Here is a 225601-nt window from a genome sequence, read left to right as displayed (position 1 = left end):
GAAGTTCTAAGAATTTTTGTAGTCACTATTTTCCTAACGTTTTGAGAAGTCCAAGGTATTTTAGAAAGCTTCATGATGTCTTAACTCCTAATGCAATCTTACTGTGTCTTTATGAACTAGAGTTTTTCCCCCAGAATTCTTTTGTGATGATTAAGGAGATTTCTAAGACTATTTACCACCTTTCAAAACTTTCCCCAATCTCTTTATAAATTTGTATTTACTTATTTTATGTGTATGTGTTCAGCTCCTAGCATCCACATGGTGGTTCACGAACATGAACATACATACATACATACACCCCGGCAAACACACACACACACAAGAAATTACTCTTTAAAAATTCTTAAAAGACAATAAACAAAAGATTTGTATGAAGCACTAAAATATATACAATAAAGTTATTTTCATTGTCCAGTATCCACCTGTCTGGTATAGTCACTAAGTAAAAGAGAGAGTGACATAAAATTAAGAGAAGGCATTTCAGTTACTGCCCCAAACTCACATTTAATGAAGTGTCAGGGGAGGGGCCAGACATTTTCTTCAGGGCTGTGCTTCCTGGTAGATTGGCCATGCTTCAGTGGCTGGCCCTACCCCCATGTGCGTATGGTTGACAGCAACTGGACTCGCGGAGGGGGCTACCAAAAAATGAAGGAATGAAGTTGGGAGATGAATGTAGGGGTTCTTGGAAGAGCTGGAGTTAGGGATTCGGGGTGGATATGATCAAGTATAAGGACTAAGCAAGTAAATCGCTGCCAATCACAGGAATTCCTTCCATGCCTAAACAGAGAACTCTCAACAGAGGAATCTAAAATGGCTGAAAGACACTTAAGGAAATGTTCAAAATCCTTAGTCATCAGAGAAATGCAAATCAAAACAACTCTGAGATTTCATCTTATATCTGTAAGAATGGCTGAGATCAAAAACTCTGATGACAACTTATACTGGAGAGGTTGTGGGGAAAAGGAAATGCAACCTGGTACAACCCCTTTGGATGTCAGTGTGGCGATTTCTCAGAAAACTAGGAAACAACCTTCCTCAAGACCCAGTAATACCACTTTTGGGTATATATCCAAAGGATGCTCATTTGTGCCACAAGGATATGTGCTCAACTATGTTCATAGCAGCTTATTTTTTGTCATAGCCAGAACCTGGAAACAACCTAAATGCCCCTCAACCAAAGAATGGATAAGGAAAATGTGGTACATTTACACAATGGAGTACTACACAGCAGAAAAAAATAACAACATCTTGAATTTTGCAGGAAAATGGATGGAGCTAGAAAACACCATATTGAGTGAGGTAACCCAGACACAGAAAGACAATTATCACATGTACTCACTCATAGGTGGTTTTTAAACATAAAGCAAAGAAAGCCAGCCTACAAACCACAATCCCAGAGAACTTAGACAACAATGAGGACCCTAAGAGAGACTTACATAGATCTAATCTACATGGGAAGTAGAAAGTATAAAAAGACAAGATCTCCTGAGTAAATTGGGAGCATGGGGACCTTGGGGGAGGTTTGAAGGGGGAGGAAAGAGGCAGGAAGGGGAGCAGAGAAATATGTAGAGCTCAATAAATATCAATTAAAAAATACAAAAAAAAAAAAGAGATTTCAAAGACTCTCAAAACATGACAGCCCAAAATTAGAATGATACTTATCTTTGGGGGCAGACATCTCAAAAATCATACATAGATCTTATTTTTGTTCTTCAGCTTTTATTAGTGTTGTGCATTTAATATGTGACCCAAGACAGTTCATCTTTTTCCAGTGTGGCCTGGAGAAACCCAAAAGTTAGGTATTAAAGTCTTCCCTCTAGAGGCAACTTTATCGAGTCTTGTAGAACCCCATTCCCAGCCGGATTCCAGTCTATCCCAAAGTACTCGTGGCCAGCGACCCTCGTCTCTGGAGCCTAGTGGCAGCTCCGATTTTCATTTCTGCTGGGGTTCTTGCCCACACCACCCTCCACGCGGTCCTGTACACTGATCCATCACTAAGCACGGTCTTCCAGAACTGACACAAACAAGACTACACGGCTCAAGGCCTGTCAGATGTTTTTCCCTTTCTTTACTCTTCTTCACTCTCCTTTGCCTCCTTCCTTCCTACCTGAAGCCCCCACTGTTCCTCCAGGGAGCCACACCCTGTGGTAGGTGTTGGATTTATAAAGATACAGTCACCACCTGCACTCACATTCTAATGCAGTGGTTCTCAACCTGTGGTTTGTGCCCCCTTGGGGGGGGAGGGGGAGTGTCAAACGACCCTATCAGAGGGAACACCTAAGACCATTGAAACATATAGCTATTTACATTACAATTCATAACAGCAGCAGAATTACAGTTATGGAGTAACAATGAAAATAATTTTATGTTTGGGGGTCACCACAACATGAGGAACTATATTAAAGTGTCACAGCACCAGGAAGGTTGAGAACCACTGTTCTAATGGCTTCTGCATGGAAAATAGAAGACCTGTTGAGCACCGCATATCCACAGACTCGTTTGATATTTTTGTTTTCCACCTATATTTAACATTGGGTGCAGTGAGTTCATAGCTCTTCATCTCTCATACCAGCTACTTAGAGCATTTAAGAGGAGCTTTAAGGAAAAGGTATAGCTTAATAAGCTATAAATCATGCTGGCGCAGAGGTGCTCACCTTTGATCCCAGCCCTAGGGAGGCAGAGGCAGACAAATCTCTGAGTTCAAGGTCAGCCTGACCTACATCACGAGTTTGAGGCCAGCCAGAGCCCTACAGTGAGCTACCACCTCAAAACAAGCAAACAATAAAAACAACCAAACAAGAGCTGTAAGGTCAGATGGCTCAGCAGTTTAAAGTCGCTTGCTGCCAAGCCTGACAACCTGAGTCCATCCCCAGGATTCACACGGGGAAAGGGAAGAGCCAGTTCTTTCAGTTGTCCTTTGACTTCCATGCACATCACTAAATACTGCTAAACACACACACGCTAAATAATTAATGTAAAAAATGGTTTTTCAAAGAGTCTCAAATTGGGTTAACCTCAAGTCTCCAGTAGAAATTTTTTATTCCCCTTATGTTTGCTTACAAATTTAAAATTGTTTTTAAGAGGCTGGAGATGTAGCCTAGCAGTACCGTGCTTTCCTAACATACACAAGGTCCTAGCTTCAGTCGTTAGCACCACAAAAAATTAATAATAAATTAATAATAATTGCAGTTTTAAAATAGTTAGAGCCTCACTAGAAGTTGCAAAAAATAGTGCAGAGTCCCTTAAACCAGCTTCCCCCAAAGGAGACACCTAATAAGACTGCAATTAAAAAAGAAAAACAGGAAACTAAAATTGGTAAAATATTGTTAGTAAAATATAGACCTTAATGAGTTTTGTTTTGTTTGTGGTTTGTTGATGGTGGAAGTCACAAAATAATCCCACACTAGTTCAGAATTATGAATAATAAAGGGTTATTTGTTTAGGGGAGACTTACAGATCACTGTCTTAGATCATGGTCCTATGTACAAACAGGGAACAGGAACAGAGTCTAGCAGCTGGAAGTGAGACCCAGAAACAAGAGAGGGAGCATGCACACGCTTTACAGCTGCATTTATAGCATAAGAATCCACGCCCAAATGGGCTGGTATCTTAAAGGCTGTTGGCTGAAGGAGCAGAAGGAGCTCCCACAGCGGTTTGTTTGGGTTTTTTGTTTTGTTTTCTATTTTCTTTTGTTTTTGCTTTTTCGAGACAGGGATTCTCTGTGTAACAGTCCTGGTTGTCCTGGAACTCGTTCTGTAGACCAATATTCAGTTTTAACAGTATCTACGTGCACTAATTTTTATGTGAACACGTGTGTGTGTATGTGTGTGTGTGTACAGTTTGGCTCCACATGACCATCGCAACAATACAGGAAGTCTGTGTTACCCAAAATAAACTCTGACTTTGGAGTCAAACCCCTTAGCACGTCCCTGTTACCTGACAGCCAGCAGTCTGCTCTCCACTCCACAACTGTGTCATCTGAGGATGTTATATAAGAGGAACCACGCAGCATCTGACCTTTGGACATTGCCTCTGCCCCTCCCAGCAAAACCACGGGATTCTTCCAAGGTGCATGCGCTATCAGTCCATTCCTTTTACTGCCGAGTGCTTGGCCATTGTGAGGACAGCCAGAGTTTCTTTACCCAGTCATCCACTGAAGGGCAGTCATGCCCTTTCTAGTTGTCTTACTAAGTTGAATAAAAACTATTTTGAACACTCATGTGGTTTTTGTGTGACATAAGTTTTCAATTTTCTGAGATAAATATCTACAAGGAAAATGCCCAAGGTTAATTTTATTTAAAAACAATAACAACAAATCCCATTTGGCAGCTTTTAATAGCAGCATTATTGTCCACTCCATGGGCGGAAACACGTGCCCGGTACTGTAAATCTAGACGAGAACCCGATGGGCAGCTCCCAGACCCCCGAGGTGCACCGACAACTGATCACGCTGCCCTCTAAATTTGCCTTTCTCTCCCCACAGATCGCTGCAGCTCGCAGACCTCATCAGAGACGTTTTTTGGGCAGTGGGGGATAGGTAATGAAGCCACTCAAAACTAACTGGTCAAAGGGGGAGAATACGTGTCAGTGAAGCCACAGATGCTGGTGCTCAAGGACCATCTGAGAAGAAAGGAGGGAAAGATTCCAAGAGCCAGAGGAAGCTGAAGCCAAACAGCGCTTCTAGAAACAGGACTGCACACGTAAACGCACCCGCTGCTGTGATTTGTTGCACAAGGTCAATCAATCAACATTCTAGTGTGGAATAGGGCGGGGCTTATGAGCCCAGCCACTGAGGAACCAGCTATTTTGACAGCTGGCGGCTTCTGAGGGCCAGAGAATCAGCTTGCTTGCTCCCTCCCTTCCTTCCTCCCTTCCTCCCTCCTTCCCTCCCTCCTTTCTTCCTTCCTTTCTTTCTCTTTCATTCCCCCTTTTAAATTTATTTTTATTTCAAGTGCATTGGCGTTTTTCCTGAATGTACATCTGTGTGAGGGTGTCAGATACCCTGAAACTGGAGTCACAGACAGGTGTGAGCTGCCATGTGGGTGCTGGAATTGAACCTGGGGACCTCTGGGAGAGCAGTCAGTGCTCTCAACCACTGAGCCATCTCTCCAGCCCCAGAATCAGTTTTTTTTAAGGATGTGGCTCCTGGTGTGTCAATCACACTCCAGTGGATAGCCCCATACCCATGAGTATTTGGACTGCATATAATGGAATTATTGGGTTATTGGGAAAAAAAAGAAGACATGAAGTTGGGAAAGGGAAGAGGACTAGGAGTTGGTGATAAATCTGGAAGGAATTGGGGTAAAAATGGGAAGGGGGATATGATCCAAGTCTTTGACATTCTTAAAAGACTGATAAAATATTATATTAATATCTGTTTAAAAAAACTATATTGTGCCGGGCGATGGTGGCGCACGCCTTTAATCCCAGCACTCGGGAGGCAGAGGTAGGCGGATCTCTGTGAGTTCGAGACCAGCCTGGTCTACAGAGCTAGTTCCAGGACAGGCTCCAAAGCCACAGAGAAACCCTGTCTCGAAAAGCCAAAAAAAAAAAAAAAAAAAAAAAAAAACTATATTGAGATACAATTGAATGTAGTACCACATTGTTTAAAGTGTAAGTTTAGTAAGCTTTGATCAAAGTGTGTACCTTGAAGCCGTCATCACAACAGAGAACTCCTGCCCACCAAACACTTCCTTGTGGTCTACTTGCTCCCCCGCAACATCTCATCCCAAGGCAACCTGCAATCTTTCTGTCACTATAAATTATTTTGCATTCCTAGAAGTTGGTACAAATGGAATCACGTTCTTGGGGGTGAGGGTAGGTCTGGTTTCTTTTCTTTAGCATGATTATTTGGATATTCATATATGTTTTCATGTGTGTCAGTTATCTCTTTTTCGTTGAGGTTCTATTTCATTGTATTGATAGGCAGACTGAGAAGATGAGACACAAGGTAAACATGAAATTTATTTGTGCTTTTTATGTACCTTATACACAGAACCTGAAGGTAATTTGACAACATTTTTAGTGAACCCGCTTTTTGCGTGTGACCCATCTCCTGTTATTACGTGTGCAGCTTTCTATTTATAGCATAATGTAAGCATTCACAATGTTTCGGATTTGGGGCTTTCAGATTAGTTGTACCACAATTTGTTTGGTATTCAATTTGTTGGCTGGTGAATACTTCTGGTTGCTTACAGTTTGGAACTGTTGAGAATAAAGCTGCTACCAACAGGCCTGGTGGATATCCTCAGGGTGCACATGCCCCCAAGAGAAGGAGAGAAAGTAAGGGCACTGACTTTTGCCAGAGTAAAGTTCCAGAATGAGAAAGATTCTGCTCGAGCAGTGGCACTTTTCTTCTATACACTTTTCTTCATGCTCATAAAGCTCGCTCACCTCCACTAGTGTGAAGGTGTGAGTGCCTGGCAGCTGGGGCAGATGCTACCCTAAGGTGGATGCTCAGACATACGGATGAGAGTGGGCCAGTCACACAAGCCCAGGTTTTAAATCCTTCTTATGGACCTAAGAGCTTAACCAGCCAGGAATCAGAGGTAGGGGATTTCAGATTACCCACTCAAGAGATCTTATTTTATTTGAGACAGCCGCACGCCTGGCCTCAAACTTGCTGTAATAATTGCTTTGGATGATCTTGAACTTTTGATCTTCTTCCCTCTATGTCTGGAGTATTGAAATTAAAAGTATATAGCACCATGCTGGGTGAATATGGTGGTGGGATCAAATCCAGTGCTTCTTGCACGCTAGGCAAGCAGTCTATTGACTGCTCTACATCCTAGCCCTGGAAAGTTTAATGTGCATCCAAATCTAATCGCTTTCAGGAATTGCTCAATCTGCTCATTTAAATTGCTAGGGAAAGACTAAAGAAAATTAGCTACCACATTAATTTGTCAGATTCTCTAGGAATATAAAAGTTACTATGTCGTGAATTAGGAGGAACACATTGCAATTATAATCAGGAAGTCACTGATGGAATATGATGATTCTGGTACAGCTCCTCACCGTAAGATACAAAGAGAACTTTTCAACAAGTGGTGTGCGGTGTGTTAGTGGCGGCGAGGACAGGAGGAAGGTTGCACACATGCCACAGCATGTGGAGGCCAGAGGACAACTTCAGGTATCAGCCCTTCTTCTGCTTTAAGACAGAGTCTCCCTTGATGTTTGCTGCGTGTGCACCAACCAGGCTTGCTGACTGGGGACTTTGCAGGGATTCTCCTGGGTCTGCCTCCCATCTGGCACTAGATACCACTGGGATTACAGAGATTAGCTCTACTATCTCTGGGCTGGAGGGATCTGAATGCACACCCTCAGGCTTGTGCAGCAATCACTGAGCTACATCCCAGTCCCTCGATTGATTTTTAAAAAACTGTTTTATTGCCAGGCAGTGGTGACACATCCCCTTAATCCAAGTGCTCAAGAGACAGAGGCAGGCAGATCTCTGTGAGTTCAAGGCCAACCTGGTCTATAGAATGAATTCCAAGACAGCCAGGGCTAAATAGAGAAACCCTGTCTCAAAAGAATATTTTATTATTGCATGTCTCTAAGTGCTTCCTGAGTATATGTCTGTGCATCATGTGTGTGTCTGGTGCTGGGGAGGCCAGAAGAGTAACTGGAGTTGCAGATGGTTGTGAGCTAGCATGTGGGTGCTAGGAAGTGAACCCAGCTCCTCTGGAAGAGCAGCCTGTGCTTCTAACTGTTGAGCTATCTCTTCAGCCCCCTCAATTAATTTTTAAGTGAGATGATAGAATCAAAGATTTGATTCTTAAAAGAAAGCAAAGATTGAAATAAAAACATTTAAAAAAAATAAACAGAAACCAAGAAAAGTCATCAACGGCAGGATTACATCAAGCTGAGGAAAGTGAACCAGACAGCAAGTTAGGTCTATAGAGGGAATGTAGAGTTTTAGAAATGGTAAGTATGTGGTTAAATATAGGAGAATTTTTCAATTTTTTTTTTTTTGGTTTTTCGAGACAGGGTTGAATTTTTCAATTTTTAATTTATTTAAATTAAGGTCGACTGTTTAAAGCAAATGTAATCATGACATATTATGGATTTTTATAATATATGCAAAAGTAAAATGTATGACATTGGCATAAAGAATCAGAGAGGGGAAATGAAGTATACTGGTGAAGCTATTGTTCTGTCTTTGGTGTGTTACAGTTCAGGAGAAGACACAGTAACAAGAATAGATAGTGCAAGCCCTAAAGCAACCACTAAGATACAAAGCGGAACCATAGCTGCCAAGGCAAAGATGAAGAGAGAATGAAGGAGAAGTGTTCCCCAGTTATTTCAAGCAGACAGCAGCAACAACAGCAAACAAAACAACAACAAAAAACCCAGCGACAACCAGGAAGGAAGAAAGGAAGGGAGGGAGGGAGAGAGGGAGGGAGGGAGGGAGGGAGGGAACCGAGAAGTGAATGCCAACAAAATGGAAATGCAAATACATACAAGATTTTCTTCCAATAACCAATAGCACATGTCAACAGAGGAACGACAAAGCCTCAGAAAACACGAACAGTCATCAAATGCGATTCACTGCTGCTTTTAGAATATTTCCCCAAACAACAAGCTTCATATTAAAAAGAAGAACAGTAAGGAAAGAGGTACGCTGAACATGCATTGACTGTTTCTCATTGTAACAGAATTAGATGAGGAAATAATAACCAAAGGTGTCTAGAAAACACCAATAATTTTTAAATGAAGCTCTATAGTGCCTAAAGAATCCACTGGCAGCAGAAGAAACCACCCCAGGCTGCAACCATGTTGAAGTGGGTACTATGAGCTTGCAGCCTACTGGAGAAGCCGTTTAATTATCTCTCTAATCCCCTGGCAGATCAGAGCAGGGAGCTTTACCTCTTGTCCTACTTAGCACCCACCATGGGCCTCCTCCCTGCATACAACAGTGTTATCAAGGATCTCAGTGTCAAGTAATACGAATAATTACGTGTCAGGCATTTAGCGTGTGATGAACAAAAGATTAAGTACTTTACTGACATTCTCCCCCTCTACCCCTTCCCCCCAGCCTTCACAGCAATCCTCTGAACAGGAGCTATTGTTCTTCTACTTGGTAAAGGGGTGGAAAGACACGGAGGATAGCCTACCCAGACTGTAGCACCATGGAGCCAAGATTCAAATCCAGAAGGCAACCGCCAGAGCCCTCCACGTTAGACACTACCGTGTACCAGCGCAAGGGCAGACATCACACAGTTTTAGGGGGAAGGGGAGTACAATTTATATTTTATACGTTGTGTGTTGCCCACAAAATGGCTTCTTATTAAAGCACAGCTTTCAACTACTTTCTTCCAAACATTTCTTTCCAACTTGGTGGTGAGGGGTGAGGGTGGGGAGTCATAACAGTTTATTGACACGTGCCTGTAACAATCTCAGCGCCCTGGAAGGGGAGGGTGGAGAAGCAGGAGTCCAAAGCCAACCTGGGACTAGACACTTTATCTTTAAAAAAACAAAACAAAACAAACAAACAAAAAAAAAAAACCTGAAGTCTTGGAAAAGTCCATACTGTGTTTCTTCATTGCGATAGCATCTCAAGGACTAGTAAATGAATCACAGGGGATTTGAAAAGCAATGAACTTGGAGCCAGAAGTACCTGCACGTCAGCTTTGTGACCTAGGGCAAGCTACCTCTCTGGGCCTCCGTTTTTCTTATGTAAGCCAGGGAAAACAATAATTATAAGGCACCTGTGAGGAAAAGTAAGTCAAGAGGATCTAAGGAGGAAACGACGTCCGAATCTGAGAGAACTTTTCATTCGGACTGAGGAAACACCACTTGAGAGCCTTTGCAGTAACTGGGAAGGTAAGAGGCAAGACCTCGTCACGTCTCTTGCTAATGATTTTAGCTGCCGCTGTAACCAAATATGGGACAAGAAAGCTACTTAAGGGACAAAGAGCTTATTTTAGCTCACACTTTGATGACAGTGCATCCTGCATCCTGGTAGGGAAGGTCCTGTGGCTGGGGCAGGGGGCTGCTGGGTGGAGCGGGGTGGGGGAGCTGCTAACTGGAGAAGGGGCTGCCAGCAGGGGCAGGAAGCAGCCTGTCACCTTCTATCTGAGAGAAAGAAGCAGAGAGGTGAACACGAATGTTTCTTCGCATTTCCCTTTTCCTTGTTCCTTGGTCTGGTCCCACATCCAGGGCAGGTCCCCTTGCTGCCAATTGATACCTCTAGAAACACTTTTGCACACCCACTCACAGCTACGGCTTACTAGTGACTGGCCTGGAACTCATAGACATCTGCCTGCCTCTGTGCTTCCAGCATGCTGGGATTCGAGGTGTACACCACCACAGAGGGCCCCTTGAGTGGTCCTTAATCCAATCAAGTTAACAAATGAGCCATCACATTCATTCCCCTTGCTGTGACTGGTGATTTATGTTATACTTTTCACTTCTGAATAGGGATTTTGCTATGAAAATTATTTTCTTAAAATTTAAAACTCTAGGATCCTTATGTCGTCACTGGCGGCCCTGTTACCTACACGACCACGACACTGTGTCATGCAGCTTGTGGGTTATATCCAGTGCTTCTTTCTTCCTACAGTTCAGCTACTCTCTGCTCGCTTTGTCTTCCCCTCTTGGCCCCCATTCTCTTGATCTCTTTTATCCCCACTCTCTTTGCCGTTGGCTCTCTTGCTTCCCCCCACCCCTTGCTCTCAGGATCTGATTCTGTCTCCTGGCCATGTTCAGTATATTGGTTTCTCCCTCCACGCTGGATGCCTCTGGCTAGACTCTTCTCACATCTACAATAAAAACCTTCCCCTCGGCCATACCTTGAAACAGTCATGTCCTCAGTTTACACAGTTGAAACATTAACTATTACAGTGGTAGTGTTTCATATAGATGCTTTCCCCACTTGAGATAATTATAAGACATGTATATCATAGCTGAACAGAAATATCCTGCCATGAGCTAAGCCCTTTCAGAGATAAAAAGTAAATGTAAATTACCTAAGAAAGAAAGTCTATAAAATAACACGTATGTTACTATTTTTTGTAGGAAAAATGTATATGCATGGAAAATACTAGAAATATCTCCAACAAATGTTAGTTGGTCGGCAGTTATCTTTGGGTTGTGTGATTTGGGTTGGTTCCCTCCTCCCCGCCCCAGGTGTGTGTTTCTTCACTGAGCATAGAAACTAGGACCCCCCAACCCCGCTACTGTTAGGAAATAAAAAGTGATGGTTGGGTTCACTCTATCAGATGGTCAGTTTTTACAGAACCCTTTGGTAACTATGTCAGTCTCTTCTTTGTGAGTCCAGACAATAACTCTCATGTAAGATGGTGTGCAGAGAGAGCCGAGATGACAGGCGCAGGAAGTCCTTCAGTCCCTTGTTCCCATCAGTTCCTCCCTGTACCATCCATTCCTTTTAGTCTCTGGCTCAATTAGGCTGTCTTTCTGGAATCTAACACTTGTTTGATGGCTTGCTCTCCAAATAGCCTGTTGTCAAGATTTGAAGTACTCGGAGAACCAGTATGCTGTGAACTTCAAGGTTTCTCAGGAAGGAGCTGTCCCAGAGACCTAAATGACCTGTGAAACGAGGTCATTCTGAAGACACAGTGGAAAGGGAGAGACATAGGATCGACAAGGACTCAAGGGGGCAGAAGGAAGGAAAGAAGAGCGAAGGCTAAATTCCAATCCCTGGATCGCTATGCGCACAATGCCTTCAGTAGAGATTTCGAGAGGTGGTTGAATTCTTCTGAGTGATGGCCACAATGCCTTCCTGTATACCTGGAGAGACTCAGAGCCCACATCTTAAAGTAGAGAACTCACTATGCTAAATTCTCAGAATAGAGGCTCTCGAAAACGGCCCAGTGGCGGGAGAAGGAAACAGGATGATTTCAAACCTTCAATCTGTTAAGCACCTTCCCTGTGACTGGCTGGCTCCTGAACTTTCTGGGCCTTACTGTGGCCTTTCATTCTTCCCACCCTGAACTAATCCTCCTCCTCCTTCAGATTTATTTATTTTTATTTTATGTGTAAGAGTCGTTTGCTTAAATGTATATCTGGACACCACGTACCTATCTAGTGCCTCCCTGCAAAAGCCAGAAGAAAGTATAGGATTCCCTGGAACTGGACTCATGTGTGTTCTATGACCCGTCAATGTGTTCTGGGAACTGAACCCAGGTCCTCTGCAAAAGCAGAAAGTGCTCTTAGCCACTGAGATGTCTCTCCAGGCCCTTTAAAATCGTGTGTGTGTGTGTGTGTGTGTGAGAGAGAGAGAGAGAGAGAGAGAGAGAGAGAGAGAGAGAGAGAGAGAGAGAGAGAGAGAGAGCGCAGGATCTTATTACGTCATCAGGACTGTCCTGCAACTCATAATTCTCCTGCCTCAACTACTCAGTGCTGAAATATGGGCAACCCCACCCAGCACCTGGTCCACCTTCCTTCATTGGACTATTTTGTCCTTCTGAGCGCAGCCTTGGGTTTGTTTCTTGTTCTCTATCATGTTTATCCATATTATCTAATTCTATTGTCTTCCTGTGGATGACAGCTGGATCCTCTTCATCTCCCTGTTCAGCTGTGAATAGCTGGTACTGAGTAGCGCCTGAACTGTACAGGCTGAAGAGTTAAGGCTTTCTTGTTCCTAACAGATTCATTTTCTTGCTTATAGGTGAGCAACCTTGCCCACCAAGAACTGAGCTTGAGTCATTGTCCAACCAGAGACGCAGGCTTCTTCTAGAACTACTGAAGGCCCCATCCATCGGCACCGTCCCAACCACATCCTGCTCGGGGCTCTACTGGGAGGCAGTCCTTAGTTTGGAAGTCGTCTTCAACTCAGTTTTGCTGCCAGCACTCACTTGAACTGCCAGTCCTTGGCATCCCTGAATTGCCAAGTGCTGACCTCATCACTTCTCCAGAAGGCAGCCTACTATAGTCAATAAGGCTAGAGCCAAAAAAAAAAACTTCTTTATTTATTTATTTTGGGGGCTATCATGTGCCACAGTCAGAGGACAGGAACAATTTACAGAAGTGTTTGTTTTGTGAGTCCCGGGGATTGAACTCACATTGTCAGGCTTGGCTTCAAGCACCTTAACTTCTGAGCCATCACATCACCCCTTAGAGTGGAGAATTTTTAAACAGCCCCTTCCTTGCAAATGATAGATTCTGGGGTAAGATTCTCTCAGTGGTAGTCACCCTTCCCCTCTGCACAGAGCCTTCTCACTACGACTAAATGTATAAGGCACTTATGGTAGTTTGAAAGAAAATGACCCCCAAAGGGAGTGGCGCTATTAGGGGGTGTACCCTTGTTGGAGGAAGTTTGTCAACTGTGGGCGCGGGCTTTGAGGGCTCTTTTGCTCAAGCTTCTCTCAGTGTGATTGTCAGCTGACTTCCCGTGGCCTGCATATACAAATGTAACAGCACCATGTCTGCCTGCACATCACCATGCTCCCATCATGATGATAACACACTGAACCTCTGGAGCTAACTATGAGCGAGCCACCCCAATTAAGTGTTTTCCTTGTAAGAGTTGCCGTGGTCATGGAGTCTCTTCACAGCAACAGAAACCTTAACTCAGACAGCATTCCATGAGATTCTGTGCTTGGGGCTAGAGCTAACCCCCAGTACATCTTTTTCTTACTGTGTCAGTTGGTTCTGCTTTGGGGAATTGATTTACTGACCGCTAACAAGCTGGCTATGTTCCTTAAGCCCATCCTGAAAGAGATGTGAATAAGGCTAGCCTTGGAGTTAGCTTGGTCTGGGCTTACCCTTGACCTGATCTGAGCTTGCCAGCACTCTGGGCCAGGACAGGGCCAGTCACACGCAAGGTCCCCATAGAAGGTCATAATGTTAAGGAGAGAGTCAAAGGCACAGACTCGGGGTTGGGGTGGGGGTGTCTTCCTGAATGCTTGTTAGGCATGTGTTTTTATTCTCTCCTGGCTTGTACGCAATTAGCTTACAAAGCTGTGTGAACAGACAACTTTGTGAACAGAGCTCACCAAGCCTAGAGACCAATTAAGAGGAACTCTGTCCTCCCGCAGCATTTCCCTGTAAGATACATCAAACTAAGCCCCGAGCTGCATTCTGGCTCAATGTAGAGTCACCATAGAACAAGAATGATTCACCAAACAAACTTCAGCCTTTCTGTTTTGGGTGCTTCATTGAATTGGTTTATGTCTCCGGGTAAAGCTATTATAATGACATTATCCACCTAATGAGCAACGGTGCAATCTTTCCCAGTGGCAATCTCCAGAATTATGCAGTGTTTAAAAGCCACCGTGACTGCGGGGAATAGGCACTAATTTTTCTATTGCAAACACTGTGATCATATTCAAAACGAATAGATGTAATTATTTTGGTATTTTTTCAAACATTTAATTCTTTTAATAAATCATAACTCCCCAAAGAAATAAGCACAGTTCATTAGTGGTGCTAATGAAAATGTCATCTTTAGGAAAAAACTTATCCAGAGTATCATTCCCTGGAGCAAGATTTCCAGGAGCTTTGTTTGCCAACTTTATTAATGAAAACTTTGTGCTGTGAATCAATAAATTAACTATAAAACAGAAAAACGGAGAGGGGGAGGGAGAGGGAAGTACCCTACTAGACAAGTAATTATATTTACAATTTTTTAAAATTATGGTTCTAAAAATAGTGTCACAAACTTAAGGATATGGAGTCTCTGCTTTTAAAAATAAACCGGCATAGAAAGGGTATTAGTAGTAAACCTTTTTTTAAAAAAAATTGTTTTCTTATTTATGTGTATGGGTGTTTTGTCTGCACGTGCATATTTGGTGTTCAGGGAGGACAGAAGATAGCATCGGAACATCTGAAACTGGTGTTACAGATAATGGTGAACCTCCTTGTAGGTGCTGGGAATTAAGCCTCTTGATTTGCAGCCAGTTTTCTTCACTGCTGAGCCATCTCCCCAGCCACTATTAGTAGAATCTCTTTCTTTCTTTCTTTCTTTTTTTTTTTTTTTTTTTTTTTTTTTTTTGAGACAGGGTTTCTCTGTAGCTTTGGAGCCTGTCCTGGAAAGTAATATTTCTTTGGTGCAGGTTATAGTCATACTGAGGACGTCTCTTCATTCACACGCAAACAAGAGAACTTTGAAGAAGTTCTAAGTCTACCCTTTGCATGCTACAGGCCATAATAAACAGAGTCAAGATCTGAATTGACAAATCCCAAGGCATCAGCTTTGTGCTATCGTGGTTTTGTTCTTAAAATGGGCTATCCTACAGAAGCATAGTTTAAGCTGGGCGGTGGTGGCGCACGCCTTTAATCCCAGCACTCGGGAGGCAGAGACAGGCGGATCTCTGTGAGTTCGAGACCAGCCTGGTCTACAAGAGCTAGTTCCAGGACAGGCTCCAAAACCACAGAGAAACCCTGTCTCGAAAAAAAAAAAAAACCAAAGGAAAAAAAAAAGAAGTGTAATTTATTCTAGTGTCTGGTTTATAATAGATGCATAATCTATATTCGTTAAGCAAAAGACCTGATGAATGAGGCGTTTATTAGTGAAGTAGCTGACTAAGCAGTTTTTTCTGTTCTAATTTTCATGTTTGCCCTTTTAAGAACATTTTTAATGTCATTATTGAAATAAGCAGTGGTTACCTGGATGAGAAAATAAATCAAGGCTATTATTACACAAAGCCTGTGCTAGCAACGGGCAGAGCCACTCTTGCTTGCATTTGATGGCTGTAATATAAGCTGCGAAGCTGGCTGGGAATGGTGAAGCCTCAGAGCACAAAAGAAGGAAGGAACAAAGAGATCTGCAGGTATGCTCCCATTGGTGTGTTGATATGATAACGCTAGAGGGGAGGTGGGACTTGGGAGGCATATTTAATGTTCTGTGGTCTTGAGAAAGAAGCCAGGGCCTAAGTTAGGAAAGCTGGCAGCATGATGTGAGCCCTAATTCCCTAAATGCTACAGAAGTTGAGGTTTCTCTTCCCAGGCTGCCTGCTTCAGAGAAAGGTTGTGGGATATTTTTATAACCCCATCATAAGATGAGGAAAACTCCCCCGACACCCTTGGTGTATGTGTATGAATGTGTGTGTATGTATGCGTGTGTGTATAATTTGTGTGTGGTGTATATGTGTATGTGTGTGTGTGTAGTGTGTGTGTGGTGTGTGTGTAATGTGTGTGTATGTGTATATGGTGTATGTGTGTGTATATGTGTGTGCATGCGTGTCTATGTATGTGTGTATGTGTAATTCTTCTCTACTACTTTTTTCGAGCTGCAATTTTCATTCTTTCAACTCCTAACCCAGACACATACATTATAGATTTACCAATATTTCATCTTCTTTGCATCTTTTGTTTTTTTTTTTTTTTTTTTTTGAGACAGGGTTTCTCTGTGTAGCCCTGGCTATCCTGGAACTCACTCTGAAGACCAGACTGGCCTCGAACTCACAAAGTTCCATTTGCCTCTGTCTCCTGAGTGCTGGGTGGGATTAAAGGCATACGCCGCCACCATGCCCAGCAGCAAGTTTCCATCTTTTTAGAGTTAAAAACTCATATTTTTACTGAGATTGGAGGAACAACCTTCTTCTTCTTCTGATATTTGGAGACTGATTTCTGAGAAAAAGAAAAAATAACAGAACTATAGTTATATGTTGCTTCCTTAAACCTGAACCCCTCTTAATCATGACTTTAGCGTTTCTTTAATAATTTTTTGATTATTGGTTGATTGATGATTGCTATCAGTTGATTGATTGACGACAGTTCAGGACAAGGAAGGTGCTTCACATGTTCCACAACACAGATGTGGTGGTCAGAAGACAGTTTGTGGGGGTCAATTCTTCCCCAGGGATAGAATCAGGTCCTTAGGTGTGAAAGCAAGCTTCTTTACCCAACAAGCCATCTTGTTGGCCTGAGTTTTTCTTATTAAATATTTCTCTTCTCTCATATTCTTATTTTATTCACCTTCATGAGGAGTTTGTAATGTCCCCTTTAAAACTATAGATTTATAGCTGTTGCTATCTTATTCCCTCATTCCCTTTGGGCAGGGTTTATTTGTGTGATAATTTATAATCTGAAGTGATATCTGTCTTGGGAAATTATTTTCAGGCATTTTGTTTGTTTGTTTGTTTGTTTGTTTGATACAAGGTTTTAACTGTGTAGCCTTGGTTGTCCTGGTACTCACCTGGTACTCACGCTGTAGTAGTCCAGGCTGACCTTGAACTCACAGAGATTTGCCTGCTTGTGCCTCCAGCTGGATTTTCAAAAGCATTTCTGGAAAGGGTTTTTTTTTTTTCAACTGTAGCCTGACTTATTTAGAAAAAGTAGAGAGTATTTTAATCACAAATATCTCAGTTGGTAAAACTGTCTTGGAAAGAAATGAATATACATCCGAGGAAGTTTAAATAGAAAGTAAGATTTAAATGATTTGCTGTCTTTCCAGTCTTTGTGAGTGTAAAATGACAGAGAATAATAAAGTTATTCAAAATGAAAACCAGGAAAATTATAGCTCTTGTGAGTGCCACTTTCCCAGATGAGAGACTGCCACGGGAAGCTGTGTTTTAGAAAGCTCCGACTGTCTTCTATCCCAAAGTCATTTGGTCACGTGACTCACCACATTCCATTAGGAAAAATCCTTTAACTTCTTCTGGTTTATCTGAGTTCCGTTAGGCCCCGTATCAGAAACAAAATACAAATAACTTTATAGCAGTCTAATAAGATTTCTTCAAATGTCAATTAAGTCTGTGTTCTCTGACTATAAAAAGATAATCTGATTGAGGAGCCTTACCCAGAGCCTTCCTGGAAGAGAGGCTGCTAATCCTCTTGGCAAAGGGTGGGGTGAGGAGGCCTTCGAGTGTGATCCTGAGGGCTCCAATATGGGATCCTAAGGTTCTTTCATTATGAAGGGTTCTTTCAAAGCGGAAGTTCAACTTGCCTAAACTTAGAGTGCACTGTTAGGAAACAGCCAGACCCTGCAGCCCAAGGCTGGCTACTCTGAAATGCCAACAGCTTTCTGCTATCCAGGGAAAGTCCTTTGGTAATTGTGTGTGATGCTCTCTGGGAGCTCTCCTGGATTTACATGGCCTGTCTGTCAACAAAGGATGGGACCAGGTAGTATCTCAGGACTCTAGCAAGTTGAACAACTCATGTATCAAGAAAAGCCTCTCAATTGTACTTAAGGATGCCTGTCAGGAGAAAGGAAGAAGAAGCTATACAGTGTTTTCTTTATGTATTTTTACCTTTTAAACAAATGTGTGTAGTTGCTTTGCCTGCACGTACGCCTGCTTACCATCTGTGTATCTGGTGGCCACAGAGGCCAGAAGAGGTTGTTGGATTCCTGGACCTGAAGTTATAGGTGTGACTTACCATGTGGATGCTAGGAATTGAACCAAGGTCCTCTGGAAGAGCAGCCAGTGTTCTTAGTGCACTGAGCCATCTCTCCAGGTCTAGGATATTTTAAAGACATACCCTTGCATTGAAAAAGCAAAATAAGGGATGGGAGAGATGGCTAAGCAGTCAGGAGCACTGGCTGGTCTTCCAGAGGACCAGGGTTCAATTCCCACCACCCATATGGTAGCTCACATTGTCTGTAACTCTAGTTCCAGGGGATCTGACACTGTCATACCAATGTACATAAAGTTAAGTAAATTATATAAAAAAGGAAAACCAGAAAAACACCAAAGCCTTAAGTCATTTAGTCTTAGCAAATAACCAGGCTTATTTCTTTGAGGTGAGAGGCAATGTTCCCATTTTCTGTTCCATCAACATTGTCTCCACTGTTGAAGGCATTGTGATATACTATAAATACTCTATACTATAAACATACAACAGACTAGTCTATTACCCGTTTTTGTTTATTTTATTTGCTTGTGCTTTGTTTGTTTGTTTTTTTGGTTTTTTTTTTTTTTGAGACAGGGTCTCACTGTGTAGCCTGAAACTTGTTGTGTGGCCTCAAACTCAGAGAGATTCACCTGCCTCTGCCTCTTCTGAGTGCTGTGTGTTTTATTTTAGCTAAGTCTTTCAGTCTTTATTTTCCTCACCTCTTTTAGTTTCTCTGTCTTCCTACCCATCTCTGTGCCTCTTTAGTTTTGTGGACTACCCCTCCATACTAATGCATATACTTTTTGGTTTTGCTCTTAACCTATGAAAAAGCAGAAGCGAGGCAGTGTCGACTAATGGAATACAACTGATGCCCACCCCCAGCTGCAACCCAGCTGCGGTGCCCTGTAAACCCTCTGCAAAGTGGGAGCACACAAGCACAGCGATGCTTGGGTTGCTTGGAGACGAAAATAAGTTAAGTCTGCCTCCTAACACTATATAAAGTGCTGTCCCGCTATAAGGGATCAGTTAATATCAAATCCAAGAGTGTACACTATGTATAGAAACTTGGTGATCCCTATCTAAAAAACATGAGTTCAGTGCCTAATCGCCTAGTGAAGAGATAGGCAATTGTTCACGTTCTAAATGGAATTGGTTTCACTGTGTAGTTTTTATTCTGATAATTCTCTGTAATCGTGATTGATTGATTGATTGATTGATCGATTGATTGATTGAGAGAGACAGGGTTTCTCTGTGTAGCCTTGGCTGTCCTGGAACCACACTGTAGACCAGGCTCTGCCTGCTTCTACCTCCCAAGTCGGGAGATTCAAGTTGTGTGCTGCCACGCCCGGCTGTGATGATTAATTTTAATCATCAATTTGGTGCAATCTAGAATCGCCTGAGAAATGATTCTCAGGGAGGGTTTGCCTCTATCAGGTTGGCCTATGGTCACATCTGTGAGAGACTGTCTTTAGTTTCTTGCTGTGGGAAGACCTAGCCCACCCTGGGTGATTCCTTTCTCTGGGCTGGGAGCTCTGATTGTGTAAGTGCAGCAAGCAAGCAGAGTGCTAACAGGCGAGCATGTATTCATTCTCTGCTCTTGATCTGCATGTGATTAGCTCCTTCAAGCTGCTATCCTGACTTTCCTGAAATTGTAAACCAGTAAATACTCCTAATGGGATCTAAGCTTTCTCTCTCTCTCTCTCTCTCTCTCTCTCTCTCTCTCTCTCTCTCTCTCTTTCTTTCTTCCCCTTCTTCTTTTTCTGGTCAGAGTATTTTATCACAGTTTTAAAAAATGAAATTAGAACATTATTCATGAGAACGAACGAGGCCAGCCTTGGCGTCCTCTGAACTGGGCAGACTGGATTCTTGATATAGATAAAACAGCACTAATAGCATTCTATTGTTCAGCAGGGACTGAACTTGTAAGGGCCCACAGCGGTGACCACAAAGGTTCAGTCATCTGTTCTGGCTGTCTAGCCTTTTATGTCAAGAAGGCCTGCTGAGTGCATTGAGCAACTTCCTCACGGGACATTCCCACCACCCTTTGGAATTCTGGAATGTGAGGCCAAGCACATTAAGGAAGAACTTATAGCATCCGTTTATCTTTTGTCTACTGGTTGACTTTCTGTCCCGTGAACACATAGAAAAAGCCTGCTTGAAGACCAAAGGCAAACTCCCTGAAGCCCCTTTTCCCCAGAGAAATGACCCTCGGTGGAATAACTGGTTCTCTGACATAAGGATTCTGAAGCACAGCTGCCCTGACTACAGTCTTCCTAGACTCTGGCTCGTCTAAATCGCTCTTAAAGTGTGCTACCAAGATACGCTTCCCTGGGCTTTTACGGCAGTCCTGCTCTCTGTTGAGATGTGACACTTCACTCTCAGCCACTCTGTAAGACATTGCCTCACTCAGAGACTCCAATTGTTGTTGTTGTTGCTGGGGGTGGTAGTTTTTCTTTTTGAGATAGAGTCTCACTTTGCTTAGCCCTATAAGCTACGCCCTAGCTGGCCTCAAACTCACAGAGCTCCATCTACCTCTGGCTCTGGCATCCTAGGATTAAAGGCATGCACCACCATGTCTAGCTCCATTTTGGATATGATGACTGAAGCCTTCTTGTGGACTCAGAAACTGCACCATCTATCACCATCACCCATCCATCCCAAACTGATAAGTGACTTCTCCCTGGAGAGGGAGGGGGAGGGGGAGGGGAAGGGAGAGTGGGGAATGGGGGGAAGGGGAGGGAAACGAGAGGTGGGGAGGAGGCAGAAATTTTTAATTAAAAAAAAGTGACTTCTCCTTTGGAGTAGAAAGGAGTCACCCTCTAAGTTGATCAGAATAAGCTGAGAGTGTAGAGTCTTATGGGCATAGGAAACTCTAGGAGGGAAACTGGGCTCAAGAATGTATCAGACATGCCAGGCCTAGGAAAGGTATAACTCCCTTACCATCACCCATAAAGTGATGGGTACCTAAAACTTGAATGACATAGTCACACAACAACCCATCATCTGATACCTGGTGTGTGTGTGTGTGTGTATGTGTGTGTAGAGGCGGAGGGAAGGAGGGAGGAAGAGAGGGAGGGAGGGAGAGAGGGAAGGAGGGAGGGAGGGCTCCCTGACTCCTGGATCTTTGACCCAGCTCAGTTCTCTGCTGTCAATGCACACTGCAGGACTGCCTGCCCATCCCTCCGTGTGCCCTTTTGGACCTGACTTTTGGTCCCCTGCTCCTGACTAGTAGCTAGCGCCTGGACTTTGCAGCATTGCTCCCAAGCCTGATCCCTGCGGCTTCCTCCTGGCACTAGTATGGTTCATTATCTTATCAATACAGATTCTTCCTCAGCCCACTTCTGAAACCTTTTGAACTCTACTGCAACCTTTCACTTGTATTCACTCTGTTATCTACATATATGCATATAGTTATACAGATATACTTACTGTGTGCTATGAGATATATTACTGTTAGTAACTAAGATGGGAATAAAAGAAGCTATAACCATCATTTTGGGCAGGTCACCATTATATGACAAACTACTGCCATTGAAATGTGAACTTGTGGACTTATTATTATTCAATAAATTCTGGCACTGTGGAAAGACCTAAGTATGTCCATCTATGTTTCTGCCATATGACGCTATGTGTGGTCACTTTCGCCGTTCTTCACACTATTCTTGCAATGGAAGCTGACATAAGCCTTTTTAACAGCGTCTCCTCCTTTCCTTTTTGTGAATGACTTGCACAGCCAGTGTATTCCTGCTTGCTGGTCTGAGAGCTAACACTGTTATGGAGTCTGGTAGGATCTGTACAGTTGTGCAGAGGACAGGCTGGGGGCTTGGGGGTGGGAAGGAAAAGCTAGATGCTTAGCTGCGAAGATTGCCTGGGGAGAAGGATGGCTGGGAAGGGAGCTCTGAAACTGAAATGCAATATTCTTTTTTATCATACTTCCGACAGATGAGCAAAAGAAAGGGAAGTTTGCCTCTCCCTGTGGTCCTTTGACATCTAAGGCTTTCCAACTAGTCAATAGAAAAGCTAACTTGAGAACTGTGTGGTCACATTTAACTTCTCTTCCTTTATTTGAGTGTTTGTGGGTATACGTGCGTATGTGTATTTTTAATGAGGAGGTTGGAAAAATAATCAGGTTATACATTGGGCCCTAGGAATTTACGTGCTTGACATAAGAAAGAATTTGTAAAAATAGAAGTTATTTGGAAAAGCACAGACAGTGTTGTTTTGAATGTTATGGTAAGGTAGCCAACTTCCACCATGGTTCTCGACACTTCTCACTTCCTGTACTCATATTCTTGAACACCTGCTTTTGGGAGAAGATATTAGGCCAGCCTTTATGAATGGAATTTCTGTCCTCATTAAAGAGGCCTAAGGGATCCCGCTTATCTCCCTTTCACAGACAAAAAGACACTCACTATTTAGAACAGCAGTTCTCAACCTGTGGGTCGCTATCCATTGGGGGGAGGGGTCAAACAGGCCTTTCACGGGGTCACCTAAGACCATCAGAAAGCACAGATATTTACATTACGATTCACAACAGTGGCACCATTATAGTTATGAAGTAGCAATGAACATAATGTTATGGTTGGGGTCACCAGTGGGGTTGCAGCATTAGAAGGTTGAGAACCACTGCTGTAGAGGAATGGGTTTGCCATTACATGTCAAATCCCCCAGTGCTGTGATAAAACTCGTTTATAAATTAGCTAGTTGTAAGTAACCAGAATGAACCAGTGTTTCTTCTGAGACTAGTGTTGGGGGCTATGGACCCCCAGACCCTGAATTTCCTGTAAACAACTTGCTTGCAGCTGCTCTGAGCAAAACAACTTGTTTTCCTGTGTTTGAAGCTGCTCTGAGAACCAGACAGGGGGTGATTTCTGGTGGCTGCTGCTGAAAGATCCCAAGAGCTGGGGCATGGCCAGAGCACTATATAAGCTGCCCCTGAACGCAATAAAGTGGGCATTCTTGGCATTCTTGTTTCAAGGATGACCCATGTCCCCGTGTCTCTGCGTGTGTGTGTGTGTGTGTGTGTGTGTGTGTGTGTGTGTGTGTATGTTTAAATCTCCAGCCTAGTTCCCAGCTTGCATACTGTCCCGTAGTGCAGGCGCTACAACTGGGGCATGAAAAACACTATGGTTTCTGCTTTGCCTTCTTAGATCACTATTTCTGGAAGTCAGTCACTGTGTCATGAAGACACTCAAGCAGAGATGTAGAGAGTTTTTCTTGATGCAAAACTGAAGCCTCCTGTCAACAGCCGTGTGGATTAGCCACGCTGAAAGAGCCTCATGGCAGGGTCCGGTGGTGCACACCTATGATCCCAGCACTTGGGTGGTAAAAGCCCAAAGCATGCCAGCAAGTTTGCTAGTTAGCCTGGTCTTCATAAAGAGTTCCGAGCCAGCCAGGGCTACACAGTGAGATCCTTTCTCAACCCCTCACAACTGACCCCCTCCCCCTAAAACCTCTTTGGCCTCACTTAAGCCTTCAGATGACTGCAACTTCTTGAGGTCCTGAGAGACGTCCAACTAAGGAGCCTCTAAATTCCTGCCCCACAGAGGCTGTGATATTGTTTATTGTACTTTTATGTTCCTAAGCTTCAAGGAACTTGTTCTGTATCCCTAAACAATGAACACAGAGGGACAGAAATGAATAGCAATAGTAAAGTCCCCTCATAGTTGACCTGGGCCCGTCCTAACCCCTCAAGATGGCGTAAGCACTGGGTTCATCCCTGGTTTTGGACATTGCTGACAATAATATAGGGTTACAACAGAGGAGAGCAATATGGCCCTTCTCACTGCCCCTTTGTAGGGAAAGATTAGGATGACATTGAGGACCAACCGACACATATCTTGATTTTAGTCTTCAGGGTCCCCTGGCAAGAGCTCACTGAACTTTATCCGACCGCTACAGGGCTTTGTCCTTGAAAGCACAGCCTGGCTCTGGCTATTTCGATCCTCACTGCCTTTCCAAGTAACTGAACATATATGAACAGAGTAACAGCAAGGAAGAGGACCAATTTCCCTCCACCCCAAATTCTGAAGAAATACCATTTCTAGAAAGGTTCTATGGGGCCCAGCGTTATGGAGGTTAAGAATGGTCCCTTACTGGAGCCATTATATGGGCAGCATATGGATGAAGTCTTGACAATACTATGAAGCCATTAGACATTGCCACTGCTCAATGACCTCCACTCATCTGTTAGGATCCCTTTCCTTAAGGAGACAACCTCATTTGCTCTCTGCCCCATTTCCTCACTGCAATGTGGCCTTTACTGTTGCTCAAGATGCCAGCATGCCTAATGCAATGGCATGAAAGACGCTGCCAACATGCTTGTCCCTAATCAAGTGTCAAGTGCTGGGCTGGAGTTAGGGGAGCCAAGTTGTGTGCGCTGTGGCCACTGAGCGGCTCATAGGGCACAGGGAATGTCTGCTTTCCCTTTCTGGTCCGGGTTCTCTACCTCCAATTGAAAGTAGATCTACACGAGCTCCGAAGTCCTAAGGTTCTCACAAGTTAGGATTCTATGGTAAAATCCAAAAGTGAAAGCCAGCCGTCAGCATTCCTCCGAGTTATGGTTCCGGGGCAAGGTTCCTTCTCAGACTTTTCCACTCGTCAAGGACAGAGTTTCCTGAAAGGCTGTCAGGTTTATTGAAAAACCTCACTTTCCCTTTTAATTAAAAAACATTTACGGATTGAGTTTGAGTATTACGTGGAGGTCAGAGGGCAACTTGTGGGAGGGTCTCTCCTTCCACCCTGTGGGTCTCAGGGATGAAATTCAGGTCATCAGGCTCAGAAGCAAGAATCTTAACCAGGTGAACCATCTTGCTGATCCAGCCTTACTCTTATCTCTGGATTTCTGGTTCTGCCTCAATAACTTTTGACGGCTTCGGGGAAGTTTTTCTCCAGGGCTATGGAGCAGAAAAGTCCCTATTACTCAGAAGCAGCTCAAAGACCTGGGCAGTGACTTGGAGAACTTCCTCAAACTTCGGGTTCACCTCCAGAGCTGGGTAAAGGACAGGGCTCTGAGGTGCTAGAGGGGTTGGGAGTAGCTCGCTGTGATGAGTTCTTGAAGGGACAGCCATAGCACGAGCAACACCTGAGAGCATCACTGGGCGGGGACACAAGCGTGAATGAATGAATGAGAAAAATGAATGAGGAAACCTCTATTCACTCTTTAATGCGCTCATACTAGGAGTTAACCCCCAGTCTCCGTTTTACATCCCGTCCTTAACGAAACCCTCAAACTGTTAGCAAATCAGCCAGTCTCGGTTTTACATCCCGTCCTTAATGAACCTCTTCAACCCTTTTTTGAGACGCGAATAATTCTTAAGAACCAGTAAAAGGTGGAAGAAGACGTAGGCTACCCCTTCTCCTCCCAAGTCCCTTCTTCCTCCGCCCCCTAACGTGGGTGGCGGCGCAGGCTGCTCAAATTCAGTTTTCCCTGTTGGGGAACCACCCCGGAGTGCCAGGCACTCTTCCTGCCCTGAAGTTGGCCGGCACGTGTTCAGTGGGGTTAAGGGGTGTCTCGGATCTAGCGCAGGTGAGGTCACGTCTCTCGTCCCACACCTCCAGCGTCTCGGGGCTGGCGCACGCTCGTTCAGGACACCCCGGTGGGCGAGCGCGAGGTGCGGGCGGGCTGTCCCACAGCCACTCCAGACCACCTGTAGAGCGCGCGTGTCAACTCCTTTGTCCTCAGAGCCACTTCGACGGGAGCGTCTTTGAGCGACGCGCTTCCCTCTGGATGCTAACGGGTCTTCCTTCCAGTTCTCCAGCACCCCTCCCGGCCCTCCTCCCTTCTCCCACCCCAAGGTAGCAGCTCCCGGAGCCCCGAGCTCGAAGCGAGCCGCCTCCTCACTTCTCATTGGCTGAGAGCGTCGGGAAAGCAGTCACGTGGGCGCGCGCCCGGCCAGCTCCAGGGCCGCCATCTTGGCGGAAAGTTTAGGGGGAGAGCGACTGGGGGGCGCGGAAGGAGGCGAGGTTCCGGGGGTGGGGCGGCCCGGAGGCGAACGGGCGAGCAGGGCGGCGGGCCGCGGCGAGCGGGTCAGGCGGCGGCAGCGGCGAACGAGGCAGGGGGGTGCGGCAGCCGCGGGGAGCTCCTCCCCCGTCCCCTCACCCCCTCAGCTGAGCTCGAGCCGGGGCGGGGCGGGGTACGTGGAGCGGGGCCGGGCCGGGAGCTGCAGCGAGTCCGGCCCGAGCGCACCCGGGGCGCCAGCGCTCGCCGGCTCGCGGGAACTTTGCGGCGGCGCCGCAGGTGTGGGGGCCGCGGAGAGGTGCATGAGCGGCGCGAGGGCGGCGCGGAGAGCGGCGGCTGTCCGGTCCGGCGCCTGCTGGAGTCGCCGGGAGGAGGCGAGCGACGAGCCAGGCAAGCGAGAGGAGGGGGCCCGAGCGGGGCGGGGGAGCAGCCGGGCGCTCGCTCGCTCGCTCGTTCGTTTGCTCGCTCGCCCGGGCGCTGCGCGGCTGCTCCCGGGCCGGCCGGCGGCAGCAGGTGGGGAGCGTGGCTAGCACGCCGCGGCGGCGACGGTGGCCCCGCTCCTCTTCAGGTGCGCCCTGCGGAGGGGGAAGCTTTGGCGGAACATTCCGGAGCGGGCTTGGGTCTGCTCTTGATTTGTGTGGGGGTGTGTGGGCGGGGGAGGATACAGACCCCTGGGAACCAGCTTGCTGCTTTGGCTGCCACTCCTGGGCTTTAAGGCTCTTGCTTTTCGCTAGGGAAAACTTTGGAAGGTGAGCACTTACACCCAGGTTGGAGTTTTTCCGAGTCGAAAGTTGAGGGGTTGGAGGGGGAGTGCTATTGGATCCACGATTCTCTTTGCTTTAGTTCAAGTTTTCCTTTGTGTTTTGTGTTTTTAGAGGTGTGTGCCTTCTTCCTGATTCTGGAGAAAAATGCCGGTCCGGAAGCAAGGTGAGTTTTTATTTTGGAACCGGTTTGTGGCTGTCACTCGTTGTAACATCTACCAGTGTTGTGATTACTGTTTTGGAAAGGTTTGTGTAACTGCTGAATCGGCAGGGTCCCAACCTTTATTGCTTATGGTCTCATTTCAGAAGGTGGAAACACACAGAAGTTTGTTAAACTCACCTTCTTGACATCTCTAGTGGTTACAGAAACAGTTCATCCCTACCACGTCCTTTTTAAACTTCGTTGCTTCAGTATTTCACTTTATCCTTCTAACTCAGCACTATTTTGTGAGCAGCTGTGGGATACTAAGGACTGATGTTTAGAAACACTTAAAATTTGGGTTAGACAACAAATCGAAGATAACTTGTTCCTGTCTGTTAGGCAGTCTAAAACCAAGTTGCCATTGCTTTAATTAGATGGTCTACTTTTGGAAGCTATCAGTCCGCAGTTACCACAGAGCACCTATCTTCCTCCTTTTCTCTACTGTGATGTAAAAGCCTTCACAGTATTTGTCTTAGTAGGGAATGGGGACATGAATGTGGTGACTGTAGTAGTTGGCTTGGAGGGACTTTCAGGGAACCCCTTACATGTTTTGTAGCTGTAGTATGTGCTACTTTCTTGTACACATGCAGATACACAAAGACACACAATACGTCCCTGAAATTTTAACCATCCTTGTCTTTTCAGATACCCAGAGAGCATTGCATCTGTTGGAAGAATATCGATCGAAACTAAGCCAGACTGAAGATAGACAGCTCAGAAGTTCCATAGAGCGGGTTATTAACATATTTCAGAGCAACCTCTTTCAAGCTTTAATAGGTGGGAGTTAAAGCTTTTCATATTTGTGATCACTGCACTCAGGCATGATGCTTCTCTGTCACTTTAAACTCGAATGGTGCTGTGCTCGGTTCTCTGTGGGACAGACAGCCATTAGCCCATCTTCTGATGAGTTTGGTTGTTCAGTTAGGCCACTGTCCTTTCTGAAATGTTTAATAGCCAGAAAACCTTACCAGCATGATCATTTGTGTGCAGTTGGGGAGCAGCAGTTCATGTCTTAGTGTTAGCTGGTAAAGATGGGCGACTTGTGGAAATGTGACATGTGTTAGGAGCACCCCAGGTCGTGCCTGCGCTGCTGTTGGTGTGTTTCTCTATTTGACTTCCGTTGCTCTAGACTCTTGAAAGCGTTTGGAGGGTTCTGCTGTGTTTGAGAGTACTCATCTCTGTTAAACTTGGCATTTGTGGAATATGAATTTTAGGCCTGGGAAGCAATGTCAGAGTTGATATTGTCTAATAATTGCCTTATTCTACAGACAATACTGTTACAGTCTTGTTCTTTCTTGTATCTTAAGTATGAGATAGTTCAATGAGTTGAAGAATTGGACAAATAGTCCAGAGTTCTGAATATAGTTCCTGATGCTGTCAGTGATTAAATATCAGAAAAATCATTGACTGTAGACTGTGCGTGTAAACTGAAGCAGTGGACTTTTGATACCTTATAAAGTAGGGTAGGTCCTTTTTAAAAATGAAATTTTTTGTTTTCCATACCATCCCCAATATAAGAAACAAGTTGGTGTGTCTGACACCTTGCTTTATATACTTCACAGGCTTGCAAACTTCTGTGCCAGAGTATTTATTGCTTCCAGGATTAAGAATAATATTTAAAAAAATTAAGTATCAGCTGTGTAACAAGTTCATATAAGACAGTCTTTCTCATTATGTTCATTTTCTCAGTAACTCTTCAGCAGATGGGCCTAATTTGTGTGTGTGTGTGTGTGTGTGTATAGATAGATAGATAGATAGATAGATAGATAGATAGATAGATTGATTTATTGATTATTGGTGTAAAAGTGTAATTTGGACACTTTCCAATGTGTTCCTTGTCAAATAACTTAGGTTGATAATTTTTTACTAAGTTTTAGAATTAGACATTTATAAGAGACTTGATAGACCTTAAAACTTTTTAATAAAAATTTAGTGTTACTACAGACTTGAAAACATGCATTAAGAATAAAGAGAGAATGAATGGTCCTATATCTGTCACCCATCTTCGGAAATTATCAGCATTTTCATAAGCTATAGTAGACATTTTTGCATTTATGTATCTAAGCCATGAAGTTTAAGTTCCAAATGGGGGGGAAAAAGAACAAATGAGGAAAAGTAAATTTTTAGTTGTTTGGTTTTCTAGATCAACATTAAACCTAGAAATCTTTACTTAGTAGGGACACTTTAGAGAAAAACAGTATGACTTGTATGTCCTCCTTTCATACACATGTATATGTAGTCTTATTGTGTAGGGAAGCTGTAACTTAAGAAAACTAAGTGGTTAGTAAAGTAAATAGAACCAACCCTTCCCATGTCGGACTTGCTGTTTTGAGGCAATTGTTGCATATTCTTCCTTGCCTGCTTTAAATGTTCATTCATATATGCATAATTGAGTTTTGATAGCTTTCTATTTAAGTTTGTGCTAGAGAATTTTCTTTGTCTTTATAATTTTGTTATTTAATGAACTTTGTTGTTTGGGCTTATTTGTATTTTAGTGTTTAATAGTTATGTGCTATCAAATTTTAGTGGAACAAAAGTAACAGATTTTAGGCATTTTGAAATAGATGTTTTGGTAGTGATTTTTCTATATTTATGTATTATAATTGAGTTGATGGTTCTTCTGCACTAATATAGTTATTCTTTGGCACATTTTATAATTTTATCACTTGATGATGAGGCAGAAAGATCAAGAATTCCAGGCCAACCTGGGCTAAATAGTTTAAGGGGAGTCTGAGCTACATAGATATTTTCTGAAAAATGAATAAACAAAAAACAATACCACAAAACATATGTTGCTCCTCATTCTGAAGCTTTTTAAGCTGTTAAGATTTTTTCTTTACATCTTTGAAGTAGTGTTGCATTATATTTCAGCTGGGAAATTGCCCTATGTCCAGGTTTATAAAAATTGTGGACTGACTGCTTTTCCTTCAGTGACAGCACTTTTATTTTCTGAGGTGCCTGTGGATGGATAGCTAGATTTAAAGGAGACATAGGCTCAATGACCAAAGCTAACAAAAAGTCATTTGATAGTTAGGTTCTTTTTTGTTATAGTTGTTGATTTTCAAGACAGGGTTTGTCTCTGGAGCCCTGTCTGTCCTGGAACTCCCTCTGTAGACCAGGCTGTCCTCAAACTCACAAAGATCCACCTGCCTCTGCCTCCTGAGTGTTGGTATTAAAGACATGCATGACACCACCACCCTGAGGCAGTTAGGTTTTTTACATATATATAGTTCATACCACTTATTCTTTCCCCTTCAACTTACCCTGGATCACCCCATCTTGTTGCTGTCTTTTTTTCCCAATAAGTCACTGAGTTCAATTAATACTGCTTATATGTGCATGGGCAACATATCGGTGGCCACACACACAATCACACAAAGAAAATGATTCTCTCCCAGCAACCATTCACTGCCAGTAGCTTTCCAGCTAGCTGTGGGCTCTTAAACCCCTTGCCGATACGTCCTGGAATTCTACCAGCTTACCCTGTGTAGGTCTTGTGCAGGCAGCTATAGCACCTGTGAGCTCATGCATGCACTGGCCATACCCTGTCCAGAAGACAGCATTCACAGCACTGCCACCTCCTCTTCTTTCTTTCCCTCTTCTGCAGTGTTCCTTGAGCCTTGGTGGGAAAGGACCTGTTGATAGAGAGATCCTATTTAGGGCTAAGCATCCATAGTCTCTTACTCTGCACATTTTGGTTAGTAATGAACCTCTACATTAACTACTGCCCACTGTAAAAAGAAACATCTGGCCAAGGTTAAGAGCCGCACAGACCAGGGCCAGGGTAACTGCATGTGGAGAGGCTGTAGTGAGCTTATTATAAATTTCAAATTTAAGCTGGACTGTGGTGGTGCACGCCTTTAATCCCAGGACTTGGGAGGCAGAGGCAGGTGGATCTCTGTAAATTTGAGGTCAGCCTGATCTACAGAGCAAGTTCCAGGAAGGCTCCAAAGCTACAGAGAAACCCTATCTCAAAACAAAAGTTAAATTTTAATGTGTATATTTGAGGTTTACAAAATGATGTTGATAGATAGGTAGAAAAATTAACAATTAGTGTATCATCTTGCATACTTTTATTTTTAGTCAAAAGCAGCTAAAATCTGCTTAATCTAACAAAAATCCCTAATACTGTACATTTTATTGGCCTTAGTCCTCATGTTGAAGATTAGATTTCTAAATTTGTTCATCAAAAATACTCTACATTTTAACCTCTTTTCCTAGGCCTCCTTCACTCACAGATTCATCCCAGCTTCCATATTTGAGCTTTACTTTCTTTCTTAAGCATTCAACACATAAGTGAAATCAGGCAGTGTTATGTGTCCAGTTTATTTTATTTAGCACGGTATCTCTGGGTTCATTCATATTGTAATAGATGAAACTTTTTGTTACAGAATGAATTTGTGTGTTTGCATGTATGTATATGTGTGCATATATGCACACAGCACATTTTTAAAGCTTTTGGTCCATTCATGGACATTTTGTTTCTGTGTCTTACGCTTAGTGATGCTACAGTGAACATGGGTGTGTACATATCCTTACAAGCTGGTGGTTTTACCTCCTTTGGATATATCTGTCTCCAAAAGTGGGGTTCCTGGATTCTATGGTAGTTCTATTTTTAGTTTGTTTGGGAAATTAATATTGTTTTTCATAATGGCTTCAGATCTGAATTCCTACCACTAGTGTATTATGGTTCTCTTTTTATCCTTGCCACCATTTGTTATCTTTTGTGTTTGTGATGATGGACATCCTTATACGTGCAAGATGTTGTCTCATAATGGCTTTAAATGGTTTTGAGCTCCTTTCTATCATCCCCCTTTGTCACTTTTATGTCTATGGAAAAAAATATGTTTAGACTTCTGATTCCTTTTTTAAAAAAATATTTATTTATTTATTATATATAGAATATTCTATCTGGCATGTAAGCCTGCAGGCCAGAAGAGGGCACCAGACCTCATTACAGATGGTTGTGAGCCACCATGTGGTTGCTGGGAATTGAACTCAGGACCTTTGGAAGAGCAGGCAATGCTCTTAACCACTGAGCCATCTCTCCAGCCTCTTCTGATTCCTTTTAATTGAAGCTTTTTTTTTTCCTAGCCAAGACCTCAAATAACCCATGAAAACTGTTGCTGGGAATGATATATAAAGTAATAATGGCTACATTTCAAATATTTTATTTAGTCCTCAGACCTGTGAGGTATTGTCACCAATTAGGTGATTTTTATCATTTTACAGATAGTCTGAGGCACTAAGAAATAGCCATTTTTTTTCCCATGGAACCCCAGATACTAAGTTGTATAGTGTAAAACTGAACTCTAATTTGAATCCAGAACATATTCTACTTCATTAATTAAAATATTCCTTATCATTATATTCATTGTCATTATGTTAAATGCAATAACCATAATAAGAATTTAAGACTTGCTGATCTGTAGGGCAGTGGCTATTTATTTAAAGTATCATTTTCAAGGAGAATGTTTATAATGATGTTGATTTTATAACCAGAATTTGAGAACTCAGCACTCTCTGTAAGTAAAATGTCAAAATTGTGTTTTTTAAAAAGTTATAACTGAAGTTACATTTTAGCCTTTTATTAACTTATATTTATAAGTGTGTATGGGTAGATTTGAGTAGGAAAATATAATAGGATATGGAGTAGACTGAAGTTAAAGAGAATTTTATTTACTTTTCATGTAGTGGTTTTGATGTAATCAGATTATTTGCCTACTCCAGTGCTACAACATTATTCTGATTTTGCTGGAGCTGGATGAATTTTCTTTTGAACCTTGGAATAGCAGAGCTGTAAAAGCATCTGTAACTACTTGTAAGCTATTTCATCTGTGCAGTATGGAACCTTTTCTCTGTACAGGAAAAAGGCCAGGGCTGGAGAGTACTTTAGTTGTCATTTCTCCACTCTCTAATCTGGGGCCCTTTCTCCAGCCTTCCTGTATGTCTTTTATGATCTCAGAGAGGGTGGGGAGGGGAGGGAGAGTGAGCTAAGAACAGAGAGAGACAGTTACTAAGCAAGCATTCTACCTCTGAGCTATATTCACAATTCTTTTAAAACTTTTTAACTTGTTAAAAAGCTATGTTTACCAGAATGGCCCCTGAAGTTGCTCTGTAGCCCAGGCAGACCCTGAACTTGAGTTCTTCCTGCCTCCATATGTCCCAAAGAGCTCCAACATTGACCTTTTTGAAAAATACTATTATTTCCCCCTTGACACCTTCTTTTAAAATTTTTACTTTTGTTTTATGGGTATTAATGTTTTCCCTGCATGTATGAATGTATACCACATGCCTACAGTGCCCATAGAAGCCTGAAGAGGGCATTAGGTCACCTGGAACTGGAGTTAACCACAGTTGTGAACTCTCATATGGGTGCTGAGAACTGAACCTGGGTCCTCTGGAAGAGCAGCTAGTGCTTTTAATTGCTGAGCTGTCTCTCCAGCTCCTGCTCTTATGCTTTTATGTGATATTTTTCCATTTGGTGTTTATCTGATGTTTACTTGTAATTACATTCAGATGTTGTATTCTTGGCTTAGGATTCTATATATCCAAAAGTATTCAGTGTTGTCTTCCCTTCCTTGTTAACATCAAGTTTGATCACCTAGTTATATATTGACTGATTTCTCTTCTTTCTAGTAACTTTCCCCTTGCACTTATATGTGGAGGAGACACTTTAAAATCACTTATGTACCTTACCCTTGAACTAAATCATGAATAATTCTTTTTTGAAGTAATTGTTACTGTGGTTGTTGAAAAGTGTTAGTTACATAATAGCAAAACTTCTGCATTTTCCATTTTACACTTGACTTCTTTTTAAGATTGATTGATTGATTGATTTGTACAGATTCTGTAGGCCAGAAGAGGGCACCAGATCTCATTATAGGTGGTTGTGAGCCACCATGTGGTTGCTGGGAATTGAACTCAGGACCTCTGGAAGAGCAGTCAGTGCTCTTAACCACACAGCCATCTCTCCAGCCCCTTGACTTTCCACCCCCTGCCTCTGTCTTTCGGTTTTTGAGACAGGGTTTCTCTGTGTAGTTCTGGTTTTCCTGAAACTCACTCTGTAGATCAGGCTGACCTCGAATTCAGAGATCTGACTGCCTCTGCCTACCGAATCCTGGGATTAAAGGTGTGTGCCACCACTGCCTGACGACACTTGACATTTTATTTTAATCAAAAGCCCTCTGTGCCTGTCTGCCATGAACTTTGCAGTTATGTTTTGTTCAGTGGTTATCACTTTTTGCCCTAATGATTTTGATGTTTAAGCTGTCTCAAATTTAGCCCAGGGGTGATGTTCTTAAGTTTTCTCTTGCGTTTTTATGATGTGTCTCATTTCTTCAGCACTGTATTGATTTTTGGCATAAGGTGCTGCTTCAGGTTCCTTTAAAAGGAGTGTTCATGTGTTAGCCAAATGATATTTAAACTCGGAGATAACTTAATGTACTAATTTAACATCTACCATGTTTCCAGTGTGTGAAATACAAATTGCTTGAAATATGTAAATTTTGTAGGATATTGTTTTTGGAGATCCAGACAGTGTTTAGTGTACATTGATTTAGAAGTGAGCGGAGTATCTTTGACGCTTACATTTTGCTGTTAGATGAACTGATAGATGTTTTCCCTCTGCAGTGTTGTATGTCACTGTCATTCTCTCTAGTGATCTTCCCTGTATCCCTCCAAAATGGAATCTGTTACAAAGATAGTACATGTTCCTTCTAAGACATTTAAGGTCAGACAACTATAGCTTTTGTAAAATACAAGTAAATGTTATCTTGTGTATCATTCTGTACATACACTTTGATTTTGTAAAACATCTTACACAAACAGTCAAACTTTTTTTCTATGTGAGAACTGATTGCTTAAAGTTGTCCTATAAGAAGAGACTGGAGAGATGGCTCAGTTTTTAGAGCACATGCTGCTTTTGCCAAGCACTTGTCTTAAGTTCCCAGCACCTACATCATTAAAGGTGTGTACCACCACCTCCTGGCAAAAATAAATTTTAAAACTTACAAAGTTATTATAAGGTGAAAAGCTAAAGCTATATCTAGTTAAAATAACCCCAGAAAAATCTTTCAGAAATTTAGTACTATTGCTTATTGACTAAAATGTTGTTTGTTTTTTCTCTGTGGCATAATGTTTGAATTTCTTCGGTTGATACTAGATGAAATAGTTGGCTTAAGTGACTAGTACTGAAAAAAATTAAAGAATTACACTACATAGTGAGATACAGCAGAAAGCTCACACTGTAAGAGGAACTCAGAAACTAAGACTATCCTGGAGTAGTTTTCTGAGTGTGTGTGTGTGTGTTATTTGGTAGGCTGATAGGTAGAACCTGCTTCTGTGTATGTTTGAGGCTACTGCAGTTGAATTTGTATAAATATGTAACTTCTCTACATCTTAAATGACTGTTTATATAACAAATTTCTCTGTTAATGGTTTACCAGGAATTAGGTTTTTAAATTAATTTTTATACAAGTTGATAAACATTATATTCATAAGGCATACAAATATGCACATTGCCCACATGTGTGGGTTGTTGTTTTGTGTTATTATATCCATTGGATAAATTGCCAAATGTTAATTACTAGGTGAACAGGGGTATACATTTTAAGGCTTTCCTTGTAGTTTGTGAAATCCTCTTACTAATGTTATATCAATGTAATATTTTATGACTAGTTTGCCTTAAATAATACAAAGTATGTCTTTTAATATCTCCTGATTTGTGGAATATTCTTTGGTTTTTCTTGATGTTTTAATTTCTGAATTATCCATTTGTGTCATTGTACTTCCTCTTTTCCTTTACTTAAAGGTATGGAATTAACACTAGACATATCATACCCTTGTTTGTTATGTGTTTTTAAACTTGGATTTTAAAAATGCATGTTCATTTATGGTTAGATTTGTCAGTAAAGAGGTGTTTTCTGCTTGTGGTATCATACCTGGAAAGGCCATCCTTTATATTCTAATCCCCAAGATTATTATCTTAACCTATCACCATCATTTATGAAAACATTCGCCTATATTTCAAGACTTTATAAAACAGTTTAGCTTGTATGTTTAATCTCTAGCTGCATACATATATTTGTGTACAACACACACATGCACTAAAAAGGTGCATTTTAGTAAATGTGTGAGGGTTTACAATGCTATAGCAACTTAATTGTGTATTTAAGTTTTTATTACTAAATATGTATTCAGATTTCCAAAACAATTGAAAGAGATAGGATAGCAACTGAAATTGTTTGAGCAAGGTAAATGTTACACCACCAGAAATAAATTAACTATTAAGTTGACCATGTTGATTTTTTTTCCTCAGTTTCGGTCTATTCATATGCTTCAATATTCAGTGTCAATAAGGACTTCTCATAATTTTATATATATACTATGAAAACATAATGTAACTCTAGAAAAAATAAATTATAACTAATGCTTCAAAAGTTGTATCCTTCAGTATATTTTCTCAGTATCACATTTACTACCTAGTGTAAAATAACAGTCCTTCAGTAAACCATTTATTTGAATTTTTACTTTGAAAATGTAAAGAAATTAAGTGAGTACAGTGGTAAAAATGATTAATAGATTAAGACTTTCTTGAAGGTGCCACAGACTTATCACTCAGATATGCATAACTATTATTTAAATAACTGACTTTATTTTTCTTTATTGCTCTGAAATGGTGGTATATTTGCACAAAAAATATAGAAGAATATTCAGGAATACTAAAATATGTCTTAGAGAAAACTACATGCTTAAATGAATCACAATTGAAAACCTTACTGGAATCTACTGGATCTGTCTTATCACATGTATTCCTGCTTTCTATTCACAGTCTGAAAGTGCTCTCCCTGATGTTAGACTAAACTGTGTTCCTGAAAGTGTAGTTCAAGCAGTCTAAATCACAAAATCTTGAACATATGCATTAAATAAAATTAAAACAAAAGCATCAAGTTAGTCCTAGGAATCAGCAGAATCAGTCATGTTGACAGAGGTTTTTGTCCCACCTAGTCCTTCAGCCATTCAGTCCCAAAGAAACACACAGAGGTCTACATTAATCATAAACTGGTTGGCCTATTAGCTCAGGTTTCTTATTAACTATTATAACTTACATTAGTCCATTATTCTTGTCTGTGTTAGCCACATGGCTTGGTACCTTTTATCAGCCAGGCATTCTCATCTTGCTTCCTCTGTGTCTGGGTGAGGACTGCAGACTCAGCCTTTCCTCTTCCCAGAATTCTCCTGTTCTGGTCGCCCCGCCTCTACTTCCTGCCTGGCTACTGGCCAATCAGAGTTTTATTAAAGCAATACAACTGATAAATCTTCACTGGGTGCAAGATCATTGCCCCACAGCAGTCATATATATTTTAAAAAACATCAAAAATATGTTTTGAGGCCAGAGAGATGGTTCAGTAGGTAAAGATGCTTGTAGAAGAAGTCTGATGACCTGAGTTCAATCCTCAGAACAGAGAAGAATTGATCCCTGAAAGTTGTTCACTGACTTCTGTGTCTGCCCTGTGGCACACATGTGCCTGAACTCATATACACACATTACATACAATGTTTATAAAAAAATGGGAATCATGTCACTTATTTCAGAAATCTTTATATAAAAGATTTCTATTACCTTTGTTACTTTCTTAGTTTGATGACCCAGGAGGAGGAAATATAGCATTCCAGAAACAGCCTCAAAGGTAGGAATGCGAGGCAGGAAAGTGAGATGGAGAAGGATGGATATTTTCAAATAGAAAATGAAACTTTACAGTTTTGGGTGATAACTTACATCATCCTAAACAGAAGACCCCACAAATTAATGTTTCTTAAGGTAAGAACTAAAGCTACTGCTGACTCAGGCTCTTTTAAACACAGACCTAGGAATATGCAATAATTTAACATAACAGAGGACCTTCCTAATTTATGAAAAAGTATTTTATTTGGTGGAACAGAATACTGACAAGTGATAGCCAGTAAGAAAATATTTGTGAAACATTTATCTGACAGAGAACTGGCACCCAAGTCCACCAAAACCATGTAGGATTTGACAAAAAATCCACTAAAAGTAAGCAGAAGATACAGATAGCTTACTAAAGTAGTCAGAAATAGCAAGTAATTATCTATCTAACTTCAAGTACCATAGGGCACTGCCAATGAAAATGACTACCCTGAGTCATAGTCATAGTGTAAAAGTTCAAGCCAACTTGTTGCCTGGTAGTAGTGGCACACATCTGAGGCAGGCGGATCTCTGAGTTTGGTCTTCAGAGTGAGTTTAGGGTAGCCAGAGCTGCACAGAGAAACCCTGTCTCAGAAATCAAAACAACAACAACAACAAAAAAAGTTCATTCCAATGTGGCTATTTGAATTTACCCCAGCCTGGGATACAGAACAAAATTCTGTCTCAAAACCAAACAAACAGAAACCTAGATAGTGCCACATGGCGTCGACAATGCTTAAAATCCAAAGCACCGATAGATATGACTTCTTGATGGCAGTAACACACTGCCGGTAGGCATGTAGAACGACACAATCGTGATCATTTGGGCAGTTTCTTTAAACTATTAACACCAGATTACCCAACAGTTACTTATGCTCCTTGAGTTTCATCCCAGATGAGTTAAAAACCTAAACATAGCTTCCTTTTCTTGGGTTCCTGTCCACCATAATGTAAATAGTTTCTGCCAACACATTTTTCTACCCATCAGTGTTCTACAACAAGCTCAGAAACACAGCCAAGTGACCATGGACTTGAACACGCTGGAGACCATGAGTTTCCTTAAAACAACACACACAACGCATATTAAAATCAAGGTGTTGGGATGTAGCTCTGTGATAAGAGTGTGGCATGAAGAAAATAACAAAACACCCTGCAAAAAAATCTATAGCGGCTTTATTGATAATTAGTAAAAGTTAGAAGGAGTCATGATTTTCTTGAGTAGGTAAGCAGGTAAAGTACAGTAGAACCATACAATAATGAGCATTAGCAGTAAAAGATAAAACTTAACATGTACCGTCAAGGGAGCAAAGCCAGTCTCCAGAGACTAAGTACTTTGGGATAAATTCCTAAAGCTGAGTTATTTGGTGAAAAAGGAGGGATGCATTTAAGGCTTCTGTCATGAACTGCTCATGCACATGTTCTGTCAGTGTAATGTAAGATTCCTAAAACTAGAGAGGTAACCAGAAGATTAGTAGTTTTCAGAATTTGAGGAATAGAGGAAATTTGAATAGTTGGGCACACAAGATTTTTAAGGCTATCTATTCTTATGGTGTCACAATGATGGATTCATATGTCAGAACAGCACATGTACATATAAAATCAGTCAGTGCACAACACAGAGTGAATCCTCATATAAACTATGGTCTTCAGATAATGACAACGAATTAATAGCTTGCCAGTTTTAACAAATGCAGCATACTAGCATGAGATGTTAAATGGGAATGAGAAGGTGAAGATACGGAAACTACTTTCTATTCGATTTTTCTGTAAACACAAGTTTACTAATTTTAAAAAGATGGATGAGGATAATAAGTTTGTATTTTAAAATACAGCAATTTACTCTGTATTAAAATAACTTCTAAATGTATGACAAGTTAAAATGTTTATGTATATCCACATACACTCAACGTATTAATTAAATGAGGGCTCGCTTTGTATATGCTAGGCAAGTACTCTGTCGCTGAGTTACACCCCTACCTTTCCCTTCAGTTTTCTCAAAGACATTTTTGTTGTTGGGTTAAAAAAATATATACTTATATATAATATGTATACATATAAATAATTTATAATTTATTATTTTTACATGTATGGGTATTTTGCCTGCATGTTTATGTACCATGTGCATGCCAGGTGCCCAGAGAGTCCAGAGAGGGCATCAGATCCTTAGGTATGGTGTTACAGATGGTTATGAGCTACTGATGGTTATTTTGCCTTGTGGCCCACCACTTTTAACCAGGGTCACTCACATGTGCATGAATATGAAGTTTTCCACTAGAGCATGGTAATTTACCAGTGGCTATGTCGTCAAAGACAGTGACTTCCTCTCTCCCAGCAGCCCCTCTGTGGCCAATAGCTCATCAAGGTGGGGCCCCATGATCCCCTTCCCCATCTGTGACTGTTTATGGGCTAGCCTTGTATAAGCATTATGTAGGCACCTGCCTCTATTGTGCATTTGTGTTTGCCACAGCCGTGCTGTGTCTGTAAAGAGAGCATTTCATAGCCTTACTCCTCATTACCAAACTCCTAACATTCTTTATTCTAGAACTCTTCTGATGTTTTTATTGTTGTAAAGTATATACAATATAAAATTTAGCACCCTAATTTTTAATTATTTTCAACTCAAACTGAAGTTCTCTTTTGAGTAATAATTATGTCTCAACAACAAACGAAAATATCTAGATCGTGCCACATGCCTGTTAAAATGTAATAATTCTCTTCCACCTCTCTCCCCTCTACTCCTAGTGATTTTACTTTTTGTGTCTGAATTTGATACTCTGGATACTTGATGTAAATGAAATGTAGTGTTTGTCCTTTCATGTCTGACTTATTTCACTTAGGATTTATCCATCTATATAGAATGCTTTAAGAATTTAATTCCTTTTTGAGAGTAAATGATATTTTTTTTGTACATGCATACTGTATTTTATTTAGTCAGTTTTGGAGGGTAGTTGAATTTTCACCTCTCAGCTTCTTTTCTGCAGTGACCATTGGTGCACAGATCTGTTAATATGGTTCAGCCCCTCCTCTCTTCCTCTCCTTTCTGTTTTGCTCTGTACACCAGGGTATGGGATTGCTGGATCACACGGCAGTTCTGTGTTTTAACACTTTGAGAAGCCACCCTTCCACTTTCAATAGCAGTTTCACCATTTTACACTCTCATGAGTGAAGAAGGGTTCTGATTTCTTCATATCCTGTTTATACTTGCTTTCAAAACAAGATCTCTCTGTGTAGCCCTGGATGTCCTAGAACTCACTCTGTAGACCAGGCTGGTCTTGAACTCACAGAGGTTCACCTGCCTCTGGCTCCCAAGTGCTGCGATTAAAGATATGTACCAGCACTGCCCGTTTGTTTTGTTTTATGATAGCCAATATAAGTGGTGTTTTTTCAGCTCATTTTGTTTTAACTCTGGTATAGTTAAAAGAGAATTGATATTTTATATTCCAGTTCCAGTTGTAGTTTACATGGGGCTAATTAGAAAGAGCTATTTAATGGGGTTGGATCAATGGCTCAGCAGTTAAGAGTACTGGCTACTCTTCCACAGGACCCATATTCAATCCCCAACATCTGTCTCCAGTCCCAGGAGATCTGACACCCTCTTCTTATCTTTGAGGGCACCTCATGCATGTGCACAGACATGCAGGCAAAACACCCCTCCACACACAAAATAATAAAAATCTTAAAAGCCAATTTAATGTACATACACACACACTCACACGCTGTGGGATAATGCTCTTGTACACTGTAAAGATTTGTCACTTGTATTAGTTTAATAAAATGTTGATTGGCCAGTAGCCAGGCAGGAGGTATAGGTGGGGCAACCAGACTAGGAGAATTCTAGGAAAAGAAAAGGCAGAGAGTCAGTAACCAGCTAGATGCAGCAAAAGCAAAATGAGAATGTCTTACTAACGAAAGGTACCAAGCCACATGGCTAAACATAGACAAGAATTAGGGGTTAATTTAAGTTGTAAGAGCTAGTTAATAAGCTTGAGCTAAGAGGCCAAACAATTTATAATTAATATAAGCCTCTGTGTATTTCTTTGGGACTGAACAGCTGTGGGACCAGGTGGGACAGAAACTTCCATCAATACGTGTGTGTGTGTGTGTGTGTGCGTGTGTGTGTGTGTGTGTGTGTGTATGTATATATATATATATATATATATTCACCTATAAAACAGTCCTTTCACACACACATATATATACTTAACACAAGTGCACATATATAATCACACACATACACACACACACATATGTGTATATATATATATATATATATATATATATATAGAGAGAGAGAGAGAGAGAGAGAGAGAGAAAGAGAGAGAGGCTGTCTGATAGATGACTATAAGATGTAGAGTTGACTTCAATTGGCAAGTAAGATGCTGTGAAAATTTCCAAAAATTCACACTTTATTCCTTGATCCAGCATGTCAAGTATGTTACTGCTCTAGAATGATAGTAGTCTAGATTTCTATAGTAGTGTTTAGCCAGGTGACTATTTAAATTATGCCTGCAAAATTTATAAATCCAGTCCTTAAACACACTAGCCACATTTCAAATACGTAATAGCCATAGAAAGCGTGAGCTTGGACAGTGCAGCCAAATTCATTTTTATCATTGCAGAAAGCTTTGTTTTGTTTTTAGGTTATTACTAGTATAGGTCTTCCTTGCATTGCTATTAAAATAATGCTTTGTTAATTATAGCATAAAAGGTCACATAAGCATTCAAAATTTGAAGCTTACTTTACAATAGTGTAGTCTGTTTAGATACTGATAACTATTCAGTGCTTCTGGAGGCATAATATAATAGAACCTCATGTATATTTCATATCGTTTGTAGGTACTACTAATTAAAAATACAGATAAGACATACATATATATGCTACATGTATAAAATATGTATTCTTCATAAACCCCCTTCTTTTACTTTTATAAAAGTTACTTTTATAAAAATACTCCCTAATGTGTTCTGGAAGGCAGTTTGTAGTTACCTAACTTCTTCCATTGCCATTTCTGGCTGCCTACCCACCCTAATTACCAACAATTAAGGCTCTGACACTGCAGTCGGTGCTGTATCTTTACTTCTTTTGTACAAAATGCAGGACAGTCCTTACATTGAAGTGATTCCTTTTCCCTTGTGTGGCTTTGGCTTTCTGAGGAGGTTAGTGTCCAGTTCGGATCTTATTCTAATGGCTTGTTCTTCTTTTGCTGTACTTCCTGTGAGCTAGAAATTAGGTCTGAAGACTCTATTGAGATTGAAGCTTAGTGATTTGGTGTTGATACCTTATAGGAGATACAGTGATTTTGAATTTTTGGTTTCTTCATGATGGTTATGTGTTAGTTTTCTATACAGTGATTTCTGGCCCATGAAATGCTTTCACATCCAATTTTCTCTGGTAATATTCTTTTTTTTTTTAAGGACTTACTGTTTTCATTTTATTTATAAGAGTGTTTTATCAGCCTGTATGTATTTGCCTGGGCTGTGAAGAGGCCATAAGGTGATGGATGCTAGATCCTCTGTAGCTGGGGTTAAGGACTGTCCTCTACTAGAGCCATCTTAGCCATGTGTCCATCTTTCCAGCCTAGGAATAATTTTAACAGCTGGTGAAATGGGTTAATTTTATCATTAGTGTACTAATGTTATTTTTAACTAGTACTCGGATTTTTAAAATTCTGCTGGTTATTAAAGCTTAAAATAGAATTGCATTGTCCCTGCTGCCTTGTAAGATGTGGGCTTTCAAGGAAATTTTTATTACATTTTATTTATTATAATTGTGTGTGGGTGTACACGTGCCACAGTTTGAGTGTGGAAATCTGAGGACAACTTGTGGCAGTCAGTTCTTTCCCTCCAGTGTGTAGGTCCTGGAGATTGAACTCTCAGGCTTGATGACAAGCACTCCTACCTTGCTGAGCTGTCTGTCTCATTGTCCTATGCGATGTTTTTAAAGGGCCTAATGATACTTTCAAAATAGTAAGAAACAAGAAGTGAAAGTTACATTAAATGTTATTAATAGTCATTGTTGATGATTTATACAGGATAATGGCCATAATGGCTATTAAATAATTCCCTCTCTTTAAGGAATTCTAAATTATAACAGCAAATGACTAAAGAACTCACAGTGCAAAATCTAAACATTATGTATTGTCGCTTAGTGTTACTAAATGAATAGCCACTGATAATATTATTATATTGTATAATGATATTAATACATATAATATACTAATAATATTAATATTAGCAGTGGCTATTATATAGTAAATTCACATAATTTCAACTGGGAACAAAGTAATTTCATCTTTTAAATTATGCTGTGCTATTCTAAATAAACATTTAGTTTCTTTCAGGGTTTTGTGGTTGTTTTTCACTTCCTCTTGGATATGTAGACTAGAGGAGTTGGAGATGTCCTCGTTCTTTGGTTTTTCTTAACTTTAAAAAAATATATTCATGTCGGGCTGTTGTGGCGCATGCCTATAATCCCAGGATTTGGGAGGCAGAGGCAGGCGGAACTCTGTGAATTCGAGGCCAGCCTGGTATACAAGAACTAGTTCCAGGACAGGCTCCAAAGCTACAGAGAAACTGTCTTGGAAAAGAAAAAAAGAAAAAAATATATATATAATAAAAGTAATTATACATATATTCACTTTTTTTTTTTTAGTTTTTTTCGAGACAGGGTTTCTCTGTAGCTTTTGGAGCCTGTCCCGGAACTAGCTCTTGTAGACCAGGCTGGCCTCGAACTCACAGAGATCCACCTGCCTCTGCCTCCCGAGTGCTGGGATTAAAGGCGTGCGCCACCACCGCCCGGCTCATATATTCACTTTTGTGGTATATTTGAAGATTTATATTCCTGGTCTGAAGACTAATGATAAAGATGTAAAACATTAGTAATGATTGATCTGAAACAGTTTGTAATTACAATACTAATCACTGTTTATTATTATTATATGCTAGCATCCTTGGCACTTCATTATGCTCAGTTCTTAAATAGTTTTCAGTGAGACAAATCAAAGGAGTAGTAATTTTCTCATTCATGTAGCAAATTGGTAAAGGTTAGAATCTTAACATAGGACTTTTTAAAAATATATTTGCAAATTTTATACATGTATGTATACAGTGTATTTTGATCATATCTGCCCTATAATTTTCCCATCAATTCCCCTAGACTCTTCCCCCTTATCTACCTCCCACCTTCATGTCCAGTACAGTTTGTTTAAATGACCTGCTGAGCCTAACTAGTGCTGCTTTTATGTGCATGGGTATGGGCTTCCCTCAAAGAAAATTGCCTCTCCCAGCATTTGTCAGCTGCCTGTGGATTTGCAGCTAAGGTGGGCTTGTGAGCTCCTTTCCCATGCATGGGGCCTTAAGTTTTTAATATCGTGTGAATGTGTGTGTTGTGTGTAGGGTTATGTACATGGACGTGCAGGTGCCTTCAGAGACCACAAAAGGGCATTGGGTTATTTTGGAGGTGGAGTTTTAGGCAATAGTGACCTCTCTGATGTGGGTGCTGGGAACCCAACTGAGGACCTCTGCAAGAACATTGAGCACTCTTAACCACTGGGCACTCTAAACTGTGAGCCATCTCCAAAATGCTGACTTTTAACATGTAAAATACTTATGACTTTACACAGTATCCTGCAGATTTTGATGTAATTGTGACATAATGAAATGAGGAAATGATCTAATGTTCAAAGTATGTGGTTGAGCTGTGTGTGGGGTGGTGTAAGCCTTTAATCCCAGCACTTGGGAGGCAAAGACAGGCAGATCTCGGAGTTTAAAGCCAGCCTGGTCTGTAGAGTGAGTTCCAGGACAACCAGGATTGTTACACAGAGAAACCCTGTCTCAAAAAAACAAAACAAAACAAAACAAAACAAAAAAAAAAAACAAAGAAACCAACAACAACAAAAAAGTTGTGTCTTATTTTTCTAATAAGAGTAAGAAGTTGCCTTTGAATTATGTTGTTTTAGCATTGCATAGTTTAGGAGATAAAAATGCTTTTGAAATTTTCATTTTCTTTATCTCTAGATATTCAAGAATTTTATGAAGTGACCTTACTTGATAATCCAAAATGTGTAGATCATTCAAAGCAGTCTGAACCAATTCAGCCTGTGAATACTTGGGAGATTGCCAGCCTTCCAAGCACTACTGTGACTTCAGAAACATTGCCCGGCAGCCTTAGCCCTCCTATAGAGGTAAGATAAAGCTTTTACAGAATCAATTTTTAGTGATCAATTTGTTAATGTTTTTGTTTTTTTTAAGATGGATATTTTGTGGAAGTAATGAGATAACAGAATAGAGTTAAAATGTATTCTTAGAATGTAGAGAATCTCTTGATTCTGCCTTGAAGTTTGTAACTTGTTGAGGTCGGAAATAGTTGTTTTAGGATAATAGAAAGTGTCTTACATGGTAGACCTCAGAATGCTCCATTTCTGTAATTATTAATGTGGCCATTGTAGTTTGAAAAGATGGTTTTGCTTTGGTCATTTTGCCTAGAGAAAGACTACAATTGTGGCTCTGAGCCCTTACTAATAGAATTTTTTTTTTATTGGTTTGAAGAATTGTATTAAAATTCAACTGAAGACTAGCAGTCCTTCCAGTCAGCATTGGTTTTTACATTTTTCTGTAGTTAAAACTGCCTACTTCTTTGAGTTTTAATAACTGTCTTGGTAATTGGTAGTGTTTTTTTATCGTTTGTGCTGTATTGTTGCTAGTAGAGTTGGATGTGGTGTAGCATTTTGTAATGATGATTCTGCCTGAGAAGCGTTAGTCATTTAAAAGTGCTTGTCCCTAAATTTGATTCTAGTTCCTTCTGGTTAGTACTAGACTGTGCCTGAAAAAGTGAATCAGCTTCTGTTTGATGAGTAATAAGTCAGAGAAGTGGGGGTGGGTAGCAGCAGTGGAGCGCATTGTGACGAAGCAGTCAGCTTTAACTTTGTTTTACTTAATATGTTGTTGCATAACTAGCATTTTAGAGCAATGTGAATGAGCACAATTCCTCTTCTATATTTTAAAGCTGAAAAAAAGAAATCTGAAAGTGATGGACCCAACTTACTTGGCTAGTTTCGAGCAAATCCGCCTTTGGTTATCAAATTTCTTAACATTGAATTAATAATTCGCTTTAGTAAATCTTACACATTTATCTTTGATTGTATTTGTGCTTTCTTTGCTCTTCTTTAAAATTACATTTTCCTGGATAATTTGCTTTACCATCTCCTGTTTTGGTTGAATATCATTTGCCTTAATAATAGTTCATCCAGTGGTCTATTTCAAATGCAGTTTTAAAAATTTTTGTAGTTATTGCTGTGATTCAAATAAATGTTTTCGTTCAAGAATAAGTTGCCTAGCATGCCTGAGACCCTGGATTCAGTCTCTAGTCTAGAAGTGGGGAGGGGAGGGATGTGGTTAGGTCATGAGGGTTTGTTCCTCTTGAGTGGGATTAAGGCCCTTATAAAAGAAGCCTTATGCTGAAATTTAGGTTTGCCCTCTGCCTGTGAAAGTGAAGCCAGGGACACTACATCATAGTCTAGGCTTTCTAGCCTCCAGAACTGTGGCGAATGTGCTTTTCTTTTACATAAATTATTCTCAGATGTTTAGCAGCACAGATAAACCCAGCCAATTACATTTTCTATTTCATGTTTATTGTCTTAGTCCTAGGTTAAAAGACTTGTTTTTAAAAAATGTTAAGGTTTAAGAACATTGACTTTTTCATGTTTACCTATTTTTTTTTTTTTTTTTTTTTTTTTGGTTTTTCGAGACAGGGTTTCTCTGTGGCTTTGGAGCCTGTCCTGAAACTAGCTCTGTAGACCAGGCTGGCCTTGATCTCACAGAGATCCGCCTGCCTCTGCCTCCCGAGTGCTGGGATTAAAGGCCACCACGGCCCGGCTCAGTCTGCTTTCTTAGGAGAACCCAGGACCACCAGTCCAGGGGTGGAACCACCCACAATTGGTTGGGCCCTCCTCCCATCAATCACTAATTAAGAAAATACCCTACAGCCAGATCTAATGGAGGCATTTTCTCAAATGTGGTTCCCTCCTTTCAGATAACTAGTTTGTGTGAGAAGTTGACTTAAGACTAGCCAGCACAAATGTATTGAGTTTCATCAACATTATATTGGAGATTAAAAGTTATAGTTAGTGTAGAGTACATGTCTGACATGCAGGAGACCCCTTAAGTTTATCACCAACCCCGAGGAAAAGATACTTTAAAAACATATATATTTTATAAATATGTGAAATACTGATACCTAGAATGCTGTGTACAGCTCTGGTTTCTTTGCCGCTTAAATTATCTAGACATGCTGAAGGCTCAAGCAAAGAGAGGAGTGAGAAATTTTAAATAAGAAATATTAGATGTGAGTAGTTTGGAAAATATGTGAGAAAGGATAGGACATGGTATTTCCTGTGGGAAATTCATACCCATTCATGGATGGACTCTTAGGAGGAACATTGGGATCTGTCCATCAATTTCTAGATTATTTTTTATGGGGAAATGTATATGCCAAACTTGAGTAAGGTCTGTTATTAGGAACTACTGTTTTTGTAGCAAATTACTTGACAGATGTTAGTCTGAAAATGTAAGAAGTTTAAAACACACTGACAGGCAGTTATGAGAACTCTGAAATGTTTGGAGATTTAGTTCCCCTCTTACCATTCATTCTTGCTGCTTTTGGATGGGAGGCTTGACTAAGTGATCACTGACTTGATCTTTTGTTTGAGTCATGTTTGTGGCTGAAAAGACTTTGGAGCACACTGACCCAAATCAAACAAATGCAAAAATACACTTTTATTTAATTACAAAGTGAAAGATAACTTGAAAATCCTAAGGTTATTTTACTTTAAACAAGATTTAAGTTATTATTATACTCATATACTAAATCTTGTATAGGCAACCTTTTTCTGACAGAAATGACATGCAGTGTGATCCTACCTTTTTTTTTTTACAGTGTTTGCTTTTATGAAGCTTGTTTGAGCTTCATAAAAGTTTCTGTTTTCTCTTAATGATGTAAATCTTTGCATTTAAAGGCATTTATCCAGTTTTCTTTGTTTTATTTATTTACTTACACTTGGTAACTGGTATACATCTTGCCAAATCTTTTTTAGTTAACCTTATGATGTTACCTTTTTTCCTAATATAGTAAAATTAAGTTCAATATAATTTATTTTTAAAATGATGTCTTATTTTCTTAGTGACTTTTTTTTATGTCTCTCGGTTACTTTGAACATGTATATCCCTGGGGAGATGTTTAGCATAATGTTTTTTAAAACTGTTTTGAGGACAAAGGTTTCCCTCCATCCCCACAAGAGTGCTGATGATCAATTATAGGTGGCTTGCTTTGGTGCAAGGCATTTTACTGTTGACCTACATTGCTAGCTCCTCCTTTTTCCCTTGTATTTTATTCATTTTTTTAAGAGGCGTTTTGTTTTAATAAAAATAATTACTTTGAGAGAGTATATGACTTTAATGAAAGGAAGATGAAGTGGGAGAAATTGCCTAATTTACTGGGTTATTATCACAGAAAGAATGTACTGTTCTGTTCCTGGTATCACATTTTAAGTGGCTGAAAGAGCCAAAGGATTAAAAAACAAGACCATTAGAACAAGTTTTTCTATGTCTTTAGGATAAAAGAAACCTTTTTTTTTTATTTTGGTTTTTCAAGACAGGTTTTCTCTGTGTAACCCTGGCTCTCCTAGAACTAATTCTGTAGACCAGACTGGTCTCGAACTCAGAGAGCCGCCTGCCTCTGCCTCCCGAGGGTGGGATTAATGGCATGCACCACATCTGGTTAAAGGATACCTTTTCTAAGAGCTGCAACACAAAAAACAACTGCAAACCAGAGACTTAGGCTCAGGGTGATCATGAGTTTAAGGTCAGCTGAGGAACTAGAATCCGGCTTCAAAATAAACTGTAAAAAACAAGTGTAGACTTGGCCATATAGCTAAGTGCTAGCAAATGTGAGACCTTGGGTTCTGTCCCTATCTGAGTTGGAAAAGAAAGGCTGGGGATGTACCTTGATGATAAAGCACTTGCCTAGTGTGGAGCCCTATGTGTGATCTTCGAAGTCAAGAATGCTGACTGTAGAATTTTTTTCAACTAAGATTAGATTTTAATTATAGAACTGTTGATTCGTTGCTGGTGTGGTGATGCTTGCCTCTGATCCCGGTATTCTAGATATTAAGCCAGGAGTATTTTGAGTTTGAGGCCAGCTTTTGCTATGTAGTAGGTGAGCCCTTCTCCCAAAATATTAAAAAAAAAAATCAGCCAACCAACCAGCAAACAAAAACAAAAAAATAATTTCACATAACATATTAGGACTAGTTTTCTTTAGTGACCATTTCAACCTAAGAACACAAACTATAACCAGACTTCAATAGGAAAGTGACCAAAGCATGTGAATGAGTAGTTTATAGAAAAAAATACAGAACAGCAAACCTCACATTAAATAAACGCAAATTTAAACTGACAAGGGATTGTTTTCAAATGATTAGCTTGTTAAAGATGAGCTAAATGAGTACACAGAAACTTACATGGTTGGTAGAGGAGGGTAATAATTGAGAGACAATTGTATATAATTATGTGACCAATGTTCCAGGATTTATTTTCTCATAAAATAATTAAAGATGTGCCCAATGCAGTAATCTATGTAATATTAATCAGTAGGAGACAGGAAGAAGTCTATAAATGGTTACCAGTAAGGAACTGGTTTAAAAACATCATACTGGCTGGACAGTGATGGTGCATGCTTTTATTCCTATTACATAGGCAGGTAAATCTCTTGAGTTCAAGGCCAGTCTGGTCTACAGAGTGAGTTCCAGAACAGCCAGGGCTATGTAGAGAAACCCTGTCTCAGACAAGGAAACAAAAAAGCATGCTGTGTCAGTGACATGGCTTGAAGGATAAAGGTGGCTTCTGAGGACTCACATGGTAGATGGAAAGAGCTGACTTCCACAGGTTGTCCACTCCTCTGCACGTGTGCTGTGGCGCTGTGTTCATGTTTGCTTGTATATACACATAAACATACAAAGCAAAAGTTTTAAGGTAAAACATTTTACTGTAGCTATTTAAGCTGTGTATTTGTATATTTTAATATATATTTATGTATTTTATATACTATATGTAAATATAAATACATAAATGCTAAGATAAATATAAATTCTGTATATATTCTATAGATGGTTCTCAACTTGATTTACTTATTATATTTGAGTTTATGATAATGTGAAAGTGATAGAGTTCAGTACAAAGCATACTTCAGATTTTGAATTTTGGTCTTTTCCCACGTTCAGCCTGGGAAAATTCGCTATGACTGAACTGTAGCCCTGCCTGCAAGACTTCTCTCTTGAATTTAGGCTCCACCCCTGCCCATCAGCCATGCAGTCACACGCTGCATTTTTCAGTGTATCATTGTTTCAATTTATGGTTGAATTTAATTGTTCCAATTTAATATATTATTAAATATACTTCCATTGTCAGAGTATATGTTTATATTGAATAAAGCAGGTTATATGCCATAAAGTATGTTGTTAAAAAGAAAACAGCAGGTAGGTAGGTGGTGGTGGTGCAGGCCTGTAATTCCAGCACTTGGGAGGCAGAGGCAGGCAGATCTTTGTGAGTTCAAGACCAGCCTAGTTTACAGATTAGATTGAGTTCCAGGACAGTCAAGGCTACACAGAGAAACCCTGTTTTGAGAAAACAAAAAAAGAGGTGGGGGGAGTGAGGTTAGTTGTCTGAAAGAGCACATAGTCTTTCTTTCAGTATTATTATTTTATTGTGCTTGTTAGTTATCTATAACTTCACTTTTCCAGCCCTTTAGAGTTCATCCTAGCAGGAAAATTATCTAAGTGATGTGGAGAGATAATCTCTTTTTCATCTTAGTGTACTAGGCTTTTTCTTTTGGTCCACCAACCAGCTCTCAAATCATGACTGGTTTTGAATGCTCCACCTAACTTAGACTGTTTTCTGGCTAGCTCTTTTAAATTAACCTGTTTCTCTTTATTTACCTTTTGCCTCAAGACTTTTTACCTTTCTTTCCTTCTGTATATCTTAACTTTTATGGCTTCTCCTGTCTTACTGGCAGTTGCCTGGCTTCTGGCCTGGGCCTTTCTCTCGTTCTCTCCTCCTCTTCTCAAGCCTAGATTTCTCCTTCTCTTTATTCTGCCTCCTAGCCCTGCCTATCCCTCTCCTGCCTAGCTATTGGTCATTCAGGTTTTTATTAGACCAATCAGGTGCCTTAGGCAGACAAGGTGAAACAAATGCAACACATCTTTACATAATTAAACACACATCCTTACATTGTTAAACAAATGCAGCATAAACAAATGTAATACACCTTTTGCCTAGTTAAAATAATGCCCCACAACATCATAGCATTTATTTTAACTAGAAAATTTTGGAGTCAGGACAGTTACAAGCACATGTGCACAACTAAAGTCTAAATTTAGCCTTCTAGATGTTGACTTTAAAATATATTAAAGAACTAACTCTGTTACAAGCGTAGGAGGTATGTAGAAATTCTTCATGATGAGTGGTTGGTTTGTTTTTTAATTTTCCTGTCATTAGAGAAAATAACAATTAAAAAGCACCTTTTCATTTATCAGTTCGTTTTTTAAAAAAGTCTAGGATTTATTTATTTATTTTGAATGCTTTACCTACGTGTATGTATGCGCACCACATTTGTGCCTGGTGCTCACAGAGGTCAGGAGGGATCAGATCTCCTGGAAATGGAGTTACCGATGATTGTGTGTCACTGTGTGGGTGCTGGGACTTGAACCCAAGTCTTCTGCAAGAGCAACACTTGCTCTTAACTGCTGAGACAGTGCTCCAACCCCCAGTTGGTCATTTTGTTTCTTCAGTGAAGTATCTGTTCAAATTTCTTACCGATCCACAAAACAAAAACTTCTATTTTATAATAAACAAGATCTCTATCTGGATATAATTTCCTTGTCTTATATGTATATTAAAATATTTCCTCTAATTCTTGGTCCTGCTTTTTCTACTACTACTTTTTTTTTTGAGACAGGGTCTCACTATGTACCTGTGACTGTCCTGGAACTCTCTGTGTGGACTAGGCTGGTCTTGAACTTACAGAAATTGTCTGCTTCTGCCTCCTGGTGCTGAGATTAAAGACATTTGCTTTCATGCCCAGCAACCTGTTTTTTTAATGTTCAGATTTTAATATAGCCCAAATTAGGATTAATGCAAAGTGTTTTAGGATCACTAAGATTTTCTGCCCTACCTCCCCCTACCAAAAAGAAAAACAAACAAAGCAGGGTTTCTCTGTTCTGTTTCTTGATAGTTCTGCAACTCTGTTTGTAGGCAAGGATGGCCTCAAGGTCACAGAGTTCTGCCTGCCTCTGCCTCTCAAGCACTGGGTTCAAAGATGTGTGCCACCACAGCTGGCCTGTTTTTAATCACTTTTATTTTTCTTTTCATGCTCATCTATAATCCATACCACAATCTGAAAAATGACACACAATTCTGTGCATTCTTTAAAGTATTGTTGCACCTTATGCACCTTGAAGGCTCTGTTCAAAACCTTTAATGTGAGGTCTTCACACCTCTTTTGGTATAGACTAATCTCTGTTTGCCTCTTTGTACTTTTCTTCTTAAGAGATGGAATGTGTGCTCAACCGTTGAACTGCCCAGATTTTCCTGACTTGGTAACTTTCTTTAGGGACCCATATTTTACAGTTAATTTAGACCCTTTCTATGTTTCTCTCAATTTTGTTTTGGAAAAACCTCATATCTACAGAAAAGTTTGTTTGCATGTGTGCGTACGCACGCGCGCGCACACACACACACACACACACACTCATGCACTCATGCACTGATGCACAGACATATGCTTAGAATTCATTGACTTTGAGTTTGTAGGTTTATAGTTTTTACCCACATTGGAAAAATTGACTTACTTAGTGGCATCTGGTGACACAATCTGTAAATCTCAACTACTCTTGAGTCTGAGACAAGAAAGCTTAGTGGTGAAAAGCACTGGCTCTGCTTCCAGAGGACTGGGGTTCAATTTCCAGCACCTATATGGCGGCTCACACCTCCTGTAATGTAGTCTCAGGGAATTTTACTCCCGCTGGCACACACAGGTGCTATGTAGGTACATTTAGGTAAAACACCTATATACAAAATAAATAGGTAGGTGAGTAGATAGGTTCAATAAAAGGTAAATATTCCAAGTCTGAGGCTTGTTTGGACTACAGAGTGAGTTCAGGGCCACTCTATACAGTTTAGTGAGACCCTATCTCAAAATACAATCTAACAATGAGTACTGACTGGGGTCTATAGATCAGTGGGTAGAATGTTTGCCTAGCTTGAACAAGACCCCAGGGGTTAAACGTGAGAAAGAGATTTCACCCATCTCTTTTCTTCAGGGATTCCAATTAGTTGTAAACTAGTTTGATTGGATGTGTCCCACACCTTACTAAGATGATAATTTTTCCTCATTTTGGACAGTTTTTGTATCTTAATTTATTGAATGTAGTATCATTAATTCCAGTCAGAAAAAAAATCAGAAATTTTAATACTCTCTAGAATTTCAATTTGGTTACTTTTTATTTTCTATATCTCCTAATATGGTCATTGTTTTTTTTTCTTTTTGTTTGCTTGCTTGAAAGTTTGGCAGATGTTGTGAATTTTTGTTTGTTGTAAACATAGGTTATTATTTTATTTTTTAAATATTCTTTTTTTGGCTTTATTTATTTATTTATTAAAGATTTCTGTCTCTTCCCCGCCACCGCCTCCCATTTCCCTCCCCCTCCCCCAACCAAGTCCCCCTCCCTCGTCAGCCCAAAGAGCAATCAGGGTTCCTTGCCCTGTGGGAAGTCCAAGGACCACCCACCTCCATCCAGGTCTAGTAAGGTGAGCATCCAAACTGCCTAGGCTCCCACAAAGCCAGTATGTGCAGTAGGATCAAAAACCCATTGCCATTGATCTTGAGTTCTCAGTAGTCCTCATTGTCCACTATGTTCAGCGAGTCCGGTTTTATCCCAGGCTTTTTCAGACCCAGGCCAGCTGGCCTTGGTGAGTTCCCGATAGAACATCCCCATTGTCTCAGTGTGTGGGTGCACCCCTCGCGGTCCTAAGTTCCTTGCTCGTGCTCTCTCTCCTTCTGCTCCTGATTTGGACCTTGAGATTTCTGTCCGGTGCTCCAATGTGGGTCTCTGTCTCTGTCTCCTTTCATCGCCTGATGAAGGTTAATATTCAGGAGGATGCCTATATGTTTTTCTTTGGGTTCTCCTTCTTATTTAGCTTCTCTAATTATAGGCTCAATGTCCTTTATTTATGGCTAGAAACCAAATATGAGTGGTACATCCCATGTTCCTCTTTTTGGGTCTGTTTGTTTGTTTTTAAGCAATACCTGGAAGCCTTTAGTGTGAGGCTAATTTTGTTCCCAGACTGTGGCCATACTCAATCCTGTCTGTCCTGCCTAGTAGGAATATTCTGTTATTCTTGGTGCTATGTGAATCCTGGGGCCGGACACTTTCTCCTTCCTCCACCTCCTAGATTTTTCTTTACCTCAAGTTGATGTCTTTGCTGATCAAGATGATCACGGCTAATCTGGCTATTTGAGGGCGCCCTGCCTGTGCAGCCCATCCCTTCTGCTTACTCTTCCCATGCTTTTGGACACCTTGACCATACTGAGTTTTCACTTAGGTCTCCTCACATATCACTGGGCTGTGTTGAGTTCTCCCTTGACTGGACAGTTACAGGGCTCATCTTCTATTTCCCCCCCTCATACAGGTTCATTGGTTTGTACTGCCCCTTTTCAGTACCTGAAAACTATTCCTTTATACATGTCCAGTGTTTGTGTTTTTGGTTTTTTTTTTCGAGACAGGGTTTCTCTGTGGCTTTGGAGCCTGTCCTGGAACTAGCTCTGTAGACCAGGCTGGTCTCGAACTCACAGAGATCCGCCTGCCTCTGCCTCCCAGGTGCTGGGATTAAAGGCGTGCGTCACCAACGCCCGGCCAGTGTTTGTGTTTTTGTTGTTTAAGGTGGAGCATTTTGTTCCCTATCACACCATCATGGTTTAACAAGTCACTGGTATTCTGAAGCAATGTTGATTATCTTTTGTTCCTAGATATTATGTGAGATATTGTCATCTCTGAAGGGTTATTTTAAATCTTTTAAAGTTGCTTGTATTACAGGGTAACTTCTAAATCATTTCAAAGAGGAAATGACTTGAAAGGAACACATTGATTTAAAATGTGCCTTGTCAGCCTGGCAGTGGTGGCACATGCTTTTAATCTCAGCACTCGGAAGGCAGAGGCAGGCAGATCTCTGAGTTTGAGGCCAGCCTGATCTACAGAGTGAGTTCCAGGACAGCTCCAAAGCTTCAGAGAAACCTTGTCTCAAAAAAACCAAAAGAAAAATGTGACTTGTCAGTGCCAGTTTGGCTGTTGATAGGTGGAGTAAGTATAGAATTTAGTACAGATTAAATGATCAACCTTGAGTATGAGATGCTATATTCAAGCTTTATTGAAAGACAAGCACATTAAAACAGGTAATACAGTTAACTGGTTACATCATAGACATTGTATATGTACAACTACTGTCCAAATAGGAAAAATAGATGAACTTAAAATGGGTGCTAGTAGAAGATTGGATAAATGGTCAGGTGGATAAATGGTCAGGTGATATTTTAATTTAGAAAGAGCAACATCTCATGCAACTAAGATTCTGTAAAACTGCTGTTTGAAGTTAAGTAGATTTAATTTGTGTGTGTGTGTGTGTTTATGTGCGCGCGTGTACACACATAGATGTGTGTATGGGAGGCAAGTATGCAGGCACATATGCACTTGTGTGTTCAGACCAGAGAACAATCTCTGCTGTCCACCTGTGTTTTTGAGACAGTGTCTTTCATGGGCCTGGAACGTGCCATGCCAATTTAGGTTAAGCTGGCTGGCCATCAAGCCCCGGGTATTGTCGTATATATCTTTTTATTTACTTTTTAAAAGTTTAAATGTAGAATATGAGCATTAAACTCAGGTGCTTACAAGGCAAGCATTTTATCAAACCGTCTCTGCAGCCCACATCTGACTAGAGGAATGTAATTATACAGATGACTGTGTCTAAGAAGAATATAAAGTCCAACTAAAATTATTTTCTAAAGTGTGACTTGTTAAATATGCATCAAGGTGACTCAGATTTAAACTTGGCTATTTGGCCATTTAATCTATACTCTTACAAATTTATAATTGAGTTAGGAGAGATATTTTAGAAGTAGTCTTGGGAAAATGAGGTGTCTCATTTTTAGAATCAATTCAAAAATTTAATTTTCTAATCACCTACAGTTTACATGTTACTCAGTCATCAACACATATTGAGCCGCGGTTATGTCCTGGTCACAATATGCTAACCCTCAATTGATGAGGACAAAACAATAGATGCAGGAGACATTCTTGAGTTTTGCCCTTGTTGGAACGTAATAGCTATTGAATATAGAAATTATAACAGAAGTAAAGGGAAGAACTCTTAAAGTGTGTTTTATAAAAGGGAAAACTGAGTGTGTGCTCCTACCCAAGAAAGAAAATGACTGCTTATATAGCTTATTAATGGGTTGGACCATGTTTCTTATTTCCTATAGGGATTGTCCAGCCTTCACTTTTTGGAAGTCTGCCATGCTGAGGGAGACCTTCTCTCTTTTTATGAAATTTCTGAACACAAAGAAATCAACTAAATTCTCTATTTTCCTTCAAAAAATGCAATGCCCTGTCAGTGTTTGAATATTACGTACGTTGTTTCTAGTATTCTGCTTTAAAGAATGATAAATTTTATTTAAGGTATTGGAATTGCAGATAGTACTCTTCCTTACTATATGTTTTTATAGGGGAGTTGGAAGCTTATGAAATTGAAAGCCACTTGGCATCTCTGTGTCCTTTCCCTTTTCTGTTAGGTTTTGATTGTAAGGACCAGACACCATTTAAAAAGTTAGGAGGTCTCCGGGTTAAAAATGAGTACTTACTTAGGAGTTTGATATGGTACAGTTATACCTGCCTCCTTGTGGCGCTTCCTCCCTGTACCTGAGGGACAAGGGATTGGGATGGACTTGGTAACATAATAAAGTAAAAATCTGACTTCAGTGATAAAATGTTGTCTGTTTTGGTAAGGAGAGGAAATGTAAGTTTTAGTGATGTTTTACATTATTACTTTGTTCTCCCTGCTCCCCTTCTCAAAAATAACACTTGGAATATTCCATTCATTACTGCCTGAGAAAGTCATTACTTTGCAGACTGCAGTTGCTGAAATGGTTTAGTGAAGAAATGTTTGCTTGCATTTTTCTAGTGATTTTCTTCTTCTTTGGCAGTTCTTTGAATATCTACACTATATCAAACAAGGAGAAACAGATTTAAATTTGTGCTTGGGAACCCTCCTTGTGAGGCATTTAATCAGATGACTCCCTGGCAACGGATCTTGAAAAGAGGGATTAATGAAGTAGCATCTGAAGCAGCAGTGGGCTCTTACGGAATAAACCCCAGCAAGCTCCACAGTGTTTTGTTGGATAATTTCAAGTTCTTCAGATACAGATTACATAAAGAAGATTGTAGGGCACGTGATGCATTCTGGCTTCTTATATTTCAGATAGTAGAAAAATTGCTATCTCTAAGAATGGATCCTGGCGAGATCTTGGCACAGTTATAACTTTTCATCTACGATTTTATCTAACAACTTTTTTATTTGAAGTTTTTTGTTGTTGAACTAGACAATTTGAATAGTTTTGCTTTATGTTTATAATATTGTAATGGTAGAATAATGGATTGCCTGTGCATTGTAACCACCAAGGTAAGATTTAGATTTTCTGTGCTCATTCTTTAACCTGAAACATAGCCATTGTTAGATGCTTGCAGATAGATGCTTGGGTTTATGTGATGCATAGTTAGCAAAGGCAGTAGTTTGAAATGTATTTCAGGAAGGTAAAAATAGTATGCAAAACTGATTTTTTTTTCCCTCTGAGATTTACAGGCAGTTTTCCTCCTAACAGTATGGATATGGAAAGCCTTTGTATGTTTAGGTCTTGTATTTTCTCAGAGTTCTTCTCTTTCCCTGGACATGGCATGTTAGCTGAAAGTATGGCTCGTTTTGCCTACAGTTTCTGACTATTCTTTTTAAACAGTCGGGTTCTCACTGTGTTGTTAGGTAGATACTGGTCTGAACGGAGAATCGTGAACTTGCTCAGCACTTCTTGAAATACTTTTAAAACCTGCTTTGCTTTTTGTTCTGAGTCCAGCATGCCTCACTTAGTCTCCAAGTAGACAACTTTGATTTCTAAGCACCAGTTTGTGGTCCTTGTATGACTGTATGGTTATAATTTCAGGTACTTACATTTAAACTTTACATTTGGGTTTTCAAAACTCCATTTTAGTTTTTGTTTCTACACACTAATGCCTCATAGTGATTTTTTTAGACACAACTGTTGAGATTTTAAGATTATGTTCAGTAGTAAAGGAAGAGCAAAAGTATTATTTCTGAAAGCAAGCCATGATTATTTTTGTGCAATAAATTAGTTCTCAGAAAAGGAAGGTGGGAAAACTGATGGCATTGACTTTTGTTTTATTACGGCATGCAGAGCTGTGGTTTAGATAGTAGTCTGTGATCAGATGCAATGTGCCTATGATGTGGGCTTGTCCTCTGTGCTAAGAGGGTGGGCTTCTCCAGGATGTAAGTAAACTGCTTTATTGAAGTATTTCCAAAGAGTATTTAAGAGACACATACTCCTGAAAACAGGTTTGTTTGGTTGGTTGGTTGGTTGTGTTTTCAAGTTTTTTGTTTTTGATTTTTTGACATCTATATTTGGCTTTCTCCTGTGAATTACCTTGTATAATTTCATTTAGTTAATTTCTCTTTATTTTATAGATTTAGATTTATTTTGCATTCACCCTCCTTTTTTTTAAAGCAAAATAACATTTTTTATTGCGTAAAAAAACATTGGATATAATCACTGTCCTTAAAATATTTATAATTATGTAACTGTGAAAACAAAAATAGGAAGATATGTAGGTTGGAAATTAGGAAGCATAAAACATTATTTGTAGTTTTGAAAATTCTAAATTAGATTCACTTATTCTGTGGTTAGAAATAAACCCTTTGAACATTTTTAAGCAATTGCTACAGCAAGAAGAACAATTTTTTTTTTCTCTTCAACTAAAGACTTCAGTGCATCCTTATTCCCCTTCTTGCCTTCCTGCCTTTATAATTTTTGGAGAGCTTTGTGCTTTTTAAAATCTGACAATGTAGTTGATATAATTCTATCGTGTTAATACTAAAACTCCTCAAGTAAAATTTTTTTTCATCATCCGCCTCCCCTATCTCCCACTTGTGTAGGCACAGTGAACTAGGTAGGCATGTTGCATCACTGCTACCATGGATACCCTTAAGAACAGGCATGTGGGTTGAGCTAAAGCAATGATGATTAGTTTTTGAGTCCCCCTCCCAACTATAATAACTATATGTTCTTCACAATGAAGACTGTTATTTTAAAACGCTTTCAAATGACTAGGTTGTGAGATGGGATGACTAAATCTTCACTGTTATTGAGCTGCTGAATCTTGGCCTCCATCTACAGTAGTATAATTGGCATTTACTAATTTAAGACAGTTTTAAATAGCCGTACATTCCTTTTCTGATTAATGCATTCCTTAAAAGGAGCTAAGTTGGTTTCCCCCTCCCAATGCTGGGAATTATACCTGGGACCATGCGTATACCAGGCAAGTGCTCTACCACTGAACTACATACCCAGCCCTCATTGATACATTTGAAACGGAAATGTGGTGGCTTTCTCCTTGATTTTTTTTTTAAAATGTTCTGGGTTTAAACACTTTTCAAAAGGAAGGAACATTTATATTCTGGTATTTTGGGTTTTTACTTGTACTAATATAGATTACATGTTATTTAATCTGCTTGAATACAGTATTTTCTTGTGTGTCTCCTGTATAATGTCTTAGAAAACAGTTAATTTTCTCCTTGAGGATTCTTAGGTTCCCAACTAGCCACTTTATAAAGAGATCAGTGTAAAGCTAATATGAGAGACTAGGTAGAGAAAAATAGTTTTATCAGGTTCATTATCATTGTAAGAAAGTTAATTGTAAGCACACTAGATCTAAGGAGTGCTTTGGGAATATTGCTAAGAAGCTTTTTTTTTTTTATAATAGCAGTAAAGTGCTTCATACACACACACACACACACACACACACACACACACACACTGAAGCTAAGGGCATATATATTCTTTATTGTAGTGCATTTTATCTGATTTGTAACTTCATACACACACACACTGAAGCTAAGGGCATATATATTCTTTATTGTAGTGCATTTTATCTGATTCATAACTTCTGTGAAGAAAAAGGAAAGGAGGGGAGCTAACAGGTATAACTTTAGTACCCAAAATTCTTATAGTAGGATCATACCTTTTCCCACCCTTTGTTAACTAATTTTTGATCATATACAGGGAAAAGCTCTTCTCTGTCTTCTTAGGGTCATTTAATAAACCGATAGTTGACAAGATAGAGCTAAAAAAAGAGGCGTCTTACTTAGGTTCTTATTTAAGACTAGAAAGGAGAAAGTAACTCTCCAGCTCAAGACTCAGTGCCAGTTGCTAATATTTATTTTTTTAAGATTTAATTTTAAGGGCTGGAGAGATGGCTCAATGATTAAGATCATTGCCTCGTCTTCCAAAGGTCCTGAGTTCAATTCCCAGCAACCACATGGTGGCTCACAACCATCTGTAATGAGATCTGGTGCCCTCTTCTGGCCTTCAGGAATACATGGAGGCAGAACACTGCATACATAATAAATAAATAAACCTTTAAAAAAATAAAAAAAGATTTAATTTTAATTTATGCATAATGGTTTTACCCGCACATGTGTGTCTGTGTGCCATGTGCATGCAGTGAGTGCCTAAGGAGGCCAGAAGAGGGTGTTGGATACTCTGGAGCTGGAAGCACAGAAAGTTGTTTACTCTTCTCCAGGTGTTGGGAATTGAACCCAGATTGTCTGGAAGCTCAGCTAATACTCTGAACTGCTGAGTGATCTCACCAACCCTAGTTGGTGATATTTAATCTGTCAGAACTTGTAGATCATATTAGGTGCTATCAGGACAGTTTGCTGTATACATATATATGTTATATGTAATTTTATTGTATGTTATTAAATATTAATATTATATAAGATGTTAATATTAATATTTTTATTATGTATATTTTTTGGATTTTTTCCTAATTAAGGAATTGGCAATATGTTTGCTTTAAGAACTATACTAGGTTTCCATTATTTTTGTTAATAGGCCTTTTCCAGTTCCTCTGAGGTGTTCCTTTTATCTTTGAGTATTTGTCCATGACAGTTTCCAAGCTTCTGCTCTTAGATCATATCCTTCTGATTCCAGTTGATGGATCGCTTCATCAGGGACTCTCTAGTGTACTCTTTAGATTTAGTTCTTCTATCAGAGTATGCCTCATTTTTTCCTTTCTAATATGTAGTGTACCATGCATTTATATTTGTTATTACTGTATTCTTCTCATTGTATTGAAAGTATTATAAAAGCACTGTTTAGTTTTCTGTAGTAGTTCTGCCTGATCCAGTGTTTAGTACATAGTAGGTACTCAGTATAATATGTTACGGGTAGAGCTTTGGTCCATAAAACCCAAACTTGAGGCCTAAAAAATTGTTTTGCTTTGTAATGCACATACGGATATTTCAGAAAACTCATTAAAAATTTATTTATTGGGCCTGGAGAGATAGCTTACTGGTAAGAACTCTAGTTGCTCTTCCAAGGATTTTCAATTTCTAGCACCCATATGGAGACTCACAACTGTCTGTAACTCCAGTTCCAGGGGAGCCAATAACCTTTTCTGGCCTCTGTGGACACCAGGTACACAAGTAGGGCTCAGACATACATACAAGCAAAACACCAACACACATAAGATAAAATATTAAAAGTCACTTATTGTTCTGTATCTTTTTTAAAATAATGAATTCAGAATGATCCAGAAAGTAGGTTTTCTTGCTGTTTTTCCCACACATGTCTCTTAAAAATTATTTATTTTTATTTGTATGTGCATTGTGTTTTCCTGCATGTATGTCTGTGAGGATGTCAGATCCCCTGGAACTGGAGTTACATTTGTGAGCTGCCATGTGGGTGCTGGGAGTTGAACCTGGGACCTGGAAGAGCAGCTACTACTCTTAACCACTGATCAATCTCTCCAGCTCTTCCACTGTATCATTTTTTTGTTGGTACATATTTGGCTTCTCCTCACTTAAATACCCTAATCATCCATTGACTATGTGACTGTATTTATTTCTGGATTATACTAGATTTGGGAAACAGAATCCTTTCTCACTTTAGTACTTCAGTATCTCTGAGCTGCAAAATGTCAGCAGCTTCAACATTGTCCAGTAGAACTTCATGCTCAAATGAATGTTAAAAATGAATACATACAATGTATAGGTGTTAAGAGTTGTGGCTTCTGAGAAATGATTGTCATGAGTGCTTTGACCTCATGAAGATAGCACCCTGATGGAAAGGCTCCAGACTGAAGGATCCCTTACTGTCCTTCTACCCTTTCTGCAGCAAGGAGAATACAGTGTTCTTCTGCTGGAGGTTGCTTCTGTCTGCTTCAGATACCTGTCCTGCAGGTGTTCAAGACACAAAGGAAATTCAGTTCAGTTCCTTATTGATTGCTTAGTCTGTAGTATATTGTATTCTAGCAACCCAAATGAGCTAAAACAATTATAAATTCTTTTAGTGAACAGAAAGATTCTTTTTACTCTTTCACTGTTAAGAAGAATGCTTCAGTAAACAGCTTTGTCATTTTGTATTTGTAACAGTCTCTTTATATGTGGCTTTGTTGGTTCAGAGAAAAATGCTCCTTAATTTTGGTACTTTTGTTACATAATTCCATAGGAATTGTGCCATTTTGCATTTTTATTAGCAGCATGTGAGTGAATAATTTTTACTTTTGATGGGTGACTAGTGTTCTATGAGAGACAGGGTTTCTCTATAACAGCCCTAGTTATCCTAGAACTCGCTCTGTAGACCAGACTGTCCTTGAACTCACAGACATCGGCCTGCCTCTGCCTCCAAAGTGCTGGGATTAAAGGCCTGTGCCACCCTGCTTAACATGAAGTGAAATTTTAATTTGCATTTCTCTGATGTGTTTAATTAAGGTTTATTGTAATGTATTATTTGGAGGGATAGCCCTTTTCTTTGTAGTTTGTAAGAACTTTTTTAATTATCAGAAATTAACCTTTTTCTGTGAGGTTGGTTGCAGGTTTTCAACCCTTCCCCATGCCCGCACACACACACTTTGTCATGTATCTTTACTTACAGTGTTACTCAGTCCTCCCTTCTCAGTGAAAGATTGTTTTCTAAATTGTTACCTGTTTGTTCATGTCATTTCTTTAAAAGTCCCTATTTACCTCCACCCACTGAACTGAAGTTTCACCCAGCAAGTTCCCATGTCTTTGGGTCTGTTTCTGGGTATTAGTTTTGTTTCACTGGTCTGTTTATGAATCAGCCTAGCAGTGTTTTACTAATTGAAGCTTTAAATAGTATGATTTAGAATCTGATAAAGTTTCTTGTTGCTTCTCTGTTTTAGAGCTCTGCTTAAAATTTCACTTATTCGTTTGTTTGAGAAAAGGCCTCATATAGCACAGACTGGCCTTGAATGCTTTGCATCTGATGTTGTCCTTGGCTTCCTGGTCCTCCTCCTGTCTTTACCTTCTTATGTTCTGGTTTCCAAGTGTGCACCATTGCAGCTAGCTTTATTGATTTTTCTATACAAAATTTGTACTCAACTTATTAAATTCATTAAGCATTTTGCTACTGAGAAACTCTCTAAAGAAGTAGCATGTTGTCCTTGGGAATATCTCTTGCCTAGTTCAGAGAGGCAAAAGAGCTGGGTAAACTCATCTCTATATATCTTTCCACATGCTAGCATGACATAGCTCTAAGAAGGTCCTGTAGGGCCAGGAAAATGACTCAGCAGGTAAAAGCTCTTGCCATGCAGACTTGACCACCTGAATTGGATCTCCAAAACTCATAGTAGGAGACAGCTAATTCTCAAAGTTGTCTTCTAACCTCCACATGTATGCCATGGCATGTGCTCCCCCCCCAAAGTAAATAACCTATATTAAAAAATAAACTACTGTAGTTTTCTTAGTTCTGAGAAACTGGGTTTTAAATTACTCTAATTGGAGTCCCTGGGGTTCCTTTTTGTTAATAGGACCCAAACAAGAGGTGGATTAAAGACATGTTTTACCTGTTTTCCTAAGTTGTTTTTGCCCTTTGCATCATGACTTTACTAGTTAACAAGGTCATAATCTATCTGTTGACCAAAACCAATTTTTTCCCTTTTGGGGGGTAGAGATGGGGCAGGGTCTCAACTGTGTAGTTCTGGCTATGGAACTATGCAAACCTGGCTGGCCTCCTCAAACTCACAGAGAACCACCTGCCACTGCTCCCAGCCTCATTAAACCATTTAGTGCCGGTTGCTGTCAGAAAACTGCTGATCAGATGCTCTGCTACTGAGCTACATCCCGAGCAGTTGTATTAAGGATTCTGATAAGCAGTTGTAGGCAGATGTATTGTTATCAGTTCTTGTCATTGGTGTGACTAAGGGATTGGAGATAGGTGAGAATTTGTGTTCAGTGCATTTTGAAAATCTTTTAACATGCCATTGGATGTTTTCCTGTAACATTCACAATTATTTCATTGTTTGGACGTTTTATAATATATAAACGTTTTATAATCAGCATTTTTGTTTTGTTTTGTTTTACTTAAAAATGATTACCTTGCTGCTAAATCTGAGCATAGTCATGATTCTTTTGGTAATGAATTTGTAATGTAAACGGTAACATTTTTAATGTATTGGTACATAGTGTCGAATGTCTCACAGTTTAATTACCTTCAGACTGTTGAACACCATGATGTGTATTGAATGTGTTCCCATTAAGTTGTTTACATTTGGAAAGACTCATTGTTATTCTAGGTCATTTTGAACTTTCCAGTTTTTGTTGTTTGGTTTGGGGTTTTAGTGATAGGATTTGACTATTTAGCTCAGGCCTGGAATTCACTAAGTAATCAGAGTGATTCACAGATATCTCCCTGCCTCTGTATTAATCTAGGATTAAAGATATATGCTACCTGTAGTATATGGCATTTCTCATTTCACCTTTTTCTTGATTTTTAGTATCTAATAGTGCATATGGACGTGTCTTATTTAGAATTTTCTGATTGAAATAAGAGACATTGTTTTCAAGCATTGCCTTTATTTTCTGTTGATCCTTTTATAAAGAATTTCAAATGCATAAGCAAGACTTTTTCTTATTCTGCCTCTCATTTTAAAATTCTTCTTAAATTACTGATTGTGAGGCTAGTTGCTTATTATTTCTCCTGGGTTTTAGTTTCCTGTTTAGTAACATAGGTGAGATAACGGTACCTTCTTTACAACTTGTTAGAGATGAGTTGAACTAAAACCTGTCAACTGTGAAACAGTGACTGGTATGTGGTAACAGTAACTTTTACTAGATAGAAAATAAGTAACCTCCTGGCTGGGTGGAGAAGTCTTTTCTGAATACTTTTTCTGGACTTTTGTAATTTCTGTCTCTTTTTACTTTTTAATTTATTTATGTGCATTGGTGTTTTGCCTGCATTTGTATCTGTGTGAGGGTGTCACAATTCCCTAGAACTGGAGTTACAGTCAGTTGTGAGCTGCCGTTTGGGTGCTGGGAATTGAATCCAGGTTCTCTGGAAGAGCAGCCAGTGCTCTTAAGTGCAGAACCATCTCTCCAGCCTGTCCCTTGCTTTTTAAATGCCTAGGGGTGGTAGATGGTTTTTTGTACAACTCTGTTACCGGAACAAATTTGAACTTAAAGTAACAATAGTTAAAAAAAGAGATGAAATTTAAAGTTGCTTCTGTTCATGCCTATTTTTGCTCTATCAGCTCCTTGTCTCTTTTATTTTACATCTTAGAACCAGCTAAGCCTGACACTCTGTGTCAGTTCCAAGTCTCCAATTGTTAGTTGTTAAAGGTTTAGGGTTATGATAAGTATTTCTGGGGATTAGTATGTAAGTATCCTGTGTGGATAGGAAAGAAGAAATGGCTCCCCCCCCCCCCCCCCAAGCAGAGGGTTTCTCTGTAGCTTTGGAGCCTGTTGTGGAGCTCTTGAATTCACAGAGATCTGCTTGTCTCTTGAGTGCTGGGGTTAAAGGCATATGCCACCAAGACCCAGCTAAGAAATGCGTTTTTATGGGGATTATTTGTGATTCCAGTGGGTATTCAGCAAGTAGATGAAATATTAATAATTAATTGCACCATTATTTTTGCTTTACCTCCTTGAAAATTATGAATATCAAATTTGAGTCATGTGGGCAAAGCCTTCATATATACACCAGGGCACTTGGCACTTGTAATAAGTTGTATTAAAATTGCATCTCAGCAAGAGCTTTGAAAGGCTGTGAGTTCAGATTTTTTAAAGTTAAAATGAATAGAAATGCTGCCCTCTAGTGTTAGCTAATGCTCTACAGCCACACCAAAAACTTTCATAAGCCTATTCTACAACTGTTTAGTATTTATTATGCCACTAGATTTTTTGATACTATAAATTGTTATTGTGATGATTTCATTATTTTATTACAATTAATACTGATTTCCAGAAAGTATGTTTTTCTCATATTGGCTTTTGGAAAAGCTTGATGATGAAACAAGCTTTTGCTTAGTTACAACTTTGCGTTTCATGTGGTGACCTTAAAGTAGTTGCTACATTTATCATCTTTTGCTTGTGTGACTCAAGAGTATTACATTGATCACCTATAAGCAAACCATATGTAAGGATTTTCTAAAGTAATAATTGTTTTACTTTATCTTTGAAATTTTAATAAGTAAACCTTTACTTAATCTTAAGTGTGAGGTCCTTGTTTAAGATCTAAAAGGAGACATTTCTTTAAAAATAATGTTGAGCACCTTTTAACCTGATTTTATACTTTTTCACTGTAAAATAAAAGGATGACAATTAAGTTTCAAGATTGCTTTTAACATTGTTTTATGGAGTGCCTTCTACAGATAAAACCCTATACTGCGTATAAAATGAATGTGGGAGACAAGACTGGCAAACTATGGGCACTAAGTCCTCACCAAGAATTCTACTGGTTGAAAGAATTGGCGCTGTGTCTTTGCCATGGTCATGGAAGTGTGTCTTGACAGAAGAATGAAATCATTTGCATTTGCTCTATTTTGAAAATCTTGAATTGAATTTTGTTATTAGACATTGGAAGATCTTTGTGTATTCTAGGTATTGACTCTTTACTAGATGTGTGATTTGCAGGTCCTTTCTCTTGGTTTTTGTTTTGTTTTGTTTTGTTTTGTTGTTTTGTTGACTCTGGCTGGTCTGTAACACTGTAGACCAGGGTGGCCTGGAGCTCATAGAGATCAGCCTGCCTCTGCCTCTTGAGTGCTGGAATTAAAGGTGCCTCTATGACCACCCTCTCCCATTCTTTAAATTTGCTTTTGAAAGGTTGATCATATTTTTCATGAAGTCCAATTTATCTATTTTTCTTTTCTTGATATATCTAAGGAACAGTGCAGCTTCTCAGCGTTTTATGTTTGGTCCTTTGCCAGTTGGGAGTTTCAAGTTTTTTTTTATATGATATTAGGAAAAGTCCAATTCCATTTTTTTTTTTTGGTCTTAACATGTGGATGTGTCACTACACTTTACCATTACAGGTGGAAAACTGACTGCCTGTTCTAATTGAATGATTTTGACACTCTTGTAAAAAAATTATTTGACCATGTATTTAAGAGTTTAATGTGGACCTTTTATATTATACTGTTTAGATATCTGTCTTTAGTACCATTGCTTTGAGTACTGTAGTTCTGAAAAGTTTAGAAACTAGGTTTTTATCCTCCCCCATATGTATGTCTGTATGTATTGTGTGCGCGCGTGCGCACACACACACACAAACACAGAGAACACATGAAGGCCAGAAGTTGACATTAGGAGCCTTTCATTGTCACTATCTTTTGAAATAGTTTTCTCACTGACTCTCCACTTGGCTAGATTGCTGGCCAGTGAGCTCTGGGCTCTCCCTGGCTTTCCCTAGCCCCAGCTAGGGTTTAGATGTACATGACCATACTTCACTTTTATGTGGTTGCTGGGGATCTGAGTTCAGATCCTCATGTTTGTGAGGTAGGCAGTTCACTGATTCTTCATTACTCGCTGTGATCAGTTGAATAAAAAAATGCCTCTTGTTTCAGAGGTATGGCCTTGCTGAAGGAAGTGTACCACTGAGGGTGGACTTTGAGAGTTGAAAGCCTCACCCTTCTTCCCATTGCTTTCTTTGCTTTCTGCTTGCATTTGAGGATGTTAGAGCTCAGCTAACTCTGGAGGGTCTTTTCCCACTTTGAGATTTAGTTATGTGTATTTTGTGGCAGTCTTGTTCTTCATCTCCTGCATTGCTCTCTGCTATGTTTGAATAATTTTGCACAGGACATTTACATTTCTTTCTTATCCCCTTTTATGCATGTTCCACATCATATTTGTGGCTGCCATGAAAATTACTTTCAACATCTAAAAGTTACAGCACACTGTTTTGAACTTAAACAATTTACCTTGGGTAGCACACAACAGTTGCTTTTTGACAGTTGTGCCCCATCCCTTTTTGCTGTTGCATTCAGATTATAACGTCACGGTTACTGTATCCCAAAGCATAGATTAACAATGGCGCCTTTAAATGTAATAGTTCTTAAATTTTGTAGAACAAATTTATGAACTTACAAACTGACATAAAAACTATAATATAAGTTATATATCTTTTATTAGAAGATCTGAAATACTCTCCAAAAACTTGGAGCCCTGACATGACCCCACCTGCAGAAAATTCCACAGTTATTTGATAGGTTACAGTCAGAATTGTGGTACATTAAACATATTGTAGACCTTTCTTTTTAGATCATGTATATAAGGTATTTATGAAACAAATGAATTTTGTGTTGTATATATACACACATGATACTAATACCTCCAACTTATTGTAATTTTTGCAGCATGAAAAATACCCATTCTCAACTTAAAAGTTTGGATCACCCATCTATCTTCTCTACAAACCACCATAGATTATTTCTTTAAAAATTATCTACATAGCCTGTTACCACTTTCTTACCTTATAGTAACTCTTCAGTTGACTTTATTCCACTCTTAACTCTCCATTTAATCTGCTTTATTAAATAGCTGACAGTTTTTCTCTTGTCACAGCTAATGAACACTTCTATTCGCCAACCTTTTAATAGTATTTTTTTAAATAACCAATCACATTCTTGCTATTGTTCTTTAGCTCTTGGTGTCTCTATTAATGTACTACTGTATTTAACCTTGCCTTTCTCCAGATTTTCTGGATTCTCTTTTCTGAATTTCTGATTCCAGATTCCTGGAAAAATTCTGATTTCTTGGAGTCCATTGTTTGAATAGTCTGATAATCAGAGCACCCAAGTTTGTTTACAGTGTATTTATTCCTGCCATGTGAGGCAGTCACAAGTTTAATTTTGTGTTCTATAAGCAGTGAGTTCCAGTTGTTTTCTGTTTTTCTCAGGTTAGATATTAGTCATCTACTTTTTCTCAGATAATACGAGTAGCCTTTTCTTGTTACAGTATTGAAAGATTGTGTATATTCAAGCTTACAGAGCCTTTCTAACGTGCTTTACATCGTGCATTGTGCATGTAGAGCACTTTGTACAATGTCTGATAAGTAATAAAGTAGCTGTTGTTGGTACCTGGGACTGTTCTTGTTAATACTTTCCTTAGGCTGTTTGAAACTCATTGTTTGACAGAATATACTAGTGATACTAATTCGTTAAAATTAGATTTGCTCATTAAGCCACAAATTTCTATTTCTCATACTGTCTGCAGCTTTAAGTGTTGATAAATTTTGACTATAAATTAATTTCATTTTATTCTTACTTGGCTTTGGTTACATGTTCACAACTGTCAGCAGGCAGCATTGGCTAAGGAAGTTTGTGAAGAATTTCAGTCTGAATTGGTTGAAGTGCTCAGGGTCAGAAAAAATATCCGCTAGGATCAAATACAAACTGCTGTTTGCTAGTGTCCTACAAAGTAGCATGCTCCAACAGAAAAGTTGTCCTTGATGTTGGGTATGAGGAGAGTTTGCACAGGTGTGATTTTTTTTTTTTTGGCACGGTTCTTTGTAAAGGAATTTGATATTAAAATCTAGTAGTATTTCTGAAAATAAATAATTGTAATTCAAGTAAAATTGGTTGATTGGCTTTAATTTGTTTTAGGAAATCCCCAGCCCTTTGTGTGTCCCATACAAGAGCTGCTCTGAACACAGATACGATGTAAGATGTAATAAGAAAGCTCTGCTTCTTTTTTTTTCAAGTTAACTTTTATTATATTGTGGACTGAAGAGATGGCTCTGTGGTTAAAAGCACTACTTGCTTTTCCAGAGGACCCATGTTCAATTTTCAGCACCCACATGTCAGCTCCCGACCATTTCTGTAACTCCAGTTACAGGGTACTCAGTACGATGGGCACCAAGCACGTGTGGTGCAGACATACATGCTGGCAGAACACCTATACACATAAAATAGATGAATAAAATTTTAAAGAAATCAACTTTTCTTTATGTGTATGCCACATGTGCAGGTGCCTTCAAAGGCCCAAAGAGGGCATCAACAGATTCTGGAGCTGAAGTTACAGGTGATTGCAAGTCTCCCTGTGTGTCTGATGGAAACTCAGCTTGGGCCTCCAAGGTAGCAACAAGTGTTTTTAATAATTGAACCATCTCTCTAGCCCCAAGCTCTACTTTTAATAAAAACTTAATATGGAATTCCATCATTCTCTATTGATGCAGGATTGTTTGCTTCATTTTTATTTTCTGATCCTGTGGAAAATTAAATATATAGGAAAATACTTTAATATGGGGCATAAAATTTGATAACATTTTGATGAAATCTGTGGTTATAGGTTTAATATTTAAACTAATATTATAGGCCTTTAAAAATTCTAAATTAGTTGCATGGTGGTGGTACACACCTTTAATCCCAGCACTCAGGAGGCAGAGGCAGGCAGATCTCTGTGAGTTTGAGACCAGCCTACAAGAGCTAGTTCCAGGACAGGCTCCAAAGCTACAGAGAAACCCTGTCTTGAAAAACAAAACAAAAAAAAATCTAACAAATCAGTGGACAGTGGTGCACTGGGGAGGCAGAGGCAGGCAGATCTCTGAGTTCAAGGTCAGGCTGGTCTGGAGAGTGAGTTCCAGGATAGTCAGGACTGTTAAATAAAAAACCACCTCCCAAATCCAAACTAACCAAATAAATGAATAAGTTCTAAATCAAATTGATCTTAGGTTATATAGAGAAAAAAGCTTCTATCAAAATGAAGCAAAAAAAAACATGCTCCCTTATTCACCATGTGTAAATTGGTATTCTGTTACTTTATTGATGAATTCTACATAAAGAAAATAACCGCCAAAATTTGCCCCAAAATGCAAATCTTTATCTTTATGTAGCAGTTCTCAGACTGTGGATTGTGACCCCTTTGAGTTTCACATGGGTCACCTAAGACCATCAGAAAACAGATTATTTACTTTAAGGTTCATAACAGTAGCAAAACTACAGTTATGAAGTAGCAAAGGAAATAATTTTACAGTCAGGGGTCACCACAACATGAGGAACTGTACTAAAGTGTCACAGTGTTAGGAAGTTGAGAACTACTGACATAGAACTTTATTAAAAGGCATAAAAAAGTGATGTATTGGGATTAGACAGATGACTCAACAGTTAAGAGTATTTGTTGCTCTTGCAGAGGAACCAGGTTTGGTTCCCAGCACCCACACTGTGGCTTCATCTGTAACTCCCAGTTCCAGAGAATCTGACTCTCTTCTGTCCTTTGCAGACAGCAATCATAAATGTGAGGCACATTCATAAATATGGGGCACAAACATACATACATACATAAACTCAAAACACTCTTGCACATAAAATTTAAAAAATTTTAAAGTGATGTATTTACATAATTTTTCCAATTAAAAATAGCACATGATTTAAAACCAATTGAAAATAGGAAGAACTGTCTAGCCTAACAAAAATATGTTTCTGGGAATAATTAGTTATGAAGAAATACTTAATCTCTCTCTGTTTCTGTCTCTCTTTGTCTCTCTGTCTTTGCCTCCCTTTGTCTCTGTCTTTTTCTCTTTCTTTCTGTCTCCCTCCCTCCCTTCCTCCCTCCCTCTCTCCCTCCCTCCCTTCCTCCCTCTCTCCCTTCTTCCCTCTTTTCTTCTCCCTCTCTCCTCCTCCCTCCTTCCTGAGACAGAGTTTCTCTGTAGCTTTGAAGCCTGTCTTGGAACTAGCTCTTGCAGACCAGGCTGGCCTCGTACTCACAGAGTACGCCTGCCTCTGCCTCCCGAGTGTTGGAATTAAAGGCGTGCATCACCACTGCCCAGTTGAAATACTTAATTTCTTAACCTGCATTTGTTTAGTATATGTGTTAGTAAACATGCCATGGTGCGAGGACAGTTTGCAGGAGCAGATCTCCTATTGTGTGGGTTCTAGGGATTGAACTCAGGTCACCACACTTGCTGACAAGCATCCTTAACCTGCTGAGCCATCTTGCTTGCCCTAGAAATTGTTTTAAATAAAAATTTTTCCTTAGTTTTTAAGGAACTATGAAATTTTCCAGTTTATGATATGAATATATCTTAAATTAGTAGGAGACTAAGTTATATTGAAGTATTTTCTTTTTTTTGGTTTTTTTCGAGACAGGGTTTCTCTGTGGTTTTGGAGCCTGTCCTGGAACTAGCTCTTGTAGACCAGGCTGGTCTCGAACTCACAGAGATCCGCCTGCCTCTGCCTCCCAAGTGCTGGGATTAAAGGCATGCGCCACCACCGCCCGGCTAAGTATTTTCTTTAAACCATTATTAATGAATATATTACTTTTCTAATTGGCTGGGGAGGTTTGGTGTTCCTTTGTTTTTCCTTCATTTCAAAAAGTCTTTGTACTATCAGAAAATTCTAGTGATATTTCAGAAATGCCAAATGGAAATGGTTGTACAAGAAAAATGCTTTTATGGATATGTTTAACATTTTTACTGTGCATTAAATTATGAACCAGAAGAAAATTCTTTTGTATGGCTTAGACCACTCAGAGTACATTTATGTTTTCTCTGTGTTTTAGGCTTTTCTTCATGTGTTGCATACAATGGGATGGTTTTGGGGAAGGGTTTTAAGTATTAAAAGTAATTTTTCTCAGTGTAAAAATTTAATCACTGGAAAATATTTTTCTCTTTTTAATTTAAACTGATTATATATTATGAAGTTCATAAGATGTCTTTAAAATGCTAACTTTGTCATAGGGTCATTCTAAAAGATTGCATATCACTTAGTCTACTATTATTTGCAAATGCTGAATACTTCTAAATCCTATTACTTTAAACCACGTTAGAATTCTGTAAGAGGCACCACAAAATACTGTTTGGCTATCTTGGTGGCCCTCTAGTGGGAAAGTGAAGAAAATATTATGTAGAAAATGTCTAATGGTCATATGTATAATAACTAAAGATAGTTTGAAACAGCATCTAAGTTATACTTGAATAATCTAAGAAATACTTCCAAGTATTTTGGAAGTAAAAGACTGGATTTACTAGCATTTTGTGGGAGGCTTAACTTTGTAGTTACAATTTTCAAAGAATAATGTTGGGCTAGTAAGCAGGATATATTATTGATACAGACTGTATAGAGAAATACACCTAAGACTACAAATGTATGAGTTACATCTTCACTGATGTATTCTTATAAATTTAGAATTTGTTATTTAAAGCATTATGGAAAAATAAAATCAAAATATTAAATGTACAATCCAAGCAGGACATTCGTGAGAAGTGAATTGTTCTGTAAACTTTGGTTAAAGCATGTCAGAAACAGCTTGAAACAATAATGGAAAATCTTTTTTTTACCGTTCTTAAGCATAATACTTAGGCTATACATTTAGAAAAGGTTTAATTTTTTTGATAATTTACTTTTAAAAGTATATTTCCGTATTTTTATTTTTCCCAGATGGTTTTTCTTTTGCCCTTCCTTTTGAAGCTAGCTCTTTACATGGGCTTTGATGGAGGCCACAGGGCAGCACCAGCAGATCTAAATCACAGTGGGGGTGTTTGGTCCTTTTAGGCTTCCTGAGATTAATTCCTGACCACCCTACTGTGAGTGGCACAACTCATACAGTAATGCAATGTGACGTAGAGCTTGGGAAGCACAGAAATGTTGAAGAATTGTGCCTGGCAGCACTGGCCTCTCTACTATGTACCAAATGACATTTTTTTTTTAGTGCTCTTGTCCTTGGTCATGCACCATGCACAACTCATGCATCTAATTAGCTTGAGTTCCTGCCCTGATTTCCTTTGGTGATAGACTGTGATGTGGAGGTGTAAGCCAAATAAACTCCTCTCAAACTAAGTTGGTTTTGGTCAATGTTTTATCAAAGCAACCAAAAGCAAACTAGGCAGACACCTCAATTCAGGACCCTTAGGAAGTTAGCTGTGTGACTGCTTCACAGTTGTTGGACATCAAGTTTTCTGGATGTCCTTACATTCTTGTTTTGTTTTTTTGAGACAGGGTTTCTCTGTCTAGCCCTGGCTGTCCTGGAGCTCACTCTGTAGACCAAACTTGTCTTGAACTCACAGAGATCTACCAGCTTCTGCCTCCCGAGTGCTGGGATTAAGGCATGTACCACTACCGCCTTAAAAAAAATTACTTTGGCCCAGTGGTGGTGGCACATGCCTTAATCTCAGAACTCAGGAGGCAGAGCAGAGGCAGGCAGATCTCTTTGAGTTTGAGGCCAGTCTGACCAGGTCTACAGAGCAAGCCCCAGGACATCCAGGGCTACACAGAGAAAAAACTGTCTCAAAAAACCAAAAGGGGATATAAAAAAATACTTTAAAAATTATATTACTTTTGCAACTTGGTATGATTATAAATGGATTAATGGCCATGTGGATGCTTAAGGTCTGAACTGACACCTGGGGCCATGTTAGTGTCTTGAGGGTCGCTCTGCCACTGGGACTGTGCCAATCTTGAGTGACCTTCACTGCCTCCTGGGGCAATAGTGACATCTAGACCCAGCTATTGTTGAGGACCATGTCTGGGTCTTGAGTCTGTGTTGAAGTCTGAGACCCGTGTCGCCACCAAAGGACATATAGAAGCCTGAGGTTTGGGCCACAACTTGTGGCCTTGTTGGAGTCCAGAGGTTTTGGTGCTACTGGAGCCATTTTGATCTGAGTAACTGTTCTGCCATCTGGGAGCCATGATGTCTTCCACACCCAAGCTGCTGCTAAGGGCCATGTCTAACTCCATGGTCCTGCTACAGCTAGTGTCTATGTTGTTGTCTGTGGCCTGTGTTACCACAGGGGGTTATAGGAACCATGCATGACAAAATCAGAAGACCATGCTAAGCCACCCACCTTTCTCTACCCCTGGGAAAACTGGCCCTGCACCTCACTGGACACTGCATCAAGAGAGCTAACCTCCCCCCTCATGGCAGAGCCACCTCTCTCTCCCACTCAGAAGAGATGTCTCTATCCCTTACCAGAAACAAGGGAGAGCTGGCTTCCCCCCTTGTCTGAAGGGGTCAGCCTCAGTGGCCCAGACTGACCAGCTCATCTACACCCAGACTGACAGCTGGGCGTTGGGTTGGCCCACCCTAACTCCATCTCATCGTGGCCCTGCTAGAAGTCATGAAAGGACTGCTCCTGTAGAATGACACCATAGGATCTTCATGACTTGGGCCAGCCTCAGGAATTCTGAGAGGAGTTTTGGTGAGGGTCTAGTGATGATGGAGTACCAGAAACCAGAGGCCTTGAAGAAGACCAATGACTTGTTGCAGTGAACATTTAAAAGTAAAACTGATTGTACAAAAAGGTATATTGTGTGTGATACACCAGGGCTCCCAATGCCACTAGGATGAATGAAGAGGTGTTGGAGAGGTGGGAAAGAAGGAGGAGTGAAAGGGTTTTTCCCCCTTTTGTTTGCTTGCTTGTTTTTGATTTGAATTTTTTAAATTTTTCTTTTGATGGGGACACTTCAGGGATGAGGGGTAGATATGAGAGACTGGAAGATGAATAGAATTGGTGCATTATGTGAAATTCCCAAAGAATCAACAAAGAAATATGTTAAAAATAAATTTAAAAAATTTAAAAATTCCTTTAATCCCAGCACTCGGGAGGCAGAGGCAGGCGGGTCTCTGTGAGTTCAAGACCAGCCTGGTCTACAAAGCTAGTTCCAGGACAGGCTCCAAAGCCACAGAGAAACCCTGTCTCAAAAAACCAAAAAAAAAATTGATTAATGGGTGTTTTATATATATACAATTATAGTATGGAATTTGTGGCAAATACATGATTTTCAGGAGATACCATTCATGGTACTGGAGAGATGGCTCAGTGTGCAAAAGCACCTGCTGTACAAGCATGAGGACCTGAGTTCAGATCCCAGCACTCCTTGTGCAAGTGTAATTTCAGCAGCTATAGGACTGGAGACTTTGATCGCTGGGTCTTGCTGGCTGCCAGCCTAGCTCTAGGTTCAGTGAGAGCACTGTGTCAAAGGGAATAGGTAGAGGGTGATACACATCAGAAAACCTGATGTTCTTTCTTGGCCTTTGTGCAAGTGTTCACACACACACACACACACACACACACACACACACACACACACACCAAGAAATAACTGTTCATGTAGGTCTATGACTTCTTACTCTGCTTCCTCATCATATCATTAAAGTAATGTAGGGGGTTGGTGTTTTTTCTTCTAATTAGAGGACATTAGGTGGAATAGTTTCCTGTCTCAAATAATTGCCCCTCTGTACTGTCCCTCCCTAATTGGGAGGAAAACAAGAACCAAAAACCTTACAGTGTAGATTTGAATAGTCTGACTGACTGACTTTACCCAGCTAACTTATGCTAAAAGCTGAACTTAAAAATATCTAAATACTAAATCATTAGCAGTTGAAATAAATGTGCCTCCCTTGCTCCTCAGTACGACCAGCTTGGAGGTAAGGGGCTGTTGCAGGCACTAACATTGCTTCATTGAGAGTCTGTTGTAGTTCTAGACACAGTGTAGAAAGGAGAGGTAGAAAAAAGAGAAGGATGTGGTTTACAAAACCAGTAAGTGTCTGCTTATGTTTTATTGATGTGTCTGTCTTACCAAGGACTCTATTAACAAGAAAGAGTTGGAAACTTGGTAGTCAGCTTTTAGTAGCCTGTGTATTAGAGAAAAGCAAGAAAAGCAGGTGGTAGTGTTGAGTGAAGCAGTGTGTAGTTTGACATTATGTATTAATTTTGCTGGCCATTAATTTTATAAGTGCTATCACTAAATCATTTGTCCATTTAGCAGAAATACAGGATAAATTAAAACGGAGGCATTCTTTAAAACAATAGTATGTTTATTATACAGTTGTGTGCTTTATAATGATGTTCCTATTCAAATGTGGTCCATTGTTGCACACATTCTAATTGTGCTTAATAATAAAAACTCAGAGTCAGATATTAGGGGGTAAAAGCTAAAGGATCAGAGAAGCAGAGCAGCCAGCCACAAGAGACTTCTAACCTCTAACAGTGCTCAGACCAAAGAGGGGATCCTGTCTCTACAAATAATCAGACTGAATCTGCATTCCTGTCTCTTCCCACCTTACATTTCTCTCTCTGCCCAGCCATATTCTTTCTTTCTTCACTTCCCTAGTGCTGGGGTTAAAGGCATGTGATCCTAAGTGCTGGGATTAAAGGTATATACCACCACTGTCTGGCCTGTATGATTAACTAGTGACTTGGTTCTGCACTCTGATCTTCAGGCAAGCTTTATTTGTTACATTTCAAGCAAAATATCACTAGAGTACTCTTTGGCCAAATTCCCTTCCCCTTATTTGCTCCTGCCCTCTCTCACTAGTCCCCTTTTCCTTCATATTCCCGGTTCTTTTTTGTGTCTGTGTGTGGTGGGTGTGTGAATTTACAGGCAAGTGGATAGAATTGGAATCACCATATTTAGTCTAATAAACCAGACACAGAAAGATACATATTCAGTGTTTTCTCTCACATATGAAACCTAGATTGATTGATTGTATATATTTCTTTCTCTTGCTTTAGTATTCTTTTTTGCCTTAGTTTGTGTTCTCTGTCTCCCCTCCCCCCCTCAGCCTAAGAACTCTTAAGACTTAAAGCAGTTTATTGATTAAGAGTGGAGAGAACAGAAACCCTTGTTTCAGATTTTAGAGAAATGCTTCTCATTTTTTTTTCTCATTAAGGTATAGGCTTGTCATGTGGCTATTGAAATATGCTTCTATTCCTAGTTTCTTTGGGGCTTGTTTGTTTGAGACAGGTTTTGTGTAACCCTGGCTGCCTTGAAGCTGACTTGGAACCCAGGAGCTAACTGGCCTTAATCTCCGACATCTGCTTGCCTGTACCTCCTGAATGCTGGGATTAATGATGTGCACTGTCACTACCTACATCTTGGGGCTTTTATCATAAAAGGATGTTGATCTTTTGTCAGAGGCCTTTCTTGAATCCTTTGTGATGATTATTGTAGTCAGACTTCTTAATCGGCACTGTAGATTACCCAGTAATGACCTGGAGACTTCTTATTAACTATGAAAGCTCAACTTTAGCTTAGGCTTGTTTCTAACTAGCTCTTATAACTTAAATTAACCCATATTTTAAAATCTATGTTCTTTCACTTGTTTGTTACCTCATCTCCATTATGCCCATCCTTGTTATTCTGCGTCTGACTGGTGACTTCCCTTCCTCTTCCCACTGTCCTCTCTGCCCGCAAATCCTGACTACCTATTGGCTGTTCAGTTTTTTATTGAACAAGTCACACTGACACGTCTTCACAGTGTACAGAAAGATTATTCCACAACATTTCCCTCTTTTTGTCTAAGTAAAAAGGAAAGGTTTTAATTCTAACAATGCAAAACTATACACAAGAAGAGCAATTATCAAATAAGAAATACATTTACAATGTCCAGTTCATTTGTATTTGGCAAATTCAGAGAAAATACTCCATTATCTATCTTATAGTGAGACCAAAGTTTTGTACCTAATTTACTTTCTATTAAGACTAAGGAAAACTATAATTGTCTCATCTTTTAACTTCATCAGAGACCTGAGAAGGACATAATATTACCTGAGTAAATAGAAAATGCAGAGATGGGAACTTCCAAAACTGTAGAAATGATAGAGACATCTGGCTGCCCGATTTCTCCTTACTGTTGGGGTATCCATTATGAACTCAGCCAAGGTTCCTCTGTAATGTTGGGGCATTTTTCTTCAGCCTATAGGCCTACAATATCTGACAGACTTTTGTATGAAGGAAGCAGGAATTTTGAAGGACTTCTTACCTTGTCTTGGCAAAGTTTGTCTGTTTTATCTCTTTGTGTCATGCTTGTCCGGTTTGTACAGTATATTGTCAGCAGTGGAGGCAAGGGCAATTTCTTGCCCAAATGGCTAGCTTTGTCAAAATGAAAGCAAAGCCCATAGGGAGGTTCTTTGATGCCCATCATTCTTTTTTGAAGTAAATTGGTGCTCCTAGGAGCAGACATGTCTCATTGTCATGAAATGCCATATGTTACTAAAACATTTTAAATGTTATATTCTGTAGGTCTTTGAAGTGTTTGAAGATTACACTACCTAAAGTATATCTCTGTATGACCTTGAAAATATACCTAACCTGTTAGTTTGTTATAGATAACTATTAACTTGGTTTTTTTTTATTATCCTAAATAGCTTTCAAGGACTAAAACTTAATACATTTTTAAATGAGCTGCATAGGTATAATACCTTAAACAAGAGTAGAAGCATATATACAGTATAACAAAAATAGCCTTAAATTTGTATCAGTACACAAAAATCCATATCAGTGTAAGATATTTGAGACTAATGGTTGCTCAAAACAACCCACTCTTTTGTTCCATCATTTTATACCATAATCATCTCCCCTTTTTCCCTTCAGAAAGTGATCTCTGAATTTAATCTTTACCTTTCTCCTTGACCATGACCAGTAACAGTTTGTAACTACCCCCCACCCCCACCCCGAAATGATTACAAACATCTATAACCCACTGAATGACCAAAAACCATCCACTCTACCTCCTAGGAATGTCACCTTGGAGTTCTCTAGACTGCTTCCTGTTGTCAGGGGTGATAACATCTTTAGGAGGTCCAGAGAAAATTAAGATAATGATCAAATTCTGGGAGAGCTAGCTGTTGTCTAGTCTTAGTGTGATGGGAGGGTGCAAAGCTGATCTGAAGTCTGGCTGCAATAGTTTGTGATGCTGGACCATCTCAGCCAGCAGCCTTGAAGAAGCTGTTCTAGATACAGAACTCTGAGAGACTGAATCACCTGGGCCACACTTACTCATTGGTGTGGTCTCCTTGTTCTGAAGGCACACAAACTTTCAAAGGTAACATACATATCCACATTAACACAAGTATGGACTGTGTGTTGTACACAATCCAGCCAATGATTTTTGTGTGTGTGTTATGTTTGAGTAGGTAAAATATATGTCACCTGTCTTGTAGTTTTTCTAGGTTTATTTCTTTACATCTATAGTCAGGATTTTCAGGGGTCTTCCGTGATCAAATCTGATTTCTATTAACCCAGAAGGAATCCACAGCTTTTCTTTTTCTGTGGAAACAAAGGCATAATAACCTCCTTCCCAACATAACCTATTTTTACTTCCATTTTAAGTTAATACATTTTTTAAATACATAGGTTGTTTTAATTTAGTAATTTTTATAATCCAATCTCTCAGCACCTATTGTTCAGCAATCAAAAAATTTAAAGTCAACATGACACCATATAGGATCCAAACTTTCTGTGTAATTTTCATCTTTACAGTGCTTATCATTTTTGTATTTTATTTTTTTAGGACTTATTATTTATTAACTTTTTAAATGACTGCCTATATGTATTTTTCTTTTTTAAGCCTACACACATTTTTTTTAAATAAACTGTTACCTGTTTAGAGTTTTTTTTCTGTTCAGATCTGTCTTTCTGAGCATTAGTAGCATATATATTTATGTGAGACAATTGCAAACTATTTCCACATAGCACTGGCGTCTAAGCCAACATGCAAGCAGTAATTAGTATGCCTCTGTATGCTACTGATCACCAGCCTGCCTAAGAGACTGCAGGACTATGAAACTACATCCAACTCCTTGTCCAGAACTTTTCTTAGCTTTTTGAGGCCCTGTCTCGGGGCCCCTGAATATTTGAGCCCCTCACTTTGGATGCCATTTGTAGTTAAGAGGTTTTTGTTGGGACCTTTGGCTCCCTAATAAAGACATGGAGATGTCTTATTAATTATGAAAGCTCAGCCTTAGCTTATACTTGTTTTTAACTATCTCATAACTTATATTATCCCATATTTCTAAATCTATGTTCTTTCATGATCTCGTCTCAATTATGCCCATGCTGGTTATTCCACTTCTGGCTGTCCACGCCCCTTCCTCTTCCCAGAGTCCTCTCTGCCCTGAAATCCTGCCTAGCTATTGACCGTTCAACTTTTTATTGAACCAATTAGAGTGGCACATCTTCACAGTTTATAAAAAGATTTTTCCACAACAGATCATGGTTTCTGTCACTGAGTGTCTTTATGTGCCAGCTTTTCATAACTAATATCACCATCCTTGCTTCCTTGTAATGATGACAACTTTGTCAAGGTGGAATGGCGTGTATGTACGCATATATGTGTGTTAATGTGTTGTTGAATTCAGTGTACAAATATTTCACTAAAAACTGTGCATCTGTGTACATCAGAGATAGTGGTCTGTAATTACTCTTATTGTTGTATACTTCTCCAATTTTGGTATCAGGATAATACTGACTTCATAAAAATGAGTTTTGTAGTGTTCTCTTTCTACTTGATGCTGTAACTTGGGGGATATACATGCTAGTTCATTTTGAAAGGTCTGATAGGAGTTAGGATTTTAAAAACACTACTAATTGGGTTGGAGAGATGGCTCAGTAAATATTTGCTCTGTTAAGCATAGTGACTGGAGTTCAGATCTCCATAACACACATATAAAACATGGGTATAGTGGCATGTGCTGTGAACTGTGTCTTCATTACTGTTCTGTTGCTGTGATAAGACACCACAATCGAGGCAGCCTTTAAGGATGAGTTTGTTTAGGGCTTATGTTTTCAGAGGGTGAGTCTCTTGGTAGGGAAAATGGCGGCAGGCAGACAGGCATAGTTCGGGAACAGGAGCTTAGAGCTTATGCATGATTTACAAGTACAAGAGGCAGAGAGACACTGAAAATAACATGGACTTTTAAGTCCTCAAAACTCACTCCCATAGACACCTCCTCTAACAGGTCACACCTAGTGACAAACAGTTCCACCAACTGTGAACCAGGCATTCAAATATATGAACCTATGAGAGCCATTCTCCTTGAAACCACCACAGCCTGTACTCCAGCACTGGGGAATAGAGATAGTTGATCCCAGGTGCTCCCTGCCCAGGCAGTCCAGCCAAAACTACCACCTTCAGCTTCAGTAAAGAAACCTTGTCTTGAAAAAGACGGTAGAGCGCTGATTGAGGAAAGACAGATTCCTCATACTCAGCTTCTGGCCTCCACAGTCATGCAACTCACATACTCACCCTACCCCCACCCCACTCTCTCAAGTCTATCTGGCAAAATCAGCCATTAGACTCCATTTAATTGATTATTTTCTGCTGTATTTTATAATCCTTACCTATTATAACTTCTTTGTTCCTGCCTTCAGGAGTAAAAATAAATATTGCCAGATGCTATCATTCAGTTAGTCTATTCATCCTGTAAAGTAATGAATATGTCCCCATACCATTAGACTATAGTATTTAATGCTACCTTGAAAGTGATCACTAAACATTAATAGATAACTTAAACTGTCCTTATTTAAGAATACTCCCTTTTTTTAATTTTTTTATTGATAAAAGGAGAATAAAGAAAAGAAAAAAAAACAAATTCCCACCTCCTCCCAGCCTCCCATTTCCCTCCCCCTCCTCCCACTCTTCTCCCCCTCTTCCCACCCCTCTCCCCTTCCCCCACTCCTCTCCCCCTCCCTTTCCAGCCCAAAGAGCTGTCAGGGTTCCCTGCCCTGTGGTAAGTCCTAGGTCCTCCCCCTTCCATCCATATCTAGGAAGGTGAACATCCAGACTGGCTAGGCTCCCACCAAGCCAGCACATTGTGTAGGATCAAAACCGCGTGCCATTGTCCTTGGCGTCTCATCAGCCCTCATTGTTCGCCATGTTCCGAGAGTCCAGTTTTATCCCATGCTTTTTTTGGTAACAGTCCAGCTGGCCTTGGTGAGCTCCCAGTAGATCATCTCCACTGTCTCAGTGGGTGGGTGCACTCCTCGTGGTCCCGACATCTTTGCTCATGTTCTCACTCCTTCTGCTCCTCATTGGGACCTTGGGAGCTCAGTCCAGTGCTCCAGTGTGGGTCTCTGTCTCTATCTCCACCCATCGCCAGATGCAAGTTCTAGGATGATATGCAAGATATTCGTCAGTATTGCTCTAGGGTAGGATCATTTCAGGTTCCCTATCCTCAGCTGCCCAGGGAACTAACTGGGGACCTCAGCTTGGGCACCTGGGAGCCCCTCTAGGGTCAAGTCTCCTGCCCACCCTAAAGTGGGTCCCTTAACTAAGAATTGTGGTTCCGTGCTCCCCTATCCAACCTTCCTTTATCCCGATCCTCCTGTTTCCCCAAGTCCCCCCTCCTTCCCTTCTACCTTTTCTCTCCTTTTTTACACATACGACACAAAATAGAAATGCAGGGTACACTTGGAAACCATTGTATTTTACTACAAAAACTAAACTTTTAGAATCCACACATTAGTGGGGGTCTGTATTATTTATTTTTTTGTTCTGTGCTTCACTGTGCTTAACAGGATCTCTAGTTCCATCCATGTTGCCAAAAGTGACAGGATTCCATTCCTTTTTGATATTGGATATTGACTATCAAATTTTTTCTACATTCATTTAAGTTAAAATTACACTTTCAAGTCTAGTAGCATAGTGCCTTCTGCTATGTTCTGTTCATGATTGCATGGCACGGTACCTTTTCTAGTTATATAAACAGTGTCACATATATTTTGATATGATGTGTATTGAATATATAGATCATTTAAACTTATTCTTTTATAGTATGTATATGTATGTACAATGTGTGTGGTGGTAAGACAATAATTATTGGAGTTAGTTTTCTCCTTCCACCTTTATGTGCATCCCAGGCTTTGTCTCAGTTCAGAACCACTTCTCCAGTAGATACCTTTAAAGCCTACTGAGCCATCTTACCCCTTATTGGGGCTTTGTAGCTTTCTTGTAGAGATTATTTCTCTTGTTGGTCAGATTTATTCCTAAGTCTTTTGGGGGGGTAGCTAGTATATATACTATCTTTTAATTTTTATTTATTTCTGATTATTGTATTCATTTCTAATTCTCATATATAACAATTATATAGTATATAATTGCATGTAATTAATATAACTTAATTATATTAATTTCTTATTTGCTATTGACATATTGTGGTACTACTAATTTTGTATGTTGACTTCACTATTTTGCAATTTACTAGTGATTATTCTACCAGATTATTAGCAGAAAATTTGAGGATTTCTTTTTATAAGGTTTCGTCTACAAACAGTGCTGGTTTGATATCCTCTTTTCCAATTTGGATGCTTTTTGCTTTCATTGTTTGATTGCTCTGGCCATGCTTCCCATACTGTGTTGAGTGAAAGTGGATATCCTTGTCCCATCACATATTTTTTCGCTGTTCGTTCGTTTGTTTTGTTTTTTGTTTTTTTGAGACAGGGCTTCTCTGTAGCTTTGGAGCCTCTCCTGGAACTAGCTCCTGTAGACCAGGCTGGCCTCTAACTCACAGAGATCCGCCTGCCTCTGCTTCCTGAGTACTGGGATTAAAGACGTGCACCACCACCACCCAGTGAAATGTAGCATTTTTATTCATTTAATTATTAAATAAGGATTTTATTGTGGAGTATTTTGTGATGTATTGGCGTGTCCCATCATAAGAACACATGACAGTATCATTTCATCTAAGTTTATAACTGGCAGCTGGTAAATGTACAAAGGCAAATGAAAGAAAATAAATGCAAACATGAAAAAAAAATCACAATATTATTGTGCTTGTGTCACTGAGGACATTGAAATGCTCTACAGTTACAGACTAACAAGATTCCCACTAATTAGAAATGTTTTGATTTTCAGAAAGATTATTTGCAGCAGATGTAAATCAATCGTATCATGTATCAGTTTATAATTAAGATTCTCATATTATGTGAAGTTTACCTTTGTAGTATTGTGGGATTTAGGTATATAAGGATGTGTTATATTTGTTTATGCTGCAGAATATTACTTTAACTGTGTGAAAGTGTGTTACTTTTGTTTAACAATGTAAGGATGTGTGCTTAATTATGTGAAGATGTGTTGCATTTGTTTCACCTTGTCTGCCTAAGGCAACTGATTGGTCTAATAGCTAGGCAGAGAAAGGAAGGCTGGCAGGGAGAGAGAATAAATAGGAGGAGAAATCTAGGTTCGAGAAGATAAAAGAGAAAGAAGAATGAAAAAAAGGAGAGAATGAGGGACACAACCCTGAGCCAGAAGCCAGGCAGCCTCCAGCCAGTCAGATACAGGAAGCAGTGAAAGTAAAATAAACAGAAAGTAAAAAGGCCCAAGGCAAAAGGTAGATAAACAGGTTAATTTTAAAAGTTAGCCAAAAGTGTGCCTAGGCTAGTCCAAACATTCAAAACACTTCTGAGTCTCTGTGTCCTAAAGAAAAGAAACATTGGTACATTGTAGAGGATACAGTTCTGTGCCCAGAAGGTTCTGCAATTTCTGCCATTTATTCCAGAATGTATTCGTTGTACACAAAAGAGATTTCAAACACATTAGTAGTTGATTCCTATCCCCTGTTCTTGGCAAACTTCTATTTTCTGGATCTATGTGTTTAACTATTCTGAACATTGCTTGTAAGTGCAGTTGGTTTTTTGTCAACTTGACACAGGGTCATCTGGGAAGAGGGAATCTCAGTGGAGGAATTGCCTCTCTGATTGCCCTGTAGGCAAGTCTGTGTTCACTGAGGGTGGTGCCATCCCTGGACAGGTGGTCCTAAGTTGTATTAAAAGGCTAAGCAAGCCAATATGCAGTATTCCTCCATGATCTTTGCTTAAGTTCTTGCCTTGGCTTTCCTCAGATGAAGTACTGTAATATGGTCACATGAGCTGAATAAACAACTTTTCTCCCAAAGTTGCTTTTGGTCATGGCTTTTATAACAATAGAAAACAAACTAGAACAGTAGCCTTTGTGTTTGTCTTCTTATACACAGTAAAGTGTTTTCAGGTTTCTATCTTAGGCTGGCTAGTTTTATGCTCGACACAAAGTAGAGTCATTTTAGAATAGGAAACCTCAACTGAGAAATGATTTCTACCAGGTTGGCCTGTGGGCAGACCTTTGGTCTATTTTCTTGATTAATAACTGATGTAGGAGGGCCCATCACACTGTGAGTGTTGATACCCCCAGGTAGGCAGTCCTTGGGTGCTAGAAGAAAGCAGGCTGAGCCACCCAGGGACAGGCCTGTAAGGAGCATTCTTCCATGATGTCTCCATTAGTCTCTGCTGCCAGCTTCCTCCCCTGTTTGAGTTCCTTCCCTGACTTGCCTCAGTGGTGAATTATAAATTGTAAATGAAATAAACCCTTTATTCCCATTTACTGCTCTAAAGGACCTGGGAGAGTGGCGCTGATAAAATGAAGAGGACTTAAGCCTCATGAACAAGTGTTCAGTCACGAGCCAAGCCTTGCTGGTGGGCAGGCTACATATAGCCAGCAAGATGCACAAGACAAAAGCGTATTTTTCTATAGAGGTATATAAACAAATAACAAGTAAACTCTCCCATCCTCTACACCTGGGAGGGACATGAAAATGTAATCCAAGAATAGTTCCGTGTGTTTAAAGAAATAGGTCACAGATTCTTGTCTTGGTTTCTTGGAGTTTTCTCACAAGCACTCCAAAATGTCCTCATAAGACTCCATTCTTAGACCGTGTTCTGATATCCCCAAGTTATTTTTGGTCATGGTGTTTATCATAACAATACAAGCCTAGTTAAGACACCAGTTAATGAGATCTGTAGCTCATTCTTTATAGAGATACTATTATATCATGGTGTATATATTAATTTTGTTTATTCCTAAGTTAATGGGCATTTGAGCTGATTGAGACTACTGTGATTAGTGCTGATCTAAACACTTGTGAGTTCTGAGGCTTGTTTTTCGTTCTTCTATACACTGAGACGTGGGGTTGCTTAGTAATATGGAGACTTCTGAAACCTCAATTCTAACAGGTACACCACCTCAGTGTTCCCACCAGCAGTGTGTGGAGTCTGCTTTTACACATCTCCGGCAGATTATTGCCTATTGAGTAATAGCCTGTTATGGCCTTGATTTCTGTCGTGACTGATAATGTCAAGCATCTTTTCATGTGCTTACTAGTCATTCTTATATCTCTGAAAAATGTCTTTTTTAATCCCTTTCAAAATTATGTTGTCTTTTATTGTTGAGTTGTTAGAGATGCTTTTGCATTCTGGATACTAGATCCTTATTAGAAATACTATCTGTGAGACTCGAGAGATGGCTTAGGAGTGAAGAACACCTGCTAGTCTTCCAGAGGTCCTGAGTTCAATTCCCAGAAATTGCATGGTGGCTCATGACCATCTGTGTTGGGTACTTTTCTGTCATGCAGGCATACAGACAGACAGAACACTCACACTAGTGAGTGAGTGAGTGAATGAATGAATGAATAATATTTGTGTTTCTACAGTGTGGGTTTCCTTTAGATCTTTTATTGTGAGTGCGTCTGTGTGTCTGCACATGTGTGTAGGGGTGTGGACCAAGGTCAGAAGAGGGTATCAGATCCCATGGAGATGGAATTACAGATGTTTGTGAGAAACCCTACTTTAATATGGATACTAGAATCTAAACTCCAGCCCTAATGATGACTAACAAGTGCTCTTAACCACTAAGCCATCTCCACAATCTGCCAGCCCCCCCCACACTTTTGAGTCTCCTGCTCAGACTGAGTCTTCGTGTCCTTGGATTACAGGTGTGCACCACCACAGTGCTGGGGACTAAACAAACCATGAACTTCATGGAAGGCTAGGGAAGCGTGCTACTAGCTGAACTATACTCCCAGCCCATTTTGTGTATGTGTGTATATCTCTGTAGTGACTTCTAGAATCAGGAGTTGTGAGTTAATCTACCTCATTCTTATGTTCAAAGATTTATTTTGGCTATTCTTGGTCCCTTGCAATTCCATATAAACATTAGTACTGGCTTGAAAAGTTTGGGGGTAGGGGAAGACAGAGAGTGCCAGGTGAGATATTGAAAGCTATTATGGTTCGTCTTTGGAGGGTGGCAACCAAATTTTGTGTGTATTGAAGTCTAATTGGAAAAATTCGGGCATTTCTCCTGTTACTGCTGTATGTATCAGACTAGCAAATTACTGAATAATTGGTGAAATGTAACTTTTACATGTGTTCTATTTAATTAGTTTAAAAAATAGCTTTAAATTTTGCAAACCCTTCTTAGGGAATGCTTTATTTTAAGCACTAAGTATCAAGAAGTACTAACATCACAAAAATGAATTATAGTAATAAGAGCGGCGGGGCTGCGTCCCCAACACCCCAGCCGCCTGCTCTGCTAGCTTTTGCCCCGAAATAATTACACACAAACTGTATTCATTTAAACACTGCTTTGGCCCATTTCTATCTAGCCTCTTCTAGGCTAATTCTCACATATTAATTTAGCCCATTTCTAATCATCTGTGTAGCGCCCCTAGGTGCGCTTACCGGGAAGATTCTAGCCTATGTCCATCCTGGGTCGGAGCTTCATTGCTTGTGTCTGCCTGGGAGCTAGGAGCATGGTGTCTCTCTGAAGGCGTCTGCTCCCGAGAGGAGAGCTGTCGAGTCTGACCTCACTTCCTCTTCCTCCCAGCGTTTTGTTCTGTTTACTCCTCCCACCTATCTTCTAACCAATGAAATGGTCCAAGGCAGTTCCTTTATTAGCCAGTGACCTTCCTCCATCAATGAATAACTAGACACTTCTGGTTTCTGATAAAAGAATACACCATTAGGTGGCTCACTAGTTAGGAAGACTCGGGTTGGGTTCCCAGCACCCACATGGTTGTGGTGACAGCAGTCAGTAACTACGGTTTCTCAGGATCCATTACCTTCTTTTGGCCTGTACGGGCACTGCAAACATGGTAAATGCAGGCAAAACACACTCATACACATAAAAGAAAAATTTAATTTTAAGGAAAGAAAATGAAATGAAAGAAACCAAAAGGAAATGTATATATTAAAAGGTGACTAGAAAACAGTATTTAAAATTGTTTCTCTAGCCTTTCAGAATGAACTAGTTTATTTCTTATTGTTAATTTCTTTAATCTACATTTATGGGTATGAATATATACATTTTACACAATATACACATCTATATGCCTATTTGATGTATACATATATGCACTTTTGCTTTAAAATATTTACACTATTTATAGTTTTATTTATGCACATATACCACTTTTTAATATAATATGAATGTCTATTTTTGAAACATGCTTTTTTTTCAGTCCAGTAATTTATATCTTCAGCCTTTCCTATTACATTTTTACTCAGTTTAACCTAGATAGTATTTCCTATGGTACCTGTATCAAAGTTTACTTAGCCTTTTTTGCACAGGTAGAATCTATTAGTAGGTTCTTTAATGTTTTCCCCCAAAACTACTCTGAAGTCAATGTCCTTGTGGATGTATTTCTCCTAAAAGTATATGCTACTTTCAGAGTGCCTGTAAGTTACAGATACGCTTTTTTTGTGTCATATCTATCATGAGTATTTAGAGTTTATTTACACTCAACCAAGTTATGTATCTACTGCAAAAAGAACCTTCTCTGATGAGGGTTAAGAGTTTCATTAGTCTGTGTGTATAAATCTAAGAATGTAGGGTACAGTTCATTACTATGTACACTTAGCATATTAATAGTCCTAGGTTCTCCCCTAGGGACTATGACCTAGACAGCCATGGGTTACATCTTGTGTGACTGTACTTTAAGTACAGTCAGGGAATGGTTGGTCACTGTTAATAGCGTTCACGCCACTATTATGCCAGAGGGCGTATCTTGTCAGGCCTGTCACTATTTCATATTCAGTCAGTATTTGTGTTCTTCATTGATACTATTTCTTTTTGTTGTTGTCCTGCACATTTCTTTTCACAGAATGTGATACTGGGTTACATAAAGGCATTTTCATACAAGTCTATAATGTACATTTGAGCATGTTTCTGCCATACTGCACTATCCTTCCCCTTATTTTTCTTCTTTCCTCTTGTTAGTCACCTTTGTTCCCTTAGGTTTTTTCACACCATAAGTTATTGGCCCATTTGTGTGACTTTTAAACATTTGTGTTTTTTGACTATTCTTTCCTAATAATTTGTAAGAATAGCTTTTAGTGGCTAATAATAATTTGAATATTGTTTTATTTTCTGTAATGCCTTATTTTTTCTTTATTATTTGGTTTATCAGTGAGTAATCTGAGTGTGTTTTATTTTGTTTTAACTTTTTGTAGAGAGCAAACATAGCCTGAATTGAAAAATGCACTGTAGTTTTTCAGTTCCTCTTATTAATTTTTATATGTTGTGAGGTAAATTTGTTTTTGATTTTTATATGTTGTGAGGTAAATTTGTTTTTGATGGTTATGTTAGTCTTTTAAAATTGTACTGCACCCTCCCCCCCATTCTTAATTCCAGCACTTGGGAGGCAGAGGTAGGTGGATTTTTGTGAGTTCAAGGCCAGCCTGGTGTACAGAATGAGCTCCAGGAAAACTGGGCCTACACAGAGAAACCCTGTCTCAAAAAATAACAATAAAATAAAACAAAAAAAAATTCGTAGAGCCGGTTGTGGAAGTGTACACCTTTAACCCTAGCACCTTGGGAGACAGAGGCAGGCAGATCTCTGTGACTCTGTCTATTGGAGGCCAACCTGATCTGCATTATAAGTCGTAAGACAGTTGGGGCTACAGAGTGAGATTCTGTCTCAAACAAACAAACAAACAAAAATCACAAAGAAAATGTCCGTCTTTCTACCTGTACATACACAAGTTAAGATTATTTTGTTAGGTAAAAGAAAATCAGAAAATGCTGTTTTCTGCTGGGCTAATTTTCAGTTCTAAATTGAAATGGCTGACTGGCTTATTTTCTTTTTTTGTGCAAGTTAACTGAACAAGAAACCAGACCTATTTAGCTAAATAAGCAGATTTTCATGCTGACTTGATTCAAACATCTGCCTTCTAGAGATACACATAATGTTGGATATGAAATAAATGGGCAAATTAATGTTTAAGCTTCTATTGCAATTTTTTAAACCTTTATCAAGACTTTTAAAATAGAGTCCTGTTTTTTTCAATTTATGAATAAACTATATAAAACACTTTTATGTTGTTTAATATTTGAATAGTTATGAAAATCATTATTTGAATTGTGCTTCTTTTGGCTTTAGGGTTTCTTCACATCTAATAGTTTTCTTTATTTCACAGAAATACCGGTATCAGGATGAAGAGGTCCCTCCTCCAGAGCACATCTCCCCATCTGTCACTAATGAGGTGCTAGGTCCAGAACTGGTTCATGTCTCGGAGAAGAACCTGTCAGAGATAGAGAATGTCCATGGATTTGTTTCTCATTCTCATATTTCACCAATAAAGGTAGGATAGTAACTGTTATTATTGTTTATTGATATGACTTAGATATTACTTTTATTTATAAATAATTGTTCAAGATAATGTAAATTCCCCATTCTTTGGGTTGGCTTTAGTTCTATAGTTTTAAAGAATTACATGCTATTTAATAGTATTTCCAATTCATTTTTAAACACTTGATTAAAATAGTCTTTGAAATTTAATTTGTGAATTTTCTTGCTCTTATCTCTTCTTTCTTGTTTTGTTTTTTTGTTTTTTTTTGTTTGTTTGTTTGTTTTGTTTTTCGAGACAGGGTTTCTCTGTGGTTTTGGAGCCTGTCCTGGAACTAGCTCTTGTAGACCAGGCTGGTCTCGAACTCACAGAGATCCGCCTGCCTCTGCCTCCCGAGTGCTGGGATTAAAGGCGTGTGCCACCACTGCCCGGCTCTTCTTTCTTTATAAATAATCACAGTCCTGAATTTGATGTTTTCCTTTAAAGTTCTACTGTATATTTACAGTTATAATCTATGTATTGTTTTGTATATTTTGAACTTTATTTAATAGATTCATACATCAGATTGCATTTTTGTGCAACATTATATTCCTACAACTTATTACTTAGTTTTGCAATCTAAAGTTTTCTATTTAAAAAGCACTCATAATTTTTTAATTGGTATTGAGTATTTTTAGGTTATTGCTAGCTAAAAATACAGGAGAGACACATAGGACCTTCCCCCTCCCCAATTAATGGTGCCAAACTAAAATATTTGTATAATTTTCACTTTAGAAAAGCAAGATACAAGGCTTTAATTGGTCTGTATTCTCATAAATACAGAGTGGTCTTATTTTTCTTTTGAAATGATATCTCATTATGACTGGGATATACATACCCCTTTTTATTAGTGAGCTAGGATATACTTACCTCCTCAGTCAGGGTTCTTGTTTTGTGACTTGCCTACTTAGGATTTTTGCTTTCTTTTGTATGGAGCATCATTCTGACCAGTTTGTAAGCGAGTGTGTTTTTATGCTTGTTTGTTTGTTATCCATTCCCCTCTGTGTTGGGATAGCAACCCTTTGTTTATTGTAAGTATTGTTTATAAAGAACATTTATTTACCTTTTCTGTACCTCTTATCTCAGCCTCCCGAGTGCTACTGAGATTGCAGGCCTAGTCCACCATACCCAATACTATATAAAGTGTTTTTTAAAGTTAGTATGTAATATCAAAATTTAGAGAACTTTAAGAATTTGCTTAGCATGGTGCCATATACTTGTACTCTCCATACCTTGGGAAACTGAGCTAGAGAGACTGCTGCAAGTTTAAAGTCAGGTTTGAGCTACGTAGTGACTTAAAAGTTAGTCTGTGCTACATGGAGAAACCGTGATCTTCCCTTCACTCCCAAAGTAAAAGGGAACATTAAGAATTGAAACATATTGTATAGTGTATTTGTATTGTGTATATTTATACTAAATTTGATGGGCATATTTATTCTTCAGTATTTGTTTCTATTTAATTTATTTATTTATTCTTTTCTCACACAATACATCCCTACTACAGCTCCCCCTCCCTTTACTCCTCCCAGGTCCTCTCTACCACCCACATCTCCCCCTAGAAAAGAGTAGGTGTTCTAGGGACATCACTTGAACACAGCACCATAAGTTACAATAGTATCAGATATAAACCCCCACATCAAAACTCTTGTGTGGCAACCCAAGGATCCCAAGAGCAAACAAAAAAGTCAGAGACACCCCCACTCCTACTGTCAGGAGTCCCACAAAAACACCAAGCCAATAACCGTAACTTATTTGCAGATGACCTAGCACAGACCCACGCAGGCTCCACAATTGCCAATTCAGTCTCTGTAAGACCCTATGAGCCCTGGTTAGTGATTCCACAGGCCATGCTCTCTGGGTGTCTTCTACCCCTCTGACTCCTAAAATTCCTCCTCCCCTTCTTCTGCAAGAGCTCTGAGGGAAGGGACTCATGGAGCCCTCCAACCTGGACTGTCTCTCTCCATCATGTTTGGCTGTAGGTCTCTGCATCCACCCCCTCTCATCTGCTGCCAGACAAAGCCTATCTATGGATGACTGGACAAGGAACCCATCTATGAGTATAGCAGATTTTTTTAAAAAATGATTTATTAGCTTTTTATTTTATGTGCATTGGTGTGAAGGTGTCAGATCTTGTGGAACTGCATTTTCAGACAGTTGTGAGCTGCCATATGGGTGCTGGAAATTAAACCCAGGTCCTCTGGAAGAGCAATCAGTGCTCTTAACCACTGAGCCATCTCTCCAGCCCCCAGTATAGCAGATTTTAAGACTCATTCATCGATTTTTTTTGGTAGGGGGCAGTCATGTTTGGTTCTACCGTGGGTCTCCAGTTCCTGATCATCCAGGCAATGTCAGGCATGGGCTCCCTCTCGTGGCATGACCCTCAAATTAGACTATTTATAGTTGGCCACTCCCATGAGTTCTGAGCTTCCATTCATTGCCCCAGCATATCTTGCAGTCAGGACAGATTATAGGTCAAAGATTTTGTGGCTGGGTTAGTGTCCCAGTCCTACCACTGGAAGCCTTGCCTGGTTTCAGAAGGTGGACTGTTTAGGCTCTGTATCCTCTATTACTATTTTTAAATTTGGTTTGTTACGGTCTAGTTTATTGAGTTCTTTATATATTTTTGATATTAGCCCCCTATTGTATATGTAGTTGGTGAAAATCTTCTTGCATTCTGTAGGCTGCTGTTTTGACCTTTTGACAGTGTCTTTCACCTTACAAAAGCTTTTCAGTTTCATGAGGTCCCATTTATTCTTGATCTTAGTGCCTGTAATATTGGTGTTCTGTTCAGGAAGTTGTCTCATGTATGTTCAAAGCTGTTCCCCATTTTCTATTCTGTCGGGTTCAGTGTATCTGATTTTATGTTCAGATTTTTGATCCACTTGGATTTAAGTTTTGTGATGGGTAAAAGTATGGATCTATTTGCATTCTTCTACATGTAGACATCCAGTTAGACCCGGATCATTTGTTGAAGGTGCTTTCTCTTTTTCTGTTGTGTATTTGTAGATTCTTTATCAAAAAACAGGCCATTAGTCTTGGCAACAAGCACCTTTACCCACTAAATCATTTCACTGGCTCTAAAGAAGACATTTATAACCCCAGCCAGGGCTCAGAGAACATTGTAGGAGAAAGCATGGAAAGAATATGAGAACTAGAAGTTAGGAAAATGATTGTAAAACGCTGTCTCTTGGATATGACACAGGTATTGCAAATAGGAACTGTGGTGGTTTGAAAGAAAATGGATCCCAAAGGGTGTGGCACTATAAGAAGGTATGGTCTTGTTGGAGGAAGTGATGACCCAAGTTTGTTACCTGGGACCCATATGGTGGAAGGAGAGAACCATCTTCTGCAAGTCATCCTCTGACCTCCACATATGCACCACGACACATATACACAATAAAACGTAATAATAAAAAAATGAAAAATAGACATCTTATTAAAGACTGAGCACACAATTATCCCTTGTTTTTTAAGCACTCTGAGCAGCCATGAGTCTCTGCATTTACCACTATGCATTACACAGAGAAGCTTCTTTGATTGAAGGTAATGGCATTTATCTGTGATTATAAACATAAGTGTGGAAAAGGTAGTTCAACACCATGTCAGTGTAGATAAACACCAGTAGTAAGTTCTTTACAAGGGTCTATAATCTTTCCTCAGGTTCTTGTCTGGATTTACATACTAGGTATAAATTCCCTTTTGTGGAGCAGGGACTCATCCAACTAGAGAGTACTTGGGTCACCTCCACCCCCACCAATCATGCTACTGTTGTATCAGTGGTCAAATCTTATCTAACAGATTGGTGTTGTAGCTCATAGTTAAGACCACCATTAACTGGACAGTGGAGGTGCATACCTTTAATCCCAGCCCTCAGGAGGCAGAAGCAGGTGGATCTCTGAGTTTGAGGCCAGCCTGGTCTAGAGAACGAGTTCTAGGACATCCAAGGCTACAAACACAGAGAAACTCTGTCCCAAAAAACAAAAACAAATAAGCAAAAGACCACTGTTCACCTTTTTTTTCCTAGCAGCATGCATTCCTTCTAGCATTGTGATTGCTTCCAGTTCAGTTCTTGCTTGCTTTCTATCTTACAACCAAGATGTTGTATCTTCAGCAGTAAGGTCTTACCGTCTAATTCTGGTGGACAACTAAGAGCATTGGCAAGAGCCTGTATCGTTTTAGGGGCCTTTTGGGCCCCCTTGACCAGCAGTACAAACACCGATATCCTGCACCTGGCACTGGGAATTTTGATTCTTAGACAGTAGGGCTTCTAGGAGCATTATCCAGCCACTAGGGATATATCTCTTTAACACTTTGTCATTGTTGTTAACTTATATTTTTAAATTGACTTTCAAAATAGTAGGCTTCCATATGGCTCTTACTGTTGTGTGTGTGTGTGTGTGTGTGTGTGTGTGTGTGTGTGTGTGTGTGTGTGTTTTGTTTTTTCGAGACAGGGTTTCTAGGTGTAATATAGGCCATCCTGGAACTCAGCTTGATCTGTAGATCAGGCTGACCTTGAACTAGTAGAGGTCCACCTGCCATCGCTGCCTTCAGAGTCTTGGGATTAAAGGTGTGTGCCACAAAACTTAATCCCCATGTGACTTTTTCATGTATCCTTTATTTTGGTTAATACTTCCTCCAATTACGATTTTTTGCAATTATGGAAAGTATCTATGCATAAGATTGATTTGCTGAGCTGAATATTAACTAGGTACTGCTTTAGTCTTTATAATTCTAATAAAAACTAATGATAAAAAAGTAAAAAAAAATCAGAGTTAGGCATGGTGTTGAATGAATGCTGTAATCCTGCATTTGGAATGCAGAGTCCAGAGGAATATGAATTCAAAGCCAGACTTGTCTACATAGTGAGTTTGAGGCCAGTGTGACTTACATCAGACCAAAACAAATAAAACTCTTCAAACCATAAGAAAACAGTAAAATTCATCTAATAGGTGATTATTTTTAAAAATCAATTGCTATGCTAGTACTTTGGAGGCTGAGATAGCAGGATTTCAAATTTGAGAACAGCCTGGACCTGATAGTTTGTCTTTGAAATCCATCAGAAACATAATTACTAGAATAATAGTTTTGCTTATATTTCAAGAACATAAACAGGTAGCTGGGTGGTGGCCTTGGCGCATGACTTTAATTCCAGCATTTGGGAGACAGAGGCTGGTGGATCTCTGTGAGTTCAAGGCCAGTTTGGTTTACAGAGTGAGTTCCAGGACGTCCAGGACTGTTTCACAGAAAAACCTTGTCTCGAAAAACCAAAACAAACAAAAAAAAACATAAACAGATACTGGGCTAATGATGATTTAACTTTCAGTGGTTAATACTTTAATGGAAATCAGGTGTAGCATGATGTATGTCGTACTTTAAGTTCCGATGCTGTAGTAAACACCGCAACAAGCATCACGAGGGAGAAAGAGTTTATTTGGCTAAGAATTAATTCCTGGTTACAGCTTATCATGGCAGGGAAGTCAGGGTGCATGGGGACTTGAAGCTGCTAGTCGTATGACATTCACAGCCAAACCAGAAAACCATGAAATTATGTACACAGTGCTCTGCTCACTTCTGTGTCCAGAAAAAGTTACCACCCGTGGCGGGATGGATCTTCCTACTAGTCAAAGTCCCCACAGATATGCCCACAGGCCCTTATAATCCAGACAGTTCCTCATTGAGACTTTCTTCCTAGATGATTCTAGACTGTGCCAGGTTGGTATTAAAACCAACCATCACAGTATGTTATAAAATATAGGAGGAATTAAATTATTTTAAGAAAGTCGACACTTAAGCAAGATTTTGAAGAAAGCAGTCAGAGTTAGAAGTCACCCCTGGAGTAACTACTGTAGAGACAAGACTTCAGCATTGAGGTAACTTCAGTGTACCTGGCAGGGTACCTGTTAGGAAAGAGGGGTATGGTATAGAGGGCTGCTGTGGAGAAGGAGCTGCCAGCATGAGATGCTGTGTGAATAGGTTCTTACGTAGTGCTGTTTCATCATTCTCGTTACCGCACTGATGACAAGTTACAGTGATGGAAAGTCCATCCAGAGCTAAGTATGAAGGTAATTATGATTTTATCATTTCAGAAATTGGAAAGGGTACTTTCTGGCTAATATTGGGAAAAGTCTCAATAAAAGAAATTAGTGATATTATGCTAAAAAAATTCCAGTGAATAAAAAGGACATATTGGACAAATTCAGGGATTAGCAATAGTATGAGGACTCTAAAAACAGTGAGTTGGGATGTAGGAAAGTAGTCAGAAAGTAAATTAAAATAAGCAGAAATTCAGCCTTCAAAATAGATCCAATTTTAGGTGAAGTGACAAAGGAGGCCAGATGCTATATATATTAACACTCCTAATTGCAATGACACAGATATAACAAAGTAATTCGTATGTGTTTCTTCTTCAATGGCAAGGAAAGTTTTATTTAAACTAGTCTAGTATATACAACATAAATATTGTTAAGAGAAACTGGAAATAAAAGATAGAGAAGGGTGTATGGACCAAAAATGAGTTTCTCTCTCACTTACATGCATTCCCTACAGTAGTAGTTGAGGATATTGCCAAAGGAAGTCATATAATAATGCTTAATAGGTTTTCAAAAATTATTGAACATGGGATTTGTAGAAATATATAATCAAAGATAAGCCTTTTTACTGGATGCTATGGGAATATAACTTTCCTGTTTCAAGTAAATAATGAGCAATTTTGAAATTAACTCATTTCTACAACTCTGGAGCATAAAAGGTGTTGGCTTTTTCATTTTTTAAGTATATCAAAAATTATATGTGCTTGTGTGTGCTTTGCACACACACACAGAAGCACACACGTGTACGCACACACGCACCCTGCTAACCAGAGAGGTATTGGATCCCCAAGAGCTGGAGTTCCACGTGATTGTAAAGCCAAGCTGTCTGTTTTGAGTGCTGGGAGTCTAGTTTGGATTTTCTGAAAGAACAGTACGTGTCTTAACCACTGAGCCACCTCTCCAGAGCCCTAAGAATTTTTTCATTTAATTTTTTTTCATGTTTTTTATTTCTTGTTGGGGTAGATTAAACTAAGACCATATCATTTGTATACAATTCGACCACTAGGTGGTGCCCATACAGAAGGGATTTACTTACATGAAGGTTGTGTGTGTGTTTCTGTGTTTGCTTTTCTAAATAAATAGCACTCTTTGTTCACTAAGATTATTTAATACTTTGTTTTGTAATTTATACCGAAAGGTTTCTGGGTTTATTTGTAAGTTTGGAAATATGTATCCAAATAATTGAATATCTATTTTATAATTTTGAAATAATTTTTACTTCTATTTGATATTATAAAAATACATATTAACACCCCTAAGCTTATTATTATTGCATGACTTTTACTCTTTTGGCTCTTTCAAGGGGCCCACCACCCAGCTCTTAAATAAATCACACACACAGGCTTATTCTTAGTTAGGAATGTCCAGCCTTAGCTTGGCTTGTTTCTTCAGCTTTTCCTAAGTTGTCCCGACTACCTTTTGCTTCTGGGCTTTTTCAAACTTTTCTTACTTTTGTATATCTTTCTTTACCTCTTTCTCCGTGGCTTGCTGTGTAGTTGAGTGACTGGCCCCTGATATTCTCCTCTCCTTGTTCTGTTGCACCCAGGGTTCTCTTCTCCTTCTGTTTACACTCTCTGCCTGTTAACCCCACCTATCCTTGTTACTCTCTCGCTATTGACTGTTCTTTATTAGACCATCAGGTGTTTTAGACAAAGAATCACAGCTTCACAGAGTTAAACAAATAAAATATAAACAAAAGCAGCACACCTTAAAATAATATTCCCCAACAATTATGATATTCAAGTTTTGCATAACAATCATTAAATATGTACTTTGCTGGATGAAGTAGTGCATGCCTTTAGTTCCAGCACTCAGAGGCAGAGGTAGGCAGATCTGTGTGAGTTCCAATTCAACCTGGCTACATAGTGAAACACTGCGTCTGAGTGCATGTGCATGTGTGTCTGAATTCTCCAGAGAAAAAGAACACACACACACACACACTCTCACACACACTTACAAAGCTGTGGTTCAACTAGTCTAACAATGACCGTCTCTTGGCAGAAAATTCAAGAATCCAATAGTTCAGTCCACAAGGCTGCATATCTCAGCTGGCCTTAAGTGTTCATCAGATTCCGAAAGAATTAGGTTCCAATACCCGTGAAGGAATGAATATGCCAACAAGAATGAGAGCAAGCAGGCAATAAGCAAAAGCCTCCTTCCATGTCCTTTATATAGCTGCCACCAGAAGGTGTGGCCCAGATTTAGACTGGGTCTTCCTATTTCAAATTATTCAACCAAGAAAAATCCTACACAGTTATGCCTAGTTGCTTGGGCCTTAAGTTAGTTAATTCCAGATGTAGTTGACAACCAAGAATAGCTACCACATGTATATTTATGTCTTTGTGTAGTTCGCTTTTCTACATTAAGCTTTCTCCAGCTGTTACAGTTAGAATTCCAGTGTGAAAGGAAAAAGTTGAGGCTGGAACAATTGCTCAGTAGTTAGGAGCACTAGGTGCTTTTCCAGAGAACCGGAGTTTGGTTCCCAGCACCTACATGAGGTGGCTCACAACCACCTGTAACTCCTGTTCTAGGGAACTCTAAGCCCTCTCTTCTGGCCTCCATAGGTACTAGCATTCACAAGGCAGACATAGAGTCACAGACATATAGATAAATAATTTTAAAGGAAAAAGTAAATTGCATAAAAGTGTTACTTTACATATACCCTAAGGTGTTAGCAGCAATTGTTTTTGGTTTGTTTTAGGTTGCATATTACTTTTATTTCCTATTCCAGGGTTTTCTGTAATGAACCTAAATTCTGGTTTAGTGAAGTTCATCTTTCAGCTCTGTTGTGGAATGAATAAGGTTCTTGCAAAAGTACTCTTCATTGCCTTCTACATCCCAGTCAAATTATGTGGAACCAGTTATGATTTTGATACATATATTGTCTTATACACATATATTGTTGGACAGTGGATGACCTAATCTACAGCCTAGATGTTTGTACTTCAGATAACAAGATATTTTCATAAAAAAGCTTTTTGAGAAATTGAAAGTTTTGTAGTGAATAGATTGAAATAGAAAATTTGTATATTAGAGCATAATTATTCATGTTTTTGCAAAATGTGGAATGGAGTGACCTTTGGCTTTCTAGGGTAATTCTCTATGCACTGAAGGATTACTGTTGTGTTGTCTGTATTATTGTTTGCAACTTGAAGAAGGGGGTTTGCATTTAATATTCAGTATCCTCGTCATGATAATCCACAATCTCAAAGGCTGTATCAAAACTAGAGTGTTGTGTTTAGTTTTTTTCTCTTGGTGTTTATCAGAATATATGGATCATAGCACACATTTTGGGATCAAACTAATTACTCTCTGTGTGAAATGTATTAAGGACTTCTTTATTAAATACTGGTCCATAGTAAGACTTTGTTTTTTGGGAGGTCTTACTCTTCCTTCAAAGAGGATTCTTAGATTCATGTAAACTTCTAATGTTTTCATGTATTTCTCTACTGGACTTAAATAGAATTAATCTCTTTAGAACCACAGATTGTAAGCTGCTTTCCTACTACTTGGAAAGAAACCCCAAACTCTGATTTAATCTCTTTGGTAAAGTATTGGATCCCTAAGAATTCCACATGATTCTCAGCTCTTTGGAGTATGTGTCTTAGGTAAAGGAATCAAAGAGATAATAATGGGCATCTTTTCTTCTTGAGCCAGATTTGCAGTGGGCCTCAGGGTTGTGGTTTGCTGTGCCATGTCCAGTAAATTACATTTAATTCCTGCTTTGAAGTACACACATAAATAAGATTTTGTCCACATCTGAAAAATAATCATGAGTGGGCCTGGAATTTATGATATCTTCAAACAGAACTAAAAATTGATTCACTCAATTATCATCAGATAACGCCTTTGCTCACATACCCTTTTAAGTGTACATATATTGTAACATATACTAATAGCATATCATAGGTTAGGCTTCAGAATCTACTTCTTAAACTTGAGGGTGTTAAGAGTTACTTAAGGAGTTTTTAACTAGCATTTCATGGGGGCTAAACAGATTACTCAGTGGTTACAAACATGTGCTACTCCTCCAAAGGACCTGAGTTGACTTCAAGCACCCCAAACAGGCAGTTTCCAAACACCTGTAACTGCAGCTCCAAGGGATCTGGTGATCTGGTGCCCTCTTCTGGCCTTCCTGGTCACTTGAATACAGGTAGCTTATACACATACACATAAAAAACTAAATTTAAAAAAAAAAACAAAGAATTTATATTAAACACCAGGCGATTCTAAGGTTAATTGCTATGAGAGAAAAAAACATGGAAAAAATTATAGATTAAGAAATGCATCAAGCAGTATTCACGAGCCAGAGTAGCATTTATACAGTGGTTTATAATAAAAAAAATTACTGGTGTTTTTTGCATATTTAAACACATAACCTTATAATCTTAATGATAATGATATACTAAACAGGTGGTGCTGATTGCTTCTTAACAGTTCTTTTATCATAAAAGCTCCAGTGGCCGTGTATGTATTTTTCTGATCAATCTATTCTAGACTCAGTAATCAAAACATTAGAAATCAATACACTAAATAGAATAATTACGCTATATTATAAACATATTTTTCCTAACATTAGATCCTCAGAATTCAGCATAATGGTATCCTAAACAATTTTAAAAAACCAATGCTAAATAATGTAAGATCCTTTACGATGTCAGAATTGGTGAGTAACAGATACCCTTTTAATGAAATTACTTTAACAATCAGAGCTGTTATCAGAAAGAAACCTTGTATTTTAAAATTCAGTTCTATTTATAATTTATGTAAGCAGTGAAGATGCCATTGGATTTTACTCCACACTGATTGAAACTTAGTAACCCGGCCTTTCTCCACCCCATGCGCTAAATCAGTCAGCCCCAAAGGGTCTTGGTAGCCCAGTGTTTATAACATCCTTCTTTACCTGCTAATCGACCTCACTTCCTGGATTTCAGTCCGTCTAGTTATCAGCTAACAAAAGAACAGCTTTTGGTTCCTGCAGACGCTGGTGAAAAAATAATCACAAGAAAGAAATCCACCTTATGTCGTCTTTTTCTGTCTGCAAAAATAAACTCAGCCATCATACAGCTAACAGGTACAGAAGGAAGATACAAGCTCGTTCATAGGAAGGAAACTACAGAGAAAATGAGCATCATTTCTCAAGGTTTTTATTTTCTCTGATCTACAAGTGATGCTGCTGTAATTCTAGCTGCAGTTTTTACCGATCATTCACCACTCAGCAGCTGGTGGAGAAGTAAGACTGCTTGGCAACCACCTGCAGGGCTGCAGAGATGAATTACATTTTTGGAAACAACACACTTCTGTACTCTCGCGCCAGTCGAGGAGGGAATGCTAGCTCTAGCCATGGCTCAGTAGGCCCAAAGCAGAAACACTGGGCAAAAAAGGGCTCGTCAGATGAACTGCAAGCTGAGCCAGAACCTTCACGCTGGCAGCAGATAGTTGCATTTTTCACTCGAAGACACAGCTTTATTGACTGCATCTCGGTAGCCACCAGCTCCACCCAGGTAACATGCCACTTGTTGAAATTATTTTTAATATATTTATGTTCATATTTGCTTTACCACAATGTCTTCATGCAGATTTATTATTAAAATTGAGTCTTCTGTGCTCTTATCTTGGCACTGAAATTTTATGTTTTTAGTCCGTCTCTGCAGGTCTTTAGCACAGAAGGGGAAATGAAAAACATTTTCTCTTATGTTATGTAATGCTAAACAAAACAGTCTCAGATTCTGCTAAATGACTTCTCTAAAAATGTAAAGTTATTAACACACGAGTTAAAATATAAGTTAATAATGCTCATCTTATTTTTAGATGATGTTAAATGCTGTAGAGAATGATGTTTGAGCAAAAGAAAACAACCTATTTGTTTAGTTTTGCATGTTAGTAGAAAACCTTAGGGAGAAATTATAGTAAAGAAACAAAAGATAGCTTAAATATTTTAAATTTTTGAGAATGGATTAAATGTAATACAATTAGCTGATATTGTATTTATTTATCTTAAAGATATATTAAATTGATTTAGTCAAGAGATTAATGAGTCCTTCCATTTTACAAATATATATTGTCTAAGGCTAATCTGGAATTAGTAAATGTGTGCAATTGCATAGTCATGGAATATTTTTAGCATATTCAAATTATAAAGAAGCTAGCAAACAGGAAAAGTCCCAATTTTTAAAAATGTCTCATAAAATTACTTCTTTAAGAGGAAAGGAATATTAGATATAGAAGGAGAAAATAAAAGCAGTTGAATCAAATGCTAGTGATTTGGTATAAAAGATGATAAAAGGAAATGTTAATATTTTAAAAACATTGTAGCAGATAGCTATTCAACTAGTGAAAATAAAAGGGTAAAAAAATAGTCTAATTTAAAAACAAATTGAGAGTGATTTTTCCTTTGAAACCAGTAATTCTTAATATGCTTACAGATGCATATACTTTTGGTTCTTTGAAAAATAAATTTCCTTTAAAGATTATTTCCTTCATCACTAGAGGCAGCACAGTAAATATAAATATAACTGCCAGGCTGATTTATTTGTTTTGGTTGCTAGAGTTTTCTCATAATGGTTTTTGGTTGTAAAATGTCAGCTTTAAAAGTCAGAAAAATCTACCTATTTCTTACATGATTAAGATGAAATTCAGGAGTAGGAAGCATCATCATTTTACATGTATGCACTGAGGTTACTTCCAGCAAAACTTACTGAAAGGCAATGATTGACTCTGAAATTAAATACTTACTGCTCTAAGAATTTTTTATCTTAATTCTGATTATGATGGGTGAAAAGATTAAAAGTTAGTGTTGCCGGTTTCTATAGATTAAATAATATAAAATAATGTTTTCATCAATAAAAATACCCAATGATTTATGTAAATAAACTACTGTGCTTATGTATATACACATGTTTATATCTGATGTTCATCTTAGAACATACAAATGAAAAGACCACTAGTTTGCACATAAAACCACTGAAAGCATACAATTGGAAAACAGTAACCTAGACATTAAAATGGTTGTAGCCCTGTTACACCACTGAATATTACTCCCCCCACACCCCCAGTTGGTTCCTGTCGTGTTTATATGCTGAAAAAATGAGTTAGTTTCCCTTGCAAATCTCTTAACTGACAGTTCTCTTGTCCTTTGAGTTTTGTCTTTGCAGGTATAAAAATTTCCTTGGTCAGGGTTTTTTTTTCCCTTTTCTTTCTGATGAGTTGCGTAATTGATATGTTCAAATCTGTAGTTATAACTTATTGGAGTTTGTTTTATAAAATAAAATATAGTGGAACTGAAAAAGAGCTTGAGACCTGATTGCATCTTAGTTGATGCTGGAGTCCATTTTTATAATGACTCAGGCCTGGCTTTGTAGCACCACAAGACTTAATGTTGTTGTCAGGGACAAAGTAGATGAACGAAATGTCATAATTTGTAACTACTATGAGTATGTTTTGTACTGTGATTGTACTCTGTTTTGATGTCCGAAATAAACTTTTTAAAGATTTGCTAGGAAGCTAAACTTTTGTTGTAATTACCCTTAATTGGGTTATATTATACTTTAGCAAGTTGAAGAGTTGTTACTAAATTAAATTTCAATTATTTTCTCAGTCACTACTCTGATTCCCAAACACTCCTTGCTACAAATAAAAAGAAACTTTACTTACAAATTCATTTTAACTGCTTGCCTATTGGAAGTATTCACATTCAGAACTAGGATTATATGCCAGGTTCCATGGAATATCTGGAACTTCTAGGAAGTCATTGTATTCTAAATGATAAGGAAACCAAATAGTTAGAAATATCTACAAGATGCCAAATGCTTCTGTTGGTGCTCAGTAACTGTTTGTGGAATTAATGTCTGTTTCAGTTAGCTGGAATGGTATTTTTTAATGCTCCACGTTCTCCCCTTTCAGGTGTCTTTAGTTCTTCACAATGGTTCATTTCATCATCTTGCCTTTTCCTTTCTTGCTTCCTGTTATCCTCAGGCCATACGAGTCCTGTGTGTTCCTGATTTCCTTGCCCCTTTAACCCTCACCACTAGTAACAAAAGTGTTGTTTATGTGCTATCTCCATTCATTTGGTTTTTGCCTCAGAAGTCTACATTTTAAGTTGGGAAAGGAAACTTTTTTTAATTAAGATATATTTGTCATGAATATATTGTTGCTTTACCTTGCTATGATTTTTCTTTAGAGACTTCATATTATAGTCTTTGTTTTGAAATATATATATATATAAATTTTACAAGCAGTGCTAAAATATTCCTTTTGGTTCCTCACATCATCATCCATCCTGCTCCTCCTGTAAGTAGTTACCATGGAACCAAGAGGTGGAGCTGTAGCTTGTGTTGTCATTACTGTTTTGTGGATGACTGTACCTCATCCTCCTTCTTTGATTCATGACCATAAAAACTGCTCATTGTAATCTTAACCCATTTATCTTTTTTTAAAGCTTCCATCAGTAAAATCAGGTATCATCGGGCAATATTTCCTTTTCCTCTCTTTCTGGGCATCTGCATCTCTCTTAATCACTATGATTGCTGAGTATTTGAGCTGTTGACTTATACGGTCTTTGTTCTGCTATTTGTGTAATCATTTCTTAGTGACTTTCTTAGTGACTTTATATCCTTACATAATCTACCCAAAACCTTGACTTTTCTATTTTCTTTACCCATAGGTATGAAATACCTTGTGTTTTCACTTGAACAATCTACCGAAATGATTATGTTCAAGACTTTCCAGTACTACTCATTGTATCACTTGAATCGCTGATGCAAGCATTTCACGTGACTACCACTTTCCTTCTCAGCTTACTCTGTGCAGTACCCCACTACAATGATTTTAATCCTCTTAAGACTCTAAGGACCAATGAATATTACTGTCTTTTGCCACTCATACATCCCTCGTTGCCTTGCTCAAATTCTTTTATAATTTTAACTCTCTTCCCCTTTGTCCCTTTATTGGAAGCATCTGTACTTTGTTAATTGCAGCTCTGCCTTCTCCACAAGAGCTCTGAAACTGCACTTTAAGCATACCTGTTTTCTAAGCTGATAATCTTCCTTTAGCCTGTTGCAGCAAGTGAACTATCTGTTCCTAAAGCTCACGCTTCACTCTGTACTAGATTTCACTCCCCTTTCAAGATCTCATCAGACTCCATTTTCCACTGTCATTTCCACTTTTCTTGTTTATTAAGTAATTTCCATGAGATGAAATACCTCTCACTAACACAAACAGCTGGAAATGTCTCTATGTGTATATGTTTTCAAATCAAACTTGGTAGTTTTTATTCTTTATTTTACCTTCAGGACAAAAGAATTTAACACAGTTGATTACTTCTTTAAATTTTTTGACTTTTGACTCTTGGATGCTGATCTCATATTCATTCTCCTAGCTTCAATATCCTTTGGAGTGTTTTCCTTTTTCTTGTTGCTAAGTATTAGAATGTCTTAGGGCTTAGTCTTGAATTCGTGTCTCTGTGTGTGTGTGTCTGTGTGTGTGTGTGTGTTTTCAAGTAATCTTGTCCAGACCCAGTCCAGTCTTGTGCTATTGCCATCAAGGTTTCTGTCTTTAGCTCAAAGCTAATTCCTGTATACTAGGTTTTATAACTACAACTTTCTGTTTACTCAGTATTTCCACCTGAGTGAAGCATATGAAATACTAAAAATAGAATTCCTTCATTATTACTATTATTGAGTTTCTTTTTTCATTTAACTTCTTAAGGTTTTCGTTTGTTTTCTTCTTTATTTTCTTGTTATTTTTGTTGTGGTCTTTGACAGAAAGAAAACATATGATCTGGCCCATGCTTCTGAGCATGCTTTACCACTGAGTTACATTTCAGCGTCAAGAGTTTTTACCTTATTACTTCCTATTCTTATATGTGCTGAGACTCAAAAGACAAAACCGTTGGGATTATCTTCTTTTCCTTTGCTCCACTTCCAAGATAACAGCAAATCCTATTGGCTTTGGGTTTAAGAAAGGCTTCTCCCTCTGCCTCCACCCTCCCACCTGTGTATGTGTGTGGGCATGTGCTTATGAGTGAGTGCAAGTGCCCATGCAGTTCAGAGTGCTTCCTTCACTAGACTCTCGGTTTCCTGTAGGTGGAATTTTCCATTTATGTTTATGCCAATCCTCAGCTTCTGTGACATTGTTGGCAGCATAGCAAATACAACAACACAAATATTGTTGAATGAGAGAAGAAAGACAGATCAATTTTTACTCAGAAAAGCAAGTGCAGATTTTTCTCTGTCTTATTTCTTTCTTAATCTCTTCACGAAACATTTGTGTATTGAGTTGGTGTTAAGCTTCTCCTCTGGCTGATATCTCATTTCTTATTTGTCCCACTGGGGAGGAAGTGAGCCCGGAAAAAAAACTTTGGTTTTCTCACAGTCAGGATGACTATGTAACTCTTAGGCTCTAGATGGAAAGAGGGTGCTATTAATAACTAAAGTGGGACAAGTACAAATACGTATTTCCTAGGCAAACAAAGGCATATGGTTATCTATTTATATCCATTTATCTTCTGACTTATAACTAGGCAACAGACTTCAGTGTTCCTACCAAGACATCTTCGTCTTGAGGTATTTTAGATCCAACCTTATATACATTTCTCATTAAGCCAGTCCCAATAGGAAGGGAGAATAGTTTTCATCTTCAAGAGACTGCTTATTAATATTGTAGTACCTTTGCACTAAACTAGAGCATATTCAAAGTAAGTATGCAGCCGTTTAAAATTACTTCAGAAATGCTGACCGTGATGAAGAGTAGGATAGTTTTCCAGAAGAAAGGGGTACAAATCATCTAACTGGTTATAAATGCTACTTTGGTCATGACCATGTATTTAATTCCTCACTCAAAAGATTATGACTCACATTTGGAAATGTTCACCCTTTCACCAGAAGAATATTGAGGGACATATGTCATATTTCCATTTATCTTAATATTTTTATAGCACACATAAATGTATTTATTAAAAAGGTGCTTAATATGTAAGAATCAGTTATTGGTACAGAAGAACACCTTAGAAAACACAGATACTAAACAAAAAGTATTTGTTTACAGTAGTTACAGAGTCTTTTACAAAGTACATTGTTGACCCTACAACGAAGCAGTGGTACTCTTTGGAATCTCCTCGGGTTAATTACAAGCTTAGATCCACAGGAGAATTATATATAGGTGTTTCTAATTTTGCTTTTTGTTGTCAAAACCTAGGCACAAATAAGATGCTCTTTAATAGGTTGGTACACATCAGACAACGGAATAGTATTTAGCAATAAAAAGATTAAGCCGTAAACATATGGAAGAATAGTAAATGATTATTATTAAGAAAACAAAGCAGTCTGACAAGATTTTATACATATCATCCCAGCCTTGTGACATTTGGGGAAAATCAAGTTCCCCAGGTTTTGAGAGGAAAGAAGAATCAGTAAGTGAAACTATTGTGTGTGATTCTACAATGGTGAATGATGTCATCATACACCCATAGACTATCCAATAGCAGGAGTGAACCAGCATACACTGGACTATGATAATGCTGGGTATAGGTTCATCTGTTGTAACAAATATACCACTCTGGTGCAGGGTGTTGATAGTGGGCAGGCTGTACACAAGTGTGGGCTGAGGGTATACAAGAACTTGCTGTACTCGACATTCAGTTTTCTGTGAACCTAAATCTGGTCTGAAAATTAAATTCTATTAAAAAAATATAAAGTTGCTGTCTTAAATTTAGATTGGCTTATTTTGCAGAACTAAATGAGAAATATTTTATGTAAGTTTTCATCTGTGCAGCTTCTATATAATGTCTTGATGTACTTGGCCTTTCTATCAAGGACAAATAGGCCAAAAGAAACACGTTTCATTTTAATATATTCAAGTAAGTTTTAAAGATAACTTTTAAAGTAAATCACTGAAAAAGGATGGAGCCACATATCTATGGTGCTTTCAGATTTATTGGGCTAGCATTTTGCCTTTTTCTTTCCTAAGAATTACAGTGCATGTTTCTCATCACAGTTAAATGTCATCTGCTGAGCCGTAAGCTTCATAAGGGCTGGTACTGTAAGGTGCACAGTTTCTTTCGTGTTCCTTCAGAGTAGCACATTGAATGTATGGATAATTATTTATTGAATAAGTAGATGTTATGTAGGTAATTGCTTATTTTCGTTTAATCATGATGACTGAAAGGAAGCTTGGAGCTTCTAAATATGACTTGGTCATTATTATTTTCACAGACTTTATATACAACTATGGTTTAAAATTTTGCACATCTACACCATAGGTTTTGTAAGATAAAGTGTATATTTCAGAAGTCGTTAGAAATATTCTGATAGAAAAAAAATAATGTGGGGAGGACCAGCAGTAAAGAGCACTGGCTAGCCAGCAGTGGTGGCACACGCCTTTAATCCCAGCACTCAGGAAGCAGAAGCAGGTGGGTTTCTGAGTTTGGTGACAGCTTGCTCTATATAATGAGTTTCAGGACAGCGAGAGCTATACAGTTTCCTTGTCTCAAAAGACAAAAGCAATGGTACCAGGCACAGTTTGGTACACAAACATCCATGAAGGCGCAAAACACTCGCACACAAAATTAAATGAAATTCTTTTGAAAAAAGGAAAAAGTATGTGAGGAGTTATACTCTACACATGTGAAGAACTGAAGAGTTGTGTCATTGAAACATGTTTTTAAAAATATCTTTTACTGCCGGGCGGTGGTGGCGCACGCCTTTAATCCCAGCACTCGGGAGGCAGAGGCAGGCGGATCTCTGTGAGTTCGAGACCAGCCTGGTCTACAAGAGCTAGTTCCAGGACAGGCTCCAAAGCCACAGAGAAACCCTGTCTCGGAAAAAAAAAAAAAAAAATCTTTTACTAATATTATCAATCCCTAACAATGTTATTATATAATCTTAGAATTTTGATAAAAGTAAAAATAATGGTTCAGACATGTGGAAAACAGTAACCTATAATTATTACCTTGTTTAAGAAACTTTTATGAAAACCTACTGACACAATCGTTTTACTGTTACATAGTAATCCATGAGCAGAAACACTGATTTTATGCAAGTGTAGTTTAATTGGCCATGATATCTGACAGCAGGGTTTTTTTTTTATGTGAATATGTGCGTGCAGGCTTCTTGGTGATGGCAGGAACCTAGAAGTTCCACAGAGTTGTAGCAACAAACATGACTCCTGCCAGTATTTTCACCATGAAGCTAGACTATCAAAAAGGTACAGAATGAGGTGGAGTCAGCTGCCAAAGCTACAGCTTTAATCCTAGCCATATTGCTTGACTCATGTGGTCAGAAAAAGATAGAGATATACAGTAAAGACAGATTCAGATGAAATAAAACCTCTAGATGGTTTACATTGTGTTTAGAAATATACAAATATACATAGGCTTTGGAGAGAAAAGAAAAAGGATGGAGAAAGTCCTTAAAAAAAGGAAATAGAGTAGTCAGATATGGTGGCACATGCCTTTAATCCCATAGGCAGAGGCAGAGGTAGGCAGATCTCTGTGAATTTGAACACAGCCTGGTCATGACAGCCAAAGATACACAGAAAAACCCTGTCTCAAAGAATCAAAAATTTAAAAATAAAAGAAATAGACTTTTTAAAAAGCCACATAAAGAAGGAAAACACAGAGACTCTGTATGTTATTGTGCTGTCTTTGAATTATTTGACTGCTGAGAAAAGAGCAACAGCTGCTAAAAGACATTTGATTATAAATGCTATTGGATTAATCCAACCTATATATTTTGAAAATGCCTTGACTTCAAAAATTAAATCAAGCCGGGCGGTGGTGGCTCACGCCTTTAATCCCAGCAATCGGGAGGCAGAGGCAGGCGGATCTCTGTGAGTTCGAGACCAGCCTGGTCTACAGAGCTAGTTCCAGGACAGGCTCCAAAGCCACAGAGAAACCCTGTCTCAAAAAACCAAAAAAAAAATAAAATAAAAATTAAATCAAAAGATATTTTACTTTAGAAAAGAGTTTTTTCTTTTGCTTCCACAGGAAATGGCTATAGACTCAGAAGGGTTAAGAAAAATAAGGTTTGATTAAGGAAGACCCTGAAAAATCTCGGACAGGAGCAGGATGACCCACATGATCCAGTGTTTTAGAGCGCCTCTGCTGCAGAGTCCTCAGAGCTCTACATCCAGAAGAGCTTCAGGTCTACTGGCTAAGATGATTCAGACTCACAGACTACTCCAGTCAGGATTTGACCATAATCCTAAATTTTCTTTGGGTTCCATTATGATTATCAGCACCCAATCAGCCAGAAGTAGCCTAGAAAACTACGACCACATTCCCCAAAGTTGGATTATGGATGTTTGTCTTTGTGTAGTGTATTGGTTACAAGTTATTATGGATAATGGTCAGGAAAAAAGCTAAACAATATAATTACCAAAATATGTGGTATCCTGGAAGAAAATGAGAGAAGTAAGATATTGGGGAGGTGATAGGATTGCTGATAGAGAGTGAATTTTGAAGGTCATGTTTAAGTAAAAACAGGAAAGAGTTCATAGAATTGAGGCTGAAGCTATCTAAGCAAGAGAATCCTTGGAAGAAAAATAAATAGAATTTGGAAAGGTATAGAGGAAGGATAGTGGGGGCCCAAGTCATTGGGGTTTTACAGAAGGGTGATTAGAACAGATGTAGTTACTAAGAAGTGTTAAGGACCCATTTTAGCCTAATAGTTAATAAAGTTCATGGTGCCACATGTTTATTTAGCCTGTTCTAAAAAATATCAAAGACAAAGGCATGTTGCAATTGATAATGTCTTCCCTGTGTTAATTATGTAACCATATCTTTATATTCAGTCTTTAAGTCTCTGTTTTCTTTAAATTCCTAGTAACTGAGTCATCTATTTTTAAAGGTTGTTAGATGAATGCTATTATAAAATACCATCTTTTCATAGTGAAGAGATCAGAAACCTTAACTGAATTTATGAATTCTTGCAATTAAAATTAATAGATAAATGAGCTAACTTGTCTGTGTAAACTAACAATTTTGCATCCATGCTTCTACGATAGAATTAATTGCTACATCTATTTTCCATAACTATTTTAAGTTTTTAAAAATAATTTGTATTTTGATATCCCTATGGTTTATTTAAAAATATGTCTGGTTCTATATACATTTGTTTCTGAGTTACTGACTTGAATTTCATACATACATTACTGGTTGAAATACTGTTTCAGGTTTTTTAACTATACAGCTTTTATTAAATATGTAATATGTTTGCAACGACAGTGGCAAAGGGCATATGAATCATAAGAAAAATATTAAACTATGAAAAACACCTTTTGTTCTGAAGATATTGATCCTCTCTTGGATACAGCAATTCCCAAGTGGAGCTTTTAAAAATCTACTTTGCTGTATTTTATCCTTCCATAAACATTCAAAAGGCTTGAAATTTTTTTCCTGGTTTCTTTCTTTCTTTCAAGTAGCAGCTTTGACATTTAATCAGAACCATACCTCATTATGTCATAGTAGATCTTTAAACAAAGGACCAAAGAACTTGGATTAAGAATTCTAACTATGCTGGGCCAAACTCAAGATCCTTATTCACCAACAGTGGGATAGGGTGATGGTTACTTTTGTTGTCCTAAGATACGGGTACCAAAGATTTGTTAATTCATTTATTTCATTTTCCTAAAAATGCAGAGGCCTTTTTTAAAAAAGCTCTTACTGGACATTTGTATAGTCTAAATTCATTTTACTCTGATTACATGAAGCATGTTAATGCAAAATGTGATATTGGCATCTTGGTAGTATAGTTTTATTTATCTTCTTGTCAGTTTTACATTTTGGAAATCATTTTTTGTTGTTGTTGTTTTATCTCTTGTGGTGCCTTCCCAAACCCCCTGCCCCTGACAGTTTCTCTGTAGCCCCCCCGGGTTCTGGAACTTGGTCTGTAGACCAACCGGCTACTTCAGCCTCAGAGATCTACCTGCCTCTGTCTCCCAAGGGCTGGAATTAAAGGCCCTCTGTCTCCCAAGGGCTGGAATTAAAGGCATGGGCCACCACTGCCCAGCCTCTCTTGATTGTTTTACATTTTACGTCTTGACTTTTAGGAAACTGGATTCTAAACCCAGGGCTTTGTGCTTGCTAAGCAATCATTCTACCACTGAGCCAGCCAATCCTTTCCAGTTCTGAAGTCTTAAATAATTAGCAAGAAAAATAGATATTTAGATAGCACTATAGCTCTTTTATGTCTAAATCTAATTATTATCTAGGAAATAATTTTTAGTTGCTATTGTGGGAATTGTTTTTCAAGAGAGGATTTCTCTATGGAACCCTGGCTGCCCTGGAACTCGCACTGTAAACCAGACTACCTCGAACTCACAGACCTGTTTCTGCCTCCCAATTGCTGGGACTAAAGGAGTGCACCACCACATCTAGCTGTGGAGATTATTCTTAATAGCTCTCACTTCCCATCAGTCCCTAAGGCACATGAACTCTATATTCCCAGTTTCTATCTGTCTACTCATGCCCATTTTTACTGATACTGCCATCAGGTCACACCACCAGTTACCTCTCAGCAACGCTATCACAGCCTCCTAATTTGCCCTCTTGTCTCTTCCTTGACGGTTTGTATGTATATAATAGAAAGCACATTAGCTGTTGTAAATAAACAGAAAGGGATTTGATAAGTAGGTTCACACAATACGTATGTATTGCTGAATGTCTAAAAGTGAGGGGCAACAATGTATTCATAAATGAGAATGTGCACATGCTTCAGATCACATAAAAATTACACGCAAAATATATTTTGAGTATAGGTTTCCTAAATTAAGACCTTAGTATAAAATATAAACCTATGTAGAAAATTAGTGAAATTTATTAAATCAGTTCAAAACATCTTTCAGGTAATTGTCATTATGGTGTTTGTTTTAAAAACACTTGAAAATGCATATAATCTGTCAAATTATAAAAATTTACAGTTTTCTGCAGTGTTCCTTCAGACAGTGTTAATATTATAACCTCTGTTGTCATGGAAACAAGTCTCCAAAGGCAGCCTCAGAGGCTAATGATTCCGTGGTGTTGCTATGGATAGAAACAACTGAGACTGTTGCTAGTCATGTGACCAAGATTTTTCAAAATAATAACAGATCTCTGTCGAGCTGATCTTACCAATGGTACAATAGAGCAGGACAGGAGTGTTCTAATGGTTGTTTCCTACTTGATTTATATGGTTCTAGAAGATTTTTAAAGTTTAAAGTGCTATTCTCCATTCTTTCTTTTCTGGAATAACCCAAATGTAATGATTACTTTACATTGTCTCATTATTTAACCCGTACGTGTATATGCATTTGACATTTTCCAATCTAGAATCCCAAGCACTTTATCACGTTACAGACGTCTTCATCTCCTCACTCCGCTTTGTAAGCTTCAGTATCTGTCACACCTCACCAACTTTTATCTGATTATTGGATTTTTTTAGGGCTGTAGTTTTTGTTTCAAGTGAATGTATTATTTTGTTACTGTGTTTATCATTTGTGGCTTGGATATTTTATTTGCTGGTAGGTCATTTGTGGTTAACTATTTGCCTTCTGAAAAGGAAGGGCATATGTTGTTCTTCCACAGAATTCTTAACTCTGGATGTCTTATAGACAGCAAGATAGGTTAAGATGACATAGTGTGGGCTGGAGAGATGGCTCAGTGGTTAAGAGCATTGCCTGTTCTTCCAAAGGTCCTGAGTTCGATTCCCAGCAACCACATGGTGGCTCACAACCATCTGTAATGGGGTCTGGTGCTCTCTTCTGGCCTGCAGGGATACACACAGACAGAATATTGCATACATAATAAGTCAATAAATAAATAAATAAATACTTTTTTTGAAAAAAAAAAGATGACATAGTGTGTTGTAGGGATTTTTTTGTTTTTCTTTAGAAACAATATTTAGATCCTTACCCAAAGAAGGTGGATTCTAGAACAGTCCCTGAAAAGAAGGATACAGTGGAGTTTCAGTGCAACATAAAGGAATAAAAGTTGGTCATTAAGGGATTAGGAGCGACTGACCAGTAGATGTATTTTTTGTGCTTTGAAATTTGAGGTAATGCCTGAAGTGTTTAGGAAAACTGACTTTGTCGTTAAAGCTTTCACTAGACTGCCATACATGTTTGAAGGTGACATGTAAGTGACCACTACGTTGTGGATGACGCTATGCTTGTTCCCAGACCAGTATAAACATGTGGAGGCCTAAGCCTTGAGAGTCCACCCCTGGAATCTGCCCTCCAGAAGAGGGACTGTGGCCAGTGGTGTAAGAGGAGTTTTCTCTGGAAGCTGCCCTTCTCACTATCATGTAGGAATTTTGAAAGCCAAAATACTAATTCTTTCTTTATAGTGTGTAAAGGGGTGTTTTTAAAAACAAAAGCCCAACTCTCTGTGTATTTTTAATCGACTCTTTATTCAGTCACGCTCCAGCGCAAGTCACTCTCCAATTAGAATGGAAGGTTTTTTTTCTATTTTAAAAAAAATAAAATTTTATTTTTTTTTATTTGAAAAAAAACCTATCTTTTCTCATTTTACATGTCAAATCCATTTCCACTCCCTCCCTTCCTGCTGCTGCCTCCACCTGTCCCCCTCCCATTTCTCATCCCTCCCCCCATCCACTCCTCATAGAGGTTAAAGCTTCCCATGGGAAGTCAACAAAGTCTAGCACATTGTATGAGGCAGGACTCCCCACTATATTTAGGCTGAGCATGGTATTCTTCCAGAGAGAATGGGTTCCAAAAATCCAGAAGAAGCAGAAGGGATAAATCCTGGTTGCACTACCAATTTTTTTGCTGTAGGGACTCATTCCAAGACAAAGCAATAGTCATGACATCATGGAACCAATAAATGGATTATTTTTAATAAATGAAGACTGGTAATAAAGCTGTCCATTTAATCCAAGTATTGGTTATAAAGTAGAGCCACTCATACCTCATTTTTTTCTTTCTTTTGAGTTAAATGTATAGCTTTACCTGATTTTATTTGAACTGTTCCTCTTACTCTAGTGATTACTACTAGCATAGTAGTTCTTTGTTACTACTAGACGATTACCAAGAAATGAAAACCAATATAAGAAAAGCATATTCATTTATTATATTTTGAGACATTTAAAAAATAAATACTTTTTGGTGTTAAAAATAAATACTTTTTGGTGTTCTAACAACTCAAAACTAAAACACCAAAGAAACAAACACAAGGAAACTGTTAGAGATGGTGGATATGTACACAGACTTCATCGTGGTCATAAATTTCGTATGTGTCAGCTCATCAAATTGCGAACGTTAAATATGTACTCTTGGGGCTGAAGAGATGGCTCCGTGCTTAAGAGCACTGGCTGCTCTTCGAGAGGATCCTGGTTCAGTTTCCAGAACCCACATGACAGCTCGCCCCATTTGTAACTTCAGTTCCAGGGGTCTGACACCCTCTGCTGCCCTCTTCAGGCAATGCATATGTGTGTTATGTAGGACAAATCCTAATTGGTATTAATAGTAAAAACCCTGAGTCAGATAAAGGGGTAAATAATGAAAGATCAGAGAAGCAGTGCAGCCAGCCACTCATTCTTACCTCTACAAAATCCTCAGACTGAATGGGGTATTCTGTCTCTACAAGGCATCAGACTGAAGATCTTGAGCTCCTGTTTCTTCCCGCTTTATATTCCTCTCTTCATCCAGGCATATCCCTTCCTGTTTCTACCTTAGTGTTGGGATTAAAGATGTGTGACTGCCAAGTACTAGGATCAAAGGCGTGAGTCACCACCTCATGGCTCTGTTTCTCTTTGAGACTGGATCCATACTGTGTAGGTCAGGGTGGCCTTGAACTCAGAGAGATCCATCCGCCTCTGTCTCCCAAATTCTGGGATTAAAGGTGTGTGCCAGCACTGCCTGGCATCTATGGCTAACTAGTGTGGCTAGCTCCGCACTCTGATCTTCAGGCAAACTTTGTTAGACTACAAGCAGTCACCACAGTAGTATGCAGACACTTGCAGCCAAAACACCCATACACGATAAAAGTTAAAATATGGACAGTTTATATTAGTTTTGCTTAAATAAAATTCCTCAGAAACTGAACAAAGTATTTTAGAAAGAATTATCAGTTTTGATGACTATGGCCAATTATTTTGTAGTATTATTGCTTGATTTGGGTTGTCTGATTAGATTCATTTCATTGTGTTTGGCACCAAAGTTAGTATTGTCATTGTATCCTGTGAGATAGTATTTAATTTTAATTTATCTTGTTATGGTAATGTTAGTGCTGATTACTTGATTATGATAGTATCTGTTGTATTTATCCAGGTTAGTATTTTGAGGGGATGCATGATTTTGTGGTGTGTGTGTGTGTGTGTGTACGTGTATCCCATTCAGATGTTCATAGTAAAAAATGACAGTTTCACTTAGCAACAGCAGTAGGAAGTTTAAACATCCATCACTGTTTCTTAAATAAATTATAACCTGATGATGGCTGCCAGATGATGATTTTATAATTCCACCATTTTCTATACTTTTTAGTTAGCATTTTATTTTAAGGAAATGCATTTTGTTTATTAATTCATGTATGTATTTATTTAATATGGACTCTGCTATTTTATTTGTTGAGTTTTATGGCACTGTTAACTCTAGTAACTTGAATAAGAGTTTACCCCTAGGCTCAAGTTTCTCAGCACGAGTTCTTCAGGTATACTGTCTGGAGAGATAAGAGATTCCTTAAGTGCTAGGCCCTCTGCATGTGGGTGACAGCCACATACATGACAGTCTGTGGGGAGTGGGCCCTAGCAGTGGGACTAGGATCTGTCACTGGCTTTTGTGAACCTATTCCCTATGGTGGGATGTCTTGCTCAGCCTTGGTACAAGGGGAAGGAGCTTGGTCCTCCCTCAATTTGTTATGCCATGCTTTGTTGACTTCCATGGGAGTCCTTACCCTTTCTGAGGAGTGGATGGGGAGGTAGTAGAAAGGAGGTGGGGGAAGGGAGCTGAAGGAGAGGAGGGAGGGGAAACTGTGGTTAGTATGCAAAGTAGATTTTTAAAAAAAGTTACTAAAAAAAATAAAGTATTTGTAACAAGACAGGAAAAAAATCCTTAGGTAGGTACAGCTTTACTGTAGAAGTGCATCACTAGGGGGCAGGCTTTGAGATTGCATAACCTCATCCCTCTTGATGTCTCTCAATGCCTCCTGTGTATGGATGAAAAATGAGACCTTACCAACGTGTCACCACTTCTTGCCATTGTAGACTCGAGCCCTTAGAACCGTAAGCCAGAATAAATTCCTTGTTTTCTTAAGTCTCTTACTTACTTACTTACTTTGGGGCAGATAGCAGGATGTCCAAGTGATAGTACTCTCAGTTAATTCTAGCACTGGAGCCAGCCATTTCTGTAAGGAGCCCTCTTTTGTTTTCTTATTTGAGTATGGACAATTAGAAATCAAGATCTGGGTACTAGGTATATATCTCTAGGCTTTGAGATAGTAAGTGTTCCCATTTGTTCTCAGTGAGGCAGATCTAGGAAATACATTTATGCCTGTATTTAGTTTTGTTCTATATGAAATAAAAAACCACTATGTTTATACCAGTACTGCCAATTCTGATCTTACAGCATAGGTCCATGCTGGGTTTTTTCTATTTTCATAATTTACAGCTTTACTTTTTCTAACATGAGAAACCTTGTTTCCATTGTCCTTTATAGCCTCATTTATTATAGTGAAACCTCCCTTCACACCTTCCATCCTATCATTTTCTTTGCTGCTTAAGTATCTACAGATTGCTTTTGTACTCCACTGGGATCTGTGAACCTCATGCTAGATGTTTATGCTGCTGTGCCCATAACACCATCCTCACTTGATTCTGACTACCACGCCCTGTGGTTTGGGCTCCCCGCCATTCCTTTCACACAGATGATAGCATCGCTTTACTTTGGTTCCAGCCATGAATGCTCTGTTCAGTAAGTCACTTCCTCTGCAAAGGCAGTGGTATCTATCCATATTACCTCTGAAGATTTTTGTTTAGTTCTCTCAGTATGGTTGAAAATAGGAATCTCTATTCATTTGCTTTTTCAGTGTGTATTTCCAAATGATATAGCAACAGTTCTTTCAAAACCGTTCTTCCCCTGTGCTTTGTCATAAATCATTTTAAAGGGCATTTAAGTATTTGCATGATAATTGGTTGCCACCATTTAAGTTTTTAATTCTGACCTTCAAATACAGAATTCTGAAGTCTTTTCAATAGTAACAATGTAGAAATAGTGACTGAGGCTTCAAGTCAAAGCCATGGACTTTCTTCCATTGTGGTAAAGTAACATAGCATAAATTTTTTAACCTTTTAAACATTTTAATTTGTGGGTATTTTGGCTGCCGTATATGGCAGTGCACCTGCTTTCCACTACAAAAGATGTCAGGTACCCTGGGACCAGTCACCCATTTGGGTAGATGAGACTTGGGTTCTCTGTAAGTTAATGCTTTTAACCTCTTAGCCATCTCTCCAGCTCCTTATTTTAGCTTTTTAAGTGTATAATTCAGTGACATTAAGTATATTCCCAATATTATGAAAATATCATCCTTCATTTTAAGAATTACTTCTTCAGGAGCAGGGGAGATTGATTTTTGTTGTTGTTGTTTTCACCATAAAATCTAATGGCTAAAAATCTGTTTGAAAGGAAAATAAATTCAGATCGCTGAGTCCAGCAATTTAAGCTCATTTATCAGCATTAATATTCTTCCAGCATTACTGAGATGTGTAGTATCTTTAGAGCACATTCATTGTGTTTGTCTGATGACAAATGACTTATTTTGTGCTAATAGGTACCATTTTTTCCTCCCTCACCTTATATTTATAATGTCTCTATGTATTTATTAACAGTTGGAGAAATCAAATTCAGAATAAATGCAAGAAGGGAAACAATCAACAATCTTGACCCCCATTGTTAACTTTTTAAATTTTTCTTTCTGTGTTTCATGTCTTTTAATATTATTAGCAGTATTTTATCTGATTTACAAGCTATTATACTTAATTGCTTCATAACATTTAATGTTAATGGTTAACATTACTTGAGATACCTTTGGATATTTAGAGTATTCCACAGCTCCCCACTTAAAAGCTCTGCTCTAGAGAATATCTCAGAAGTGTTATTCTTCCTTTTTAAATTGTTCCTTGAGATTAAATTAAACTAAGTCAGAGTTGAGGCAGTTTTTAAAGACTATGGGTATTTACTGGCAAATTAATTTTCTAAACTTTAATGAATTTAAATATCCATTATCAATGGGATAGGACATATTTCCAGTCAACTTTTAAAATATTATTATAGTGAAGTATATAAGTAGAAATAATTTGTGACCTCTTCATTTTACTTATATAGTCTTCAAGTTCTATCCATGTTGTATCACGTGCCAGAATTTATTTCTTTGTGAGGCTGAATCATAGTCCACTATAGGTATATTCCACATTTTGTTGATTATCTGTATGTAATATATATATATATATATTTGAATTGTTCACCTTTGTTGTGAATGATACTGTCTTGGACATTGCATGCAAATAGTGAGTCTTCTTTCCCCTGTTCTTCAGTTGTTTAGAAGTAGAATTGCTAGATCACACAATAGTTCCATGACTGCTTTTGAGGAATCACTAAGTTGTTTTCCACAAATGCTTGTACCATTTTATACACACTCAGCAATATCACAAGGGTTTTTGTTTCATCCTTGCCACCACTTGTTACCTTGATTTTGTTTTGTTTTAATGACACCATTCCTCAGTAATGTATTATAGAAGGAGCTGCGGGCTGCGTTCCTGCCGCCCAGCTCCTGGCCCGCCTGGCTAGTTTATGCCCCAAAATAACAACACACAAACTGTATTCATATAAACACTGCTTTGCCCATTTCTATTAATGTGTGTAGCACCACAAGGTGGTGACTTATCTTGCCTAACCCATATTTAATAATCTGTGTAGCACCAGTCTTACCGGGAAAGATTCAGCATGTCTGACCTGGCAGCTTGCTTCATGGCGTCTGCCTCACTTCCTCTTCCTCCCAGCATTCTGTTCTGTTTACTCCACCCACCTATGTTCTAACCTATCAGGCCAAGCGTTTCTTTATTAACCAATGACCTTCCTCCATCAATGTATAAAGTACCAATTCGTTATAACTTTGATTTGCATTTCCCTAATGACCAGTCTTCATGTTCTCATAACACACTTGTTAATCATTGTAAAAGCTTCTATTCAAATCTACATTTAGGTTTTTGGTTGACTGGTTTTGGTTTTGAGACAGTAGTATTATGTAATAATACATATTGTGAGTTCAGGCTGGCCTTGAATTTACTATTCCCCGCCTCAACCTGGTTTTATACATTTTTGTGAATCTTGATTGATTTGATAAATTACAGTTATTAATATAATTTTGTTTTTATCGATTACAAGCAAAGTAGCTTCATCTTAATTTTTCTTCTTGCTTTAAGTCTATTAGTATCCATTGTCTTCCTATCTGCTTGATTTTGAAGATTATCTTATATTATATTTCATTTGTTTGAGTTAATTTGTATTTTGAGTTAATTTTGTTAGAAAATATACTTTCTATGCATATTATATACTATTTTTGAAAATGATCAAGCCAGGCAGTAATTAAGCATGAATATTAAAGTGTATTGGTTTAAATTGCTGAAACGCTTCTGTACTTTTTCCCTCGCTTTTGCCAGAGTCTGTCTGGCACATAAGGATCCAGTTAGGTAGGTTATTTATTGTTCTAGATAGCATATTCTTAATAATATGGATTTACTTTAAATGATATGTATTCTGTTTAGAGATTTTTAAAAATCTTTGTCCTGTTGATTTATAAACATTATTTGCATGGTAGGCTAAATAATTTTTATTTTAATGTGAAAAAGGAAAAATAAACAGATACTGTCTGGATGCAAAAAAGTTTTTTGCAACTTGTCTATAAAACAAGCATGTCATAAAATAGTGCATGATTGATTGTGTTTATTGATACATTCTAAAGAACAGGTCTTCTTAACCATAGACACTGACATTATAAATTGATGTCATAATTATTACTGAAGTAGTCATAGACAGTTTCATTACTTAACCAACTAAAGTAATACCTTAATAATTTTCCCACTTATTAATATATGGAGAAATATATTTACCTTTATGGTACAACTTTCTGTTTGTTTCTCTTTTATTTGATTTTTTTTCCTGATTTTTTGTCATTGATGATTTTAGCCTACAGAAGCTGTTTGTCCCTCCTCTCCCACTGTCCCTGTGACCCCTGCCCTGCCAGTCCCTGCTGAGAGTACTGTCGTCCTGCCCACCGCACTACAGGTTTTTATTGGTTTCTTTTTTATTTATAAACATTTAATTTGCTTTCAATGTTTTATTTGTATTCTTTTAAAACTGTTGAAGTATTTTTTTTTCATTAGGTATATTAATTTGCTTTTGCTTCCATTGGGATTTAAGATAACTTCAACATTAGCTATTTTATTTGGTACAAAAATGGAGTGCATTCTGAGCTAATCATATTAAACTTTTGGAGATTTATTAACATGCCTTTGTGCTTGTTACTATGTTCAAAGTAAGTTATATTTTTGTTTTTATAAACTTGTCTGATTTATGGATTTAGTGGTCCTGCTCTTTTGCCAGATCTATTCTTTGCTATGGCACTGTTTCTCATGCAGGTTTGTCTTTGGAAGTATTCATCCTTTTGTTGTTTGTTTAAATCCCATGATCTGCATTTATTGAGGTAGATTGTATCTCAATTACATGAAAGCTCCTGTTCTAGAGACAGGGCCTTGTGTAGTCCTTGTTGACCTTGTTCTAGTCCTCCTGCTGCCACTTCCTGAGGGTTGTGGAGTATATGTATGACATAATGCTCTGTCTTCATAACTTATGTCAGTACTGCTCCAAAATAAAACCTACTTTTTCGGGGGCTGGAGAGATGGCTCAGAGGTTAAGAGCACTGGCTGCTCTTCCAGAGGTCCTGAGTTCAATTCCCAGCAACCACATGGTGGCTCACAACCATCTGTACTGAGATCTGGCGCCCTCCTCTGGTGTGCGGGCATACATCGAGGCAGAATGTTGTATACATAATAAATAAATAAATCTTTAAAAAAAAAAGAAAACCTACGTTTTCCTTTCTTTTTCTTTCTTTCTTTTTTTTTTTTTTTTTTTGTTGTTGGTTTGGTTTGGTTTGGTTTGGTTTTTCGATACAGGGTTTCCTCTGTCTAGCCCTGGCTGTTTTAGAACTGGCTTTGTAGACCAAGCTGGCCTTGAATTCACAGAGATCCACCTGCCTCTGCCTCCCAAGCACTGGGATTAAAGGCATGTGCTACCACTGCCCGACACACTATTTTTTTAGTTTATGGAACAGTAAGAAAAAATAAAATTGTAGACAAATGTCAGCGAATTTGATAATTTTTTTATTTTTAGAATCTTATTCATTGGAAGGAGTAATTTGTTGACATTTTATTGCCCTTGCAACACAGTTAATTCAGTCAAATTAATAGTAAGTATAGTTAATGATCTTTTGTTTGAGAGTTTCCAGTATCACTCATAATATGACTTAATATGTTCATAGGTATATTTGCTGAAATTGATCAGTGACATAAATCTAGGTAGCTGAATGTTGTGTGTGTAAGAATATAATTGCAGCTTTAGACAAGCCCCTTTTGAGAGGGAAATGAGAACAATTATGGTTACTCACATTTTAGTGCTTCCCTTAGGCTAAAAACTAAAAATCAAAGTAGCTGTACTGAGATTCTAGGAGAAACCTTCAGTAGTATAGTGAACCAAACGGATTGTAATGACTGAGTTATACTAATGTTGCAATTTCCAGGTCCTTACCTTTTGTGGAAATTGTTAAGAATTCAGTCATTATGAAGCCATCATGAACTGAATATGTAAATCTAGATATACATTATTTTTATATTGTGAAGAGTGAGCAATCAACAATTTAAAGTTGCTATAACATGGTAAAGATGAATGTGTTTTTACATATCTAGTGGTATAACATTTTTCCATAGAAGATTTGAAAGCTTATTTCACTTGCTCCTTTTTTTTAAGAATTATTTTTATTATTATGTATGCAATGTTCTGCCTGCATGTATGCCAGCAGGCCAGAAGAGGGCACCAGATCTTATGACAAATGGTTGTGAGCCATTTGGTTACTGGGAATTGAACTCAGGACCTCTGGAAGATCAGCCTGTGCTCTTAACCTCTGAGCCATCTCTCCAGCCCATTCCTTCTACTTTTCTTGGTAAAATAGTTTTGAAATTTTGTACAGTCTCTGTTTTCAACTGGGAGCTTGCCTCCTTCAGGTTTCTTTGATTTAACTCAATGTCCCTAAGTTAGCACTCTGCTAGTAAATTGTTGAAATGTTCATAGTTTATAGCCTTGGAGTTAAAAAAATAAAAGTTTATAAGTCAGTATGAGTTGTTTTCAACTCATTCCCACCACTCACTGCTGTGTAACTGGTTAGTTTACTTCATAGTGATGAAGTCTGTTTTCTAATCTGCATTACTAGAGTAGTGGTAGTTTTGACTTGAGAGGTTCTGCAGTGATTAGAAGCCTAACTAAGATAAGAGCTATGGCTCTGAGTCCTGACTTCATTTTCCAGCTAGAGAGAATAGGTGCTACCTGCACAGCACCTTTGCACATAGACCCCTTATATTATCTGCCTAATTTTTTTTTTGAGAGGGAGGGAAGGAGGGAGGGAGGGAGGGAGGGAAGGAAGGAGGGAGGGAGGGAGGGAGGGAGGGAGGGAGGGAGGGAGAGAGAGAGAGAGAGAGAGAGAGAGAACAAATGATGTAGTAATAAGGAGCAGCAGGGCTGCGTCCCCAGCACCCCTGCTGCCTACACAGCTAGCTTATGCCCTGTAGTAATATGGGGCGGCGGCAGGGCTGCGTCCCCAAACACCCCAGCCACCTGCCCTGCCCGGCTAGCTTATGCCCCGAAATAATTACACAGACACTGTATTCATTTAAACACTGCTTGGCCCTTAGCTCTATCTAGCCTCTTCTAGGCTAACTCTCACATATTAATTTAGCCCATTTCTAATCATCTGTGTAGCGCCCCTAGGTGCGCTTACCAGGAAGATTCTAGCCTAAGTCCATCCTGGGTCGGAGCTGGGGCATGGTGTGCGTCTTCCCTGGAGCAGGTAGCATGGCGTCTCTCCAAAGCGTCTGCTCCGGAGAGCTGCGGAGTCTGACCTCACTTCCTCTTCCTCCCAGCCTTCTGTTCTGTTTTCTCCACCCACCTAAGGGTGGGCCTATCCAATGGGCCTAGCAGTTTCTTTATTGCTTAGCCAATGAAATCAACAGATTGATATATGACACTCCCACATCACTTCCCCTTTTTCTGTTTAAACAAAAAAAGGAAGGCTTTAACCTTAACATAGCAAAATTACATATAACAAAACAGTTATCAAGTAAAAATTACAATAATCTTTATCATAACTAAGGAAAACTACAACTATAACTAACTATTCTTAACTCCATCAAAGACTCCAGACAGATACAATATGACCTAAGCAAACAAGAAAAAAGCAACTTTTAAAACTCTAGAAATGACAGAGACATCTCGCTGCCTGGACAGTCACCCAAAGTTCCTCTGTACCGTTGGGGCATCCATCTTCAGCCTTCAGGCCCATGGTATTCAGCAGACATTTCCATAAAGCAGGAAAATTCAAAGTCAGTTCAGTCACTATCTGTTGTGTCCTGCAGAATGTCTCGCAGACTCTTTCATGAATCAGGAACCCCGAAAGATCATCTCACCTTAGGCAAGTTCAGTAGTCCTCTCTCTGTGGGTTCTCTGTGTCCAGTTTATGCAATAGTCCAGGCAAGAGCAGTTTCTTGCCCAAATGGCTATCAAACTCCATAACGAGCCTCTTCGATGCCCATCTTCCTCTTGAAGTAGATTGGTGCTGCCAGGAGCAGAGTGTCTCATTGTCATGAAAAGTCCAAAGTTATTAAAACATTTAAAATGCCATATTCTATAATCTTTGAAAGATATGAAGAATGCCTATCTAAGATATATCTATGCACATCTAGAAAATCTTAACTAACATGACTACAGACTGATGATTTTCTATTAACAAGCTATATATATTACATTTTAAGTGAACTACACAATCACAATATCTTAATCAATAGCAGAAATATGCATATACATATAACAAAGTTGACCTTAAAATCCATACCAATGCAAATTATTCATACCTATATCATTTCCCCCTTTAAATGTAAAAGAACGTTTATAAACCATATTTGGGAACATGGGCGCAGTTTTTTCTCTCCAAACTGCTTCCTGCTGAATGGGGGCGTCGTTAATTAGGTCTTTCTTGGTATAACCTGTGTGCTAGTTTCATCTCAGTTGGCAGTTGAGCAAAGCAATTTTCTGAAGATGTTCACAGCAACCCTTCAGGAGGACGTGGTCCATCATACCAAATCGGAATTGAAGAAATGAACAGGGTCTCATCCTCTGTGAAAACAAAATAAGAAACTCCTTTCCAAAGCATCATGTCCTTAGATCTGAATTTCAAAGTCATACCCTCATGATATCCATTCTGGTTCCACTTGGCAGCCCATATAATGAAATGTCTCTCTGTAATTTGCTCCTTCACAGTCAAAAATTTTAAAGAAAACACAATGTACATAATCCAGACTCTCTGTGAATTTTTCATTTTTACGCAGCTTATTTTTATTTATATCTATAACTATCTGTACTCTGTCTCTTTAAAGACTTTACCTTTTTATTTTTTAAACCATTAACTTTATTTTCTTATTCTTTTTCTTCTCTCTCCCAAGCCTACATACATTCATCCAACAGTGTGACTCATTTAGTAGTCTGAATCTGTCCTATTGTGAATCTGCAATCTTTTACTATCCAGGAGCACTTTTGATTTGCGCCTTTAAATCACTAGGCGCTTAAGAATCTAAGCTGTGACATTCCTAGGTTAACTTTTTGCTTTTTGAGCGTATATCTTTGACCTGGAATAACCCTGTAGATCAGGCTGTCTTTGAACTCTCAGAGATCCGCCTGTCTCTGCCTCCCAGGCATTGGGATTAAAGGTGTTTGCTACTACACCTTGAACTCACAGAGATCTGTTCGTCTCTGCCTTCTAGGCACTGGGATTAAAGGCGTGTGCTACCACACCTTGAAGTCACAGAGGTTTACTTTAAGAATTTTAACTTTTAGTCTGCATATATTTTTAACACACTTTAAACCATTCAGAAATTTTCTCTGTCTTTGAATCTCTCTTTACTGTATATCTCTCTTCTTCTGACCACATGAGTCTTTAATTCACCAAGCAATCTCAGTAGGACTAAAGGCGTGGCTTTGCCAGCTAGATGTAGCCCATTCCTTAGCTTTCCAGCCTCCTGGTTGAGGTACTGGCTGCAAGGTCCCTGCCAGCCAGCGAGCTACAACAGACACTCAAGTCCTCTCTCGGTAGCTGGCCCTCCTGCCTCAAACAGTCAGAGTTTGCCCTGGCAGGATGGCCTAGAAAGCCGGCATTTTTAAACGGCACAGCTTTTTTCCTGCTACGGCTGAAAACCGAAAAGCATGTGTTCAGCTTTTCATCAACACTGTTTAAGTGTTTTGTGGCAGGACCTCTTAATGAGCCGCAGGGTTTTGCAGCTAAAGCTGAGTCAGGAAGCCTCTCTTAGATGAGGCGCTTGCTTGCCTCTGGCAAGCAGAGTAGACCAGAGAAATTGTCACAAGAAACATGCTTTACTCTATTCTTTTCCAAGCTTTCTCAGGCTTTCTGTGGACTCAGTTAGCCACACGTCTGGGCGTCATTTGTAGTAATATGGGGCGGCGGCAGGGCTGCGTCCCCAAACACCCCAGCCACCTGCCCTGCCCGGCTAGCTTATGCCCCGAAATAATTACACAGACACTGTATTCATTTAAACACTGCTTGGCCCTTAGCTCTATCTAGCCTCTTCTAGGCTAACTCTCACATATTAATTTAGCCCATTTCTAATCATCTGTGTAGCGCCCCTAGGTGCGCTTACCAGGAAGATTCTAGCCTAAGTCCATCCTGGGTCGGAGCTGGGGCATGGTGTGCGTCTTCCCTGGAGCAGGTAGCATGGCGTCTCTCCAAAGCGTCTGCTCCGGAGAGCTGCGGAGTCTGACCTCACTTCCTCTTCCTCCCAGCCTTCTGTTCTGTTTTCTCCACCCACCTAAGGGTGGGCCTATCCAATGGGCCTAGCAGTTTCTTTATTGCTTAGCCAATGAAATCAACAGATTGATATATGACACTCCCACATCAATGCCCCAAAATAATTACATGGACACTGTATTCTTTTAAACACTGTTTGGCCCATTTCTATCTAGCCTCTTCTAGGCTAATTCTCACATATTAATTTAGCCCATTTCTAATCATCTTCATAGCACCGCTAGGTGCCCTTACCAGGAAGATTCTAGCCTACGTCCATCCTGGGTCGGAGCTTCATCGCGTGTGTCCGCCTGGGAGCAGAGCATGGCCTCTCTGAGGAGTCTGCTCCCGAGAGGAGAGCTGTCGAGTCTGAGATCCCTTCCTCTTCCTCCCAGCATTCTGTTCTGTTTACTCCTCCCACTTATGTTTTAACCTATGAGGGCCAGCCAAGCAGTTTCTTTATTTTTTTAACCAATGACCTTCCTCCATCAAAATGAATAAATTTAAAAGTCTGTGAGAGTGCTGCTGGCTCACACTTTGAATCCCAGCACTGAGGAGGCAGAGGCAGATGGATCTTTGTGAGTTCATGGCCAGCATGGTCCTACATAGAACAACGAAACCTACATAGAAACTATGTCTCAAAACACAAAAAAATTCAATGAAACTACACATATAAGAAAAGGAATAACCACCACTGATGTCCTAGATGACAGTGATACATGCTATGAGAAAAGCTCATTTTTCAAAATAAGTATTATCCCCATTATGTTTATTGTAAAATTGATAGAACTCAAATATTGTTTCCAGATAAATTCTAAAACATATTCTTTTAAGGAATGTGTAACTTGGGCAGAAAAGGTGACTCAACAATTAAAAGCAGGTATTTCTTTTATAGAAGACCCAAGTTCAGTTCCCAGCACTGAGGTCAGATGACATTAATTTCAGCTCTAAGGGATTTGACACTCCCTTCTGGCCTCTACAGGCACCTGATTCACAAACACACACACCTTAAAATTAAATTACATCTTCATTGTTTAACCTTCATCAGAGAGGTTTCTTCTTGCAGATGGGATTTAGCACAGAGATCCACAACTGGACAATGTGCAGTGGGAGACCATGAAGCACTCAGCTCTAAATGGAGGTTGAGGCTCGGGAATCAATGCTAAAAAGGGGGCAGAAAAATTTTAAAGCTAGAAGTGATAAGTGGCTCATGACAGTCTTCTAGACAGAATAGGGCTGGTGCACATACAATTCAGAGACTGGCATCATGCACATTCAAGCCAGACAAAATTCCAGCAGAGAGAAAGGAAAGTAGGCATGGACTCCCAGCCCTCACCACAAAGCTGTTTGCAGTTGTTACCTGCTGGGAGAGAGAAAATCAGTTTTCCCCAATGTAGTGACACTGGGTATATTAACCACACTCAGGGGTAGGTCCCATGCTCAGGAGTAGTTGACTAACACAAAATGGTCTCCACTGATTTTTATTGTTTTTGTTTAGTGGTTTTTGTTTTTGTTTTTTTAGGAGGGGTCTTTATTTTGTTTTCTGGGGCTGTTGGCTTTTTATTCTGTTCTGTTTTGTTTGGGGAGAGAGTAAAAACATGAATTTGGATAGGTTGTGAGGTGGGAGGATCTGGGAAAAGAACTTGGGGAGGGGAAAGAATATGATCAAAATATAACATATGAAAAAATTCTAGATACTTTAAAAATGTAATAATAAAAAATAAATCTTTAAAAGAATGTGTAAGTCAGGCTTGCCCTTTTAAATGGTACTTTATTTTTAGAGGAATCAGTATTTAAAGAAATAGAAGTCAGGGCTACTGTTACTGTGATAAAACACCATAACTAAAGGCAAGTTGGGAAGGAAAGGGTTTGTTTGGCTTATACATCCACATCATGGTCCATCACTGAAAGAAGTCAGGGCAGGAACCTGGAGGTGGGAGCTGATGCAGAGGCTGTGGAGGGATGCTGCTTACTGACTTGCTGCCTATGGCTTTCTCATTCTGTGTTCTTTTTTATTGTCCATTTTTAAATGGTTTTTATTGCGTTATATATTTTTCTTTGCTTCCCTCCCTTCCTCCTCCCTCTGTTTCTACCCTCTCCCATGATCCCTTTGCTCCTGGTTTATTCAGGAGGTCTTGTCTTTTTCTACTTCCCATGTAAATTAGATCCATGTATGTCCCTGTATTCTTATAGAACCCAGGACCACTAGCCCAGGGAGTCCCTATCCATACCCCTATCAATCACTAATAAAGAAAATGCCATATGGACTTTCCTACAGCCCCATCTAAAGGAGGCATTTTTCTTAACTGCTGTTCCTTCTTCTCGGATGACTTTATTTTTTGTTGTATTGACATAAAACTTTTCAGCACAGAAACAGAAGGTAAAAGATTCAGAGTTTAGTCCTATCCTTGTAACACAAACAGGTTACACTTTCTGACTGTTATACTCCCTTTATCTGTAAGGGAGAGATTACACCACCACATTTCCCAGTAAGTCTGAGGGTCAGGCAAATAATGCCCAAAGAAAGAAAGATAGTAGATGGATGATTTTTTAAGACTGTCAAACAGACACAGTGGTGCATTCCTTTAATACTAACACTGGGGAGGCAGAGGTAGGCGGATCCCCGTGAGTTCAGAGCCAGCCTGGTTTACATAATAAGTCCTAGACAGATCAGAAAACCACAAATAACAAAGACACCTTATATTGTCTTTCTTTTTTGTGGAATGCTTTTATATTTTACAATATTTTATATTGATCATATCATCTGAACTTCATTTAAGCTGACTACAAATGGTGCAGGGCAAGATACATTGAATAACTACCTAAAATTAATAAAACATCATGAACTTAATAGTCTGATCTAAACCCACCACCATTTTGTCACACTCATTTCTAGACATGTGATAGTGGAAGAAATTCCTCGATCTTTCAGAGCTCCATTTTTCCCCACATGAAATTCAAGTGTATGATAATATGATTATTTCTCTAGGGATACAGCCATTCATCTTTATGATTCTAGCTTTATAATCCAGAGGCGTGTTTCTACTGTAGAGTCGGTGCTTTAGACTTATTTATGTCAGCTTGAAACACTATTCTACGATTAAAGCTTGGACAGAATGCTTTTGCCCTAGTGCACTCTTGGATGTTCTAGAATGTGTTTCCTCCCTCTCTGTTGCTCTCCCTCACTCTCCTCTCCTCTCCCAGTCTTTTTTCTCTTCCCCCTTCCATATTTGTGGTGTACTTTAGGGGGGAGGGGATGTCTCTTGGTACTCAGACACACTCTTCACACAAAATAAGTTGGTTTCATTCTTTTTTTTTGTAATTGTTCCAATCATACATATTAATATCCTTCCTCATCTGAGATTTGGCTTTCTGCAGTTCCATTTACACTCAAATATGGTCAAAAAAATACTAAGTAGAAAATTCTAGAAGCCATTGACTCATAAATTTAAATAACTTTTATTACAAGATAGGATTATACTTGTTTTATTTTGTTTCTAATTACTATTCATTTATTTCGGTGACTGGTTTAGAAATTAAACCTTCGTAGGTATGTATATACACACACACACTACATTATTACTATCCAGTGTTTCAACTACCTGTGCAACATCTTGAGAGATATCCACTGTGGATCAGGGGGACTTACGTATATAATAATACTATAATTGACTTCCTGCCAGAACCTAGGACTGTAGAGGAGGAAAGTTGGCCGTTTATTTCTTTATTGAATGAGAGCCTTTCCAGTTTGCAATACAACAGAGTATTGAGTCTTAAATTATTGGACCAGTAGTATTATCTGACCAGTTATTTTTTTTATGGGTAATCTTAAATAAAATAGCATGTATGCAGTTATCTGGATTAATTTTTTGGTAATTGTATACTGGCACTTGACTGAAGTTCCTTTATTCTCTTGCTTTCTAGATTTTTGTTATTATATCGATTTGTATTTTCAAATAACTTCAGGTTTATAAAGTTGCAAAGTGTACAAAGATGTTTCATACTTTTACCTAGATCCTCTAGTTGTTAATACTTGGACTTAATTTTATTCACTTTATAATTTCTCTTAACTATATATTATCATCATCACTGTTATTAATTAGTTCTGTAAATTTTTGTTATTTAGTATAGCAGCCGTCACTACCAGATACTTTATTGATGATGAAATAGATCAGTAGAATGAACTTTTCTTTAACTGTTACTGTTAAATGGTCCAATTCATTCCTGACTTGTCAGTTCCTTTTTCTAGAATATCTTTGCCATTGTACTACCCTTTTCCCTAGCTGCTAAATGATTTACAGGGTTTTCTCTTCCAAGTTGAAACATATAGTGCTATGTGTGTTAATAAATAATAATAGATAAGCATGTATGTAATGTCCTACTGTTTATATTTCCTTTATATTACTTCCGGACCCTCATACAGTCCTCTCTTGGGTAAAGAGTTTGAATATTCATTGAGGTTACTATAGGCAAATATGACAAAATAACTGTGAGATAGAGATCTTGGACCGGGTCTTGACAGAAAGTGTCTTTTGAAGTGAGATATAGGAAGTGAGTTTTTCTTTTCCCACCTAAAATAATAAGAAAACAGAAAACAGGGACTACCTTGGCCAACATACAACCTTGAAAAACTTAACAGGATAAAAGGTAATGTGGAATGAGAGACCTTGCTTACAAGGAAGCAACAAGCACTCAGAAGAAAGTGTGAAATTTATTTTAGGTATTTAGTGCAACTTGAAAAACTAGTTTATTTTCTATAGCTACATTTTCTGCCTTCGGTCAGAAGCGCCCTTCCCTTTATCTTTGCTGGTAGTGCTGGTGCTGTGATACTGTATCTGTCTGTAGTGTGTATATATCTTCAGGTCATGCATTGTTTTCCTCCCTTCATTCCCGTTACTATAAATTGGAAAAATATAAAATACTATTTCAACAAATACCATGTTTTATCTTGATAGAAAATTTTAAGTGGGTAAATAATTTATGTACCCATAAATGTTTTCATTTCCTTCCTACTGCTATTACTTAGATATTTTACCATTACTTTAGGTGCCTGAACTTGAAGTAATCAGACCATTTTGCCACTTAAACTTTATGTCTGTAAGCTCTTATTTCAAATGACCTTTTATGACTTTTTTTATAATTATGTGTTTAAAAATAAAATATAATATGATAAAACAAATTCATAGAGCTGGTCAAAAAAAAAAAAAGGAAAAGAGCCTAAGATTGGCAGAAGGATCAGACCCATTCATCCACTTACTCAGATACCCCATAAAAACACTAAACTGGAAGCCATAATGTATACACAGAGGACCTGGTTTGCAGACACTTCAGGCCCTGTGAGTTCATATGAGCTTTGCTCATGCTGATCTAGAGGGCTTTGTTTTCATGGTATCCTCCATCCCTCTGGCTCATCTCTTTCTGCCTCATCTTCTGTCAGAATCTCTGAGCCCCAAGGGAGAGATTTGATGGAAATACCCCATTTAGCACTGAGTGTTCCAAGATCTCTGACTCTCTGTTATGTCATGACGTATTTTAAATCAATAGGGTTTCTAATGTCATGATAGATTTATCTACCACGTGCTAGTTGATTTAAATTTGTAATTAATTCTTGGTACAAATATTCATGTTTTTTTCTTCCAGTTTCATGTTTCTTGAGATTTCCCTTCAGATATGGTACTCTAAATTTTGCCTTTATCTATAGACAACTTATTCTGCATTGTTTGTTTTCAGTAAATATAAGATTTTGTTGTTGTATGTACATGTTTCAATATTTATAAATTATTAGAATAAAAAAGCATCCAGAATGATGATGAATTGTTGCTGACAGGTAACATTGTAATAATTATAAAAAATTATGGGAATTAGGTTTCCTTAAAAACCTACCCATTGCATGATTGATACAGATAAGTAGAGGGAATCAGGTGGCTTTCTTTCCATAGTGGTTGAAGAACATAATTTCTTCTTTAACTTTAAAATGCCTATTCTTTCTTCTCTAAAATCCTTAGACAGAACCCAGTGAAGCTCTATATGAGTATGGTAAAAATGGTCAGTAATCTCATTATGCCACTGAGAAGTGAGTCATTTCAACTGTCTGTAAAATCTCAAATGTCTCTAAGTTTTGCTTAGTAATAGTTTACAGGTAGAATCTTTATCATGTTTAATGTCACTAAATCGTCAAAGATAGATAACTTATATAGGGTTGAACATGTAGGAGTTCACATCATCTTTGTAGATAATGAAATACTACCAATTTATTTTGAACTATTCTTATACGTGTAGTCCAATTTGAAACTGTTGTACTTATTTATTTTATTATATAATATATGCTCATAAGTAGTTGACTGACAATAGTGTATCATTCGGATGCTGTTTTTATCTCAGGCTGCTCTTGAGCTTGAGATTCTCCACCTCAGCCTTGTGGAGGAATTGCAAGCATGTGTCTCCTCACTGGCTCAAATATTCACATTTTAAAGTAACCTACAAAGTTGGGCATGGTGGTTTATACTTGTAATTCTAGCATTTGGAAGGCTGAGGCAAGAGCATTGCTTTGAGTTTGAGGCCAGCCAGGGCTACATAAAGAAATCTACCCGTGGGCTATACTGTTCAACATTGCCTCAAAACAACAAAAATTTAAATTTAAGTGCAGAAATAAAAAGCCAATTTATTTATTTAGAAGAAAACTGTTTTGTGCTATATATTGCTTCAATACAACTTTGCTATGTAGTTTCATTTTTTTCCAAAATCAGGGTTTCTCTGTAGCCCTGACTGCCCTGGCCTTGAACTCAGAGATCCCGCTGCCTCTGTCTTCCAAATGCTGGTGTTAGCCATCACCACCTGGCTGCTGTGTAATTCTTTAGGGAATTAATATTAGCATGTAAGCATCTCTCTGAAAGTCTGTTTAAAGGACAGTTGTTGTTTGTTTGAAAGTACATGCCATGCAAGACTGGGAACAGAGTTCAGATCCCCAGAGCCCATGAAAATTGTGGTGGGTGTACATCCTACCCGTAATTCGGGCCCTCTGAATTTCATAGGCAGAGAAGGAGATGTGGAGGAAGAATCCCTAGAGCAGGCTAGGTAGCTGTAGACAGGCCACAGCAGTGAGCACAGTGAGAACATGAGAATGAGGTGGGATAGCAGTGGAGGACGACTCCAGACATTAGCTTCAGGCCTCCACATGCATGTGTTCACACATCTGTCACTCATGCAACGTGTACAGACACATTCAAGAAAATAGAGAAGGGGAAACTGAATAATACCATCTTATTTCTCAAAAGAAAACCTAGTTAGAAATGTTCATATCTCATTTTCCCTCACTTGGCTGTACTGCTTAATGTATCTCACTTGAATGTGTCTTTTTACATGTAGAAGGCTCAACTAAAACAGTAACTTGAGAAATAGAAAGCCAGTGAAATCCAGTGCCTGTGAGATTGCATCAGAAGTATCACAAGTTCAAGCTGAAACTGGACTAAAGAACAATATCCTGCCTTAAAAAACAAACCAATTAACAGTCAGTCAGTGTTAAGCCTTTAGTATTTGGAGCATGGTAATGTAACTTGTTCGTTTCTTTGTTACACTAACACCTTACAACTCTTTCTTTACAGGCAAACCCTCCTCCAGTGCTGGTCAACACAGACAGCTTGGAGACACCAACTTATGTAAGTTCTATCCCATCACCAGATTGAACTAATTTTGCCTTTTTTGTTGTTGAAGTTGATATACTCAAGACTTTCTGCCACTGCAAACCTGATGATGATGGTACACACTTGTAGTTCTGGCCTTTGGATAAGTAGGAGTGCAAGGACAGCCTGAGTTGCATAGTGAGTGTAAGGCTAGCCTGGGCTACATTAGAGCCCATCTGAAAAAAAAAATTATTTCTACTAGTATACAGAATATCTATAATTGGTAGTAAATAAAGCCATACTATCTTGTTTTGGTTGAGTTACTATAGTAAATGAAACAATACTACCTGTTTTAGGTTTACACAAAGCAGAAATGGTAAAATTAAAAATTTATGTTTTAATTTTGAGTTTATTAATAACTTTCACTAAATGTTTTTACATACTGAATAATTTAGAGGATGGCTTATGTTTATTTTAATTTCATGTGTATGAGTATTTGACTGGATGCATGGCTCTGCACCGTATGTGTACAGTGCTGGTGGAGGCCAGAGGGTGCCAGATCCCCGTGGGGCTAGAATTACAAATAGTTGCCTCTGTGGGAGGCCTCCATGGGAAATGAAGCTAAGGGCTTCTGGAAAGGTAGTCAGTGATCATTGGAGGAGAGTGGGCTGAGACAGGGTTTCTCTGTGTAACAGCTCTACCTGTCCTGGGTATATAGAACTAGCTCTATATACCCAGCTGGCCTCGAACTCACAGAGATCTGCCTGTCTCTGCCTCCTAAGTGCCAGGATTAAAGGCGTGCACCACCACCACCACCCAACAGCCAGCCAGTGATGTTAACTGCTGAGCCATCTCTCTAGCCCAACTCACAATAGTTTTGTGTAGCTATTGTAGTATATATATTGTATTATAAGTAATGCTTATCATAGTAATTTTAGAATTTTAATTACATGATTGTTTTTAATAAGATAGATTATATATATAATTAGTTTTAACTCTAATTTTAAATTGATTAGTTTTTTCTCTAAACTTACTTTCTTAAATAGCCAGAGCAATAGTATAATTTAATACTTTCATTTGAAAGAAAAATGGCTTTGGAGGCAAATAGCTTATTTGGAACCTATGCATTAAATAGAAGTAGTACTAATCTTTCAGTTGGGCTCGTTTTTAATAGTGTGCCATTTTTATAAACTTAAGAAATCCTTTTACCCATTTTTAAAAAATCCATAGTTAATTTTCAGACTGTTCTCTCTGTATTTGTATAAATATTGGTATGGTATATTTGGAGGTTTTTGAAAAAGACTTGATGGCCAACCCAAAAGAGCTGTTCATCACTTCAAAAGTCTTCCTTTCTTCAGTGTTATCTCTCATGGTGATAGTGAATACTTGAACTTTGCATTTTAGAGACTGTTTCTAACATTTATATCTTTGGTGGGGAGGCAGGAGTGGGATGGATGTATGCATACATGGAAAACAGAAGACAGTTTGCAGAATTAGAAGAGTCATTTTATCCCTTCTACTATAAGGGTCCAGGCAGTTGAACAACGGGCCGTCAGCCTTGGCAGCAAGTATATACCTACTGAATCATCTCTCTAGTCCAGAAATTTGTGCTTTTATTAATATGAATACTTGGCACGCTTTCTCTAGTTATTTTTCTTGAAGTATGTTTTTTAAGCATATAATCAGTGATTATTTTTATTTTAAACTCTTTTAGCAAGTAGACCATAAAATCTAACAGAAAGTTACAGTATCATAAAGGAAATAAATGCTGTAGGAGAATATTCCATTAATATCTCTTAGCAGGCTGAGAATTATTACAAGTAGGCACTGTAAAGGCAAAATTTTCTCTGTCCTTTTTGTAAAGGTATAGGGAGAAACAATCTTGTAAATCAATAACTATAAGAGGCCATCCTTTAGGTAATAGAGAAGGCAAAGGAATTCTAGAGTGTAGAGGGCCCATTGGCTGAATCATCTTATTAACAGCTCTTAGATCTGTTACCATTCTCCATTTTCTAGATTTCTTTTTAACAACAAATATAGGAGATTCCAAGGGCTGGTTGATTCTTCAATATGCTAAGCATCTAGCAGCTCCTGTAACAGCTGTTCTAAAACCTTCAGTTTCTCTACTGTTAAAAGTCATTGCTTTAACCCGTACAGGTTTGTCTGTCAACCATTTTAAAGGTAGGACTGATGGTCCTTTGAAATAGCAGCTGTTGTGCCCTGTTCTTGTACAACCTGAATGGTCAGTGACTCTTATTTATAAAACATTGTAATATTTTTCCCAGAAACATACATTAATTTATGGTTCTAAGATTGAAGGGATGTTAATATAAGTATTTCTTTGCTGTTAGAACTCACATCCCCACAAATTCATTGCTATGTTAGCCACATAAGCTTATATTACTCTCTGTTTTTCTGGTCCTATACATTCAACCCATCTCGCGTTCTGCTTTACCTGACATGGAGTTCAATCCCTAAAAACAAGCATTTACATCCTGAAGAGGCCAGTTTGGACACCAAGATTCTGATGAAATTATTGCCATATCCACACCTGTATCTGTCAGACCTTCAGTGACAACATCATTTATTCATATTTTCAATTCTAGTCTTAGGTCATTTATAGAAGTTTGCCAAAATACTCGCTTTATGGTTTCTCCTGAGTTTTTGTTCTCTTTTCTATAGCTGTTCTGTTAAATAGAGCAGTATGGTTTCTTACAATAGGCATTAGGTTCTTTAATTGCTCTGGAAAGGAGTGTCCCTTACGATGGCAGGAAATGACTGAACCAGATTTGGAAACTCAGTTTCCTGACAACAGAGGATTATCTTGAATATTCCTCGCTGACCTACATTCATCAGTCCAGTGTCTGCCTTAGCCACATCATCTGCACAATCTAAAAGGGAGGGGCATTCTAAATGAATTATTCTTAGAAAAAACATTGTTTTTAGGAATGCCCTGTGTCCAGTCCCTTTTAAGGTGACCTTGTTTACCAAAATGATAACATTTGACGTTTTGATTTTTCCTCAAACCTCTGGAAATCGCTTCTCCTATCCATGCATGCATCATGGTCATGAGATTCAGTATTAATTGATATCTTGAATCCATTCCTCCAAAGGTTCTGACCTTGTCTTTAACAGCCTAATTATTTTTTGACATAAAGAATCGGTATTTTCAAAAGCCAGAGGTTCAGTTATTATTTGTCTAGCTTCTGAATTTGGTATTATTCTATTTACTGCTGATGTCAGTGTTTGTAAGAAATGTGTGAAGTTTCTTTTGGGCCCTGTGTGACTTTAGTAAATGATTCCAGCTTCTTTCCTACTTCTTCAGTGCTATTCTAAGCATACAAAGCAGCTGCTTGGCATAAAGTCAGTATGTGACATCATATAGAGATTGCCTTTCTATAGTAGCATTATTTTCTTCTCTAAGATTTTGATCTTGGGAAATTTCCATACCTCTATCTTTACTCTGTTGTTCCATTATCTTAGCCTCTTCTCTGAACCAGCTACTCCATTGTAATTGTGGACCAGGCTCTAAAACAGCTTTAACCAACTCTATACAGTCATTAGGAATAATTCTGTTACCGACTGACCACAAGTTTAACATTTACTTCACAAAAGGTGAATGCATGCCATATGAGTCTATTGCTTCCTTGAATCTCCTTAAATTTAGCATTAGCACACAGGTCTTACTCTTACCATTTTAAGGTTGGTTGTTTGAAAACCTTAGGCTATTCTTCTCTATTCTTAAAATGCAATGTTGAAATTGGGTTCTCCATTAAATTCTTCTGTCTGGATTTGAATGTCTCTGTGATCTGTTTTATTAGGTTTTTCTAAGGCATGTATCTTAGCACTCAGATTAAAGAACTTCTTTAGTGATAAAACAAAAATTATAGTGCTGATAATGTTTTCAATTGACATTACCTAAATCCCATCTAAATTAATTATCCTCTCTTTTAATTTTTTCCAGTTTTCGAACTGTCTAGCATATAATCATACAGAGACCAAAATCCCTCCTTTGTAATGTTTTTTTTTTCTCCCCATTTTTTAGTTTGGGGGAAAACTCTCTTAACTGATTCCTCTCTTTAAGAATTCCCACTGTCTTTCCAAGTCTGCCTACAGTATAGATGAAGATGTGAGGTTTATTGCTACTGCATAGAACAGTAAAAGCCTGACTGCTTTTCAAGGCAGTTATGTAGTTTGGCAGCAGCTCGAGAAAGGGGTTCAGGGAGAGGCTGCCAGGAGAGAAAAAAACCTAGCCAGTAGGGTGGTAACTCCGGCTGCATGTAATTTAAGCCTGTGCTGGTGGCTGTAAAGCCACAGTACAACACCTTTTTCATGAATTCATATCCCAAACGTCAGATGCCAAACATACTAAGAATATTAAACATCTTTATTCTTATTTGGAAATAAGCTCTCAGTTTTTAAATATGATGTGTTGAACTCTGTTTTAAGTACAAATTGACACAACCTTACTGACATTGAACTTGACTGTCTTTCCATTCATCCATGTTGTGTCCTTAACAAGAAAAAAGTATGTTACTGAGATGGCTTATGAATAAAGATCCTTGTCTCCAAACTCCAGAGATCTGAGTTTGATTCCCAGGGCTGAGATCACTGACTCCTCACAAGTTGTCCTCTGACCTCCATGATAGCCACACATACACAAACCCAAAATGTAAAATTTTAAGATAAAAATAGTAAAATGATTAATATAGGGCAGAATTAAGGACAATAAAATACAGATTTCTATAGTTCCATTAAAAAATTTTGTTGAAATTATTCTCATCTTTTTTGTTACTATTTTATCTCAAAACAAATTCTTTTTTTAGATTAAAAAAAAATACCAATCCAAATTCCCACTCCCTCCCCTTCTCCCAACCCCTTCCATCCCAACCTCCTACAATCCTAAGAGAGGGTAAGGCACTTTGCTTTGTAGAAGGTCCAAGGCCCTCCCTACGACATCTAGGCTGAGCAAGGTATTCATTCAAAGAGGATAGGATCCCAAAAAGCCAGTACATGCAGTAGAGATAAATCCCAGTGCCACTGAGTGGCCTCTCAGTATGCCCCAGCCATACAACTGTCAACCACATTCAGAAGAACTAGTTCTGGTCCAATGCTTGTTCCTTCCTAGTCCAGCTGGAGTTGGTGAGCTCCCATTAGCTTAGGTAAACTGTTTCAGTGGATGAACACTTCGTGGTCCTGACCTCTTTGCTTATATTCTTATTCCTTTTACTCTTCACCTGGATTTTGGGAGTTCAATCCAGTGCTCCGATGGGATTCTCTGCCTCTGTTTTCATCTGTTGTTAGACGAAGGTTCTATGGTGATATTCAAGATAATCATCAGTCGGACTACAGGGCAAGGCCAGTTTGGGCACCCTCTCCTCTACTGCTTAGTGTCTTAGCTGGGGTCATTCTTGTGGATTCCTGGGAATTTTTCTAGAGCCAGGTTTCTTGTGAATCAAAACAAATTCTTAAAGGCTAAATCATTAATTTGAGATTTCCCAGCACCCACATGGCAGCTCACAACCCTGTGATCCAAACTCCTGGCCACCTTGGATAATTGCATGCATGTGGTGCATAGATATATGTGCAGGCAAGACATTCATACACAAAAAATAAATCTTTAAAAATTGGCCTCCAAACCAGGTGGTGGTGGCTCACACATTTAATCCCAACACTCCAGAGGCAAAAGCAGATTAGATCTCTGAGTTCAAGGCCAGCTTGGTCTATAGATTGAATTCCAGGACAGACAGGAGAAACCCTGTCTCAAAACAAAACCAACCAACCAACCCCCCCCCCCCCCCGCCGCTCAAAGAAGAAAATCAGCATTCAAAAATAGTAAAAGCTAAATGCATCCTCCATTCCTTGTAAATCTTTCCTAAAGTTACTAAAATGGGGCTATATTTTTTTAATCACTATCATGCTTAACAGTTTTTCATTACTAAATCATGTAAAATTATCTTGACATTTTGAATTTTTCATTCTGAATTTTTAAGCTACTTTTTTTTTCTCTATAGGTTAATGGTACTGATGCAGATTATGAATATGAGGAAATCACACTTGAAAGGGTAAAATCTATTATCTTAATCTTTCGTTTGAACTTTTAAGTTCAATCATAGAATACAAGGGAGAAATGTCTTTCAAAACCAGAAAATTATTTTCTTTTTTTAAGACTACAGATAGTAAAACTAGCCATAGTATTTTCAGAATGTTTGTTTTCTTTAATATCCTTTACATTTTTCGTAGATTTACAGATAAAGCATACGGGTAATACAGAGAATTCCAGTTACTTTGCACTTTACTTTCTCTTATAAACATCTGCCTTTGTTACAGTATATTTATTTCTACTAATGGGCCAGTTTATGTGTGTACATTATTATTAACTGAAGTCTACACTTACTGTTCCTTAATTTGCATGCCCCCCCCTTCCAGGAAACTACCCTGCATTTATTTATCTCCTTTGGGTGCTGTAGACTGTAATAGTTGGTTAGAGTTTTCTTTTTAGTTGTTTCTAAGCTTGCTATTTGGGCAATGGCATGGTTGTATTCCCAGCCCTTAGCAAGTGGTGGCAGTAGTTCAAAACCAACCTTACTGCATAGCAAATTCAAAGCACCTTGACCTACATGAGACTTTGTCTCAAATATACATTCCTACGTACATACATCATTCGTGTATGTGAGGATGAGAGTGTGTGCATGCTTGATCAGTTTATGCTGTATTTTAGAAAGGCTGTCCTTGTGTGTGGCAAGCACTTCCAAGGAGTTAAATATTCTACACAAGTAACTCTCCAGAGTAACTGAATGTCTACATTTTAGAAACTAAAATCATAGATAATTGTATTTTGTTATGTTTGAAGCTCAAATGGATGCCCTGGAAAATGAGTAAAATTGAAAGGTCTTTGCATATGTAGTAGATCTTCATTGTCTACTACTTAATTTCAAGCCACCTACTTAAGTTAGGCGGGTGTCTCAGTAACACTCAAGGAAGCTCAACATTAATGTAGTATTGACGACATCCTACTAATTCTTTAAGGAATTTAAACTGAAAAAAATTGAATTAAATTGGTATTTTAGGATAAGTAGTAGGAAATTGGATGTCTGAGTTATTAGATATAAATAGTTAAGTAATAAGTCAGATATATCCACTTATTTGAGTTGCTAGAAAGCTACATGCAGAAAATTCTTGAGAAAATAAACATTTCTAAGTACCTTTTCTTAGGTCAAAGAAATATCGTTTTTCTCTATAGACTTTCATTGGCAGTGGAACCACTTTTATGTACAAATATTACTCAAATTCAGTGTTCATGTTAGTCAAATGAGCAGAAAAGTGAGGTGGCAGTTGATAAAGTCTACTTGTCATCATAAAAGTTCACCAGCATTAAGTTCTCAGATTGGGCTTCAGCACTAAAAAATGCCATGGCGTTTGGGTACATTGATTAAACATCTCAGAGAGTAATGGTTGCTAGTATTTATCAGCGCCAGTTTGTTGGTTTTTAAATAAACAGCTGGCAAAAAGTGGTCAAAAGGAAAGTATCACCTTCACCCCCTTTTTTTTAAAGGTAAAATGATGTGTGCCCTGCTCAGAGGTAACCAGACATGATGGCACCTGTATCCCAGACTCAGGAGGCCAAGGCAAGGATTGCATCATGTTTGATGTTAGTCTTGGCTACATAGGAAGACCTTTCTCAAATACATTTATTACTTAACTAGTTAATTAATGAAGTGAAGCGATCAGATGCTTTGTTTCTTGGAAGAGATTTGCCCTATCAGACATGAATGAGGTGCATTTTAAAAGAAATTTGTAGTGTCACCTCTATGGGTGGAGAGAAATTCACAGACAAATTACACATACTTGTAAATAAAGAACTTCAAACTAGGCTTCTGAAGAGCTCAGTACATTACTTCAACATCACCTACTGAGCAGTACCACCTCTGAAGAAGTTTTTCCTTATATGAAGAACATGTCTGTTTTTTTAGAATCTTTCTCTTACCTCTGCATATTCCTTTTTGTGTTATAGTTCCTATTTTAGTACAGTTGCTAGAGTCTAAATGCTTAGATCTCTGGAATTTTTCCCTCTGTCCTTAGGGAAATTCAGGGCTTGGTTTCAGCATTGCAGGAGGTACAGACAACCCACACATTGGAGATGACTCAAGTATTTTCATCACCAAAATTATCACAGGAGGAGCAGCTGCCCAGGATGGAAGATTGCGGTATGTCTTACACTTAATGTTATGATGTTACAAAAGACTTGGACTAACACAAAGAAGAAACAGCATAATAACTACATGTAGGTAGATGCTCGAGCCCATTTAAATAACCAATTCTCGGGTAATTTCGTTCTTTGTATTGTTCCATCTTTTAGGAATTCAGTTTTATCTTAGGTATTATAATACTTTGATTAATGCATTTTGATTGCCTAAATATCTGTAACCAGTTTTCTAGATATTATGAGTTGTCCTTGATATTTTCAGATAAAGTCACAAAACTTTTCTGTTTAGGAAAAACGTGTATTTGTAGGATTTATATAGTGTTCTGTTTTGGAAAATGTCTTTTGTAAAACTTACTTCCTTGAACCTTTTCTTTTGTTGGTCTATGTTTATAGGTAGGTAGAAGCATGTTGGGAGTAAGGACTTCACAGCTATTAAATTAACATCTTCTAAGGTTCTAGTACTTTATGTAGCTCTTCAGATTTTAAATTTGGCTTCTCACTAATATGGCAAGTAGTACATTAGAGAAATTAGACATAAAAATTAGGAATTTGACCATCCGTACATATGTGACATCTATTTCCTAATTTTAAGTCACTGCCCAGCTTATGTGAAAGTTTGTATGTTCCTCGTTTAACAGAGGAACACGCCCAAAGTAGTAGTCATTCCGTTGGGTATGGTAATAAAAACTTGTCAGGACCAGTGTTAATAGCCTAAATCTGTTTTGTTCTCCTCTGCTAATTTGAAATGACCACCATTTTTTTTTTCTAATGGGGTGCCATGCAGTCAAGGCCAGGACCAGAGCTAAGTTGAAAATGTTGAGAATAGGACCAAAAAAGAAATTTTTAGTTACCATGTCACATTATGTTATTTATATAAGAGAACTTTGAAGTAAATAATATGATTTATAATTTCACGTAAGTTTCAAAAAGTAATTTTTAATATCACATCTCAGATTTGGAAAAAATTAAAATTTTGTCACTTAATTTCACTTTTGACACTATCTTCTTTTGATTTTCAGCTAGTTTAACTGACCTTAAATTTCTCTGAGCTTCATTTTTCTTTTCTTTTTTTGTTTTGTTTGTTGTTGGGTTTTTTTTTTAATTGTTGTTTGTTTTTTGAGTCAGGTTTCTCTGTGTAGCCGTGGCTGTCCTGAAACTCACTTTATAGACCAGGATAGCCTCAAGCTCAGATATCTGCCCACTTCTGCCATTTTCATAAGTTTTAAATACAGCTCTGTCACCTTGAGAGCTCTGTATTAAAATTGATCATGCCTCATTTTATTCATGTTTAAAATGGGTAAAAAATATATTACACATAGCTGATACAAGTAGTTTTAAAAATGAAAGCACTAAGGAAGTGCCTAGCATGTAGTCATTGCCAAGTGTTTGCTGTTTTTATCAAGTATCTTTGTACATAAGAAATATTCAAATAATATTTTTAAATAATCTATCATTTTTTATTTTCCTCCCTTTGCTGGCTCTTGAGAAATTCATACACTGAAATTTAACATATAACTTCTTCATTTATACTTTTTAGAATAAATAAAAATTTTGTCAAAATGAAATTAAAATTGGTAAAATAAAACATTGGTACTTACTGTACCATATTATGTTTTTCTTAGAGTAAATGACTGTATCCTAAGAGTCAATGAAGCGGATGTTCGCGATGTAACCCATAGCAAAGCAGTTGAAGCGCTGAAAGAAGCTGGATCTATTGTGCGATTGTATGTGAAAAGGCGGAAGCCAGCATCAGAGAAAATAATGGAGATAAAGCTCATTAAAGGTCCTAAAGGTACATTGTAAATGAGATAAGACATTACTAAGAAATATGACTTAAACTTTATGTTTAAAAGTTATACTTTTAGTCATCTATAAATTTTGTGTAGGTTCATAGTATTCCCACTGCTGTTTGTCTCAAGTAGGATTTTAGAGTGGCTGCATTCCTACCAAGGTGGCACCATTTGAAAAGGTCCCTTGTTAAGTTCCATGTACTATTACACATTTTACTGTTATGTGTGTGTAAATTTTTGGTTTTTTGAGACAGGGTTTTTCTGTAGCTTTAGAATCTATTCTGGAACTAGCTCTTACAAGACCAGGCTGGCCTCGAACTCACAGAGATCCACCTGCCTCGGCCTCCCAAGTGCTGGGATTAAATGTTTGTACCTCCACCTCCTGAATAAATTCTTTGTGATGTTGTATGTATGTAGTGTTTGTTTGTGTGCTCATATGCATAACAATGCATGATCAGAGAGACCAGATTGCGGTAATGGCTGTCTTCTCTTTTACTCTTCACCTTACCTTTTTAGAGAGGCTCTCTTGCTGTTTAGTAGCATACCCTTAATAACTTTTTTTAAAAAGTAGGGAACAGAATCTAGTCACTTTAAATTTTTTTAATTACATGTATTTATTTAGTGGGTAAGGAGTGGCTCGCCATGGTGTGCATGTGGAAGTCAGGGCAGTTTGCTGGGGTTCTGTCCTTCCTCCCTGTTGGCTCCTTAAGGTCAAAGGTCAACTTAGGTTGTCAGTCTTGGTGGTAGGCACCTTTTGTCTGTTGATCAGTCTCACCAGCCCTCCATTTAATGTAGTAGATTCGTTTACATCTATTTTAAGTGTCATTTTGTTAAACATTTACTATGTACTACTTTTGTTAAGCTTTTGATTAACTCCAAAGTAAATGTCAGGTGTAAGTCATATTAAAAGAAGACAGTTTGTTGTGTGTCATGGAGGTCATCTCTGTAGTGAGGACTAGTAAGGTGCTTTCTGAATTCTGAAGGCATTGATGGGATTGAGGATAAGTAGAAATAGTAATTCTAATACTTTGGCCTCCTAGAGGAAGTAGGATTCCAACAAATGAAAACTATAGAGAATTTGGTTTTGAAGATGGGATTTGGGGACTGCAAAAATTGTTATTTAAAGTTGTCCATGTGGGGAAAAGTTGTAAATGTGGAAAAGGAGCCACATTAGTAAAGAAACATTTTATGTTTCTGTTGATTCTCAAATCCATGTACACAAAGACTTTTAAGAAGAAATCCAAAGAAAAAGGAGTATTTGTAACTATTACAATGCTTGCATTTAAAACCTAAGGTTTTAAAAAAAATTTAGACTTATCTGCATGAGTGTTTTGCTTGCTTAAATGTCTGTGCACAATGGTAGTGCCTGGCGGTCACAGGCCAGAGAACACATTGGGTTAAAGGTGGTTGGAAACCATCATGTGGGTGCTGGGAACCGAACCCTGATCCTCTGTAAGCACTGCCAATGGTCTTCACCACTGACCACTTCTCCAGTCACTACGCTTAAGACTTCAAAAGCAGATAACTAAGTACACAATTTTCTGTGTGATGGAATGATCACTCTGGTTGTCATCCTTGTTCTTCTTATTGATGAGACTCTAAACAGTGCATTCCAACCAGGTCTTGGGTTCAGCATTGCTGGAGGTGTTGGAAATCAGCATATTCCTGGTGATAACAGCATCTATGTAACCAAAATAATTGAAGGAGGTGCAGCACACAAGGATGGCAAGCTTCAGATTGGAGATAAGCTCCTAGCAGTGAGTATAAGGAGTGTTCTTAATTCTCATGTCTGTTTTCTTGTAGCCGGCATTTCCATACTGAAACCATGTAAAGGATATCTCAGTGATTCTTGGTGCTGTTTCCTTTTTTCTGCGAGCCACACTCTCTGTCTTCTCCACCTCCTCTCTCCTACCTCTCTTTCCTAGTTGAAGTCTTGAAATGCACAGAATTGTTAATTCACAATCTAAGTTTACAGTGCAGTGTTTCATGTGGTCATGTGTGGCCCTCTTTTGCTTTAGCTCATCTGTTTATAACATAATGAAAACCAGTGAAGTCATTGCTCATCCCCAACACTAGAACACCAATAATTTTGTGTATCTTCTGGAGAGATGGCTCAGTGGTTGAGAGTGTTTATTGCTCTTTCAGAGCACCCAGATTTGCTTCCCAGCACCCACGCAGTGACTCTGGTTACAAGGAATTGCCACCTTCTCACATCTATGAATGCTAGGCATGCACATGTACACACACATACGCATACAAAATACATAAAATAATAAAAAGATATTTAGTCACATGCATATGTCTAAATATTTAGCTTATTATTTGGAAACTTCTTTGAGGGTATTAGACTATATGTAGTTTTCTCATACTTTTTTCATTGAATATAGTAATTCTGTGAAGTATCTGTATCATTTCCTAGAGTTAAAATCCATTCATACAAATTTAACTCTGTGACTCTTTCACAGTTCATCCAGTGTTTATCAATAAATGCCTTAGTCCTCATGTTCTCTAGGAAAATGGAACCTGAAGAAAAGTTAAGGTCCTGTGAAGCCCAGAAGGGGATGAGAGAGCTAGACATGTGGTGTCTTAGTCAGGGTTTCTACTGCTGCAGTGAAACACCACAACCAAAAAACAAGTTGAGGGGGAAGGGGTTTGTTTGACTTACACTAGCATTTCATTGTCAAAGAAAGTCAGTACAGGAACTCAAACAGGTCGGGAATCTGGTGGCAGAACATGATGCAGAGGCCATGGAGACAAGCTGCTTACGGGCTCATTTCTCATGGCTTGCTCAGCCTGCTTGCTTATAGCACCCAGGATCACCAGCCCAGGTATGGTACCACCCACCATGGGCTGGTCCCTACCCCATTGATCGCTAATTAAGAAAATACCTTACAACTGTATCTTATGAAGGCATTTTCTCAATTGCAGTTCCTTTCCTCTCTTATGGCTCTAGCTTGTGATAAATTGACATAAAACCAGCAAGTACAACATATCAGATATATTAATGTTTTCACAATTGTGGGTCACATCAGCCATGCCCAGTCCTAACAAAAATAGGCTTAAGAGACTAGTAATGGTAAGAGACAGAATAAGGGCAAAAGTAGCCAGGGCATTGTACTGGCCATCAAGGCCCAGTGACATGAGGGCTCAGATGAATTTGTAAAGCCATAAAGAATTGCTAGTCTTTCCCTAAGCTACAAGCAGTAGTTTCACCACAAATATACACCTGCCAGTATAAACAACATCACAATTCCACTAGATTTTTCTCACTTTCTTACTTATTTTTCCCTTATATGTGTGTGAGAGTACCAGTGCCGGCTCAGGATTTACCTTCCACCTTCCTGAGGCAGGGTCTGTCCTTGTTCCTCCTGCTGTGCTGCATACTTACTCCAGGAAAGCTGTCTGCCAAGCTTCCCGCTGAGGCCCCTGTCTCTGCCTCCCATCTTTAGGAATGCTGGGATTGCAAGTGTACGTCACCACTGCTGGGTTGGTTTTTGAGTTCAGGAATCTAACTCAAGTAATCAAGTATTGTGTAACTAGTTCTTTTACCCACTTAGCCAAATCCAGCCCTCAATTTTATTTCTTATTCCATGTGTACTATGTTTTCCTTTATTGTTTGTTCAGAACCAGTCCTATTTGCACAAAGCCAATAACCTGTGTTGATTTTGAAAAGCAACAGGACTTTTCATTCTGTCTCAAACTTTAATGAAGCCTTTATTGTCACAGTTACCCTGAAATGATACAATTTTGGAGCCTCATTTTTAATTTACTTAATCTAGTGGCATAATACACCTTCATTCTCTAAGCACTTTGTATTTAGCATATTTATTTTCTAATTTGATATCTCTACCGCTCTATCACTGGTTTTTATTACTCTCTTATTTCTCTAGAATCCTAGCATTAAGATGTGCATGCTGTGTTTTGTTAGTGCAGTTCCAAAAGTCAAAGTCATTGTTTAAGCTGTAAATCAAGACTCTTCAATAAATATCAGATAACTTTGCTCAAGTCTAAAACTTTGAGATCGTCTTATTTCCTACTGCACATTGACTCCCTCAGTATATCTTTTCAGCTCTTTCCTTGAATATCTAATATTAAATAAGAAAACAATATTTAATGACAGAATGTCATATTTGTGCATAGTTCTACAAATTGGGCAAGGCTTAATAGTAATAACTTGCTTTTAGTTTGTATTTTAATTCTGTCTCTTCCTAAAAGAATTTAATTGAGCTTCCAAATTTATATTTCTAAATGTCTTCAGAATGAGAGAAAGTTGAGGCTAAGTGAAAGGAACTAGAATCAGAATTGTCTATTTCGTGAAAATACATAAACAGTTTCCTTATATCATAGAACACTGGGGATTTTCCTTCCACACATCTTTTGTTTTCCTTAAGTCACTTTCTCATATCCCATATCATTTGGGTAGTTGTTTTCAGCTAAAAATCAGAAAGCATGTGAAAATGTTTTCAAATATGTCTCATTATTTTCTTACAGGTGAACAGTGTATGTTTAGAAGAAGTTACTCATGAAGAAGCAGTAACTGCCTTAAAGAACACATCTGATTTTGTTTATTTGAAAGTGGCAAAGCCAACAAGTATGTATATAAATGACGGCTATGCACCACCTGACATCACTAACTGTAAGTGTGTTAGCTTAAGTTGGCTAAGTTTGTCTTATTTGCATAAATATGCTTTTTAATGTCACCAGTATACTGTAATAAAAGAGTAAACATCATAAAAATACTATATAAACCCAGTGTTGAGGAGATGGAGACAGAAGGATCAAGACTGTAAAAATAATTTAATCCGTGCTATAGATTCTGTCTTAAAAGGAAAGAAAAAAAATGGCTGAAGAGATGACTCAGCAATTAAGAGAGCATATTGCTTTTCCAGAGGCTCCAACTTTGGTTCCCAGCACCCCCTTCAGGTGGCCCACAACCACCTGGAACTCTAGCTCCAGGAATCCAGTGCCATCTTTTGTCCTCCTCAGGCCCCTGCACTTGTGTGCACAAACACATATGCATATAATTAAAAATAAATATTTTTAAGAGCATACGTATTTTAAAAGAAGCATTAATCACTTAATCTGATAGTTTAAGAATCTGTTAAATCATAATCTTTATAATTAAAAGTTTTCACTTTGATCCTCAAGCTTTTCTGTAAATAACAATTACTAAAGGTATTTTGCAAAGAATGCAGATTCATATTATGTGCTTAAGCACAGAAATAAACAAGTAATTTATTCTGTGTACAGGCAAATATAATTCTGATGCACCTGGTTGGTTCATTGACTATGCTTTGAGTAACACTGACTTTAATTAAATGAATTATTTTCTTCAGCCTTTCTAATCTACAGAGATGGCATACTTCTTTTTGACAAAGCACACCTCACTGCTTATATGTATTTTTTGTATGTCCTTGATCTTGTGTATAAACTTCACATAAGAACTTTGTATGTGCTTATTTGCAACTTAAAGAACAATCTGGCTTGTTAATTTAGATATCAATCTCATTTTGAATACTGCCTCTTTAGGACAGATATGTGCACATTTGGGACAGCTCTTCCACAAATTGATAATTGATGTCCTAATTCTGCTCAAACTGTATTACAAATAGTCAGGTTACTCCCTAGAAAAACATTAAACAGAAAAATATTTTTGTGAAATTAATCCTTTTATGATAATGGCATGTTTTTTTAAGTAGAAGAGCTAATCTTGAAAAATATTAATGACATAATAATGACTTATTTATTATGTAAGTTTGGTGGAATATTTAGCTGTTTTCTTTTTGCTCTTGTTTCCTGACTGTTAATGAACTAATAGAACATTAAGAGAAAATTGTAGTTCACTGTAGCTAGCCCAGCTTTGTGTTTTATTACCATTCTCCATTTCAGGCAATTGCAATTATGAATTTTGTGGGGGTTTTTAAGCATTAATTTTTCATAACTTACAAATTATTTTTATTCAGTATGTTAAAAACATGAATAATTTATTGTGTGGGTTTTTAAGTATTTGAATTTATTTTTCATAAGTAGTTTTTGCCTAAGCCCTTGTCAGACCTTGCACTTCAGCTTACTGCCTATTCCCTTTATTATCATCTTGAGTCTCCCTTACAGATCAGACTTTATTCATTGAACACTTAAATTATCTTTCTTGTGACATTTATTCACATTGCCATTCTTAGAGATGACAGAAAGCTACACTAACTCTTATAAACCCTGACTTTCCTGTGTCTTGATTTCTTGCTTTCTCTCCTACCCTTCACTTCAGCTTGAGTACATAAGCCCTTCTAATACTTTAGATCTTTTCAGTAATTGTTGATACCTTCATTGACTTCAACAGTTTTAAATCATTCACAACCATCAGTTCAGTCACTTCTCATATCAGTTCTACCTCCTTTGAGCTTCAGTGATTTGAGTTCATTTCTTTGCCTCTTTATAGCTCTGTTCTCCTAATGGATTTTTAAGCTTAGGCTTTATGCTTTGCTGGTGATACTAGCTTCTTCGCATTTCCGTTTTTTTGGCCCTTCCTTCCCAACATGTTTCAGCCAGATGTCTTCATTCCTGTCCCCTCAACGCAGAACATAGCTGGAGATTTGAAAGTACAGTGGTGAGGAAGTTCTCTTCTGGGAGATTAAGGAGTACATGTAAAATACGGGAGGTGAGGAAAGAAGTATCAGTGAGAGAATAGATAGGAATACTAGGCAAGATGGGGCTCTCTTGGTCAAGTGTGGAGAGATGGCATTAAATCTTGTTTTTAAAAAGACAGTGTGTCTGTGTGTGTTTGTTACTTTGTTATATGTAGATATTTTAGATCTACTCCTTGTTCTTAGATTTCTGTTTGTATTCTTGAAACTTGCTGCTTTTGCTTACTTTAAAGGTATTTGAGATCTGTGTGATGGTATCAGTTTGGTGATTTGTTTTCTTATTTTACTACTATGAAGTGTTCTATTATATGAACAAACAGCAGATTTTCTGATTAGTTTCTTTATTTTGTTTTTCCCCTCACCATCATTATTTGTTTTAGACAGAATTATGCTGTGTGACCAAGGCTTATCTCACTCAACTCATGCTTCTCCTGCCTCAGTCTCCTTGGTTCTGATTACATGTATATGCCACCATGCCCAGTTTACATATTTCCTTTGAACATATATACCACATTTCTCTTAAGATGAACATTACTGTGTTATAGAGCTGGTATAAATATATATGTATAATTCTTAGCTGATAATACTAAACAATTTACAAAAAAATTGATGAGATCTGGTGAGTTTAGGGTATTATGACCATAGACAAATTAGCAAAGGATGTGAAACACTCTATAGTCTGGGTTTTTGCATCTTCAGCTCTTGAAATCATTAATCTTTTTTACTTATAGATGATAATGGATATGTTTTTAGTTATACATTAATTATTTTCATACTGATCTTCCCTCATTTTTCCTGGTGATAAGGCAAAAAATTTACATTGTCTAAAGAGAAACCAGAGTATTTTCTAGGGGATTAATGATTAATAATCACCTTCATGTGATTTTTTACTTTGACTAATATCTTTTATACCATTAAATTAAATTCTACATACTCCTGTGTGTGTGCATGCATATATGTATGTAGGTGTGCCTATGAGGCTAAGAGTCAGTGTCAAGTGTCTCCTGTCACTGTCTGCCCTGTCTTTTGAGGGTCTCACTGAATCTGGAACTCAAAGATCCAGACCAGTGAGCTCCAGGGATTCACTTCTCTCTCCTGTCCTTTCCTGCCCCTAAAGCTTTGGCTGTCTACCCACACGCAACTTTTCCTATTTGTGTGGTGGAGATCTGAACTCAGGTCCTCAGACTTCCATAGCAAACGCTTTATTGACTAAGCCATCTCCCCAGCCCTTATTATTTTTCAGTTAGTATTGTCTATTTCTTACTGATTTGCAGGAGGTCTTAAGAATTCAAGAAATTGCAACTCTCTTCACCTAATTTGTTTTACTTTTCCTCTGTTACTACTTTTTTAATAAAATTTTTATTTTAATCAAATTAATTGAACAATGAGTATTTTGCTTAACAGGAAAGACAACTAAGATATTTCTATAAGAAATTAGTCAAAATATCTACTGAGATCACAAAGTACAGGATCAATAATTATAGAGAAATTTTTATTTTATGGTTTGGTCACCCAAAGCAACCACTTGTGATAGCCTAATACTGCACATAGTAGTAAAGAACGGCTCCAACAGCTACAGAACCCTCAGTGGTGCATTTGAAACTGACCTATCGCTTTACTAGGACAACAGGTGACTGCAAACAAGTTTTCACTAATTGCTTGCTCCGTGTGAACAGGACTTAGTAAAATGCCCATTACCCAGTGATTTCCGGCAACAGCACCAATTCTAAAGTATACTTTAAGCACTGATCTGTTTGACTGAAGAGACAAAATAGCCAGATTGTTTCATTCTTCTTCACAACCATCACTTAGCATCCTGGATATGCCATACTCGTGAGGAGAATGAAGGAAAAAGTGGCCTCTCTGCTTTTGCTTCCAAACCCTGCAACTGTGGTCATCATTTAAACTTGCAATTTTATGGCTTAAATTGGGATGGAACACCAAATTATTCATCAAATCTGGCTGACTCTCCAAAAGCTTGTATTCATTTTTATCTTGAAGATGGCTAGTAAAATAATCTAATCTTTATATCAGCAACTGAAGTACAAAGTTTGATTACTGGAGGCAAGAAATCAAGTTTGGCCTTCGGCCCACAGGCTATGCCATCATGTGAAGTGTTCAGTGCTTTATCCTGAATTCCTTCAATTCTATGTTTCCCTCCAGGAATGTTTGTTACATGCCGATAACCACATCATTACTGCCACCATACACAGAGTTCCTGTTTCTCCCCTCTACCACATGCATACAGTCTTCACAAGCCACAGTGTAGGCAGCGTTTTTTGTGACGTTTGTTTCATCTTGTATATCAGACTTGAGACCTACCTTGTAAGAATCAAAAAGCCTTCTGTTGCATGTCATGAAGTGACCTGAGCACTGCTCTCGTCGCTGTGGCAGCTGCTGCTCACACCATCCCTAGAGCATTTTTTTTTTCATGATTCATTCTTTCAGAACTCATTGAGATCATTTCCCATCCTATAGTCATTTTAGGGAACTTAAAAGCCTTGTGGGTTTTTTTCTGTAAAATCTAAGCCTGATATGTTTTGATTTAATTTTTATAGGTAATACATTTGTTTCAAACAGATATTCCGGTGATCAAGCACTATTTATTAAACAGATTATGATTCCTTTTTGAATAATTATGGACATTTATTAAGCACCAAAGGTATACAACAATAGTTGCTGTAAAATCATTGATATCGTTTCCTATCATTAAGCTTACAATCTAAAACAAAATACAAGAATATTGTCAGCCTGCATCAAAATTTCCTTAACTTGGAATCAGCTACTTTGACAAATAAATGAAACAAAATGACCTGTCTGGTCATTTTGAAAGCTTTGAATATGACACAAAAAATTATTTTATGTGTATCCATTTTTTTCTGTTACATTAGGATAACGAAGGACAAAAGGGGCACTTAGAAATATGATAAGCACAATTAATTACTTCATATTTTCCTTGGAAATACAGAGTTGTTGACTGACAAATGCTAGCAGTCAGTGAAACGCCACAACAAACAAGAACTAGACCAAGTCTTGCATCTTTACCCCACTTTAACATCTCTTTCTTCATCCACACTGAAGGCTCCTGTGACACCCACCGCCCATGAGAATCACATTCATAGATGAAGTATCATGTAATTACCAAGTCATACTTGCAGGAATGTTCCTGTCTGAATATGTCTGAGCAAAGACAGCAGTGGGCACTCTGGCTGTGTGATGACATGTAGGATGTGTAAGCAAAGGCAGTCGGGCTCAGGCCACGTACCTTCAAAGTGATGAAGGAAGCGTGTGAATGCTTGCTTTTCTGTTCCCTACTTCTAGTGAGGAATGTAAAAACTTAGCATCAAGACCGTAGACTACAAATTTTACTTGCCCAAATGCATGCATTACTTCATAAGTACTTTTAAGGTACTCACTGCTTGTCATTACTAGCTGACAAAAGCACACTCTGGTTCTTACTGTCAAATGCAAAGACAATTTTAAATTGTTAAGCAAACACAAAGCATGAATTATTAATCATTTATAATTTTCTTAATCTCAAAAGAACATTAAGAAATAAGATAATTGGTTATAAGTTATCTGAAAACAGAAATGTATTCCATAATGTGCATAGCCAATTATTTTTTAAAATTTATGATTACAAACATTTTAATGGCAGAGTAATAAAACGCAAAGATAATCCTTTTTTATATATGTGTGAGTATATATTTCTGAATATGTACATATATGTATGTGCTTGTGGAGGCCAGATGTCAATCTTGGGTGTTGTTCCTCAGGAACCATCCACCTTGCTTTGTTTGAGACAGGGTTTTCCTATTGGAAATTGGGCTCACCAATTAGGCTGTGTTGGCTACGCAGTGAGTCCAGGGATCTGCTCACCTCCAAGTTCAAACTCAGGTCCCAAGGCTGATGTGACAAGTACTTTTCTGACTGGTCTCTTTCCTAAGCCCCTGAGATAGTTTTTATGGATAAACAATATAGTAGTGTTGTCTGTGGGGATGTTTTGGGGCTAGCATCTCACATTGCAACCTAGAATTAACCTTCAATCCATGGCAGTCTTCCTGCTTCAGCCTCCCAAGTGCTGAGATTACAAATGTGAGACCCTGATCCAGCAATGTTTGTAATATCTTGGCAACTTAGTAGACATTCTAAAAATGTTTCTGCTGCTAACATGTTACCTTTTGTATTTTAAGTTGCCCCGGTATTGCTAGTTTTCTAAGGCAAGGCAAATTAGATTGTGTATGAAGCATACATATTAACAACATACACAGCCACTTTTTCTGAAACAAGATTTTAATATGTATGTACCAGGTTTTTTCTTTTTGGGCCACCAACCAGTTCCCAAATGATGACACAGAAACTATGTAGTTTTGAATGTTTAGTCTAGTTTAGGCACATTTCTAGCTAGCTCTTTTAACTTAAATTTACCTGTTTCTTATCTGCCTTTTGCCTTGGGGCTAATTTTCTTTCTTCTGTACATTTTACTTTCACTACCTCTGGCTGGCTGGCGTCTGTCTGGCTTTTTGTCCTGGGTGTCTCCCACCTCGAAAAGGCAGGATATAAGTGAACAGATATCAGAGTTAGCAAACAGTTGTTTTACTACATAGTAAAAAACCTTTTGGCAAGAATACTGAAGAAAATAATATATATATTATAGATATATATTATATATATAATGTAAGTTGTCTGTGAATCTGCAGAGAATTGGAAAGGCACAATTAGTATATCTGCCTTAATGGTACATGCTTTTAATTGGAATGCAGAAGCAGACCTGGTCTACAGAGTGAGTTCTAGGACAACTGGTGCTACACAGAAAAGCTCTGTCTTGGGCTGGGGTACGGGGACCAAAATATGGTGTGCAGGAATAAAAGTATGCTTGTTGCTAATGACAGAGCTCATAATCATATCCGATGTAATTTCTGACACTACAACAGTCATGCTTTTCTATCTTCTCACTTTCTGCTTGTTTACTTGTTGTTGTTTTTAGTTTTTAGTTTTGTTCCATACAAACATGATAATACAGCAAAGAAACTTGAAGATCAAAAATCGATAAACATATATCACCCAGGAAGGACTTCAGACTTTAAATTTGAGAACCATTGATAAGAAGAACTTTGATGCAACTGTAAAAGAATATCTTAGGAACTAGTGAGAAAACGATTGCTGTTAGGCTCTGCACACCCGTGATACAAGTAGACACAGTAGATGTCCAAGTTATAATTTTTGATGATATAGAGACATGTATAGATGCTGCTTGCTTTTTAGCAGAGTATTTATTTTCTCCTTATACCATACAGTTCAGTCTTTTCCCATTGTCTTTCATTCAGACCCCTTCATTATTTAAAGTTCCCTGCAGAGCCACTATAGTTGCTTCAGCTAATGACTTCTGCACTTGTGTACTCCTCATAGTTCTTTATCTTACAGAATGCTTAGTAGGACGGTGAAAGGAAGAGCTAATGGTTAGTAATAAAAATGTTAGTTTGCAGCTAGTTTGAAATGCTTTATTGCTTTCTATGTATTTTGGCAATGATTCAGATAATTCAAGGATGGTTGGTGTCTTTGTAAACAATAGCTAAAGTGTTTCTTGCCTGGGTCTTTGTAAAGTGTGTTCAGGAGTTGCAGTATAACTCTGTGTTACAGTTTTTCTTGAATAATGTGTGTGTGATACTATTACAAAAATGAAACAACAAATGACTTTATGGTTTTTTTTTGCTTTTTACCAGCTTTCCACTCTTTGTGGACATAATTAAAAATAGGTACAGGTTGGGTTGACAGTTTTTAACCTGGTATAAGGCTTTTCTTAACTATTTTTAAGTTAAAATTTACACTTCTGGCCTCCATTCACAATAAATATGTGAGTCTCTATGGTTTTTGTTGTTGTTGTTTTAAGTCTACAAATGGCTTCTTAATTAAAGGGGCTGGAGAGATGACTCAGTGATTAAGAAACTGGTAGCTCAAAGCCTGTAACTCCAGTCCCAGAGGACCTGACACCCTCTTCTGGGCTCTGTGGAAAACAGGCATGCACATGGTGCACAAACATACATGCAGGCTAAACATCTATACATATAACAATAATAGTATTTTTTACTAGTATACATTGTATTTTAGTCCTTTCTGTGACAGTTTTAACCTTTCCTGTATTTAATTTTGCACATCAGCATATATGAAACTCCTTTGTAGTATATTCTCAAAAGTGAAATAAATTAGCTTCTTTGATCTGAATGTTAAAACCAGTTTTGACCTGAAAACTAAGCTTATACATTGTTCTTAGCTGACAAATATTCTCTACTAAATTCTGTTACACAAAGCAGCAAAAAGAATTCTACTTTAATTTTATGAAGTTCACATCAAAGTACTAAGTGGCATCTTTCATTTTTGATATATTTCTCAATTTATTTTGTAGCTTCTTCTCAGCCTATTGATAACCATGTTAGCCCATCCTCCTACTTGGGCCAGACACCAGCGTCACCAGCCAGATACTCACCCATTTCTAAAGCAGTGCTTGGAGATGATGAGATTACTAGGTAAGGCACTTAATATTCATCTTCTTACAACTGTTAAGTACCATTTTGATTAGCCACAATAGAGAGCCATACTTTTTAGGGCTAATAAGTAATTTCTGCTCCTTTCTAAAATACTGCTTTTTACCGTCTTAAGGCGAGGTAAGTTTCATTAAAACTAGCTTCAGTAGTTTGGTATGCTAGTAAACACCTGGTATTCTAGCCCTGAAAAGGCTGAAGCAAGAAGATTGTGGGTTCAGGCTCAAGGCTGGGTTACAGATCAAAACTCTAGTTCTCTTTTTGGTTTGGTTTGGTTTTTATTAGAAGGAAGAGATTAGCTTAGATAAAACTAAACTAAGACGTCCATCCTTTAAGCTAACTTTGTTTTTTTTTTAATATATGTTATAGAATATTATAGTAAGCAATTTGTGTTCAGAAATGAACAAGTGATGACTATATTGCTTGGTATATATTGTCGATACTCTGATACCAAATTGGCTTTCATCTAATAGTAGTAACTGCACAAAGTTTATTTCTAGGAAGTTCTATAAGATTCTGATGAAATAGAAATATTTTAACTCCTTGTCACGTTACGCATTGAAGTCATGAGACATTGTGTATTTTTACAAGTACTTTATATTAACTGTTGCATTTAGCATCATGTATGTCCTCAGTAATATCTTAGTTTTTATTACTTTCATCATTGTAATTATTGTTTACTTTGAACCTTTGTGTTTGTTTGAATTGTTACTTTCTCTGTAGACTTCCAACAGTAGACTTAGTTCTTAAACTCTTTATCTCTGGATATATAGTATATAAAATAGATACATAAATCAAGCATTTATTGATAAAATAATTTATTTTAAAACAAGAGTAAATCTTTTTAAAAAATTAAAGACCAGATTTTCTTTTTTTTTTTTTGTTTTGTTTTGTTTTTTGTTTTTCGAGACAAGGTTTCTGTCAACAAAAAGAAAAAGAAACTGGGTTCAGAGCTAGAGAGACAGCTCAGTTCTTAAAAGGATTTGCTTCTGTTGCAAAGGATCTAGGCTCGCCTCAGTACCCACATGGTGACTTGCAACCACCTATCTCTCTAGTTCTAGGAGTTCTGATGCCGCCTTCTGGCCTCCATGAGCACCAAACGCATGACATGTACTTCCATACTTTTGTGCAAGAATTCATATGTATAAAAGGAAAATAATAAGTCTTTAAAAAGAAAAGTCTCTAGTATAGAAGTGTTTTTCTTGTTTCTGAGTTAAGTGTTGGAAACATTTAGCCGGGCTAGTAATGACAATTAATAGAAAGAATAGAATTCTTGTTTTTTAAATGAGTAGTCAGTGCTTATTGTTTATAAGCATTACTTCTCAACTGATCTGTTTTTGTTATTTGCTAATAGTGCCTATTTCTAGAAGGAAAACTGATGATTAATATAGCTTTCATATATTTAAAATTTTAGTCATTTTCACAGTGTATATTTCAGGCACATTATATTCAGTGTGCCACTATTACCACAAGCCATTTCCAAAACCATTTTCATCATCACAGATGAATCCTCAAGCTCTTGATAACTTGAGTCTACTTTCAGTCTTATGAATTTGGTTCTTGGGTATTCATGTAAGCAGAACCAAGCAGTATGTCTAGTTTCCAAGGTTCACTCATGGGTTAGTATATATCAGCTCTTCATCTTTCTAAGTAATAGCGTGTGTGTGCGCGCGTGCTTGTGTGCACCCATGCCTCTTCACACTTTCAAACCACAGTTTATTCATTCATCCATTGGTTACCACTTAACTTTGTTCCCAACTTTTGATTACTGTAAACAATTCTGTAAAAACACTGACATTCACATGTCTGTTCAATGCTTGCTGTGAGCCATCCATTTGGGAATAGATAGGGGTGGAGTTCCGAGACTATATGTAACTTGTTTGTGTGTTAGCTTTGTGAGCAAATAAAATACTTCACATCATTGCCAGTTGCTTTGGAGAGTCCCAGAAGTATCCTGTGGTTTAATTTACATTGTTTAATGACAGTTCCTGTTGGACTGCAATTCGTGGATTATATTTACATTTATAATTTTTTCCTCCAGAAAACAATTATTCTATGAATTTACAATTCACACATGTGAATTCATGCCCTGCACCCTGAATCCACTATCTACCATGGTGAAACTCATGTGCCCCTCGTCCTGCTCTACCTCCCTTTAATGTCCATATTTTCTCCCATATAGAGGTATATATACAGATGTATGTACTAGAAATTTTTCTTTGATATGAAAAATAACTTTGTAAACTTTGTAAACACCATAAATATGTAGAAAGTACTATTTCAATTTTTGAGTAGGCCAGTATGTAAGAAGATTAATAAAACATTATGTCACCTTAAAGTAATAGTTAACTCTCACAGCTATTATAACCAATTGTTTTCTTTTATGTTTTAGAAAAAGTATATTAAAATTTTTAGATGCATGTCAATATACTGTATTCTTCTTAAGAGTAATGTCTGTCAAGTGGAATTCTATATTTCATCAAATTTAAAAGGATCTGCTGCTCGCACTTTCTTGATCTTACTGTAAGAGAGATGTGAATGATTTTCACATAACTCTAACTGCCAGCAGTTGTGAAAATTATCCATGGTGAGATACAATCCAGAGAGTTTTGATGTGTAGAAAAAAAGTAAATGCATCCATCATAAAATTTATTTTGTAAAGTAATAAACAGGGCCGGGCATGGTAATGCAAGCCTTTAATTACAAGCACTTGGGAGGCAGAAGCAGACAAATCTCTGAGTTCAAAGCCAAATAAGAACAACATAGTGAGACCTTCTCTGAAAAAAAGTGATGAACACTCAGAATACAAAAAAATCTTTTGTATTTTGGATAAAATTCAGGAAGGCTGCTCTTGTTTGGAGATGGACTTTGCCTGTGATGCCTGGTGGTCTCAGATCCTCACACGTTAGCCTTGCAAGCAGCTAGGACCACTGGTGCATACAGTCTTGCCCAGTTGTTAAAGAGGCTTAATTACTTCATCTAAAAAATTTGGAGATGGGTGTTTTCCAGGTTGGCAGGGCAACCCATAATGCCCATGAGGTCTCTGATTTCACCTCCAAATATCTTCATTATGTTTGTTTGATGGCCAGGTAGGTCATATGAGAATGGAGGGCAGGAATGTGTTCTGTTAAGGTCTTTCTCTGTCAGAGGTCAGAAGGGTTGAGCCCTCTGCTTAGCAAAAGGGAATAGTTTGTACTGACTAGTTGAATGTTGCATGGCTTTGCGACTAAAAGAAGGCCGAAAGAGATAGCTGCTCTGTTTACCTGAGAAATAATGGCCTTGATGACTTCTCAGGCAACAGTGCACACAAACTCTCTTGATAGTCTATATATATTACTTTCTATTACCTTTAATACTATTTTTATTCTTTGAATATTCATAAAATAAATGTTTTGATCAAATTCACTACTTCCCAACTCTTCCCAAATCCATATATTATTTCTTGCTTTCATATTATTTTATTTTTTATTATTATTCTGGTTTTGTTTGCTTGAGTTTTACCACTGGGATTTTGTTTTGTTTTGTTTTTTGCTTTTATATAAAATTAGATTTTTATCTCTTTTATTTCTCTTTTTCCTTGTAATTTTGAGAAAATTTTCTTTTCAAGACAGGGTTTCTCTGTAGCTTTGTAGATCAGGCCAGTCTTGAACTCACAGAGATCCACCTGCCTCTGCCTCCTGAGTGCTGAGCTTGAAGGCTTGCGCCACTACCACCTGGCTTTTAAGAAATCTTTTATATAACATTTGGGTTTTGATTTGGGCTTTGTTTTGTTTTGTTTTGTTTCCATTTAGCTTTGTGTGTTGTTAGGTATTAGTAGCACATGCCTATAATCTTCATACTCAGGAGACTGGGCAGAATTGCTATGAATTTGAGACCAGATAGTTGAAGGTCAGCCAGGGCTCCATAGAAGAATCTCCTCCCCTCACAGGAGTCATCAGTAGGATGCTCTTCTGCGAAGAATGTTCAAGTTTACATAAAATCTCTAAGGTATTTAATTTTTTCCTTAACTTTTAGAGAACCTAGAAAAGTTGTTCTTCATCGTGGCTCAACAGGACTTGGTTTCAACATTGTGGGAGGTGAAGATGGAGAAGGAATATTTATCTCCTTCATCCTGGCTGGAGGACCTGCTGATCTCAGTGGAGAACTCAGAAAAGGAGATCGTATTATATCGGTAGGATCTGATAATTAGATGTTTTATTTTCTTTGCTGTGAGCTGTTAATCATTAAAAAATAAATTTTAAAAATAATTTAAAAGTATACTTTTGATACGCATTGTGGAGTTCAGTCTTATTTGGTGTTTTGGGTTTTTTTTTTTTAATCCAAGCTGACATTGTCTGTATCTAACAGTGTTTATTGTTATATAATGATTACCATTATTTGTGGCACTTGGGCTGAACCTAGGGCCTCAGATCCACATACCTGCTCCACCACTGAACTACATCCCCAGGTAGAATAACAGTAGTTAATTAGTAATTCTAGTCTCATATCTTTGCTTTTTTTTTACCCTATAATGTTTGATTTTTTTTTTTAACTTTTCCTTCAGTACTGATTTTTTTTTTTTTTTTGATTTTTCGAGACAGGGTTTCTCTGTAGCTTTTGGTTCCTGTCCTGGAACTAGCTCTTGTAGACCAGGCTGGCCTCGAACTCACAGAGATCCGCCTGCCTCTGCCTCCCGAGTGCTGGGATTAAAGGCGTGCACCACCACCGCCCGGCCAGTACTGATTTTTTTAAATATATTTTATTCACCTACATTTCTCATAATTTCACTGAATATAGAACTCTTAACATTTTTTTTCTTTTTCAGCACTTTTTTAAATTATTGGGTATGGGTGGTGTTGAGCACGCCTGCTGTAGGTAGAGGTCAAAGGACAGTCTTCTTAAGTCAGCTTTCTTCCTCTATGGACTCAGGACATCAAATTCAGGTTAACAAGCTTGCATGGCAAGTGCTTTTACCTGTTTTGCCATCTCACATCCCCTATATCAGTTTTGGAAGTTCCTTGGTCAGTATCTCTTCAGAATACCCATGTCTTTGTTAGACTGTGTGATACTATTACACAGGTGATGATAGAGTCTGTCTTTCCTCATATTCTTCTTTTCCTGTCTTTACGTTTCAGCTTGGAAACTTGATTTGACTTAGTTTCCTATTTTTCTTTAGCTAATTTTACTATACTGCTAAGTTTTTCAAATAAAATCTAGTAATTTTTTCATAGCAATTCAATTTGTTCATTTTTGGTAGTTCTTATGCCTTTGCTCAAAGTCTGCAAACTCATCATCAACATCATCTGTCTCTACAGCTGTTAGCATTTTTATCATAATAATAATTTTTAGTAACAGGTTCTCATTAAAACTCTAGTTGGCCTTCTGTTTTCTATAGTGTCGTCTAGCATGGCCAGCAACTCATGGATACCCTTTGCCTTCCTAAGTACTGAGATTACAGGCATGTGTCTCCACCCTCACCTAACTTCTCTCTGTCTTGATAAGTTACATTTTCTTCCATCTTTGCTTGTCTTATAATCTAAACTGTCATGAGACATTTTGGATAAAATAATAAATGAAATAGGACACACAAGATGAAAGACACTTGCTATTAAGCCTGATGACCTGGGTTCAATTTCTGGGCCCACAAGGCGGAAAGAGAGAACTAGCTGTAGCAAGTTGTGCTCTGACCTTCCCTCCCCCCTCCTCTCTCTTATTAGCAGGCAGGGGTGGGCATGCAAACTGTGGGTGGGAACCAAAGGGATCGCTCCTCCTGTCCCCCTCTCTTGTTCTCCCTTTCTCAATAATTTAATATCCAGAATTGTTTAAAGTATGAAGTAAATCCTATATGTTATTATTCTGTAAGAGAGTAATTTGTATGTCAGGGATTAATCCTAGGACTAGGGAGTGCTTCGTATCTTAGGCTGCCAGAATCAAGTTGTATGAACATAATCTGTAGTTGTACTGTATTTTGTTATAGCTTCAGTTTAATTTAGTAGGAGTTTTTGCTTGGTTGTTTTGTTTTGCTGGCTTTTGTTTGGTTTTTAAGAGTAGGATCAAGTAAGCATTTTCTGAGCACTGAAAATTCTCATGTTTTACAGCTAAACTGACACCATCCCAAACTGCTTTATAACTCAACTGCCCACTTCTTGGAGTGCTGTAGTTCTTTGTGTTCTCTGAACGTACCCTGTTTTTTCTCTACCTCGGGAATATTTGTTTCCTGCACTGACTTGGAGGGCTTTGTTTCACCTGTCTTGGCACACTTTTTCCCCTGAGCAACTGAAAGTAAAGAGTTCCGGTTAATTTTCAACACCGTGAAGCTTCCTCAGTGTCAGTTTTTAGTATTTTAACTGCTTTAAGTATTATTATGAGCTAAATTTAGTAGGCTTCTGTCTTAGTTTGGTTTTTTATTGTTGTGAAGAAACACCATAACCATGACAACTCTTATAAGGAAGACATTTAATTGAGAAGGCTCGCTTAACAGTTTTAGAGGTTTAGTCCATTATCATGGCAGGGAGCATGATGGAGTGCAGACAGATGTGGTGCTGGCTACATCTTGGCTTGCAGGCAACAGGAAGTCGACTGAGACACTGGGCGATAACCTGAATACAGGAAACCTCAAAGCCTGCTCCCATATAGACACATACTTCCTCCAACAAGGCCATACCTACTAATAGTGCCACTCCCTATGAGGTAATGCAGGCCAGTTGCATTCAAACTACCACAGCTACTGTCTTATATTTGGGAATACCCCCTACAATTCAGAGATGCTTAGATCTTTCTTAATGCTTATGTTTCAGTGCCCAAACATTTATCTGAATACTCAGTCAAGATCCATGGTAATGAGGTTGACAGGTTGGGCATAGACTTGCCTTGGGACTTCCTAGAAATTTTATGTTTCCCCAATCTACAAGAAACCATAAGATGCTGAGTAAAGTTTTCTTTAGTGGTGTCTTCCTATTTCCGTCTATTCCTCCTCCCTCACTACTGTCAAGGATGAGAGCGACCATTGGTGTCCTCTTGTCACTTTTGGACACTTTAATTTTTTGTCTTTTATTACATTTACTTTTTGTTTTCTTGGCGGGGGAGGGTGCAAGGGCAGAGGGACGTTATGGAGACACAGGGAGATGAGTAGAATTGGGGTACGTGATATGAAATTCACAAAGAATCAAATTGGGGCTGGATAATGGAAATAGTACATATGTTCTTTAAGTAGTTTCATGAGTGCATATAATTGTCAGATGCCTCCATCTTAATTAGTCATAGGGGCTTTTGTTTTATTTTATCTTACATTTGTGAAGAGATACAGTAGTTTTGTCTTTTTAAAAATAAGTTATAGTGTGATAAGGACAAATTGGTGTTAAGCTAGTTGGGAAAATAAAATTAGCTTAGGACCTTCACTCCACACCTTCAGTCAAAGTACATTTTCAGTTGGCATAGGCTTTGGTGTGAAAAACTCAGAGCAAAAATAGAGAATTTTAAGTTGCCCATGTGAGACCAGCTTATGTGGGTCACTGACATACTATGTTGCCAAAATGTGTTGGGGCAGCAGCACAGCCCAACAGCACAGTCCAGACCACTCCAGAAAGTACAAGACTCACCTAAATCAGCAGTGTTTGGCAATATACATCAGTGACATTGACATGTAAATGCTTAGAGTCCTCTCTGAGGAAATGCCATGAAAATAAAATAGAAATATATTTAGGAGCAAGAGGAAAATGTGCAAAAAGATCTTCAAAATTGAACACAGCCTAAAAACTCCAGGACAAACGTTTAAGTACATCATTAGATAAAAATCAAAAGCAGAAATAATAAGAAAATACACTTTAAAACAAAAGTGGTTACTAAAATATACACACACACAGAGAGAGAGAGAAAGAGAGATTTGGTACATATATCACTTTCTATAAATTTGGGAAAGATATAAACCAAAAATAAATTTTAAGAGATCTATAGCAAGGAAAGACAGACACTAAATCACTAATCAAAGGCTTGGATTATAATTTTGTGGTGGAGCATGTATTTGACATTCACAAAGTCATAGATTTGATTCCAGTACCAATATAAATATATTTTTATAGTATGTGGATTATATATGTGGAGCAAGAAAGAGAAATCAAAGGCACCAATGTAGGCAGTTTCTCTGAGAAACTTTAAAAAAAAATAAGAAATTCCAGCAAATCAGAAGAAATGTAACTTTTTCTTAACTCAGTCTACGAGGCTGGACTTAGACAGAACAAGAAAGCTACGTTTGTGAATATAGATGTTAGGACCCTCCACAAAATAATAGAGTGGATCTAGAAACATACAGTCATGCATTGTAGCCAAGAGGACTTTATCCAAGAAATGCATGGTTGGTTCTACAGAGGAAAACCAGTTAGTTTTTTTTTTAATATTCTAATTCTCTTTTATATTTATTTATTTATTATGTATACAATATTCTGTCTGTGGGTATGTCTGAAGGCCAGAAGAGGTTGCCACACCTCATTACAGATGGTTGTGAGCTACCAGGTGGTTGCTGGGACTCAAACTCAGGACCTTCGGAAGAGCAAGCGATGCTCTTAACCACTGAGCCATCTCCCCAGCCTGGAAAACCAGTTAGAAATCATCCTGATACCGTATTATTAGCTGGGTAGCCAGCCTTCTGAAATCCTTTTATGTTTGACTTACTTCTCTTACTGATAAAGTATTTTTAGTGAATCAAATTGTTTAAAATAATCATGTATTTTTTTACTGTACATTGTATTTAAATAATAAAGGTATTGCAACTAATCTGTACCTATCCACATAACAGACCATTGATTTCTTACATTAGTATTTGATTTTCTTTATAGGTAAACAGTGTTGACCTCAGAGCTGCGAGTCATGAACAAGCAGCAGCAGCATTAAAAAATGCAGGCCAAGCTGTCACTATCGTTGCACAATATCGACCTGAAGGTAATACAGTCCTTGTTACCTATAACTATTGTACATTTTAGTTATTTCCATTATTTTAATTTTAAGTTCTTCCTCTTGGCAATGTTTGCATTTTTTAACTTTTTTTTTCCCTTTTTTGAGACAGGCTTTCATGTAGCCTTGGCTGTTATTGAACTCAGTGTAACTAAAGATAACCTTGAACTGCTCCTCCTGCCTTCCTACCTCCCAGATACTAGAGTTATGGTTGAATGTCACCATGCCTGTTTTTATACTATGCTGAGGATCAAGACACAGGCTTTATTCATTTAGGCAAGCACCTGCCATTTGAGCTACATTCCCAGCCCTTAATAATGTTTCATTTATAACCTTAACTCTTTTATGTTTGTTTTAATTTGCTAATCCAGTATTTGTCCAGTCTAAACCAACTTATTTTCCAGGCCAGAAGTATTTTTTCATTAAGATTGAGGACACTTCCTCTGCCAACTGCTTTGTGATTGAACCATTATTTGGATTAATTTTCAAGTTTCTTTTTAATTTGACTTCCAACTTAACACATTTTAATATTGTTTTTACTAATTCATTGATTTGAAAGATTAATAAAGACCGTAAGTAAAAATAGTAATGCTGCCAAAGAAAATAGAGTTACTCAGTCTTTTCTTTTAAGTTACATTATAATTATTAACCAAGTTTATGATATTTTTCTAGTATTTAAAATAGAATAATGGAGTTTATGGTACACTTTGTTTCTAGATAATAAAGCATCATGAAATAATTTGACTAGATTCCTAAGGGAAAAAAGTAATAATGGAAAATTTGAGGTAATACTATAGTAAACATGTGTAAAATTCTAGTAGGCATCAACGTTAGCGGTTAACTAGTAAAACCTCAGGGAATTGACCAGTTTGAACACCCAGAAGAATACACAGTAGCATGCTTGTTGATGTTCATAAACAACATGATGAGGAAGGAAAAAATGATGTGGCTGAAGAAACTACATTAAATAATTTATAATTTAGGCATTAAATAGTCTATAATTTAGCATCTAGAAGAAATATAATTACCAGATGTTATTATATTTACTTTTATTTTCCTAGTCCAGCAAAATTGAACTCAAGAGTAATATATAGCTTTAAAGTTAGCTAACCTGAGCATTCATATGAAGGTGCTAATAAACAGCAGAAAGTAGCGGCAAAACTCATCAACAGATAACATATGATGTGAAGTTTAACCTCAGCTTCCATAGCAGTTTATGCATTCGCCTTGAAAGAAAACTACAGAGTAGAAGAACCATGGTAGAGATTAATAAAGCTAAAAAAAAAAAACAGACATTGCATAAATTCAGTGAGGAAAACAGTATAAAAGTAAACAAAATAAAACAAAGATAGAGAAAAGCTGAAAATATTCAATGGCAATGTTTTCAAAAGAAAATAAATGTCTATGTAACATTCATAGTTGGCAGTTTGTACTTGTTCGTTTATGTATTGTGTGTGTGACAATAGTAATAAAAGGAAGCCATTGGTTAGAGAGTGAAAGGATGTTAGAGGGGGTAGAGGGAGGAAAAGGAAGGCAGAAGTGATGTATTTATATTTTGATTTAATTTTTTATTTAAAAAATCCTTTAGAAAGTAAATGTTTGAAATTTCAATTTAATACATTCATAAGAACTTGCTGCTAACAGGAAGGATTGTTACAGTGGAACAGAACACATAAAGTCTTGATTTTTTTTTTAATGCCCATTGACTTTTACCTAAATCTAGCATATACCCCATATTGAATAGATGCACTTGCCGCTCATAGTGTTTCTCCATAGAGAAACCTGAAAATTGAGCTCAGAATAGGCACGTTTTGGAGCCAAGAGCGTAAGAAGTGCTATCATTGTCCATTGAGCATAACCCACCAGAAGGACTTCCTGTGAGGTTACATCCTGGTGTGAGTAGTCAGCACAGCCAGGAAAATAGTGGCTCCTGAAGGAGCAGATGCTTGTTATGTACAGAAACTTCATAAAGTGAGCACACATGGTTCGCCATTATTTATTACCCATGATTTTTACGAGTTACCCAGAAAGGAAAGAGCTAAATATTAACTCTGTAATGTTGGGTTAGAATTCAAAAATTTGGTATGAGCTCAGTTTTCAGGTTATGTAAATATAAATAACAAATATAACCATAAACATCTTTATATGCATATACAAATATCCATATTCGTTATACATAATACCACTGAGGGTCCTGGCCCAGTCACACCGTAGTAGCAATGAGCATGCATAGTCCCTAGGTTTTGCCTTCTAGTGAGGAATACCTCATTAAAATCTGAGGCTGTTTGGACAGATGGCTGGCTCCCAGACTCAGGCAGGGAAGATGCTGTGTTATTTTGTGATATCTTGTGCCAAAAAGTAAAAGACTCAAGCAATGATGAGTCCCAAGTCCCAAATCCAACTTGGAACAAGACACACTGGCCAAATTAACAGTTTCTGCTTCAAATTAGTGATATGATACTAAGTATAAACTACTAAGTTAGGATATCATGAGTCTTTACTACTGTTAGTTGCTTGATAGGCTAGTAAGATTGCTGAGCAAGTAAAGGCACTGTGACCAAGCCTGATGACCTGAGTTCAGTCTCAAATCCACACAATAGAGAATCAATTTCCACAAGATGTCAAATGATCCCTACACAGGATCCATGAAATATGTATACCTTCCCCCAACACACCAAATAAATAGGTTTTTTTTTCTTTAATTTAAAAAGTAAGAGATGTATTCAGTTTGAAGAACTCACTTGGAAGGGAAAGTGACCATCAGGCGGCCCTCCCCCATCAAGTGGTCAAAGACAGTAAAATCAGCAAATGTAGTAACAAGATAGATGAAATCTAGGTAGATTATACAGGGGCATCGGAGGTCCTCATCTGTGACTTTACTGCCAGAGCTGCCCAGCCTCAGCCTGTGTGGACGCAGCAGAGGATACTTTTCAGGGTCAGAAAAAGACTGCAGTAATGTTCTGACTGAGCAGAGGCTTTGACCAGGTTCACAGTGCCAGGGAATTGAGTTGTTTGCTGCTCTCTGCAGATCCCAGCACTGCTCTGTAAGTGCTCGTGTAACATCAGCTGTTCATTTCAAGAGTGTGTCTTCTGGCGTGCCCTTGTGAAGACATTATTCTGATTCATAAGATTATGAATTATCCAACATGGATACCCCGGGAGGTCACTCTCCCTGGGCTCTGTCCTAGTGGCGTAGGGGAGCATAGGGCCCCGCCCCGTGAAGCACAGTCCCGTTCCACGACGTTGGAGATGAAGCTGGGCCTCAAGTCTGCGCCTGCATATTCCTATGGTTTCTCAGAGTCCTCTGGACCGTGACTGAGGAGACAAACCATGCAGGAAACAGTCTTAAACCAGGAAATAGGGGAATGAGACTGCGTGATTGGGAAACTGGATTAGAATTTATTTATGAAATAAAAATGCCCTAATTTTCAAAAAAAAAAGATTATGAATTATACTATGGTTTAAAATAGCTTCAAAAAAAATTGAAATTTTTTAATTTCGTGAATGTTACTTCTGATTACCTTTCTTATTTTGGTGATCATTTAAAAGTTATAAACTAGTTAAATTTAGTTCTACTATCTGGTTCAGGTATATTTTTCTATAATTACTAACTGCACAAGTTCTGTATTTGAGAGTTTTTCTCTCATGGAAAATTGCAGCAATCAAAGTATCTAACATTAATTATTGTAGATTTCTATTTTTAACTGAAAACTGGAATATTCAAGTCCTGCTTTTTAAATTTTACATCTGAATTAAAAGATAATGAAAACTGCCTGTTATTTAATTCGTGGAGTTTTCTTTTAGTGGATCAAATATGATTTGAACAAAAACATCCTCCACTAGCCAGTTCTAATTTCTGGTAGAGTTAGACCTTGCTTCTGTTTTAAACTTGTAGACATACTTTATACTTACATATGACCTACATCAAAAGAACAAATAATCTAATAAAAAATGGGGTACATATCTAAACAGAGGAATCTAAAATGGCTGAAAGATACTTAAGGAAATGCTCAACATCCTTAGCCATCAGAGAAATGGAAATCAAAACAACTCTGAGATTCCATATTATACCTGTAAGAATGGCCAAAATCAAAAACATTTACAGCTTAGGCTAGAGAGGATGTGGGGTAAAGGAAACACTCCTCCATTGCTGGTGGGAGTGCAAACTGGTACAGTCACTTTGGATGTCAGTGTGGTGATTTCTCAGAAAAAGAGGAAACAACCTACCTCAGGACCCAGCAATACTACTTTTGGGTGTATACCCAAACGATGCTCACTTGTACCACAAGGACATGTGCTCAACTATGTTCATAGCAGCATTGCCAGAACCTGGAAACAACCTAAATGCCCCTCTATTGAAGAATGGAAGTACATTTACACAGTGGAGTACTACAAAGCAGAAAAAAACAATGACATTTTAAAATCAGAAGGCAAATGGATGGATCTAGAAAACATATTGAGTGAGGTAACCCAGACCCAGAAAGACAAATATCATATCATATGTACTTAGACCTAAAGCAAAGAAAAACCAGCCTACGATTCATAATCCCAGAGAACCTACACAACAAAGAGGACCCTAAGAGAGACATACATGAATCTCATCCATATGGGAAGTAGAAAAAGACAAGCTCTCCTGAGTAAATTGGGATCATGGGGACCATGGGAAAGGGTGAAAGGGAGGGGAATGAAGAAAAATATATAGCTCAATAAAACATTTTTTTAAAAAAAAAAGAAGTTAATGACCTAACTAATTTTAGAGGTTTTAGGTCATTAGGTCAGTTTTAAAGGCACTTTATATAGTTTACATTTTACCTTTAAGAAACTTGTTCTTAGTTTATTTCTTTTTTTCCCCATCAGAGTACAGTCGTTTTGAAGCTAAAATCCATGACTTACGGGAACAACTGATGAGCAGTAGCATTAGTTCAGGGTCGGGTTCTCTCCGAACTAGCCAGAAGCGATCTCTCTACGTCAGGTGAGATTTACTTGCAATTGTGACGTCACTTAATCATTTATGTATGCAGACTTTTAGTTGTTCTTTTTTTACTGTGACTGACTTGAATTTACTATAGAAAAATTCAATACAAATCAGTAAAAACATTTCCATGAGTGACTTTCAGACTTGTCTTTCAAGAGTTAGGATATTATAATTTTAATATTTAGATTATGTGACCCTTTGAATTAATAATGGTATAAAGAAAGGCAAAATAAATGTGGGCTAAAAAATTTAGGTTGATGTTTTAGAATTGATTGCATAAGTTTGTTTGGGTTAAATTTGTCTACATGTACTCCTGCACATACAATAACAAAATGAAAAGTAATGCTGTGAAAGACTACATAAAACTCTAAAACTAGTTAGGCCATTAACATATGTGTTGTAGAAAGGAAACGTAGAGAACAACTGCATTCCACTGTGTCCAAACCTGACTTCTTTCCAAAGAGCAATTAACTCTACGCCAAAAATTACCCTCCCCGCCCCCAGAAAAAAAGGTGTTGGGTAGCATGGAAAGATTTTACCTTAATTTTCAGTTTTCAGCTTAGGACAAAAGAATTCATGTTTGTGGGGCTGGAAAGACGGCTCAGCGGTTAAGGGCATTGCCTGCTCTTCCAAAGGTCCTGAGTTCAATTCCCAGCAACCACATGGTGGCTCACAACCATCTGTGATGAGGTCTGGTGCCCTCTCCTGGCCTGCAGGCATACACACAGGCAGAACATTGTATACATAATAAATAAATAAATAATTTTTTTTTTTTAAAAAAAAGAATTCATGTTTGGATTTCAGTCTGTTTACCACAGTTCTCCTTGGTACCCTTTGCCATATGCTGGAAATGCTGGGGAGTATAGTGCACTGTTTCCCTGGTGCTGAGAGTCAGACTCATGTCCTTATTCATCCCAGGCAAGTGCACTGCAGCCCAGCTTTTCCCTCTACTTTTAAGAGAGCTTATTTGGACTTGAATTAATTTATTTACATATTGTGTTTTAATTAGTTAAATAGTAGTTAAAAATTTTCTTTTTAACAAATTTTGAAATACTTAACATTGTGGAGATTAAATTAATAAAGTATCTTTAAAAATTTGGCACCTTATAAAGTTAACTGTACTTAATTTTTATTGATAATGACTTTTGAACTGCTAATTCTACTTTTGCAAACAAGTGAAAGAAGTAGTTAACTGGTAAAATAATCGCTCTTGGTATAGTTTTATATACATGTATACCTATGTTAATCTATGGATAGGAGTTTGGAGGGTTTTCTTCTAAATGTCTAATCAAAATAGACAATAGATAACGTTTACATTTTCTTTTTCTAGATTAACTATGTTTCTTTTCATTTAAGAATCCAATTTAGTTTGTTATTGGATTATAGTGAAAAAAATTTTGGGTGCTGAATTCAATTTTTTTTTATAGTGAGATGGTGTGTCAGTATATTGCCAAGGCTCTCCCTGAAGTCCTCAACTTAAGCATCCTCCTGCCTCAATTTCATGGCTAGCTGAGACTGCAAGGCTAGCCCAGTGTACCCAAAGATTTTTTTTTTTAATTTCTCTTACACACTTTACCAAATATGATATAATCCTCTGAGAAATTCTGCAATATATTAGGAAAGAAACAGCAAAGTGAAACCAAATAAACTTTCAGAGTAAAACAAAGTACAGCAAAGCCCCAGGAAGTGTTGGATCTAGCACTGAAACCACCCTGCTCTAAAGTATCTGTGTCACTGCCCCATAGAAAGAGTGCTAATGATCACATGTGTCCATTTAATTTCCTCACCGTGAGGAAAAGAAGCTAGAGATCCCAGCACTTAGGAGGCTGACGCAAGAATAATACTGAGTTTTGGGCCCGCCTCGGCTGTATACCAATTCTCTATATCAAATAAATAAGCATGCAGTCTGTCCTAAAATACTGAAAGCAATAAAAAATATACTTAAGACTGTTCCCATTACAAAATGATTTCTGTGATTTCTTTTTTGTCTTACTGTCTTATCTATAATGTAAAATTGAGTCTGAATGTTTTGTCGATACAAGTACTATACTATACTAATAATTTGTCTGTACAAATTTCATATACTTCTAGAATCCTATATGTTTTTAAAGTTGATTAATACCACTATAAAAAATTATTATGAACTTTTTCTTCTGAGTCTAGAGCCCTTTTTGATTACGACAAGACTAAAGACAGTGGCCTTCCCAGTCAAGGATTGAACTTCAAATTTGGAGATATTCTCCATGTTATCAATGCTTCTGACGATGAGTGGTGGCAAGCCAGGCAGGTTACGCCAGATGGTGAGAGTGACGAAGTTGGAGTAATTCCTAGTAAACGCAGGTAAATGGTTTTTCTTAACTACTTCAAAGTGGGACATTAATAAGTCATTGTTTATTCTGACATTTCTTTCACTGTGCTGGGTGGGTAGGACTGAAGCACATTGTACTTAGTGAAGTTAGCCCAATCAGTCTGGAAAATACACTAGAGGTCCAAGAGTGGGTGGAAGAGTAACCGAGGATGTTAGTCAAGAAATAGCATAGTTTCAGTTGTAAAAGAATAACATCCAGAATGCTACTGTGTGCTGTGATGAACCTTGTAGGTAACAAGACTGCATTGGGTACTTGAAATTTGCTAAGAAAGTAGAGCCTAAGTATTTTCACCACCCAAAGAATGTTTTAAAAGTCATTATGAACCGGGCTGTGGTGGTGCACACCTTGAATCCTGTCTGTCATTCAGGAGGCAGATGCAGGCAGATTTCTGTGAGTTTGAGGCCAACCTTATCTACAGGAAGAGTTCCAGGACAATCAAGGCTACACAGAAAAACCCTTCTGAAAAATATAAAAAATAAATAAGTATATGAGAGGATAGGTATGTATGGTTTATAGCCATTGTTTTACCTATAAATATAAAAAATATAACAAATCAAGCCATGGCTTTATGCGGGAGGGGCTTACATGTGCCATAGCACAGGTGTTGCAGTCAAGGACAGCCTTGGTGTCAGTCCTTGTCTCCACTTTGTCTGCAACGGGATCTCTTGTTCGCCACTGCCTACACCAGGCTAGCTGATGCTGTGAGCTTCCAGGAATCCTCCAGTCTCCACATTTCATCACTGTAGGAGGAGTACTGTAGGGTTTGCACTACCACTTCCTGTTCTGTGTTGATTCTGAGAATCTGAGCTGTGATTTAAACAGTTTACACACTGAGCCATCTTCCTAGCCTTGTTTTTTGAGACATGGTCTTGCTGTGTATCACAGGCTGACCTTGAATTCTCAGTCCTCCTATCTGAGCCTCCCAAGTACCAGAATTGCAGGTATGCATTACTATACTATACACAATTGAAAGTTTTTGAACCCCAGGATTATTGAAACCAGTAAATTGAGAAAGCTGAATAGATATTTTTCCCTAAATAGTGATTTTATGTATACATTGTTTTTCATGGTGTGATTCATGATTATTTAATCTATCACACTTAAATAGAACCAGTGGGGGTCATAGTGGGGTAGCACACACTCTTAATCCCAATCCTCAGAGGCAGAGGCAGGGAGAGCTCAGTCAAGGACAGTCAGGGTACATAGTGAGGCTCTGTCTCAAACAAACAAAAATGTTACCACTGTATAACTGCAAAATATTCTGTCACCAAATTGTCGTTGAGGGGGATGAAGCGAAGGTTCAGCAGTTAAGAGCACTCATTGCTCTTCCAGAGGACCAAGGTTTCATTACCCAGCATGCGTGAGGCCTGGATTCAATCCCTAATGCCTACCACAGAGGAAAAAGAAAGTAAAAGGAAGAGAGAAAACCTTGTAAAATACTTTATTTTCTTTTTATTTCAATTATCTAGACTAGAGTTATTTCAAGATAGCCAGCGAGTGTGGTATTAATACTTATTATAACTAGTTAATTCATTTAGGATCAAATTTATTGATGAGTAGGGTTTGTACTTCTTTTAATTGAAAAATGCACCATTTCATGTCTGTTTCTCTTATATAGCACAAACAGGTAGTACTACTTTATTTTATTTGCAGTATTAAGGTTTGAGCCCCCACCTCACCTCTGGGCTTTGTGCATGCTACACATTCTTCCACTAGACTGCACCCTAAGCCTGAGAGCAGTAATAAAGTGTGCTAAGATGCCAAGATTTGTGATTATTGGTGGGGGGAGAGGGTTATAACTGTTGTTAGCTAGATCTGTATGCTTAGCAGATCCATCTGTTGTATGATCGTATATTTGATGGAAAATCTTATTTTAGGAGTGCAGCCTTTGGCATTCCTCTTTCCTAGATTAAAATATGTGTGCTTGAATTCAGAAAAACTTCTCTGCCTTCTTGATTCAATGCAGCCTCACATCTTAAATATCAAAGCTGCAGCTCCTAAAAGTTGTCATACCCTTTGGAGTCTTGTGTCCTACATAAAGGCTTTGCATGTGTCTCACCCAGTGAGAGGCCTGCTGACTTGGGTGTCTACCCATCCCCTAGTTCATAAATAGCATTATAGAATATTACTTTTTTCTACCATAAAAATGTAGTAGAAGGATAAATTTGTCTTTTTTTTTTAAATGTGAAATAGGTCTTTGTTTTTACGCACTTTGATGAAGAAGCTTTCGTTCTTTCCAATGAGAAATAGAGCATAAAAAGCAGCCTCCACTGCTCTGCTCTGGGCCTTGGTTTCCCCTTAACCCAAGTGGTGGATGGGGGATGTGCTTCTCCCACTTTGATGAGCTCAAAGTCTATGGATGTCTCTCATACCTTTCATTGTGTTGTACCAAAGAAACATTCTTCAAAATCTGTATTTTAATAATTTATTTTTTATTTTATGTACATGGGTGTTTTGCCTGCATGTATGTCTATGATGAAAGTGTCAGATCCCTTGAGACTGGAGTTACAGACAGTTGTGAGCTGTCATGTGGGTGCCAGGAATTGAACCTGTGAGCAGACAGTGCTCTTAACTGTTGAACTATCTCTAGCCCCCAAAATCTTGTATATAACATGTTTGAGTCCAGACAGAATAAATTCTGTTAAAAAGCGTGGCACCAAGAGAGGATCTTAAAAGGGAGTTCAGCACTTTGGATGTGAAGTAACAATCTAGGCTTTATAGTGCCCCTCCTTTTCTGCACATCAAAGAAAGGCATGGCATTCCTCCACAGCACCCTTGACAGTTCTGGGCACAGCTAACAGCCACAGGCTTCGAGGAGATGTACACGCCTTTATTTTTTTTTCTTGAATGTTTTTAAAAGTTATGTTTTCTTAAATAGAAGTGTCTTCTGTCTAGAAATATAATGCCATGAAGAATTAAAGTTCTCACAGTTCTTGATTTTATTTCAGGAATACCATTTACAAATACTATTTATTTACTGAGCAAAACGATGATTAGAAAAGCCCATTTTTGAACGGTAAATGTTTATTCAATAAATTCTAGTTTAGTGGTACCATCAATAAGTATTGGGACAAGTTTAAAAATTATTCGTGCCATAAAGACTCTAAGTATTCTTCTGGAGTACTAAAGAACATAAGACGTAAATCTGTGAGGTTAAAGTCCATTGTCCTTAAATAAAACATCAGCTAGTTTTCATATGCTGTTGTGCTGGGTTTTCCTTCAGTATGCTATTATACTTAACAGCTGAAAATTAAAGATTATAAAAAGTTAATTTACATAATACCAAGTTTTCATGATTAATATTGATGTCACTGTCTAAATGAAATTTTATTTTGTTTATTTACTTGCATATTTGAATAGGTGACCCTTTTGTTATTATTTCTTTGTTTGCGGGATAGGACTCTAGCACATCCTGGTTGGAATTCACTATGGAACACAGTCTGACCTCAAGATTACAGTGAGACTCCATTCCTAGTATAGATAGATAGTAATTTAGCAAGGTTTAAATTCAACATTTTTAAAAGCCCTTCTGGCACCTCTGAATCTGTTCACAAAGTATGCCTTTTACCCTTAAAGATATAATGAGGGTTGCCTGTTCTCCTTCCAATATACTTTTCAGCTCTGACTTGTATACTATATTGTATGTTTATACTTATATATTATTGAAATTAAGCTTAATTTTTTTCATGTGTATTTCATATTTCAGAGCTACAGAACAGTACAGAATTTTTCAAGAATACAGTGTGCATCCAAATTTTTGAGTTTTGCTGCATTTGATTTCTCTCTTGAAATCAATTTTTATCATATATGTCCTATGATAAACTAGTCTTTAAAAGAGTAAGGAGACATAGAAAAATTACCAAAGTCTGACAGTGTTTTCAGAGTAATTACGGAACTGAGTGCATGTGAGTGTGTACAGACTGCAGTTTGGTATTTTATAAGACGTTTCTTCATAGTAATAAGATGTGTCGTTTATCAGCAAGTCTAATGAATTTTAGATTATAAGTGGTGTCAGGGAAGGCTATTAATCATACTGGACTTAAATAACATCTAGGGACTGGTGAGATGGCTTGGTCTGTAAAGTGTCACAAAAGTGTAAGAGCCTGTGTTTAATCCTGACACCACATAACAATGTCAGATGCAGGACAGTGCACACCAGGAACTCCAGCACGGGGGAAAGTAGAGAGGACAGTCCCTCTCTGCTTATGCCAGCCAACCAGTCTAGCGTGAACTCCAAGTTTTGTTCCCAACATCCGCATCATATTATACGCTTATGACCTAAGTTCACAGAGGATCTCTTTCCTGGGTACACACACATTTGTTCATTCTCACAGACATGCGTGCATACATACATGTGTACATACATACAACTAAATGCCTTTTGCAATGGTAGAAAACATGTAAGGAAGACATCTAACAGTGACCTCTGACATAGGTATATGCATGTACACTCATAAACATGTACACACAAAGAGAAAACCATTCTAACCAAGAACAGTAATGTAGACCCATAAACTCCAGCTGCTCAGAAGGTAAGACAAGGTTTTGAGTTCATGTCGAGCTTGAATAACCTAGTGAAATTCCACCTCGAAAACAGAAGAAACAAAATCTAGGAATCAAGACTCAGTGCTAGAAAATATATCTGATATGTGTAAGGCTTAGGATTCATCTCCAGCAACAAAGTCAGTGACCTTCTGTGCTTTGACAGAGTGGAGAAGAAAGAACGAGCCCGGTTAAAAACAGTCAAGTTCAATTCTAAAACGAGAGGAGATAAAGGGGTAAGTATGTGAAATCTCTTATTTCTGGAAATCCTTCAGACAATACACCTTTCCATAATTTTTATTTCAGCTCTGTTATTGAAAAGACTTACTATAAAAATTAACTGAGCAGCTCTCACCTCAGGTCAGAATAGTAGTAATTATTATAAAGTATCTATTCTACAGACCTTTTCAAATTATGTCATTTGATAGACTATTAGTATCTTTTGAACAATATTAATTTTCTAAGTGATGTGGATTCAGCTTTCATTCAGTTTGATTGACTCTTAGTTGAGTTGATGATGCATACTTACAATCCCAAGACACAGAGAGAAGCAAATAGGCAACAGACTTGCTTGTGCTTCAGCTATTCCAGGACAGCTAGTTTAATGATTCTTCTATACTATGCTCCCATTAAATGTTATTACCTACCAGGCATGGTAGCGCACACCTTTAAACCCAGCAGTCAGGAGGCAGAGGCAGGTTGGCGATTTCTGTGAGTTTGAGGCCAACCTGCTCTACATAGTTAATTTCAGAACATCCCTGTGTACAAATTGAGACCCTGTCATTAAAGATGTGTGTGGGGGCAGGGGTGTTAATTTAAGTCACAGTGTAAGTTTACAAGTTAGAAGTTGAAGTCATGGAGAGAGGTATTTAATCTGTATCCCCCTTCATCCCATAATTAATTTCTTACTAGGATCCTTGTTTTTTGATGTTAGGATCAACATGAAGCTATATTTGAAGGTAATAAAGTCAAAAGAAGTTGTTTAATGGCAAAAATATATCACGTTTCTTGCATATTTTAGGTGTTTATTTTCATTTACCTTAAATGTGCTTGAATTTGAAAATATAAGATGTTGATAGATGATAAAGATAGTACAGATTCTAGTTATAATATATATGCATTCCTAACTACCCGTAATCCCGTGCAGCAAAATGTCCTTAAGTAAACTGAAGGAAGAACATTTACACATGCTGTACTGAAATGCTTTTCATAATGATTGGGATTTCAGATTTTTTAATCTGAAGCAAAATTTTATACACTTCCATCATACTTTAAATAAATGTAAAAGCTAACTCAGCAAATACATTTATTCTCTGTACACCCTCATGACTGTACATCTTATCTCACTAAGCACCCAATGTTTAAAGCTTTAATATTTTAAAGAAATTAAATCTGAATAAATTATATAATTCAGTTTTTGAAAGTGATAAATTTCTGTAAAATTAACTTGAAGTTTTCAGACAAAAGAACAATTACAACTTGTAACCTAAAGTAGTATATAAGTTAGAAATTTTTATTAGAAGAAAAACCCCTAGTAAATACTCAGGATATTAAATAACTGTGTTTTCTGTACTTGTTTTATATGTGTATTTAAAAATAAGTCAGTACAGTAAACCATCAATGAATTGAAAAAGAGGTTGCATGTTTTAACTTTCCTTTCATTCTGTAAAAAGTTAACTTAATTAACGACATTTAAATCTTAGTCTTGTTTGTTGACTGTAACCGACTTTGTACACAGTCACTGTGTCCTAACACAGCACCAGAAGTATGCATGGTACTGAGTGGGGTAAAAATACGCTTGCCATTGATACAGAACTGCACTTCCTCCTATAGTGTTTTCTGTCCCTCCTTTCCCTTTCCTTACATGCTGATCTCTAAACTTTTTTTCATTGCAAACCTTTAACATTTCAGTTCCTCATTAACATTTTTAACACTCATTTAGCTATTTTTTTAAATGCTACATACAAAAATTATATATTTATGTGCTGAATATATGTATCGGGAGTTTGTGGCATTGTATCATTTCTTATGTTTATTGCACTCTTACAACATGACATCAATGATATTAAGAAATTAAAGATTTCTTATTTTTATTGAAAATACAGAAAAACTGAAGGCAACATGTCTCTTCAGTTTTGTATTTTCCATACACTTATTTGTTTGCTTATGCTACTTTAATTTCACTTTTAATAAATTCTTCACCTGGATGATATTAAGTTAGTATAATTAATACATTTCTTAACTAACACATATTTCTTCCTGTCCTGTATTATGATGTCCTTGTGATATCTCATTTTGGCTAACTGCAAAGATAACAAAAATCAAAACATTTTAAACTTCATGTTTCTTTGGTTATGTGCTAGGAAACTGACTCTGACCACTGTTTATGCAGTAAACAGGGTAAATAACCTTTTTTTAAATCATCAGTTTTATCAGAAAACATAAATTCAAGCCGATGATTCTTAGGTAAAAGATTAACATTTTTTCTCTGCTAAAACTTAAATTTTCTCCTTTCTAAAATTTAGACTTAAGTGGGTTTTTAAAATCATATAATGCTACTTGACGGTTTATAAAATAGCTGCCTACCAGATTTCCCGCAGTCCTCCACAGCCGCGTTTTTAGCTTCTTCTTAAGAGTTCTCTTCTTTCTAGTTCCTTAGAACTTTCAGATTTTACGATAATTTGCTTAGCTTATGGATATACTTATCTAACTTAATTTATAATGATTATTTTCAAACTAAAACTTGAGTTACAGAATTAGAACTAAAGGCTACTTCCTTAATTGTTTTCACCACATGCTTATAAACAAGGACATGCAATACAGATTGGTGTCAGTATGCTTCAAAACAATGTGCAGTAATAGCTCCACTTACTTGTGAAAGATACATTTCAAGACTGCAGTGGATTCCTGAGGCTGTGGATGGAACCAAAACTCATATATCCTGGGTTTCTCTTGGAGATACATCTCTATAACAAGTATAATTTATACATTAGGCACAATATGAGATTGATAAGAGCTATGCCAATATAATATAATAGAATTGCCATTATTGCTACTCTTGTGCTTTGGTGTATTACAAAAAATGTTCACTTGAACATAAACACATTGATACCAAGAAGTCAATCTGATAACAAAGATGGCTACCAAATCACTATGAGTCAGTTAGTTATACAGAATAGATGCACTGGACACAATGACAATTCACATCCGGGGTAGGTTGGAGCAGGATAGAATGTCAGATTTCATCCTGATATTCATATCAAGATGCAGTATAAAGCTTGAGAATTATTCATTTCTAAAATAGTCCACTTAATATTTTCAAACCAAGTTGACCACAGGTAATTGAAGCCCTGAGAAGTGGATTGCCAATGGTACAAGACTTCTATATGTTGCAGCATCTTATGACACAAATCAACTTGGAAAATCAAAGCAAGGTTTCTCTCTTTGGGCTAGTGGTATGACTTAATGGTAAAGCACTTGTCTACCACGTATAAGAAGACCTGGGTTCAATCCCTAGCACTGCCCCTCTCCCCCCAAAAATTACTTTTTTATATCTTCCCCACTCCAGATAATTGTTTTCATGTCACTGGTAGGTAAGGTCATGTCTCCTTAGAAAGCCTGTAACAGAAGAATGTACAGCCAGCGCTTCCTCTTTAATAAACATCATCCTCATGCTTCACAATCTCAGATTAGTGACTACTAAATGTTCTTTCCATTTGTATGTCACAGAGTTCATACTTAAGTTACCTTTTTCTCTTCAAAAAAAATTTTATTGTTAGATACGTCCTCATAATTATTTAGGTTTGCTTTGTTAATAGTGGCTATTGTGTTAATTTATTGAGCCACAAATAAAGGCATAAAAGGCGTAATTAGAACAAAGTAAAACCAGGATTGCTATCTAATACATGAAAGATAATTGAGCAGCAATATAACATTAAAAATAACTTGGTATCACATACCTATTATTCTACATGGGAATTATCCTTGAAAAATATTTATATAAATATTAACTGTGTAATAAATATTAGCTTGGTTTATACTATAATAGTAATCTGATTGACTCTTTGCTTTTTTTGTCAAGTAGCATTTATTCTTTAATATAAAATTGAATGTGCTCTAAAATTTTCTTATTTACCACTTCCAAAACATTAGAATTATAGGACCTTATACAAAATCAGAAATTCATTTTTTATGTGAATCAGTGTAAAATTCATGCTGGCTGCACACTGTGGTCACAGGAGTCAGCTTCCATAGCTGCTAGGCTGGGCCTTTGTGCACACAGAAGTAGACACCCCCTTTGTTTTGCCCCTCCCTCTCTTCTTCAGCAGTCATTCAATGACAAGCGTAAAAAGAACCTCTTTTCCCGAAAATTCCCCTTCTACAAGAACAAGGACCAGAGTGAGCAGGAAACAAGTGATGCTGACCGTAAGTATGTGGATCCATTGGTCAACTGAAAATAGAATGTAGAGGGACCTGCTGCCCTGCAGTTGGTTGTTACCATGGAGACAGTTTCAAGAGCTGCAACAGGTTACTGATTGTCTCAAGCAGGAGAAATTTAATACACACAAATTAATTTGTATGCCAGTCTTTTCTGGTACCTAGGAATTGTTGAACAATGTTTTAAGTTATCTGTTTATAGCTTACATATAAAATAAATATAACTCTTTGAAGTAAGGGCTCATGTAAAAAGCACTTGACACACATTCAAATATTTCTGATTTGATTTATAGGTATAGTACTGCCAGTTTCTGATACTAGATCATCTGGAATCGTTCCATTTTATCTTAATACCATAAATATGAATAATGTAAATTTTACTTGTAAAACATCAAATGACCTAAAATTTTGCCTTTCTATTCTAATCAACTGCTAAGCTCCAGGTTTTATTCTTTTTGTAGGTATCATTTAGTAACTCATTCTAAACTTTGAAAAATCTAAAACCAGTCTTCGTAAGATGTGTGTACCTGTAATGGTCTTGGAACTGTCTCTTATTGTAGCACCAATTCTATGCATCACTGACAACTGTTCTTTTTGATTGTCTTTTATTGCTTGCTCTCTGGGGACTACTCTCTACAGGAGATCCCTGACGACATGGGATCAAAAGGCCTGAGTAAGTGACCGAAACACTCCCAAGTTATTTTTTAACCTCCTTCCTTACTTAGGGACATTTTGAGATTGATAGTAGTGTGCCTTTCTGGCATGAGGAGGTATGTGCTTTAGATGGCTTTTAGACTGTCCATGTTTGTAACATGCTTGGGATTTTTATTTCTAGAATACAATTTTTGTTGTTTTCTTGTGTTCCCTTTTTAACATACCACTTGAAAAACTCGGTTACATTTGAGTTTTATAATTTTTCTGGTAGTTACCTTTGCTAGAAAATTTTTGACTCTAGACATTTTAAACACTTTTTTAAATAGTACCACCTGCCCATTTTAATAGGATATTGACATGTACACCTTTGGAGCTTTGGGTCTTCCTTTTTAAAACAAGTTTAAATCACTACAGTAATATGTTAGAGAACCCTTGTTTTAATGTGAAATAGACATCAAATTCAAGTAGCGGTCTAGGGGAAAATTGAGTAGCTTCCTTTCTTAAGACTATAAGAAGCGATATAGAATATATTATAACTAATGTTCCTCCCTTAACCAGGTTGTTTACTTTGATTTGTTGTTGTTCTTGTTCTTCTAGTTCTTGTTGCTGCTCTTAACTTTCTATCTACCAATTGGTCATCATATAAAGATTAGCCAATTCTAATATATAGAAGGAACTCGATGTTTGAATAAGCATGTGACATATGCCTGTAATCCCATCACTAGCTTTGTGAGTGTAATCCCATCACTGGTCTACAAAGGGAGTTATAGTTTTAAATTAGGTGTTTTCAAATTGTTGAAGTATGAAAAGTCACCTAATACTACTAAGTTAAATTTAGGTGATCGTGACTCATAGAAATAATCATTCAAGCTAATTTTTTTAATTGTTCATTTCATTTGAATTATTAGCCATTTTAAAAACTTGTAGTTTTATTGATAATTAACTAGTTAGCCTTCTAAGAACTACATCATTAAATAATAAATTTTACAGTTTTAGTGATGGATTTTTCACTTCAATGATTTACTTTCACTTTGGTCTGCACTAGGCAGAAGAGAGTACTTTATATGTGAAGAACTTCTGCCAGGCCTACTTCACTCTGGGCGTCCTTTGCTCTTTCTCATGTTTGCATATGTCTTCTTAGTTGGGTTAGTAGGGAGGTGGAGAGGATATGAGAGGAGTTGAGGTAGGGGAAAACATCAAAATATATTGTATAAAATGGTTTTTAATTAAAAAATATAATTTGGTGGCACCAAGGATTTCCAGTCATTAGTGGCAGCTTCTTTACATTTTAGAACATTTTGCCAATGAAAACTTCAGTAACTGGAAAATAGCTCCATAGATTCTCCTGATGCTCTAGGATTTATTTTGAGGCTGATATATTTTAGAGGTTATATGGATCAACTTGGAATTTTTGAATCTCCTTGAAGCAGCACAGACGTATGAAAATACTCCTTAAATGGAACTGAGCCCCCACTGACACTGATGTGTATGATTATGGCTCCCACACTTTTGTATATGCTTAGTACCTCACCCTGTGTCTCTCTCTAATTGGGAATTGAAATTTCTTAAGAGAAAAATAACTGATTATCAGGCAATGTCACTTGGTGAAAGATTTAACTTTCTACACAGTGTTAAAATTCATCGAATTACATGTATCTGCTTCATTTCACAGGAATTGAAAGAATGTATTAACTTGGCAACCTAAAGGTCACGGTTTTATTCAGAAACTATTGAAGGCGATAGAAAAATACCAATAGATCTCTAAAACTGAGTATGAAGGAGATTATCACATAAAATAAACACATAAAGCATTATAGGCTGATGGTTACTATAGAGAAAATACTCGAAGAAGGATACTTATGACTTCATTATATGCTAAAGTTCAAAATACACCAAAATAAGACTAAAGGAGATGTAATTCAGTAGACGATAGATGATTGAAGTCCCTAACACAGTTTCAGAAAGGAAACTGTCTAGAACACACTCACTTTCCGTTTTCACAGTTTTCAGTTTTTTAAAGCACCTCGGCTTAGCCACATAGGTTTCTTGTGTCTGTCTAGTTTCTTCTTGTTCCAAAAGCTGATATAAACAGAGTTGTGCACAGCACTCAAGTGCCAAAACCAGACTTAGTTTTACTACTTTTGTTACAAATAAGATGTCAAGTAGTATTGCTTGTGATTGTCAGTGTAACATTTGCAGAGAATAAAAAAACACACCCTGTCAGGAAGGAAATGTTTGAGAAGACAGGTAAAACGTGGTTAAATTTGAAATAATCTTTCCTACCAGGCATCTTAAAAATAGAGAGGCAAGGGAGAAAGGAAGGCAGAGGAGAGGGGAAGGAGGAGAGAAAACTTAGGGAATGCTTTCTTCATGTATTAAAAGGCTCAGCCTAGACTTGAAGGCTCTATTTGCATCAAGTGCAGGTTTTTTATGAATCAAGAAACAGGCTGTCCACTAGAAAACTAGACAAGGGATGAGACAAGTGTGTTGGCTTTCTGTTACTCACAAAAACCTAAGATAATTGGCGTATAAAGACAGATGTCCATTTTGACTCAGTTTGGAAGCTGCAGTCAGTGATCACTTGGCCCTGTAGCTTGGGAGGCATGTGGCAAGATAGCACATCATTGAAGAATGTGTGTGGTGTCGTAAACTGTTCGTCTCATGGTTCCAGGAAGGACAGAAAAAGCCCAGAAAGATTAGTGTCCTACTACCCTCTTGGAGTGCCCTCAGTGACCTAAATCTGCACACTAGGCTGCACTTACTAAGTGTCTACACCTTCTGATTATACCAAGCTGAAGACCACGTTCTTAATTTATGGCCCTTTGAGATACGCCACAGCACAAGCAGAACTCAAAAGATGAGCAGATAGAGCAAGCATATGTAAAAATACTATTTCCCCAGTAATCAACATATACAAAATGACACCTTTACCCATTGCCTGAAGACACAATCCGTGATAGAGTTAGTTCTATAGAGTAGCCTTTTAAAGCACTGTGATTACAAATATAAATTAATATAGTCTTTCTCAAAACTTTTCTCTTTTGGCACATTAAATCCCTTTCAAGGAGATTATCTTCAGGATATAATTGGAGATGGAGATAAATTTTATCATTATTTAAAAGTAACAACAAAAAGAATATAGGTTGAAGCCATCCTGTCTTAATTTGGAAATGGTTAATGAAATATGATCTATCTGTATTTATAGTATTATGTGACAATTAAAAATTATGTTAAGAACCAGGTCATTCATGCCCTGAGAAGACACAACAAGAGCATCACAAGCCTGAGATCAACCTGGTCTACATACAGATGGCATGGGAAATGCTCACAACAAAATAAAAATGAAGCTACACACTTCAGATATGCAAACAGAACGTGCTTGGCACTCTGAAATATTCTTATGCATGTCTTTTGATACGCAGATAAATGCCTTTCAGGGAAATAATATAGAAGAGGGAGAAATTATTGGGTCATACGTATACATTTGTTTAGCTTTACAGAATTGGTTCTCCATATGCAGTTTCCTTATCTAAGAATTAAGCAAAAAGATTAACCTGGGCTCAGAGAGGCAGGTTAGCAGCTAGGTGACAGGAAGTAGCAGGGAGGAGCTTAGAGTGGGATTTTTATTTGGGGCAGTGTGGAAGAAAGTGGCTTCCAGGGGTGCCAGCTAAGAAAGAAAATTAGGCAGTTGCTAGTCTTTAACTCTCTGAGCTCACAGGTTTTCACCTTAGCCTTTGAATCTCAAGTTTTATTAGAACTATAAAGATTTAGTTAGAACTGCCTTTAGCTGCAGTAACAGAGCTCCCCTAGACTGTGGCCTGAGCAGTCCAGCCCCTTGTAGTTTTAAAGCGCAGCTACTGGGACTAAGGTAAAACAGCATTTTGGTGCCCAAATAAAGCAGGCTTTGTCTGGGCCTCCTACCAGCTCCCAGACACACTTTTTAATTATGAATGTTCAGCCCTAGCTTAGGCTCATTTCTTGGTAGTTCTTAATTTAACCTGTTTCTCTTCATCCACATTTTGCCTTGGGTCTTTTTACCTCTCGTTCTGTATGTCCTGCTCTATCTGGCTGGCTGACAGCTACCTGGATGACTGGCCCCTGGCATCTCCGTCTCTCACCTCCTCCTACTACTTATTTTCTAACCCACCAGCCCCACCGATCTCTCTTTTGCCTAACTATTGGCCATTCAGCTTTTTATTAGACCAATCAGGTGCCTTAGGTAAGCAGAGCAACACACTTTTACATCGTTTAAACAAATCATCATAAACAAATGTCAACATCTTTAGTTACAATAATATTTCACAACAGAATATTTGGGGAGAAGAATCCAAATATCTGCAAAGCATAAATTTTGAATTTGCCACATACTCAAGGCACTGCACTAAATGCATTGAAATGACCTCCTCCTGCTGCAGCTTCCTGCATTTCACAAATCCTCAAGTCTTTCTATAGCACTTGTATTTACTGTTGCTGACTTCACAGCCTCCAGTGATGTAAATTGAATTGGCTTTAATTTCCTTCTCATTCGCTGAACGATACAGTTTAGGCATATTTACACTGCATTGAGTATTGTAGAATCAAAAATGGATTAAAGTATATGGGAGACGACTATGTCACTCTGCGTATATTCCCAGCATTTGGGAGGTTAGAGGCTATGTGAGAAGTTCAAGGACAGGCTTAGCTACCTATTATAGGACAGCCTGGATTACATGAGGCTCTGTCTCGGAAGGAAAGGAGAGAGTGGGAAGTACCTGCAGATCCTACAAGTTTTATGAAAAGCACATTCACATCCTCATTCTCTTACCTCTGGAGTCCTGGAACAACCTTTGGTGGATACTTAGGGATCACTGTGCTGAAAAATAATTTCCCAGATTGTTTTTACTCATAATCCTACCCCCAGTTGATGATTCTGGCTCCTTATATCCTTGTCTCTGCTTGGCATGTCTGGTTTTGTTATGTTGTAAGTAAATTTAAACACCTTGTAATCTGTGTATTAGCTTTCTAACTTTCTTGGGCAAATTATGTTCAAGGTTTTGTTTTGTTTTTATGTTGGCAGAGCTAGGGCTTGGGCCGAGTGCTTCTTCATCCATGCTCAGCAAATGTTGTATTACTGAGCAGCAGCCCCACCCCCAACAGATTATTTTAGAGGAGGGGCGCTTTACTTTTCTTGTTCTTAAGCAATACCAAGTGATTATCCTAGTCCAAAGCCTACGCTCAGAATAGCAAAGTTTTTTTTGTTTTTTTTTTGTTTTGGGTTTTTTTGGATTTTCGAGACAGGGTTTCTCTGTAGCTTTTGGTTCCTGTCCTGGAGCTAGCTCTTGTAGACCAGGCTGGCCTCAAACTCACAGGGATCCGCCTGCCTCTGCCTCCCGAATGCTGGGATTAAAGGCGTGCACCACCACCGCCTGGCTGTGAAGTTTTATTATAGAGGAAATAAGCACAGAAAATATGAGAACACACAAAGTTTATTATAGTATACCTTTGGGAGTTTTAAAGAGTTCAAGGTGAGTAGGTGAAGTAAAAAAGAATCATAACTTTTTATTCTATAGTATATCAGATTGAAGGGTAGAACAGTAAACCCTGTCTTCTGTTATACCCTACTTCGTAACTTCCAGCTCAACATTAATCACATTGTCTATTACATACCCACTATTCTTGGCCTGCAGATAACTAATTTTTCTTTCTTTCACAACTTAGAGATTAAAGATTGTAATGCCAGTCCTTAGACAGGCTTCAGAAGTTTTTGGTTTTTAATGTGGCATTCCTCTTGTAACAATTTTTTTAAAAAATAGGATAGGTAAAAAGTGTGATATAAACTAGGACATTTAGCATTATTAAGGTTATTTTAAAGCAGTTTAAAGCAAACTGAAATGTTTAGCAGGTAAATTATAATTTATAAATTAAATTGAATATCATTGAAGAATTTCAATGATTGTGTTGAGGGTCCATGTAGTAACATGAAAAAGAAATGGGAGGGGATTTAAAAGATAGTTCAGTGTTTAGAACAGTTGCTTCTACAGCTATAAGGACCAAAGTTCAAATCCCCAGGTCCCATGTAAATGTTGAAGGCAAAGGCAAGGGTGCCCAGAACAAGCAGTACAGCCAGTTAGACTAGCAGTATCATTGAGCTCCAGCTTTAATGAAGAGACCAGCCTCTATGAAGAAGGTGAGGAGCTGCTGAGGATGAGTGTCAGCATCCACTTCAGGCCTCCACATGCATGCACAGCCACATACATGGGCAGAACCACATACATATAAAGCATGTATATGAACACATGAACATGGAAAAAGAAAAAATTAATATAAACTTTACCTGTTTTTAATGTGTACTTGTCATGTTTAATTTATTCTGCTTCTAATATTTAGGCATAATTATTTTACTGAAGTTTCTTATAAGAAAAGGTCATTATAATTTCTACTGTTTTATTCCCTAGCAGGGTCATACATATATAAATTTTAGTTATTTTTACCCCATCATCCTCTCTGGTCCCAATGGACCATTCTTCTTCCCACAAGTCTCTTTCTTTCATGTCTGCTTCCCTTTTGCAGCCCACTGAGTATTAAGTTTCTTTGAGCATGATATGGAGAGATTATTTGGTGACCATACCACTGGGAAAAAAATGACTCTCCCTCTCCTAATTCTATTTTTAAAACTTTAAATCCTTTATTTAAAATGTAAATTGTGGGACTGGAGAAATGGCTCAGAGGTTAAAAGCACTGACTGTTCTTCAGGTCCTAAGTTCAATTCCCAGAATCCACATGATGACTCACAGCCATCTGTCATGAGATCTGGTGCCCTCTACAGGCCTGCAGGTGGGACACTGTATACATAATAAAGTGTGTGCCCAACACCTGGCCTTAAAAAAACAAAACCTAAGAGTGGTGGGCTCATGCCTCTAACTCCAGCAATTAGAAGGCTGAGGCAGGAGGATCAGGAGCTCAGGGCCATTTTTAGCTACAGAGCAAATTCCAGGATAGGTTCAACTAGGGGAAACCCTGTTTCAATAAAAAAACATACATACATACATACATACATACATAAATGGAATGTAAATTGTGGTTAAGAAAGGTCTGTACATTAAGGCTGGGAGGTTGCACAGTCAGCAAACTATTTCTCATACAAGCATGGAGACCTGATGTTTAAAAAACAAAAAGTGCCTGGCAATGGTGGCGCACGCCTTTAATCCCAGCACTCGGGAGGCAGAGGCAGGTGGATCTCTGCGAGTTCGAGGCCAGCCTGGTCTACAAGAGCTAGTTCCAGGACAGGAACCAAAAAGCTACGGAGAAACCCTGTCTCGAAAAATCCAAATAAAAAATAAATGAATGAATGAATGAATAAATAAATAACAAAAAGCCTAGTGGAATAGCACATGCCTGTTGAAAGAGGCATGAGTGATCCTGGATGGCCCCATTGCTGTTGGGAGACCAGGACCAAGAGCAAGAAACAGAATATGCTGGTTTTATTAAAGGCAAGTGTGGAGGGGAGGAAGGGAGAGGAGGAGAGAGACAGAAAGCTGCCTCTTCAAAAGGAGGGTGGGATTGGGAATGGCAGAGTTTGTCTCTTAAAGGGGCAGGCTACTGTCTGGAATAATCCTGCCAGGTGGCAGGGAAGGCCAACATAATTATAATCCCATCTTTCTCTTATCATAAAAAGGTAGGAAATTAAAGAATAGGTGGGACAGGAACAGGGGCTCTGGGTTCTCAAGACTGCTTCCTGTTGATTTTATAGCCATGGAAATCTTGGGGGCACCTACCTGAGAAAGCTGGGGTGCTGGCCATGTCCTGGAATATCTGGTTGCCTCACTGTTTCCATGCTCTGGAACTGTCCAGTGTCTCTTGGACCTAGTGAGATGTTAGCAGAGCAGAGGACAGGCCCTAGGAGAGGAGGGGGATGGGAGAGCCTATCTAGTTCACAGCACTAATGAAAGATTACAAGGCAAGTGACCCTGGCAGATCCCACTGTGGGTGGGGAACCAGGGACAAAAAAAAAAAAAAACAGAATATGCCATGCAGAGAGAGCTTGGGTATGGAGAGTTTATTTAGAGGCTATTGGGAGGGTATGGAGGTAGGGAGAGGAGAAAAGGAAAGAGACAGCTGCCTCTTCAGAATAACAGCAGAGGGAGAAGAGACCAGTTTGCTTCAACAGGAAGGGAGAGATTGGGAGTGGGCAGAGTTTGTCTCTTAAAGGGACAGTCTACTGTCTGGGTTCATCGTGCCAGGTGAGAGGGAAGGCCAGCATAATCCTAACACCTATAATCCCAGCACTTGGGAGTGAGAACATGTAGGTCTTGACCAATCAGTGAGCTCCAGATTTAATGAAAAACGGTCTCAAAAATAAGATGGAGATCCAGAGAAAAAGACAGTATTGACCTCTGGCCTCGACACACACAGTTTTTTGAGAGAATTGATCTTTTTCTTTGCAATTTAAAATCAGCAGGTTTGTTTTACACTCTGATGCAGGTCTACTGTTCTCCTTTCTGCAGAACTGCTTAATTGCCTGCTTAATTGAGACCTGGGCCTCAAACGTTTTTGTCCTTAAAATGTTCTTGTTCTTCTCTTCCTAGCATTAGACATTTAGGTTTCCCTCTGTCCTTGAAAGTTTCTGTTGTTTAGTTTTCTAAATAAAATTTTTGGTCTTTTATTCAAGGAAGATAGATAGAAAGATACTTATTGAGCAATGAGTACCTGGTACGAAATGGGGCGGCTTTCGAGCGGAAGCTAGGTGGCTTTTTACTATTTACTGGGGGAGTTGTCTTGTTCTGGAGAGTAGTCTCTTGTCACAGGACAGTGGCTAAGGAATGCTGACCTATTAAAACGCAGTGATGCATCTCAGATTCCCTTCCTCATTACCTGTGAGACAGTTGTCATCTACACAGCTTCAAGTGACTGTAGTAAATGACAAAAGGACCTGTCCTCATCAGGAAATGGCCTCTCTCTGCCCTTAGGTGGTTTTTCCTAAACTAAATGGTACCAAATATAGTTTCTCCTTTTGGATTTTATGGTATGGTATTTAAGAACTAATTCAAGATTATGTTTTATCTGTTGTGTATTCTACTTGGGTTTTTACTGAAAATTTTGTTCATAAACATAAATTTAGAGAGTAAGGCATTTTCTTTTACGTCAGGTATTTCCTTGTGCTAATTTGTGTTAATTTAGTTGAAAATTTAACTTTTTCATGGAAAATCTAAAATGCTTCGTAAAAATTCTGTGGTTTTTTTATGGGAAATTTTATGTGGTTCATATCTCAACATTTACAATACCACCTTGTTTAATTTTGATAATTTGCTTTTATCCACTTTTAAATTAATGACACTGTTTTCTTTTTCTTTTCATTTTCCTTCGATTTCAGAGCATGTAACTTCTAATGCCAGCGATAGTGAAAGTAGTTACCGTAAGTGTTCTATGTCACTTATTCTTTTGTAAAGGAAGTAATCAGTATCTAACCAAAAACTCACACTCATTAGCACCAGCATGATACTCCGAAAGTTTCAGATCTTAGAACATCTATTCTCCAAAATTTTCAGTTCAGAGTTGCTTGGCCAGGATTGGCTGTGTAAATATTTTAAATGCAAAAAAGAAACTCTAAATTGGAAAAAATTTTTGTTGCAAGCATTTTGGATAAGGGGTCCTCAAGCTGTACATACAGAGAAGGTTAATTTCAAGGTTTTAATGAAAATGAACCCATTTAACAACTTAATTTATGTATACTATACATAGTCTGTGGGTTTGTGTGTATCTTATAAAAAGTAAATATCTAATAGGGAATGAACATGTATTTTTCTATTTTCTTTAGTAATTTCATTTTTAACATAAGCATTTAAAGGATATTTGTTAGTAATGCTAAATGATTGTTAGTTTATTTTCTTTTTATTCTGTGCAACCATTGCTCAAAAAGTAATACTGTTTTCTTTCCTAATGTTTAATGTTATACTCTTGATGTTAATTGGGCTATATAAATAAGGATTTTTTTAGACAAATTGGAATATGGAAAGCAGAGAGTATGTAGATACCAATTGTAACAACTTAAAAATTAAAATTGTTTTTCTAACTTTTTTTTACTGCTGTCTAAAATGAAAGTAATCTTGATTACAGATGAGTATGGCTGCTCAAAAGGTTAATCCCTTTACCACTCCCAGATTTTCATGTTGGCAATATATACTTTTAACCCTCATTCATTGATTGAATATTTTTTCTACATAATAGCTTTGTAATTTGAGAAAGAAGAATGGCAAAATTATTTCTTTATTTACTTAAAACCAGAATTCACTGTAGAGTAGTTGAATGGTTTTTCTAGACTAAAAAGAGGTAAATGAAAGTATATACTGTCTTTTCTCACCATTTGCATGAATTGCTAAGTTTTGGAATATCCAACTGCATGTTTTGTAGTATGTAAACCATATTTTACATCAGTAACTTGTTTTGTTTTGGTTTTTGAGACAGGTTCTCACTAAGTGTAGCCTTAGATAGCCTGGAACTCTCTACATAGACTAGCCTCGAATTCATAGAGATCTGTGTGCTACCCTGCATAGATATATCAGTAATTGAAAAAAGAAAAAGAGAAAACAGCTCATGGAGTGTCTGTTGTGGAATACTGCAGTAGTAAGATTGGAAGCAAACAAACACAGATCTGTGTACCACTGTTACAGATTAGAAGGCCATCAGCTGCACACATACAGTAATGCGTTCACGTGAACCAGTCACAAAGAAGCCCAGTTGTGACAGAATCTTGATGAGGAGAACATTTTCCAAATATATTATTCAGTTTTCATTGCTTTCATTCAGTCACTGAGTCTTTGTTGTTTTCTGTAGTACATGTTTACGGCTAGAGTTTTAATTATTTTCATGGTATTCACAGAATTCACATAGCTGCTAGATTTTTTTCATTTATTATATTTCCAAAGCTCCTTCAATTTAAATTTCAGATGCAGTGCTTTTGTAATTAAAGCAAAATTACACTGTTTTTCAAAATAAAATATAGCTTTAGATAAATTCAGTCAATTGAAACAAAAACAGTATTTTCTCTGGCTTACTGGGTTTTTCTTATTTTGATTTTTGTTTTGTTTTGAGGCTGAGACTCTAGTGCTGGGATTTTAGGAAATCAGTCCCATATCCATATAACATATTTATAGTAAATGTGTGATATACCAGAGGAAGGAATTTTTGTTGGTTTGGGGGTTTGGTATGAGAAGGTTGTTATTTGGAGGCAGTTTTGTTTGCTTTTTGTAGTACTGGGGAGCAAACTCAGGCAGCCCTCCAGTAAATTAAATCTCTAGCCAGAAGTAAAGGTTTTAATGGTTTTGATGACCTATAAATAAAGGAAGTACATAGTAACATTAAGCTATGGAAAGATTAGTACGTTTATGTTTCGTCTTATATTTATTAAGCTTACCTTTATGGTTTAATGATTTCCCCTTTTGTTCTAAATCTTGCCTTGGATAATTTATGATATAGTACCTTTTGTATTCTCTGTTCACTTCTCAGAAAGTTCTAGTGTCTTATGTGTAAAGAGCTAGGTGAGTTGTGTGGAGGAGGATCACACTGGCATCAGTTATCTTCATATTGTCTTACCCTTGCTTTCACTCTCTGTAGGTGGTCAAGAAGAATATGTTTTATCGTATGAGCCAGTGAATCAACAAGAAGGTTTGTGAAGTTCGTTCATGTTGTATATATAGCCTTACTAAAAAGTATATATTCAAGGCCAGTGAGATGGACAAGTGGACAAGAGTACTTGCTTCCAGACCTGATGACCTCAGTTCAATTTCCAAAAACAACATGGTGGAAAAAGATAAGCAACTCCCACAAGTTATCCTCTCTCCTGCATATACACATACCATGTCACATACACAGAAATTAGTTATAATAAATTGATTAGTAGCCGGGCGGTGGTGGCGCACGCCTTTAATCCCAGCACTCGGGAGGCAGAGGCAGGAGGATCTCTGTGAGTTCGAGGCCAGCCTGGTCTACAAGAGCTAGTTCCAGGACAGGCTCCAAAACCACAGAGAAACCCTGTCTCGAAAAACAAAAAAAAAATAAATAAATAAATAAATAAATTGATTAGTTAATGTAAAATGAAATTAAACATGCTTCTTAGTTTGGAAAATCAGACTGTGCTGATTTTTCAGATGGAAAAATGTTGTATTGTAATTGCTATTTTTAAACTATATATGTAGAAAAATTCTGTATGAATTTCAAGAAGCACTATTTAATACACAAAATATTAGAACCAAATTATTTTATATTAACTGGTTTTTACTGATGGTATATTCCTAAGCCACTTCTTTTCAATATGTATAATATTGCATTACTGCCCTTGCAGTAGCACTTTAAAACTGTCAGAGATTCTTTTAAACTCATAGTTTCTTATCCTCTTTACCCAGGCAGTTTCTAGGCCCTTATTCCATATGTTGTATCTTCCTCACTATATCTAATTCCTCCAACCAGAATACTAGGCTGATGCTCACCACCAACTTCCTTCGTCAGCACAACCCACTGTGTACTCTGCTGAGTCATCTAGATCACTGTCGTCACATCACTTCCTACACTTCGTTGTTCTTGTTCTTCCTGTCTTCTCTGCTCTGCCTTCTTAGTTCTTAACTTCAGAACCCACCAGGAAAACACTATACTTTGTTTTCTGTTTAAAATGAGATGTTAGTGATATATTGAACTATGATGCTAAATTTGACTTGATTGATTTCAGAGATTTTAATAACAATTTATTTACAAAAGAACATAATGTAGAGAAAGAATAAAGAATAGATTCTTCAGAATGGTTTTCTTCTCTGCTGAAATAAAACACATTTGTATTTGCTAAGTGTTTATACCTTTTTATGTGTTTATCTTTATAGTCAATTATACCCGGCCAGTCATTATTCTGGGACCCATGAAAGACAGGGTAAATGATGATTTAATCTCAGAATTTCCCGACAAATTTGGATCCTGTGTCCCTCGTGAGTAACCCAAATTAAAACTTTTAACATTTAGTGTCACTGTTTGGTAAAAGTAAATATAACTGCTTTAAAGTGTTATGGTTAACTGTTAATAAACTCCTTCATCCTCAATATTATTTCTCTTTTTTTAGATTTAAAAGTATTGTGTTAAAGTTTTTAAAAAGCAACGAATTAAGTAAAAGATGTATTTATTCTGTTTTTAAATATGAAACACTTCCCCAAGTTCTTTTTTATTGAAGATACAACTAGACCAAAGCGTGATTATGAGGTGGATGGAAGAGATTATCATTTTGTGACTTCAAGGGAACAGATGGAAAAAGACATCCAGGAGCATAAGTTCATTGAAGCTGGGCAGTATAACAACCATCTGTATGGGACGAGTGTCCAGTCTGTGCGAGCAGTAGCAGAGAAGGTGAGCACCAAAGCCACCCTGGGGTGTGGTTTCTCAGGAGGATGCACACTTTGACTTTATTTGAATTAAGAAACAGAAGATAGATGACATAGACTTGATGTCTTATTAACGTTACCACTTTAGCTAAGTAAAAATTTGATCTTGAGTGTCTTAGAAAAATAGATACCAGAAAAGACTGACAAAATTTGAAAATAAAATGATCACATGCATCTGTAAAATAGGAGATAGTTATCTGAAGGCCTAGGTCCACAAGGTGTGGACAAGAACCACACCTTGAGTAAGATGTTAAGCTTACTCAAAAAAGTCTTCAGTCTTCAAAGACAGCATACAAATTTAAAAACAATATAACAAGTTTTGTGGGTTGTGGTTTGGTTTGCTTTTGCTTTTTCTTTTATTTTTCATGACAGGGTTTCTTTGTAGTCCTGGCTGTCCTGGAACTCAACTCTGTAGACTAGACTGGCCTCCAGCTTGCAGGATTAGGGAGGCAGAGATCCACCTGCCTCTGCCTCTGCCTCTGCCTCTGCCTCTGCCTCTGCCTCTGCCTCTGCCTCTGCCTCTGCCTCTGCCTCTGCCTCTGCCTCTGCCTCTGCCTCCCGAGTACTGGAATTAAAGGTGCCTAGCAACAACAATTTTTTTAAATGTTCTCTAACATATTCTAATAATATGTTGACGTTAGATTAAAACAGTTTTTATAATAAAGTCAAGATGATGTACTGACTCTTGTCAAAAGGATACTATACCATGGACTGAGTCAGTCTGTCCAATGAATTCAAGGTCAATCCAGCATTGTCAAATCAGGCAGTAGCGCATAGCAGAAGAATTATAACCTTGAGGCTGGGCTGGACTGTGGTGAGTTTGGTGACAACATCTGTGGTTTAGTAATTCCTGGTCTCGAAACAAGACAGGGAAAAAAAAGAACAACAACAATGGCAGGCTAATACTAATGCCATAGGGATGGTGGAAATGGATAAAAAGTAGAAGAGTGGATAAAAAGTTGTATTTGATGAGTGCAAATTGAGTACATGTATGGATTATCACATTTAACCCTACTAATGTGCAAAACTAGTATATGTCTATAAGTAAATTAAAAAGTGATTAGAAATCAGCAATATCCATGAAATGGAATTCTTTAGAGTAAATAAATGATTTTTTTAAAAGTATCTATGAATTGATATGCAACATGAAAAAGGGTCTGTTTTATCTTTTGGGGTTGGTTGGTTGGTTGGTTTGGTTTGTTTGGTTTTGGTTTTTCAAGTCAGGGTTTCTCTGTGTAGCCCTGGCCTGTCATGGAACTCACTCTGTAGATCAAGCTGGCCTCAAACTGCCTGCCTCTGCCCCTGAGTGCTGGGATTAAAGGTGTGTTCTACCATGCCTAGCTTGCTTTGACATTTTAAAAGAAGATAAGGAAACAAATTTACTCAGTTGTGTGAAACATGGGAAGAATTAATCAGACCCTGATGAGATTAGTTTCTAGCAAAGGGAAAGTAGAGGTGCTTGCAGTGCTCACACCAATAGGGATTGTTGGAGAAGGTGGGAGCAGAAGGGTCACGAACTCAGCCAGCCTGGCTACGTATTTTTATTTTTAAAAAAGGGGGAGGCAGGGTGGAAAGGATGGCAAAGTAGGATAAGGGATCAAAGAAGTTCAGAGTGACTTGTTTGAGCATTTTCTAGAAGTTTGAAATTTAAAATTAACATTGGATTGTCAAAGTAAATTAATAACTGGTTATAAAACATAGGGTTAAATAAAAATTAAGTAGCCCTTGAAGGCATAAGCAATGCATGACTGAAAAGATGGAGGAGGAGAAGCTGTGCTCACAATCACTGTCTGCTGCTGATCCAGGCCCAGGAGTGACAAAGTCAGAAATCCTTCCTGAAAGAAAACTGTATGGTATTCATGATTTCAGCAAGAACCTTAAGAAACTATCAAAATCTATCTTAAAATATCACAATAAGTGAAGAAACAAGGTTATTTACATGCTAAGAAAGTGTCATCCCTGAAATTACTAGTTACAAAGGCAAAAATAATTTTACCATGGAGAAATTTTAAGCAGACAGAAGTTTAAATATGATCACATTGTCAGTAGAAATGGGAAAAATGGATACCACATATCAGTGGTATTCCTTCCAGAAGTGTGTGACTTGCCCTCTGATAGTCAAGAGGCAGGCTGAGCCAAATCGAAGCATATCCTATGAAATGGATCTTTGCTATCCTAACACGCCAAGGTCAGGGTTAGAGAGATGCTTCACTGGATATGGTCTTGTTAGTTAGTGTAGGACCTACATTCCCTTCTCCAGCATCTATGTAAAAGCCAGGCAAGTTAGAGTGAACAGGGTGGAGTTAGGCGGGTCCCTAAAGCTCACAGGCCAGCCAATGTAGTGGAGGCTAAACAGCTCAGGTTCAGTGAGAAAACTTACCTTAAAAAGTAAGGTTGTGGGTCTGGAGAGATGGCTCAGTGGTTAAGAACGCTGACTATTCTTCCAGAGGTCCTGAGTTCAATTGCCACCAACCACATGGTGTCTCACAACCACCTGTAATGAGATCTGGTGTCATCTTCTGGCCTTCAGGGGCACATGCAAGGAGAATATTCATATATTCTAGTCATAATAAATATACATCTTTATTTTTAAAAAAAAGTAAGGTTGAGAGCTAAAACACCTGACTTTGGCCTCTGCCCTCCACATTCACATGCTCACACATACATGCACCACCCAAAACAGTTCATAAAATACCAGACCTAGAATGACAAGCGCTGGGGAACTGTGCCCGACTGATGGCAACTCAGACATTGTAAGTAAATCCAATACATATCATGAATTGGGACCTCAACCAGCAACTTTCTATTGCTTATTCAATAAGGTACATTAGATGACCAACTAGAATTATACTGTGATCATATAATAAACGTCCCTATCTGTAGGTAATATTATTTCTGGGATTTACACAAACACTGATGTGTAAGTGTAAAGAGAGTGGAGTCAGCATGTTAGTTTTCTGTCACCATGAAAGAAAGCAGGGAAGGAAGCCTTTGTTTTAGTGATGGTCTCAGAGGTTTTAGTCCATAGTGAGGAAGCAAGAAGAGGAGAGAGTAGAAATACCCAGAAATCAATCCCTTCAGAGTTCCTTCCAATGAGCTACTTCCTCCCACTAGGCTCCACTTCTAAATAGTCCATTGAGCTTGTCCACTAATTGTGTCATGGGACCTAAGACAAGGCTGAGAGATGGCTCAGTCAGCAAAGTCCTAGCCACTTAAACATGAACACCTGACCTCAGATCCCTAACACCACATGAAATAGAGCATGTGGTGTGCCCTGGAATCCCAGCCCTGGGAAGTGTGGACAGGAAGCTCCCCAGAAATCACTGGCAACTAGTCCAGCCAAAGAGTGACAAGCCTCAGGTTCAGGAAGACATGTCTCAAAAAAAAAAAAAAAAGGAAAGAGGAAAAAAAAAGTAAGGTGCAGAGCAATTAGGGAAGACACCTGGTGTCGTGTCCACTTCTGACCTACACGCATGCACATACACATAAAAATAAATAAAATTTAATACTGTGAGGGCTGGAGAGATGTCTTAGAGGTTAAAGGCACTGGCTGCTCCTCCAGAGGACCCAGGTTCAATTCCCAGCAACCACATGGTGGCTCACAACCATCTGTAATGAGATCTGGTGCTCTCTTCTGGTGTGTAAGCATGTATGTAGCCATATACATAATAAATAAAAAAAATTAATACTGTGACTACATAATTTTTTTTTACTTTTCTGTATGTTTGAAGTCTTTTATAATGTTTTTATTGTAAATACGCCCATTGAGTAGAATGTTACTACTTTTGATTTTTTGAGACAGGGTTTCTCTGTGTTACAGCCCTAGCTGTCAGTTTGTAGATAAAGTTGGCCTCGAACTCACAGAGATCCACATGCCTCTGCCTCCCAAGTGCTGGGATTAAAGGTGTGTGCCAGCACGACGCAGCAAAAATATTATTTCCTAGTATGAACTCTAGCCTTTAAATTACAAGGTGCTTTATAATAATGAGGACCTGATTTTAAATATCACAATAAAATTTATTTAATTTTCACTTTCTATGTAGCTAGAAATACACATCTATAATAAAAAATGTAAATGGCCTTTTGTGATAGTAAATTTGTCAGAAAAGTTATATAAATCCAGAATTGGATTTTTCAAATGGCAGTCTATAGTATTTTCTAGCCGTGTAATGAAAATTAGAAGACCAGCACTTTGGAAGTGAGGGGCTAAAGAGATAACTCGGTGGTTAAGAGTATGTACTGCTGTCACAGAGTGCCTAAGTTTGGTCCCTGGCACCTACATCAGATTGTTTACAACTACTTCTTATACCTCCAGCTGCAGGGGGACGCATTGTTCTCTTCCGGTCTCCTTGAGCATACTCAGATATGTACAGAAACACAAATAACTTTTTTTTTTAAACAATAGTGGTAGTGAGGATTTACAGGTTTGAACAGGTGTTCTAGGATTTTTTTTCACCTTCTGTTGGTCATGCCATTTTATGAAATGAAGTTCATTAATGACCTTTGGAATTATTTGTAGATTTTAGTGTGCGTGCGTGCGTGCGTGCGTGCGTGTGTGTGTGTGTGTGTGTGTACATGAGTACATACAGGCTTCCATTGGGGTCAGAAGAGTGTGTCTGTGTGTGTGTGTACATGAGTACATACAGGTTTCCATTGGGGTCAGAAGTGTGTGTGTGTGTGTGTGTGTGTGTGTGTGTGTGTGTACATGAGTACATATAGGCTTCCATTGGGGTCAGAAGAGTGTGTGTGTGTGTGTGTACATGAGTACATACAGGTTTCCATTGGGGTCAGAAGTGTGTGTGTGTGTATGTGTGTGTGTGTGTGTGTGTGTGTGTGTGTGTGTGTGTGTGTACATGAGTACATACAGGTTTCCATTGGAGTCAGAAGAGGGTTTTGGATTCTCTGAAGCTGTAGTTTGACCAGTGGCTATAAACTGCCCAACATAGGTGCCATGAGCTAACCTCAAATCCTCTGCAAGAATAATTTACACTGTTAACTGCTGAGCCATCTCTCTACCCATTGAGCAGTATTGTTTTATAAAAAAACCAGAAATATGAGAACTGTATTTTAATTTTTTAAATGTCTTTGAGAATGGAGAAGTAACTTCATAATCACTATTTTCTTCATTTAATTTCCCTTCTAAAATTTACTAATAAATGACATTTTTGCTTGAAGTAAAAAGGATCTATGAACCATAATTCAGATTGTAACTTGTGGAGGGACACCTTTGGTATAATTGAAAAGATTTGGTCCACTTAAATTTAATTTACTTCTTTATTGTCTCTGTTTTAGGGCAAGCATTGTATCCTTGATGTGTCTGGAAATGCCATAAAGAGATTGCAGATTGCACAACTTTACCCAATATCTATTTTTATTAAACCCAAATCCATGGAAAATATCATGTAAGTATCATGCTTACAGTGCTCCATTTAAGTGCAGATCAGTCAGCCTTGAGGTACTTACTTGTCCTCCTTGCATCTCATTCTCTCCATAGAAAGTGGAGAAAGTAGTATTTCTGTCTATCTTAGAGGGTGTTGGGAGAGTAAGTGAGCGTTGTATCATGCTAGCCATCATTTCTTGTCATTGTCATTCATATTATTAAATGGGCAGTACAGTTGTGTACTAGACATTAAAATGATAAAGGATGGTGGCTCCTTAACTGACAGATTTTTTTTTCCATTCAAAAATTTACACTTCCTCCTCTCCTCCCATTCTCCTCCCACTCCCACTCATCCCCCTCCCCCTCCCTCCTTAAGAGAGGACAGAGAATCCTTCTCCCTCCCCCTCCCTCCTTAAGAGAGGACAGAGAATCCTGCCCTGTGGGAAGTCCAAGTCCCCCTTCTACCCCCCCACATCCAGGCCTAGGAAGCTTTACATCCAAATAGACTAGGGTCCCAAAAAGCCAGTACATGCAGTAGAAACAAGTCCCAGTGCCTTTATCGATGGCTTCTCAGCCCCCATTTTCAGCTACATTCAGAGAGTCCCGTTTGATCGCCTGCTAATTCAGTCCCGGTCCAGCTGTATTTGGTGAGCTCCCATTAGAAGAGGCACACTGCTGAAGGAAGATTTGAGAGGCTCCACAAAGGCACTTTTCCTCCAAGCCTGACGACAACCTGAGTTCAGTTTCCAGGACCCACATAGCAAAAGGGAGGACTCCTCCAAGTTGATCCCTGACCCACACACAGGGACACACATATTTCTATACATACATATATAAATGTATTTTCATGTATATGTGGAATTAAGTAAAAAAGGAAACTTCAAATGAAAACAAGGAGAACAAAAAATAGTATAATTGAACATAAATATTTATAAAACAGTGTACTCAGCAATGATACTTACTAAATACTATACTCAACGTATCCAAGATATACATTGATTTCAAACACACATGACAGTTACCAAACTGTCGGCTGGGGTATAATTTTCAAATGATTGAAAACAAATATCTTCTGCCCACATCAAATTAATCTGGAAATTAATAAAAAATGTTTTGAACTACATATAAAAGGTGATATACTTAATGTCATAACTTTGGTAAAGGAGATTACATGGCCTATAAGTGCTCTAGTAGATGAAATCAAACATCAGGCGTGTTGGCAAGCACCTGATCTCAGGACTGAGGATCTGGGAGCAGTTAAGAGGGGGGCTGCTGAAAATCCAAGGTCTCCTGGGCTACAGAGTGAGAAAGACTGTTTCAGAAAACATAAGCAAGGAGAGAAGTTGGAAGTCAACCATTAAATTCAAAAAAGGCAGAAGAAAAATTATGAAATAGGAAGTCAGCATATAACAGAGAAGATGGATGGGAAGATGTTCTTTGAAAATACAGTACACATGAAGAGGGATCAGAAATAAGGTCGAGCATTCCAGCGCTCACACGAGATTGAAAAGTGTGCATCAGCAGTCATTACTGCTCAACACGGGCCCAATTGAAATCAGGCCTTGAAATCTACAGATTCAATGCAATGCCCATCAGAATCCCAGCAAAATTCTTCACAGACCTCGAAAGAACGGTACTCAACTTCATGTGAGCAAAAAAAAAAAAAAAAAACCAAGATAGCCAATACAATCCTGTACAATAAAAGAACTTCTGGAGGCATCACAATCCCTGACCTCAAATTCTACTACAGAGCTACAGTACTGAAAACAGCCTGGTATTGGCATAAGAACAGACAGGAGGACCAATGGAACTGAATAGAAGACCCAGATTAATCTACACACCTTCGAACACCTGATTTTTGACAAAGAAGCAAAAAATAACGAATGGAAAAGAGAAAGCATATTTAACAAATGGTGCTGGCATAACTGAATATCAACATATAGAAGAATGAAAATAGACCCATATCTATCACCATGCACAAAACTCAAGTCCAAATGGATCAAAGACCTCAACATAAAGCCAGCCAACCTTATAGAAGAGAAAGTGGTAACCACACTTGAACACATTGGCATAGGAGACCACTTCCTAAATATAACCCCAGCAGCACAGACACTGAGAGACAATTAATAAATGGACCTCCTGAAACTGAAAGGCTGTAAAGCAAAGGACACAGTCAACAAGACAAAATGACAGTCTATAGAATGGGAAAAGATCTTCACTAACCCACATCAGACAGAGGTCTGATCTCCAAAATATACAAAGAACTCAAGAAATTAGTCATCAAAAGAACAAATAATCCAATTTAAAAAAATGGAGTATAGACCTAAACAGAGAACTCTCAACAGAGGAATCTAAAAATGACTGAAAGACACTTAAGGAATATTCATCATCCTTAGTCATCAGAGAAATGCAAATCAAAACAACTCTGAGATTCCAAGTTACACCTGTAAGAATGGCCAAGATCAAAAACACTGATGACAACTTAGGCTGGAGAGGTTGTGGGGAAAAGGAACACTTCTGCATTGCTGGTCGGAATGCAAGCTGGTACAACCCCTTTGGATGTTAGTGTAGAGATTTCTCAGAAAATTGGGAAACAACCTTCCTCAAGACCTAGCAATACCACTTTTGGGTATATATCCAAAGGGTGCTCAATCATGCCACAAGGACATGTGCTCAACTATGTTCATAGCAGCGTTGTTTGTCATAGCCAGAACCTGGAAACAACCTAAATACCCCTCGACCAAAGAATAGATAAGGAAAATGTGGTACATTTACGCAATGGAGTATTACACAGCAGAAAAAAATAATGACATCTTGAATTTTGCAGGAAAATGGATCGAGCTAAAAAACATTGTTTTCAGTGAGGTAACCCAGACACAGAAAGATAATTACTACATGTACTTACTCATAGGTGGCTTTTAAACATAAAGCAAAGAAAACCAGCCTACAAACCACAGTCCCAGAGAATTTAGACAACAATGCAGACACTAAGAGAGATTTACATAGATCTAATCTACACGGGAAGTAGAAAGTAGAAAAAGACAAGATCTCCTGAGTAAATAGGGAGCATGGGGACCTTGAGGGGGAGGTTTGAAGGGGGAGGGAAGGACAGGGAGGGGAGCAGAGAAAAATGTAGAACTCAATAAAAAATCAATTTAAAAAAGAAAAAAAAAGGAAACCAGGCCTTGGACAGGGCACAGAAAGAACTTCAAGCAGTCGGCACACATTAAACATGCAGTGGCTTTAAACAAGTGAAAGCCATGTCATATGTTACCACCTATATATCAGAATAGCAAAAATGGAAAAAGACAGCACACATCTTTTGGCAGATATAGAGAATGTGAAAACACCTCACAGTCTCTAAAGGTCGCTTGGTGAATCTACACTGATAAATTTACAGTACCTTCAAAAATTGCCATATGCAGAATTTATGATTAGCCTAGAGCTCTTATTCCTAGATATATACAATAGAAATGATTGTTCTGCGGGATCCTCAAAGTTCCAGTGTTTAAGACTTTTAGGATAAGCTAAAGTGGCTAGAAATCTGAGGGGTAAGAAATCTACTCCCAACAGGTTCTATCTGTCCATGTTTATTTATTCTTCTTTTCTCTTTCTTTTTTCATTCTTGTTCTCTTTTGTTCTACCTTGTTCTTTCTTGTTCTGCCTGTTATAAACGTTCCCAGTCATATATATCTGTAAAACCAGCAATTCCCCAGTCCTAGCAGGTTCCAGGGCCATAATTCTTTTGCTCCATAAAAAAATCTGGTAAGAGTTTCATACACACACACATCCATGCATGTTAAGTGAACTCTAGTTAAGAAAGAAATCATCTGGGGATTCTAAAGGGAAAGATTAGTATCCTATGCTGTTTTTAGGTGGTTAGAAAGAGCCAAAGGTTTATTTTCAATAAAATTATTAATAAGGCACAAATTGTTTAAATCAGGGTGCCACTTCTTTTCTCCCAGCATGCATAGAGTCAGGTAACCAAGCAACCTACACAAATGGTCAGGGGGAAGCTAGTGGCTCCTGCATCTAATAGCACATACACCAGACACTGCAATTTCTACAGGCCTAGGTCTGGCATTTTGCTCTAGGCAGTCGAAACAAAAAAGGGACCCAGGCCTCTAAATTACCAGTTCCAGGGTGTACTGTTAACAGCTGTTCTGATTGTGGGTGTTGTGTGTCTTTCTCTGGATTACAGTTAATTATCCCTTCTGCTGTCCTTGATTGTAAAACACAAAGCATAAATTTCCTGAATTAAAATCATCAGTAAACAGAGGTGAAAGTGAGCATAAGGAGTTAATCTTTTAAGTGGATTAAAACCAGAGCAACAGCTTGGGCAGGCAGTAATTCTATGTCCTTGGAGATCTGTGAATATCTTAAATGAAATGACCAAATGCCTGCTGATAAAGATAATGGCAGGAAGGCAGATCTTTGCGCTTATCTAGGAGAGAGGGAAGAAGGCCTGGCAGTATGAAACTGTTTTCACATGTAGCTAGGGGAGATTAATTCCCAAATATGCAACCAGAAAAGGAGTCAGCTACAGCAAAAGAATATACAGCAAAGGACAGCCACTTTATTCACGAAGCAATAATGCCAAATCAGATCCCTTGGTTCTGATAAGTTGCTTGTGAAAAAATGGCTGAACAATTACTGTATAATGTTGCAGCTTGTAGCACACTTGTATTAGCCAAAAATACTTGCTTGCCAGCAGAAGTACTGTTTAAATAGCCAACATCTAGAAACTACCTAAATGACTACAAGCAGCCGAATTAATCAGATACAACATTTTTTTAAAATATTTATTTATTTATTATGTATACAATATTCTGTCTGTGTGTATGTCTGCAGGCCAGAAGAGACGTTATTACAGATGGTTGTGAGCCACCATGTGGTTGCCGGGAATTGAACTCAGGACCTTTGGAAGGGCAGGCAATGCTCTTAACCACTGAGCCATCTCTCCAGCCCAGATACAACATTTTTATGATGAAACATTTTGCAAAAATAAGCCCAAGCAGTCTCCAACTATGTACAAATGCATAGGAGAATCTTGCAATTTTAATAAAAGATCTCAAAAGTTTGCACACTCTGAAATTCAGGTTTAATCATCACTTGCAGAAACCAAATAGCACTTAGGTTTGAGGATGATGTCCTGGACCTTCAGAGCACTGGGGATGCTCTGCACTGGACCTGAGTACTCGGTACACAGGTTTGTGACCATTTGTCATGCTGTACATTTAAGATACCACACTTCCATGTTTTTAAAGTTACACTTCAAAAAAATGTTACGAAGAGGACAAAAAGAGCATCTTATGTGGTCTTACACCTAATAAAGTAGAATAGCCAGAGTTTATTCCTAGACTGTAGACTGGTTTAATACTTAAAATTCCATCAGGGCACTAAAGATTTAGAGCAGAGCACTTGCCCAGCGTAAACAACGCCCAGGGGTGGGGATGGCAGGGTAAATGGGATAGACTTGTTGCCAAAGAAGATCTCCAAATAATGATAGATTGCAACAGTAATCCATCACCCTCACATATACAGTGGTTCCATTAGCAGGATCTGTCTCTTCGGCCTATTTTGGGACTTTGAAATCTTTTGAAGCCTTACAGCTTCCTGGAGTTGGTATAAAGGGTTAATGGTGTCAGCTCAGCATGATGTCAGCGCCCCAGTACTTTATTTTTAGCCCATAGCAAGCAGCCACGCATGCATTTTTTTTCTTCATCAATCTGCATGCAATTTCTAAGAGCAAAGGATACAACAAAGACCCTATCTCCTGTGGGTGAGGAACTGCCATGCTAAATGGTTGCTCTTTCTTACTTAGAAGTGTAGTCAGCCACCCCCTGTTTTAAAGTAATTTTCGAAGACTTAAAGCCCCAGTGACTTTCAACAGACCTGCCCCCTACCCCCTTGACTTTATCTTGTTTTATTTTGGTAGCCAGCCCAGGACATTTGAAAGTAGTCACATGTATGGGCATAATTTAGAGATATATTGTAAATGATCATGGAAAGTCTCAGAAGATACCTGAGAAAAATCTTTAGTTTATCAGGCTGCCTCAGTACAGAAGCACTCTGCAACAGTAAATAATTAAATTTTAAATAGAACAGCCGGGCGATGGTGGCTCACGCCTTTAATCCCAGCACTCGGGAGGCAGAGGCAGGCGGATCTCTGTGAGTTCGAGACCAGCCTGATCTACAAGAGCTAGTTCCGGGACAGGCTCCAAAACCACAGAGAAACCCTGTCTCGAAAAACCAAAAAAAAAAAAAAAAAAAATTTAAATAGAACAACAAAAATTAGTCTCTAGTGTTACTGAATCATAATAGTCAAATATAAAGCTTGAACAGAAAATATAAAAATTGGGGGCTGTAGAGATGACTCAGCAGTCAAGAGCACTATGTGCTCTTCTAGAGGTCTTGAGTTCAAATCGCAGCAACATCATGGTGGCTCACAACCATCTGTAGTGAGATCTGGTACCCTCCTCTGCCATGCAGGCATACATATAGGCAGAACACTATATACATAATAAATAAATGTTTCAAATGTAAAGAAAGAAATAGCAAATAATGCTGCATTCAAAGAAAACAATAAATTTCTTGAGACAGACCAAATGTCAATACAGACTATAAAATGACTTATTATAATAAATGGTTTTTAAATAAAAAGCAGTGGGTTTCCATATAACATTTTTATCCATATGTATCATTCAGTGCTCATATTCAGCTGTGTTGGCATTTGTTGTCTCCCTCTTCATCCCCATAGTATCCTTTCTGCTCCATGTTATATGATATTTATAATGCCTTAGCGGTACACAAAAGACAAGATCAAAGTCAAGAAAACTATCTGAGCAAATTGGAAATATCAATAAGAGAGAACTTGACGTTCTGGGGGGCTAGCGATTGCTCGCTTCTTAAGAGCATGTACTGCTCTTGGAGAGGATCCAACTTGGGTTCCCAGGACTCACCTTGGGCAGTCCAACAGCCTGTAACTCCAGCTCTATGGGTCCAACGTCCTCTTCTGGCCTTCATAGACACTGGACTCATGTGCACATACACATACAGCAACACAAAGATACATAACTGAAAATAATTTTTTTTTAAGTTCTGGGGGAAAAACAGTTACTAGAGTAAAACTCCTCAAGAGATTGAGACAAATTTGAGCAGGCAGAAGACTCATCAAACTTAAAGATTAGAACAATGGAAATTACCAAGTCTGAGGAACAAAAAGGAAAACAAACATTAGAGAAAAGTTAACAGAGCTTCAAGGAACTGGAAGCTGCCGTCAAAGAGACCAATGTGCATTATGAATTCCAAAATGGGAGCAGGGGACAAAGAGATTATTTGAAGAAAATTCCCAGATTGTATTTAAAAGTCATAAATATCCAAAGTGTTGAGTAAAGCCCAAGCATAAGGAATGGAGTGCCCTGAGAGGCACACCACAGCTGGCTGTGGGAAAGCAGTGCTGCACACAGCCTGAGGAATGACACCACAGCCAGGAGGTTTTTCAGTAAGTTATCAGCAGAGTGCTTGTTAAAACCTTTGGAAGGCAGAAGGCAGTGGGTCAGTGTATCAAAAACACTGAAGAAGCTAGGTGGTGGTGGTACACAGCTTTAATCCCAGCACTCAGGAGGCAGAGGCAGGCAGATCTCGAGGCCAACCTGGTCTACAGAGCTAGTTCCAGGACAGGCTCCAAAGCTCCAGAGAAACCTTGTCTCAAAAAACCACCACCACAACAATGATAATAATAAACACTGAAGAAATAAAACCTGTCAATCAAGAATACTACACGCAGCAAGAATGAGGGAAAGGGCCAGCAAGGAAAGGAGCTCGCTGCATAATCCTGCTGTACATTTGATCTAAGCCACGTGAAGATGAGAGAGATGTCACCGCACAGTTGTCCTCACCTCCACAACCCGTGTACCATGACACAGAATAATAAAATTGCTTTTAATTGGGAAAATTAAGATGTTCACAGATAAGCAAAAGCAGAAGTTCATCACCATTATACGTACCCTACAAGAAGTGTTCAGGGAATCCTGAAGATTGGAAGAACACTGCTGTAGCCACACAAAATATCCCGCATAATGGTGAGACAGCAAAAGATTGCTCTCCAAGAGGAAGCACATCCCTGTGTGCTCACCATCCTGCTGCAAGAGGACCTCGGGCTTGCAATTGGCTTACTACTTCTGTCCACACACCCTCAGATTATTTTGAGATAAATTTCATATGTATCATTTCATGTATTTGAAAGTAATTGCTGAATTAAAAGCATCTCCACTGTAAATATGGCATTTAAATAATATTTTTAATACAATCAGATTTACTTATGTCTGTTTTCAGTCTTTTCCTGTAGCCAAGTTCTAAATAAGGTTTACTCATGACAGGTGCTTAAACTTTTAATGCATAGTCTTCCTTCTTTTTTGTCTGCTGATTCCACTAGGTCCTTTTACAGTGTTTCCTCAGACTCTGTTTTCTTATTGTGCTGTCTAATGTGCTCATTTACAGTCTGAGTTACGTTTTCACGTGAAGTGCACAGTGAGAGTTGTCAGCTGCGTGCGCTGGCTGCTGAGCGAATGTAGAAAGTGCTGTGGCTCTCTTCTCACTGCGTGTCAGACAGCAGGACTAGGCACAGTCTGCTCTTAGTGATGGTTAGCCTTTTGCAGAGTTAAACTTCCCGTTATTTTATGCCTTTTATGTCTTCGCTCATCTTTTTCTCAGAGTATTACAATGTGATAATCACCAGTTTCTAAATTTATTTGCATAGGGAAATGAATAAGCGTCTAACAGAAGAACAAGCCAGAAAAACATTTGAAAGAGCCATGAAATTGGAACAGGAGTTCACTGAACATTTCACAGGTTGGAACCATGTGTGACAGTGCCCTTTTGAGAAAATCTTGCTGTATCCACATCTACTAGTAGTAACTAGTCCTGTCATTTTTAAAGTAAACTCTAAGATCTGTGGGTTTGTCCTGTGGGAAACTCAAAAGTTCGCCTTGCTGGTAATGGGGAACCTTAAAATGTAGTGTAGTATTCCTATGGTTTTGTGCACAGCAGTAATTCACAGTTTACCAGAGGAAAGCAGATTTCATTTCACTGCTTTTTGAAGCCTCTACCTTCTCTCTTACCCTTTGTAAATTTTGATCATTCTCCCCAGGCTTACTGAAATAGTTTCCAGATTCAGGGGTATTCAGGGTATAAAGTGTAATATTCATACTTTGTGAGTTGATTACTGTAATCATGGTAGTACATATGTCACCATAGTTCCTGGTGCATGGGTGTGTGTATGGTTGTGTGTGTGTCCGGTTGAGATCTGCTTTTGTTACTGTAGTCACCATGCTCTACATTAGTACACAGAAATTGTCTTTTTAGGGTCTTGGTTTTTCCCAGTACTGTGACCTTGCATAGCTAGGCCAGCACTGTCATTGAACTGTGACTATACCACCACATTTCCTCCTGAAAACAGAAGTTCATATCCTTTGATCAGCATTTTCTTATTCTACACCCCCCACCCCCAATCTGGGAACCATGACTGTACTCCCTGCTTCTATGAATTTAGATTCATAGAAGATTCCACAGGTAAATGAGGCCATGTGGATTGTATTTTTGTGTGTCTGGTTTATTTAATTCAGCTTAATGTCTTGTATATTATTCAGGTTGTCAAAAAGGAAAGGATTCCTTCTTTTATGACTGAATAATATTCTCATTATATTATTTAAATGCCCCATAGTTTCTTTGTGGACAAACATTTAGCTGGTTTTCATTCTTTTGTATATTGTAATATTGAGGTTAACAAAAAATTGCAGATGTTTCTTTGATGTATTTTGATATTTCATTTGGATATATACTCAGAAATGAGATTGGTGAATTGCCTGTCTTAGTGTGTTTTCTGCTACTATAACAGTATACTGTAGACTTGGTATAAGCAAGATTTTTTTTTGCTGACAATTGGGAGGCCTGAGAATTTCAAGATGAAAGGGATTGCAATTTGTGAGGGTCTTCATGTACTGTATGACCTACAGAAGGGCAACAAACACACAGCTACTAGAGGACTAGAGGGGACTGCATGAACCACCCAACTCTGGCAGCAACTAGCCCGCCACTGTAATAACAGCTTCGACTTGGCTAGAAAAGATAGGGTTTAGCTGAGTTGCCCAAGGTGGTCCTGAGCTCCTAGACTCAAGTGACCAGTCTACATTTGCTACCTGAGTAGCTGGGACACACACGACCTCACCTGACCTCATTTAAACGAGTGATTATATGAATTCCAGTAAGTGCTCTGATATAAACCATGTGCTAAAGGGAAAAGGGTCTTTTTTTTCTTTAATTTCAGACTTAGAAACCTTAAGAATATTAGCATAAGAACGGCTCATGCCCTTTACTCATATTTTCCAAATGTTACATTTTTATCTCTAAAACATCTGAGTTTGTTACAAATAGATGTCCTTTACTTCTAAATATGTCAGTATTTCAAAAAGAGAAAGAAAGACATTTGGTTTTTTTTGTTTTTTATTTATTTATTTATTTATACGATATTCTGTCTGTGTGTGTGTCTGCAGGCCAGAAGAGGGCACCAGACCTCATTACAAATGGTTGTGAGCCACTATGTGGTTGCCAGGAATTGAACTCAGGACCTTTGGAAGAGCAGGCAATGCTCTTAACCGCTGAGCCATCTCTCCAGCCCAAGAAAGACATTTGAATGTTTGCTTATGTCCCTCTATAGTGAGATGCTGATAATCAAACCCAGGAAATATAGCATTGATAATCTCACCTTTTAATACAGACTTCCCCGAGATATTAGCAGTTGTTAGAGTAAACTGACAAAAAAAAATTCAGGGTTCAATCCAGGAGCACGTATTGCATTGAGCTACCACACATAATGGTCTTCGTTTATCTAGAACCATCCATTAGCCTTTATCTATTAGTCATAACCTTGACATTCTTTATGAGTGAAAGCCAGTCCTCTTATGGAATATCCTTAGATGTGAGTTATGAGGTTGGGGCGGGCACATCAAAGAAGTAACTCTGCGCCATGCAGTGCTTGGGCTGTCATTCTGGACTGTTCCAGACTAGTGGTGTTGGTTTCAGTGAATGAGGTATCTGTGGCCTTGACTTCTTGCTTTTCCAACCCAGGGAGAGCCCCGACTTACCCAGTAAGCAAAGTGTATGTGTGTTTCCCAAGGTAGCTGTGCTTCACTGCTTAGCACTGTGACCCTGCCCTGGGAAGCACTTGAGCCAGGCAAGATGAAACTGATGTTTGCCAAATGTGTGTGTCTTCGCAGATATTAAGTAATACCTCCATGTAGCTCAGAATGTGAGCTTTTATCACAGAACTGATACTCATAAACATTTTAAAGCTTAGCTTTTGATTACTCAAACATTCTCAGCTACATAGAAGTTCTTCTTTGGCACATAGATAGATGTTCCTCATGATGGTGTTCTTAACCTCATCACCAGCCAAACAGTTTGACTTCACATCTCCGTTTGGCATTTTATTCCAGATGTCTCAGGCCATAGGAAACTAAACGCATGTGGTTCCCTTACACCCACTTACACTTGGTGCACCTGCTTGGACCTCCTGAGTGCTGGGTCATCTCTGTAAGCCACCTGCCGAGTACCATGCTAAGTCTTTTTAGTTTTACTAGCTAACCTTTGATCCTTACAGAGTAGAGGCTCTAAATATCCAAATAACTAGTTCTTAGTAATTGCTATCATTTTTGTTGTTGTAACTGTGATTTTTGAGACAGGATTTAGTTGTGTAGCCCCTGCTGATCTAGAATTTATAATCCTCCTGCCTCTGCCTTTCAAGGCATTAAATTTCAGACATGCACCATGACAGATGCCTGTGTTGCCATTTTTTATTACACATTTTCTAACATTGATTTTAATAGATTCCAACTACTAAGGCTCTAGCTTGTATGTATCAGTCCACCTACCCTCAGTACTGGCCCATTTCACACTTCTGCAGAGCGCACAACCCATAGCCAGCCATCTTTTCCTAACACCCTACACTGCCCTCACTAGATAACTAGCTGTGCTCACTCTCTGTAGTTCCCACAAAAGTTGAGGAAACAAACACTTTGTATTAAAATGATAAAACTAATGGCTGAAGGACATAACAGAGAGGCAGCCCATGGTCAGCCTGTGCAAGGCCCCAGGCTCAGTCTCTAGCATCCTCAGAGGGATGAGTGAGTGAGCTAATGCAAGCTCAGATGATGAGCAAAGTAAACTCCAGGCAAAAGGTAAAGAGAAAATGGCTGTGTCTCTTATTTGGTCATTGTGTGTGTGTTGTATGCCTGTAAAGTCAGCTAAATGACCAGTTGTTGCCAAGGACATCCGTGTGTTGAACTGCTTCCAAAGCTTGCCTTCTCCCATCTCACCAATAATACTTACTGATGGCAAAGAGTAATGGGCACTTGTGGCTTTTGTCATTGCAGCTATTGTCCAGGGAGACACGCTGGAGGACATTTACAACCAAGTGAAGCAGGTCATAGAAGAACAGTCTGGTCCTTACATTTGGGTCCCAGCAAAAGAAAAATTATGAAGACTGGCTTTTCTGTTTCTTTCTTCCATGGTCTCACTTCTCTGCCCTGCCCTGGAGTCTGTCTTCACTGCTCCCTTCACGCTGACTCAGACCCTCATGTCGGCAGTTTGCCCGTTTTTGACATGCAGTGTCTCCTTCATGTTGCGTCATCTGTATTATTCTGTGTTACTACTGTTGGTTTCTGGCCATTTTCCAGAACTGAAGATGAATGGCCTGACCAGCTGTCAAGGGTTTGGGGAGATGCAAAATTGTAAAATTCCTTAATGTTTAAGGGAAAGTTAACTTTAAGAGATTTTCAGAAAAGCTTTATATACATTCTTTTCCAATTTCAGTACAAATGAAAGATGGTTCTAATCAGTGACTCAGTGGACCTTGAGCAACAATGCACGCTTAACTTTAATAGCATGGTTTGGCCGGTGTATTAGCTCTCAAGTTTGTTCCTCAATTGACTTCTGGTACTAAAGTAATTATTTCATTAAAGACAAATAAGAAAAATAGGGGTTTACTTCAAAATTAATGTCTGAGTTAATTCATAATATTCATGAGAAGTCTTTATGAGCCCTCCCCTAGTGCACTTTCTAGGAGTAACCGTGTCTGAGTGGTTTTCATCAGCTCATGCAGCACCGGCCCCAGTGCCTCTCAAGCACTGTCCACACACTCTGTTTATAGCTCTGTTGAGGTGGAGGGGGCTCATCTTTTCACAGACAGAACTGCGGACAAGAAAGTTTCTGTGGGAATGTAGAGTAATCATGACAGTGGGAAGGTGTCCAGTTCATAGCCTGAAATTTTAATGTATGCTTAGGGTGGGGGGCAGATTTTAATGACTATTTTACCCACAATAACTGCCTATTTTGTTATAATAAAATATATATAAATATATATAAAACTTTCTTTAACTAAACTCTGTAACTATGGGAATTATTTTCTTTACATAGTTGCACACACAAACATATATATATATATTTAAAATATATTTTTCTTTTGCCACCAACTTCTAACTTTTTGTTTGGTTTTTAAATTAAATATTAATTGATGAGACTTATCTTCCTTAATCATGTGAACTGAAAGCAAGTGTCTGGTGGTGGTGAGGAAAAACCTCTAGAAAACTAGATTGCAAGTAGACGTGTGAACGTGTTCTCCTCTTTCCTACAGAAGTTCCAGAGTGCTCCTAGGCTTTCTGTCAGTGTTGTGTTCTTATTGTGGAGTTTGATTTTGGTCCCCCGCCACTCTTTTTGTTCTCGTTTCATTAATAGAAAAACAAACTCCATTTTGAGACTCCCCCAGGCCTTACTCTTGCGTAGCTGCACTACTAGAATTGCACAGGTCTTTACAGCAAACTTCTTCAACTTTAGTGAGAGGCCGAATACCTTCAGAATCACTTTCTCTAGTCCATCATTAATATCATTTGGCTTCCCATTGCTCTTTGGAATTGTTTATTCAATATGTGGTTTTGGGCAACTTCGTTAAAATTTCTTAAATAAGAACTGGTTTGTAAAGAATTACCAACATTATCCATTCCATTTATGAGAAAGAGGAGAACAGCTAATAAACTTTATTGTAAAATCCATATGTCAAATGTGTCTTGAATTTTGGAGGGTTTTTTTAATAACCTGGCATTTTATCAGATTGATTCACCATATTACATAACAAGTTTAAAGGAAGGAGGTAATGTGTGTAGCTCTTACGCTGGACACAGTAGATCATTGCCAAACATAAACACTCGGAAAGAAAAGTGGAAGATGTTGAGAGCTCCAAAAACCACCTTACAACAAGCGAGATCCCAGGATAAGCCATTGTGAAGTGTGCAGCAAGTGGTCACACACTGAAGAGCAGGAAGACATCCTAAAGGACCGCCGTTCATGCTCTAAAAAGTGTATTTGTTTCTTTCCAGATGTCTGCTGGGCAGAATTGAGAGTCAGGTACCATAAGGTAGTTTCCCACTAATTTCCTCATTTCTGTAAACCAACAGTAGTGATCATCAAACAGGACTGGGGAGGGAACCAGAAAGGAATGAGGGCTGGAATGAGATCCCTCGATCACGTGGCTAGCTCTGGGTTCATCTGAGACCTTGCCTTGGGTGTTGGAGGGAAATTGCCAACATCAGCCTCTGACCTCCACGACCACAGGTGTTTCCACACGTTCATGCTCTCAGACGCACGCGCATGGGTATGTGCTGGAAAAAATACATGGTACATTGAAAGAATTCCAATTCAGTGTATACGTATGCCCTTCACAGTCACACAGTGGAGGCTGGAGAGATGACTCAGTAGTTAAGAACACTGGCAAATCTGGAGGACCTGGGCTCAATTCCCAGCACCCAAATAGCAGCTCACAACTGTTAGGATGTCAGCCACAATAAGGCTAACACTTCTGGGTTCTTGGGCCATGCATGTGCAGACAAGCCCTCAGGCAGAGATATCTAATGGGGATGTTAAAGGTCGTGTGACCCACACACATGCATGGTTACATCATCCACGAATGACTCAGCTAAGCCATTATGCGCATGCCTGAGTCCCTCATCTGAATATGGCATAGTACTGTCAACCCCCTGTGCGCATGTGCTAGGCAGCTTTTAAAAGCTGGGCAGGTCATCCCTTTCCCTCTCTCCACACTGACTTACCCTGTACACGCCCCCTCTAATAAACTTCTAAATGGGTTTGTTGTGTGTTCCGTGTTTCCTTCTCATTCTGCCAGGTAGTTTCAACAACTGTCTGTAACTCCAGTTCCAGGGGATTTGACACCCTCACACAGACACATGCAGTCAAAACAGCAATGCACATAAAAATAAATCATCTTAAAAGATTGTATTATAAAAAGAAGTGACACCTTGGCTGTCGTGAAATGGAAGCACTTTAAATACAACTGTGAGAGTCAGTTGTTTCCTTTCCCTGTCTCCTGTGTTAGTGTCTGAGGAGAGGATTGGTCACAGTACAGGAAAATCTAGATGCCCAAGTCCCAAGAAAATGATACTGTTTGTATATAAATCATACACAGCTTCCCAAATACTCAGACCATCTGCTTCACTTCAAGCACCTAGTGCAGAGCCCTGTCTTGGTATCCACAGGGTTCCAAAGGATGGCTGTGGTTAGAGGAACAAAAACAAGCCATCCCACTAAGAAACCATGGAAAGACAGAAGTCTGGTTTTTGTTGTTCGTAGTCATTTTCAGAAAACCTGTTTTTTTAAACTCCAAATGGTTATGGCTTGTTTTTTATAACAATTAGTTGCCTGGTTGTCGGGGACCAGTCTCGACAAAAGCACCTCTTACCAGGGTAGAGGCGTGTAGATTTGGAAAATATTAGTAGGGAATATGAAGATGTGAAAGAGAATAATAAAACGGAGAAACATACAGGATTGTATTGGGAGGGAATTCCAGTGAGTACTGAAATTCGCCCGCATTTATTTTTCCAATTGCTTTAAATACCCTTGACCCCAAAAGGTAGGAAGGAGTAAGACAAAAACTGCATTAATACGATACAAGGAAATGAACATACCAATTGAAGGTCGCGGGGTACAACCATAGTTAAACATTCTGTTGCTAGAACAAAGCATTCTGTAGACAACCCACTCACTGGGTATAATCCATTGTCATCTCCCTAAGGGAACTGGACCCACAGTAGGATCCTTAGACTTTTTTGGGGGTAGAAACAAATCAACTTTTCTATTCCTGAAATGCAAGGTCTGACTGTTAGCCACACCTCTTGACAATAACTTTGAGAGAGCAGAGCTCTCTGGCCTAAATCTAGGTGGGAACTTTGAGGTAGAAACACAATAACCTTAGAGGACTAGAGGTAAGTTTCAACTCTCTGACCTTTGGTCAGCGTGGAAATAGGCTCACATTTTTGGGCCTCCGCACGTGGTTTATTTACATAGTAACCCCAAGAATTTTAAATATTCTACTGCATGATTTATGGAGCTGTGACTGTGATTTGAGGACCCTTTCATCTGCTGGCTCTGAATACTAACCTGAAAGTACCATTTTCAGATGGCGCATGGTCTCTGCTGGCTCAGGGACATTTTGGTTTGGTTTTGTCCCTTAGGTTGGCTCTGAACTAACCCTTAGGAATCTTGATACAGCACACACATTTGCGCATACACACACTCTCCTCAAACAGTGAGTGGTTAGTGATAGGCTTTGAAGAGTTTGTACCGACGGATGAATTTTTTTAAAAAACTATATGGAGTATGAACAAAAATATCACAAACCTATTGCCTTGTACAATTAATGTGCACTCATTTCTTAATGTAAAAAAAAAATATGTGGAAGTTAGCACATGGCACAATCGCACCCGGAAAGTTGCTAATGAGTGCCCAATGGGAACTTTCTCTAGGGAAGATGAGTGATCTAATCTGTCTTCAGCGCATCTAAAATTAGACTCCCTCACCTCCCAGATGGAGCAGCTACAGCAGCGCGCATGAACGCTCCATATGTCCCACAGTGTGATTCTCTACTAAAAGATTTTCTAAATCTTGTGAGTCGTTTAATCAAAAATACCTACTTCCCTGGTGATATTTAAGATGAGAAGAGACAGTTTTCTGAGAATAGCTCCATTTCTCTGAACATTTAGTGCTCGGTTCAGGTCCACTTTACCTGTAACTGCTAGCTCAGCTCTTCTCTCCCTGTGGCTAACAGCGGCTTTATCCAAGGATGTTCTTTCAGACACCTAAACTTTAACACTGGTGCTTTTGACATGTCCCAACTTTTCAGTCACCAAATACTTTAATTCTTCCCAAACGTCCTACTTTTCTTCCTGACCTCACTCTAATCCAGGTTTCTCCTCGGCTCCCAGGCAGTTGTTGCAATGGCCCCTTCAATCATTGGGTTCACAGACCGTGCCCTGGCTGGTCCAGCTACTCCCAGGGAACTCAAGTGCAGCTTGGACTCTGCTCAGTAGCCTCCATCGGTCCCCAGCCCACACTAATCCACTCGTCTGTGTGCTCCTAGAATGGAGTATGTGTGAACTGGGTCAACCACCACTCTTTCCTCCCTGGCCATGCCTTTAATGAGTACTCTGCTGAACATGTCATGGCCGTCATGCAGATGTCTACCTCTCAGCATCACCTCCCCAGCAAAACCATGCTCTTCTTCATAGCTGAACCTAAGTTCTCTTACAGGAAGTTTCCCACAGACAGCCTTCGCCTTCTGAACTCCACAGCCTCATACTCATTTCACATTGTAATTTGGTGCCTCTCTTCCCTTAAAGCTCTTGTCCCAAGTACCTAGGGTGAGGAATCTGAGTGTAAGTTTGGAACCCCCACATCCCTGTGCCCCCCGGCTCTGGCATTCTAACTGACTGAAATATACCTCTTGGCATTGCTTCTGCAGATTGGGAGGAGGGTGGGAAAGGCAGCAGGGGATAAAAGGTCTGGCTATAAAACTCTAAGTCACCCAATATTTAAAAAAAAAAAAAATCTCTTCCTGAACTTGCTTTGTGATTTTCCTCTTTTTGTATCAATTTGATCTTCCTTGTGGGTAGATGTTTCATCTCTATCAGATGACGCCTCCTGGGAAGAAACTGAGGGTATGAAAATCTCACGGCCGACCACTTACAGTGTTACTGATGTCCCTTTCTCCCCTGACCTCCTTTTATGCTGTTTTCTTTTTCTCAGATTGAAACATTTTTTTAATAAAATTGATGATTCCTCAATGGCTTTGAAACTTACCAAAATGTTTTAACTTTAGTAATCCTACAAATTGAAAATCTGGATTTATAGTAAAATTTCCAGAAAAAGGAAACCTGCTCTGACTCGATAATAAGTGGCTCAAAGTTAAAGGAAATTTCTTTTTAGTCTATATGAATGAATATGATGTGTAGACAGGAGTGTGCCACAGCCACACGTCAGGCCAGCACTGGTCTTTATTCTTTCTTCCTTCTTACATGGGTCTCAGGAGTCACACTCGGGTCATTGAGGTTGCATAGCAGCAGCTTTAGCCACCGAGCCAGCTCCAGCCCCAGTGACTTCTTCATGGGTTTGACCCTCCCTGACCCCTCCCAACTGTGTTAACAACTGCCTGTGCCTGTAATAGACGCATGAGGTGAACGAGAGAAATGTGGTCAGTGCTTACAAGTGTGCAGCTTCCCTCCACCATCAGATGGAGCAGCTAGAAGTCGGGCGCAGCGGCAGGACGGGAGGGTATGTCTTAGTCAACCACCATGGCCAGAGTAAGAAAAGGGCTGAGGACACGGGCCCTACAGCCTCCTTCAGGGTATGCATAGCACTGTAACCTACGTCTCACTGGCCTCTGAAGGTAGCGCCATGAACTGGGCCATTCCAGCTCCGAGCTCCAGTGCCATCCCCTCTTTCCCAGGTGACCTTCCCTGGAGAGCCCGTCTGCAGTGTCTCACTGAGCTCCCCTGGAGTTTCCTAACACCCTTTCTCCTTCCACAGAATACCTGTGCTCTAGCTGGGTGGTGACAGCTTGTTCCCCTTGGTTTATAGTAAGTGGTGCTGTCATTGTGTTTTGAACGTTATGTTTTACCCTATGTTGCTATGGTTCATATATGTTCCCAGACATGTTAGGAATGGTGGTAGATAAAGATGTCACTATCCTTGGGCTGATGAGAGGAGTTGATGGGTAAAGACACTGGTGGCCTGAGAGCAGTCTCTGAAGGTATTGTACAGGGAAGCCAATTCCTCGGAGAATGAAAACCCAGTTGGGCAGTGGTGTACAACTTTAATCCCAGCACTTGGGAAGCAGAGGCAGGTAGATCTCTGCGTTCAAGGCCAACCTGGTCTACAAAATGAGATCCAGGACAGCCAGAGCTACGTGGAAAAACCTGTCTCTTGGGGAAAAAAAAAATTGAAACCCGGTGCAGATTGACTTCATCAATGGATCAGACTCCGGGGAGTCTAATGCCAGGCGGTTCACTGTCAGTGTATTTAAGCACAGTACAATCTGGGAAAAAGTTTTCTGGCAACAGTCAGTCCAATTCTAAGTGCACAATGAAGCTTAAGGCATGACTACACAGAAACTCCTTTACAAAGTACATGTGACCGTGAGGGTGGGTTCTGTAGCTAAAAGGCCTAGAATCTGATGTGGTCTCTGACCATAGCATAGAGGTCAGCAGGCCATAAAGTACTTGTGACACCTCCCCTAAGGATGAGTGACAGTCTAGGGAGGGAAGAGTCTGGGGTCATCATTCTGGGGGATTTCAGGTCTGCCTCTGTAGCACAAGGTGGTCTACCTCCACAGATGGCAAAAGGTCGTTAATAAAATCCACTCAGTTTCTGGATGGAATGCAGGTCTTTGATTTTGATGTCCATTGAGGAGACATTACTGTATAATAAACATTGCTCGTTTTCTTTGTGCTTCTCTGTGACAACAGCTGCCAAACCTGATAGTGTAACAGTAAAAATAAAATGGCACTGTTCCCCAAGTGGCCCGTGGGCCACGAGGGGCAGCAGATCCCAGGCAGGGAGCCGCGTAGTAGCAGTGGACATGAGACCACAGCAGGCCATGAAGGCAGCTGGGTCCCAGGCAAGGAGATGCGCAGCAGGTGAGAGACAGAGACACACACCATGCAGAGAAAATGGGTATTTATTTAGTGGGCTATGGAAGGGAAAGAGGAAAAAGGGAAAGAACAGAGAGCCACAGAGAGAGAGAAAGAGGAGAAAACAGAGGAGAGGAGAGAAGAGGAGAGAAGAGGAGCCATGGGAGCAGCTACCTCTTTAGAAGAAACAGAAAAGAAAGGGCTCAGGCTACAAGAAGAAAGGAAGCTCTGCCTGCCTCAGCTGTGG

General features: G+C 38.3%; 1 protein-coding gene and 1 non-coding gene across 24 annotated transcripts; both read left to right on the top strand.

The window, feature by feature from the left end:
- The first annotated feature begins 26447 nt into the window (after positions 1-26447).
- On the top strand, positions 26448-219425 carry Dlg1 (discs large MAGUK scaffold protein 1). 23 transcript variants are annotated; one of them, XM_075967197.1, is made up of 27 exons: positions 26448-26584; positions 27070-27121; positions 27803-27934; positions 45882-46048; positions 92480-92644; positions 123925-124023; positions 137455-137508; positions 143487-143537; positions 145555-145679; positions 147301-147470; positions 149089-149225; positions 151960-152104; positions 160513-160633; positions 164663-164819; positions 169459-169561; positions 174431-174545; positions 176712-176888; positions 181626-181695; positions 186536-186569; positions 195900-195941; positions 196643-196663; positions 198140-198190; positions 199396-199497; positions 199737-199909; positions 205237-205346; positions 214086-214177; positions 217756-219425. In XM_075967197.1, exons 2-27 carry the CDS (start codon positions 27103-27105, stop codon positions 217860-217862), a joined length of 2739 nt encoding a protein of 912 aa, XP_075823312.1. In that variant the 5' UTR covers positions 26448-26584; positions 27070-27102; the 3' UTR covers positions 217863-219425. The 23 variants fall into 23 exon arrangements, with proteins under 23 accessions (XP_075823312.1, XP_075823303.1, XP_075823262.1 ...); XM_075967188.1 differs by having other exon boundaries at positions 196628-196663; XM_075967147.1 differs by lacking the exon at positions 186536-186569 and adding an exon at positions 185788-185884 and having other exon boundaries at positions 196628-196663.
- Positions 172715-172918, top strand: LOC142842805 (small nucleolar RNA SNORA73 family). Its single transcript, XR_012909468.1, has one exon. It is a non-coding gene; the product is annotated as a small nucleolar RNA SNORA73 family (small nucleolar RNA).
- Positions 219426-225601: the final 6176 nt, after the last annotated feature.

This window comes from Microtus pennsylvanicus, chromosome 1 (genome assembly GCF_037038515.1).
Source record: "Microtus pennsylvanicus isolate mMicPen1 chromosome 1, mMicPen1.hap1, whole genome shotgun sequence".
Lineage (NCBI taxonomy): Eukaryota > Metazoa > Chordata > Mammalia > Rodentia > Cricetidae > Microtus > Microtus pennsylvanicus.
The sequence above is the reverse complement of the archived record's forward strand: the minus strand, read 5'-3'. Positions and strand labels throughout refer to the sequence as shown.

Excerpts from the sequence above, each read along its gene's own strand:
- Dlg1 (XM_075967138.1), top strand. Across the intron at positions 160,634-164,662 it reads GGAGATGATGAGATTACTAG|AGAACCTAGAAAAGTTGTTC; the intron begins GTAAGGCACTTA and ends CTTAACTTTTAG. Across the intron at positions 196,664-198,139 it reads TGAGTATGGCTGCTCAAAAG|GTGGTCAAGAAGAATATGTT; the intron begins GTTAATCCCTTT and ends CACTCTCTGTAG.